Source organism: Misgurnus anguillicaudatus, chromosome 2, assembly GCF_027580225.2.
Source record: "Misgurnus anguillicaudatus chromosome 2, ASM2758022v2, whole genome shotgun sequence".
Classification (NCBI taxonomy): domain Eukaryota; kingdom Metazoa; phylum Chordata; class Actinopteri; order Cypriniformes; family Cobitidae; genus Misgurnus; species Misgurnus anguillicaudatus.
The window spans coordinates 21793305-22017645 of NC_073338.2; the positions used below are offsets into that span (position 1 = coordinate 21793305).

Here is a 224341-nt window from a genome sequence, read left to right on the forward strand (position 1 = left end):
AATGTCATAAAACTGAAAGCCCCCTGGCACCATTTCACACCCCTAAGTTTGAGAACCACTGAAAATAAAAGATAGCTACAGAAAGTGTGTGGACCTGTAATGCCTCTTTCATTGACTAATTTTCACATTTCCTACAGAATTTCATCTTGTTCATACTGGGAATAGTAAAGGGATGGGTCTGTACATGTCGGGTGGATGAGCGCTGGATAAGTGATGAGTGCAGCATTTTAACAGAGAGAGATGTGACAAGGGGGTTGGAGTTAATGCTAAGCCTGCTATTGTCATTTTACGGCTGGCTGAATGTGCTCAGCAGAAATGTCACCTTAGATATGCATGCGAATTCCTCCTTTAAACAAACGCTCTGTTTATTGAGAGGTACACGGCTGTTGTGAAAGGCAAGTTCAAAGGTTGACTAATTGATGTCCAAGGAGATTAAAATGGAAGTTGTGTGTCCGTTAGTTTAAAGACTACATCTATATGCTAGTGTACAAAATGTGGACGAAATGTAGTTTTTCTGTTCCAAGGAAAATGCATAGTATGCATAGTAAATTGAAAACACTGCTGTTCAGTGTATACGAGCAACAATTTAACCTTGGCCACAGCCTCACTGTAACTAAATTCTTTGTCAAGGCCGGTATGAAGCAACAATATCCTCATGGTTAAATTCAAGGCGAACCCATAAAGCAAAATACAAATCCCCATGCACAACTACCACGCAAAAATGTGTGCATTATGTTAACATAACAAAATAATTTAAAGCCCTCTCAGTACATTTAAAAAATGTATTATATAGAAAATCCGTATTTCACAGGCTGCAACAGGGAGAACCATTATTGCCTTTACAACTTTCTCGGAGCGAAAAAGCACTTTTCCCCTCACTAAATTGGCTGTTTATAATTCAAAGCATACCCTTCTCCTGGTCATATATCGTCTAGCTGTACTGCAGCAATGTTTTCTTTCCACTGTAGGGTTATATAATGTTAGCGAGGGCCTCTGGGCTTGGCCGATGTCCAGTCCCACACAAGCCTCACTGTGCCGCTTTCTTCTGGCTCCCTCCAGCTGCCTTTATCACCCAGCAGCTGACTCCCTCACATGCCTTTCTGCCCCTAATGAGGGTCTTTGGGCAAGAAATGTGCCCCTTTCTTGTTTTCCTTCCTTTTTAGCCTCTCTCTATCCAACTGCCCCCAAGCCATTTGTTATCCCACTCTTGGCCGCAGGACAGGCCGAGTCCAGCTGACGCGCACCTGCTTAGCGGTCGTGAACAGGACAGCTTCAGAATCTGAGAAATAACGTCTTTCTAAACAGACATAGAGGGCTATTTGATGTATAGAGAACAAGAGCCTTTTTAGCTTAACCGCCTTTATGCAAGTAAAAAGTGTTTTTTGGGGATGCCGAGGGCCCATGTGTGGCACAGATCGTTCTTTCCATTCCACAAACTGTTGATCGTTGAAAACTTAATGTTTAAAATACTCAAATACTTTCGGATTGTGTTTCTGTAACTGGTTTGTGTATCGCTCAGTTTTACATAACCTTGATTTTTTCTTTCTTCCTAACCACAAACCTAATTATTTGAAGTGAATTGGCGAAGATGATAACATTAATTTGCCTCAAACGCTGATTTTAATAGGCACTTACACCAATTTTATCCATTGGGCTAATTAAAGCCCGACTAGCTCATGTGTTGATATCTCTATGGGAATTGTTGGAACTGCAACCAAAGTCAAACGCTATGAGGAGGACCAAATTTGCTGAAGATGGCAATTCCATGAGTACGAATTGTATTCTGTACAATCTATTACATAAAATATATGAATAATTGAACCTTTGCATCTAAGCACTTGTCATATAGACTAATTTCCTCTTTAGGATGAATCCCTTTGTTGTACACCTACTTTGTTATACAATATTAAAAAGGCCATGACATTAGGTATCAAATTTGCCTTGATCTTTTGACTTAAAGCAGGTCTTTGTATCATTAATACATCCAGCAAGTTTCATAGTTTAAAACGCCCTCCTTTTCAATTATGAAAGCAGTTTTATGTCATAGTTTTCCGGAAAAAAAAACATAAAATGGCATGGATTAGTGATGTAGATAGGCCTACATCGATTCATTTTCATATGACATGCCCCAGAGAAAGACACAGAACATCATTATATGAAGAGTTTGGTTCCAAAACGCAATATATTCATTTTGACTAATTTGGGTAAAAATGTGTTTTCTGTACCAAGAAAGTGACAAGATGAAAACCACTATTTTCTGTTGCAAACTTTCACACAGCATCTTTAGGTTAAAATAACATTGAAAATCAAATTATGGATCAGAATTTTTAAAGATTTATTATAAAAACGAATTATTTTTTCCGTAAAATGCAATAAATCCATGACAAGTTTTTTTCTTCAAAATGCTATAAATTTATTTTTAAAATACTGTAAAATGTTTTGGTCCTGCTCGATTTTCGCTGACTTCAAGTAAAATAATGGAAAGTTTTTCATAAGATCGCCTGGGGTCAATGTGCTATCATGACAGAAGCTTCATGCTGTCGTGTGAGAACAAGCAACAGCCGGCATTTTTCCTTCGCCCGAATGCCTCTCATGTAAAATTATTCGATTTTGATGGCTTACGTTTCTTCCCCGCCACAGAAAACCACCACAGGTTTATCAATGCCATCAAAATTACTATTTTGTTTTTGTACAAAGTTGATGAGGAAAACTAGGATTTCGTGTGTATTCAACGCACCGCCATTGTTGTTTACAATGCGTGGAATGGTGCGCTGTGATTTGTTGAGTGGATTTATTGCATTCTGCAGAGGAGGATTGGCGCTTGTCGCGGTTTGGAAAAAAGGTAGAAAAGATGACAGAATAACACAGCAAATATTGGATTTTGCGTAAAATGAAGAATTGACGTTTTAATACAGACCAGATACAATACTGATTTTGTCGGTAACTATTTTTTTGGCGTTTATTGCATTTTGGAACCAAACTCTTCATATTGTTGGCTTAGCCCACTGCCATTCAGTGACTGAACTTCAGTCAAAGCTGTATCTGTAGTGAAACTGATGTAGCAAAACTGCAAAAAAACTGTCTACATACATTTATTTACAAATACATTTTACTTTCTGACTGCTTTGCAATGCTCTTTAATCTTCATTTTTCACAGCTGTCTACTGGATTTACTGCATGAATAATGCTGCATTAACTGTGTGGATTTCATCCAGAAAATCTGTAAGAAAAAACTATCATAGAGCGAACAGCTACACCTGTACACAAGCTAGATTATAAATGCCAAAGAATCTAAAACATTCACAAACTGGCTAATAATTCAGTTTTGATAAGAACTAACTAAAAAAATGAAAAATAATTAAAATAAATGTCCAAACCATCCATAAATAACAAGAGTCCTACATTTTTTAAATGTTATGAAAAATGGTTAAGCATTTAAACCCACAACGAATGTCATTGTAAAAAATGATAATAAATTGACGTATGTTGTCATCTTCATTATTTACCTGTGAGAGAGTTTTTTTGAGGAAACTGCTGATATTTTTAGTGTTCAAGAGAGACTTTTGAAGCATCACACAGAGAAATGCCTGGTGACAGACTCGAGCAGCACTGAGACATTGCCAGTGACTTTGATAAAGTTAATACTTCATACCGTGCAACAGTGGCACAGATACCCTGACAGCCCGGCTATTTTAGGCAACACAAATAAAGAGCAGGTCAACTGCGGGTGCGTGGAGGGAACTGTCAGCTCGAAAAGACAATTGGGTTTGATGGAAGAACTGGTCCCAGCTGGGTGCAGGGATACCGGCGAGATGAGGAGATAAGCAGAGATGGGGAGATCGCTAGGCAAAAGAGACAGAGATAGGCATAGTATGAGGGGGAGGAAGAGGGTTCGGGTTAGAGGATCAGCAGGAAACAGCTGAGGCAGAAGGTACGGTGATCCATCACATCCTGACTAACTGGCTCAGGTGCTCCACATCCTGCTGGACATGTTAGATAAATGATGAGCTCTTGGGGCTTAGAAACTGGACTCTGAGTCTCTATAGATTTATATCGCCATGTGCCAAGCCACTGTTGACCTTTCAAATATTTTGGGAGCATTTAGAGAAAATTAAATGAATCATGTGTACAATACTGCCCATACTGCACTTTAAATTTAGCTGATCTGCACACAATTCACAGAGCTGGAGAAATGACCTTGAGGATGGTGAACCAGTTTGTACTTAAATAAAGGCTAATAAATCCTCCTTACCCATCTCATGGGGATGTAAGAGCTCATTTGACAACACTCACCTCCTTGTGTCCTAAAGACCTCCACAAAAACATATAAATAACTATTTTTTCTTACTTTTTAACATGCAGCGTTTGGTCTGGAGGTCGCGGCTATTGATCACTTTTAATCCTCAAGAGTCACTGTTGAATATCAATTACGCTCTTTTAAATAAAGATTCTTAACATGTTTGTTCTTCAAGGAAACTTTTGGTTTCACTTTCTTTAGAAAACACAGACTGGAAGATTATAGATGCATAACTGATACAATGCACAAAAATGAGTCTATAAAAAAAGGTACGAAATAAATGATTATTTTAAAGACTACTGACTAAATGGTTATTTGGGTAACCAAGAACGGTTCTTCTATGTCATAGCTGTGAAGAATCCTTTATAGAACCATTAATTTTTAAGGATGTATTGCATGACCTCTATTTTATTGCATGATCTCTATGTTACATCAGTATTCTCTCTGCAGACCCCTCAGAGGACCAATTGTGTCTTGAACAAAGAGAAATAAAAAGGTAAACTCTCGAGAGCATTTTCTTTTTTTAGGCATGACACGGTCTCAGCGGGGGTTTGGGTATTATGGTTTATCTTTATTAGGGTTTTTAACAGTGTACTGAGGATTGAACCAGTGGTTAGCCATTAAACATGTCAAGTCTATATAGATTTTGGTATTATTGTATTATGATTTGGCATAATTACATAAAATAGCTTAAACACAAAGTCATCAGAATGTGTCATTAACCAACCATGTACTTCACATTGATACACAAATAAAAAATAACAGTTCTGAAACTGATTCTTCAAAGTGCCATTTTTGATTTTCTTTATGTAAACAAAGAACCTATAAGGAACCTTTTTTTAATAGTGTATATTTACATCTATACTCTTATCATGTGAACCCTTTTGTATGTCTCCGTTGTTTGACATGCTTAAACTTGTTCATGGATCTCTCTGCACTCTTAAAACTAAAGGTGCGTCACGACGCCATAGAAGAAAAATTTTTGGCTGAATGGTTCCATAAATAAACTTTAACATCTGAAGATCCTCTCTGCTTAAAAAACAAAAAGCATGCACATCAATCTCACATGGGTGCTCTTACCAGGAAAGTGTTAGTGAAGTCGGCACACCAAAGATCCAAAAATTAAGATTTATTGAATAAAAGACTTTAGCATGGCAGGTGACGTTTCGCAAATCAGCACTGTCCGTTGAAGAGCCTGCATGTTCGAAATGTCACATGCCATGCAAAAGTCTTTTATTGCACTTTTCTAAAAATACATAAAAGAAATGGTTCTTCTTTCACATCTGTAGTTGGGTTCATTTTGTCCAGACCAAAGGCAAAAAATTATACATTGATTTTTTTTAGCAATTTTAGTTCCTTTTCACACCACACTGATTGCTTTGGTCCGCACCAGTTGAAACGAACCAAAATGCAGTCATGTGGTATCATCCACATAACTCATTGGCCACATGTCTTTGAACGCATCTCCTTAACTGCATCTCAATTGGTCAGAATCAACTTGCAGGAAATTCCAACGAAACCCTGGAAGTAAACAATAAGGAGGAAAATACAGCAGACTGTGCGCTGTAATTATGTTTGTGCACTGAAACTTCGTGCACGTGAACTTTTTGGTGTAGTAAAATATATTAGATTAACTCTCATATTTATTTAGAACTAGATTATCCTAAGTAAAATGATGATAAATACATATTCATGTACAAAATGAACTGTGTTGAAATAGTAAGTCGTATTATATATTTTCTTGTATTATTTTAACTTTTGTTTTATAGTCACTGTAAATTGTCCTAAAATAATTAAGTAAATTTTAATCAAAAACTTTAACACGTTCAAGTTATTTAACTTAAGCGTATAAAATCCATTAAACTAAAATATTCAAGTAAAATGAACTTAAATGTATTTGCACATGTTGTAAGGAATACCCACAATCCTTTGCGCCTGAACATATAGATTTTTTAAGCTTTATCACAGAATAAGAACTTTAAATACTTAAATATTTGTTAATAAAATGTCATAAAGGTTTAAGCTCTTATATCATTGATGTTGTTTTGTTGTAAATGATAATTTTGTGAAGTCACCGTTCAGGTGATCAGTGTTTCTTTACATGAACCCTGTTCAAAACATTTTATTGAATTTCTTTCCACAATGCTGACAATTGCATGTCAAAAACACAGTTTTGTGTGTGTTTCTGTGGCGAATCAAGTTTCTTATGTGTTATAATGCCATTTATAACACTTAAGGGGAGTCGCACACCAGATGCGCAGCTCAAATCGAACACATTGTTTTATATGAGTATACGCACGCCGGCGCCGACAGGTGGCACCTGTCCTCAGTGCCCAGCTACGACTCAGGAAGTTGCTCAAATGCCTGTCGCGCCACAGAGCGCCTTAACATTAAATAACATAATATTTGTCCCAAATCATTAATTATTAACATTAGCTGCTAACGTATATTTTGCAATTTGAAGTAGACACTATCTGAATAAGCTCGGGCTATTTAATGTGCACTTCTGGTGTACGATACCTCCGAGTTGTCCTAGACGCGACTCGACGCGGTGCTAAGATGCGCGTCCGGTGTGCAACCCCCTTAAAAGTAACTAAGTCTATAGAACTATGCTAAAACAATTGCAAACAGCAAATACAATCTACCATACAACAGTAAGATTTATTTTTTATATTTTTGGACAGCAATGCTTCAATATTAAAAAAGTAATAAACTTTACCTAAACGATTAAAATAAATCTAACTTATACAATAAAAATCATTTTTAAAAAGTGACATTTACTTAATTATTTAACAAATGTTTTTCATGCCTTATTAAGTAGATTTTATTTAATTTTAGTAGCCAAGTTATACTTTAAAAAGCAGTTAATTTTACTTTAAAATAAGTTTGTGCAAATTGTTAGTCAATTTTTTATAAGTTGTTTTTTTTTGCAGTGTGGTTGTTATTTACTACATAGTTTGTATACAGCACTAGCCTGGGCTTTCTCCGTTGAGAAGCTACTATGCGAGACCCAAAGCTGGTCAAACCAATCAAATTGTCAGGGCGGGCTTTATTAGATGATGGACAGAGGATCAACAGTAACGTAATCCAGTGGTTCTCAAACTTTTTTCGCATGCGGCCCCCCTTGTGTACGGTGCATTCCTTCAAGGCCCCCCAAAGAAAATTTATGACAAAAACGGTTCTAAAATCGAACATTTTAATTAAACAAAACATATTAAGTTATACAAAGTAGTGCTGTTGGTTAGTAGCCTTGTTTTTTAGAGAAACACGAGCAATGCATTTGTTGATGTTTTTGCCGTCCTTCCTATGGGATTCGGCAAAAGTTGGTCGCACTTATGAAGGATCAAGATAAAGAAGCAACTGAAACGGGTATCATGGCGATGCAACTCGGCGTGCACGACGAGATGGTTATAATTAGCAGTCGTTGCCAGCTTCTTTTCGGAAGCCCGGAATCGTGGCTGCTGAATAAGTGGAGGGACATGCTAGGCTCCGATATTTTTCAAGCCATCGTAATGGGTATCGTCGTGGATGAAGTTCACCTAACGTACAAATGGTAAGAGATATGCTTACTGTATGACTTAGTAAATACTTAATATTGTGATATAAATTAAATGTTGTGAACATAGTAGGTGTTGATGTACGTTCCCTAACTCAGACTTGTAGTGTCATTGTAGCGAATTTTTTTTTGTGAGTTATATTGTTCGTTTTACTCGTGTCTCATTCATTTCCACTGTTTTTTTTTTATTGAATATCATTAACAAGTATAAAACGCATTTTTGTTCAATGCCACACTCTAAAAATGGCTGGGTTATTTTTGACCCATAATGGGTAAGTATTGGACAGAATACATGCGGGGTTAAAAATTACCCCATGCTTGGTCAAAAATGACCCAGTGTTGGGTTTTTGTTATGCAACCATGGGGTATAATAACCCAGCAGTTGGGTCAAAAATAACCCAGCCATTTTTAGAGTGCAGAATTCGATTAGAAGAGTTTGATTAGAAGGATACCGAGACCACCTCTTCAGGGAGGACCCGGTCCGCTTGTGTGGTCCGCACCAGAGTTCGATTGCTGCATTCTCACCAAGTAAACTATCGAACTCTGATACAATTTAACCAAACTAAATAAGGCAGGTGTGAAAGCACCCTAAGAACCTTTGACTGAATTGTTCTTTGAGGAACCAAAAATGTTTTTTCTATGGCATTGCTGTGAAAAATTTAAACACCTTCATTTTTAAGAGTTCGCCACAAACTCTGATTCAACTTAGGTGTGTTGTAAAATGGAACAAATGACACGGATTGATCTGAAGAAACAGCGAAAACAATCAGGTGAATGCTTAGTCATCAGGCAAAAAATAGTCACTATTAAATACTGTAACTGTATTTCAACATAGACATTTTTAAGAACGCCATTTAAATCCCCTATATCCAAATAATGGAGCATTAACATGAACCCGTTTCATTCACCGTATTAGTTAGACATCCATAAATAGTGAGTGAGAAGAGGCCATTTATTGGCGCTGAGTCAGCAGGAGCCGTCTGGCCACCCGAGAGATGCAGCGTGCCACTGAATGTCAGCACATTCTCATTGCCAACACTCCACAGCACCAGCAGCGTGCCTGCCTGTGGACTATGACAGACATACACACTTCATAAAGCTCCTGGAAATACCCAATTGCTTTTCCAAGGACTGGGATGCTTCAGTTCAACCAACGTGTGAACTTTAAAGGTCCAGGAAGCTATAACAAGCACGTTTATGTAATGCAACTAATATCATTACATGCTCACCATTGAAGCTAATTCTGTACCCGTCTACAATGGGGTTTAACCATTACACCATCATTCATCATTCTCTCACAAACTACAAACAATTGACAGGTGTCTCACCTCACTCAACCTTGGCTCTCGGCTTTGGACAAATAAGACAGAGTAATCAAACTGAGACTGACACGGAGCGACTGCTGCAGAGTCAGCACACATGAAGGGTTAATTTCATGAGTGTTTACGAAAGCATTTAGGTCAGGGGTCTCGGGCTAATGGGAACATGCCATGAGAAGGTCAAGGTGATGCAGGACTGATGTTCCTCACATGCTTCTCATTCAGTGAGGCCACAGTTGACCAGGTCATCAGTCTGATAGCGTCAATTTGCATGTCTGATACAGCAATGGATGTCTACGCTTCTGTATAGCTCAGTGGTAGAGCATTGTGTTAGCAGCGCAAAAGGTCATGGGTTCGAACACAGATACTGATAAGAAATGCAATTCTGTAATGCACTGTAAGTCGCTTTGGATAAAAGTGGCTGCCAAATGCGTAAATGTATTTGATATTGGCATTAACTAATCCTTTTAATGGCTTTCTGGAGATTTTATTTAAGGTTAGTCAGTCATGGCATTCTGTAATCAAATAATGTTTTAAATGTCTTGTACTGTATGTTGATGTCATGATGTTATTCATTTTATAAATGTATTATACTTTTTTTAAATTATATAAATAAAACAAACAAATCAAATATTTTTATCCAATGCTTGTTACACTGCACTACTGCATTTAAAACAATGCTAGGTTGTTTCAACCCATGGGTAAAACATGGGAGCCATTCTACAAATCGCTAACAGTTTTGTCCCCAAGACATTATATGCCTAAAAATCTCAAATTAAGCAAAGTAATTAACACCAAATTTAAACTATATAAATAAAAAAATGTATGAAAACTACATAAAACACTGAAAATTTGTTATCGGTTACAGCTTTCCATCTTACTTTTTCTTTAAATATAAAACAAAGTCCTTTTTATTTTTTTATTTTATTTTATAGATTTTTAAAATTTATGTATACATACATCTTACAACCAATAAGACAAAACATAGAAAAGCCCAACAAAGATTGGATAAATAATAAGAAAGTCATTCTAATAGTTACAATAAGTCGTATTAGAAAGTAAAACCATAAAGGAAATATTACATTTAAAATAATAATTGATGAATAAAAACACATAAAACATAAAAATAAATAAAATGATAAAATAAATAAAAATATATAAAATCAATAACATTTACAGTATCCAATACGCTGACCCAATTCACATTTTACAATGTTTTACAGTCTATGCATGAGCTACTTTCCTGTATATTTCATTACATTGGGATCTCAACATGTTGTCCTGTAACCTATTTTTTTATTATGTTATCTATTAATTGAAAAATACACATTTTTGGCAAATCACTACAATGTGATCAGCGTCCTGCTTTTGGCATATATTTGAGTCTGTTTACACTTAGTATTAAGATGCGTCTTGGTCAATAGGATCACAAGTGGACGAGGTTAAATAGACGTGTAAATGGGGTGTGAAACATTTTGAGCTTGTCCACTTTCGAAAATGCATTCGACTGGATTGCAAATGTGGTGTTGACGCTCTTGTGGTCGAATGTGTAAAAGCAACCATAAGAGACGCCTATCTCCGCCTATTGATCTAATGTGATGGGCCGAGTACAATGTTTTTACATTGGTCCTGACTTCAAGCACAAACCCACAGTATTCAGTGCGATGTAAAGGGCTTTCATTGATAAAACTGGGAATGTTCTTAACCGCTTTCATTTTTGTTTTGATTGTTTTGCGAGCATGCGAAAGTTGCGCAAGCTTATTTCATCAATTGCTATGTAATATCGGAGACAAAACGTTGTGCAACACGAGCAACAGACTCTGACATAATATAGTGCACGTCAAAGTAAACCCATTTCTCCTGCTCGTATTTAAATAATAAAAAAGTCACTTGCCCACAGACCACCCCCTCAAAGCGGTCGAAAGTGGGGAAAAAGAGATGGAAAATTAAAATACCAGGTGAATGTGTCACTCTCGTCCACTTGTGATCCAATCGACCAAAACGCATCTTAAAGGTATAGCAGAAGTTTTCCGGGTGGATCACCTATATTATTGGTCATCCCAGATGTCAATCATTCTGATTATATGTTGACGTATAACCGTCGTACGTGCTTGCCTCTACGTTCGCTTTCTGCACATGCGCACTTTCACGTGTATGTGTGTTGTGCTACGGTTTCAACCATTCATTGAAGCTCGCGTTCTCACTGTGCTTTTTTCAAGAGGTCTGAGGGTCGCAAGAGAAAAAGTGTCTACGAATTGTATGACAAGAAGAGAAAGGACTATGAAGAAAGAAACAAGACCAGAGTGTTTATGGGAGACTATTTCACACGCTGGCGTGAGGTAATAGGACAGGTTGGGCTTCCCACGCGAAGTTTCTACTGGAAAGGTACATTTTGTCATGCTATTTGGAGAAATCCATTTAAAAACACTGCTAGTAAAAGTTGATGTAAGCTATGATTAGCGATGCTAGCCCTGGCACAAGTCACGAACCGCACTGACACGGTAAACATGCCGACAGCAACTTGTAAACAGAGCGAAGAGAAGAATTAACGTTAGGCTCCTGCATGCTCTCTCTCTGTCTCGTGCACGCGTTTAACAGGCGTCTGGAGGAGGTAGAGGGTTGCGCGTGTACATTTTTTTTTAAATGTGGAGGGGCGGTTCTTTTAAATAATTCGGGAAAATCTTCCGCTATACCTTTAATACCAGGTATAAACAGCCTCTTACATTCAGCTATATTTCATGCATTTTCTAAAAGTATATGAAAAACACTCAGTCCTGTTACGTTCAGCCTTGTTTCCAAAATGTGTCCATCTTCGATTAATAAACCATGTAAAAATAAAAAATAATAATTTACAGTAGTTACAGTACCCGAGATTGACCAATAACCATTTTGAATAGTAAAATTATATTCAGTGATGATAAAAGTAAAAAAAAAACATCTGGGGTTAACTTTAAAATATGATATAAAAACATAACTGAATAAAATATGGATATTTTCTTTGTAATTTTGAACAAACTGCTGGGTTTGTCCATATTTTACCCAAGCATGAGTTGAAACAACCCAGCATTTTTAATGAGTGACTGTTGATCAAAGGAAGCAATTTTCCAGTTTTACGTTTCTTGTAGCACTCTTTGTTCCCACAGAATAATATAATTTCAACCCCAATATTGCATGTCCATTTATTTGGTAAGCAGGGGTGCAATAAGCTGACCATAATTACAAAATAACCCCCAATAGGGTAATACAAAGCCTCGTGCTTCATGTTTATTTGTAATTATAATGTTTATTTGTCATCTTGATAACTAGCAATAAAGATAAAAGATGTTATAGTGATATTTATGGGGGATTGGGGTGGGTGGGTGCCATTTACAATATTAGATGTCAACATTCTCCCACAATAATTATAGACAGTAATTCATCGAAGGTGTCTGTGGATTCTGAAAGGAAGAATCCAGGACTGAAATCTGATCTGAGAGACAAACACATTGCATTGTACAGAGGTCAAAACTGTAACAATCTGACCCCATCAATAATTAACCAAGGTCACCTTTAATGACAGTTAAGCAATGTGAAATGTTATTTCTGTGAACTGTATTTGGTAGAAGAAAGAAAGATGACTATGAGCTGAGGAAAATGAAGACGATAAATTGTCAGAAAAATTAAACGAGAATAAGATAACAGATCCCTGTCAAGAGATGATCATCATTTATACATCCACAGACGACCTCTTTACAGTCCCATAAAAGGAATGCATTGTGAAAAATATGAAATGTACAAGCCAAACAGTGTACAGCATAAAATTCCTGCATATTTCCCATTCCATGAATCATCGCAGGGGCTTGAACTTGTAACGCAGCTGTAGTTCACTCAAATGCCACAAGAGCTCCACAGGGACATTCATCTTTAAGGAAATAAAGGGAGCCAGACTTCACGGGAAGGTGTGTAGTGAGAGAGACACAGGGATAAAAGCCAGCAGCCAAGCGTGCCGAGACCTCTCGCATTAAAAGGCTGAAGGGAGAGTCTGAGCCAAACTAAAGTCACCGGTTCAAATCCCACGTGGCAGAGGGGGATTTCCTTATCCTCTCCCTCACTCTGACGCACATTAACTGCAATAATACAGGAACAGATAAATGATGCAATGTCAAGCAATCCACATGGATCAAGGCTGTTGTGACTGTTGCCAGGAGTTAACCCCGTGATGAACCCTCATTCAGCAAAATCTTTTTATGATTTTAAGCACGGATTGTGTTTTACAGTGTCTTGCCTCAGACTGAAACATTATGAGAGTGGTTTTGTGCACATTATGAGAGTGGACGTGCTGCTTCAGGACCAGGAAGACATGCTGTGATAAATGGAACCATGAATTCAGCTGTCAACCAAAAAATCCTGAAGGACAATGATCCAAAACACACCAGCAAGTCCACCTCTGAATGGCTGAAGAAAAACAAAATGAAGACTTTGAAGTGGCCTAGTCAAAGGCAGTTCTTGCCTCAAAAACCCTCCAATGGGGCTGAATTACAACAATTCTGCAAAGACGAGTGGGCCAAAATTCCTCCACAACTCATTGCAAGTTATCACAAACACTTGTTTGCAGTTGTTGCTGCTAAGGTTGGCACAACCAGTTATAAGATTTTGGGGGCATGTTGTGCTTACTTGCGTTATCTTTGATTCATTTTTAAATTGGTTTCATGATCTGAAACATCCAAGTGTGACAAACATGCAAAAAAAAAAAATTAGGAGGCGGGACACACCACTGTAAATAGTTTGGTTCCAAAACGAGATAACTTCGTTTTTAAAATTTTTGTCAAAACATGTTTATTATTATGATATCATGTGTGTTATTATGCAATAAATTAAGAGTTTGGTTCCAAAACGCGGTAAACACCTTTTTAAAAAATAATTGTTACCGCCAAAATCAGTATTGTATCCGGTCAGTATTATTCTTAATTTTATGCAAAATCCGATATCCGCCATGTTATTCTGTTATCTTTTCTCCCTTTTTCCAAACGCCAGTCCTCCTTCTCTGCAAAAGGCAATAAATCCGCTCAACCAATCACAGCGCACCATTCCACGCATTGTAAACAAAAGGTGGCGAGTTGAATTCACATGGAAATTTTTGTTTTCCTCATCTACTTTGTACTTCGTGATCAACAAACAAACAAAATAATAATTTTGATGGTACTGATAAATCTGTGGTTGTTTTCTGTGGCGGAAAAGAAACGATCAAACACCAATAATTTTACGTGAGAGGAACTCGGCGAAGGAAAAATGCTGGCTGTTGCTTGTTCTCAAACGACAGCATCAAGCTTCTGTCATGCTAACACATTGACCCCAGCGGATCTTATGAAAAACTTTAAGACCAACATTTTTTACAGCTGATCGCTGTCAAAAAAGTTTAGCCACGGCGTCCCAAAAATGACAGCACACAACAGCAATGACAGTGTTGTTAATATGACAAAGTAAATGTTTTGCTAAATGCCATTAAATGTTTATATTTTTAATCAGTGTATACCACTAGTCAACTAAATGAATATAACATGGCAAAGATTAATGCACATTTATATATTGATTTAATAGATTTATAGCATTTTGAAAAAAACTTAAAATAACCAGTTTTTATAATAAATCTTTGAAAATCAAATTATGGATTTTAATTTTTAATGTTATTATAACCTAAAGATGCTACAGTTGTGTTCAAAATTATTCAACCCCCCACTGCTGTTAAGGGTTTTAGGGAATTTAGTGTACATTTGTAATTGTATTCAGAATGAAATCCTACAATGACTTCTTAAAGAACCATATGCAACTAAAATGACATCAATTGGTTTTGTAATATAGTAGTAAATGTTTCTTTTGTGAATTCTTCATTGACACAATTATTCAACCCCTTAAAGAACTACCACTCTGAAGAACAGAGGTTCATTGAATGGTTTTCAATCAGGTATTGAAAACACCTGTGGATGTCAGGGAACAGCAATAAAGCCTAATAAGCACCAATTAGGCAGCTTTAAAATGACTGTGATACTCAACTCCTTCTAAACATTTACTGGTGTGGTTACAAACATGGTGAAGTCAAAAGAATGGTCCAGGAAGACAAGAGAAGAGGTGATTAATCTTCACAGGAAGGGCAATGGCTATAAGAAGATTGCAAAGATGTTAAACATACCAAGAGACACCATAGGAAGCATCATTCGCAAATTCAAGGCAAAGGGCACTGTTGAAACGCTTCCTGGTCGTGGCAGAAAAAAGATGCTAACTGCGACTGCTATGCGCTATCTGAAGCGTAGAGTGGAAAAAAGTCCCCGTGTGACTGCTGAGGAACTGAGAAAAGATTTGTCAGATGTGGGTACTGAAGTTTCTGCTCAGACAATACGGCGCACCCTGCGTACTGAAGGCCTCCATGCCAGAACTCCCAGGCGCACCCCCTTGCTGTCTCCAAAGAATAAGAAGAGTCGACTGCAGTATGCCAAAAGTCATGTGGACAAACCACAGAAGTTTTGGGATAGTGTTCTGTGGAAAATTAGAACTGTTTGGGCCCATGGATCAACGCTATGTTTGGAGGAGGAAAAACAAGGCCTATGAAGAAAAGAACACCTTGCCTACTGTGAAGCATGGTGGGGGGTCAATCATGCTTTGGGGCTGTTTTGCTTCTGCAGGTACAGGGAAACTTCAGCGTGTGCAAGGTACCATGAATTCTCTTCAGTACCAGGAGATATTGGATGACAATGTGTTGCAGTCCGTCACAAACCTGAGGCTTGGGAGACGTTGGACCTTTCAACAGGACAATGATCCCAAGCATACCTCCAAATCCACTAGAGCATGGTTGCAGAAAAAAGGCTGGAACATTTTGAAGTGGCCATCGCAGTCAACAGACTTAAATCCGATTGAGAACCTCTGGTGGGACTTAAAGAAAGCAGTTGCAGTGCGCAAGCCTAAGAATGTGACTGAACTGGAGGCTTTTGCCCATGATGAATGGGCGAAGATACCCGTAGATCGCTGCAAGACACTTGTGTCAAGCTATGCTTCACGTTTAAAAGCTGTTTTAACTGTAAAAGGATGTTGTACTAAGTACTAAGATTGAATGTCACTTGGGGGTTGAATAAAACTGATAATGATGTGAGCACAGAAAAGACATTTGTGGTTATTTCATTATAAATGTTATGTTATATTTGTCTGACCTACACATGCCTCTTTGATGTAATTGTAAGCAGGATGACTGAATGATCAAAATCAACGTCAAACCGGCCAAAACAATCAATTTCAGTTGGGGTTGAATAATTTTGAACACAACTGTATGTGAAAGTTTGTAACAGAAATAGTGATTTTCATCTTGTCACTTTCTTGGTATTAAAAACGAGATTAAAAAGTGCGATCGCTTCCATGAAAAACAAAAACAAATGACCAATGACATGTCATGATCAGTAAGGTCAGAGTGCCATATTAGGAGTTTTTTACATAACAAAAGTCTCCTGTCATACTAACTGGAAAAATAATAACACACAGCAAATACACAAAGAGTGAGTAATTACTGACAGAACAATGAGTCAACTATCCTATTAAAAAATAGGCTGCATACAAAACCTCAATTACTGTCCAACACGAAACTGATCACCCAAATAAACATGCCTGCTACACTCTTTTCTCTTAACTATACCCCTTGTGGGAACAGCGTGTACACCCTTCATTATCTATTTATGACCCACTGAAGCCGTTGACCACAGTTGCTGATCTACAGGGCTGGATTCAGTACACATTGAGCACAGAAAGAGCCGAGCGGAAACTATAAATGCTTCAACAATCCATCTAATTACACGGCATTCGAAACATCACATTCACTTCAGGCCCTTCATTAATCCACTTCTCAGCAGCACGGTTTGCCTCTAAAAATATACAGCAGATCCACAAACTAAAGCATTCATACAATCACTATAAAACCATAAACCTTCTGCATCCAATTAGCTCTCAATGCACTCGCGTCTGTTCCTCACTTTCAAATTGCCTGTCGCTTCCCTTTGAAGCGGTGACCAAATATTTGCTGACATTGGGTCTGTGTGTCCTTTACTGAGTGTTTGCATGCTGGTTTCCACTGAACTGGCCTTCTTCTTAGCGCTGTTACACGTGTGCCTGGCCTGCTGCCAGTCAGAGGAGGGGGTAAGAGAAAGTGATAGAAGTTAAATAGATTTTAAAACTGACTAAAACTGCAGTTAATGTGCAGGGATCACACATACTGTGTAACTTGAATGCACTGTAAGTCGCTTTTGAATTAATAAAAATGTTGAGAGCAGCATATTGCAAATGTTATATTAAAACAGATATGAGGCTCCCTCCATCTGGGAGCACTTTAAAGTGCAAATAACTTGTGCTACTGTGTGTAATGCTGAAAGTACCTGAGGAAATGCTGGCAAGTTAAGTACTACACTTCTCTGACAGGACCACCCAGTAACAATGTCCCGTGATAGAGACAAGTGACCACTTTACAAAGGAATCTGGTCCAGTTTTAAGCGCTGACAGTCTGGGAAAACGGATACATAACCTCTCCACTGTAAAGAGGAAGCATTTTGTGAGTAGGATAGAAAATATCCGATCGAGATGTTTTGTAGTCGAACTGAATCGCAAACACATTCCTTGACCACTGTGCTATTGTTGACAACAACTTTGCCAAGCTTGTGATCTCTAACAAATGAACAAACTAAGACTTGTGTCCTTGCATCTGGATTTTTCAGTTTGCATCACATAATGCTCTCCAACAGGTCTGCTTCCTAAAATTCATGGGATTTGTTAGAGGTGATCACATGGTCGTGGTTAAAGAAAGAGGATTATGAGAATCCACAGACAAAACAGTCTAGCCAGATTGGGCAGGTCCTCCGCTGACCCCGCCCCCTCCCATTATTACGACTGGTAGAATCCCGCACTCCCATAATTCCTGGCATGGGCATTAATCTAAAGTGAGGTGTTTTAATCCCTAACAGCAAATCTGAAGCAATCCCATTACCTGGGCTCCACACAATCCTCACAGCACTGGAGTTAATCAAACCATCTCATTACAATTACAACATAAGGGCATCATCACAATACACTGTATCAGAGTTCAAATGTATTTACAGATTAATATGCATGTTAGGTATTATAATTCACTCTGGGTTTTAACATATTGCGCTTGTGCCAGGGGTCTTCAACCCAGGGTTCCCACACCTTAGTTAACTTCAAATTCAAGGACCTTTCAAGGACTTTCCAGGTCCAATACTCTCAAATTCAAGGACTAAGTGTGGGGACATGTTTCAAGTGAGAGCAAGGTTACATCGTGTTACGTTTTAAGATACATTGTTACAGTTCCCTTTCGAGGGAACTCGCGATGCGTCACTGCTGTGACACTTTGGGGACGCCTCCAGGGGTAAGTGTGTATGAATGTGTATATCAAATTCAACCAATGGTGAGGCTTAACGACAAAGACAGGGTGACGCGGGAGCCAGGAAGTATATCGCTATCTGAAATACTGCCAAAGACGACGTTACAGGGACGCAGGAAGTATGGCAAAGGAGACGCAGCGTCTCTTCCCTTCTCAGGGAACAACAGTTACATACGTAACCCGAGACGTTTTCATGTGTCAAACACAATCATGCAAAAAAAGCATTTTGGTATGAATCAAAATTTGCATACAGAAGTTATAAGCATTTCAAGTGAACAGTTTAGCACGTGTGCTTAAAAAGTCTAGAATTTTTATTTTGTTATCCTACACTACACAGGGAATAATATGGATTATCCAGAAAACCTCTAGCATAAAATAGATTTAAGCACTTTCAATGACCTGTATCTATGTATGTATATTTTCAAGGATTTCAAGGACCCGTGGGAACCCTGTCAACCAAAAAACTTGGTGTATGGAAAGACAGAGATTGGTGTTTTACAGTATTATGACTAATGGAGTCATATACTTTTACATTAGGATTGCGATGCAATATGTTGAGCTGCTGTAAAGCTGGACAATATACTGGAATATTTCCTATTTTAGGATTATAATAGGATATAATTTTAGGAAAGCTGTCATTGAGAACACACCACCATATGCAAACCTAAGCAAAAACATTTGTGGTGCGCCCCTATGCTAGTTCTTTCTGTCACTGTTTAGGGTTAGAGATAAGACAAATGCTATCTAGTGGTCAGGATGTAAAAATAAATAACTACCATAAAATGATTTTTACTGTTAAAAAAATAGAGATTGCATTTTTGAGAACAGATGCAGTACTGCCAAACAAAACATCACAAAACTTGCATGTAACAATATTTTGTTACACCCCTATTTTATGTTACATTTTTGTTACTTAAAATCTTTGTTATATAAAATTTTATGTGGAAGGGATCAATGCACTTCAGTGGAGGCCGGTGACTTGTTTTTTCGAGGGCGCTCGATGCAAAATTCATCACAAAATGTATGTAGCCCGTCATGTGTGTGGTTCCTTTAAAAATATGTATTCTGCGCGTTGAGTGATCCTGTGTGCATCACGTGTTATGTCAAAATAAGTGCCTGCTGCAGACGCGTCTAAAGGGTTTATGATAAAAGAGACGCTCGCGTTTGCCAGATACTCACATAATCTCATGCATAATCAGAGTTTACTGTTAAGGGAGTGTCTTGCATGTATTTTGTGAACATGAGCGTCTCTTTTATCATAAACGGTTTTGACGTGTGTGCAGCAGGCACTTATTTTGACAAAACACGTGATCCACATGGTTCACATGACGCAACAAACACACATGACACAGCACACGACACTCAGAACACTTATTTTGAATTAGCGCTCCTCGGATGAGCAGTCACGAGCCGCCACTGATGCACAGTAAGTTTAACTTTAAAGGTGCAGTTTGTAATTTAGAAGGATCTCTTGACAGAAATGCAACATAATATGCAAAACTATATTATCAGGGGTGTATAAAGACCTTTCATAATGAACCGTTATGTGTTTGTTACCTTAGAACGAGACCTTTTTATCTACATACAGCGAGGGTCCCCTTACATGGAAGTCGCCATTTTGTATTGCCATTTTTCTACAGAAGCCCTTAACGGACAAATATTTTTACTAAGTTGTCTCCGACGATGACATGTTTGTCCGGTGGTGGCTACCGTAGCTTCTCTATGTGTTTCAAAAGCGACGGGTGAGCAGTGGACTAAGCCGTTGGTTGCAATTCGCTAAAATTTACACACTGCACCTTTAAGTGAAAGTTACCACTGCTTGTTTGTTTATTCAATTTTACATTCTCAAATTAGTATGAAATTAAACAATAAATTTGCAGGCTCAGTTAAAACACCCCTTTTTATTAAAACAATTACATTCGATACAATCACCCTTTAAGATCAGGTTGCATATTAATAAGCTTCTGACTCATTAAACAGTCCGAGTGACATCATAGTTTGATGTCACCAATGCCGGTATGAATCCTGATGTTTGGCAGGGCAACGTACCCAGGTAAGTGCCTCGTGTTCCCTGCCTCACTGCTGTCCAAGTTCAGTCCAATCCTCTGAAGGTCAGGCCGTCCCACAGCAAAGTCTTATCACAACCTTTTCACCGTATTCTTCAATGGCAGGGTAAGCGACTGATACCAGGGCGCTTTCTAGAAAACAAATAAACATGTATGTGTATGTGTGCACGTGAACTGAAAGTACATGATCTGTAAACAGGATTGCGGGAAAACAAAATCCTGTATTCAAAAAATGCTGAATCATTCAGCAAACAGTGTCATTTATTGTAGCAGTGACAAGCAACCAGCTGTAAGAGTGATTACTGTCAAAGCCTGCAGAACAAAATATATCAGATTAAAGAAAGGGCTAAAACATACACAAAATAAAGATCAAGTATGTTGCCATTTTTAATCTGTAAATTGGACAGTAACATATACTGTGCAAAACTCTTAGGCCACCACCACCAGACTCATTGTTTTAGAAGTTTTAATGTCCATACATATTTATTTTTCAATCTATTTTATTAAGATGCAAACAGAAAATACAGGAAATATGTAAAAAAAAGACTAAATGTCTTCTTTAGGCATTGTCAGTGTTTAGTGTGACCTCTCTTGGCACTAAACACATCTTGAGCGTTTTTGAGCAGAATGAAGTAAAAAGCCACATTTTTTAAAATGAGAAATTAGGATTTAATTTCATTTAGTTTTAAGAGATCCTACAGTTTCCTGCTATTGCTCAAGTTGAAGGGGAGTTCATCCTAAAAACTTGATGCATCAGTTTACATTTTTATACAGTTTTAATATACACATTTACTGTATTTTCTGGATGTATTCTATTAAAGAGACTGGAAAACAATTATATATGATCACTATGACATTGCAAAAACAACAAATCTAATTCTGGCATGGTGGCTTTTGCACAGTACTGTATATTTACACAATAAAGATGAGATGCCTAAAATACAGAAAAACAAAAGTGAGATAGAAAGACTTAATAGAGATAAATGAAGAAATTGAATCTGATTTTCTCCATTCATCATTTAGCAGTTGAGAGAAGCTTAATTAAAATGAAAGAAGATGAAGTAAACTGGCTAAAGGCCAACAAAAGACATTTTCACATAACCATTGTAATACATTTTTATAAAGACTCTGGATGTTTACCAATATCACAAAATGAGTCATACTGAAAATGTTGCAGTCAGTGCATTTACTGTAGTCTAAAGCAGGGATTTTCACACCAGGGGACGGGGACCCCCATAATGAGTAAAAAGACAAAGTAAAAACTGTCTACTGTGTAGCCAATTATTTAAGTTTGTAAACAATTTGCTGTCTTTACAATCTCATCTTAATGAGAGATTTCTCAAATAATACTGACGTTCCTAACCCTAAAACCTTTATTATCAGCTTACATGATAGATTTACAGCCATATTAGGGCTGTCGCGGTAACTGCAATCCAGTTTTACTGCACCACTGACAACCCAACCGCATGATGATAAGCAACCGCGATTATAAATTCATAAAGCTATGCCTTTCTTGTTTTACACATCATACATGTATAAAGGCAAAAAAAAAGTCAAGAGTTGAGAGTAATTTGTTTTCGTAAATTTTTCAATTCAAAAAGTAATACTAGGCTTTTCGTTAAATCATACAGTGAATGTGTGAATAGCCCTGAGCACGCAAAGTGTAACTGAGATGACAGAATTAGCCACGTCTGCATCTTATGGCGCTTTTCCATTGCATTGTACCCCACGGTTTTGGTCGGGTCAGCTTACTTTTGGGAGCTTTTTCATTGGGTGCAGTAAATAGTACCCGATACTTTTTTCGTACCTCGGTTGGGGTTCCAAGCGAGCCTAGCTGATACCAAACGTGACGCGAAAAAACACTGTAGATCACTGATTGGTCTGAGAGATTCGTCACTACAGCGTCATCGCTATAATGTTAAAGATTAGCTTTACCTTTAGTGCTAGCTTGCGCTGTCTCAAGCAAACATGTTGTCATCTGTGCTCTGCTATAAGTTCCCAAACTCCCTTTTAGCGATGAAAAACATTCACAGGTTGAGAATCAGAAACACCATACCAGTTTTTTTTTTACAAACTTGCAGTTTGTGGCGGAACATTCGCGAGAGAGGTTACGTTAGTGATAAATGCGATGTGCAAACATCTATTTGTGGTGGCCAATTTTAATTTTGTGGTGGACTGATAAATAAATAAATGTATGGGAATGTACAAGGACGCTCTCACTTGTATGATGTCACAGCAGCATGCAGCGCAAATTTTATGACACGCCTATAATCCCTCCCACTGCGAAGTGAAACCAAACTCGATGGAAAAGCTAACCACGCCAAAGTGAGGTGAGCTGACCTGACCCAAACTAAACTAAACCGTTGGGTACCATGCAATGGAAAAGCGCCATAAATGCAGTTTTAAAGGTCCCGTTTTTCCTGTGTTTTTGAAGCTAGGATTGCGTTTGAGGTGTGCAATATAACGTGTGTTCATGTTTCCTGTGTGAAAAAAAACAAATGTACTCATCTCTATAGCGTGTTTTCACTGTCCTAAAAACAGGCTGATGTCTTTCTTGTTCTATGAAGTTTTATCTTTGTGAATATATAGCGTCCGCCCCACGGATGAGTAAGTTGCAATGTAATGCCGGTGACTATTGTTAACTGACTGAACACTTGACTTTCACCTGGACATTAATGTGGTCCTCTACGTTACGGAGAGTATTCGTTATTGACAGCTTTTCTGCATGAGCTAAACGTTTCCGTTCTGTATATTTTTACTCTCGCATATTTCTACATATTTTCGACAAAAGAACACACAGGATATAATGTAAGCTGTTATTAGGGCTGTAACGATTACTCATGCAAATGCACGTTTTCTGAATGAATGAATTTTAAAGATTTACGGTGAAATCCCAGCACACCCAAAAGCCAGAGGGCGCTCTTGTGCACAAACACTATTCCAGGAAATGTCTAGAATATTTATATCGCCATTCTTCAGATTGTTTCAGGTATTTTCATGATAAGGAATATTTTGAATGATTTTGTTTAATGAGTGTTGCTTTTTTAAATGCACGTTATAAACAACTCAGACTCATAATGATTTTAGAGGATAAGGACTTCCTACTTACCAAAACGCCATAGTACACGCACAAGCTGCGCATGAAACATTGCAGCCTTGCGATTTTAGACAGGTCTTTTTAAAGCAACACCAAAGAGGTTTTTTTTACCTTAAAATAACGTTTCCAAAAAAGTTTCAGTGGTTCATCCACTTAAAACAGGGTGAACGGCACTTTCACATTCGCTTTGCAGCCCTCTATCGGCCAAAACCGCACTAAAGAAGTTTCCAACCGTCGGGTAGTGGTCCTGTAGTTCGAGTGAAAACTACAAAAACTACCTACAATCCAATCAGAGCCAGCTATGCTGCAGTATTTACGACAGTGCTAATGAACAATTACGCTTTTAACCCGTAGGGGGAGCAAAGAGCAATAAGTCTTTAGTGTTGCTTTAACAGGACACGCAATTTATTGTTACAGCCCTAGTTGTTACTTGTTATGGATAGCATTTAAAGGCGCTCTAAGCGAATCTTTGTGACGTTACTTTTTGTTGATGTTTGAACTGTTTTCAAACAAACAGAGCGTAGCTAATTCCTCCCCCTCCCCCTCGTGCTTTCATGAACGCCCCAAACTCCCATCCCCAAATCCTTCTTGTCGTTTATTGGCTGGAACACTTTGGGGCTGTTTACACTTGGTATTTAGATGTGTTTTCATCGATCGGATCACAAGTGGACAAGAGAGACACATTACGTTTACACCTGGTAATTAAATCCGTCTCTTTTGTCCACTTTCGACCGCTTCTGTCCTGAATACCGTGAGGGGGTGGTCTGTGAGACGGTGGGCAAGTCTCTCTGCTGTCATTCAAATGCGTGCGGGAGTAATTATGAGTTTATATGGACACAAACTAATATTATGTCGGAGTCCACTGCTTGTTTACCAAGTAAACATGCTGCACAGAGTTTTGTACGTGTGTATGTAATGTTGAGTTTACACCAACCGCGTTTCGGGCGTCAAAATCGCATCTACCGCGCCTAGTTTGCCGTTTGAACAGTTTGAATGCGTCTTCCTTGCTGCGCCGAACACTTCTTCCGCGCCGCGGGACATCCTGACGCGCGTCAACGCGTCTTCACATTGACTTAACATTGAAATCACTCGCGCTTCACGCCTCTACCGCGGTTGGTGTAAACGCAGCATAAGAGAAATAGGAGGAAATAGGATCGCGCAACTTTCACACGCTTTCAAAACGAAACTACGGAGATCAGCCGCTTTAGTTTTATCAATGAAAGGCTAAAAATAGCGCTGTTTACCATATGTTCATGCCAGAAGTCAAAAAAGACGTAAAACTTGTGTTTAATACCTCAGATTAGACAAATGGGCGGAGAGAAGGCGGTCGCGTGTGGCTGTTCGAACGCATTCAACCACATGTGCGTTCCGCAACTCCAAAGCGATCCGATCAAAAGTGGTTTCGACTACCTCTGGATGTGGTTGAAAGTGGTCGAAAGTGGACGAGCTTAAAACGTTTTGAACACCGTTTACACCTGGCATTAACTTCGTCCACTTGTGATCCGATCGACGAAAATGCATGTTAATGCCAAGTGTAAACAGCCTCTTTGTTATCGTTTCTGGTGGTAGGTTTGGCCACTTTGTTTTAATTGCAATTTGTGGAGCCTGGGCTGTCTACAGAGATCGCTTTTTTTACAGTTTGATCAGTGGACAGGCAGCAAGCAGATAGTGAGGAGATGTTTGCTGTATGTAACAAAAAAAAATGTTTTATGGTCTAAAACGCGTGAATTCACTTAGAGCACCCTGCATTCTACCTTAGTGCACCTCGTTGTTCTGGATTTAAATGATAATTTTATTTGAATAATTTTAATATATAAAGGCGGTAAAACTGCATACCCTGCTAGTGAGCCACACAAAATCACAACAAGGGAAATTCCCTCACCGCGACACCAAATTTCTCCATCTGTCTAGGAAAACTGTAGTGCAACTTATCCCAAAAATTCTATCCAACAGCTTAAAAGAAAACTATTTCTTCAGGGATGCTTAACATTTCCACTCCATCTAAAAACAATCTGTGACATTTTGGCTCCAACTCAAAAGCAAAGAAACCATTTTTAAAATGAAAGCCCCATTCCTCTTTCCTATTCCTCATTCCCTCAAGATCTCTATGGGAAAAACTGAACAGGTGAAAGAGGTTTCACTCTTACACAGACGCTGTGTGCTATAAATTTAGCTTATTTCACATTCCAAATCTCTCAGTCTCTGCTCCCATCATTCCACCTTCGGCTCACTGCTGAGTAAATGAAGCATTAAGGATCTAAAGAATGAATTCCTTCCATCTCAGGTGACAGTAATATGATCATCTCGTCCTTATGCAGAAAGGCACCCATCCATCCAAACGTCTACTCGTGTTAAAGGATCGAGCAACCCTGAGAGAATAATCAAGTCTTGGAGCGTGAGGTCAGGATCTCATTGGAGCTTAAACAGTACACTTGGGTGTTTTCCTATTTGGTTCAATTGCCCGGTCCAAACCAGAGTTCAATTACTCCCCCGCCAATCTCTGTTTGCATTATATTATTTGGTTTTTAACCCCAGTACACTTGTGTAATCAAGCTGCAGTCCTGTACCAATGTTGCTATGTAGCCGCTTTGAATGAGAAGGCGCTTTTTGCGTCATTTTTTTATTTAAACCTTTGGTTTTGTCATCACAAAATACATCCAGAAACCCACTTGCGCCTGTCTGCTGCAAAAATACTTCAATTGTACCAAAGAAAGCAGCTGTCCAATGAAGTTTGCAAAGGCTAGCAGAAATGATCAGCATCGACACTTACAGCAGGTCATTCCTGCTTGTCGTCAGTCTGAAGGTACATTCACATAAGCGACTTTGTCGCCGTGTGTCGCTCGTCTTTCAAAAGAGTTGTTTCTATATCTGGTTGTCATAAACAAATGAGTAACCAGTAACTGACGAGAGACGGATGACGTGAACTTCCCTGCTTCATTCTCATTGGTAGTCGCTCCCGAATGTCGCCCATCATCTGCACAAAGTTAAACATCTCTCAACTTTGTCGCGCGACCGGACACGCCCATCCAGCCATCAACGGTAACTGTCGCTCGTGTCGCCGGATGCCGCCAAGCTTCAATTGAAATCAATGAGATTGCGCCGCTCTGCTACTGCTAGTCACTTATAATGTGACTAGCAGCGACTAGCAGTAGCAGAGCGACACAATCTCATTGATTTCATTGGAAGCTTGGTGATTTCTAGAGCCACGAGTGACAGTGACATTGGCGACTGGACGGGGAGTGTGCAGTCGCGCGACAAAGTTGAGAAACGCTTAACTTTATGCAAATGAGTGACTTTCGGGTACGACTACCAATGACAACAAAGCAGTGAAGATCACGTCATCTCGTCAGTTACTGGAGTGGATGGTACTCATTTGTTTATGACAACCAGATTGAGAAATGCCTCTTTTGAAAGGGACAAGCGACACAAAGCGACAAAGTCGCTTATAATGTGAATGTACCTTAAATAAACACAAAAGCGCACATGCACTTCCACGATTTACTACAACTGCGCTTATAACATCAGTGAACCATATCAAAGTACCCAAGAACCATACCCCAGCCCCACCTTTTTAGGCTGGGTGCGGGTCACGTCATCCAAATAAACCGAAATTTGAATTTGTAGGGAAAAGAGTTCGCATCTAAAACAATTCTGCAAATAGTTAGTAAACAACTCTGGTGAAGAGATTAGGCCTTTTTAGCACTTTGTGTGTGTTTCATTCCAAGTAGCGTGTTGAGAGAAACGTCCGTAAACAACACGGAAGGTAAGCAAGTCATCTGTGTTTCTTTAAGCAGGAATGCGCGATAATTTGCATGCGATAGTCACTGCGCATCTCGTCAGTGAAGCCGGTTCCTTGATAAGTAGTAACGGCTTTGTGCAGTAAATGCGGCTCCATCTGAAAGCAGCTGATGGCGATTTACTACTTATCAAGGAATCAGCTTCACTGACGTGCTGCGCAATGACGATTGCATGCAAATTATCGCGCATCCCTACTTTTAAGTATGTAAGTCCACCTTTAAAGTGACTAAAATGGCAAAACTTCAACACGTTTAAAACCCTATTATCACCTCTATCCCGCAAACCAAAAAAAAAAAAACCCAGACATAAAGAAAACAGGCAGACATACAGTCAGGGGTAAAGTAACAGGAGGAGACAAAGTTCACTTGCAGTGGAGATCTATGGCATTTGCATTTTTCCTAGAAGGATTTTTCCTAGAATGCCTCTCTGTCATTGGACAAAATGTACTGAGAAATAGCAATCGACCACAGCGTCTGCTTAACAGAGTCAGGAGACAGCAGAGATGTGCTCCTACTGTAATTCATCCCGATCATCTGTTTATGTTCATTTTAGCCTTTCAGACATTACTCCACATTTGTTTGCTAATAGCAGCGCTGACCTGAAATGCTCCAGCACCGCAGAATATTTTACAGTCTATTACAGTGCAACCTGACCAGCTGTAGCGCAGACACACCACAGCTCAGGTTTCACACTAAACGTAGGCAGGAGAATTCCCTACTCCTGGAAGACTCCTGGAAAATCCCGCCTTTAGTTACATAAGACAATTCACATGGATTTAGCAGCTTAAAAACCTACATATGCAGTTCTGGATGACTGCATCTCCACGGCCCCCATATATCTTTATAACAAAACTAGAGCCTTCAAATACAAAATTTCAATCTGCCTAAATAAAAACTGTCATGATGTGCAAAAGATTGTCTTACATCATTAAAATTCACAACCTCACACACCTCTGCTATCGCTTCCATGACTGGATTTGTAGCTGTTCCCATAACAAAATTCATGATGGGAGAGCTAAATCTACTAAAATGAGGGAGGTGTGGGCTCTCTTCAGTTTCTTTCTAACAAAAGTCTTTCGGCACTGCTGACATGCACTTCAAAGTGTCTGTTGTTTAGTGGCTTTTAGCATTCTTTTTGAACGAAGTTAGACAAACAGGGTCATGGTGACTCTCAAGGAAAGATCTGGTCCTTCTCAGCATTCCAGATACTCAGGAATTTGAAACCCAGCGGTTTATCAAGGATTACATAACACCCTACATCTCACTAAAAAGAGAAAGTGTTGTTTCTAGGTAGCAGAAACAACAACATTTGGAGATCCATGTCCGTAGCAAGAGCAGATTTCCCACAGTGAGCAAAAAACAACAACAAAGGTCTGACCACATCCAAACCCCAACACCCAAACACAACCTTTTATCATAACATTGACTTCATCTCAGTTGTTCCTAATAAACACAGAGCAGAGAGGGAGAGAGAGAGACAGAGATTTAGACTAAAAGAGGAATTTGTGTTTAGTTTTAATTAAGTGTGCGTCATCATGCAAGAAAATATTCAAAATGAAGTGTTGGCCTAAAATAAATGATGTCTTTATTACGCCCACCATAAAATATACATTTTGGGTGAACAATTCTTTAATGTTCCTGTAAAAATTACTTGTTGCACATTTTTAAAGTTTACAACCCAAGAAGCATGAGTTCCAGGCGAATCTAGCCAAGCATGATGTCTCATCACGCCAGCACCCAGTCTGTGTGTCGGGTATAAACACCTTCCCAAACAGAGGCTCGCGCTGTGAAGCCAGACGAAAGTATGCTTCAGGTAACATACGGGCACGATGCTACATTGCGCATCGTGCGACACACACACACGCTCCGAACCGAGACAAGCAAACCGAACGGTTCTGATGTACCGTGGCACCCCTACTAGCGATGTGTGCTTATGTGAAAACTAAAACAAAATGTTGTGTTGCGTTTCATGAAGTTTATCGAGTTGGCTTGCGAGATTATTGGTTGGAGAGCTTCTGAAAAGGTCACGTGACTTTCGGTAAGGGAACATAGGTCACGTGATTTTCGGTAAAGGAACATAGGGACCATCAATGCTTACTGGATTTTGCGTTGCATTGTGGGAATTTTTAAGGAACAAAGTTCCACTGGACTGGAAGGATTTTGCGATTGACACAGCCCTTAAAATGTCAGAGTCCCTGATCAGTGCCCTGACTACTGAACAAGAGAGCTGACTGATGCTGTGTTTACACCAGCCACAGTAGAGGGGTCAAGCGCAAGTGATTTCAATGTTAAGTCAATGTGAAGAAGCGTTGACACGCGTCTGGAGGTCTCGCAGCGCAGGTGAGGCGTTTGGCACGGTAGACGCAATTCCGCCTCGTTTGCGCGAATTGAGCGTCTGGCGCGGTACACGCGAATGGTACTTTTTGTGCATTTTGCTTTTGAAGCGCATTCGCGGCTGATGCCCGAGTTGAAAAATGTTAACTTTGGCGGATTTTCGCGTCGCGTTAACCAATCAGGAGCCTGCTTGCTGCTGTGGTGGCAGCCCCTCCCTGAGTCACCCATTCAACATGAAGGAACGCTTGATATTGCCGTAAGCAGTCACCCGGAGCTATACGACACAAGTTCTTATTTCTATAGAGACAGGAATAAAAAGGACCTCGCTTGGAAGAGTGTCAGTGAGGACATTGGGCAACCTGGTAAGTTGTAAATACACATTTCACTTTTGAGTCACGTGACGTTTATCGACCCGCACCGTTTATTTTCCCCTATAGTAAGGTGACCAAATACAAACCGGTAACTCTCTCGATAAATGCACAATCAACATCAGCCATCTTGCAAACAGACAACCGCATAGCACTTGCCCCTCCCACAAGAAGCGGATTTTGCCTCTGACGGGTGTCAAATACTTGGCTTTTCCGCGCGTCTACTTCACTATAGACGCGTGAATGCATTCAAACTGTTCAAATGGCAAACAATGCGCGGTAGACGCAATTTTGACACCTCAAACGCGGTTGGTGTAAACGCAGCATTAGACACAGCCATCATCTCTGCATTACTCTGTTTACAAGTAAAGAATTGCTATAAATGTAAAAGTAAGTTGAAATAACTTTAAAAATGTATAGCAACTCTTCATCCTCAATATCAAATAATTTACAATTAAAGTGTAGGAATTTTTTTACAGAGTGTACTAACTTTAACTTTGGCAACAAGGATTGTGAAACAATAAGTTTCACTTCTCCATCTTCTTTAAAACTGGTTGCATGATTCATTTTAAAGGCTGAATCTTCAAGTTTATGTTTAGTCTCAAGCTCTTTCAGCCCAATAGGCATGAAGTCTAACAATACGTTTTCTCCCATCCACCTTGTACTGTTGATTCTGTGTTTAATCTTAAAATGGAATTTGACCTTGTCTTCAGTCCTTGGCTTGCATTGAGAACAGGTCCACTAAGCTGAATCTGACCTTCCCTGTCATTTGTGCAGCAGATGCACCCCAACAATTAGCAGTTTTGGCCTTTACTGTCACATTAGTACTTGTGTACAAAGCACGTGAGGATCTGTTTTGTTCAAGTCGCCACAAATCAGCTCTCAAAAACAAAACATTACTCTAAAAAAGGTATTTGTTAACGTCCGCCCGTTATTTCCCAACAGATTCCTGCATGAGGCGAGTGATAACGCTAGTGTTTGGTTTTGTCTGCGCAGGAGGAGCACTGAGATTGGCTTCTCAGGAAAGAGCCGTGGCTCAGTCAGGCTGAGATTACTACAGACCTGCCAGCTCTATCAGAAAGACAAGTATTTGCTGTTGGTGAGATAACTTCACACCGAACACTTCTGCATCACCTATCTCTGTCAACTCATTACTGTTCATATCTGGGTGGGGAGAACTTCCTGCTTTTATCTGTCAACGGAGCACAGACCATCCATCGCTCTGTTCTGCGTCTTAAAGAGACACACTTATTGTAAGACACAGAGGATAATAAATGCCCTATTTACTTTAAGTAACACTTTATGGTTCTTATAGTGGAATTGCGTTTGAAACAAAAATCTGATTTTTGCATTAAATTAAAATTTTAGACTCAAATCTATTAATTAGTTTGTAATCTGCATAAGCACAGTATAACTTCCGACATTTCATCTGACCCTTAGACGGGGTGCTGTGAGACATCACAATCTTTCCATAATGACAGGTGCTCCCCCATGTTAAGCTAACGCTCAAGTCATTCCTATACTTACCTTACCAGATACACTTAATATTGACTAGACCGTTTAAACAAATGATATGAAAAAAAGTACATTTTTAGATCAAAGATGAGACTTAATGTGTGTCAATGTATCTGAGGGTTTAATTCCTTGTAAACAGAATGTGACAGCAGGGTGGTAATTCTCAGAATTACTCACATGCACAGGAAGCACGGGGTATTTTTGTGAGAGCTGGGCCCCATCGAGTGCCCCATTCATGTGTGGTGCCTTACACTTTCACTCTTAGTTTCTTCACTCTACGCTGAGATACCTGAGGTTTCTTGTAATCGAACACCCAATAGAGAAAAACTATAGAAGAGGTGTGAATGTTTCTTCCAGGGTGATAGGAACGTTGTGAATGTGTCACTGCAAAAAGCCATTTACCTCAGACTCAAACAACAAGCCCCCAGATGCTGAAGATGTCTCTTATTTGTGAAGCTGCTTACATCCTGAGCATTTAAACCTATAAAGATAAAAAAAGAACATTTAGTCAGGTGTTTGTTTAGAGAGACCAAAAATGGTATCTCTGCAGCATTATTATTCAAGCTTTTCATGCAGGAAGAAAATAGCTTTGAACTCATTAACCTGGCAGGGCTGCGGATGTAACACACTGATCTCACACAGGAAAAGAAACCTCTTAACAAATAGGCTAGTTTGGTTTCAGACTGTCATTTAAAGCCTAAGTTTCGTTTTTTAAGGACCTTTGTGACACCCACCAAGTGTCTACATTATTATATCCTCTAGGTTATTGGTCAATACCACACAATACTACCGTTCTCTTCATCTGGAGATGAATCAATTTAAATGATTCAAAAGAAGTCACTAAACTCTTTTATTTCCTCAACTATGCTATTTTTTAAAGGGACACTCCACTTTAAAAAAAATTACTCATTTTCCAGCTCCCCTAAGGTTAATTAATACATTTTTACATTTTGGAATCCATTCAGCCGATCTCCGGGTCTGGCGCTACCACTTTTAGCATAACTTAGCATTATCCATTGAATCTGATTAGACCATTAGCATCACACTAAAAAAAAGAGTTGAAAGTTACTAAGGGGACTATTTTCGGTTGCTGTGTAAAATTATTGGACCTCCTGCAGCCATATTACGGCAGCAAGGTCCTTGATTATTAAGCCAGAATGAGAGTATGGTTCCTAGCCATATCCGCCCAGAAAATCACAACCTTTAATTTTCTGTCGGTCTTAGTACACAATATAACTACACAAGAGTCAAGTTTTAAATAGGAAAAATATCCAAACTCTCTGGTCTAATCACATTCAATGGACCATGCCAAGCCATACGAAAAGTGACAGCGCCAGACCCGGAGATCTGCTGAATGGATTCCAACAATGTAAAAGTCCGATGTTCAACACCAGGGGAGCTGGAAAACCAGAATATATTTTCAAAAAAAGTGGAGCGTCCCTTTAAAGTCTACTTTATATTTAGGTTTGTTACAAGGCTCATTGGAATGATTGATTCTGATTGGCCAGTTGTGACATTTGCAGGTTTGTTATTTCAGATAACAACTACTCAAAACTAATAACACTATAGTAACCCGGATGGTGCAAATCATTTAGACAGGTACTGTTATATAACACAAAAATTTTATATAAATATGTTTTTTAATAACATGCAGGGCTTAACATAAAGGACTGCCCGGTGGCCTGTGTGAGAGATGCTCGGGGCCAGTAAACAGTGTTGTCACTTGCCCAATCGGGCCAGTGCTTCACCCCCAGTCACTAAAATATATTTTCTGCCTGTGGCCGTTTGTCTGCATGTATTGTTATACAATGAACGTTAACTTCACAGCAATGTCATGAGGTTTGTCCTACCTTATTGGTTGTTGCGGACGCTATTGCGTGTGTTGTGTTACATAAAATGATAGAGAAAAAAGACGTCACGACGACAGCGCCCTCAAATTATAAGGCCAAACAAAAAACTTTTTTCTGGAAAGCGACATTTACTGGGGTAAAATATTTTGCAGTTTGCCATCAGTTTCAAGGTAAAGCAGACTGGTTGGGAACAAGCAACTAACGTAAACAAAACATAGCGTGCATGGTGTCTAAAAGGGTTGGCGATAACCTAGTGCACTGAACTTAATGGCAAGACGTATGAATGAAGACAATTTTAAGCACATATCAACACAGCATAGTAATAACATTGTTTTATTAATATTGGTTCATTAACTTCTGTAATTATAGGGCACTGTCATCTTAACGTCTTTTGCTCTACCAGTTGACGCAACAGTTGAATCATGATATACTTGCAACTTTTGATCCTGATAAGAGTATTGTAAAATTACAGAATTACAGGTTACATTTAAAATTGCAGATTGTCTTAACAAATAATGAATAAAATACATTTGTATACAATTATATTTTACTTTTAAAATATTATTTTAAATATGTGACACTGAAATCTTTTTTTGGTGGGGCCAGTGAAAATTTTGGCAGGGCAAGCAAAAACCTAAACCACTGGCCCAGTATTTAAAATTATTTGTGTTGAGCCCTGATTATATTTACAAATGATTAAACCAAAAATGTGTTTAATCTTAAAACCGAAAGTAAATGGGTTTTCTACTTGCGGGGATGACGCATTTGAGGCAAATAGCGTGGGAATTATGCGAACGCACACTATTTGACTCAAACGCGTCATCTCTGCAAGTTAAACGATATCAAGTCAAGCGGAAAATTTTCATGAAACAAAGTTAAAGCCGGTGTTATCTAGAGCGAGGAATGAGATTCGAATATATATGGTGTACTGTGTTTACAGCGTAAAGCGATGTTGCACTTTAAATTCTAAATAAAAGCTACTGTTTTTATTATTTCCCATCTTAAACTAATTACACATGTTGGCTGTTTATAGGCCATGAACCATAGCAGAAAACATAGATGTGTGACTCAGAATCTGTGTTATTCATAACATATCCAGAGAAGTTCTCCAATCTGTGCAGTCTACATAACAAGGACAGGATGTGTAATATGACTGATGCACTACTAGCATATATCAAACCTTGTGATTTTAAGCTGAAGATATCAGATCCCTATCATAACATGCGTTAAGGACTTGTACGCGAGTGGTTTTATGATGCTATTTCAGGCTTGCATGATCTATGTAATGAGGTCAATGCATCATCAAATGAAAATTGAAATCTCAGCAGGTTGTTTCACAGCTAGACGTGATAAGAGAGGAGACGAAAAAGTGGCAGTCTAAAAAAAGCCGGACACTGCGTGTGGTTTAAACTATTTGCATCTAAACCATAAAGGTGAAACATCTACATCTCACCTTTATCATACATTATTGTCTCTGCATAGTTAACTTGATGGCAAAGGCATTTGTAAGATGACTCCAAGAAGAGAACTGAACTGTCAGGCACTTGAATTTATTTTTTCATTACCATTTAGCACTAATGGTGCAGACATTAAACACTTCAGTTTTAACAGATTATTTACTACAACACTAATCATAGGCATGCATGGGCACAATTTCACATACTGTATACAAAGAAAACACACCGGTAGCAGACTACGCACTGGTGGAGCAGTCAAAAACAAACATTGAGTCCTGTGAGAACAAGCAGTTGGAGCCAGGGCAGACTACTTGCAACCTTCTGGCAACCAAACACACACAGCCAACCACGCCTGGCTCTGCCAACAACAAAACCCTGCCAAAGAGGTCTCGCTAATGCCAGCACCGAAGCAGCGTAGCCAGAAAGATCACGGGCAAGTACAGGACGCCCACACCAGGCTTACATCAAAGAGTGAGAAGAGGAGCAGATGAGTCAGTAACAAAGAGGTGATTTTCAACCATCGGTCTCTCACTGGACTTTTTCTTGTGGGAGGAGATGAGAATTGCTCCGCCCCCTCTGGATTTCCCAGTGCTAAATGTAAACATCTTCACATAACGTGACGTCTAAAGAAACCGTAAACTAAATGTGTACATTTTCCTGCATATGGGGGTTATGGGTTTTTTCTAGTGTGTTGCTATAGGGTGTACCAAGGAACACGCATACTGATTAAATGTATATACCGCAAGTCACTTTCGATAAATGCGTAAATGTAAATGTAAATGTATTAGCTGTAATAAGTGGATGCTTAGTCAGAAGCATGTCGAAAGTACAAGTACAGGACAAACATTATCCCATCTCCTGGAAAAATAATAGCATCTATTCTTTTCATGTCATAAAGTTTGAAATATGAATCATATGCTCGCTTTAGCAGGCACAACTAATCTTAAGGATACTGTTATTATATTTACAAAAACAGCATCACTTAACTCTCTGTAAACCTAACTGCAACCGCAATGAAAAAAGAAAAACACTGCCGCCATAAAGTTTTATTAGTGACAATAAAATGAAATCTGCAGAGCAGCCATTAACTGCTCGGGGTTTCTTAATAAAAGAACTGGAGCTAAGAAGTGCTGTGGGTTTTAAAAGAGCAACGGGGAAACACATTTTGGTCGGAACAGAGGACTTTATTATCGAGGTTCAGCCGCATCTGATCAAAATGTTCCTTTCACACAAACATGAAAAACCTTCATACGTTATACTGGTTGATCTTTTCAAAACGACAGGACTTAGTTGATTTGTATGCACATTTGTTTTTTTTTCCATAAAAACAACTGTAATCCCTTAACGCATCTCTGTTTGGCTTGCACAAGGTACTGTTATCATTTATGAGAATATAGGGAGCAAAACTAAAACCTGACTGTTAATGGAGTCGCACACCAGGCGAGAAGCACCGCATCATGCCATGTATCTAAAAGTCAAACACATTATTTTCTATGAATGTACACCAAGCGTGCAGCACAAGTGAAGCCAAAACGTCTCGATCGCCCCCCAGTGACTGGTCCCAGTATAGGTCATAAACCCCGCCTATCCATGTTATTCAATGGGACTTGATACCAACTGAAGAATTTAATTACACTTCAATTATCTTTTTTCCGAAGCTGGTTTCTGTCATTTACTGTAGTTTTTATCACGCTGATGTAAATTCAAGTGTTTGTTTTTGAAATAAGTTTGTTTTTAGTTAGTTATTTAATGCTACAAAAAGGGTCGTGTCACGTCATTGATTGACAGCTGTGATATGCGCATTCTGAGAGAGCGAGGGCGGGGCCTTGCTTTCGCGGCTTTACTTCCTGCTCACTACTGCCTACTGCGCAGACTCAAGAACCAAGATGTCAGCGCCATATCGGAACACTGACGGCTTTACTTTTAACCAATGGAAGAGAGCGAACGGGCGTCGTCCATCTTTTTTTACAGGCTATGATGTACACACACTGACGGCACCTGACAGCAGCTGTCCACTGTAACTCTGAACGCTGCTCAAATTCCTGTGGCGCCACAGAGGACCACTCACATAGTTTAACATTAAATAACATCATATATGTTCCAAATCCTTAACGATTAACGTAGGCTGCTAATGCATATTTTGCATCTTTAAGTAGACTCTGTCTGACTAAGCTTACGCTATTTAATGTGCACATCCGGTGTGCGTTAGGGTTGTGACGATAGACAGTAGTATTGTGTATTGACGTTCGTCTGACATATTTAATGACAATACTTGGCGATAGTTATTATTATTATCATCATCATCATCATAGTTTCAAATTAAGATGCGGATTGCTTGGTTTTCCACGCATGAGAGGGTTTGTGGGCTTTACTTTGCGCAAGAGAGATTGTTATGCATGCAAATTCCTTCTCCCACGCACGTGGACTCAATGCGCACGTCTTGGACTCTTGCTCGACCTGAATGCGCATGGCATGGACTCCTAGCACCTGAGCTTGTAATTCGTGCGGCTCTGACATGTCCTTGCACTAGAGAGGTCGCCAGGCACGAATAGGGCTAAAACCAGCAAGTTTGTTGTTCCCACTCCCTGGCACACAGGAAATTTTAGAGTTGCCGGACTTAATAACGCGGATGGACTAATGACATCAGTTTTTAGAAGGTTGCGGTTATGACAGTGTTGCTCTTGCTTCTTTTTTGTCCACCAATCAAGTGACTTGTCATAAATAAGTAAAAAATAAACAACTAAATAAATGAGTAAACTACCAGTGTTGCCAACTATTTTTGATTGAAAGTAGCTAAAGCTTCCTTGGAAAGTCGCTAAATGTTGCTAGATTAAGTCATTGCGTCATTAGCATAACAGTGACGTCATCACGTCGCATTTGCATTCTTACTATTTCACGTTTCTCTTTCTCTCTGAACTATCAAAAATGACACATGAATGCTTAAAAATGTTTTCTCGTTTGTTTATCTGCTCATGTTCTCATAAAACGAAATGAGTGTTTATTCATGTTTATATGGCCAAACAGTCCAGTTTCAAAACATACGCTGATAAATGATGGGAAACGTTGTTTTGTAGGTACATAGCTCATTAACGGGTCAGCTCCGTACAGTTTGTCTGTTCTGAATGTGCTGCTGGTCAGCTCACTCAAATACATTTATTTGTGTACAGTGATTCCTTTTATTCCAAGACCAATTTACATTTACATCCCGCCATAAATGTAAGCCATCGCCGGATCAGCCAGCTCCGGCTTCCCGCATGCACGATTATGCCGTCTGGACGCGGATAGATTAACCACTTCTCCTGCCCTGACTGCAGCTGGATGAGACTCTGCTCTGCTGCGCGAGGAATAGACCGCCTGTGAGTGCTTTGGGATGGGGGTGGAGTCCACAGAAGCAGCAGGAGCTGATTATTGAGAAGAGTGAATGTCACGTAAAAATTCACCAAAAGTCTCCAACAATGTCAGAAAGTCGCTAGATTTGTCGCTAGTCGCTTTTTTAAAAATAAGTCGCTTAAGCGGTTGGTAAAGACAATAACTCTAACGACAAAGTCGCCACGTTGGCAACACTGGTGCGTGAGGACTAGGCCACCTGTGAGTGCTTTGGGAAGGGGTGGAGCCCACGGAAGCAGCGGCAGCTGCTCATTCAGAAGAGTGAATGTCACGTATAAAGTCTCCAACAATGCCAGAAAAGTCGCTAGATTTGTCGCAAGTCGCTTTTTTGAAAATAAGTTGCTAAAGGGGTCTGAAAAGTTGCTAAATCTAGCGAAAAAGTCGCCAAGTTGGCAATGCTGCTGCTACGCGAGGACTAAGCCACCTGTGAGTGCTTTGGGATGGGGTGGAGCCCACGGAAGCAGCAGGAGCTGATTATTGAGAAGAGTGAATGTCACTTAAAAAGTCTCCAAAAGTCTCCAACAATGCCAGAAAAAGTCGCTAGATTTGTTGCTAGTCGCTTTTTTGGAAATAAGTTGCTAAAGGGGTCTGAAAAGTCGCTAAACCTAGCGAAAAAGTCACCAAGTTGGCAATACTGCTGCGCAAGGACTAGGCCAAATGTGAGTGCTTTGGGATAGGGGTAGAGCCCACGGAAACAGCGGTAGCTGCTTGTTGAGAAGAGTGAATGATACGTGCTTTCAAGTCAAAGTCTCCCAAAAGTCTCCCAAAAGTCTCCCAAAAGTCTCCCAAAAGTCTCCAACAACGGCAGAAAAAGTTGCTAGATTGTCGCTAGTCGCCTTTTTAAAAATAAGTCACTAAAGGGGTCTGAAAAGTCGCTAAATCTGGCGACAAAGTCGCCACGTTGGCAACACTGCTGCGCAAGGACTAGGCCAAATGTGAGTGTTTTGGGATGGGGTGGAGCCCACGGAAGCAGCGGTAGCTGCTTGTTGAGAAGAGTAAATGACACGCGCTTTTAAGTCAAAGTCTCCAAAAGTCTCCAACAACAGCAAAAAAAGTCGCTAGATTTGTCACTAGTCGCTTTTTAGAAAATAAGTCACTAAAGAGGTCTGAAAAGTTGCTAGATATAGCGACAAAGTTGCCAAGTTGGCAACACTGTAAACTACTGCCCCAGTAGTGTATATTAATCAGAAAGCTTCATATAAGCCAAGACAATGATGTCTTTCTTTGTTGACCTGGTAACGTTTCCTTATGACAGCAACTCATTAGAATATGACCAACAAAACAGGAAGCATGCATTTTAGTGACAAAAAAATCAACAATTCGCTTGTCGGATCTAGTACAGGGACAGCTTTCTGAATCAGTGTGAACGTGATCGAACATTTTCAATTCAGAAACAGACTGATCTGTTATACAAAACTACCACTGTTAGGACAAATGGGTAAATCCATCTGTTTGGTGTATTTCATTATACCATCAAAAAAAATGCAAGAGAAGTGTTTGAGTTAAAAAAAATAAAAACAGAGGGAGTAACTAAAAGCAGTGAGGAGTATTTTTTACAGCACTCGTGCACTGAGGCTCCTTGTTTGTACCACAATGGGGCTGGTTGGTTCCCATCGCATCCATAATGCCCCTATAGTGCAAATCTGGCACATGATGTTAGATGGTGTATGAGTGAGAGGCTAATCTCAGCACTTTCACGTCAAAATAGTCTGCCGTTTCAAGATAATGCAACATCATCATCATAACATTGACGTATGGCTGAAACATCACATCAGTATCATTACACTGCCAATCACGTCTTGTGTTTTCATGCAGGCTGTCAAGGTTCATTTACCAGCTCCTGTCCGTATCATTTCTAATTTCCGCAGGCATCCTTTAAATCCATCAGCAAGAGTCATGTTCAGCCCGCTATCAGTGCAGTGATAAGATAATACACAACGTCACTCCATAAACAAAATGTTACTTTGTATTTATCAGACCACTGCACTAACATACTAAAACAATCTAACGTGACACGTGTCTTTATAAGCAGACAGTACACATTTGCTGTTTCTAGTAAATTTAATTAAGTTCAAACACATTACAAAAAGGCTCGGGTACTGTAACACCCTGGTTGCCACATTACAATCAGAAAGCAATGAGAGATGAAATATTGGTAAGAGTTTACTGTCTGTACTGATCTCGAGGAATTTGTTGCAGTGCTGTGGAGAGTTAAACGTCTCTTTCATCTTTTAACAGGGGTCAAGGCAATGTGTAGGTTATAGCAAGTCCTGCAGGCAAAAAACAGCCTGGAGAAAACGGTTATTATGTTACAACAGCAATCAGTCTTGTCGCCACAACTCCTTTGAATAAGAGCACTAGATTTTATTTCCCATTGATGACAAAGTCCAAAGCTTTACAAGGAACTTCAACAGTCTGAAGCATTAAATATAAGACACTGCCAAACATGAAAACATTCACGTGACTAACAGTTTATTCCAAGCAAATAAAACCAACAGAGATCTTATTGTTCTGGGCATCTACAAACAGATGATTTAGTCTGGAAGTAATTCTTCAGTTAAATATCAATCACCGACAACAATACCGCCACACGGGTCAGGTGACTGTAGCTCCATGTGACTCATGTGAAGATGGCATCGACCCACCAGCTGTTGAATAACTGCATGAAATCTGAGAATGTCACACTCATCTAACAAAGCCATGAAAATCCTGCCTTCCCGGATTCACTGCTAAGTGTATGACTTGTTTTCTAGTAAGGGGTCATGATAAATATGTCTGTAAATATTAAAATAAAACTATTCCTTGCCTTTTTGTTTTCTAGTACCGCTGCTCAGTCGATTTATGTAAATGCTTTTTTGTGGGATTTGCGATACTGTAATGGCTCCATTTGTGAGATTACCTTTTAAACAATTACCCTTCAATGGAAAGATCTGTGAATCTTCTTCTGTTCTCACTGCATAATTTATCCTGGGGTAGAAAAGAAAGTGAGCGTAATTTAAACAGCTTTCCCTGCCAAGACTTGTGGACCGTGTGCTATGAATTTTTTCAACAAATAAGGGTGTCGAGTTCAGCAGTGGGCAAGCTTGGACAACTTTATGGTCTCTCATCACTCACAGCAATTACGTAGTATTTGCAAACATTGACAAGAACAGGTTGACATTAAGCAAATTCAACCGCAATATTCAAATAACCCAGGTGAATCAATAACCTACTGAACTGTGCAGATAAACACACTGTTATCAGTTGGAACATAACATTCAGGGTTCATTTTGTACTCTAAGAGACCAAACAGTAAACAAGCAATACAACCTAGGGATGAGGGTTGGGAATTGGTTTAATTTTTGCGATTCCGATACCAATTCCGCTTATTATCAATTCCTGGTTCTGACTCCAATGTTTTTAGTAAGAGAGAAAAAGAGTAAATACTTTCAAGAATTTTATTCTTGCCACTAGGGGTGCAGCGATAAATGCGGATATACACTAATAATACGTGGACGATAACTATTCTCAATTGCGCACCGGTATTATTCACAGCTATTTCATGTACTACGGCTTTTGATCAGTAAGTCCTTATTTGAAATCACTGTTAGTTTATGTCATTTAAAACCTTTATAAATACCTGAAAAGGTTTGATGAACATTAATATAAATATATGCTTAAGTGTATGGTTCTTCGTCTGCAACGCATATTGAGTTTCTGCACGAGAGCGCCCTCTGGCTTATGGATGTAGCGGTATTTCACCGTAAGCAAGCATCATCGGCCGATATATCGGTGCACCCCTACTTGCCACAATTAGTCTATAACCTGTTTGCTGTAATGGTTAACTGTGACAATTCGTCTAAAAATACAATTTTAAAAAGTGCCAGAATAAATAATACAAATAATATAATTTTAAATAAACTATGTTGTCCTGTAACACTTATCTGCTTAATTTTTATCGTCTATACATAATACAAAAGGGATGTATTAATTCAAAGGTGAATCTGTGTTTTGTACCCGAGTGTGAGATGCTGCTAATATTAGCTGTATCCCAGATAGCAAAAAATATCCGCATGGCTTCTATATGCCGCCAGCCCAAAGCTGGCGGGGATGAAACTTTTGCCGCCGAATACGTCACTCTCATTTGTTGCGAGATGCCGCCGGCCGACTGCTTAATTTATGCAAAAGTGGCTGCCGTCAGACCTGTTTGCGATTACGCCCTTATGACGCTTACTGCCGCCGGAGCACCGCCGATGGTCCGCCGACTCATTGCTATCTGGGATCTGGTGCGCTGTAGGAGGACTCACGGCTGGGAGATTTAAATATTCATTCAGATTAACGCCGTGTTGAAGCAAATGTTTCATGTTATTAGCGATATTGCCTCCCTTACACTAAATATCCTTAAAATATCCTCTAATAGTTTAACCAAACTTGTGAATGTTTGATGCGGTCATAGTGCCAAATGTAATGTAATGCGCATATGCATAATGTGAAAAGGTTCGTCGTAACATTAGGTCCTGGCAGACAGATACCAATACAAAACCCTCACTGCAGTTCGCCGTGCGAGAATGACTGAAAAAGTCAGGAATCGATAAACAGAATCGAAATGCATGTCATATTGCACGACGCACGTTAAACACACACATTGACAAAAAAATGATTCATTCAATTTACTAAAAATTTTTAAGGTAAGTGGTTGCAACTTAATTTGCAATTTATTTAAGCTACATGTAAACAAAAGTTGTTTCGTTTTTCAATTTTTTGTTTAAATGTAGCTTAAATAAATTGATTGCGACCACTTACCTTAAAAAATTGAGTAAATTGAATGAATAATTTTCTTCAGTGCAGGTGTTTGGACTGTCTTCGGGGGTATTTTATCTTTTAGACTAGTTGACTAGTCAGTTACAAAATTGTTGTTTAATCGCACATCCCTAATACAAACACACCTTTTGTTATGAACATATCTCCGATGTCTATTAAATTAGTATTAAAATAATCATTTTAATTATATAAGAATACAACAAGGAAAATATAACTAAAACTACATTCACATTAGATTTGTGTGCTCCAGCTTCACTTGTTTGCTAAGATTGATCTATTTGCTTTGACCGATCACATTTCTTTTAAGTTAGCCATATCTGTAATCAGTAAACATAATGCCAATATCACATGTGTGCACTGCAAGTGTGCATAACAAAACCATGACAAGCACTGATTGACAGAAGCGGACACTACTTAAGTATTTTTACTTTCTACATAAAAGTAAATTTTCATGTATTCGTATTTTATCCATGTTTTTCTTTGGAAAACATACATTCCAAAGCATATTATCATATTTTTTTACTCCACTACATTTCATAATTTCAAGTTTTTGGTTTATATTTAATATTTAAGTACATTAAACATCTAGTACTTTTTTTACTTAAGAAGTACTTTTCTACTTTTACTTAATTAAGTAAAAGTATACATTTTTTTATGTAATTAGGTATTAAATCAATTTTAATATAAAAGGAGTACACATGCTTTAGAATGTAGTGAACATTTTTTAGTAAAGTACATTTTTTCCAAAGACGAACACTCTGATAAAGCACAGCAAATTTACTCAAATTACTCAAGTAGTGTCCTCCTCTGCTGATTGAGTACACTTTTACACAATGTTTAAAATCAATAAAAAATTAAAATATTCAAATTCCTAATTTGCCATTGACAAAACATATAAAAGAACATTATTTTATTAACATACTGAAATAATTTTTGCTTGACGACTTCAAGATGTTAAATCCCAAAACTATACAATAAAAGATAATTTTTTGCTGAATGGTTCCATAAAGAACATTTAACATCCAAAGAACCTTTATGCTTGAAAAAAATCTTATAGTGAAAAAAGGTTCCTTAGATTATAAAATGGTATAAAAATGATGCTTGAAAGAACCTTTGACCATAGCTAGGTCTTTGAAGAACCAAAAATGGTTCTTCTATGGCATCGCTGTGAAGAACATTTTAAGCAACTTTATTTTTAAGAGTGTCCTACAGCAGTGGTTCTCAAACTTTTTCCACGTGCACCCCCCCTTGTGTACGGTGCATTCCTTCGCGGCCCCCCCAAAGAAAATTTATGACAAAAAATGTTCTAAAATTTAACATTTTAATTAAACAAAACATATTAAGTTATACAAAGTATTGCCGTTGGTAAGTAGCCTTATTTTTTTTAGGTTTAATTACAGAGAATTCATGATAAATGAGTGTATTTTATAAAATGTCATAAAACTGGGGCCCCCTTGGCACCATTTCGCGGCCCCCGGACCCCAGTTTGAGAACAACTGTCCTACAGAATGACTTTAACCCAATAGTAGCCCAAACGCTTTGAAGGTCTACCAAGCTTATCTAAGTCTATATACCCTTTTAAGAGCCTACGTCACGATTAAAATGTACATCACTGCGCTAGCTGGAGGCAAACAAAATGAAAAACCGGAGGCGGCCAATATAAATCAGCGTAGAGTCGTCTACACAAGAACACAAGTATCATCTTCTTGTGTAAGTACCGGCTCCAATTTCAATTTTATTGCATACCTGCTGCCACTGCCAGGCAAAAAACGCGACATCAGCTGTGGTTGAACACAATAAAACGAGCAGATTGGACAGAAACGATCATCAAAAAATACTGGTGTTTGCAGGCAAACTTTATATCATGTACGGGTCCATTCATCACAAAGATATAAACTTTAACAAAAAAAAATTAGGGACAGTTTCCAGGTCAGGGTTTAGTTATATTAGAACATTAAAGTAGTTTTTACAAACATACTTTACCAAAAACCAATACTGATATTCATAATGACACAAAACAAAGGCACTGATATATGTTAAGATCTTTCAGGCAAAGTGTTTTTAAATTAAGGCAGCTCAGTCCAATTAAGATAACTTATTCAAATAGTATAAGCAGTCCTGGACAGTGTGGACCTTACATAGTCAGATTAAATGGGATTTTGTCCAGTTATCATTCACAAACGAACAAAATTTAGCTAGCTAGCGTTAGTGAATCAGACAATCGTCTTTCTGCATCCACATAAACTCCGCCCACAGAAAATTCACAATGTTTACTAAATAAAAAAGGGTCTATTTGGTTGATGTAAAATCAGAGAGAAAATTCCACCTTATATGAACAACAGAACTTGCCTACCCTGAGAATACAGACATGCATACTGATTATGCAGATGCTGCATTGCAAACACAGATCACTATCAGCTGCTGACAGCGAAGGTTTTACTGTCGCAGCTGCATGCACACCCTGTGAAAATGCCTAATCCCTGTAACGCATTTAATTCCCCCACTGCACAAGAGCAACTTGACAGGACAATTGCACACATCGGGATCAGAATTATACGTGGTGCTTACAGTAAGGTGTCAGTATCATACAAGAGAACAAAGACAAGCACGAAACCGGTCTATTCTTGGATTCGTCCCAGAATCTTCTCCAAGAATATCACATACCTCTAGGTGAATTCGGCAGGGAGTCTTGCGCTACGAATTGCATGTTTAAAACAGAAGAGGTTGCTGGTGGTCATGAGAAAAGCTGGGGGTCAGAAGGGTGAAGACCCTTAATCTGCTGTAAAGTTTCAGTGACACCCACTGGAGACGCAAATGTCCAGAACACCTCCTATGGGGGAGAGGAACTGCTTAACAACAAAGACCTTTCTTCAGCACTGTAGCGGTGAGAAGGACACTCTTTTAACATCCTTAATAATCTCATTGTCTTTAAAGAAGAACTGAATGATATAATATGTAACAACATGACAATAACAGACATGGAGAGCAACAACAAAATGTATAAAGATGTATTATAGAAAGGTCTTCTTGTGAATGCACTCAAGTATTGTAAAAAGATGCCTTGTTTGCTTTGGTTAACCACTGTGGTTTAAGTCTAACTAACTGACCTTATGTGTAAAAAGGTGTTTATTCAACTTATTTATTCACAAAGCCACAAGGCAACAAAGATTGTTTGACTTGGATAATAAAAAAAGTTAACGCCTTCAGACCAATATATGGAAGTGAAGTGAAAAGTACAATGAGCTGTTAGTGTCTATAATATTCATTGAGTCAAAGGGAAAGTCAATAAAGCTATACACAGTGACACATGAGAACATGCTCACCTGGACTGACCTCCGACACTCCCTTCTGTTTCATTGTGACACTTTCACACCCTCTCAGAAACAATTTTCCCATCACACACACAATAAACTAACATCTGCATATTGTGTAAACTGATAATAGAGATCCCATGCTGTCAAATTGGCCCACACAGAATTTTTCCTCAACTTAGACAAATTAATAATACACCTAGTCTCATTCATTCCTATGGATCCAAACAGGGATGAATTTAGAAGCCACCAAACACTTCCATGTTTTCCCTATTTAAACACAGTTACATGAGTAGTTACACAAGTAAGTATGGTGGCACAAAATACAACTTTTGTTTGGAGCCATAGGAATGAATGGGGCTATGCTAAATGCTAACTCATTCAATAAGCGCTGTACAAAGATTAAAAGTGCACGCATTGAAAAAAGATAGGTATTAATTAATTAGGGATGCTCTTATCAGGATTTTTGCAGCCAATACAGATTTGTTATCTTCATGATCGGCCAATATCGATACAGAATTTTTTTTAAGATGATATGCAAGCTTTTTGATGACTGTAACGGTTAACATTTTTTCTAGATTAAGTAATATCACAGATGTTGCCTCTGTTATATTTCTTGCCGTAATTAGGTATATTATTGTTTTAATAGAGAACCAAAAAATAAGCACAAAAAATATTTCTTCTGCAAAGAAATTTTTAATATCTCTTTAAAAAGGTTTATGTTTCTTAAAAGTAATGAAGATAAAACACTTCAAAGTCTTTACTGTATGAATTAAATATACATGCATTCGTATAAAGTACAACAGTTCTTTAGTCAAGAGCAGAGAGTGGTTTTATTAAGAGATAAATTAGGATACTGTAGCTTTAAGACGTGAGAGAGATCGCTCTGTTCACGTGCACTGATGACAGGCTGCTATGTGTGCGCGCGTCAGGTGTACGCACACGAGAGCAGCTGTAAGGAAAAAGAAAGTATAAATGGTCAAAACTTTAAAACGCATCCAAATAATAAACTTTTGGCATGAGGATGCAATTGTCCACGATAGATATGTGTTGTATACGCTGTTTTAATGGGGATGTGAAGACGTGTCGCGCTGTTGATCGGAGCGCGTCCTCATAGAAAATACACATATCTCTGTAAAGGTAAAGAGAGAAATCCATATCTGCACGTCGCACATGAGCAACAGGTTGTAAAAATGCAACGTAAAAATTGTCTCTTATTGCAGCCGCATTCAGGATCCCTATGATGACAAAAGTAAACAGAAAAATCGGCTCATGAGATCGGCAAATTTAGCGAGTACCGATCGAGCCATTTAATGCCATTATCGTCCGATACTGATCGATCGGAGCATCCCTAGTATTAATTTATCTAAGTTGATGCATAACGATTAATCGCGATTAATCTATATCAGAATAAAAGTTTGTGTTTATATCATATATGTGTGTGTGTGAACTGTGTATAATAATAATGTATATATACATATGCACACATGCATGCATAAGTTTAAGAAAAAAAAATATTTATATATGAAGTATATAAATTATACATAAATATACAAATGTATATACACATGTAAACATTTCTTAAATATATATACATGCATGTGTGTGTGCATTTATCTACACAAAGTTATTATACACCGTTCACACACACAAATATGACGTAAACAAACTTTTATTCTGCTATAGATTAATCGTGATTAATCGTTATGCATCCCTAGTAAGAACATAGTAAAATATTGAAAAACGGTGATGTTTTTCTTTAATAAAGGACCTCTGCGGGTAATCGGTGTAATTTTGTAAGAAAAATATCCATGATTCAAACTTTATAAACTGTAAAACTAGCTTCCACTAAGGACTCAAGCGATTCACGGGAGAGTTTTAGCGCAGCGAGCAGTCATTGCCAGAGGTGTGTTGCCCAGTGGCTAGTGTTGGGCAATATGCCCCATTTTGAGATCGTCGTGCCAGCCTGTGAGATCGCAAATACATGATAGCATCATCGGCGTGGCAATAGTTTACTCATTTGTTAATTTGCTCATTTTTTACTCATTTATGACAAGCCACCTGACTGGTGGACAAAAAAGAAGCTGATTACTAATTGTAACACGGTCACGACCGCAACCCCTCCTAGAACTAATGACATAAATCCGAGTGCGTCAATTCAATTCAATTTTATTTATATAGCGCTTTTCAAAATTGGTAATTGTTTCAAAGCATCTTTACATTAATAGAAGTAGTGAAAAACACAGATAAATCGTCAGATAGCATAACATAATACAGACAGCATAAGCAGCAGAATTTGCTGCGGCTATGAATCAACATTATAAGCGAGCGTATTACTAATGTAACGTATAGAAGAGGGTGCTAAGTTAAGCCAATGAAGGCGTCAGGCGCTCAGAAATGTCCTGCGTGCCGTGGGAACAACAGACTCGCTGGTTTTCAACTCCTACGCGCCTAAAAACCTCTCTAGTGCAAGGAATGTCAGAGCCGTGCGTACTACTCCAAGAGTATTGCTTTAAGTCAAATTATTTTTAACACGCAAAAAGTGGGGAATGTATAAAACTTTGCGAATGATGACGTTCAACAGGATTCAAGTTTCTGCTGGCACAGATCTCGAGGTCTTGTGCGGGCCAAGTCGTAATATTTTAATCTATATAAGGACACGACCAGGATGAGATGTATTTCGTAACCATACGGGCTCAGATGACCTGATAGCAGAAGGCAAAAACATTACGGCACCTTCACGTGTGATTTTTTTCCCCCCTCTGTGATCGCTATGTTGGGAGGGCCACCTGCTGTGTCATGTCCAACAGGGTCTATTCCAGCAGAGTGCTGCTTCACTCCAATTCCATTTTGGGACTGGCTGTGACTCCTCAGCTGGCTTCCAGCGATGATCTGCTCAAGGAGCACAGCAGCCGCACGTCACGCGCAATAGCACACAGCACTCACATGAGATCCCATCTCCGTCAGCTGGAGTCATGATCGGATTCCAAATGAGGGCTGTAAAGAATCAGAGTCATCTGATCAAGAACCAAACCTTAAAGGCAGTGTCTATCCGATTCATTTCCGCTCCATCTGCGGTCATCTTTCACCATACGGTGAAACAATGACTGACCACATACTATCGAAGAATATAAATGTGATACAGTGCATCATCGCAAATGATGATCTATTAGATTGCTGGTTTGTTTAATATGCATGTTAATAGAAAATGAGATAAATATATTTATGTATAACAGCCTGGAACAGTAAATGGATGACAGCTCTGAGTTTGTCTCTAATAAGTCTATTACTTTACAATGCGGTCACTGTGACTGTATCTTTTAATCAGTCCTATTATGTACCTTTTTTTAGCTACAGATACGTTTATACTTGGTACCAATATATGGGTACTAATATTCAGTCTTTAGGTACAAATGGGTACTTTTTGAAAGGGTACAGCCCCAGTGACAGCTTTTTAACCTTAATATGCAAAGTGGAGAAAAAAAATCCAGATGGGGTGACAAAATAAATGATGTTCTTCTAAACTTAACCTAAGAAACTTCCTTTTAAATTGTTTTAAAAAAAGAAACACTAGCGATTGTCTGGGGTTTTGTTACATACTATTTGTGTCTGATAGTAAGGTTTGGTTTCTCTTTCCGTTGAGAGAGAGCTCAGATCAGGTGTCTTACTCCCTGCGGTCAGAGTCGTGCGTGTGCTTGGAAACTACTGTGCTGTATTTAAATGATGCAGGCCTGCTGTGTAGTACATACTTGGCCACGGTCCACTGAAAGGGGGGGGTCCCTACACACGCTCGGGAAAGAGTGAGTAATTCACAGCTATCGTCTGAATTTACCCTTCCAATATGGTAACTTGAGTAAAGAAAAACAACAGAAAACCATGACTTAAAAACCACAAACATGAGATGGGCTTCAAAGCAAATCGATTCCAAGCTTAAAACCATCCTACGTCATTGATTGACCATTTTAAGATGCCTGCTTTAGCAATGCTTCACTCATATGTAACCAATACATCCAGAAGAGATTTTTTCCAATATTGTAAATGTGTATAATCCTTTGAACACATCGACTGTGTGATTCAAATTGTTGCTGTCAAAGTGATCAATGAATCACATGTACGGATTTGTTTAGTAGTTTGGCAGATTTGTATAGTATTGGAGAAATGTAATGTGAAGTTGTCATCTTTAGGTGACCATGGCACACCTGTCTATTAAACAGGGTTCATACACCTTAGTTAACATCAAATTCAAGGACGTTTCAAGGACTTTCCATGTCCAATACCCTTAAATTCAAGGACTAAATGTGGGGACACATTTCAAGTGAGAGCAAGGTTATAAGGTGTTACCTTTTAAGATACATTGTTACAGTTCCCTTTCGAGGGAACTCGCGCTGCGTCACTGCGGTGAGACTTTGGGGACGCCTCCAGGGGTAAGTGCGTCTATGTGTATATCAAATTCAACAAATGGTGAGGCTTAACGACAAAGACAGGGTGACGCGGGAGCCAGGAAGTATATCGCTGTCTCAAATATTGCCAAAGACGGCGTTACAGGGACGCAGGAAGTATGGCAAGGGAGACGCAGCGTCTCGTTCCCTTCTCAGGGAACAACAGTTATATACGTAACCCGAGACGTTTTATGTGTCAAACACAACTATGCAAAAAAGCATTTTGGTATGAATCAACATTCACATACAGAAGATATGAGCATTTAAACCGAACAGTTTAGCACGTGTGCTTAAAAAGGCTAGATTTTTTTATGATATTATCCTACACTACACAGGGAATAATATGGATTTGTCCAGAAAACTTCTTGCATAAAATAGATTCAAGCACTTTCAATGACCTGTATCTATGAATGTATACTTCCCAGGGCCTTGAATTTTCCCCCCCAGATTTACAAACCTTCAAGGATTTCAAGGACCCGTGGGAACCCTGATTAAAATGTCTTTACTATCCCATGACTACATACAAAAAGTAAAAAAAAAACATTTTTAACCATGTATGTAGCCATGAGATAATCAATGATTTTTAATGAAAAGAAACAATTTTTCAAGTGTTTATTACTTGCATATTAGGTTTGAATATTTCTACAGAGCTGGCACACTTACAGACAAATCTACATTATAAAGAAATGAAATAAAGAACTAAGTATTTCTTGGTTTATAGTCATCTTTTATTTAAGAGTAGTTCCTGCAAAGGCTCAATTTAGCAATGGTTATGCAGTCCTCATTTAACTGCAAAAAGAAAAGACAAGAGCAATCTATTACATTTGCCACAGTATTACTACTACATTAAGCTTTTACATTAACTCGCACACCTGGCATTGAAAAATTGCACACCTGAAAAATGATTTAATTCGACAAAATTACAAGCTTCACACCTTTATATTCAATATTCAATCACTTTAAAAGTCACAAGATCAGTCTGTAGGACAAAGACGATCTTGTAGTCGTCTGACTCCCACAAGAAACTTTCGCTTGCGTTCCATTCCATATGCACACTTGCATTGTATTAGGTGTTAACCTCTGACACCACTGATGTTTACCTCTGTGACCTATTTAAACTAAGAGTCTCGCAACAATTTTAAAGGAGCTGAAACCAGAAAAGAGGAACCAAATAAAAACTAAAATCCCCTAATGCAATGGTTCTCAAACTCTTTGGCCACTCCTTGAGTAGGGAAAATTTGTGACAGAAAACAATTTCAGAATTTAAATAAAATATATTAAATGAAAAAAAATGTAGTTGAGCCCACATGGAAAAAAAAGAGAATTTCGGTTGCCTGTGTACAATATTGAATTAGCAGCCATTCAATTTTCCTTCTCATTAATCCTCAAGTCTACAGTTGATCTTGAATTTACTCAAGGTTGGTGAGGTTGTTATTGACCTGCAAACTAGATCCGGTGTTTCCAACAACATAAACTAACTTACATAGTGCACTGTGCTTTATTCAAACCTCTCTACTGTGAGCTGAACAATGAAGAATGCTTTATAGTGATGAACCAGACGATTTGTCACCGCCAAAATGTTTAAACAGACTCATATGTACTTCATAATAAAATATTTCATCATTTAGACGGATGTCTAGAATGGAAGACTGTAGCCTATACGAAAAGAGGATGTTCCCCATTATAAGACACTTAGACGTTCAAATATATCTCAAGTTCCTTCTGGTGGCTGTCAATTACGTAACATTTAGTTCCGCTCTTCTCATTTTAATTGATATAAGCAATCAAATATGCCATTGTCTGCATCTTCACTAGTTAGTTGTCGAAAAGAAAGACATTGGTCTCCTCAAATATCTCAGCTTGGAAAAGAGTGCCTTATTCAAATGTGTATGCCATAAAAAAAGAAATTCACACTGGAGGACACTTATGTGATTTAGCCCAGCAGCTAAACTTTTATAGACTTTGTAAAACTACAGTCTGAGAGTAACAACCATAAATTGCCACAAGCTTCTTCTAGAGATATTCTTATTCTATACAATTTATTTCAATTAGGGAAATTATGCAATTTCCCATATTCGATGATCATTTAAATTAACGATCAATCAATCGAATAATCGTTAACAGTAATAGTGCAATAAGCCATTACAGCAGTGGCATATAGCAAATGACATAAAAGTGTGCGTAAAAATGCCAGCTTCCTCATGCAAATAAAAGATTTTATTTGGCCTAAATAATAGGGCTGCACGAGTCATGCTAAAATGTGAATCACGGTTTTCTCAATGGGAATTAAGATCCCGTTTCTCTTTTTTTACAAAAACATTTAGTCTCTTTTCCTTATTTTAGACCCCTTTAGAGTAATTTAAAATATATTAGCTGTTAAAAAGGACCTGTGCCAACCTTAAAACTTTAAAAACACTGAACCTTTAAAAGACTAAACAATCAACATTTTGAGGCATTAGAGAGAAAAGCAGACATGTTACAATGTTCCCCTCGTGCTAAAACCCTTTCTAATGGGGAACTTGTGGCGGTGACACAGAGGCCGTTTCTCAATCTGAAGGCTGCAGCCTCTGGAGGTCACATTTCTAAGCTGTGCATCATAATTTCAGAATATTAACGTTATAAAGTTGACAACTATTTTTAGTTAAATATAAATTGTTGTAATATGTTTATGACTTGCGAATGTAATGCTCCGTTAACTCGAATGAACCAGGCTTGATGACGTATGCAGCCTGCAGATGCGACCTCCGGATGCTGCACCCTTTCGATTTAGAAACGTACGGAGGTAACTAATTTCCTTGCCTTCTTTTGTTGCATCGTCACTTTCTCCGTCACCATCAGGATTTTCCACAATTACGCTCATTTATGCTCTTTTTTTGTGAAAATTGCCGCTCCAAATCCACCAAGTAAATGACTGTGTTTAGGTCTGCCGTCTTGTTATATGTGACGCGAGTGACAGCAAAATGCCGCAAATGAAATAAGAGAAGAGAGAAATGATCGGGTCTGATTGGTGAATGAATAGGGTTTGGTTTTACCCTGTATGAGTGTGTTAGCAAGTTTGACTGATATAATAGCATTTTGGATTGTAATGTAAATACTGAACACGTGAACGCAGCATCTGAATACAGGGAAATACTGTATATGCAAGTTAATCGCCGTCATTTAAAATGAAGATCGCATTTATGCATGAATCGAGATTAATTAACTTTTTCGATTAATCGTGCAGCCCTACTAAATAACATGCTAGTGGGACTGTAAAATGAGTAAATGTAGTTGGTGTTTTGATAAAAATCATCAATTTAATCTCGTAATGAAATATAATGACTAAACAGACACAGTAAACTCCGCTTCATAACGGGCACTCCGCACAGTCGGATGAAAGTCCGTGCATCCATGACAAAATAAAACTTTCATTATCATCAAGTGTTATTTTTCTAGTTGTCCACCTAGCTTTCGGGGTCGTTAATACACCACTTGTTGTAATTATATCCAAGAAGCACACAAAGGGCACTTTTCCCGTCGTCACCTCAGCTTTAGACCTACGGCGTACTTTCAGCAAAGATGCTTATATTATGAAGACTTCAACCTTCCATTAGAAAACCCGCAACAGTGTTTAGCGCCTCAGCCAGTCAATAATGATGATGATGATCAATGATATATGTTGCGGGCGTTCAGAGTGTAAGGACAGTCAGTTACAGTTTAATTTTAATTTCTTGCCAGAATTTAAGTTTTACATTTTAATCTGTTTATTAAAAATGGCCTCTGGTCTCCAAATGTCCTTTCGTTGCGTTAGCAGCCAGCCTCGCCTGGAATGAGGTTAAACACCCAGGTGTGTGTTTGGCATCAAGCATCGTTGTGATCATGGCTAGTTTAACAACTTCGCGCTCGTTTAATTTTTACACCAGCAGTGTATGTGCTTTGCGCAGGCGCCGCACAAACGTGCTTGCTTTTTCGACAATCATTAACATCCCTAATTTCAATGCAAATAAAACGGCACCTGTCTCTAGGTTAAAAAAATGGGTTCAGAAGAAAAATATCTAACCTTTTATGCATTAACAGTAGGAAGGTGTACACAAATTTTGCTTTGTTCTATAAATAAAACACCAAAGTGTTGTTTTCCTGTCTCCTAACTTTGGACAATGGGATGTGACAAACAAATAGATAGAAGAGGAAGTGTCCAAATGCAAAAACAAGTGAATAAGAGGAAATCCGTGATGCCTCAACGTTTTGAGTCAGAGTTTTGGGTCCTGTTAGTTTAGGAAAATATGAACATGGTACATTGTTGTGGAAAAATTATGAATACAATACACTTACGATCCACACTTGGCAAGTGATCAGGAATGGATTTATGCCAGCTTATTTCTATAATATCCAAAAGCTGTTCATATTTTCAGTGATGGAATGAGCTTAAACAAACGTGTCTTCGTGATAAGCATGCAAAATCTTATTATTATTCACTGTATATTTCACATATATAAATGTTTTATTGTATTATTAACCTATGTTAACCCCTATGCAGAACTCAAGGAAACCACAAACAGTTGTTGATAAGCCTGTAAACGGTTATGAAAATCCACAGAAGACATTAATATGAGATGACAGTAAAGAGATTTGCAATGCAAATGTTAACGGTCTGAGCGTTGTTGTAACTATTTAACCTACAATAAAACATGCAGAGACTTGAACGCAACTATTTCAAAAGATTTCTGGAAATGTGCAGAGAAATGCAAATGACATTCATTTGAATACAACTGATACTCAATAAATCGGAAATGTTGTCAGGAGGTCAAGATTAACATCAACGACTAAACAGATCAACTATTTTAATCTGGCAAGTTAAATATTTAAAGAAAAACCCAAAAGTGTAAAATAAATCTTATCTCTTAGAGGAGCTGTGAAAGCGAAGCAATATACATGAATCCTAGAGTAATAATGGCACATGTCATTTTTCACCGAGCATGGCCCCGCCCTTAACACAATCGCGAGCATCCATTTAGGATGTAGTGTCAGCGAATGGGCGTGGTTTTAGCGCTGACAGCGGACACGCCCCACCGCTTGAGAGTAAAAAATGCTGCCCAAGTTTGATAACTTATTTTATTTATTTGGTATTATTCATCGTTCAAATTTATTTGGGAGGTTAATAACACTAAGATCACAACAATTTTTTTTTACTTTACAGGAACTTTAACAATAACCATATTTTATATCAATGCAATACATTACAGCAAATATAATTGTGCAAATAAAAATTCTCAATGTAAAAATTATACAATAAGTCTCCATTCATGTTTATGGCACAAAAGCAGAACTGTAAATCAAATCAGAAATTCCGGAATGAAATAGCACAATATTTAGCTTTTATCAAAAATTGCCCCACGAGCAAATTCAAACAAGTAAACAGCCTCATTTCCCTACCCATGTTTACTACTCACCAAGAAACTAATATATTTTTCTCAGCAGCAAATTCCCCCACAGAAACCCAAGCTAAAACCTATAGGGAAAATGCTACCGTATACAATATTTTCCTTACACTGGAGGGTTTGCTGATCTGCCCACCCGAGAGGTCTGTGGTGTGATGACTCACTCTGAACTCAATGAACCGATAGAGATCAGCCCCCTTCAATAGGCCCCGCCCATCCTATCTCTCTCTGCCCTCCCCCTACTCTCTGTGCTCAGCTGACTTTGCGATCTATAATGGGGATGAATGTGACATCTTCCTGTCTGTGTGTACTCTGCTAACCCTCTCAGCTGAGCGGAACCTCTGGCTAATGGAAACAAATCTCCATTGCGACAAAAAACAGCTTTGCTATCAGATCTACAACATGGGCACAGTTATTCCCATGGGCCCCATTCCAGGAACAATATGTAAATGGAGGTACATGGGATGGTGGGGAGACAAAAGTAACGCCACAGGGTTAAATCCACAGCTTCTATCGTGGGTACGCAGGAATTCGGCATGAGCGCTGACATCATTAAGACAATGTGCTTGTGCATGCAGCTGGGACCTCATGCTCGTATAACAGAGATCAAAGCTGCTCTATGGGATAAAGCTAAAGCATACAAGTGTTGCAATAAGTTCCTGTTCCTTGAGTTCCCTGGCGTGATAACATGTCAGGCCATCAGTCTAACATCACATACAAAGTCCTTTCATGTTGGGTGAAGATGGGCAGAATCAGCCACATGTAACAAACATTGACCAAACGGTCACCTAGCAAAATCCATCATGTTTTCATCATAATGGTTTTATAGGGCTCATATTAGGACAATTCATATGCAACAGGATTTTTTTTTACAATTCAAATAGTATTGTAGTGTTCCTGTAGCTCAATTGGTAGAGCAACTTGCATCGCACAGGTCCTGATTCGAAACCCAGGAAACACAAATACTGATCAGTAAAATGTAGGCCCATATATTGAATGCATTGTACGTAGGGGTGTAACGGTTCGTGTATTCGAACCGGACCGTTTCGGTTCAGGGCTTTCGGCACGGTGCACACGTGCACCGAAAGGCCGAATGCATTTTGTGTGCGCCTGTGTGGAACATAATACGTGCGTTTCCGCACGAACATATTAAGTGGCGGAAGTCTCCTCGTTCAGCGCAAGTCTTCTGTCAAACATATAACATAATTCGGCCCGCAGAAAGATTTTTATTTACTTAGTTGTATATCCGTTTGATTATTGATGTAAACGTTTACGTGTCGTATCTAAAAGCGCATGTTAAACGCGCTGCTTTGTTCTTTCAAAAGTGAGTGAGAGGTTGCGCGTCTTTCGTTGCTACGCATTCATGAGACGCGCTTTCTGTGACAGCAAGAATAAGGAATGCGTGATCAGATTTTTCATCTGCACCTCACGTCAATCATATCATTGTCACAATGCGATCAGCTGGTCGGGACACGGAAGAGCTGTAACCCGGGCTTACTCAGCTGTTACTCAGCTGCGGAGGGGTTCGTAAGTAAAGTCACAGGCAGCTTACATTGACAACACAAGCAAAGAATAGGAGAAACGTGCAAAAGATCAAAGATGGCTATGCATGCAACTCACTAATCTCAAAATGAGTGTATAATAAGTATATCATCATGTTGCTTGCTATGCAGTTACACATAGAGCAGTAATATTATTTTTATACAGAGATGGTACATAGCCAATTCAGTACTGTGAGGTAAACAATCCAAAATAAATCAAATCAGAACATTTTTGGTGGCAAAAATGTAGGCTAATTGTTCATAAATGTATTTAGGAATTGAATTTGTTAGTTCAAGGTTTTAGTAGAAAAAGTTTAAGAGAAGGTTAAGAAAAGAGTTACCTTCTGTTATAAAATAATGTAAAAAAGAACTTTGCAGTAGTATTTTATTTTTTCATTTTATATTTTATATGTTATATTTAATAAAAAGTGTTTAAAAAAGTGTAAACAAATTGTAATTAAAAGTTTATAGTAATAAACAGTTACTGTACCGAAAATGAACCGAACCGTGGCTTAAAAACCGGGGTTCGCACCGAACCGTGATTTTTGCGTACCGTTACACCCCTACGTCACTCAGCATAAAAGTGTCTGCCAAATGCATAAATGTAAAAAATTAAATTCTCTTTATATTAAAATGAAGAGTTTGGTTCCAAAACGCAATAAACGCCATTTTTGAAAAAAATGAGTTACTGCCAAAATCAGCATTATATCAGGTCAGTAGTTAAAAGTAAATTCTTAATTTTACGCAAAATCCAATATCCGCCGTGTTATTCTGTCATCTTTTCTCCCTTTTTTCCCAAAATGCGACAAACGCCACTCCAGCTTTTTTACAGAATGCAATAAATCCATTTCTGATATTACAGCCCACCGTTCACGCAATGTAAACAAGCAATGGCGGACGCGCTGAGTACACGGAGTCCTGGTTTTCCTCATCTACTTTGTACTTCGTGATCAACAAACAAAACAAAATAATACTTTAATGGCATTGATAAACCTGTGATGGTTTTCTGTGATGGGAAAGAAACGTAAGCCATCAGCATCTAATATTTTCCCTGAGAGGCACTCGGGAGACGGGTGCTTGTTCTCCCGACATCAAGCTTCTCATGCTAACACATTGACCCCAGAGGATCTTATGAAAAACTTTACATTATTTTACTCAAAGTCAACGAAAATCGAGCAGGACCAAAAACATTTTACAGATGATCGCTGTGAAAGACGTTAAGTGAAGACGTCAAGTAACCGCAATGACAGGGTTCTTAATATGACAAAGTAAGTGTTTTGATTAATAACATTAATGTTTATATTTTTAATTAGTGTGTACAACTAGTCAACTAAATGAATATAACATGGCAAAGATGAATGCACATTTATATAGGCTATTGATTCAATAGATTTATAGCATTTTGATTAAAAACTTGTCATGGATTTATTGCATTTTGTGGAAAAAATAATCCGTTTTTATAATAAATCTTTGAAAATCAACTTATGGATTTGAATTTTTTATGTTTTTATAACCTAAAGATGCTGTGTGAAAGTTTGTAACAGAAAATAGTTGTTTTCGTCTTGTCACTTTCTTGGTATAGAAAACACGTTTTTACCAAAATTTGTCAAAATGGATTTATTGCGTTTTGGAACCAAACTCTTCAAATGATTTATATGACAACGAATGGCATTATCCATTAGTTTGGTCTGTGACGTCACTTACTGACATACCACTGCCCCTCTCCAACAGCGCAAACTATGCAGTTATAAAGTCCTCCTTCAAACAAATTAAACTTTTATTAACAAATGCGCTATTGCCTTCGCCATCGCCCTGTTAATCACCACGCTGTGTCGTATCATTGTGCAACTAATGCTAGATTCACACCAAACGCGGTAGAGGCAGCAAAAACGTGCTGTTCGCACGTAGCTGGACCCGTGAACATTTTGAATTTACTCGCGTCATTCACGTGAAATTCTATGGTCTGTATCGATTTTATTCATACTTTTAAACTTGGGGTTACCGGTAGTAACCAGAGCACAAAAAGAACTACAAAATTCGACTGCTTTACGCCACACATCACCTCCCCCACTTCCTCAAATTCGGACGTGCGAGCCTGATGTTTTTGTCATGGCCGAAGCAACAATTAAGAAAAAGAAACACAAGGTTTTGTTGGAGGAGACCAGAAAGAGAAAATGGGAGTGTGACGGAATAAAAGGAAGGACGAAGATCAATATTGGGCCAGCGTTCGCTCGCTGGCATGAACTAAAGGAGGAGGGGTTCCTCACCCATGCCAACTTGCCCGTCATGCTTTTGGACTAGTAAGTAATGTTATATTGCTTGCATATATAAATCCTGTCTGGTGCCTGAACAATATTTTTTTTACGTGAATTTTGCTTGAGGCTACTTGGGGAGTGTAGAGAGTGACCTCTATCACGTGACTCTGTTGCGTTGTGGTAGTATCACAGACCTAGGACACGGGCGAGTTCGATTCCTCATTAAGGCAATTTTTTAATACAAACTTTAACCAAGCAACCACAGTGACAACTAGTGCTGTGTTCAAAATATCGATACGACGATACATCGTCATGGACGCCTGACGATGCGCGCATCGATACAGCACCTTCCGTATCGTTTCGGATGCACTTTTGAAAGTGACGTGACGAATCGCTGTTGATCCGTGATCCATATGGAAAGGACGCATGTGTCCCGTGGAGTACGTAGAGTTAAAGGTAGCGGGGTATACTTTCACTTTGCGTGTCTGTCTAGCTGGCGCACGCGTCTGCATAGCGAGCCGTGTAATCGCGCGCATATTTAAAATCAATGAGTTCAGTATGAAAGCACAGATATCTTAGCCTATACCACTGCAAAGGGCTTTATTAGCCGCTCTCTTATAAAACAGTACTAAAGCATTTGAGAAGAAACACGACAAAGATTTGCATGTGAAAAGTGTCCGTCTAGAGATACAGAGCTACTTCAAACTATAGCTGTCACATTAATAATCTGATTTCTACTAAATAGTATTACTCTGACTGCATGTTTATAGATATATTCATAGATATAGACTAATGAGAGACAAATATAATGCCTAGAGTAAGGCACAATCTTTGTAAAACTGCTTTAAAAAAAAACATAAGTACTAACTCTGGGATTTTAAGCATTTCTATGTTACCCTAAAAGCTAATAAATGAATGGCAAAAACACAACTGTTACAACACTGCTTATTCAATGTACAATAAAGAGATGATAATAATAACAATAATAATGCTACTAAATTCTGAACAAAAAATGTAATTCAAAATAGTCTAGTATCGTGATGCGCATCGTATCGGGACCATTGTATCGGGATATGTTTCGTATCGGGAAATTGTTGGCGATACACAGCCCTAGTGACAACTGGCTTGTAAACGTGAGCTACGCGATCTTTTGCCGTTTGAAAAAATAAAACCCAGGAAATTATATTAATATGACATGCTAGATTCATATGACATGCCGGAAGGCACACCTCTGACTTTTTTTGTCTTCTTTTCCTTTGCGACAGTGCTGCAGCGCTTGTGGCCTCTAGGGGCGCTAGACGTGAAAATACATGTTTGAAAAAATAAAACCCAAGAAATTATATTAATATGACATGCTATATTCATATGACAACTCTGACTTTGCGACCTAAAGAGTTGTCTTTTCCTTTGCAACAGTGCTGCGGGGCTTGTGGCCTCTAGGGTCGCTAGATGTGAAAAACACATGTCTAGTGGCCCCTAGAGGCCAAAAATTTCAGCGGTGTGCCTTTAAGTTGAAAATGTTTAAAGGGGTGGGCAAGTGACGTCACAGACCAAACTAATCAATAATGACATTTTCATTATTGAACATTTTCAGCTTTTATCGAATATTTGATTCGTTGTTGTAACTCTAATGTGAACAGTTTATTTTTTTAATAGTACAATAATAAAGCCAACAAAATTATGTTATTATTATTATTATTGGTTATCAGTATTACACAAAAGTTTTATATCCGGGCAAAACATAAATAAGAGATCAAACTATTGATATGAATGATATTGACATGAATGGCTGATCCATGACAATACACCACAGCGACCGCTCATGTGAAAAATTACTATAATTCCGATTTACTTCATCCAGACTGATAAAGTAATACTAATAATACATGGGAGCCAGATCGCAATGCACAATGAGATATTGACGATAAGCTTATACGTTCCCTTTACAAATATTTAAACATGCCATTTCCCCAGTGAGCAAATCTATAAAGTCAGGCAGGGCAGGCTGGCGCCAATAAGGAGAGGAAGGGTCCAATCTGACAGAACGCCACTGACATATCACTGCAGCTGTACTACACAGCCCTGCAGCAGACCGCAGGCCTTTCACTCATGAAACTCAATCCACTTACAGGCCACTAACTTACACACACCTTAAAATCTTCGGTTCCCTGATGCAGCAGAGACATATCTAGAGCTACCGTGGAGTTTAAAAAGGCATGTGCGCGCCATAAGTGTGAGAGAAATCATATAAATAGCGTCTGTGTGTGTGTGCATGTGTGAGGGCTTTTATGAATAGACTCTGTGTGCGAGTTTGCAAGAGAACAGAGAGAGAACAGAAGGAGAACACAAAGTTTATATAAACAGACTCGATGTGTGTTGGCTCCTGGACACCAATATTCATCTTAGCTGGCATTAGCAGAGAAAGGACGTTCGAACCTTCGTCTATACAATCACGTCTCTGTTTCACCGCGTCTCGCAAATCCACACAGACTTCTTTTAGAAAAAATAAAAGGGAGAAAGCTTTCAATAAACAGCTCTTAGTGGAAGGAAATTCAATTACCCAAACTTCCGTCACAAACCTTTCCTGTGTCCGCTAGTCTTATATCAGTGGTTTTGTGTTAAATGGTCAAAACATAAACATTTGAATATCCTGGTTGAAATCAAATTATGCTACATTTATGGATTTGGCATATGCTGTTATCCAAAGTTACTTTGGAAATCGAAGCCATGACCTTGGCACTGTTGGTACCAGTTGAGCAACTAAATCACATGGTTATAGGTTATGTTTAGAGCTGTCAATTAATAAAAGCATTTAACCATAATTATTCTCGTTGTTAGGGAGAGAGAGACCTTTTAAACACATGACGTGGCATAAAATATGGTAGGACTATAAGTAACACAAGACATGGAATACATGACACAGGAAGCAAGTGAACCATGAAGCCCTTTTACCCCAGGCCAGAAGAGTCTAGATCACACAGCTATCGAGAGGTCAACGCAAGTCAGTGACTCCGGGCTACAGCTGCGCTTCATAAATTAAACCTTGATAGACTGCCAGCACAACAGGTGGCCCCTCTGCTTTAGGGGTGTGGGGAAAGCGCAGCTCTTTACTTTGGTCTTGATCACTCACATGCTGAGATACAAATAACAAAATTAGCCCTTAAGCAATTGAACTATTTTCCTATTGGCTGGAGCAGATGGTGCAACCCTTCAACGATGACCATGGCTCAAGATGAGCACGCCGTGATTTTTCCAGTCTCCAGGACCCCGGTGACCCTTTGTTGGGCAGTCGCCAGTTATAGTTTCCCTTTAACTCTGTGGTAAAGGCTTTGAACTCTCATTCATCATGTGCTTTATGTTATAGCATGATGTCACAGAGTGCTGGCATGAGCGCCATGGCTGAACATGTCAGTGCACATAAGGTAACATAAAGGCCGAAGCTCCAACCTTGTGTTCATTTTTACATGGCCATGAGCTAAATAAAGAACAAAAATATTAAAGCACACACAAAATACAATAACCATTCATCAAATAATATCAGGATATCCTACAGACAAGGTTCCTTATAGGATCTCATAATAAAGGTTCTCTATATGGAGACAACACAAATACCCTTTATTTCTGGGCCACATGAAATCTGTGCCTCCCATTCTCTAATAATACAGTTGCAATAATACAGTTAGTAGAACTGTTTTAATTGCAAATCTCTTTATTTAAAGTAAATACAAATATCTACTTTTGATGTATTTGCAAAATAAACAAATGAAAACACAATTTGGCAATTTTAAATAAATATAACTATACTTAAAGGATTAGTCCATTTTCTTTAAAAAAAAAAAATCCAGATAATTTACTCACCACCATGTCATCCAAAATGTTGATGTCTTTCTTTTTTCAGTCCAGAAGAAATTATGTTTTTTGAGGAAAACATTACAGGATTTTTCTCATTTTAATGGACTTTAATAGACCCCAACACTTAACAGTTGAATGCAGTTTCAAAGGACTCTAAACGATCCCAAACGAGGCATAAGGGTCTTATCTAGAGAAACGATTGTCATTTTGGCAAAACATTTTATATTAAAAGTATGCACTTTTAAACCACAACTTCTCGTATATCTCCAGTCAATGTGATGCGCCAGCACGACCTCACACAATACGTAATCACCTCAAGAGTTACGGAGGACGTATGCGAAACTACGCCCCAGTGTTTACAAGTGTTGAGAAAGAGGACCGTTCCAACGTTGTTGTATGTGGAATGATACAAAATAATGTCTGTGTCCGTTTATTGTTTAAAATGGTCCACAAATGTGTGTTTCATACATGTAACACACGTGTCCTTTCGACATCATTACGCAATTACGTGAGGTCGTACTGGCACGTCACATAACCGGAGATAGACGAGAAGTTGTGATATTTTTTATTTTTCTTGTCAGAAATGACAATCGTTTGGCTAGATAAGACCTTTATGCCTCGTTTGGGATCGTTTAGAGGCCTTTGAAAATCCGCTGAAACTGCAATTTTAAACTGTTATGTTTTGGGGTCCATTAAAGTCCATTAAAATGAGAAAAATCCTGGAATGTTTTTCTCAAAAAACATAATTCTCGACTGAACAAAGAAAGACATCAACATTTTGGATGACATGGTGGTGAGTAAATTACCTGGATTTTTTTAAGAAAATAGACTAATCCTTTAAGTAAATTATACATTAGCTTTTAATTAGAAGGTCAAGTGCAAGATCACTTTATGCTGTGTTACACAGTACACCATATTAGGGATGGGTATCACAGGGTACCTAACGATATGATGCAATACACAATACATGGCTCGCGGTAATGATTGTATCACGCTGATGCAATTCTGTGACAATCAATGCATTCCTATGATGATACATCACAATATATGCCAAGCTATGAAAACAAAATGTCCAGGAAAAGGTTAAGTGCAACTTTCGTCTCTTCATTTAAGTCCACAAAAAGGTTTTTTAGTAGGTACAGGGCTTCAGAATACCTTTTTTAGCATGAGCACTGTAGCCCCTGATTAAAAATTTTAGGAGTTCAAGCTGAAAATTTAGGGGCACGCCTTATATCAATGAATGCAACTTTCACTTTTGATTGACAGTGTATCGATTCTCATCCAAAAATTAGCTAAATAAGATGCAGATTGACTTTCAAATGCAGACTGACCACCCAAATTAAGACAACATTTATTAGCTGGTATACCAGGTATAACAGTATAGATCATATCATATATTTAGTTACATGAAAAACATGCTAGTAAGGCATAAAGAGATTAACTTCTAATTATTATATTAAAAGTGGAGCCGGGGTGAAGATTAACTGAAAAGATAAACACAAAATCCCCAGAGAAACACTTTAACTATTTATTAACAGCAGCAGTAAATACTGTCAAGACATATACAGTTGAAAGAAAAAGCATGTGAACCCTTTGGGCTTACTTGGATTTCTTCATAAATTGGTCATAAAATGTGTTCTGATCTTCATCTAAGTCACAACAATAGAGAAACACAGTCTGCTTAAACTAATACCGCACAAACATACGTTTTCATGTTTTTATTGAACACAACATGTAAACATTCATAGTGCAGGGTGAAAAAAGTATGTAAAACCCTAGGCTAATGACTCCTCCAAGAGCTAATTGGAGCCAGGAGTCAGCCAACCTGGGGTCCAATCAATGTGATAAGATTGGATGTGTTGATTAAAGCTGCCCTGTCCAATAAAAAACAAACACCAGTTTTGAAGAAGCATTGTCTGATGTGAACCATGCCTCGCACAAAAGACCTCTCAGAAGACCTACGATTAAGAATTGTTGACTTACATAAAGCTGGAAAGGGCTACAAAAGTATACTTAATAATTGATGTTCATGTGTCCACAGTAAGACAGATTGTCTACAAATGGAGAAAGTTCAGCACTGTTGCTACACTCCCTAGGCGTGGTCGTCCTGTAAAGATGACTGCAAGAGCACAGCGCAGAATGCTCAATGAGGTGAAGAAGAATCCTAGAGTGTCAGCTAAAGACTTACAGAAATCTCTGGCACATGCTAACATTTTTGTTGACAAATCTACAATAAGGAAAACATTAAACACCTGGATGTTCCACAGCACTACTGGCAAAACATTCTGTGGACAGATGAAACCAAAATTGAGTTGTTTTGGAAAGAACACACAACGCTTTGTGTGGAGAACAAAAGGCACAGCAAACCAACATCAAAACCTCATCCCAACTTTGAAATATGGTGGAGGGGGCATCATGGTTTGGGGCTGCTTTGCTGCCTCAGGCCCTGGACGGATTACTGTCATCGATGGAAAAATGAATTCCAAAGTTTATCAAGACATTTTGCAGGAAAACTTAAGATCATCTGTCCGCCAACTGAAGCTAAACATAGACGATGCAACAGGACAACAAAGCATAGAAAATCAACAACAGTATGGCTTCAACAGAAGAAAAAATGCCTTCTGGAGTGGCCCAGTCAGAGTCCTGACCTCAACCCGATTGAGATGCTGTGGCATGACCTCAAGAGAGCGATTCACACCAGACATCCCAAGAATATTGCTGAACTGAAACACTTTTGTAAAGTGGAATGGTCCAAAATTTCTCCTAACCGTTGTGCAGGTCTGATCTGCAACTATAGGAAACGTTTGGTTGAGGTTATTGCTGCCAAAGGAGGGTCAACCAGTTATTAAACCCAAAGGTTCACATACTTTTTCCACCCTGCACTATGAATGTTTACATGTTGTGTTCAATAAAAACATGAAAACGTATAATGCTTGTGCGGTATTAGTTTAATGTGTTTCTCTATTGTTGTGACTTAGATGAAGATCAGAACACATTTTATGACCAATTTATGAAGAAATCCAAGTAAGTCCAAAGGGTTGACATACTTTTTCTTTTAACTGTACATGAATTTTACGATCAACTGTTTATGCAGATTGTATTTTATAAGCTTGATCATGGTTTCTGTTCGTGCCATTTGCATCGCCCCATCACCCCACGCGAATTCACATCTATTTGCGTCTTTGCATTGACTGTAATCTACTTGCGCAAATAATTAACCCACACTACAGATTTGTAAGACAACGGAACAGCCTTGTATTGGTGTCTCTCTTCTCCATTCACCATGGTAGAGTGTGTGTGAACTATGACACCAGCATCGCAAGTAAGGGATAATGTAGAGGCAGCCGGTAGTTATTGGGAAATAAGCCCCGACAGTGTGATCAGGACCCGACGCGAAGCGGAGGGTCTTGTATCACACTGAAGGGGCTTATTTCCCAATAACTACCGGCTGCCTCTACATTATCCCGCTTATTACACGGCTACTTGCAACATAAGAAAAAAAACTGGACATGAATATGAATTTGAAACATTTTATTGGCATATTTGTTTTAAATTAACATTTTTATCCTTCCGCGAAACTTTGCACAGATATGCATAAAATGATCGTAATACCTTATAAAGATCCTCTGCTTCATACTTGTCTCCATTTTTTCTCTTTGAGAAGTTTTAATCCCCATTCTGTATTTTTTTGTGTGTTGGCTTCGTAGCTGTCATGCTCTATTTTGTCAAGTTCAGTCTCAGTAAGCTCTCTGTGTCTTGTCGTGGTTGTCGAGTGTTTGTCACAAGATGGCGCCACACAGACAGTAATCTTTATTGATCTTTATTGGCGCGGAGCGATATTACTCGTGCAAGTAGTCCGGCTATGCGTTATTATTTTGGAGCGGTTATTATTCGAAAAGAACGAACCTGCAAATGTCTCAACTGACCAATCAGAATCAAGCATTCCAGAGAGCCGTGTAATAAGCAGAGTTAACCACCTGTAGCCTATAGTGACTTGATATTTACTTGCGGGAGATGCATGGATTTGCAGACACACAAACAGATGCGGAGGGAATAATAAAACTGACTGATTTGGACGCATAAACCAAAAGACCACAATTCATATGCGTGTATTTGCCCATGCAAGTCATATTGAACGGTTTAATATTATATTGGGAATTATGGCATCCCTAGCCAATCTCACCTAACCTACATTGATACAAACTGCCCTCATTGACCACTACATACAGTACATCTAACATTCAGCAACTCTAATAATTCTACATTTACAGTAAATCATTTGACAACCACTATGTTTCAATGTTAAAATGTATCTAAGTAATTTGAAAATTACTCATCTGTAAAACCAGTCATGCTGTTACACAATACAGTCTCACTTCTGAAGTGGGTTTGGTCATACGGTTAAGGTTTTGGCAGCTGAGTCGGTGCATTGTTCACACAGACATCATAATTCCAGCCTGTTTTCGGTAAAAGCGTGTTTAGCCGCACTGGCACAAGGCCTTCTGGGTTGGGACGTGGCATAGTTTGGAGTTTTTTTCACTAGAAGGACAGGAATCTTCGAGCCCATGATTGTCTTATTTCTTTTTTACTGAAGACACAAGATATCGACTTATAAAATGTAGAGGGTTACACATTTGTCTCGGCATTCCTCCCTTCGCTTTCTCTTCCTGGCACGAGCAATGTCTTCCAGGAAGCTGGCCAAGAATTAAAACATACCTGAAGCTACAGACTAAAAGGACAAAAAAATGAAATGGCAGAGGAGAAAGAAAGCATTTGCTTTTAGTGGTTCTGCACCAGAAACAGTGCGTGGGATTGCCGCTCGCTCTGGTCAAGAAACAGAGCTGATCCATGTACTGGATTGAGCGCAGAAGGAATATATTAAGACATCTGGCATCTTAAGTGTGTACATTACAGACTGCAGATCTAAAATAGAAACCGCCGGCCTCTCAACTCTGTCCTAGTTTGGGCTCCTGGGTTTTTGCTACATGCTAATAAGAGTACACACAGTTAACCGCATCGTTTGTCCTGCTTTAGATATTCCTCTTGCAGTGTTAATTTCGTTAACGAAGACTAGGACGAAAAATGTTCGTTAACGAATTTTTTTTCTGTGACTAAGACGAGACGTTGACAAGCTAAACTAATATCTGATGATAAAAACTATGACGAAATATATGCCGTTTAATTGTTAACGAGACGAGACAGGACTAAATGTTAATTTAGAAATTTAAAATAGATGATGTCTTCACATAATAGGCTGTCACATGAAAGTGCGTTCCTTCCTGGGGGCGTCAGCACTCTGTCTGCATATCAGGCAGGCAGCCACAGCTGACGTCACCGGTAACGGCCCGGGGTAGTCTAGGTTACCAAAACTCGAACTTGCGCGCTCGCTGCAACATGGCTTCAGCATTAGGAAGAAAACGAAGAATCGACATATGGCAGCATTTCATCTACAATTCATCTGAAGGGAAGACATCGTGTCACAGTCACAGAAGAAAACGAAGAAAAACCCTGTGGCTATAAATTATGCGGAAAGAATACAACAAACTTAAAAAGGCATCTGAAAGCACATCATCCTGCTGTTTATGCATCCTCTGTCACCGTCACGGTAAGTAAACTAACGTTAACTGTAAAATCTTATATAAAACCTTTTCGTAACATCAGTTCAGTGTTACTGAATGTGTAAACATAGGTAAATTGGGTAGCAATGTTGAGCTTAGCGAGGAGGAAGCGATATTTTTCTTGCAAAATACGTTTTAGCTTTCATAACTAAGTTAGCTAACTTGTGTTGTTAGTTAACGTTAATACAATTAAATTGAGATGTAACGTTATTTGTATAGCGATTTTTAAATCTGCTTCACAGAAGATCATGTCTCAATTTAAAGAGTAACTAAACCCTGAACCAACTTTTTTTTAGTTAATGATATGTAAGAATGATGCTTTATTAGTGTTGTTCATTGATTTTAGTAAGTTTTTTTGTCATTTGGATATAAAGTGTTTCAATACTGCAATATATGGTGTAAAAACGTCTGAGTGCTGCCCTCTTCAGGTTGAACGGTGGCTACTGCAGTTGAATTTTCCTATTGAATATTTGGTCCAAAAAATGCCTCGTGATGTAAGCAGTTTCAAGCTCACCAGGCCCTTGTTACGATCTCACCACACACTTGGTACAAGCTTAGTTCGTCCCCTCTCTCAGTTGGGATCTGCCCACTTTTCTTGCATTTTTCAAATATTGCCAGTGGGTGGAGTCAGGTTCTGACCAGGGGTACACTTTAATAATACATGTCATGCATCTTCTGTAAAGCTGTGTTGAAAACATGTTTTATGAAAAGAGCTAGGCTATACAAATACATAGAAATTGAATTAGCGTGATAAGTTACATTTGAACTAATGTTAGCTAACTTAGTGTTATCTATCTTAGAGTGACTTTTTTATCATATGTGACTGTGTGAAAGTAATGGACATTTCATAGAAATCTATAATTAATATTAGCCTATGTTTAATTTCAGTTATTTTGTAGCTTCTAGAATATGTTTTTAGGGAGTAATTGCAAATCTAATATTTTTTCTCTTTAACCAGGTCCAAAAGAAGACTACACAAAAACAGCAACAGGGTGCAAAACAATCAAGTATAACAGAGGCATTCTTATCAGTGTCAAAATATAAAGCAGATTCGCCAGAACAAATCTCTAAAGAAAAGATGATTGCCCAGTGGATTGGACGCTCCGGTCTACCTGCTCGTACAGTCGAGGATGATGATTTTATCCTTATGATAGAGAGCATAGATAAGAAGTTAGCAGTGCCTAAAAAAGCAAAAATAAACAACTTAGTTGACCAACTTTACAATGATGAGAAACTAAAATTCAGAGAACAACTTGCCACAGCTCGCAAAATAAGCTTAGGGCTGGACATATGGACGAAAAGAGGCCTTACAGCATCATTTCTAGCCATAAGTGCATGCTACTTTTGTCCTCAGGAGGAAAAAGCAAAGCATATACTACTGAATCTGGTTCAGCTGTCCCATCCCCACACAGCAGACTGTATAAAAACTTGTGTTGACAGGTGCACACAGGAGTGGGGAATACCAAAAAACAAGATTCTTACTGTAATAACTGATAATGGAAGCAACATGGTTGCAGCATTCAAAAATAGTGAACAGGGTGACAACAGTAGCACCGAGGAAGAAGAATCCCAGGATGACAGTGAAGAAGACTCTGAGAATGGCGAAGAGCAAAGGTAAGTTCTTTTAGTTTGTATTGGATGCTGATAAAATGTTAGTACTGTACCACAGTACCAGCCTGTTGTGTCTGTCAGTATGCAGTGCTTTAATATATGACATTATGCTGCTCATGGCAAATAAGTTTCCTGTAGATGATTAATAAAGTGTCTGTTCTTTTCTCTGTTTTTGTTTTTTTCTTTTTACCTAGGTTTGGAGCCATAGAGAGGATGCCCTGTGTCGTACATACATTGCAACTAGTGGTGAACATAATCTAAAAAGAAGCAAGTGTCAAACGCCTCCTAGACAGAGTTCGACTACTTGTTAGGCTTTTCCGCAAGTCATCCGTGGCAACAGAGCAACTGCTGAAATTGTCTGGTCTTACTCTGATCAAAGACTGCCCTACAAGATGGTCCAGCACCTACCTGATGATAACACGTCTTATTGATTTGAAGGACCCACTGACTCAAGTAGCTGATAGGATGGGCTGGGATTGTCTGCTGCCAAGTGAGTGGCAAAGGATAACTACACTCAAAGATCTGCTCCTCCCCTTTGCTGAGCACACCCAGATGCTCCAGAGTGACACAATGTCTTTATGTCTGGTGGTGCCTGCCCTCCTGGACCTGAGTGCTCACTTATCTGAGTTTTCCCAGGCCAATGGTACTAGTCACAAGGATTTTACTTCTCTGGCAAAGAAGATGAAGGCCAACCTCGACCAACGCTTCAGTTGCTTCCTTAATCCCAGCGATTCAAAGTTCTCACCACTCGCTATTGCTGCATGCTTCTTCGATCCAACGGTCTCAGCTGATGCACTCATTGAAAATGATGATGAACACATTAAAGAGTTACTGAGTATAGCAGAAAATTACATTGCTCAAATGGTGTACCCTGCAATACAGGAGGAAGCTGCTGAAAAGGAGGCAGAAGACAAGAGATGTGAGGAAAATGAGCCACAGACAAAGCGATCCAGATTTAGATTTCTAAGTACCAAAGTAAGTTCAAACCGGACATCTTCTAGCCACACATAGCTCACTGTCAGGCAGGAAATTCAAAAATACAAGGAGCAGCTTTCACAGCCCATAAACGAAGGGACTTCCTTTGAATTTTGGGCTGCACATTGCTCTATCTACCAGCTCCTAAAACCCCTGGCCCAAGATCTTCTTGCTGTGCCTGCATCTCAGGCATTTGCTGAAAGAGTTTTCAGTATCACAGGTGACCTGAGTCAGGGCCGTCGGAATCGCGCCAGGTTGATCCTGGAGAGAAGCGCATTTCTAAAAATGAATCGACCTCAGTAGCCTGAATTTTGTTACCACTACTTCGTGGGGATGTTATTAGGCCACGTTATCTTGTTGGCACTTGTGCACTTTAAACTTTTTTTTCATTTGTAGCACTGCAAAAGACTTTAAAGCAAGTGTTGTGTTCATGTAAATTCTTAAAAGCAAGTGTTGTGTTCATGTAATTTCTTGCTAAATAATTAATACCTCTGCCAATAACTTTGCACATTTTTGATCCATGTAGTAGGGTCCAAATCTGAATCCAATTTTTTTCCAAAGGAAGGTTTATTTATTTTCTGATAAAAAAGGCTCTCTGAGCCTGTAACTTTTGTTTAAGATTTCAAATGTTATTGTGTTCAATGTGTACAGCCTTAATGGTTGTATCACATTATGTTTGAAAACTATACTTAAATGAACAGAACAATAGTTTAAAGTACTGTCCTCTTGACTCAGATGTCAGACTCAGGAATATGTTCATCAGCACTGACTGCATTTGAACGTGTGTTCATTCGTTGCACTTTTATTTGAAGTTCTAAATAAATGTTGTTTTCCACAACAGCTAAATAATAGTTTTTTACTTGATTATTTTATCTATCCTTAATGTATGATCCTACTTTATAAATTAGCAGACATCACAGCATATAGGCTAACTAACTAAGGAAAAGGGATATGTAAAATTGCACAAGTGCTGCTGCTGCTAAGAGTAAAAATTTTAAACAGCCTGTTACCTTGTTTCAAATTTCTCAGAATTTTATTGATCTAAATAGAGAAAAATTATGACTGTAAAGACTACATGGCTACCAAAAGTAATGTTTGTAATTGCAGTTTGACTAAAACTACTGACTAAAAGTTGACAAAAATGCAATTACTTTTCGTCGACTAAAACTAGACTAAAACTATGAAAGACAAAAATGACAAAAATGTAACTAAGACTAGAATGCATTTTCGTCTGAAGATGAAGACTAAGACTAAATCAAAAATGGCTGTCAAAATTAACACTGTCCTCTTGTAACACGACTGCCGTGCGTTCTTCCACGAGGTGTAAGCGAATCCCGTTATACCACTGCGATCTCGAGCATCAGCTCTTAAAATACACACCGTGACTCAGCAAAAGAGAGGAAACATGAGAGGGAAAGAGACACAGATGGACGGAAGGGCTAAATTAGTAAATCACTTTGTCATGGTTGGAAAGACAAACTGACATAGACTGACAGCTCATTCATAATCAACAGATACAAAAGAGAATACAGACTGGGATGATGCTTCAGAAACTCTAAACTGGCAGCTATAAGGAATCCAAAACCATCACTAGAGAAAAAAAGCAGTGCCATAACTTTTAAGAGGCTTTCTTTTTCTCTGGCTGTAGGGCGTTTCTCTTCTTTTGGCTTGTGGCTTTTTTAAGAACTAACTGGTTTCAATTAGATTATATAATACAGCATGACAGGAGGTGCAGGACAAGTGGATTTTCTGAACATCTCAATCCTGGATCTTACAAACTAAGAGGGTGCTGTGTCTATAGCGCAAGTCGCATTGTGTGCAAACCAGGTCCAAAGTCTTGACTAACTACTTTTCAGTGGAAATTAAAAGCAAAAATGCTCTGTACCCAAAACCAATCAGACCAAAGCATGGACAAGTTCACTGTTGTGGCTGTGCAATATCCTGAATTTGTTGAAATACCACAAACGCACATATTACAATATACGTATCCCAATAGTTTGCGGTTCATTTTAAGTCATGTATAGTCAAAGTTTTAGGTCGATGCGGATAAAACAGTATTTGGCACACGGATGTGAGCAGGATATTCGAGATGCATGTGCAACTTTGCATGAAAGCAGTTTTATTTATTTATGTTTATTTGTTTATAGCAGTGTTCTTCACTCCCAGCCCTGGAGAGCCGGTGTCCTGCAGAGTTTGGCTCCAACCTTAATCAAACACACCTGCAAGCTAATCAATGTCTTCATGATCACTAGTGCTGCGTCCGAAACCGCCTACTACATGCTATATAGTACGCGAAAAGCAGTAGGCGAGGCGAGTAGTATGTCCGAATACATAGTATTCGAAAAACAGTATGCGAAAAGTACCCGGATGACCTACTACTTCCGGTTAGATTTTGCAGTGTGCATACGATGGACACTTCACTATCCCATGATGCCCCGGACGAGGAGTTATCCAACGAAGAAGAAGAGGCACGCGGCTGTTTTCGCGCTGAAATGACATGACGTGATGACGATGTATGTCACGTGATGTATCAACATAGCGGATGTAGTACGTCCGAATCTCATTCATACTACCAGGATTCATACTATACAGTACCTACTGTTTTAATGCCAAGTAAGTAGGTACTTCATCTAATTCAGTACCTACTATACAGTATGCGGTTTCGGACGCAGCCTAGAAGATCACAGGTAGGTGTGTTTGATTAAAGTTGGAGCTAAACTCTGCAGGACACCGGCTCTCCAGGATTGGGAGTGAAGAACACTGGTTTATATTGTTGATTATATGCAACAATAAAACACAGCTGTTTAAATGTCTGATTCGTTTTATACAACAGTAAAACATGGCTGTTCACTTTCAGAAGATGTTGTGATGTGCTTTCTTTTCCCAACAACATGAAATATATAAGGAGCTTAGATGCAAAACCCTCTAACTGCATCTGACATGTATTTTGTAAACAAGCACTTTTTCTCGGTTTCTAATGGACTCTTCCAATATACTGGTATTAGGGATTTGAAGCTAAAGTGTTTGATGAACAAATAATATGTACCGCGAAAATTGGCTTAATATTATTATCTCATTCTTGACGCAGGGGGTGTTTACCAGCCTGTGCATTTGAGCTATTTATATGTTGGTTAGTAGTGTTGGGCGATATGTAGGGCCCTATAATTTCCGTGATCACGGAATCGTGGAGGGAATCGCAGAATTGGCAAATTAACACGGAATCTAGTGTTATCGTAGCCGTGGAATTTCGCGGAATTTTACAAATTTTGAATAAAATTCTGTTTTTGTTTGGGAGACGAACGTATGTCTGGGGGAAATGCAGACTGGGGGAAGTAAATCTGGGCGACACACCCTCCCGTCGTTTCAGACCCCATCCAAAACACAGAAACCATGGCGAAACGGCTCTCCACGACTCTGTTTTTGTCAGCGAAAAATTTAAGAAATTCGATGCTAAGCACTTAGTTCCGAGCAGTTCTCGCATGACTTTTATGTGACCGGAAAACTGTTATTTTGTAAGTTTTGTCAATGTCTGGCCTTAAAAGTTAGGCCCGAAATGTCCGGAGCCCGACAGAATGCAGCCCAAACCCAAACGGACATTTAGATTGACAGCTTTTTCAAAGCCCGAACCCGTTTACAGCCCGACATTATTTAAATGTGCGCACACACACAACTTTTGTCAAGAATGAGAAATTAACACAGGTTTTAACATTATTTATTCATGACTAATAATCTACACGCCACTTGGAAGTTTCGCTAGATAAGACCCTTATGCCTCGTTTGGGATTGTTTATAGTCCTTGGAAACTCCGTTGAAAAAAACTGTTAAGTGTTGAGTTAAGTATAAATGTTGGGTTCTATTAAAGTCCATTAAAATTAGAAAAATTCTGCAATGTTTTCTTCAAAAAACATAATTTCTTCTCGACTGAACAAAGAAAGACATCAACATTTTGGATGACATGGTGGTGAGTAAGTTATCTGGATTTTTCTTTTAAGAAAATGGACTAATCCTTTAACTCGTTGTCTTGCCAATAAACCGCAAAACCGCAGGAATTTGTTGATTACCGACCGCGGTAAGAAAAAATCCAAACCGGCCCAGCCCTAGTCAGCGATCCACTTTTTTCTCCTTAAAGGCTCGGTTTTAGGGCTTGACAGCTTATAAAAACTTATTTCTGGGTTTTTTGGCTTGTTAGCTGTATACAATGTCACACAGCAGCTTTTAGGCATTATTCAGTTTTTTGTTATAAGCCAGAAATGACAAGGCAGCGGCCTCTCGCAATACAAAGTCAATGGAGACGGTTGAATTGGGCGTGGTTTTCAAATTAGCATAACTGTGCTCTGTCTCTAAAGTATTGGGGGGTGGGGCAATAGTTTGCTCATTTATTTATTTGTTCATTTTTTACTTATTTCTAACAAGCCACTTTATTGATGGACAAAGAAGCTGATTTACTGTTAAGGGAACACTGGCACGAACGCAACCTTCTTAAAACTGATGCCATTAATTCGAGGGTATCATTAAAGCCCAGGCGCTCTGAAATTTCCTACATGCCAGGGAGCGAGAACAACACACTCGCTAGTTTTAAACCCCTAATAATGTTAAAATCTATAATGAGCAAACATGCCAATTACCGTCATGAAGGCCCTCTATCAGCAATATGTGAGCGATATATCAGCAAAACTATCAGCGATATTGGTTAGGCCGATATTGTATTAAAATATATTTGTAAAAACCATTTAAATTTTAGAAATATAAATATTCATATATCGAATATCGCATCTTTTAGCATGTTATCACCCCCCCCCCCCCCCCCCAATATCGGCTGGTTAAATAAATCAGATTAACAGTAGAAATGCAGTCACATCTGGTCAGTGCCATAACACAATATCCTTAGTAAAAGTGACAGGCTAACTAGAACACCAAGTTACTGGAATAAACTCGGACAACACACAATACCTCTCACTTTTTTCCTGTTATTAAGGAAAGAGATTCAAAAGCCATTATACAATTATGTTTTGGGTGGCCAACAGTCACAAGTACAAAAAGCCTTTAAAAAAGTGCAGAGTTTACTGGAAATACAATGGAGTCAAGCCAAACTTTAAGATCATTTTCTTTCCACAGAATATTGGCTCATTGTTTGAGGGCCTATGATCAGGCCTTCCACCCAAAACAACACAAATGTAAAGGAAAAAGTATGCAAGTAGGACTGAAGCAGCCGATTATTTCCACCTAAACTCCTAAATATCATGATATGGCCAGAAGAACAGAAAACAGACGTTATACAAAACACTACGCACAATTCTAAGATCTTTGCTCCAGTTTTCTCTGCTACTCTGTAAAATTAACTTTACCCTTCAACCTCTCTATTTCTAAGAAGGCTTACGCTGAAGTTATTAAATGATACAAAGAGTAAGGATTTTAAAATGTCCTCAACTAGGAAGAAGAAAGCCTCCATGGACTCCTTAACCACCCTGGTCTGTTTGAATGCAGAAACATCTCGCTCAACTTTGACATAAAGCAAAAAGCTGGTCAGAGGCCAACGCAACACTAATACCTGAAGTGCTGAATATTCCACAAGGACATATAGTCTGTGACATGTGGCTGAAACATGACTCCCAAAAGCATCTCTAAGAATAAAAAAAACTTGATTCCAAGAAGACTCGGCATGGAAGAAATCCATAAGTTTCCTCAAGGTTCCAGGAAAAGTCTGTATGGGACAGCCGAGGAAGTTTGGCCTGTAAAATTGTACATGGGCAGCATGACCACAGGATCTTCACACGACAGATCAAGACATGACCCTAAAAAGTAAGTAGCTCCACAAATTACTCCTCAATAAAAAAAGAGGATATGGCACACATGGATTTAATAACTTAACGCTTTTTTACACCGCCATGCTATGAGCTGGCTTAAAAATTATACGTTAATGCATTGTTTCTTTTAGAAAGTGATCATCCCAATGCACTATTCCCTTTGAAGATCAGAACTCTTGATGTATAAAGTCTAGAGAAAGTTGCACAATTATGTCTCATAGTGTGGCCAATTAAAATACACTTGGTAAATAAAGAAATACAACTTTTATTCTCTTTATTTGGATGGATTGTTTATGTGACACCCCCTTTCCAAAGTGCCATTCAAGAGCGCAAAAACGCCATTTGGAATTTACCTAGATTTTTTTTTCAGTTCTAATAAAAACATTAGTAAAGTAATAAGTTTCAGCAATTCTTCTGTAGAACTGTTACCATATTAGCTTTCTCTGGCAAAATAAGCTACTGTTAGACACAGAGAGCAAAATATCTCAGTCAACCTTTCAGGCATTTAAGAGGCACCGAAACGAGGGACCGAAATTTGTGTTCTGATTTGGTCCGGTAGATACCGGCCATAGGCACCGGTGCTGGGTTTCCATACCTAACCCTACCAATAACACCTGTCTGAATCGATTCTGAATAACAAAGGCGATGTTATGCAAAGCTCTTTCATGTATTATGGCTCTTTGATCAGTTTGATTCGTTTAACATGCACTTAAAAGAAGCAAAACTCTTCAAACAATATTATTACAAATATTCTTTATTATCATGAAAATACCTAAAAAGATTTGAAGAACAGCCATTTCCTGGAACTGCGTGTGCAAATGGTACTACTTCTGCGGCGCATTTTGAATTTCTGCACGAGAACGCCTTCTGACTTTTGGATGTAGCGGCATTTCGCTGTAATTCATTGAGAAGCAAAGCAAGCAGAATCGCACGATTAATCGCCCCTGTCCTACCCACCAGTGGGTCCCGCCCCACAGTTTGAAAACCCCTGCTCTAAAGAAGCACCACTGCATAAAAGTCATATTAAAATGTGCTAGCTTGGCACCTACAGTAGTATCAGTAGCGACACTTAGTAAATGATGTGTCTTTGTCATTAAAGACAATTTGTATTTATCTCATATGGTCCAAGAATTACATTTACAATGCATACCCACTTACAGGAATAAATGCAAACTCCCCACTAAATTCAAATAAAATGCACTCATGAGATTAGGTTGGTGAAGGGGGTCTCCCTGATTTGTCTGAAAGATCACACACTAAGGAGAAACAGAAAAGGGAAGCAAAATTACAAATCACCAAGATAAACATATAAACACACACAGTGTGTAAATCAAAGCACACACAAGAGGCTTCCTTATCAGTTTAAATCCATTTGTGAAGCACTCCACCATAACTGATCTGTTTTGCTTTGACTCATCCGAAACAGTCTCAGCAAAGGTATTGTTTTCTTGTTTAAAAATGTTTGCTGCATTTGTGCGCCTCTTACTCTGCGCTAGTTAATTTGATTGCGTCATCAAAGACCTCATTGTTCAGAAAAATGTATTCATCCTTTTCACTTGTTCGCCCTAACAAAGAAAATGTGTTTTTTGCTATTTTAGGCAAATAATTTCGGTTGGCAAACATATGGTCCATCTGTGACTTAAAACTTAAGAAGGAATTACAAATTACTTTTTAGATGAGAAGACAACAAAAGCAGATGCAATGTACATTATTTACAGCAATAATCTGACATTATATCGATCTAATTACTTAGTACTCCAACCCCTACTTGAAATCATCAACTATATTGTTGAACCAACATGGTTCAAACGATAGACAAACTTACGTTTTCGGGAAACAGTGATGACCAGCTAGTTAGTTTCTCCAACTACATCTATGCATCGTACTATTGTGGTTCAGCAGCGGGTTAGGTCGTTGGTCAGGAAATGTACCTGAGCAAAGTCATGCACACAGTGGAATATCATATCAACGTGTCATTTGCGGATTTGGGGCAGGAATCAATATAGGCACAGGCGCTTCGGGTCGCAGCCTTTTTATAAAACGGATCACGTTTCTGGGTACAGAATTAAATTAATCCAGCTGTTGGATAACAGGTTAGGAGCTACTTCTAATGTGGCTGTTATTGCTTGCGCAACTGTCAACAAAAGAAACGGCTCGAAATCAGAATATCATGAGACTGACCAGTCTCTGGGCGGTAGATCGGTGCATATCTTTCTAATATTGCAATTTTCCTTACATAACTATACTTGTAGGCATGGTGTAGATGAAACCTCATTTAATACCAAGTATTATACCACAGGGCTGTTGAATGCTTTATTCTGACTGGTTCAGAAATGTTACATGGCATAATTTTTTTCAATAAATGCCCATCTGACCTGTCAAATGTCTTAAAATAATTACCAGAACAATGTCTGTGGCAGCCATGGTATAAGCAAAATAATTGACTCTGGTCATTTGAATTATTTGAAATAATGCATACCCGTGGTGTCTGCTTCATATTGTGCCACATTACAACCTTGGGTGTGCATCATTTTTTAAATATTTCAAATGGCCAGTCGTCAATTATTCATTACTTAGTCAAAGCACACATAGCCATTAATTGTGTAGCCTCCACCAATCAAGTGCTTAGAGGATTTAGCACAGTCTTTATTTTAGTCAGCATAATATGGTGCATTATTCAAATATGTCTCTGCATGGTATTGAAGAAAAGTGCGATATGCCATGCACATCTGTGGTGTTTGTTATTTCGGTATATTGTGCAAAGCACTACTTTTACTGCATTCTACCTTCAAGGGGTTATTACCTAACGCTTCCTCCAGGGAAAGATAAGATGAAATAGATGAAACTGTTTGTCCAGCTGTCCTCCTACAGCCTTTACTGTTGTATGTGCATCTTCAAGTACAGTTTATTGTTTTAACACCCCCATGGAGTCACCTTTGTGTCACAATAAAGAAAAGCGTAATTACAGAGATTTATGCGTCACAAAAAAAAAATGAACTCATCTGGTCATGTGCCAACATATCACTCAAGAGCACTAAGGGCCTGTTCTCACTCACTGTAGACGTTTTTAGCGGCAACACGCGTGCGTCCGATGAAACCGTCTATAAGCTCTTGACCTTTAGCTGCTGGGAACATACTTCATGAGACTCTTTTACTACAGCAAGATCTATTGCAAGGCATCTGCTCAGCACCATCACATCGTATGACTCAAGAGGGCATCAATACAGCTATAGCACTACTTGTCATCTCAAAGTACTTTGCCATCTATTTTGGAGAGCCCCCTGCCAGTAAAACTAACACCTTTCAAACCATTCCTCAATTCACAACAGGATATCTTGGTAAATAAGGCCCAGACACATTTATTCTCTTCTCTGAACATCCACTACAGGGTTTCCCGCAGAAAATCCCACGGCGTACGCGTTATGATGTATATATATATATATGAAGAGTTTGGTTCCAAAACGCAATAAATCCATTTTGACAAATTTTGGTAAAAACGTGTTTTCTATACCAAGAAAGTGACAAGATGAAAACAACTATTTTCTGTTACAAACTTTCACACAGCATCTTTAGGTTATAAAAACATTAAAAATTCAAATCCATAAGTTGATTTTCAAAGATTTATTATAAAAACGGATTATTTTTTCCACAAAATGCAATAAATCCATGACAAGTTTTTATTCAAAATGCTATAAATCTATTGAATCAATAGCCTATATAAATGTGCATTCATCTTTGCCATGTTATATTCATTTAGTTGACTAGTTGTACACACTAATTAAAAATATAAACATTAATGTTATTAATCAAAACACTTACTTTGTCATATTAAGATCACTGTCATTGCGGTTACTTGACGTCTTCGCTTAACGTCTTTCACAGAGATCAGCTGTAAAATGTTTTGGTCCTGCTCGATTTTCGTTGACTTTGAGTAAAATTATGTAAAGTTTTTCATAAGATCCTCTGGGGTCAATGTGTTAGCATGAGAAGCTTGATGCTGTCGGGAGAACAAGCACCCGTCTCCCGAGTGCCTCTCAGGGAAAATATTAGATGCTGATGGCTTACGTTTCTTTCCCATCACAGAAAACCATCACAGGTTTATCAATGCAATTAAAGTATTATTTTGTTTTGTTTGTTGATCACGTAGTACAAAGTAGATGAGGAAAACCAGGCCTCCGTGTACTCAGCGCGTCCGCCATTGTTTGTTTACATTGCGTGAATTGTCCGCTGTAATATCAGAAATGGATTTGTTGCGTTCTGTAAAAAAGGGGGAGTGGCGTTTGTCGCATTTTGGGAAAAAAGGGAGAAAAGATGACAGAATAACACGGCGGATATTGGATTTTGCGTAAAATTAAGAATTTACTTTTAACTACTGACCTGATATAATGCTGATTTTGGCAGTAACTCATTTTTTTCAAAAATGGCGTTTATTGCGTTTTGGAACCAAACTCTTCATATATATATATATATATACACACATAATAATTACACACAGCACGCACTCATATATTAAGCATATGTGTATGCGATTAATCACGATTCATCTTTGCACAGCATTAAAGTCGACTCTTATTTGCTTTCCTTACATTATTAAGACTATCACACGTAAGTGTACCTCAGAATACAATATGAAGTAGCAATATGTATGTCGTTGAGGAGAGGACGCTGGCGCTGTTTGTTCGCCGCTTCTCCGTCACGGATTTTATCATTTTAAATATTTTAAATGAACTTTTTACATAGTGTGCACTTTTATCTTTTTGATCTTAATTCAAAGATTATTAGACTAGTTTTAAAACCTCAGAAAGAAGCCTTGCAACTTGCCTACCGTTTGCGGTCTGCTGCCGTCTTGTTGTCATCGCTTCCAGTGCCTGCAAATCATCTCTGTCCTGCTGTTTGTGAGCCAACGTCTTGGAATATAAAGTTACTAGTGTTTCTACCGACTGGTGTGCTTAGGCTGCCTGAAATCGCCGGAGGATTGGTCGCGCTTAGCAACGCGCTAATGTCAGAAGTGTCCGGCATGATGTTGAAATACTCCACCTCTCAACTGCTGAGTCTCAACAGGATCACTGCTCCACCTTGTATTACAACCATCAGACAGCTTGGACTTCTGCGTCGATCACGTTATATCCACAGAAGTACACGGAGAAAGTTTGTTTATTCCTCGAGTGACACCATAAACATTCCCACCATCTGCTCTTCACCTGCACGTGTCGCATCCTTGCGACGTCATCAGTACACTGTCGGATCTGGAATACGTAGTTGCCCTCTGTCCCTCCCCCACTCTCTGAGAGCCTCTATTGCTGGGAGAAATGTAAAACATGGAGTGGATCACAGTGTATTACGAAGTTTACAGAGACTTCCAGAGACTTCAGCTATGTCTCCTGCTACTATGGAATTATTTAATTCACAATCTCTTAACAATAAATCCTTTCTCATCCATGATCACATTTTGAATAAAAAACTAGATTTCATGTGTTTAGTTGAAACTTGGCACAAAATTGGGGACTACTCAGTTCTCAATGAAGCCTGCCCCCAGGGCTATACCTACATGGAGAAAGCCCGCAGTACTGGACGCGGGGGTGGTTTGGCCGTTATCCATCGGGCTGAACTAAAACTATCTCCCCTGTCACTACCTGACCTCACTTCCATGGAATGTTTAGCCTTTAAATGTAAACCTCCATACTCCATGACAGTGCTTCTCATATACCACCCCCCCAAACCTCACGCCTCATTTCTTCATGAAATACATGACTTACTCACATCATTTTGCTCTATGTCAACCAGAATTGTCATTCTTGGGGATTTTAACATCCATATTGATAATCCTTCCTGTCACTTAGCAACAGAGTTCCTGAGCTTGCTTGACTGCCTTGGTCTCCAGCAACATGTTAAGGCTCCCACACACACCAAGGGCCACACCCTAGATCTGGTCATTTCTGACGCCCCCATAAACAACCTGGAGATAGATGACCTGGGTGTATCTGACCACAAGTCGGTCTCTATGGCCTTATCTTGTATGCAGCCAACAAACAGACCCAAACGCCAAATATCATTCAGGAACTGGCAACAAATTGATCCTACCTCTATCATTGAAGACCTTCAACAAATCAGCTGCCCAGCCTCTGCAACTGTAGATGAACTGACAACATACTACAATACAGCACTGAGTAGTGTCTTTGACCTCCATGCCCCTATCAGGACACGAGAAGTCAGCTTTAAACATTCTGCTCCCTGGTTCACACAGGATTTACGGAAAATGAAAACTGAGGGCCAGATCCTAGAACGTCGCTGTAAACAGTCCAGTTTAACTGTCCACAAGCTTGCATTCCGTGATCATCAAAAGACTTATTTTAAGTCTTTGAAGGATGCACGCTCTAAATTCTACTCCGATCTTATAAATACAAACTCTGGAAACTCAAAGCAGCTTTTTTCCACAATTAACCACCTTCTGAAACCTCAAACATCTTCTTCCATTGACCCCACAGAGGACCGATGCAATAGCTTTATGGACTTTTTTAGATCCAAAGTTAATAACATACGCTGTTCAGTTTCTGGCTCATCTCTCTTGTCTCCTTTGGTTTTAAACTCTTCGCCAATGAGATTACCATCCCTCGCAGACTTCGCTGAGGTTCAGCAGTGTAACATTGAGGAAACCATAAGAAAAATGAAGTCATCTACTTGCTCCTTAGATCCCATCCCAACTGTTCTACTCAAGTCAATTATTCCTGCTGTTAGCCCAATCATCACCAACCTTGTGAATCTCTCCTTTAGAACTGGTCATGTCCCATCTGCCCTTAAATCTGCTATCATTTGCCCAGTACTAAAGAAACCAACCTCTGACCCGGAGGTCCTTGCAAATTACAGGACAATCTCCAATCTCACCTTCCTGTCAAAGGTTCTGGAGAAGGTAGCCGCCTCTCAGCTCAATAATTATCTCAAACATAACAACCTTTTTGAGATATTTCAATCAGGCTTCCGCTCAGGCCACAGTACTGAAACAGCTTTACTCCGGGTGGTAAATGACCTTCTGATGGCAGCTGATTCAGGAACACCATCACTGCTTATCCTTCTCGACCTAACAGCGGCCTTTGACACCGTAGACCATAACATCCTCCTGGGCCGCCTCCAAGACACCGTAGGATTATCGGGCACAGCATTACAGTGGTTCCAGTCTTATCTTTCTGGCAGGACTGAAAGTGTCATTCTGGGAGGATGCAAGTCCAGACGCCTCCCTGTCACATGTGGTGTTCCACAGGGGTCGGTTCTTGGCCCCATGTTATTCATCCTCTACATGCTTCCCCTCGGTCGCGTCATCAGAGGACATGGAATGTCCTTTCACTGCTATGCGGATGACACGCAACTTTACATCAAAACTGCCCCAAGTCCCTCCATAGCCTTGTCAAGACTCACCACGTGCCTTGAGGAGATAAAGTCATGGATGAACAGCAACTTCCTCCAGCTAAATCCCAGTAAAACAGAGGCACTACTTGTTGGTACTTTACACCAGATCCGCTCTTCGCCTATATCCCAGTTCACTTTTGATGGCCAGATCATTACCCTCTCCTCCACGATTACAAACCTAGGTGTCAGGTTTGATCCACAATTAACCTTTACTGATCACGTAAAACACATCTGTAAGACTTCTTTTCACCACCTTCGTAACATTTCAAAACTCCGTCCCCTTTTAACCCTTCCGGATGCAGAGAAACTTGTCCATGCCTTTATCTCCTCAAGGCTGGACTACTGCAATGGACTTCTCACAGGGACTTCTGGCAGGAACATCCAAAAGCTGCAATACATTCAAAACAGCGCTGCCAGAGTCCTTATGAGAGTCCGTAAATATGAACATATAACCCCTATCCTATACTCACTCCACTGGCTTCCTGTTTCATCCCGGATCGATTACAAAATTCTTCTGTTCACACATCAGTGCATCACCGGACAAGCACCACTATATCTACAAGAGCTTATCTCTGTGAAATCCTCTACTCGTACCCTCAGATCATCTGGTAGCCAGCTTCTTCAGACTCCCACCACTAGGCTCCGAACCATGGGGGACAGAGCTTTCTGCTCAGCTGCGCCTCGGCTTTGGAACAACCTCCCCATTGAACTGAGAACAGTACAGAGCCTGGACTCTTTTAAAGCCGATCTGAAGACCTATCTTTTTAGAAAGGCTTTTTTATGTTGATTATTTTATTATTTGCATTGTGGTTCTAATTTTTAATTGTAGCACTTAACTGTTGGACGTTATTTGCATTGTCGTATATATTTTTAACTGTAGCACTTTGAGATTCTTTGGAATGAAAAGTGCTTTATAAATAAAATCTATTATTATTATTATTATGTATTGCAAAATTTGCTCAGAGTCATTTATTGGTTAATACAAAGGAAACATATCACTTATTTTTCCAGATGATATGAAAATGTAGAGCGAGCTTAAACAATAATATATAGAAATGTATTTTTTCATTATAAAGTTTCACATTGTGTGACCCGTTCTGTTGGTCCAATAGGCACTCCTCATGAGCCAGGTTAAATTATTCATTGTGTTTGACTGCAATATGTCTATACATTGTGTGCATGCAGAAGAACATGATACTCCTCTAATGCCTAAAAACACACAGACCAATCATCACATGCGAAAAACACAAACATACATACAGTACATACACACACCAAGGACAATTTGCAAACCCTCTCTATGTTTTACTAGAGTTTATCAGAGCCACGTTTAGAATGGAAATAAAAGATATAAACTAAATGACAGCTGATAACTTGCCATTAAAAATGTCTTAAGGCCAAGCGAGATGTGTTAGTGGGGGATGATGAGGCACTTTAAATGGCAGGAACCAGTAGTGATCGTATCATGTTCTCCAGATGGCCGGCTATCTCCTCTCCTTTACACAGGGACCGGCCAGGGCAATTCAAGCCTCCCTGGGGACACACAGGGCTTGTGCGGGATAGTCCAGGCCATTGAGACCTCAACTACTCATCCTAAACATGAAAGGGAAGACCGCTCACTTTGCCGCAGCTCAACCTGAACTTGAGGAATTGCAATCCGATCCATAAGAGCTGGTAGATAAAACATGTGCCATGTGATGTTCCCACCCTCTTTAAATCTTAGGCAACTTGTTGATTCAAGTATAATACATTAAAACAATATTTTGATTTAAGTGCTTGTGTACGTCATGAGCAATGTTAAAATAATTTTCCAGGTGTTTCTAGATTTGTGGTACGGTGATAACTAAGTGAAAGGTAATGAGCTAGGGCACCTGGACAGGACAAATCGGGTCTCTGACAAGTTTTACAAACCATGCAACAAATAACAGCTGAGCACTTAACAGCCTCTTATGGAAGCCTACCGTTACCAAAGATTGAGTTTCATATCAATCCCTAAAAAGCTACTGCATACGACCCTAGCACAGAGAGAATGTGCTGCTTCTCTCTCAGTATTTGGGAGGCTGCCAGTGTCCATGCTGACCCCCAGAGCGAGGACAGGATGAGACTCGCTGGCATTAGCACCATGCCAACCTCACACCCATCGATTGAACCCTGGGTACAAAGAGCCAAGCCTGGCTCAACTGCGAAAACCACTGCAACAGGCAATTATAACTTACTCGGCAGGAGCATGCAAAGTTTAAATAAAGATTTCACTATACCTTGTTATCGAGACAAACACACACTGTCTGGTCATGGAAATGAAAGAGACACAGTTTAGGCTGTGGTTAAGCGGTTTGACCGAAGAATGTCACAGTGAACTTTTATGACATCACCTAGATGTTGATTTAGGACCGTTTTCACAGAATAACTTTGTGTTTAAAATAAAAAAGTCAAAATATTTAATTGTTAAACCATTTATGGTTTAATTTTAATGCGACTCATTTTTTGCGCACACACGTTCCATCTTTGAGTCAGAGCCAAGTATTGTAACACTACGCATGTGAAAATCTGTGCCTTTGGGTCTACCAATTTAAAGAGAAAAACAAAAATAGAAACAACTGTATAGTACATATAATAAATAAATAAAATTAAACATTTCCAAAATGTAATAATAACTTTTACCATAAAACTTTTTACCATTACTAGGGATGCACCGATTGTTCAGAAAACTAAATTATCTGACCGAAAATAGCAAAAAACTAATTTTCGGTGTTTGGCTGAACAAAAGTCTGAATAAATTTTACCGAACAATGAGGTCTTTCACGACGTGATCAAATTAACCAGCGCAGAGTGAAAGGAGAGCAAATGCAGCAAACATATTGTTAAAAACATTTTAAAGTGTCAGATAAAGACCGGAAAACAAAACATACAGCACCACAAGTTATCATTTAAAATCAAGACATCCTGAAGACCATGCAGAGACACGGCGCGGCCTGAGCAAACATTTTAGATATAAAAAGACGTTTTATTCATAAAAAAAAAAATGGGAGAAAAAAAGTGTAGGGCATGGTCATGACTTTTAAAACAGAAGCCAGTTGTTGTCAGTCGCCACAGAAACCGGAGAAGCGCATGAGACTGGACATGCGCTGTAGCAAGTTAGCGCTGACTGACTCTGATCACTGCCGGGTTTTCTGCAATTGATTCGGGTTTTACAGAGAGTGTAAGGGCCAATCTCATTTCTCTGTCTTACCCCTTCCACTTTGTCTTCGTCTTCCCCTTGCCCCTCGAAACCGAGTAAAGGGGAAAGGGGTAAGACAGATCATTCGTCTAAAAAATGAGACACTACTCGATTACCGTTTGCGTCACCTTCCCTTGCCGCTAACTGGCTGCTATGTAAACAGACAAGCGTTGACAAACAAAGAAGATGCCGTTGTTTCAAGTTGTGGTATCGATTGCCTGAGCGGAGCTCCACAATAGCGCATAACTTAGCTGCTAGCTAGCGCCTTAACTAACTAGTGATTCAAAACAAAAACATTACAATTAAAACCGCTTGAACATTTTATTAAAAGTATCATAAAACATGAGTGTCATTATATAATCTCAATTAAAATGCAGAAAATAACGTTACTTTCTTTTGTGCGACTCCTTGACAGTTCGACGTTCATCAATAAAACGTCTTGATGCCGGCTCTCCTGAGATATTCCGACGTTAACGTTTACCCCTCTCTTTCAAATGTGGTCCTTATCACACTTCGTTTCAAGGGTTATGTATCCCCACGCCTTGGCCCTAGCCCTTGATCAAACTGAAAATTGAGATGCCACTTCACCTCACATGAACGCGCAAAACCGAGGTGAAGGGGTAAGGAGAAGGGGTAAGACAGAGAAATGAGACGCACCCAGGACCTGGAGTAAAGCCATCGAGATTTACACAGAAAACAAAACAACTGCCATAAACCGTAAAAAAAAAAAAAACAATACTGCGTTTTTGAAAATCGATACAGTATCAGCAAACAAAATATCCCGATACACACGTGTATCAATATTTTCTTACACCCCTACCACTTATGGAGTTTTGGTTTCTTGCCACTGTCGCCCATTTGGCTTGCTTACTGGGCGACTGCAGACATTAGTTAGCATTTTTGTAAATTCAATTTTAAAGAGTTCAATATTTAAAAGTCACATTTGTCGTGATCGCAATTTTCAAACTTTAGTTGGAGTGTAAGGTTGCTGTTAGAGCATAAGTAATATCTGCAAAATTATAAGGCTTAAATTTAATGTCAAACAACATATTTTCTTTTATTTACCATTGTGATGGTAATGAACCAATTTACCACAGTGGTGCAGTGGTTATACATAATGCATACACTTTGAAATATAAAATGTAAATGAGGATCAGATATAAGTTTCTAAACAAACATGCATGTTCATAGGCGCCAATTTCTTTTTCTGGCGGTGGCTGCTCGTCACAACGTCAAGCAATCCTTAGGAGCACCCAAGCGTTTTGAAAAGAATGAGGAAAGCAGCACGGTCACGTTCTCCGCATGGTTTTAGATGCAAAATGTGAAGCAAATGTAAAGTAACTGAGCATTTATGTTTGGCCATTCTGGTGAGTACTCGAGCCGAGCCCCGGAGCACCCTCGGGATTTAATACATTTCTGTTTTTGTGTGGTCCTTTTCTTTTGTCTTACATGTAAAGCTGCTTTGAAACAATGCAACACTGTAACAGAAAGCACTTAATTGACTTAAATTGACTTGACAATAACATTTACATATTATTCAACTCTGCTGGAACACTTGACCGACTCTATATTTTATGAAATTTGTAATGCCCTCTAAACCACATAGAAAACACTAAACTTGTGTCCCATAAGGGAGCAGAACCTGCCAGCACTGTTTCTGGATCATTAACTTCAACAAAGTGCAATCCAACATATTCAGTTCAACATTCATGCTCATCAAATCAAAACTAATCCAACCATGTTGGTGCAGCAATCACTTCTGTCTGCTCCAACAGCTGCTACATCTCCCAAGGTGCATCTGAGTCCATGCTTCATGATCAATAAATAATGAAGTCAGCAGTTGCTGCATATGAAAGACAAATGATATGTCAACAATGCTGTACTACTTAACCATCTCTGTATAAAATGGTCATCCCCAGACCCTGGGTCAGCACAGATGACCTCCTTTACCACAAGATATCCTGTAGGCATCAAATCCAAACTGAAATGGTCTCAGAGTAAACGGCCGGCCCACAATACATCATAGTGACAGATCTACAACAACGTAACAGACTGAAATTGAGTCAGGTCTGCTCTCATGGGACATGTTAGGAACAGCTTTGCACAGGAGAGAATAGTTTAGGGATGCTAAAGGGTCAATTTTAGGGCTTTAAATGTATGGATTGGTGCAATGTTTCTTTATAAGCAATGAGATGCATGTGAACATGTCCACTAAATGGACTTTGTGACTTGATATGATACCATTGATATCATCACTGTTGTGACCTCCTCTTGGCGACTCACCATGGATTGTAAATCTTTTACAGGATAGGCCTAAATCCAATGATAGACAGTGTCTTGGAAACTTATTTACGAACCCCGTCAACACACTGTACAAACAAAGACATTATAATGGGAAGACAGCCATTGCTTACAATTTTAACTTTACCTCATGACATTGTTCAATAGTTTGTTGCATCATAAAATTGTTAATGAATCTGAACTTTTGTAAAAGAAATATTGTAGTTTTCAATGGACTGAAAGAAAAGCTTTTATTCTGGAAAGATGAAAGGAACTGTGACGTTTTTGCAAAGCACATAAATTATGTGGAGTGACAGACAGATTTTTTTCCCTACAGAAAAAGTGCACTAGCTTTCATACTCAATGGACCCAAAACCAAACAACTTTAAATTTAATGTATCTCGGTATTTAACATAAAAAAAAACTATATGAGCCAATATAATATCATGTTATTAAGCATATATCCACATTAAATAGCAGTATTATGTGGCATACAGTAAAGAGGAAAAGACGTGAAGTAACGTTACTTGGCACAGATAAATCAAAACAATAAATCACTGCTCATAAACTAGCAAAGTTCGCTTCGCAATAAAAGGTCGTATTATTAATAAAAAATAGTGGAGAATAATATTTCGAGTTTCCCATCCAAACTGATATTGATTTGTGCATCTGAAGCGAAATAAAATCCCTGCACCTGTGGCAGCAGACTGAGCACATTGCTAAAGCTAAGGTTTTGTTTCACAACTCCTTGATACATCTTAAATGCAGAAGAAACTTACCGTGTTAGACGCCTCAAACAAATCAGTCCGTATGAATGTCACATATAATTGTTCCTCATCTCTGAATATTTTTGCGAGTCAGGCTACATTAGCAATGCTGCTAAGTGCTCGTGCTCTCTCTCCTCCATGTGCTCTCTCTTTCAGCAGCAGCAACAGCACGCGCGCTCCGCTCTGCATAGTCAGATCAAGGCTTGACGTCACGGCGCAACAGCTTCATCCATTATCACGGATTAACTTGTAAATTTTAATCGAGGCCATATATCATATATATTGAGTTTAATGTTCAAAGTGATTGATTGTAAACGCCAAACTGTTTTAAAACTATTAACAGCTTTAGATAGAAGACACTATGATAAATTTCACATATTGAGAGCTCCTAATCATTTTCTGCTTAGCCACACTTTAATCCAATGCTGTTTATGACAATGCTTATCTCTGACACTTATTGTGTATTTGCAACACATGATAAGAAAGCATTCATGGGCGTGTGTATGTGTGAACACAAAACTTGTGTGCATTTAATTACTAGATCTTTTAAGGCTGATATGACATCTTTTGGACATTAATGCACCAAGGGGCAAGAGGTTCATTTGTAGCTGTCTGATTTACTCATCATTAGGGTATTTCAGTAAGAGCAAACATATAAAGCACACAGGTTTCTTTGCGATATCTTTCCAAGTGGACAAGAGCATTCATTTTAATGCTGAAACAGAAAAATTAAGTTTCAAATGCTGTATGCGGATGAATCCATTCTGCCTTGCAATTTAATTTACACCAACCGACAAGACCAATCTGGCTTTCCTAGACGCTCCTACGGAGCTTCAAAATCAAAGTGACTGAATATATACGTCAACATTTGAAGTGGATCCAACATGCTCATCAAAGTTGTCCTAAGACAAGACAACAGGTTTTAGGAATTGGTTAAGACTAAAACTTTTAGGAAAGGTTTTGATCCACATCAAATGTTGGCTAGTGTTGTATGAACTTGGCAATAAACCCAACATTTTTTACCCATTTAGATATTGCACTTTATATTGAAAGGAAACCTACACTGGAAAGAGTATTACAAAATGGCTAGTCAATTTTACTTATATTAGATAATCTTGTTTTGTGGTAAGAATGTGTGATTGACTAAAGCTCACCCTACTTTCAAATACATTTGGATTTGATTTAATATTGCCAAGAGCCCTAAAAGATTGATGATAGAGTAGATGTGTGATTCAGTCTAAGTGCCTTATGTAATACACTGGCTTTTATGTCTGTAAATAGTAGACAGAATCCTGAAGAGCATTAGTCATCCTAAAAACAAGTGACAAATGCTAATGTTAAGTGCAACACCAAATCTTAATGTAGCCTATTGAAAGAGTGCCAAATCCACTATAGAGATCAAAATGCATGTGGATGCATGTCCTTAAATTACCTAATTGACAGTATGAGGTATAAGAAGAGGGTCATGATGACAGTGATGCAAGACCAAAAATTAGCCAAAACACACAATTTTATAGAGAAATGCATTTTATAATGAGAAATCAACAGCATCTTGAATACATATGTGCAATATGTACAAACATACAAAAAACAAAAATGTTTAAGTTAAGGCCAACAGCGAAGTGAAACCGCAGACCATTTCATACTAAAAATAAAATTAAATACAAATAGTCTAACCTCCATTACATAGTCAATTGAGGCAGTGTAATCGTATAAATCAACGTCAGAGTGCTGCAACGTTCAGGTGCTGTCATTACTTGCCACACCCTTGAGACCTTCGTATGAACGCCACAAGCATACGAAGACCTCTCAAATGCTTAAAACAAGTTAAGTCCATAAATAAAAGTCCAAGCAACTTAAGAATTGCTCAATTGCTCGAGTCTCTGTTTTAAACGTTCACATTTCCTCCTTAAATGATCCTTAAGCGAGATGAGTTTGTGTTCATCCTCTTGCATGCTTATGATGCATTCCGTTGCTTTTTTCAGTATCACTACTTTGGCAGCCTTGTCGTTGTTGGCCACGTCGGGAATTTCGTCTCTCAACGCGAAGAAACTCAGCTTGAGCTCGTTCCGCCGCTGCCGCTCGAGCACGTTATGAGTCCTGCGCTTATCGTTATCCTCCGAGTCCGACGTCCTTGGACTCGTGCATTTTCGGTTATGGCTGATTTGTTTGAGCACCCGGCTGCTACTCTCGAATCTAATCCGTTTGACTGCGGGCTGCTCGTGTCGCGTGGATGGGTGGGCAGCGTAGTTGTGTTGGTGAATGTTAACGTGACACCGTTTGAGGACGACGGGGCTCTGATGCGTCGCGTTCGAATCGGACTTCTTCACAGACTTTCTCTTTTCCACCGTGACGACGTCGATTTCTTCTTCTTCTTCCTCCTCCTCCTCGTCATCTGTTTGGGAGGGAGAGAGTTAAACCGTTAGTTTAACATTCAGAGCAGCGCTAAGATAAATGATACAATAGCATTGCACTTATTCACTGCCGTAGTGGGAGGGGAGGGAGTTTCTACACTCGCTTTAAGCCATTTTAAAAGCCAATAGTTAAAAAGTCCAAACGCATCGCAATGTATTAAATGGTACTCACCAGAATCACTGTCACTACTGCTGCTGCTACCGCTGTTTGGCGGGGTATCCAGTGGCAGTGGCGTGGGAACCGGCGTGGACTGATTGCAGGTTTTTGAGCTGTCAGTCAACGGAAAGGGAAATACTACCGACGGGTCAATGCACTGCGATGCAGGACTGCTCACATCCTGAAGGTAACCAGCGTTTGGACTGGACTGACAGCTGTCTGTCGAGTCAGTCCTGGATGACTCCTTCCTCGCTGCCTGGAGCGACGCTAATCTCTCCGACACCACCTTCTCCAGTTTGGCTGCGGCTGAAAACCCGCTCCACATGCAGTCCTGAATGATAATAGACTTTAAGAAAGACTGGGAGTAGTCCGCATCGCAAATGAAACTGTGGTTCACTACGTCGTCCCCCAAAAATTCCGACACCATCTCCAGCTGATCGGCAGTAGAGGGGAACGGGTCCGTCAGAGAGGGTCGCCGGCTCGGGGAGAGTGGGGGTGTGGGAAGCAATTCAAATTTCTTCCATATATCCTCACTGGGCGCCGGAGGTTGACCGTGCTGTTGGTTATAAAAACCCTCATCCTCGTTGTCGCAATAAAAATAAGGCTGATAGGAGTCGTAGTCGTAATCGTAGTTTTTACTCGCCATACTTGAACTCAGCGGCATGGTGAGCGCCTGTAAAAAAAGCAAGCATGGTTACTATCTCGCCCTTTAAACGATGACACCGCACATCCATTTTAAGCTAAAGTTTTCAGACCCAGTACTGTAACTAATGTTTACTGACCAAATACTGACTTAATTCCCTGTTATAAAACCACAGGTTATAAAGATAATGAGCCAACTTAGTGCACAAAACGTATTACATTTATCAAGATCAGCAATGATTATAAAACTACTCTAGTATGTACACCACGACTTTACCATTTACATTTTTAACCAATTCATTTAAAAGTCTAGCTGCCATCAGTGCATAATTCTGTATTTAATAACGAATAAATATTTGATGACCAATAATTCACCAAATAAAAAAATACTTAAACCCAACAAAAAAAAAGGAAATGAAGCGTAATTCAAATAAACTTACCGTAGCTGTGGTTAAACTGAATGAAAACTGACAACAGTCAAATGTCAGTATGTGAACTACCAAGTGAAAGTAAGTCCAAAGTGGGAGTGGGTAGTACCGGCGTCTGCTCTCTTCTGTGATCAAACCCTGCGCCTGCTTGTCATTTACTGCAGGATTTCCAACAGCTGCTCCCGCGGGCTTTAATACTAGCGATTGTTTTTTTCTTTCCTTACTCTAGATATTCTTGCGCCTTCCCGCCAAATGCTCGTGACGTAGTATAATGTACAAAAGACAAACGTTCCCTTTTGGCAATTTGACTAACACATAGCGCAATCGCAATATATGCGGGAATGAATAAAGGCAATGAAAAGTCGTCTTTGCTTAATTTAAACGAGTTATATGTAGAACTATATTTTATGGCGGAGTGATAATGATGTTGCGTATCCCGGGGGCGGAGCTTGGATGAAAACACTGCTCAGAATCAGTGAAGAGTAGAAAGTAGCAGGGCAACACCTTTTATTTACACAGTTTACAAGGTCCCATCACAGCTGTCAGTACCTCTTAAATGCTTTGTGTCAAACTTAAAATTGTACACTTAAACAACTGAAATGTAACCACAGAAACAGTACAGTTTTTTTAATCATACTGATTAATAATTTATTAATCTGACCAAAATAACTGGCCTGTATCTTTGCTAAAGTATTAAACATTATGCAATTATTTAAGCATCATTTTCATGTGTGATATTTTGAATTAGTTTCATTGGGGCATTCCCCCCCATAACAAGTAATTGTGTCAGCATCATTCATTTAGATAATCGTCATCGTTATGATAACCACAAATATTTAAAATCCAGAATAGAGGAAGTGCAATACTTAATAAAAAAAATACCAAATATAGTTTGCATCTTGTCCTGATAGGGACAATATTGTGTCAAGAAGTGGATAGTACTGCACTCTAGTGGCCATGTTTTAAACTGCTTAAGACTTCATTGAAAAATCATTGAGCGAGCCTATTGCCTCTCAGAGAGACAATGAGAAAAAAATGTATTTTAATCGTAGCTGCATCTAAATTTAGTTTTTATTGATGTTATGTAATAATAATAAAAAATAATAATTTGAAAATCACATCTTTCCTTACAGGTCACGTGTGGCTATTTTATTACACACAGGGCTGTCAAATGTGTGTGCTGACTGATTGGGACCAAGGGGACAGGGGAGTTTTGTCCTGGGACCTGTGTTTTAAAGGTGCAGTGTGTACATTTTAGCGGCATCTAGTGGTGAGGTTGTAAATTGCAACCAACAGCTCAGTACACTTCTCACCCCTCGCTTTTAAAACACACAGAGAAGCTAGAGTAGCTGCCACCGGACAAACATGTCATCGTCGGAGACTTCTGTAGAAACATGGCGGCCCAAAATGACGACTTCCATGTAAGGGGACCCTCGGTGTATGTAGATAAAAACGTCTCATTCTAAGGTAACAAACACATAACGGTTCATTATGAATGGTCTTTATACACCCCTAATAATATCGTTTTGCATTTCTGTCAAGAAATCTCTTTAGAAATTACACACGGCACTTTTAAGGTTACTAGGTTTTTGTCTCAGAGCCAGGTTGTGCAGGGAAAGCCTGCAGCTTGGACCCTATTTGAAGCCTGACCCCATAGGAATGCATAGCACTGTACATAGTGTTGGACCTTCAGTGTCTTATCATGAATGGAGGCCAAGCATCAGCAGATTCCCACAGCAGATTTTGCCAAGTACATTTTTGAGATTTTTGTCTAATTAAAGCATTTGTTGTTTACTTTGATTGAAACTTTTTGTTATTTTGAGTGTTTGGTTAACTTTTATAACCATTTGCACAGGTAAATTTCAATACATGTACATTGGAATTCTTGTGCATTTCTCAGAGTCAGCTTTAGTCGCAGTAAGAAAGTTTCACATAGTTTAGACTTTCTACATACTGTGCAAAAGTCTTAGGCCACCACCCATGCACCATTAAATTTGTTTGTTTTTTTTGCAATTGTGATCATATATAATTATTTCTTAGTCTCTTTATTAGAATACAACCAGAAAATACAGGAAATTTGCATGTAGTATTAAAAACAGTATAAAAGTAAAAGCTAAAGTGTCAAGTATTTATGGTAAACTCCTATTCAACCTGAGCACTAGCAGGAACCTGCAGGATCTCTTGAAGGGGAAATATCATGAAAATCTGACGTTTTCCATGTTTATTATGTGTATGATTCTGCGGAGTTAAACAATTACAGACCAATTTCAAAGCTTTGTGTTTTATCAAAGATCTTAGAAAGTCTTGTTTGTGATCAGTTGACACACTTTTTAAATGTAAACACTCTGCTGTCTCCTAATCAGTCGGGGTTTTGTAAAAAACACAGTACTACAATGGCTGTATTGAAAGTTTTAAATGATATTGTGGGATCGACTGACAAAGGTGATTTTTGTGCTTCTCTTTTTATCAATCTATCTAAAGCTTTCGACACAGTGGATCATGAAATATTGCTGCACAGACTAAAAAGTATCGGTCTGTCAGATTGCGTTATTCCTTGGTTCAAAAATGATTTAAGTGGAAGGACTCAGTGTGTTCAAATGGAAAGTAAATTATCTGGTTTATTGGAGATTTTTAAAGGTGTTCCTCAAGGGTCTGTATTAGGTCCCCTTTTATTCACTATATATATAAACAGATCTTGATTATGACACACAAGATGTCAATCTTCACTTCTATGCAGATGATACTATTGTGTACTGCAGTGCCCCTTCTGGTCAATTAGCCTTGTCTAAACTTCAGTCAGTTTTTGAAATCATTCAGTCACGGCTTTTCAGTTTAAAACTTGTTTTGAACACTGAGAAGACTAAATATATGGTATTCTCAGGCTCAAAGAAACCTAAAACTGATTTAACTTCTCTCCAGACCTTACAAGGCACCATGATTGAACGAGTTAAAGGGTATAAATACCTCGGGATTATTGTTGACGATGCCTTGTCTTTTAGTTCTCATATCACCCAATTGAAGAAAAAGCTGAAAATTAAGCTTAAGTTTTATTTTAAAAAACAACCTCTGTCTATTGTTTAATGCAAGAATAAACTTAGTCTCTGCAACGTTTTTACCTGTTATTGATTTTGGTGATGTTGTGTACCAATTTGCCCCTTCATATCTCCTCTCTACTTTAGATGCCGTTTATCACGGTTCTTTAAGGTTTATAGCAAATTGTAAATCTTCAACTCATCATTGTGTTCTGTAGAGTGGGCTGGCTATCTCTCTCTGACAGGAGAAAAGTGCATTGGTATCTAACTATTTATAAGACCATCTTGGGTCTATTGCGTTCATATCTCAGCTCTCTGGTGCAAAAGAAAACTGTGGACAATTACTTGTTGCGCTCCTCAAATTATCACACTGTTTTTGTTCCGCTAGTTAGAACTGAACAGGGGTAGAAGGTTTTTGCACACGCAATTTTAGAAAAGAACTGGCTTCTCCACTTTTTAAAAAAATGCAATTGCGCAACACTCCTGATTGACAACTAGGAGGACCAATTTTCTTGATGATCCACCCGGAAAAAGAAAATCCTCCGCAATACCTTTAAAGTTAAAAAATCTGGTGTCTCTTGTTCAATTTAAGGATATTATTTGGCGTATGTAATTGTTTTAATTGATTACAGTGTATATTTTAATGTTTTCTTGTTCGTTGTGTCTGTGATGAAACTACTTCTATTGCTGCCCATTTTGGCCAGGTCACTCTTGGAAAAGAAATTTTTAATCTCAGAGAGTCCATCTGGTTAAATAAAGGTTAAATTATCTTTTTAAATGTGAAAAGATCAACCCAGTAACTTAATTTTGGTAAACCATTCTCGCAAACATGTGAAAAAATAGGTCATTGAAATTTGGCTCCCCTTGTGATGTCAGAACGGGATAATACCGCCCCCTTAATCTGCCACTGCCATTTAGTGCAGAGATCAGATCATTTGCATTTAACAACCCCAAACCGGAACATTTTTGCTCACACCTACAAAGTGGCAATTTTAACATGTTATAATAAATTATCTACATGGTATTTTGAGCTAGAACTTTGGGGACATCAAAGATTTATTTGACATCTTTAAAAGGTCTTGTGAAATGTCCCCTTTAAGTGAAATTAAATCCTAATTTCTAATTCTAATTGAATTACTTTAGGACTCCAGTCTCCCTAAAAAAAGTTCAAGATGTGTTTAGTGCCAAGAGAGGTCACAATAAATACAGACTGATGCCTCAAAAATACATTTACTTCTGATTTTTTTTTAAATATTATGTACATATTTTATTGTATTTTCTGTTTGCATCTTAAAAAATAAATATGGATGGACATTACAATTTTGCTTAAATAACAAAGCTGGTGGTTGTGGCCTTTTGTAGAGTATATACATTATCAATGGCAGTGAAAGTAAATAAATAATATTGGACATTGTGTAAATAAGTAACATTGCACAATGTTGACTATACTTAAGTAGAGGTTTATATATATATATAAAAAATAAAACATTAAATCAATAATGAAAACTTTCTATTCAATGTAAAATAGCCTACTGCTGAAAATTAACAAATGACTTAATCATAGAAATGTTTAGTAATTGTTTATTTAGCACATTTACAACAAACAATTTAATGAACCTCCTAAGACCCGAGCATTGGTTTGTCTTTTTTCAGAGTTCTTCCAGCTATTTTGGGGTTAGGAAGAACCAATAAATACAATAACCAAATATTTTTCTTAGAACATGAAGCAATGTATTTGTCCATGTTTGTGTACAACAGGTTCCAGTTACACAGAATTAAGTATTATGGTGCAAACAACAAAAAACAATCTGATGTCCACGTATGTCTTAGGAGGTAAAAGAAACATTACAACATCCAAACTAAAGCACTACCATCTTAATTCTTTTAACCAACATGTGCAATATTACTTATGTTTGCCTTGATCCTCTAAACATGTGAGCTCTCATAAGTGAATGTGTAACTAGTGCTGCTCTTTGATCTTATGATCAGTGTTCAGACACGACTGCAGTGCCAGCTCTCTCCGCTAGGGTGAGTCCTTGCGCCATTTTAAAATGAACGTTTAAACGTTTGCTCTCATTTAACACCCATCATAACGTTTGGATTTGATGTCATTGTGAGTTTGTGAATGTGTCAGTATACTTTATTGTTACAGTACATTTCCTAATCTCATTTATCCATCAAGTAACGTCAAGATTGCAATGCAGCGCCCTATTTTGTTCAACTGCAAAATGACAAACAGTTTTCTTAATTTTATACAGATAAACACAGCATAAGAACCTCACCAAAGACCACTGAATAGCACATTTTTACTGTTTAATGACAGAGGATTGCACACTTTCTTTTCCAGGCTGTAATGCTTTACTCTATCATGTCATTTTGCTGCTTTGCATTGTCCAAAAAGTTGTAAATACAGAACAAGCTTAAGCAGACTTCACTACAACAATCTAAATTAAACAAACACCAACTTATGACATCCTTACTAGTTGTGCATTGTTGTTCATAGAGAGAGAAAAATAACACAGCTCATTGGGGAGGGATCAATAACTGGACTTTGTACTTATCAAGTATATTTCCCATCACAAACATCCTGAGATACAAAAAGTGTCCAAATTAAATTAAATTAAATTAAATATAAATAATAAAAATACTGCAATAGACACTTATGAAAACACACAGTCCGATTCTTTCTTTTCCTACAATATACACAGTTCACAACATCACCCATACAAATGTATCATACTTTAAACACCTACAACATATGTGTATTTAAAAAATAGTCCCTCATGACGCCAAACATTAGTCACTCTGAAACTGTAGTTTACTATGACATCCATCAAAATCATTAATTTCAATAAAAATCTGTATATATATCTATTTATATGTATATCCTCTGTTGATATTCATTTCCTGTCAAAAAAATGTTGGCCCTTAAAACTGCAGCAACAAGTTCTGCCACTGGACCTCTAAAGTCTTTTCAAGTCAGTTATTTCTGTAGAAGTAAAAAAGAAAAAAATACATTCCAAGCGGATACGTGTAACTGCAAGTTGTTCATCCTTCCTTTAAAAATTAAAAACAAGTGGGACGGCAGCAAAATAAAGATCAGCATTCAGAGTTTAATCGCAACATTGCTTTGGTACAAATGGATATCTTCACTGTCCCGCATCGGGATTCTCCGGATGGGATCTGGAAGACCTGAACACGTTTGTATGTCTGCGGATTTACTGTAACGGCTTTTCAACAAGGATATGCTGCTCTCGGATCATTAAAATAAGAGAGCAAAATCTCTCTCTCTTTCTGTGTTTATTTAAACTGTGCGTACACTGAAAAGGTAAACTGGACATTATCCCACTGTGGCAGAAGGGAAAGAGCAGCGGGGTACAGTAAGCATTACAACACTGCCCAGAAATGCAAAAGGGTCCAGATTCCCACAATGCATCCTTCTCAGCCTAAAATCCACTGCTCAGTATTCCTCTAATTCTTCTTCATCCTCATTCAACTCCACAATGTCATCCATGTGGGCCCCAGGTCTGACCTCATTCATGGGGGCTAAGTCCTCCTCGTCCAAGGTCAGTTCCTCATCAGAGTCTTTATTTTTCTTAAATGTGAACAGAGAGAATACACATTCAATGACTTTGGGACAAATTTTGTAACGCATCAAACTAGCATCAAAATATTGACTATTGACTAAGTAAGGTCATGTCAAATCAATGATTGAAATCCAACTTTGATGCTCCTAAACTGATTATTAGATTTACATTTATTGAAATGTATGCAATGTATAAGTCGTATTTATATGATAACTCAGTGTCATTTTATATATGCACCACAGTATAAATAAAATACCTAACCACCACTAATCACTTTCATGTTTGTAAATGTATAGGCAGAGTTATAAGTACAGTATATCATGATGTAATAGTTACAGTACAGAAGGGCAAGTTTAAGCATTCACAGCAGACAGAGTTCAAGTATTCATTAACCAAGCAGGCAAGCTGTTTAGTAATTATAGGCACATAGGAGTAAACCTATGGGCCTCTCTGTTATCTGGTACCTGTTTTCGGTACACGTAGCAAGATGCAATGGCAACCATAGTGGATTCCCCGACGAAACCAGCCAGCAGGGATCCTACTCCAAGTGTGGCCCCGTGTACCCTGTAAAATTGAAGTGGTGAAAAAGCTTTTCAATTTAAAGTCTGTAGCCCACACTGTTACACAATAACAGTAGAGACTCTACTGATATATTTCACTTTGCTCACTCACATACTTATGGGAGTTATACATTAAATGCACTGTGAGAGAAGTTAAAATGTCTGCAAAATGGATTAACGTCTATGTAATACACTTACCCCATGTAAGGCAGTACTATCAGACTGGTGATCAGAACAATAATGCGGAGGACAGAGCTGGGTGCCAGGACGAAAGTCTTTTTCAGGGTCATGAGCCAACCAGTCAGGTGAGCGCGGATTGTTACTGTTGGGATTACAACAAAGTCATAAGCTTATATAAATTCAGTCTCATGTGGAAATCATGTGATAACATAAAGCCCTGGGCTTAAGAAGACACTTTTAAATATCTATCTATCTATCTATCTATCTATCTATGATAGACAATCTATTGGAATTGAAGACAATAAACAAATTGGAAGTAAACCTTATTATTATTTTGTAATGTATATTTTTAAATTGTCATTTTTTTACACACATTTATTTAAAATAAACAAATACATAGATAGTTCCATATTTGTTACATCATCCATTTTAAATAGGACTTATATTTTATAATTTTATATTTCAATTAGAAAGTGAAACTTATTTTATCGTTTTTATTTTGTAATATTGTATATTTTTACATTGTAATCTTTTTATAATTTTTTTTTAAATAAACAAATTAATAGATAATTTCATATTTGTTATATCATCCATTTAAAATAGGACTTTAAATATCCAAATCTTTTAAGGATCTCTGTATATTTTAGATTGAACTGCCAATAGTACTGCAACATACAAAAATCTGAAGTATTATAACGTTTGTACTTATTTATTACTTTATTTATTTTTCTAGCTCATTCGCTCTTTTATTTCCTTTAAGACCACAGTATATAGAATTTAAACCACTCTTCACATTTTTAAAAAGCAGAAAATCCCTATTTGATCATCTGTTTGATGAGGTACCATCAGACCTTAACCCTTAATGAACCAACATGAATAACTGTATCGGCATTAACAAAAAGAGAGATTAAACTAAAAAAATGATAAAAAATTGCTTACTGTTACTTAATGTTAGCTAATGCATTTACTAATTTTAACAAGTACAACCTCATTTAAAGCATTACCAAAGATTTTTATGCAAAGCTAGCTAAGCAACTTGAGGACAATGCTTTCCTCAGTCCAGGAGTCAGTAAGTAGGTCATTTTTGTTTTACAAATCGCTTAATACTTGTGCTTCTCTGAAAATTGATGTAAATGCTATACCTGGAATAGGAAAGAAAGAGAAAATCCTTAAAGGGACGATGCACATCGCAGCAAAGGCTTGATCCACTCCTATGATGTCCACCAGAATCTTCTCAGAAATGTGTGGTGCCCAGAACACCATAAAGCAGAGCTGAAGAAGAGAGAGATTACATAGGAAGGTAAATGTGATTATCAGGGCATTCACATTGTCTAATGTCATTTAAAAACATTTTATAAATGGTATTAATAAAAGGTTTCTCAAGAGCAATAAAAACATTAAAACAATTTATTTAATTTTTTTCCAGTAAAAACCCTAAAAAACAACCAAAACAGGATAAATAAATAAATAAATAAATAAATAAATAAATAAATAAATAAATAAATAAATTTATTATATATAAATAAATATATATATATAAAATATAGTAAGCAAACATGACTTCAGTATCAGTCTGCTTAAACCTTTTACCTATTTGGCTTAAAGCTCATGTTTAAAGAACACATTTGTTTTGCACTGTTTACATCCATTTGAGTGCACAGCATTTTAGCAGAGCTTTAAATAAAACAGTACTGGGATGGAAAGTGTCTGCACAAACACGCATATGCAGACATGTTGACATGAGAGCAAAACTCATGGGCAGTTCAATCGACAACACAAACCAACCATCAGTCAAGTCCTTAGAGAAAAGGCATCCAATACTAAGAAAAATGTCTAAACAGAAACTACATAAAATCTAAAGAAATTTCAGTACCCCTCCATAGCAAAGCATTCATGGAGCATTTAATCTGGACAGAACCGTTTTAAGGAACAGCTACTTTATAAGTGTCACACACTAATATGGTCAATATTCTCTGGACAGATCACTGAGAATCAAGTGAAAATACAGCATGATAACATGATGACTGTAGTGTAATACTACACATGTTTTAATCTAGGTCAGAAGAGAAGATCTGACCCTGTTGGTACAAAGACAGAGCATTAATAAATCATTTAGCCTGACTTAGGCTGAGTTTGGGTTTGGCTTGAGCTTACAGATATCAGTATATCAGTAGTTAGACAACAGCCCTGTGGATTTTGTCTATGTATTTTGAAATGTTCCTCAAGTAGTGGAAAATGAGGAAATAAGTAGTAAAATACATTAACAGCTATAAAATTAATGCAGGTTGAATGGGTAAAATAATCTGGATTTGGGCAAATTTGATGAGAAATGTCGAAATTATGATTTCATATTGTAATCTTCAGTAATATTGACTTTTGATTGCAGATTTGGGATTTCTGAACTCAGTTTGTGACATTGAGAGAATGGGAGAATTTCCAATTTGAAAAAAGCTTTAACCCTGCATTACAATTGAACCATAATTTGCCCGTATGTGTGTCAAATACAACGTAAAAAAAGTTATCCTGTTTTCAGTTATATCTGACACGTGATCATTGATGTCTAGGAGAAATAATTAAGATTATTAATTGTAAGGTTTTAAGGAATATATTATTAAAAGGTATCTCATCTGTACTTTTTTTATATAGAAAGACAAACACACACACTAAAGCACCATGTTGATTATTTTTAAAGGGGTCATAGTGTGAAAATCTGACTTTTTCCATGTTTAAGTGCTATAATTGAGTCCCCAGTGTTTCTATTAACCTAGAAAATGTAAAAAAAAGATCAAGTAACTTAGTTAGTTCTCTGCAAGCATGTGAAAAATTAGGTCGTTCTGTGAGGTAGGTAGCAAGGCCAATTACAATTGGGGACACCAAAGACTTATTTTACACCTTTATAAAAAAAATCTCATAATATGACCCCTTTAAAAGATTTTGAAGGAAGTTTGTCCTTTGATTTAATTCATCTAAACCAGTGGTTCTCAAACTGGGGTCCGGGGCCCCCAGGGGCCACAAGATGGTGCCAGGGGGGCCCCAGTTTTATGACATTTTATAAAATACACTCATTTATCATGAATTCTGTGTAATTAAACCTAAAAAAAATAAGGCTACTAACCAACAGCACTACTTTGTATAACTTAATATGTTTTGTTTAATTAAAATGTTAAATTTTAGAACATTTTTTGTCAAAAATTTTCTTTGGGGGGGCCGCGAAGGAATGCACCGAACACAAGGGGGGCCGCCCGCGGAAAAAGTTTGAGAACCACTGATTTAAACGATTATTGCATTTAGAATAGTATTGGTCTTAAAAATTTTGTCAACCAAATTTACAAAAAATAAAGCAGACAGAAGAACTGAAATTGAGTATGTACTATGTACATAAACTTACTGTTATAGAAAGAGCCAAACAAACAAAAGTGAAGCGCTTGATGTGGGACTTTGTCACAATTGTACCACTGTTGGTCAACTTGTTGCTTGGGTTCTGAAACATGAAACAAAGAAAAAGGAAAGATAAGAAGAAAACAGTGTAAACGTTATACTAAAAATAAAATAAAAAACATGTTAGTAATTAATATATACACACATACTAACATGTTTATATATATGAAGAGTTTGGTTCCAAAACGCAATAAATCCATTTTGACAAATTTCGGTAAAAACGTGTTTTCTATACCAAGAAAGTGACAAGATGAAAACCACTATTTTTTGTTACAAACTTTCACATAGCATCTTTAGGTTATAAAAACATAAAACATTTAAATCCCTAACTTGATTTTCAAAGATTTATTATAAAAACTCATTCTTTTTTCCACAAAATGCAATAAATCCATGACAGTGTTTTATTTCAAAATGCTATCAATCTATTAAATCAATGTATAAATGTGCATTCATCTTTACCATTTTGCATTTATTTAGTTGACTAGTGGTATACAATGATTAAAAAATAAACATTAATGGCATTAATCAAAACACTTACTTTGTCATATTAAGAACACTGTCATTGCTGCGGTTATACTTGATGTCGTCTCTTTACATTTTCACAGCGATCAGCTGTAAAATGTTTTGGTCCCGCTCGATTTTCGTTGACTTTGAGTAAAATAATGTAAAGTTTTCATAAGAACCTACTGGGGTCAAAGTGTTAGCATGAGAAGCTTGATGCTGTCTAAAGAACAAGCAACCGTCTCCTGAGTGCCTCTCGCGTAAATTATTAGATGTTGATGGCTTACGTTTCTTTCCCGTCACAGAAACCCATCACAGGTTTAGCAATGCAATTAAAGTATTATTTTGTTTTGTTTGTTGATCACGAAGAACAAAGTAGATGAGGAAAACTAGGAGTCCGTGGACTCAGCGCGTCCGCCATTGTTTGTTTACATTGCGTGACTGGTGTGCTGTAATTTCAGGAATGGATTTATTGCGTTCTGTAAAAAAAGGAGGTGTGGCGTTTGTCGCATTTTGGGAAAAAAGGGAGAAAAGACGACAGAATATCACGGCGGGTATTGGATTTTGCGTAAAATTAAGAATTTACTTTTAACTACTGACCTGATATAATACTGATTTTGGCGTTTATCACATTTTGGAACCAAATTCTTCATATATCTCAATGTTTTCAGAGTAAAAGTTATACTAAAAATAAAATAAAAAACATGTTAGTAATATATAAATATAAATATAAATATAAATATAAATATAAATAAATATATATCTCAATGTTTTCTACAAAGTGTGATACATTTTTACATGCAAGTCAAAGCCTCGTGTGAGATGTCAGCCACTTTTATTAAAACCGCTTATGATGAAAATTAAATGTAAAAACAGTGTTTCCTTCCCTGTTTGAAAACATACAGCTGCAAAACATGTGAGCTGGTTGGAAAGCTTAAGTTATCAAAACTCAATATACCACCCAGCCAGAGATCATCCCCACACTTCCTGTAGATTCACTAAATATGGGTCCTGTAGTTAGTAAATCCATAAATAACACTGCACCACAGCATCAGTTTTAATTACAGTCTTTGGGACTCTAGCTGAAAGTTTGTTTCCATGAGCCCACTCTGTTTACCCCCAAATTAATTTTCTCATCCCTAAAAATTATGTGACAGGCAGTCTGGAATACATAAATGGCGAAAATGACTCTTCTTTCCATGGGTTTTGGACAGGATATCGGGAAGAGAAGATGCAGAGGAGTAATTAGAATGATTTAGGGGCGGTTTCCCGTACAGGGCTTATCCTAGTCCCAGTAAGGTTTGTTTGTAAAAATAGCCTAATTTAACTAAGGCCTAGTCCTGGATTAATCTAAACCCTGTCCGGGACACCACCCCATAATTATATATGCAAAGGATGATTAACATTTGACTCTCTGTGGTGCAGTTTCCCAGATAGGGCGTAAGACTAGTCCCAGACTAAAATGCATGTTTGAGCTGTCTTAACTAAAAACAGATTGCACTGACCTATCTTAGAATATATATCAATGCCACTGTTCATCACAAGATGCACAGCAGCAACGTGCTTTCATGAGGTTTGTTTGTAAAACTTAAAAGTCCTAAAAAACATAGAAAGCCTAGTACTGGCTTAATCTAAACTCCAGGAACCACCCTTTGTGTTTAAGTTAGTTTATAACAGCAACACTTGCCTTATCAAATGCAGGGTAAACAGCTCTGAGTTCAGTTAGCCAACCATACGGCATATGACCCACTGGATATGTAGCCGTGAGAACCGCAACAGCCTGGAAAACAGCATAACAGCAAGATTAAAGTCATATCATCTGAAGTAAAAAACAGCAACAAAAAAGTTGATTCAAAATGTTATGCATGGTTTAGGAACATAATCCACTTGTTAAGTCTGAAGTCATGCATAACTTTTGGGGCTCTCTCAAAAGCAATAGGGAAATCACACTATTATACACTCGTATCATAAAGCAAAACTATCAAAAACACCTGATCCAAAAAATTTTCTCCATAACAAAATCTGAGATGACAAGACATGTACATGGATTTTCATGAATTATTAATATATTGCTGTCAGTGTTTCTGTGAGCCTGGAGACTGCAGTGTACACTGAGTTTATAATTTTTTTCACAGAAATGTGTGATCTGACTAAATAGTGCTCATGAACGGCTGTTTAAAGCAACACTGGCGCACTCATATTATCCAAACCAAACCATGTTCCAGCGCGATTGTCACCCCTCCCCACTCCCCCAGATGCACGCACTCACACTGTACTGTACTATCGTTCTGAGTCCGGGTGCGCTTTCGTCATTGAGATGCGATTATTTTGAAAAAAGCAGGAAGTAAAGCTCTCTCTTAACACTGGAACCCACCGTAATGATAAGTCTGTGTTTTTTATTCGGAGTCGTTTGGTGCGCGATTACAGACAGCCCTCTCACATGTCATCATATTGCTTAGTTGATCTGTCACGTGTGCAGCTCGGACATTCACGTAACCCTGCTGCTCGCATCAAAAGGTTTTTACGGAGGCAGATAAAGGTGAGTGGTCGTGCAACTGATGTCTTCACCTTTTGAATCGCGCTCAGGCGCGATTGCGCTCACATCACAGCCTTCCGCGCCTGAGCCCAAGTGAACCGTGCTCCGGCCCACCTCTGCAACCCAGCCGCTGCGCGATTAACCAATCCGCGCCCGGGCGCGTAACAGAGCGATCACACTAGTCAAACAAACCAGGCTTTGGGGGTCAAACGTGCCCGAGCGTGGTTTGTTTTGGATAGTGTGAGTGCGCCCTTAGGGAGAGTTTTTGCTCTTTGCTCCCCCTACAATTTGGAAGCGGAAATGTTCATTACCACTGTCGTAAATAATTTAGCCTACGGCAGCAAAGCTGGCTCTGATTGGATTGTAGGTCTACCGTAAAGCAAGTTTTTGTAGTTTTTACTCGAACTACAGGGCCGCGACCCGACATTTGGAAACTTCTTTAGTGTGGTTTTGGCCGATAGAGGGCTGCAAAGCGAATGTAAAAGTGCCGTTCACCCTGTTTCTAGTGGATGAACGACTGAAACTTTTTTGGAAACGTTATTTTAAGGTAAAAAAACTCTTTAGTGTTGCTTTAAATAATATCCTCTATTGAAATTAGTAGAAGCTGTGACCCAGAAACAGTATTCCTTATGTTATGACTTAACAAACGGATAAAGGAACAAGCAAATGTCCTGCAAAGACAAAATAGTTTGAGTATAACTTGATTATCTGAGCTATACAAATATGCTGAGTTATACAAATTGAATGCATTATTACATACAGACACACAATATCCAATCTCTGTAGGGCTGATGAAAAAGTGTTTATAAAGTGTTGCCCAAAAATGTATATAGATATTGTAGATTCATAACTAGATAGAAAAGTTTGTTGACAAACTTTATGTTGGCTTGACAAAGCCTGGCCTGAACGTTGAAAACGGTTTGACAGAAGTTTAGTTTAGTAGGCTATCTGGCTGTTAGTATGTTTAAGTATGAAGCTAGTCTGATTTAGCATGAAGCTAGCATGATTAGCCTGAAGCTAGCATGAAGCTAACATGATTAGCATGAAGCTAGCATCAAGTTAGCATGATTAGCATGAAGCTAGCATGATGTTAACATGAAATAGCATGAAGCTAGCATGATGCTAACATGAATTAGCATGAAGCTAGCATGAAGCTAACATGATTAGCATGAAGCTAGCATCAAGTTAGCATGATTAGCATGAAGCTAGCATGATGCTAACATGAATTAGCATGAAGTTAGCATGATGCTAACATGAATTAACATGAAGCTAGCATGATGCTAACATGAATTAGCATGATGCTAACATGAATTAGCATGATGCTAACATGAATTAGCATGAAGCTAGCATGATGCTAACATGAATTAACATGAAGTTAGCATGATGCTAACATGAATTAGCATGAAGCTAGCATGATGCTAACACGAATTAGCATGAAGCTAGCATGATGCTAACATGAAATAGCATGAAGCTAGCATGATGCTAACATGAATTAGCATGAAGCTAGCATGAAGCTAACATGATTAGCATGAAGCTAGCATCAAGTTAGCATGAAGTTAGCATGAAGCTAGCATGATGCTAACATGAATTAGCATGAAGCTAGCATGATGCTAACATGAATTAGCATTAAGCTAGCATGATGTTTACATGAATTAGCATTAAGCTAGCATGATGTTTACATGAATTAGCCTGAAGCTAGCATGATGCTAACATGAATTAGCATGAAGTTAGCATGATGCTAACATGAATTAGCATGAAGCTAGCATGATGCTAACATGAATTAGCATGAAGCTAGAATGATGCTAACATGAATTAGCATGAAGCTAGCATGATGCTAACATGAAATAGCATGAAGCTAGCATGATGCTAACATGAATTAGCATGAAGCTAGCATGAAGCTAACATGATTAGCATGAAGCTAACATCAAGTTAGCATGATTAGCATGAAGCTAGCATGATGCTAACATGAAGCTAGCATGATGCTAGCATGCATCAGCATGAAGCGAGCATGAAGCTAACATGAATTAGCATGTAGTTTTCAAGTAGCTAGCATGATGCTAGCATGATGCTAACATGAATTAGCATGAAGCTAGCATGATGCTAACATGAATTAGCATGAAGCTAGCATGATGTTAACATGAATTAGCATTAAGCTAGCATAATGCTAACATGAATTAGCATGAAGCTAGCATGATGTTAACATGAATTAGCATTAAGCTAGCATGATGCTAACATGAATTAGCATGAAGCTAGCATGAAGCTAACATGAATTAGCATAAAGCTAGCATGATGCTAACATTAATTAGCATGAAGCCAGCATGATGCTAACATTAATTAGCATGAAGCTAGCATGATGTTAACATGAATTAGCTTGAAGCTAGCATGATGCTAACATGAATTAGCATGAAGCTAGCATGATGCTAACATGAATAAGCATGAAGTTAGCAAGATTTATTATGAAATTAGCATAAAGCTAGCATGAAACTAGCATGAAGCTAGTATGACTTAGCTTGAAGCTAGCATGAAGCTAACATGACCAAAAGACCCAACCCCCATGTCTCTATGATGTTCGGATCCAGAGATATAAGGCTTTGTTTATTATGTTGCTAGGGTGCTCATATTTGGTTGCTAGGGGCGTGGCTTAATAGCTCAATAAGAATCCTTAGAGACTGATTGGATGCCTGAGTAAAATGAGCCCACCCCCATGTCTCTGTGACACTGTGCTGCAAAGATATCCATCTGGGCATTTTATAATGGCAGTCTATGAAAGATGTTGCTAGGGTGCCCAAGAATGGTTGCTAGGGGCGTGGCTTAATTGCTATGGGATGATCCAGAGAGACTGATTGGATGCCTGAGTAAAATGAGCCCACCCCCATGTCTCTATGACACTGTAAAGCGAAGATATTCCATCTGGAACGTTTTTATTCCCTTATATGGGCGTGTTTCCTGCCCCGTTATAAGTCAATGGGGAATTTTGGGGGCCTCCTACACCCCAGGGGTGAAACTTACACCCCAATGTGAGGTATGTTCTCACAGTGCCTGTCAGCCTCCTTAAATATGGTAAGCCACAAGTTTCTACAAATTTCTTACTCGGAGCTATGACCTGTCAAAGTTTGTCGCAATGTTAAGTAAATGGGACTTTTCGGAAGTTTGATGTCCCGTTTTAGGAATTCTGTAAGTCGGATCCCGTCAAAAAGATATAGCACACTTCTTTAGACCAGTCAGAATGTCCGTGGAAAATTTCGTGGATGTAGCTTGAAAGCTGTCGGACGAGTTAGCCGCAGAAATTTTAGTCTCAGAAGAAGAAGAAGAAGAAGAAGAAGAAGAACTAGATAGAAAAGTTTGTTGACAAACTTTATGTTGGCTTGACAAAGCCTGGCCTGAACGTTTAAAACGGTTTGACAGAAGTTTAGTTTAGTAGGCTATCTGGCTGTTAGTATGTTTAAGTATGAAGCTAGCCTGATTTAGCATGAAGCTAGCATGATTAGCCTGAAGCTAGCATGAAGCTAACATGATTAGCATGAAGCTAGCATCAAGTTAGCATGATTAGCATGAAGCTAGCATGATGCTAACATGAATTAGCATGAAGCTAGCATGATGCTAACATGAATTAGCATGAAGCTAGCATGATGCTAACATGATTTAGCATTAAACTAGCATGATGCTAACATGAATTAGCATAAAGCTAGCATGATGCTAACATGAATTAGCATGAAGCTAGCATGATGCTTACATGAATTAGCATGAAGCTAGCATGATGCTAACATGATTTAGCATGAAGCTAGCATGAAGCTAACATGATTAGCATGAAGCTAGCATCAAGTTAGCATGATTAGCATGAAGCTAGCATGATGCTAACATGAATTAGCATGAAGCTAGCATGATGCTAACATGAATTAGCATGAAGCTAGCATGATGTTAACATGAATTAGCATGAAGCTAGCATGATGCTAACATGAATTAGCATGAAGCTAGCATGATGCTAACATGAATTAGCATAAAGCTAACATGAATTAACATGAAGTTAGCATGATGCTAACATGAATTAGCATGAAGCTAGCATGAAGCTAACACGAATTAGCATGAAGCTAGCATAAAGCTAACATGAATTAGCATGAAGCTAACATGATGCTAACATGAATTAGCATAAAGCTAACATGAATTAGCATGATGCTAACATGAATTAGCATGAACCTAGCATGATGCTAACATGAATTAGCATGAAGCTAGCATGAAGCTAACACGAATTAGCATGAAGCTAGCATGATGCTAACATGAATTAGCATGAAGCTAGCATGATGCTAACATGAATTAGCATGAAGTTAGCATGAAGCTAGCATGATGCTAACATGAATTAGCATGAAGCTAGCATGATGCTAACATGAATTAGCATGAAGCTAGCATGATGCTAACATGAATTAGCATGAAGCTAGCATGATGCTAACATGAATTAGCATGAAGCTAGCATGAAGCTAACATGAATTAGCATGAAGCTAGCATGATGCTAACATGAATTAGCATGAAGCTAGCATGATGCTAACATGAATTAGCATGAAGCTAGCATGATGCTAACATGAATTAGCATGAAGCTAGCATGATGCTAACATGTATAAGCATGAAGTTAGCAAGATTTATTATGAAATTAGCATAAAGCTAGCATGAAACTAGCATGAAGCTAGTATGACTTAGCTTGAAGCTAACATGACCAAAAGACCCAACCCCCATGTCTCTATGATGTTCGGATCCAGAGATATAAGGCTTTGTTTATTATGTTGCTAGGGTGCTCATATTTGGTTGCTAGGGGCGTGGCTTAATAGCTCAATAAGAATCCTTAGAGACTGATTGGATGCCTGAGTAAAATGAGCCCACCCCCATGTCTCTGTGACACTGTGCTGCAAAGATATCCATCTGGGCATTTTATAATGGCAGTCTATGGGAGATGTTGCTAGGGTGCCCAAAAATGGTTGCTAGGGGCGTGGCTTAATTGCTATGGGATGATCCAGAGAGACTGATTGGATGCCTGAGTAAAATGAGCCCACCCCCATGTCTCTATGACACTGTAAAGCGAAGATATTCCATCTGGAACGTTTTTATTCCCTTATATGGGCGTGTTTCCTGCCCCGTTATAAGTCAATGGGGAATTTTGGGGGCCTCCTACACCCCAGGGGTGAAACTTACACCCCAATGTGAGGTATGTTCTCACAGTGCCTGTCAGCCTCCTTAAATATGGTAAGCCACAAGTTTCTACAAATTTCTCACTCGGAGCTATGACCTGTCAAAGTTTGTCGCAATGTTAAGTAAATGGGACTTTTCTGAAGTTTTATGTCCCGTTTTAGGAATTCTGTAAGTCGGATCCCGTCAAAAAGATATAGCACACTTCTTTAGACCAGTCAGAATGTCCGTGGAAAATTTCGTGGATGTAGCTTGAAAGCTGTCGGACGAGTTAGCCGCAGAAATTTTAGTCTCAGAAGAAGAAGAAGAAGAAGAAGAAGAAGAATAACTAGATAGAAAAGTTTGTTGACAAACTTTATGTTGGCTTGACAAAGCCTGGCCTGAACGTTTAAAACGGTTTGACAGAAGTTTAGTTTAGTAGGCTATCTGGCTGTTAGTATGTTTAAGTATGAAGCTAGTCTGATTTAGCATGAAGCTAGCATGATTAGCCTGAAGCTAGCATGAAGCTAACATGATTAGCATGAAGCTAGCATCAAGTTAGCATGATTAGCATGAAGCTAGCATGATGTTAACATGAAATAGCATGAAGCTAGCATGATGCTAACATGAATTAGCATGAAGCTAGCATGAAGCTAACATGATTAGCATGAAGCTAGCATCAAGTTAGCATGATTAGCATGAAGCTAGCATGATGCTAACATGAATTAGCATGAAGTTAGCATGATGCTAACATGAATTAACATGAAGCTAGCATGATGCTAACATGAATTAGCATGATGCTAACATGAATTAGCATGATGCTAACATGAATTAGCATGAAGCTAGCATGATGCTAACATGAATTAACATGAAGTTAGCATGATGCTAACATGAATTAGCATGAAGCTAGCATGATGCTAACACGAATTAGCATGAAGCTAGCATGATGCTAACATGAAATAGCATGAAGCTAGCATGATGCTAACATGAATTAGCATGAAGCTAGCATGAAGCTAACATGATTAGCATGAAGCTAGCATCAAGTTAGCATGAAGTTAGCATGAAGCTAGCATGATGCTAACATGAATTAGCATGAAGCTAGCATGATGCTAACATGAATTAGCATTAAGCTAGCATGATGTTTACATGAATTAGCATTAAGCTAGCATGATGTTTACATGAATTAGCCTGAAGCTAGCATGATGCTAACATGAATTAGCATGAAGTTAGCATGATGCTAACATGAATTAGCATGAAGCTAGCATGATGCTAACATGAATTAGCATGAAGCTAGAATGATGCTAACATGAATTAGCATGAAGCTAGCATGATGCTAACATGAAATAGCATGAAGCTAGCATGATGCTAACATGAATTAGCATGAAGCTAGCATGAAGCTAACATGATTAGCATGAAGCTAACATCAAGTTAGCATGATTAGCATGAAGCTAGCATGATGCTAACATGAAGCTAGCATGATGCTAGCATGAATTAGCATGAAGCTAGCATGATGCTAACATGAATTAGCATGAAGTTAGCATGAAGCTAGCATGATGCTAGCATGATGCTAACATGAATTAGCATGAAGCTAACATGATGCTAACATGAATTAGCATGAAGCTAGCATGATGTTAACATGAATTAGCATTAAGCTAGCATAATGCTAACATGAATTAGCATGAAGCTAGCATGATGTTAACATGAATTAGCATTAAGCTAGCATGATGCTAACATGAATTAGCATGAAGCCAGCATGAAGCTAACATGAATTAGCATAAAGCTAGCATGATGCTAACATTAATTAGCATGAAGCCAGCATGATGCTAACATTAATTAGCATGAAGCTAGCATGATGTTAACATGAATTAGCTTGAAGCTAGCATGATGCTAACATGAATCAGCACGAAGCCAGCATGATGCTAACATGAATAAGCATGAAGTTAGCAAGATTTATTATGAAATTAGCATAAAGCTAGCATGAAACTAGCATGAAGCTAGTATGACTTAGCTTGAAGCTAGCATGAAGCTAACATGACCAAAAGACCCAACCCCCATGTCTCTATGATGTTCGGATCCAGAGATATAAGGCTTTGTTTATTATGTTGCTAGGGTGCTCATATTTGGTTGCTAGGGGCGTGGCTTAATAGCTCAATAAGAATCCTTAGAGACTGATTGGATGCCTGAGTAAAATGAGCCCACCCCCATGTCTCTGTGACACTGTGCTGCAAAGATATCCATCTGGGCATTTTATAATGGCAGTCTATGAAAGATGTTGCTAGGGTGCCCAAAAATGGTTGCTAGGGGCGTGGCTTAATTGCTATGGGATGATCCAGAGAGACTGATTGGATGCCTGAGTAAAATGAGCCCACCCCCATGTCTCTATGACACTGTAAAGCGAAGATATTCCATCTGGAACGTTTTTATTCCCTTATATGGGCGTGTTTCCTGCCCCGTTATAAGTCAATGGGGAATTTTGGGGGCCTCCTACACCCCAGGGGTGAAACTTACACCCCAATGTGAGGTATGTTCTCACAGTGCCTGTCAGCCTCCTTAAATATGGTAAGCCACAAGTTTCTACAAATTTCTTACTCGGAGCTATGACCTGTCAAAGTTTGTCGCAATGTTAAGTAAATGGGACTTTTCGGAAGTTTGATGTCCCGTTTTAGGAATTCTGTAAGTCGGATCCCGTCAAAAAGATATAGCACACTTCTTTAGACCAGTCAGAATGTCCGTGGAAAATTTCGTGGATGTAGCTTGAAAGCTGTCGGACGAGTTAGCCGCAGAAATTTTAGTCTCAGAAGAAGAAGAAGAAGAAGAAGAAGAAGAAGAAGAATAACTAGATAGGTACATTTCCTGAAGAAAATGTGAAGTGGTGCTTGCCGTGGCAAAATTCTGGGGGCAATGTATGATTATACTCCGAGTCACGAGTCAAACGGTCCAACCCCCGTGTCTCTACGATGTTCTGATGTGGAGATATAAGGCTTTGTTTATTGAAGGTAGTATGATTAGCATGATGTTAGCATAATTAACGTGAAGGTAGTATGATGTTAACATGATTAGCATGAAGCTAGCATAAAGCGAACATCATTAGCATGAAGCTAACATGATGTTAATATGATTAGCATGAAGTTAGCATGATGTTAGCATGATTATCAGGAAGTTGGCATGATGATAGCATGATTAGCATGAAGTTAGCATGAAGTTAGCATGAAGCTAGCATGATGTTAACATGAGTAGCATGAAGCTAGCATGAAGCTAACATGATTAGCATGAAGTTAGCATGAAGCTAGCATTAAGCTAGCATGATTAGCATGAAGCTAGCATGATTAGCATGAAGCTAGCATGATTAGCATGATGTTAGCATGATTAGCATGATTAGCATGATGTTAGCATGATTAGCATGAAGTTAGCATGAAGCTAGCATGATGTTAACATGATTAACATGAAGCTAGCATGAAGCTAACATGATTAGCATAAAGTTAGCATGATTAGCATGAAGCTAGCATGATGTTAGCATGATGTTAGCATGATTAGCATGAAGTTAGCATGAAGCTAGCATGAGGCTAGCATGATTAGCATGAAGCTAACATGATTAGCATGAAGTTAGCATGATGTTAGCATGATTATCAGGAAGTTGGCATGATGTTAGCATGATTAGCATGAAGTTAGCATGAAGCTAGCATGATGTTAACATGATTAGCATGAAGCTAGCATGAAGCTAACATGATTACCATGAAGTTAGCATGAAGCTAGCATTAAGCTAGCATGATTAGCATGAAGCTAGCATGAAGCTAGCATGATTAGCATGAAGCTAGCATGATTAGCATGATGTTAGCATGATTAGCATGATGTTAGCATGATTAGCATGAAGCTAGCATGAAGCTAGCATGATTAGCATGAAGCTAGCATGAAGCTAACATGATTAGCATGAAGTTAGCATGATTAGCATGAAGCTAGCATGATGTTAGCATGATGTTCGCATGATTAACATGATGTTAGCATGATTAGCATGAAGTTAGCATGAAGCTAGCATGATGTTAACATAATTAGCATGAAGCTAGCATGAAGTTAACATGATTAGCATGAAGTTAGCATGATTAGCATGAAGCTAGCATGATGTTAGCATGATGTTAGCATGATGTTAGCATGATTAGCATGATGTTAGCATGATTAGCATGAAGTTAGCATGAAGCTAGCATGAGGCTAGCATGATTAGCATGAAGCTAGCATGATGTTAGCATGATTATCAGGAAGTTGGCATGATGTTAGCATGATTAGCATGAAGTTAGCATGAAGCTAGCATGATGTTAACATGATTAGCATGAAGCTAGCATGAAGCTAACATGATTACCATGAAGTTAGCTTGAAGCTAGCATTAAGCTAACATGATTAGCATGAAGCTAGCATGAAGCTAGGATGATTAGCATGAAGCTAGCATGATTAGCATGATGTTAGCATGATTAGCATGATGTTAGCATGATTAGCATGAAGTTAGCATGAAGCTAGCATGAAGCTAACATGATTAGCATGAAGTTAGCATGATTAGCATGAAGCTAGCATGATGTTAGCATGATGTTAGCATGATTAACATGATGTTAGCATGAAGCTAACATGAAGCTAGCATGAAGCTAGCATGATTAGCATGAAGCTAGCATGAAGCTAACATGATTAGCATGAGGCTAGCATGATTAGCATCAAGCTAACATGATGTTAGCATGATTAGCATGAAGTTAGCATTATGTTAGAATGATTAGCATAAAGATAGCATGATGTTAGCATGATTAGCATGAAGCTAGCATGATGTTAGCATGATTAGCAAGAAGTTAACATGAAGTTAGCATGAAGCTAGCATGATTTAACGTGAAGTTAGCAAGATTTATTATGAAATTAGCATTAAGCTAGCATGAAACTAGCATTAAGGTAGTATGACTTAGCATTAAGCTAGCATGAAGCTAACATGACCCAAAGACCCAACCCCCATGTCTCTATGATGTTCGGATCCAGAGATATAAGGCTTTGTTTATTATGTTGCTAGGGTGCTCATATTTGGTTGTTAGGGGCGTGGCTTGGGAGTGGCCAATAATGTGGCCAGTTATTACACTCTGAGTCACAAGTAAAATGGTCCAACCACCGTGTCTCTACGATGTTCTGATGCGAAGATATAAGGCTTTGTTTATTGGGTTGCTAGGGTGCTCATATTTGGTTGCTAGGGGCGTGGCTTGGGAGTGGCCAATGATGTGGCCAGTGATTACATTCCGAGTCACAAGTAAAACGGTCCAACCCCTGTGTCTCTACGATGTTCTGATGCCGAGATATAACTGTTTCAATGTTATGTTGCTAGGGTGCTCAAAAGTGGTTGCTAGGGGCGTGGCTTAATACCTCAATAAGGATCCTGAGAGACTGATTGGATGTCTGGGTAAAATGAGCCCACCCCCAAGTCTCTATGACACTGTGCTGCAAAGATATCCATCCTGGCATTTTATAATGGCAGTCTATGGGAGATGTTGCTAGGGTCCCCAAAATTGTTGCTAGGGGCGTGGCTTAATAACTCTGGGAGGATCCTGAGAGACTGATTGGATGCCCAAGTAAAATGAGCCCACCCACGTGTCTCTACGACACTGTAAAGCAAAGATATCCCATCTGGAACGGTTTTATTCCCTTATATGGGCGTGTTTCCTGGCCCATTATAAGTCAATGGGGCACTTTTGGGCACCTCTTACACCCCAGGGGTACAACTTACACCCCATTGTGATCCATGTTCTTACAGAGCCTACCACCCTCTTCAAATGTTGTAACCCACATGTTTCTACAAAATTCTCGAGCGGAGCTATGACCCGTCAAAGTTGGGCGCAATGTTAAGTCAATGGGATTTTTCGGGTGGTTTTTCGCCCCCCTTTCGGAAATCCTGCACCCGATCGCTTATAAAAGTCATAGCACACCTCTCCTCAATAAACCGGTCAATTTGAGCCCTCTTTCGTGTGTCTACGACAAACCGCGCGGGACGAGTTACGCGCCGAAAAAACGTGCAGACATAAGAATAAGATATAATAATAATAACTAGATAGGTACATTTCCTGAAGAAAATGTGAAGTGGTGCTTGCCGTGGCAAAATTCTGGGGACCATATATGATTATACTCCAAGCCAAAGGTAAAACGATCCAACTCTCATGTCTCTACGATGTTCTGATGCGGAGATATAAGGCTTTGTTTACACTGTTGCTAGGGTACTGTATTTGGTTGCTAGGGGGAAAATTGGCATCCACTGGTGATTACCCTCTGATTCACGAGTCAAACGTTCCAACCCCTGTGTCTCTACGATGTTCTGGTGCGGAGATATAAGGCTTTGTTTACTCTGTTGCTAGGGAGCTGTATTTGGTTGCTAGGGGAAAAAATGGCATCCACTAGTGATTACCCTCCGAGTCACAAGTCAAACGGTCCAACCCCCGTGTCTCTACGATGTTCTGATGCGGAGATATAAGGCTTTGTTTACTCTGTTGCTAGGGTACTGTATTTGGTTGCTAAGGAAAAAAATGGCATCCACTAGTGATTACCCGCGGAGTCACGAGTCAAACGGTCCAACCCCTGTGTCTCTACGATGTTCTGATGCGGAGATATAAGGCTTTGTTTACTCTGTTGCTAGGGTACTGTATTTGGTTGCTAGGGAAAAAATTGGCATCCCATTGTGATTACACTCTCAGTCAAGAGTCAAACGGTCCAACCCCCGTGTCTCTATGATGTTCTGATGCGGAGATATAAGGCTTTGTTTACTCTGTTGCTAGGGTACTGTATTTGGTTGCTAGGGAAAAAATTGCATCCACTAGTGATTACCCTCCGAGTCATGAGTCAAACGGTCCAACCCCCGTGTCTCTACGATGTTCTGATGCGGAGATATAAGGCTTTGTTTACTCTGTTGCTAGGGTACTGTATTTGGTTGCTAGGGAAAAAAATGGCATCCCATAATGATTACACTCTGAGTCACGAGTCAAATGGTCCAACCCCCGTGTCTCTACGATGTTCTGATGCGAAGATATAAGGCTTTGTTTACTCTGTTGCTAGGGTACTGTATTTGGTTGCTAGGGAAAAAATTGGCATCCCATAGTGATTACACTCTGAGTCACGAGTCAAACGGTCCAACCCCTGTGTCTCTACGATGTTCTGATGCGGAGATATAAGGCTTTGTTTACTCTGTTGCTAGGGTACTGTATTTGGTTGCTAGGGAAAAAAATGGCATCCCATAGTGATTACTCGCCGAGTCACGAGTCAAACGGTCCAACCCCCGTGTCTCTACGATGTTCTGATGCGGAGATATAAGGCTTTGTTTACTCTGTTGCTAGGGTACTGTATTTGGTTGCTATGGAAAAAAATGGCATCCCACAGTGATTACACTCTAAGTCACGAGTCAAACGGTCCAACCCCCGTGTCTCTACGATGTTCTGATGCGGAGATAAAAGGCTTTGTTTACTCTGTTGCTAGGGTACTGTATTTGGTTGCTAGGGAAAAAATTGGCATCCCATAATGATTACACTCTGAGTCACGAGTCAAACGGTCCAGCCCCCGTGTCTCTACGATGTTCTGATGCGGAGATATAAGGCTTTGTTTACTCTGTTGCTAGGGTACTGTATTTGGTTGCTAGGGAAAAAATTGGCATCCCATAATGATTACACTCCGAGTCACGAGTCAAACAGTCCAACCCTCGTGTCTCTACGATGTTCTGATGCGGAGATATAAGGCTTTGTTTACTCTGTTGCTAGGGTACTGTATTTGGTTGCTAGGGGAAAAAATGGCATCCCATAATGATTTCACTCCGAGTCACGAGTCAAACGGTCCAACCCCCGTGTCTGTACAATGTTCTGATGCGGAGATATAAGGCTTTGTTTACTCTGTTGCTAGGGTACTGTATTTGGTTGCTAGGGAAAAAATGGCATCCCAGAATGATTACACTCCGAGTCACGAGTCAAACGGTCCAACCCCCATGTCTCTACGATGCTCTGATGCGGAGATATAAGGCTTTGTTTACTCTGTTGCTAGGGTACTGTATTTGGTTGCTAGGGAAAAAATGGCATCCCATAGTGATTACCCGCCGATTCACGAGTCAAACGGTCCAACCCCCGTGTCTCTACGATGTTCTGATGCGGAGATATAAGGCTTTGTTTACTCTGTTGCTAGGGTACTGTATTTGGTTGCTAGGGAAAAAATTGGCATCCCATAATGATTACACTTCGAGTCACGAGTCAAATGGTCCAACCCCCGTGTCTCTACGATGTTCTGATGCGGAGATATAAGGCTTTGTTTACTCTGTTGCTAGGGTACTGTATTTGGTTGCTAGGGAAAAAATTGGCATCCCATAATGATTACACTCCGAGTCACGAGTCAAACGGTCCAACCCCCGTGTCTCTACGATGTTCTGATGCGGAGATATAAGGCTTTGTTTACTCTGTTGCTAGGGTACTGTATTTGGTTGCTAGGGAAAAAATTGGCATCCCATAATGATTACACTCTGAGTCACGAGTCAAACGGTCCAACCCCCGTGTCTCTACGATGTTCGTATGTCGAGATATAACTGTTTGAATTTTATGTTGCTAGGGTGCTCAAAAGTGGTTGCTAGGGGCGTGGCTTAATACCTATGTAAGGATCCTGAGAGACTGATTGGATGCCTGAGTAAAATGAGCCCACCCCCATGTCTCTATGACACTGTGTTGCAAAGATATCCATCTGGGCATTTTATAATGGCAATCTATGGGAGATGTTGCTAGGGTGCCCAAAATTGTTGCTAGGGGCGTGGCTTAATAGCTCTGGGATGATCCTGAGAGACTGATTGGATGCCCGAGTGAAATGAGCCCACCCACTTATCTCTACGACACTGTAAAGCAAAGATATCCCATCTGGAACTGTTCTATTCCCTTATATGGGCATGTTTCCTGCCCCATTATAAGTCAATGGGAATTTTCGGGTGCCTCTTACACCCCAGAGGTACAACTTACACCCCAATGTCATGTATGTTCTTACATAGCCTACCACCCTCTTCAAATTTAGTAACCCACATGTTTCTACAAAATCCTCACTCGTACCTATGACCCGTCAAAATTTTTCCAATGGTAAGTCTATGGGATTTTGCCCCATTGACTTTTCATTGGGCATTTTTGGGCACCTCTTACACCCCAGGGGTACAACTTACACCCCATTGTGATTCATGTTGTTACAGAGCCTACCACCCTCTTCAAATGTTGTAACCCACATGTTTCTATAAAATCCTCGAGCGGAGCTATGACTCATCAAAGTTGGGCGCAATGTTAAGTCAATGGGATTTTTCGGGTGGTTTTTCGCCCCCCTTTCGGAAATCTTGCACCCGATCCCTTATAAAAGTCATAGCAGACGTGTCCTCAATAAGCCGGTCATTTTGAGCCCTGTTTCATTGGTCTACGACAAACCGTGTGGGACGAGTTACGCGCCGAAAAAGTGTCCAGATATAAGAATAAATAAAGATATAATAAATAATAAGTATGAGCAATAGTAATAGTGATGCCTTGCATAAATGCAAGCACCACTAACTAGATAGGTACATTTCCTGAAGAAAATGTGAAGTGGTGCTTGCCGTGGCAAAATTCTGGGGACCATATATGATTATACTCCAAGCCAAAGGTAAAACGATCCAACTCTCATGTCTCTACGATGTTCTGATGCGGAGATATAAGGCTTTGTTTACACTGTTGCTAGGGTACTGTATTTGGTTGCTAGGGGGAAAATTGGCATCCACTGGTGATTACCCTCTGATTCACGAGTCAAACGTTCCAACCCCTGTGTCTCTACGATGTTCTGGTGCGGAGATATAAGGCTTTGTTTACTCTGTTGCTAGGGAGCTGTATTTGGTTGCTAGGGGAAAAAATGGCATCCACTAGTGATTACCCTCCGAGTCACAAGTCAAACGGTCCAACCCCCGTGTCTCTACGATGTTCTGATGCGGAGATATAAGGCTTTGTTTACTCTGTTGCTAGGGTACTGTATTTGGTTGCTAAGGAAAAAAATGGCATCCACTAGTGATTACCCGCGGAGTCACGAGTCAAACGGTCCAACCCCTGTGTCTCTACGATGTTCTGATGCGGAGATATAAGGCTTTGTTTACTCTGTTGCTAGGGTACTGTATTTGGTTGCTAGGGAAAAAATTGGCATCCCATTGTGATTACACTCTCAGTCAAGAGTCAAACGGTCCAACCCCCGTGTCTCTATGATGTTCTGATGCGGAGATATAAGGCTTTGTTTACTCTGTTGCTAGGGTACTGTATTTGGTTGCTAGGGAAAAAATTGCATCCACTAGTGATTACCCTCCGAGTCATGAGTCAAACGGTCCAACCCCCGTGTCTCTACGATGTTCTGATGCGGAGATATAAGGCTTTGTTTACTCTGTTGCTAGGGTACTGTATTTGGTTGCTAGGGAAAAAAATGGCATCCCATAATGATTACACTCTGAGTCACGAGTCAAATGGTCCAACCCCCGTGTCTCTACGATGTTCTGATGCGAAGATATAAGGCTTTGTTTACTCTGTTGCTAGGGTACTGTATTTGGTTGCTAGGGAAAAAATTGGCATCCCATAGTGATTACACTCTGAGTCACGAGTCAAACGGTCCAACCCCTGTGTCTCTACGATGTTCTGATGCGGAGATATAAGGCTTTGTTTACTCTGTTGCTAGGGTACTGTATTTGGTTGCTAGGGAAAAAAATGGCATCCCATAGTGATTACTCGCCGAGTCACGAGTCAAACGGTCCAACCCCCGTGTCTCTACGATGTTCTGATGCGGAGATATAAGGCTTTGTTTACTCTGTTGCTAGGGTACTGTATTTGGTTGCTATGGAAAAAAATGGCATCCCACAGTGATTACACTCTAAGTCACGAGTCAAACGGTCCAACCCCCGTGTCTCTACGATGTTCTGATGCGGAGATAAAAGGCTTTGTTTACTCTGTTGCTAGGGTACTGTATTTGGTTGCTAGGGAAAAAATTGGCATCCCATAATGATTACACTCTGAGTCACGAGTCAAACGGTCCAGCCCCCGTGTCTCTACGATGTTCTGATGCGGAGATATAAGGCTTTGTTTACTCTGTTGCTAGGGTACTGTATTTGGTTGCTAGGGAAAAAATTGGCATCCCATAATGATTACACTCCGAGTCACGAGTCAAACAGTCCAACCCTCGTGTCTCTACGATGTTCTGATGCGGAGATATAAGGCTTTGTTTACTCTGTTGCTAGGGTACTGTATTTGGTTGCTAGGGGAAAAAATGGCATCCCATAATGATTTCACTCCGAGTCACGAGTCAAACGGTCCAACCCCCGTGTCTGTACAATGTTCTGATGCGGAGATATAAGGCTTTGTTTACTCTGTTGCTAGGGTACTGTATTTGGTTGCTAGGGAAAAAATGGCATCCCAGAATGATTACACTCCGAGTCACGAGTCAAACGGTCCAACCCCCATGTCTCTACGATGCTCTGATGCGGAGATATAAGGCTTTGTTTACTCTGTTGCTAGGGTACTGTATTTGGTTGCTAGGGAAAAAATGGCATCCCATAGTGATTACCCGCCGATTCACGAGTCAAACGGTCCAACCCCCGTGTCTCTACGATGTTCTGATGCGGAGATATAAGGCTTTGTTTACTCTGTTGCTAGGGTACTGTATTTGGTTGCTAGGGAAAAAATTGGCATCCCATAATTATTACACTCTGAGTCACGAGTCAAATGGTCCAACCCCCGTGTCTCTACGATGTTCTGATGCGGAGATATAATGCTTTGTTTACTCTGTTGCTAGGGTACTGTATTTGGTTGCTAGGGAAAAAATTGGCATCCCATAATGATTACACTCTGAGTCACGAGTCAAACGGTCCAACCCCCGTGTCTCTACGATGTTCTGATGCAGAGATATAAGGCTTTGTTTACCCTGTTGCTAGGGTACTGTATTTGGTTGCTAGGGAAAAAATTGGCATCCAATAGTGATTAGACTCTGAGTCACGAGTCAAACGGTCCAACCCCCGTGTCTCTACGATGTTCTGATGCTGAGATATAAGGCTTTGTTTACTCTGTTGCTAGGGTACTGTATTTGGTTGCTAGGGGAAAAAATGGCATCCACTAGTGATTTCCTTCCGTGTCACAAGTCAAACGGTCCAACCCCCGTGTCTCTACGATGTTCTGAGGCGGAGATTTAAGGCTTTGTTTACTCTGTTGCTAGGGTACTGTATTTGGTTGCTAGGGAAAAAAATGGCATCCCATAGTGATTACACACCGAGTCACAAGTCAAACGGTCCAACCCCCGTGTCTCTACGATGTTCTGAGGCGGAGATATAAGGCTTTGTTTACTCTGTTGCTAGGGTACTGTATTTGGTTGCTAGGGAAAAAAAATGGCATCCCATAGTGATTAGACTCTGAGTCACAAGTCAAACGGTCCAACCCCCGTGTCTCTACGATGTTCTGAGGCGGAGATTTAAGGCTTTGTTTACTCTGTTGCTAGGGTACTGTATTTGGTTGCTAGGGAAAAAAATGGCATCCCATAGTGATTACACACCGAGTCACAAGTCAAACGGTCCAACCCCCGTGTCTCTACGATGTTCTGATGCAGAGATATAAGGCTTTGTTTACTCTGTTGCTAGGGTACTGTATTTGGTTGCTAGGGAAAAAAATTGGCATCCCATAATGATTACACTCTGAGTCACGAGTCAAACGGTCCAACCCCTGTGTCTCTACGATGTTCGGATGTTGAGATATAACTGTTTGAATTTTATGTTGCTAGGGTGCTCAAAAGTGGTTGTTAGGGGCGTGGCTTAATACCTATGTAAGGATCCTGAGGGACTGATTGGATGCCTGAGTAAAATGAGCCCACCCCCATGTCTCTATGACACTGTGGTGCAAAGATATCCATCTGGGCATTTTATAATGGCAGTCTATGGGAGATGTTGCTAGGGTGCCCCAAATTGTTGCTAGGGGCGTGGCTTAATAGCTCTGGGATGATCCTGAGAGACTGATTGGATGCCCGAGTGAAATGAGCCCACCCACTTATCTCTACGACACTGTAAAGCAAAGATATCCCATCTGGAACTGTTTTATTCCCTTATATGGGCATGTTTCCTGCCCCATTATAAGTCAATGGGAATTTTCGGGTGCCTCTTACACCCCAGGGGTACAACTTACACCCCATTGTGATCCATGTTGTTACAGAGCCTACCACCCTCTTCAAATGTTGTAACCCACATGTTTCTATAAAATCCTCGAGCGGAGCTATGACTCGTCAAAGTTGGGCGCAATGTTAAGTCAATGGGATTTTTCGGGTGGTTTTTCGCCCCCCTTTCGGAAATCCTGCACCCGATCGCTTATAAAAGTCATAGCAGACGTGTCCTCAATAAGCCGGTCATTTTGAGCCCTGTTTCATTGGTCTACAACAAACCGTGTGGGACGAGTTACGCGCCGAAAAAGTGTCCAGATATAAGAATAAATAAAGATATAATAAATAATAAGTATGAGCAATAGTAATAGTGATGCCTTGCATAAATGCAAGCACCACTAATAATAAGTATGAGGAATAATAATAGTGATGCCTTGCATAAATGCAAGCACCACTAATAATAAGTTTAAATACAATATCAGTATGTTGGCTTTGTCAAGCCAACATAATAATAATAAGTTTAAATACAATATCAGTATGTTGGCTTTGACAAGCCAACATAATAATAATAATAAGTTTAAATACAATATCAGTATGTTGGCTTTGTCAAGCCAACATAATTATATGATTTATTTGTATAAGGACATACTAACCTCTGTGGCAGCTGAGCTGCCTTTCAGATCTCGCGATACAAACAGATTGACGATGGGTCTGCTAATCCTCTGCGTAGCCAAAATTAGAGCCAGTGGCCACCAAAAGCTTAGCATCTTTTTAATAGTGGCATCCCCCTATTACACAGAAGATATATAATACATGGGTTTTTATGAATTAATGCAGAAAAAAACTAAACAATGTAGCAAATAAAACATTTATGCAGTGGAAATTTGTTCATTGAATTTTTTGGTTGTAATAGAGCAACTGTTCTTACCCCAACCTCAGGCCCGCTGGAGTCTGGGATGTTGTCATGTATGTTTCTGTAGTACCCTAGACCAACAACAGTGAAGCGTACGAAGGCCCCCATATACAGAGAGATGATTGGAATCAACAAGGGCTCGACACACGCCAGACGACTGTGGAGCAAAATAGCCACAAACACAATCTACAGAAAGAGAGAGAGGAAGAGAGAGAGACTACAATGTAAACTGGGAACTTCAGTGATATTTAGCCCCTTCTCTTGTCACATACAGAGTCTACTATTCAAACCCAACTATCTTAATAACAAAATCTACTATAAGACCTCTTCCAAAATACGACTCTATACATTGTTTGTGCAAGCCGCCAATTATGACCTAAAGTTACGATTAAAAGTTTTATGCGTTAAAAGTGACGCGTATTTTGTTTTGTTTTGTCATGATGAGATGCCGTTTGAGTTATACATAATGTGAAACTTTACTCACCATTTCTCCAATATCCAATTCACAAAAATTACATTTACATTTATGCATTTCACATATTCTTTTATCCAAAGAGACTTACAGCAGATTCAAGGTATATATTTTAGAAGTATGCGTGTTTCTTGAGACCATGATCTTTGCACTTTTAACATAATGCTTTACCAAGCTACAGATGCAAATAAGCTACAGAAATCGCTGGTTATCGTGCAAATTAAATCCAATGACGCTAGAAGGACAAGATGTTTACCTGTGCAACAACATCAGAAATAGAGGCACATCCCACCAGAAAACTGTGCTTGTGTTTCAAAAGGATTCCAGCATGAGTCCAGGCCTAAAAATACAAGCAAGAGCAACACTCAATTCCAATACAATAGGGTTCAAGGTTCAGTGCAATATGCTCATTTTTTTAATTTACTGTTTTCTACATAAAATCATCTCACATAATATAGAGATTATTATGTGAACATAACCTAGATATCTTTAAAGTGACATTCCCCTTTTTTTTTTTTTTTTTTAAATATGCTCATTTTCCAGCTCCCCTAGATTTAAACATGTGATTTTTACCTTTTTGGAATCCATTCAGCTGATCTCCGGGTCTGGCGCTAGCACTTTTAGCATAGCTTAGCATAATCCATTGAATCTGATTAGACCATTAGCATTGCGCTAAAAAATAACCAAAGAGTTTGGATATTTTGACTCTTCTGTAGTTACATCGTATATTAAGACTGACAGAAAATTAAAAGTTGCGATTTTCTAGGCAGATATGGCTAGTACTACTCTCATTCTGGCGTAATAATCAAGGACTTTGCAATGGATTCAATGGATAATGCTAAGCTATGCTAAAAGTGCTAGCGCCAGACCCGGATTTCAGCTGAATGGATTCCAAAACTCTAAGGGAGCTGGAAAATGAATATATTTTCAAAAAAAGTGCAGTGTCCCTTTAATATTGACTTAGTAAGGTCATGCCATAGATTGAAATTAAAGTTAAATCGGTGACTGAAATCAAACTTTGACGCTCTTAAGCTCATCATTATATTATGACTTTAGCCTTGCTTTTACAGATAGGGTCACATTAAACTCACGGTAGCATTTTATTACTGGCCTGTAATAGCAATGCACATATTATCACATTAAAACATTTATGATCTCATTATGCTTACATTGCAGGCTATTAAAATAAACTTGATTGATTTGAATAGTCATTCTCACATCATTTAATTGTTCCTAACACCTTTTAATGCCAGAAGGCCAAGCTAAACTTTATTTATGTATTCATCTTTTTTCCAAAAATATTAATGTGAGATCAAATAAGGAATGCGGACCCAATGCAGTTGTATTTCCAGATCTAAAAAGCTGGACGTTGCCACACACACACACACACACACACACACACACACACACACACACACACACACACACACACACACACACACACACACACACACACGCACGCACGCACGCACGCACGCACGCACGCACACACCCTCTTTGTCCATCTGTGCCAGACAGTTGAGCCAAATCTCATGGCCAGAAGAGAATACCGCATATCTACAGATAGGGTAGTGATGTCACTTACAATGGCATCAATTAAAGGAAAAGCAGCCAGGTAAAGGAACGCCCTCCGGGTATTACTCCCCACAGACTCGTCCACGTGATGCAGCTTGTTGATGATGTAATAGCCCAGATCTGTGTAGGCTAAACAAACAAAAAATACAGCATGATTAATATATATTATTGCTGCCAGTAATATACACAACAATTTATAAACACAAAATATAATTTGAGGCCTGAAAATTATAATTATAAACGCCTCTGAAATATCTGCCTTTCAATGTCTGTGGGAATCATAAAGAACACAAGTTCTCATATCTATCCGTTTTTGCTTTGCTTCTTTGCTTTTATTCACTGTGTGTATTATACACTTTGAGAACACCATCAAGATGATGAAGAGTAGTCATGGTATGCTAACAACACTCTCTTCTTCATTTTAAAGCCCATCATTAAGCACTCTGTCTGGACAGGTGGTGGCTCTTTGATTAAAAATTCATGCTCTCATCCAAGTGGTTGTTGGTTTATATCCTATATCCATCAGGTTACCATGGCAACTTTCTCTCAGTGCCTGACACTATTTTCGTAATGGACAAGCACTCAAATCAGGATTGCTCATGAGCCACGGCACAATGAGCTCTAAATCTGATTTTCTTTCTCTGTATGTAAATACTGTTATTTGGGTACATGCAAATGTACTAGGGCCCTGGTAGGCAAACAGACATGTGTTAAGAACAACTAGATAACAAAGTTTAAGAAATGTTGGCTAGACAAAGTCTTTAAAAAGGTTTTTAAAATGCTTTAGGTTTGACATTTTCTAACATGATCGTAACAAGTTCAACATGTTTTAACATGAAGCAACATGTATTAACATGATATTAGCATACTTAGATGATCGTAACTTTTAACGTTATTCTACCATGTTTTAGCATGATGCTAGCATTTTTAGCAGGATGTTATCATGTAAACATGTTTTCATAGAATGCTAACAAGCTTTAGCAAGATGGAAGCCCATTTTAGTATAAAACTGGCACGTTTTAACACTATGCCAGCATGATTTATGAAGAAGCTAACATGATAATTACATGTTTTAACATTTAACATGATGTTTTAGGGCGATATACAAATACAAGCAAGCAAGCAGTTTATATCCCTGCCTTTTGATTCATTATTTTTTATTCCCGGTGGGGATAAAATTCATCCCCATGAATAATAGTCATTAAACGGCCATATAAACGGCCTAAAATAAACACAATATAATATAAGTAAATGTGTTGATACGCAATAGTAGGGCTGGGTATTTTTTGGTAATAAAAATAGACCCAAGTGAGCAATAACCTAAAATTACATAATGACGATGCAATAACAATTGGTTCAAATAAACTATCAAAATAAGTACACACATTACAGTAATATGTAGGTAGCCGTTGTAATAAAAACAGCATTATGTATTATAAAAATGGCTGCAGGGGTTACTTTCAATTTGGATGCTTACTTTTAGCCAAACATTTAAATTTAATATTTGTCCAATTCTTTACAATGGAAATGATACAGACACTGTTATTCTTGAGCAAGAACATGCAGAGATAAAATCATGTAAAGTCAGAGTGAGGGTTTAATCTGCTGAGACACTTCACATCTGACACTGATCTGCAAGCACAACGCGTCTCAGACGAACATTTCGAAACCCAAACAAAAAAGCACACGCAGTAAAAGACTGAATATAAAGACTGGAAAGGTTAGGTTTAGCCAGAAACTTAGCTTTATGCTGATGTTAGGACAGTGACCGTTTCTCAAACAAAAAGCTGCATCCTCCAGAGGTCGCATGCAGGTTGCATATGTCATTAAGCCTGGTTTATCTAAGTTAACTAAGCATTTCATTCACAAGTCATAAGCATATTACAACAATTTATGATTAACTAAATATAATAGTGAACTTTATATTTATAAAAGTCTTTATGACGTATGCAGTCTACAAATGTGACCTCCAAAGGATGCATTTCACCTCCACACACAGACAACAGCTGCAGAAAACTTTTAACCCACTACTGAAATTTTGGTTCGTGACAACACTAATGCCGAATTAAATAGCACATCAATAAGTTGGTTTCATCAAATCAACATAATAATAATGTTCCAACCAAACAACGGTTGGCTTTTGTCAAGCCAGCATAATAATAAAAATACTAATTGAAATCAAACAACAGCATGTTGACTTTCTCAAGTCAACATAATATAAATAATAATGTTAAAATCAAACAACAGTTTATTTACATTCTGAAGTAAACATGATAATCTTTCAGTTTGTCAACAAAGCTTTTACCTTTTCTTATCAAAAGTAGATTGTCTTAAGATAACTTGTCTTTTTTAACCACAGCCCATTCAACTTTTTGTAAACACCTAATTGTAAGTTAGTGAGTATGGCTGTCAAAATTTAATTTATTTTCTGCAGTGTAGGAGGGCAGTATTTTGCACAATTTGTTTAATGACATTATAATTACGTAGGAAGGACCAACGATCTAAAAATAAAGTATGTTAATGTATCTCCTATGGTAATGTACCTAGTGTGCTAATGTAAGGTAAAGTTTGGACAGTTTGTTTAAGAGAGGCCAGTCTGTCCAAAGAGGGTACACAGAGCAGGCATATAATAACTTATAATAACAAAAAACCTTCAGTCAACAAAATACATGTATAATGTTTATCCTTTGTGGAGTCATGTTTTTGTGTGACAAATAAACTCAAAACACATTTGGTAAGATTAGTGAGGTCCACCTGCTTAAAGAACCAAAAACATTATTTGTTAAAGACACCCTTGGCTGCAATTAGTTTTGGTGGGACATTCTTCTCCAGGCACAAAACTGCTCTCTAAAACTCTCAATATTGACCCATTTGTTTGAAAAACTATTTGCAATTTAAGATATGCTATATCATTATTATAAAAACTACAAAATACTTCATAAAGAAAGTGCACAGAGAAATCAAAAGGCAATAACAGATGCATATAATAGACTGACCAATGAGAGTGTGGAAAATGATGGCCACCGTTCCTGCAGCAACCATGCACAGGACCGCCTTGGATCTGTCCCGTTTGCTGTTCACAAACACCAGCCCTACATTTTTGAAGTCGCTCATAGGACCCGTGAAGAACTTCATGAGGGAGTAAGCCAGGCCATAACTGGCAAGCATTTCCACTGCATTTTCTTTGACTGTTGCAATCCCCCTGTTTAAAGCCTACAAACGAAGAGAAATATTATATAGATTAATCATACACACCATTTTAGCATTATACAAAAACACATACAATTAAGCATTGATTATAAAAAAATGCAGGGATATTTTTAACCCAGCCAATGTTTATGTTTGGACCAGCATAAGTTAAATTACAACCCAACGCCAACATGTATGGATTAGTCCCTTTTAAAAAATCATTTTTAGAGTGTAGTGATCAAAATAAAGGTTGAAATATAGATTTAGCCCTGTTATTCGATTTTAATGTTGAGGGATCCTGTAAAAGGATGAATGAACTATCAATGGACTAAAATGAAAACTATTAGCAGTCAGTTCTCCGAGCCGCTGCTTCTTGCGCATGCTCAAACCTCTGGGACATGCTCCCTCCCCTCCTTCTCTCTGCTATCTGAAGCGGATGTTTCCAAGGTCTTTGCTTCTAACAATCCGACTACCTTCCCACTAGATCCCTTACCCAACCATCTCCTTCATGCCATCTCTCCGTCAGTTATCCCTGCTCTCACCCACATTATCAATTCATCCCTTTCCACTGGCACCTTCCCCGTAGCATTTAAAGAGGCTGGGATAACCCCGCTGCTGAAGAAACCCACACTCAATCCTGCTGTGCTAGAGAACTACAGACCCGTTTCTCTTCTTCCCTTCATTGCCAAGACTCTTGAACGCGTGGTGTTCAACCAGCTCTCCTCTTTCTTCACACAAAATAACCTCCTGGATAGCAATCAGTCTGGTTTCAAAAGTGGTCACTCCACTGAGACTGCGCTGCTCTCAGTCATTGAAGCCCTAAGGCAGGCAAGGGCAGCCTCATCAAGGGCGGCCAAATCATCTGTGCTGATCTTACTGGATCTATCTGCAGCTTTTGACACGGTCAATCACCGCATCCTCTTGTCGACCCTCATGTCTTTGGGTGTCTCTGACACAGCGCTTCTATGGTTCAAGTCATACCTCTCAGATAGGTCATTTCGAGTATCCTGGAGGGGTGAAGTCTCCGAACCCCAACTTCTTGATACCGGGGTGCCTCAAGGCTCTGTGGTTTGCCGCTGCTCTTTTCGATATACATGACATCCGTGGGCTCTGTCATTCGAAAACATGGCTTTTCCTACCACTGCTATGCAGACGACACTCAACTCCACTTGTCGTTCCACCTTGATGATCCCACGGTTTCTGCATGCATCTCGGCATGCCTGAGGGACATCTCACTCTGGATGAAGGATCACCATCTCCAGCTTAACCTTGCGAAGACATAACTGCTTGTAATATCATCTGAACCAAAGCTAGGTTCCTCGATCATCACACCTTCCAGAACGGCCAAAAACCTGGGAGTGGCCATTGATGATCGCTTAGCTTCACAGAGCATGTTGCCAGCACCGCTCGCTCCTGTAGATTCATCCTCTACAATATTAGGAAAATGAGACCTTTCCTAGATGAGCATGCTACGCAGGTCCTGGTCCAAGCTCTTGTCCTGTCCAGGCTGGACTACTGCAATGCGCTACTGACAGGACTTCCAGCCTGCACAACCAAACCCCTTCAGATGATCCGGAATGTTGCAGCAAGAGTGGTCTTCAATGAGCCAAAGAGGGTGCACGTCACTCCTCTCTTTGTCAAGTTACACTGGCTTCCTATAGCAGCTCACATCAGATTTAAAACTCTGCATCTGGCCTTCAAAACCAACACTGTCAGCACCCCCTTACCTTCGCTTACTTATAGAGCCTTATGTACCCTCTCGATCACTGCGCTTTGCCAACGAGCGACGGCTTGTGGTACCATCTCAAAAATGGAGGAAAACACTAGCGCGTACCTTCTCAGGAACTGTTCCACAACTGTGGAACGATCTGCTGGTCGTGACACAATCTGCTGACACTGTAGCTGTCTTTAAGACTCGGCTAAAAACCCATCTCTTCCGCCATTACCTCACTTCCTAATTACAGACTTACTATCTTTCTTTAGTTACCTTTCTCTTTATCTATTAACCTTCCTCTTTACCTATCAAAAAAATAATAATTTTTACTAACATACCCTTGGCTATGTATATTGTGTTGGACTTGATGAGACTTTTCCAGTGCACTTATGTATTGCTGTTCTTGTGTTGCTATAATTGCTTCTATTGTTTACCTCACTTGTAAGTCGCTTTGGACAAAGGCGTCTGCTAAATGACAAAATGTAAATGTTCTCATGGGATCTACTACACAAAGAGGGTTTTATCCCCAAGATACACAACACACTGTAGTATCAATTGACTAAATGCCTTTTATGGCAATGGTTTATTAAAAAACAACAGTTCCCTGAAGCACTACTTATTACACTGAATAAATTGAAACACTGGACCAATAACCCAGAATAACGCTTTTTAAAAACTGTATTAGTGTACAAACATAGCACATGACAAATATTGCGGATTTTCCGTGCACCCTGGCCCTCTAAACATTACTAAATAAAACTGTCATCTTACATGAATAACACTGTTACTGCATATTATAAATAATAATGGTTTATGAATACGTGTCTCAAGTGTCACATTGGCCGATTGGGTAACACTCTACAATAAGGTTGTATTCGTTAATATTAAAAAATGCAGTAGCTAACATAAACTAACAATGAGCAATATGCATTAATTAATCTTTGTAAATGCCAATACAATTGTCCATGTTAGTCCATTGTGCATTAGTCTTAAAAGCTTTTTTTTAAATATATAAGTAAAAGGTGAAATAAACATGAATAAATGTAATAGAAGTTTTGTTCATTGTTAGTTCATGTTAGATAATGGTTTAGGTAACACATACAACCATATTGTACTATAAAGTGTTACCACCGATTGAATAGCTATAATAAAGCAGTAAACATTGCACTTCAATTGCACCTATGCCAAAATATATAAAACACATGAGACGATGACTAGGAAATGTGTCAGATGTCACAGCTAATAAAAAATGCTGATGTACCCAAACAGGCAGAGGGTTATACTTCTTTATTATTTAAATAACCTTTGATAGCCTGTCTTTGATTTTAAAAAGCATTGATTTCATGACTGCACACTTAAACTGGATGTCTTTTCAAAAGTTTTTGTCCATAAAAGAAAAGATTAAATGTTTAGCTAAACTATAAAGTCAACCGAAGGGATACTGAAAGTATAATTAATTATTGATTCAATTATTAATTCGCAATCTCTCATTTTGACAAGTTCAGAGTACTCAAAACTTTTGTAGAAACCGATTACATCAAAACATTTAAGTAAACCATTTCAAAATTTGTGTGTAAAGAATTTATACATTTTGTACACTACTTAAAACTACTGTTTGCCATAAGTACTGCTACTACCATTTATCCTTTGTATAGCCTACTGTACTTAAAACTTTTACCATTTTTTGTTTACAATTCACAGAATGTGAGTCATAAAATTAAGAACAGTGTGTCAAGAAACTGAGCTCAGTTCGTATTTTATCAGTGTTTATCTTTGGAAAACATACATACCAAAGCAAAATGTCATCATTTTTACTTCACTACATTTCATAAATATGAAATACATCTAAAAAAAGTTTTTTTTTACATTTAATTTGTAAGTACATAAAACATATTCTTACCTTTACTTAAGTAAAAAGTAGTGTTGTAGTCAAGACCACCTAACCGAGACCAGGTCATGACCAAGACCAAGACAGGCCGAGACCGAGACAAGACCAAGACTTTAAAGGGTCGAAGTCAAGACCAAGACCAGTGCTAGTCACTGCATTAAAAACACTTATGATAAAATGTTGAATATGCATATGATTAGGCACTTCTTGTCTGTGTGTGTGTGTGTGTGTGTGTGTGTGTGTGTGTGTGTGTGTGTGTGTGTGTGTGTGCGTGCGTGTATGCCATCAGAGAAGTTGATAAAATAATCAAAGGCATTGCAGATATGTGGAATTTATCTTTGTCTATAAGCAAATAAAAGTGAACAAACACTAAAGAGCTGAAATCAACTTAACCATTTATTCTGAACTGTCTTTCAATGGCTTGCCATCCACTTAACACCATGCAGGTGTTTAAAGTAATAAAATTAGAAAAATTGTCATTGAGAGAAACTTAAACAATGCTTAAACAATGCCAACATTATATGCCAAACCTAAATGAACTGCATAAAATTAATAATAAAAAATAAATGTGTGATGTGCCATCAGTTGTCGTCTTGACCTGTCTTGAAATAAAATTCAGAGTCCTCTTTGTCTGAGACCGAGACGAGACCGAGTAAAAATGCGGTCGATTCCAAGACCTTTAAAAAGTGGTTATGGGACCGGTCTCGAGAACTACAACACTAAAAAGTATTTACTTTTACTTGAGTAATAGTACGAAAGCATAAAATTTTATCTAATTAGGTATTACATAAATTTTAATATACAATACAAAGGAATAAACAGTATGATATATGCTTTATAATGTAGTGAAGTAAACTTGTCCCCAAGACTCTGATAAAGTACAGATGTTTGGAAAATTGAACTAAAATACTTAAGTACTGTCCACCTCTGGTGATCACAAAACTAAAAAAGCAAACCTTTCTAAACCTCCAACATAAATGAATGTTTAACAATGAACAAGCCTCTCTCTTTACTGAAAACCACTTAAAATATCACTTGATTTCAATAAAATGCTCCCCTAATGAAAAGCATACTGGAAGGCTTCCTCATCTCCTTCCTCAATTTAAACTGAAGTGAATTTGCAGTGCCAGACTCTTAGCTTACCTGGCAAACTAAACTCTTCACAACCACCAAAAAGTCTGCAATTATTTGCAGTGTTTTTTTAAAATGAGGCTGTGGTATTGAAATGACTTTGTTTGGAAGGAATACATAGAATTTTTGAGTTACAATGTAAAAAAGACTCAGTGACTTTGTAAATATCACTAAAATAAAAGAGTAAAGTAACTTAATAAAATCTCTAAATGTCATTTTTAGTTGGACAAACCAAAATAAGATGGCTAAAAATTTAACACATATTTAGTTAATATTTTTGGTAAACAAGTTATTTAAGAATGCCAGGCACACTTATATACACTATTTTATATATATATATATATATGTTTCACCCAAATAAATTAGCAGATCATAGGAATTTTTTTACAGTGTAGTTCTTTGACTCATTTTATTTGAATTTGTGGAACTCAAAATGGTGAACTTGTTAAACATACAAAAAACCTTTAAGTTGAATGTTTTTACAAGTTTGAGTACAGTTCACTGCATTTTTAATTAGTACATTGTACTGTTTAGGAATACAGTGTAATATAACCTGTCCCAAAATAGCAGTGTCTATTTAAACTGAAAATAGACAAACTGATTAGAAAAAGACTATCTTCACTAAATCAGCCCACCATTGCTAAAATAGCACATCACTTCTATTTATACATTAAGTGAACACCATTTGCATTTACTGTAAACAATATTGTTATATGTCCAAAAAGCTTCCTCTACAGTGTAGCCTACTCAGCAAATATTGGCCGCTTTGGTAAACATGAGAAATGAGGGTTGTGACAAAATGTATTTCCTAGTGTTGCAAGTTTTGATCATTTGTTTAAAATATTAAGAGAAATGTTCTGCTCTTGTGAATATCAAACAATTACAAACACAACACAGTCAAAATAAATATATTTGTTTAATATGTGTGTCACAATTATTGGCACCCTTATGAATTCTTATGAGTAAAATGTATTTGATGTATATTCCCAATTTTGTGTATCACGGCCATACAAATTAGGTAACATTTTCTTTATAACATTAGATCGGTAAGATGGATAAGACCAAGAACTATAGCTGTAAAGCAAAACTAAAACTTCTTAAAACTTTTGTATAATAGCCACTTTTTATAAGAAAAAGCCAGTCTAATTAAAAAAGAAACTTAAAGGTTTGCCAAAAACGACTTAAACTTTAGGTGGAATCAAGTTCTCTGTTCAAAAAAACAAAAAAAGCTTTTTGCAAAAAACAAGTAGATTTATTGTCCACAGATTAATATAGCATCATTAAAAATGTTTTGGGGCTGTTTGCCAGAGGACCTGGACATCTAGTACAGCCTTGTCTCATATAGTATTAATAAGTAACTTTCAAAAACACAAAACATATTTTTCAACAGATGCTGAATTGCACAATGTAGACATATTTTTATTACTCTTTTACAGCTACAAAACGGAAAACATTTACAAATGTTTCATACCATTAAGATTGCTGTATAATTGTCGTTGAACCATTTTATCAATAATGTTACCACCCTCCCTAACCCTACCACAAACTTCCTAAACCCAAAACCTTTTATACCAAATAATTAAAAATATAATGTATTCTTTTTATATTATACAACATAAAAGACAGAAATGTGTGTTTTGTAACAATATAGCATTTAAAAATATTTTAAGCCTCTAATAACTCCTACCAAAAACAGTTTATTAAAATCATGTACAGTAAGCATAGCAGACAGTGTATCACAATCATTTATTTACTGGGAATTTTCAAAAGCAGTACCAAAAGTAGTTAAAATGACGATGTGCTGCAGCCGCGACCCTCTCGGAGATATATAAAGTACAGAGAAATATTAAAGTTATTAATCCACGAGAATGTTAATCTGGCTTTACTATGTAAAGGCCTGCATTTCAAATTTCAAACATACATCGACTGAAAGACAGGAATGTCCCAAATCTTAGACGTAGCACGCATAAGCCAATGAGCGTTTGACATCACTGCCGTAAAGCAATGTGTCAAAGCTTCTTGAGCCACAATATTTGAATTTTAATTCATTACGAATGCGAGATATGAGGTTTATGTTGCTGCTGAGAACTGGACTGAACTTGGATCTGTTCCTTTGCAATCATATGAATTTTGTGAATTTATGTTGTGTTAAGATGTAATAATTGTTGCATAGGAGAAGATGGTATGCGAGAATTACCGGGATTTTGGACTATTTCTTACGAGATTTGGAGTAAGCAACACTAAAGAGTTTTTGCTCTTTGCTCCCCCTACAGGTTGGAAGCGGAATTGTCCATTACCACTGTCGTAAATACTGCAGCATAGCTGGCTCTGATTGGATTGTAGGTCTGCCGTAAACCAAGTTCTTTAGTGCGGTTTTGGCCGATAGAGGGCTGCAAAGCGAATGTGAAAGTGCCGTTCACCCTGTTTCGAGTGGATAAACGTCTGAAACTTTTTTTGGAAACGTTATTTTAAGGTAAAAAAAAACTCTTTGTTGTTGCTTTAAGTACCGTCCGAAAGCGCCTACTTACCTACTATATAGTATGAGAAACAATACGTGAAAAGAGTAGTGTGTCTAAATCCTCAGTATTCATAAAATCAGTAGGCGAGAAATCCCCGGATACCCTACTGAGTCCGCCCAGATTCTGAAGCACGCATCAATGGATACTTATCTATACCAGCTTTCTCAGAATGCCACGAATGCGTACATTCCTAAAAATGTATTCACATGGCCTATATTTGTTTATTTTGTATTCAAGCATAGGTGTCATCTGACAATACATATTAAATTACAGCTGCTCGCTTTTTTTGTTTACTTAATATATATTGGTCAGCATTTTTCATTATTATTGTGCATAACTGTTGGGGTGGGCTAGCAATGTAATTCTGGGGTATGATATTTTAGAGAAAGATCTTAATTCTTAATAATTTTCCTTAGTATAAAACCCACAGTCTTCTCCAAAGTTGAGATCTTTGAGCAGCTGCCCAACCTCTACTTTATCTAGACATTTCATACATTGCAAACACAAAGACCGTACAAAGTAGAGTTGTCTGTTACTGATGCAATCAGGTGTTAGTTCACCTGTCCCTCATACAAAGCATTAGTTTTCATGCCTGTTATTTTGAGTTCAGGTTTGTTTGAGTTCACGCACCGCTGCAAAGACCAACAGGAGAATGACATTAAAGTACCGTGAGAGCGATTCCAAAAATCATACGAAGAAGTCATCCTCCTGAAGGCTACTACACTATAGGTCACACGATAACGTCAACATGGCAGATGACATCCATACTAACGTGAAAGTACGTACAGTCTTAGCGCTCGTTAAGTAGGTACTCATTGAAATTAAGTACCTACTCAGTGAGTATGCGGTTTCGGACGCAGCCAGGGAGAACCATTTTAAAGTTTTAAAGTGTAGTCTTGTTTACTATTATGTAATTCTCTGAAAGTCATTTACCTAATGAAATGTTTATAAGTAAACTGTCTTAAATAAATAAAGTAAAAAATACATCTAAAACATGCCATTAATATGATTAAGAAATGTCAGTGCCTATTTGCTATTTTAACACTATTTTAATAATTAATGTAGTCTGTACATCTGTAAAGCTGTTAATATGTAAATAATTAATGTATTTGTCCTGTCAACACATCAATATTATAAGTTTCAGTGTGTGATACAACCACACTTTATGTAAAACACATGTATTCTCATGAGATCACGTTGTCTTGTAGGATACATGGCATCAGTGAGTCTAACAAATCATTCGATATTATTCAAACACTCCGAGCAGATAAAACAAAGTCCAAAGTGTTGTATAAAAGGGTGTGAAGTATTGTGCAATACACATATTTAACAAATACTTTATTTCCAATTGTTTGACCCGGAGATTAGTTTTTTGAACAAATCAAATAATAATTCTTCAAACAAAACACTAAAATTTAAATCAATACATAATTTTTTACTTCTTCATTGCTCATATTTCCCAAGGGTGCAAACATTGTATTTACTCTCTAATACATTTCCTGCTAAATAGTTTCTTCCTTCATTTGCACCTGCAGACAATTCGTTGAAAGCAGCAAGAAGTGTATGTGAGAAAGTGAACTTCGTGAGAATGTTCTTATCTGCCTCTCTGTCTGCCAATTCTTTGCTCAACGCCTTACAACAATGTGCAGTGAGATAATAACGGTCTGTTACTGTGGGCAGTTGAACTATTATAGTTTGATACAGATGAATTTGTATCTGGCAAAGACAAACTGAAATTAAAAGACTTTCTGGCGTACATTTCATAAAAAGAAAATAAAACGAGAATGAATTCTTTAGTGTACTTGATGAAGAAAACAGAAACATAATTACTCACACTTTATATTGGGTGTGTTTACATACTGCACACCTAAATAAGAATAAAGTATTTTATACATTTTTGCACATAATGTGACCCTAGACCACAAAACCAGTCTCACTGTCAGAAATAAAGCTTTACCTTTTCTGTCACTGGGGCTGTACCCTTTCAAAAAGTACAGCTTTGCAAGGATTTCATTTTAGTACCTCAGAGGTACTGGGAGTCTGGGACCAAAGAGAGCTTATTAGCACCTCAAAAATACATATTAGTATCTCAAAGGTACATATTGGTACTAAATATTTTCATATCTGTTCCTAATGGTCCATACAATTATACCTTTTTAAAAAGGTGCTGCCCCACTGACAGCTAGGGTACATATTTAGATTTTTTTCTAACAATGTAGGTCCTTAAGGTACAGTATTCTACCCAAAATTGTATTCTGTTAAGACACCAAACGGAAACTTAGGGTACAGCCCCAGTGACAGAAAAGGTACAGTTTTGTACCTTTATTTCTGACAGCAATAGCCAACAATATATTGTATGGGTCAAAATTAGCAATTATGCCAAAAATCATTAGGATATTAAGATCATGTTCCATTAACCCATTAACTGCCGTTGTCCTGTGAGCGGGACACCTAAGTTTACTTCAATATTTTTCATGTAAATTTTAATCTACAATGACAAAAAATATATTATTGGAAAGGTCTAAGAATGTTTTTTTTTCATATTTCACAACCTTTTAGCAGTAATAATAACGCAGTAACTGTAATTTATTCATTTGTGACAACAGTATGCAACAAACCAACACTTTTTTTTGATTAATTTTTTATATATAAAAAATTATATATTGCATTTTTTATTCATTACAAATAAATGTAAACTGCTGAAAAAATTATATTTTCATCTCTAGACCCTTTGGTAAAAAACGTTAAAGTGTCTTCTTTAAAACAAGACCAAAATTAGGCTTCTAGACCAAATTAAAAGTTATATTAATTTGAATGTGTACATCACCTTTTCACCACCCCCCACCCCAAAAGGGATGTGTCAGTTAAGGGTTAAGATATTTTGTACATTTCCTAAATGTAAATATCTCAAAACTTAGGTTTTTTGAAGTGGATGCAGTTTCTAAAGGCTTCATTTGGACACTTTTAAAGGTGATTTTCATAATATTTTAATTTTTCTTGCACCCTCAGATTTTAAATGTATCTCAGCCAAATATAATGTCCTATCCCAACAAACCATACATCAATGGAAAGCTTATTTATTTAAATTTTTCAGATGATGTATAAATCTCAATATCAAAAAGTTAACCCAGGGTAGGTTTAGGAGTGGGTTTCACGTGTGTACACAATAGTTACACTGTACATTTTCCTACCCATATAGTAATTATAGACAACTAATGCAAAGTGGGGCCACAAGATAGTTATTCTCAAACTGGGAGCCATGGCCCCCTTAGGGGCCCTGAGACGGTGCAAGGGGGGCCCCAGTTTAATCACATTTTATAAAATACATTATTTTATCATAAATTCTGTGTATTTAATCCTTAGAAAAATAAGGCTACTGACCAACAAAACTACATTGTATAATTTAATATGTTTGTAATGTTTTATGTCATAAATTCTTTGAAGGGGGCACGAAAGGATGCACCGTACACAAGGGGGGCCAAACACTGAAAAAGTTTGAGAATCACTGCCATAACAGTCCCAATATTGTTATGTATGACAATGATACATAACAAATATGACAATAATACTATATTTGATAAGAATTTATCTTATCTAGTATGCAATTTGTAATTTTCCATTGGGCCATTAAAATAATGGCAGGCAAAGGCTCATAGCATTAAAGTCCAGTAATGTTTCATTACGTAAAATTACATAGAGTGAAACACAAGCGTGTCAGAAAGCACAAACGCATGACCACCTAAGAAAAATTAGTTTTGAATTACATTAATAAAACCTGCAGTTATCCAAAGGCTTTTGTGGTTATAAACGAAAGCAATAGCCTATTAGACGCTTTTTGACCGAGATAAAACTATTAAACCAACCTTCATTAGTTAATGGTTGACAAAAACAAGGCCAGTTCACACAGAGGTGATATCCCATCTAAGCGCACATTCATCTCTATCATATTGCGTTTACATTGTTCAGTCAGTGTAACACATTATTGTAGCTACAGCAGTATGAACACACAGCTGATCGGCTCGTGTTGTTTGTGATGCCCTGTTTACAAAATCCACCGTGACATCCCAAAATAATTCCCTCAGAAAACTGTATATATAGATGATTATTTGATTTAATTTAAGTAAAGCTTAAGATCAATGAACACACTGAAAGGTGACAGATATAAGGAAGCCATTGCTTCATCGTTCAAATCTCCGATACGCAAAGTACGTCGCAACAACACGCACATCTCTGTATTTTATACATATGTGTACTTTATACAAATGTGTATTTTACACTTGCCTGTTCGCCGAGGTCGATGGCTATGTTGGTGATAGCCAGAGGCACCAGGAATCGGATGAGAGGCCAGTAGTGCGTGAGCGTCGGGAATTTCACCATGTTTTCTTCGGGAGGAGAGCAGCACCATCAGCTGCTGCTGCGCGGAGCGAAAGGGATGCGAGGCCGGTCACAGCCTGTCGTGTTGTGAGCGCTTTTTAACAGAAATCCGCCGAGATCAGGTCCGTCCCTGCCCTCCTACACAACAACAGCATCATAAACAATGATCCCGTGCATGGGAACATAGGGGCGCCAGAAATTTCTGCTGACGGCTTCTCCATTGTTTACCCATCAGTGGTGGCGAGGAAGAGAAACGCGTATGATCGGTCGCGTACGTGAATTACTAGCGGCTGAGTCAGATACGAGGGACCGGAGGCCTCGCCGTTATTCTGCTGGAAATTATGATGACCACTCGGTTAACTGTACTTAAATCATCCTTCCTTAACACCACGTGGGGGACGTTTGGTGCATACTGGCCACGCCTCTTTCTTTACGTCACCAGAAAGAAATCTCCGCTACACGAAAAACACAACTGTAAAACAATGAGGTATTTATGGTTGGTTATAAAAAAAAGCAAGTGACGTCTGAACAAACAAAAATGTAATATTATATGGCCGCCTCTGCTCCATCTTACACAATTTACGCTTAAATGACGTAAAATATCAGTATTAACAATGTGCAAAAATGTGAAAAATGTACATTTATTAGATGATGTATAATTATTAGCTCATTTGGTCACAATCAAATATGAAATGGGGCATAAAACCTGTGTTCTCCAACAGGTGGCGCTGCAGAGCACTCAAACATTTCACCACATTTAATTTTAAGGGAAAGTTTACCCACCCACAAAAAATGGGAGGGGGGGGCTCAAAATTTTACTGCAGGACTAAAATAGCCATTTATCAGTATTGCTTAGCTAAACTGCTGAAAATGTTACTGTTGAAGTCAACTGTTAAAGCATGAAAAAATGTACTATGAATCTGTGAATTTTAGTATAATATGGCTTTATTATCAGTAATTAACTAATCAAGGTTATCATTCACATACTCGCCCACTGACTCACACGCGCACACAACCACAACGTTGCGTTAAGACTTTTAATCTCCATCATTTTTTACATCGTTGTAAAAATTCCCTCATAGTTAATTTTTATCGATCATTTAATGATCTGTTTTGCTCACATGTTTATTTTTAAACATGAACTTACAAGACGAGCATGCAAGTTCAAATGTGTAAGTTTTATATATTTGTGAAGAGAACCCGATCCGACACGCAGGCACGCATTGTATCACTATATCTGAGATTAAAGCAGCATTCATGCATTTCTGAGTCATAATATAATGTATGCAAACCATAAGGTGTTATAATGTGGTTCATGTTGCACATTTTTGAACAGCACTGAACAGGTTTGAACAAGTTTACATTCCAGAAAAAGTTCAGTGAACAGTCAATGTGAGTTAGTTTCAGCCACATAATATAATGTATATAACTATGAAGGTACGTCTGTTTCTAATTTTCTGTCCATCCTGTGTAAACTGCACTTGACAGTAATAAAGATCTTAAAGAAAGTCACACTTTAACTATAATATGCAAAGTATTTATTACTTTGTTATTCTTTCTTCCATGCCAGCCAGATAAAACAATTGCACATTTTTTTATAGAAATGTTTAATTTCAGCCTTCGATTTGAAAATACAGAACATGAGCAGAGCCTACCTAACATAATATTTATAAATAACTCTTTAAAACTAAAATTAAAACAACATGGGGATTGGAACTCCTGAGATCTGTCTTTACAGCAGTGTGGTTTTGACTGATTGTCCGTCTGAAGGTTGTTTCCACATCGGCCTACCATGCTCATCAAATCTGGAAGACCTTTTGGGCACAAGTGCATTGTAGTGTCTGTCATCCTCCGTAAGCAAGCACAGAGCAGGCCATTCCTCCCTGTGGTCATTGGGGTAGTATGTGATGAACTCCTCCGTGTCATATTTGTACAGCCGATAAACTTCAATCGTGTGTTGTAGGGAATGACCTAAAAGGCACATCTCCACCTAAAAATGATCAAAAAAGGTTTGTTCAGTGATGCGTAACATGCTTCAAGAATTTAAACCAAAACCAAATAAAGCATATTTTTTACAGACTTTAACATTAACAGCAGCGTTCCAACCTGTTCCAGCCCACCACTGAAGCCTACGTGTCTGACGTGGTTGGTGAGGAGAGATTTGGGGCCTTTGGAAGAGTCACGAGCAAAGAGAAGCCAGCAGAATTCGGGTACATCAGAGCCCTTCATCATATCTGAATGCAGCTGAATGGCAGTCCTCAGCATCAAAAACTTCAGAGCTTCCAGAAGCTCATATTCCTCATCGTGACCTTTAAACATCTGCTGGCAAAAGCGTTCCCTCTCCTGGGGACTTTTACACTGGACAGCCTCCTGCCACTAGAGACAATATTAGATGAAATAAGAAATTAATTATGTTCATATTAAAATATAATTCTAATTTCTTTCATAAGAAATTAATATTTCCTCCAATGACTAAAAAAAATGTATATAAAAAAACGATAATTTTGAAATGTATGACTTGTACGTCTTGACTTGGACCAAATAATAGAAACAAATCAGCCAGCATAGATGTGAATTCCTTCAATACCATTTTAAAAGCATCTCATGGTAAGTGAGACCTCAAGAAGATGCTTGATAAAGAGTACAAAAATACCAATTCTAGACAAAGAGTGGTCATTTTAAAGATGCTAAAATGAAACCGTTTTCATTATTTAGTAGGGCTGTCACGATTATGAAATTTGGATTAAGGTTAATTGTCTAATAAATTGTGATGATTATGGTGATTAACTGTTTTTATGAGGATTAAAAAATGTTACAAGTTGTAATTATTTAAATTAAATATATTTAAATAAATTTGCAAGGTTTACCTTACAAGTAATTATTTAATTAATTAATATATCTTTCAAAAACTGAACATTCTTCATAAGAAATAAACACAATAAAGTGTCTGAAAAGTAACTGAAAAAAACTTAAAATAAAAATAAACTGACTATTCCAGATCAGGCCTTGAACAGGTAGCCAATCATACTAAGGTCATATTAGTTTTAGGACCACATGTCTGTAGTGGGTGCTCAATTTCTTCCTAAAGAATAGCATCCTTCACTTTGGAATTGCTGTTTTGGAAATGTATGTTTTACTTGGCAGTTCATTTTGCTTATCAAAGTTTTGCAGCATTTCTTTAAATGCTGTTTTTCCACTGTACTGAATGGTTATGCAATGTATCACATTACACTGTTAGTTAAGAAGCGCCATCTGATACTGTCTCGTCTATACAGGCGCTGCAGCTCCCCCTTGTGTTTTTTAGAGAGATGTGCAATCATTGCGGTGATCTGAAATCATCACGACTAGGTCAAACAATCACGATGAGACGATTATTTAATCATTGTGACAGCCCTGTAATTTAGGGTTTTAAAGGGGTAGTTCACCAAAAAACGAAAATTCTGTCACCGTCCGTGAGCCCCATTCACTTTCCATAGTAGGAAAAAAAGAGTACTATGGAAGTGAATGGGGCTCACGATAGGTTACGAACATTCCTCAAAATATCTTGACTGCCCTCTTATATACACAATAAAACAAGTTACCCTTTTCTGTAGCAGATCCAAACAATGTTGCAATAGCTCCATTTTGTTCTTCTTGCTTTCTAATGGAAATTGCCATTCCCCAATTAAATCCACATCAGACTCCAGTTGGATTGGCCACTACGACAAAGAACATTAATAATGCACCCAACTTTTATAATAACATTACATGTCCATATAAGTTAGCTATATAAGACAATTAATACAGAAAACATTACATTGTTTTGGCATGTAACATAGGGGTGCACCGATAAATGCCAATATACACTAATAATACGTGGCCGTCCGATAACTATTCTGAATTGCACATTCATTTCATGTACTACGGCTTTTGATCAGTAAGTCCTTATTGATCTGAAACCACTATTAGTTTGAGTCGTTTATAACATGCATTTAAAAAAGCAACACTCATCAAACGTAGTCATTACATATTCTTTATTATCATGAAAATACCTGAAAAGGTGTAAAGAACAGAAATATAAATATATACATTCGTTCTTCGTTTACAGCGCATATTGAGTTTCTGCACGAGAGCACCCTCTGGCGTTTGGATATAGCGTCATTTCACCATAATTCATTGAGAAGCATAGCAAGCATCATCGGCCTATATATCGGTGCACCCTTAATGTAACATTTTGTGATCCATGACAATGAGTACCACATTATTAAAATAATTAAAATATAACCATCTGAAATAAAGGCTCACCAAATGAGCCTGCAATAATATAAGCACCCCTTAATTACCTCAGTTATGTCCGGTTCTTGTAAGCAGACAGGAAGTTGCTTAGACTGGCTGAGCACCTGGAAGAGCGTTGCCCTCAATGCACAGTAGTTATCACCTCTTACGGTGCATAGATTGAACTTATCGGCTATAGCATCATATCCCTAAAAAAAGACACAGGGCTTTATTTTTATATATTTTTTACAAATTAAACAAAATCAGATAGTGTGTGAGAGAAACGCATCCTTAGATGTTCACCATTCGTATAAGTCGACTTTTTGAGGTGTTGCCTTTCCACTCTCTCTCGCTGTAAGTTTGAAGATCAATGGGAGGTGACACACTACTCTGGCTATCACTAACAGCTACAGAGGAGACTAAAGACAACAATCACATAACAGACAAAGCAACTTAGTGATACATCAAGGAAGACACCTCTCTCCAACATTATTGTATATTGCGTTTCCCATAAAACACAGCACAACCTGACTTTGGTAGGTGCTTCTCCTTCAGTTCCTGTTCTAATTCCTCTTCTCCTCTGTACAGGTCAAATTCACTGCAAAATAATTAGACATTGGTTATGTGAAACTCACTAAACAAATGAGACAGAGCTGATGTGAAAAAGTTACACTGCTGTAGCATTGTTCTGTGTGACTATTATATTTGTCTTAAAGGGACACTCCACTTTTTTTGAAAATATGCTAATTTTCCAGCTCTCCTAGAGTTAAACATTTGATTTTTATCATTTTGGAATCCATTCAGCTGATCTCCGGGTCTGGCGCTACCACTTTTAGCATTGCTTAGCACAATCCATTGAATCTGATTATACTATTAGCATCGCGCTCAAAAATAACCAAAGAGTTTGGATATTTTTCCTATTTAAAACTTGACTCTTCGGTAGTTACATCGTGTACTAAGACCGACAGAAAATTAAAAGTTGCGATTTTCTAGGCCGATATGGCTAGGAACTATACTCTCATTCTGGCGTAATAATCAAAAACTTTGCTGTCGTAACATGGCTGCAGAAGGCGCAATGATGTTACACAGCGCCTGAAAGTAGTCCCCTTGGTAACTATCAATAGCAGGGGACTATTTTCCAGCACTGCGTAATATCATTGCGCCTCCTTTCCGTCGGTCTTAGAACACGATGTAACTACAGAAGAGTCAAGTTTTAAATAGGAAAAATATCGAAACTCTTCAGTTATTTTTGAGCACGATGCTAATGGTCTAATCAGATTCAATGGATTGTGCTAAGCTATGCTAAAAGTGCTAGCGCCAGACCCGGAGATCAGCTGAATGGATTCCAAAATGGTAACAATCAAATGTTGAACACTAGGGGAGCTGGAAAATGAGCATGTTTCCCTTTAATGGTAAATAAAACATAGAGGTTGACAAGAATACCTCTTATCATCTTCATCAGCTGATGTGCTCATCAGATGTTGCTGTGATGGCTCATTGTCAACATTACATCCATGCATAGTGAGGTTGAGCTCAGAGCTCCTGTCATCTTTTTTAGCTGCCTGGTCCTTTACGTCGACATTCTGACCTTGTGTGCCCCAAGAAGATCTAACAGAGGACACCAACCATGTTAAACAAAATAAAATAACATGCACACACATACAATGTGTACTTACATTTAAAACTGTAAGTTTTAGTATAGTAAACTTTAGTACTATATTACTACACTTCATGTATACTACACATTTACAGTATATTAGTATTAATTAACAGTAGTAAATACTCTATTATACTTTAATATTTACTAAGGTTTAAAACACTATAGCATCTAGGTGTTTTACTGGAGTTTACTATAGTAAATACTGTACTACAGTTTTTACTTTCATTTTTTTATGTGGGTAAAAAAACTGAATTAATTTTAGCTCTGGTCATACCCGTGATCCGTTTTGGCTTTTTTGCAATGACTCTGGAGAGCAGAATCACAACCAGAATTTACTTTTTTGTTCATGTTTTTGATTAGTCCAGTTTGGATATTTTGCACTCATGACGCGCGTGCAGAGACGCCCAACCTTCATGTCTGCATGACGGGCTGATGTTAGGGGAAGAAACAGACATTTACTACCGATGGTAAAGCTTTGATGTAATAAATTTACCTGAAACAAGCGATGCCAGAAGAAGCAACAAACAGAAACACTTCCGCATTCTGTCACATCCTACGATTTCATCGAGCATAAAGGCTAAGTGCTAACAAAATAGTAACCACATCCAGATAAAAACAGTAAATCGTGTAAGGAGTTTATATAGGTGTTACTTATATTACCTGTTATTATTGGCCTCCTGAACACTCACGACTACAAAGTATATCAAAATTACCGTCCATAACACCTACACACACATACTTCCTGTAAACTGAGGAATTGTGGGAAATGTAGTTTTCCGAAACGCAACCGCTTAACCTTTCTGTAATCGTAAACTTGTTGCACTCAAAGAAAAACAACGATTCAACGTAACATTGACTTACCAATCGTTATACTTTTTATTCGTTGCGAAACAATTTTTTTTCGTTTATTAAGGCTTGCGAAACCACCTGGTTTTAAGGGTATTACAGTTTAGTATTAGTATAATTAATTTTACTATTAATTAGTGTTTTCTATTATTAGCATTTATGATGTATCCACATGTGTTTTGACTAAAATAATCCGATCCGACCCATCCGGAGCAGTACAGCTCATGACTATGTAAGTTGTTTTCAGTCCACTAGATGGCAGCGTTCTACTAGTTACTACATGCTTCTGCTATGCTATGTATTACAGTTTAGTTTTAACCTGACAGTTAATGTTTTCTATAAACCAAGCGTTTATATCAGTGGTGTGCAAACTACTAACTTGATGCAATACAATCACAGTCAAGTAGATGTCGCTAGTGTGCAGTGCGGTTGTATTCACTGTCTGCTGCTGCAGTACCATCATAATAGTGGCAAATTAATCTGCTAAACATGGTTACTTAAATAATAAAGCCATGGTTATTTTTTCCTTATGGTGAATATTATATTAATGCTTTTTTTTAGAACTGTATATTAAGAAATATGACTGTATTCAGTGATATGCAGACGGTAGAGATATTTAAAATATAAAAGTGTGTTCATAAAAGCAAAGTAATGATAAATGTCCTTGTACACCTGGCTATTAGTGTACAGTATCTGAGTGTTATTTTGGAAAAAAACAAATTTTGTCGCTCACATACTGTAGTAGGCTATGCAACCTGTTTATCAAAACTTCATGTGGCCCTCGAGTCAAAAAAGTTTGCCCTCCCCTGATGCTGGATACAATTTATATCAGTCTCCAAAGTATTTTGTATGCAGCATCTTGATGACTAAAATGAAGTACATTGATTTTGTGTATGGCTCAGTGGTGTGTACTGTGTCTTTAAATGCCGCTCCTCCCCCTCTGCTTTCCTCTGCTCTCGAGGTGCTGAAACGTCGCCTCTCTCGTTTCAGCGCAAGCAACTATGGCTGAAATAAAGACGGGCATATTTGCCAAAAACGTCCAAAAAAGGATCAGTCGTGCGCAAGAAAAGGTATGAATCTAACAAATGTTCAGATTTTCTACAAATTTGATGCTTAGAAGACAATTTGGTGGTTAGAAGAAGCTATCAACGGGGATCCTCCGTGTATGAGATACATGCGTGTGATTTAACCTAAAATGTTGATTTTTGTTTCATTATTCTTTCTTCGGATTTTGCCTTTTCGCTTTCCATCTTTATTTAACAACCATCTGCGTCAAAAATGCGGTCGGTTGTTTGGTGCTCGTTGGTAGACTGCAATCTTACCCAGCACTGCCATTTAAAAGCGCTTGTAATAAAGATGCTCCATGATAGTTGTAACGTTAGTGCCACTTAAAACCGCATTGCAAGACATTGTAGTAGGCTACTTTATGGTCTTAAGTGCTGTTGAATACGATCAAAGCGCTTTATAATCAGTAGATTAAAATGTGTCAAGGATAAGATACACATATATACTGCTGCCATTCATTCTCTGTCTCATTGTATTTGAGTATCACATGTTTTGCTCTGCATCGCCTTTCTTTGCATTTCTGACATAATTTACCTCAGGTTTTGGTTGAAAGTGTCATTTTCCTGCAAGGTCAGAAGAAGGGGAAGTGGGGGATGCCCTCGTCTTTGCGGTATGAATACTAGCAGGGGGAGATTTCCGAGTAGCCACGAGATCAGTAAAGGCCTGCTGCGTGTAGAGAGACGTGTCACGATGTCTTCCTATTTCAAACGTGATATAAATAGAATAGGAAGTGCATTTTGATCCCGATTGTCATGTTTGACAATATCTGCCAACGCCTTGGTATTTATTAGGATGTGATGGTGGCATTACTGATGATGAGTTGCTTGCGCAGTATATTTTCTGAATGTGAAATGTCTGTCAGCTGGTAAACCAAAGGTGCCTGTTAAACACAGAGCAGTAATGGTTTTCCCAACCCTAGCCGAGCTGCTGTAAGAGGATTGTTTTTCTTTTAATATCCACAGTTAACTCACAGACTCGGGGCCAGCAGTATTGACATTGAAAGTACAAAACATCATTTCTAATATAAATAGAGCTATCCACTTACCAAAAGAATTCAGTATGTTATCTCATTTTTATACGATATGTCATATCTGTTATCATCTAGTGTATACACAACAATTGCAATGTTTATATTTGTCAACATTTGATGATAACCCTACTCGAGTGCTTTTGTGTTAGTAAAATATGTGCAAACCCAACCACCGAAGTTAAATTAACCCAGAAAATGCCCATATTTTGAACCAATAGTTATTCCAAACTTCATTTTTTCCTCATAGCCTACATGAATATTCAAATATATTTTGGCTTCATAAGTGCTTTAAACCAGATAATTTAGGAATGTGCACTCTGATCGCTCACACTATCTATTAATGCAACATGATTCCTTAGACTAGTACGTTTATAAGCAGGTATACAGTTTACTCCCTATGGAAAGAATCCGGCCAAGGGGCAGATAACATGATAAGGAGTGTAAGAGATCCTTTAATCTAAGTCCTGTAAGGACAAAATACCTCAGAATGAACAGAGATCACTCATAATCCTATTGCTTTCTGTCACATGGAGACTGTGGCATTGCAGTGTTGTAACAATATGCAGTATTCGTTGCAGCATTTAAAGAGAATTGTATGCTGCATTGTTTCTTAATGTTTTTTAAAAATATTTTTTGTGCATATGCTTATCAGCATCGCAATAAAATGGATGCATGATCGATTTGTTTGAATGTTTATCTAAACACTCCAAAAATGATTTGTTAACATTAAGTATACGTGTTACCTATGTGAATGAGACAGAGTGAATGCTGTAGTGTCTGTTTTTGAGGCCAAAGTTGTGTTAATATTTCATAGGCTGGCTGCTTCTGTTGTATAGTGTTTCCAGGCTGGGCATTGCGTCTTACAGTAGATTTGTTCAATTTGCCCTTTTGAGAATCAGACAAGTGTCGATTTAGATACCTATAGTACAGCAGTATAATTCAATATAAGCAAATGTCAAATAATAAACAGTACACTGTCAGAAAAAAATTGTCGAAAAAATGTTACCAAGCTGTCAGAAGTGTCCTTTAAGATGTCTTAATATGTACAATTTAGCTACAGATATGTATACATTTGGTACCAATATGTACCTCTGAGGTACTTATATGAACTCTTTAGGTGCAAAGGTATATTTCCCCAGTGGGATCATTTTTTGAGCTTTTCCAGTAGCCTATATGGAAACTAATATACTGTAAAACTCTCAAATGAATTTAGCAAATAATGCTATATGTGCCTTTATTATTTTTCTTAGTAGACCAAACATCATTCAGAAACCTTTCTTTTAAAGTTTTAACAATGTCTTTTATAATCAATTGCCTTTGTCATTTTCTGATGTGAATTGTATGGGATTATTGTGATAACACTACCTATATTGATCCATATCAAAGCCTGTATCAATGAACATGTGTGAGTGAGTTTGCTACAAAGGAAAACAGATGGCTTGTCATTATCACCCAGCAGCATAGGAAAGCCTTTATATGTGACCTTATTTGATATACCCAGGGGACCACATTGGTGGTTTTCGGACCTAGCCCCATGCAACATACTCGCGCAGCATGCTTTTACACGTGGTATGAGGTACAGTAACAGTCAATAAAGGCTTTTGCTTTTTGATTTACATGAAAATGTATGTGATTATGTAAAATAATATGTATCATTATGTGAATTAATTTACCTTAAAGGACAAGTTCGATATTTTACACTTAAAGCCCTGTTTTCAGATTGTTTATGATGAAATTGAACGGTTTTGACTGAAATTTGGACATATGATGCTGCTCGAGAATTTTTGGGTGTTTGTTGTATCACCTCCCACCTCTACAATGGCTGCATAGGTGCACTGAAACAATCCTTCCTAAAATGCATTAAACTTTAGTTTACAAAGACATGAAACTCACCGAGTGGTCAGGGGTGTTCACTGATATGCTCACACAAAAATCGCTGCAAAAGACGCATTCCAGCAGGTTTTATCGTAGTTTTTGTCCAACTCCATTGACTTGTATTAGATGTGCTGTAAGGTACGATATCACTCCGCCGCCGGGAACGTTGTTTGTATTCTTGCAATTGGCAAAGGCGGATTATCGCCACCAACCAACTGGGCTGGAGTAACTATTGTTCTAGCTCTCAACGGAAGAATGTACGGGTGTGAGGCGTTTGGAAAAATAGGTCCACAAGTTTACAACGAATGCTAAAACACCTGTTGGAAAGCATGTTTTGCAGCGATTTTTGTGTGAGAATATCAGTGAACACCCCTGACCACTCGGTGAGTTTCACGTCTTTGTAAATGGAAGTTTAATGCATTTTAGGAAGTATTGTTCCAGTGCACCTATGCAACCATTGTAGAGGTTGTGGGTGATACAACAGAAACCAAAAATTCTCGGGCCAGCATCATATGTCCAAATTTCAGTCAAAACCGTTCAATTTCATCATAAACAATCTGAAAACAGGGCTTTAAGTGTAAAATACCGAACTTGTCTTTTAAAGGAATATCTCATTCATCCTCTAATAATTTTGATATTACTGTCATCATTTACTTACCTTTTCCTATCTTTTATTTTTATGTGACACCCACAAAGTAAATGAGGGATATAAAGCTCTAAAATGACAAATTACCATAAAAATTTAGTATTTACATCTTGTTTTTAGTACATATATCTAAAATTTCTTAAATCAAGATGTATTTTCTTGTAAGCAAAATTATATGAGAAAATAAGTGTAGTTTTTAGACAAAAATATACAGTTTAAGTGAATTTGTGCTTAAAACAAGCAAAAAAAAAAAATCTGCCAATGAGGTGAGAAAATATTCTTGAATGAAGTGTAAACTCCAAAGTGTCACCCCATTGTCAGATGTTTTTGCTTGTTTTAAGCACAAATTCACTTAAATTGTATATATTTTTTGTCTAAAATAGACTTATTTCTCACTTGTCATTTTGCTCATCAAGAAAATGCATCTTAATTTAAGATTTTTTAATATTTGTACTGAAAACAAGACATTTTTTTGCAGTGCACGAGGTTGATTTTAAAACAAGCTAATTGTTATTAACACATAAGGCACACTTGTATTGAAGTTGTTTGTTTTGTAGCCTGTGTGAAAGGACATATTACTGATACAACATCTGTGCCGATTGTAGAGATAGAAATTTCCAGAATGATGTTGATAAAGCACTATGTGTTTGTTTGCCAAACCAAAGCACCCATTGCCTTTGTAATACACCATAAAGACTTCTATTATATTCAGTGCATGTATTCAGTCATTATGTAGATTGTGGTTCTCTAGAGCTGCTTTATTGAATCAAAGAGTAGTTGCAGTTTTGTTGCATTTTACATTTATGCATTTGGCCCGGTCAACAGGAGACATTCGATATTCAGCAGAATGTTAATGTTAAATGTTTTAGTCACTATTTAAATGTATTAAATGGACAAGTGAGGTTGAGTAAATACTGCCCGAATTTTCATTTAATTTCTTGTCATCAAATGCTGCAGCTGAGTAACAAATGACAACCATTTTTATGTGTTAGTCATTGTGGGTAGGTCATGTGACAGATGTCCTCTTTTGGCTAAGAGACCTAACATACTAGAGAGCCTAATTTATGGCCGTTCCTCATCCCCCGCTCCTGCTCAGCTTTTGCTTTATTCTGTACCATCCAGAGGGAGTCCTGTCCTCTGCGTCATCATATGCATACGTTGGAGGATTTCCTCAGGGATGAATAGTGTGAATGTTGCATCGTCTGGTTAAACCATGCTTTAGATAGACATTTGCAGTATGTTATAAGATATGAAAGATTACGTGGTGTGCTCAACAACATTGTAAAACGTGTTTGGTTTTATTATACAATAGCCGTGTTTCCAAAAACAGTGTTTTCCTCCAGTTCAAGCTGCAATGCTCACTTAATACTTTACTTCCTCTCTGCTTTCAGGTTCTGCAGAAGTTGGGAAAGGCAGATGAGACAAAAGATGAACAGTTTGAGCAGTGTGTGCAGAACTTCAAAAGACAGGAGGTAAGATAAGCCTTCTGGTTTTGAATGGGTAATGGCTCATTGGCTGGATCCTGTGCTGCATTATTTTCCCACCGGCACATTGTTCTTCACGGTCACAGATTTGCCAATATATTCTTATTGTTTTAATATAATCAGTATTGCTGAGAAAATGCTATTCACACATTCTTGGAAGATTGCTATGCACATATGGGATGAAGACATAGGGTCTCATTCACTAAGCATGCGTACGCACAAATTTGTTTGTATGTACGTAAGATGTTTTAACTTACAAATCATGATTCAACAAAAACTTTCATACTAAAATTTATTCTAAATGTTTGCAAAAACGTAAGAACAACTTAGACCACACATGCGCAATAATCATGAACAAGGAAAAATAACCCTATAACATATATATATATATATGTGTTATCTATTTTATATATTTTTCCTTGTTCATGATTATTGCGTACATGTGGTCTAAGTTTTTCTTACGTTTTTGCAAACATTTAGAATAAATTTTAGTATGAAAGTTTTTGTTGAATCATGATTAGTAAGTTAAAACGTCCGTACGCACATTTTACTAACAAATTTGTGCGTATGCATGCATGCTTAGACCCAACGTCTCTTTTGCCGTGTACATAAGTGCTGTCACTACAAAGATTTAATGGCATAATACTAAAAGGCACTGCCATGGTGTTCGGCATAGATAAGATTTTCCATAATCTGTGCATTAATGTAGTACACTCTGTAGTTACAACTATGACATTTTGGCACACAGTTTTACATTTACATTTCAAATGAATTTTACATGTAGACTATTGCATAGCAACAATAGGCTTCAAGTACATGAAGGAAACTAACATGGTCAGAAAAATAGACCTCAATAGGCTTTGATGGACGATAGTGAGAGAAATCTCAGAGAGTGTGTGTTAACTGAGGAAAAACAGCAGTTTAATCCCACCACACACACCATCCTCACTAATCCCTATTAGTCTTCTTTATGTGTGTGTAGTGACAGTGCACCAGTGCTTTCAGAAAAATATTCTTAATACTTCTTTTTAATTGGTTCTTTAATAATATTAAAGCTCACGTAACACACGCTGTTGCTGATGTTAATCTGGAGTACCTATAGAGTAGTATTACATCCTTTATATCTCCGAAGAGTCTTTAGTTTAATCAGAATTATAAAAGACAGATCAGCTCTAGTGAATGTTTCCGATAACGTACGAAGAAATGAAGAAGGAGGAGTTACTACCGCGGGAGGAGCGAGTACGAGTCATGCAACACTTATAACTTATGATTCACTACATGTTCGTGTCATTTATATAATATGCACGTGCCTATTTCCAACATAAGACAGAAGGCTTACTTACCGCATGCAACTCGTGACCCGGTTGGGAAAATCCAGCGCATCAAACACACGCAAAACTCTGCTGCTACCCCAGATAATAAACTATATCCATTGTTTCCATAAGGCTGGCTTTCTTCTCCTTACATCCAAAACACACTTCTTCTTTCGTGCCATTGTTGAGTTTTGAAATTAAACAAAGCTGTCGGTGGGCGGGGTTTTCCGTGGGAAGTGCCCATATAAAGAAGTGATACGTATAGAAACCCCTTAAACGTCAGTTGGACCTGTAATCGAAAAAACTTTCCGAAACTTGTACCAACCCTGGCGAAGTTCATTCGGCACAGAAATACTCTGTAACATGCCCAACTGCTTTTTTGACACTTTGCCTACGTTTAGCATGAGAAAACAACTCTATAACTGTGTTAATAAGTCAGAATGCTTGAAATACCATTGACCCCCCCCCCCCCCCCCCTTTAATAATACTTTCCCCTAATTTTTTTTCCTGTAATTTCTTCTTCATTTATGGGTTCCTTTAAACTGGTGTGCAGTCTTCATATAATGCTATAGTTTGTACATTCTGTATTCACCAAAGGTTGGTTGGGTCGCAGTGTACGTGCAGAATGAATCGGTCCAATATCACATATGCTGAGTCAGAGTCAATCACTGCATTACAGCTGGAGTGTGTATACCAGTTGCTGCCAAAACTGAAACCATAAAACATATGCTGGCAATCTGAGTCATCCACTGCTTATAAAACAACCCATGGAGCCACATCAACAGAGTCAAGATTACCTACACATCAGTGCAACATGGCCCGTGAAACACTATTAATCATAATGACACTGCCTAATTGTAGTGCCCACACAATACACTGCCGGACTGTGCTAACCAGACAGTGATAATATAATTACAGCCACATTTGGTGCCTAGAGTAATATATTTTTTTAAATGGTTATATTTTAATTATTAAAAAAATATATGACGAGTGTGGTTCCAAAACGCGATAAACGGCATTTTTGAAAAAAATTTGTTACTGCCAAAATCAGTATTATATCAGCTCAGTGTTTAAAAGTAAATAATTAATTTTGAGCAAAATCCAATATCCGCCGTGTTGTTCTCCCTTTTTTCCCAAAGTGTGATAGGCGCCACTCCTCCTTTTTTACAGAACGCAATAAATCCATTCCAGAAATTACAGCCCACCAGTCACCCAATGTAAACAAACAATGGTGGCGCGTTGAGTACACGGAGTCTTAGTTTTCCTCATCTACTTTGTACTTCGTGATCAACAAACAAAACAAAATAATACTTTAATGGCATTGATAAACCTGTGGTTGTTTTCTGTGACAGGAAAGATTGTCATCAACATCTAATAATTTACGCGAAGCACTCGGGAGACTGGTGCTTATCTCCCGACAGCATCAAGTTTCTCATGCTAACACATTGACCTCAGGGGATCTTATGAATAACTTTACATTATTTTACTCAAAGTCAACGAAAATCGAGCGGGACCAAAACATTTTACAGCTGATCGCTGTGAAAAATGTAAAGAGACGACGTCAAGTATAACCGCTGCAATGACAGTGATCATAATATGACAAAGTAAGTGTTTTGATTAATGACATTAATGTTTATTTTTTTAGTCAGTGTGTACAACTGTTCAACTAAATGAATAGAAAATGGCAAAGATGAATGCACATTTGTACATTGAATTAATAGATTTCTAGCATTTTGAAACAAAAACTGTCATGGATTTATTGCATTTTGTGGAAAAAATAAATCTTTGAAAATCAAGTTATGGATTTGAATTTTTTATGTTTTTATAACCTAAAGATGCTATGGGAAACTTTGTAACAGAAAATAGTGGTTTTCATCTTGTCATTTTCTTGGTATAGAAAACACGTTTTTACCGAAATTTGTCAAAATGGATTTATTGCGTTTTGGAACCAAACTCTTCATATATATATATATATATGCAAATACAGTAATTTTCCATGTGCCAAAAGAGTTCATAAACAGTTGTTTGCCAAAATCACCTGTAGCATCCCAGACATAAGTTTTGATGTGTTTTTATGCAAAGTTTATTACTATTTTAGACACTGTGCTGTCGCATTTCTGACTGCAGTATAGAGAGATGCATTGTGTAACCAAATTCAGGAGAGTAAGGTTTTCATCTGTGCTTTTCAAATCTCTTATCTGCTCCTTGCTGTCGCAAAATGAAATGACCTCCATCTGGAAAGCTCACTGTGATAGTGGCTTGCACATATTTTATAGCTGTATGCACTGCGTTTTCAATGTGATGCCATTTCAGAACCATGGACAGCAATTGTTTTTTTTCTGCTTGAAGATTTGGTTTATCATATAAACAGTGACACCAAAATTTCTCTGAACTTAAAATGAAGTATCAACCATGACACAGTTATGAAGAGGTTTTACTATGATCATTACATTTACATTTTGGCATTTAGCTGAAGCTTTTATCCAAGACACAAAGAGAAAATATTTGATGATTCATGAATGTAATGTCACTGTGTGATTTTATACCTGATGTGATGAATAAACATAAATAAATAAATATTTGTTGTGTTCTGATTCATAGTCTGAAGGTGTGAGACTACAGAGGGAGATGAAGGCTTACATAGCAGCTGTGAAAGGTAAACTACTGGAAAAACACACACACACATGCACAGGTTGGTAAGTATTGAACTAACTTTTTGTTCTGTTATTATTGCAGCGATGCAGCAAGCTTCTATGAACCTGACAGAGTCATTACATGAAGTCTATGAGCCTGAATGGTATGGCAAGGATGACGTCATGACCATTGGAAAGGTACACAGAATTATAGCTACTATATTCATTCATTATGATTGAAAAGCTATATTAAGTTAGTTACTCCTAGTCTGCAGGGGAGGAAAAATAGATATTAGATAGTGGTGACAGGTTAAAAAAGGTCATGAGTACTGTTGAGTATCTGCACGTGTAGCTGCTGAAGGATCAAGGCAGGGTGTTGAATTCTCCTGTGCTGTTTTTATATGTTTAGTAAACTGTTCTAGTCTGACATCTAGTAACCCTTGAAAGGTGTTATGCTCATTTAAAGACAGGTAAATTAAAAATATTATTAACAACATCAGAATATTCCTGTCCCAAAATAGATACGTGTTGATCAAGCATGAGGTCTTGGCGATACTTTAAACACGGCAGTTGGGGCATTTGTACTTTTAAAGTCTAAAATAAAATCACTCTTAAAAAAATAGAGCATCCAAATTACTGTACCATTAGGGTTATTTTATGCAGCCTATGTACCATATCATATACAACTTATGATAACACTTTACAATAAGATTGTAAAATTACTTATTCAAACTCGACCATGTTACACCTCTTCTGAAATCCTTGCACTGGCTGCCTGTCCAATACAGAATTGAGTTTAAAATCCTTCTACTTGTTTACAAAGCTTTGAACAATTTAGCACCACCATATCTTACAAACTTACTTCACCCATATACCCCAAAGAGGCAACTACGCTCAGAGGAAAAAGCTCTCCTTCAAAATCCCTGCACTAGGTTAAAACTAAAGGAAACATGGCGTTTGAAAGGGCTGGACCTATAATTTACCTCCTCTTATCAGAATGGCCTCTACCCTAACAGGTTTAAAACATGTTTAAAAGCTAACCTTTTTAATTTGGCTTTTAGTAGGGGAGACCAGGGTTAGTTGTCATACTGTCTAACATTTATTGAGCACCAAACATCACAATGGTATAAATCGCATACCAAATGAAAGAAGGAAGTCTTGGGCATATACAGTATGTTGTATTCATTACATTTTCATATAGTTGTAGACTGTTGAATAGAGAATGTTCACTTATGACAATTTGCCCCACCGGCGGGTAAGTTGTCACACAAGATTATCTAAAAAGAACACAACTTAATTTTGATTATTGATTTTAATTTTTAATTTCAAACCACAACTGGAAATATTAAATTCAGAGCTTTTCACACTACGCTTAACCCGGGGTTATCTTTGTTCTAAACCCTGCTTTTAACCAGAGGTTAAGGGTTGATTCACACCTGTAATTTAGAAGCGGGTTATCCCTGAAATTAACACAGGGTTAAGAAACCCTGCTAGCCCTGCTTTGTGGGGTTAACCCCGCATTGCGGTGCCCAAAGCATGCAGTGTGAAATGAAGCAGGGTTACAATGTTATGAGCCCAATTAAACACAGCTGAATGTGGCTAATCAAGGTGTTCAGGGTTGCTTAATAATTACAGACAGGTGTAGGAGCAGGGTTGCAGACACTTGACCTAGGGTTTAGGAATAGACAGTGTGAAACGTCAGATTATGAATACCCAGGGTTATCTTTTAACCCCTGGTTAAGTACGAACAGTATGAACCGTGAAACAAATAACCCAGGATTCCGTTAACCTGAGAATAACCCGAAGTTAACTATTTTCAGTGTGAAAAGCATGTGACGACTTGCCCCACAGTTATTGAAACAACTTGCCCCAAACTGACATGTGTGTTAATGTTGACTAAATCTCAGGGTTAGCGTCAGCTAAAGTATGAAAAGACACGTTATTGTTTCCTCTATTTTGTGCAAAATAATCATTTTAACATTCATACCTAACCAAGTTGCATTGCATAACATTTTAAGTGCAAATTTTATGCCAAAAAATCTTGACCACATGTGAACACGAAGTTGACTATAGAAGAAGTCTTCACACAAAGTGGCTATTTGTTTTTTTTTTTAGATAGAACCTAGTGTTGGAGTTATGAACAGTGTGACAACTTACCCCACTCTCCCCTAATTGATTTTATCTTGATGTTTTTTTTATCCAAACTAGACATGTTATTTCAATTTATCATTACCTCTACTTGTGTTGATGCCATTGTACAACACTTTGGTCGGCTTCCAGCAATTTTTAAAATAAACAGAACTTGAACTTAAATTGCACAATGAACTAACATAAACAACTAGAAAATGCATTTCCGGAGGAACTGCAAAAGTGTGCTTGCTCTGGTGCCGCAGATTTAGTTTGTGCATCCTCATATTGGAGTCCCAAGTTCATGTACGAAGTTTGGTTTCAATACGTGAAAGCGTTCTTGAGATATAAACTACTTCCTGTTTGGCGGCGTAAAATTTTAGAAAAAATGTTTTTTCTTTCGATGTTGTTCATCCTCACATTGGAGACCCAAATTAATGAACAAAGTTTGGTTTCAATACTTGAAAGCATTCATGAGATATAAACTACTTCCTGTTTGGCGGCGTAAAATTTTAGAAAAAAAAATTTCTTTTGATGTTGTGCATCCTCACATTGGAGACCCAAATTCATTTACAAAGTTTGGTTTTAATATATGAAAGCGTTCCTGAGATATAAACTACTTCCTGTTTGGCGGCGTAAAATTTTTAGAAAACAAAATGTTCTTTTGATGTTGTGCATCCTCACATTGGAGACCCAAATTCATGCACAAAGTTTGGTTTCAATACGTGAAAGCGTTCCTGAGATATAAACTACTTCCTGTTTGGCGGCGTAAAATTTTAGAAAAAAATTGTTCTTTTGATGTTGTGCATCCTCACATTGGAAACCCAAATTCCTGTACAAAGTTTGGTTTCAATATGTGAAAGCGTTCCTGAGATATAAACTACTTCCTGTTTGGCGGCGTAAAATTTTAGAAAAAAAATGTTCTTTTCATGTTGTGCATCCTCACATTGGAAACCCAAATTCATGTACAAAGTTTGGTTTCAATACATGAAAGCGTTCCTGAGATATAAACTACTTCCTGTTTGGCGGCGTAAAATTTTAGAAAAAAAATTGTTCTTTTGATGTTGTGCATCCTCTCATTGGAGACCCAAATTCATGTACAAAGTTTGGTTTCAATACATGAAAGCGTTCCTGAGATATAAACTACTTCCTGTTTGGCGGCGTAAAATTTTAGGGAAAAAAAATGTTATTTTCATGTTGTGCATCCTCACATTGGAAACCCAAATTCATGTACAAAGTTTGGTTTTAATACATGAAAGCGTTCCTGAGATATAAACTACTTCCTGTTTGGCGGCGTAAAATTTTAGAAATTTTTTTTTTCTTTTGATGTTGTGCATCCTCACATTTGAGACCCAAATTCATGTACAAAGTTTAGTTTCAATACGTGAAAGCGTTCCTAAGATATAAACTACTTCCTGTTTTGGCGTCGTCGACGCACATTTAGTTTGAGCTGTGACGGGCAAACGCTTCCGAAAATCAAAAATCCTTCTAGTAACTTTTGTGAGGCTCGGTCCAAGGATCGTGTACGTGGATTTTCGTGAAGTTTGGACAAAATTTGTGACCTGTGAAACTTTTTTAAGGTTTTGTGTTCTATCCAATATGGCGGAAGAACGACATCGATCTGTGACCTTATCTTCTCAAGCAACTTACACCGGTACTGCCCGAACATTTTAAAGTTTGAACGGTGTCTCTGCGTCAAACGGTCTAATCGCTAGAGCTGGCCAAAAAAATCTACCCGGGAAAAATAATAATAAAACTTAAGAAGAACAATAAGTGTGCTTTTGCAAGCACACTTAATAATGTATGCATTGACGTCACTTTTCAACGTGACCATGCGAGAGCTCGCCCGGTTGAGTGGCAAAACAAAATGGCTGGTTTTCATAGCAGCCGCTGCAAAAATGCCAGTAAACTGCCTATTATCAGCTTAAATTTAATTTAGTTGGACTTGATAGCAGAGGTGGACAATACTTACTTACATTAATTACATTTTCCAAGCATTTTCCAAGGTTGTTTCTATTGGGAAAATTTTACTTCACTACATTCTAAAGCATAGAATCATACTGTGCACTGAAAAAAATGATTCATTGAATTTAATCAATTTTTTTAAGGTAAGTGGTTGCAATCAATTTATTTAAGCTACATTTAAACAAAAAAGATTAGTAAAGTAAAATAAAATATAAAACTTTTGTTTAAATGTAGCTTAAATAAATTGATTGCAACCACTTACCTTAAAAAAATTGATTCAATTCAATGAATAATTTTTTTCAGTGTGTATTCTTTGTTATACAACAGTTCTTTCTGGTTCTCGAATCTGATTGGCTAAGAGCTATGCGATATTGTGCTAATAACGGCACTGTAACCGCTTCACCTTTCGTATTATTCCGCCACCTAGTGAATGGAGGTCCTCTAAACAGGCTCATCTCTGAATGGAGAAACTGCACCCACACACAGACCTGGACACACACACAAACGCGCTGTTTTGAATCACGCTCCGCGTGTCTCATTAGTTCACTAGCTCGTAAATCAGTCTGTGCATCCCAATCAGAAGTTATTATTCCGTCAAAGAACAGCGCTCTTGGATGTTACGTTAAACTTAATGGGATTAATGTCTTGTCACGTCATGTGGACACTTGGAAAGAGGATTGTAAACACTCATTTTCTGGAGCTATATCTCTAATCAGAACGCGAAAACACCGTGGAACTGCAGGTAAGCACCGCAGCTTTTAAATGTGGACATTGATCATTTATTTTATCGTGACGTGACTATTAAAACATGTTATGAGATATCGCCACTGGTATATTTATAAGCAGCATGCAAAAACATCTCTCTGACACTTATAAAAAAACGTTTTATATAGTACTGACAAGAACAAAGTTTAATAATAATAATCGAGTGCTCGTATCACGTTAAGAGTAAATGGGAACGCAATAGTAACATTATACAAGTATAGTTTTATTCACTTTTACCTCGCGCCAAAACAATAACAACACAAAAGACACTAAATATGAATAAAAAAACAAGTAATAGTTTGATCCTGACACCAAATATTGCTGATTTGATCTCATTTTGACGATCAAAAACAAACAAGGCCGACATTAGAGCCAGGGAATCCCTGTCAGAGATGTAGCCCAGAGAGGGCGGTGGTCAGCGGGGCGAGTGAACACTGACGTCCGCTCATGCTTTGGTTCTCATTCGTACCAAATCTCACTAAGCAAATGTTCAAACAGGCGCTATCTTTACTAATCGACTGCAGATTTAAGTATAATACATATACATTCTCGACTGAACTAATCTTAAAACTACACTTTGTGACCAAGAAACGGTAATATAAAGAATCGGCTTTTCCGTCCATTGAGTTGTTATGAGATTCAAAGCAGCCGAAAGTGTTTCCTGTCATTCTGGCCGCTCTCAAATCTGTGGCGGAAGAAGTAGTTCTCAGACAAAGAGGCTTTTAAAATAACTCCGTTGTTGTTTTCTAGTTTTCGTTTTTCAAACGTGTGCCGTCAAACTGTTGTATAAAAGCAATATCACTCTCGGAGTCGTGTGATATAGCTCTATATCATCACGGCTGTGATTAGGCCAGAGGCACTCGGCCTACGGCCTTGTGCCTCTGGCCTAATCACAGCCGTGATGATATAGAGCTATATCACACTCCTACTCGAGCGATATTGCTTAAATATTGCATAATAAAATGTAGTTAATACCTAATTATATTAAAATTGTGTACTTTTATTTGAATAAAAGTATGTACTTGAATATTAAATGTAAAACAAAAACTTGTATTTATGAAATGTAATAGAATAAAAAATATGATTATATGCTTTGGAACACTGAAAAGAAAATTATTGAATTTACTTAATGTTTTTAAGGTATGTGGTTGCAATCAATTTATTTAAGCTACATTTAAACAAAGAAAATTAGAAAAACAAAACAAAACAAAAAACTTTTGTTTAATTGTAGCTTAAATAAATTGATTACAACCACTTACCTTAAAAAAATAAGTAAATTAAATAAATCTTTTGTTTAGTGAATGTATGTTTTCCAAAGAAAAACACAGATAAAATACAGTGAACGTCTTTTGCCACTCAATGGGCGTAACCGCAGGTACTTTGCCGAAGGTGACGTCACGTGCATACCCTCTATGTATTTGCATGAACAAAGCTATATTGCTCATTGTGAGGTAATAAGCTAAAGCATTTGTTAATGCTAATAAATATAACTTTATTGTAAAGTGTTACCAAAATAAACAGGACATTATATGCTGTGTTATATGATATGATTTGATATATGATACGGTACGGTACAGTACGGTATGGTGCGGTGGCTAATAACAGGAGAGTGAAAATGGTCTTCTCATATAAACAACATTTTATTGTGGTTGTGATGTCATTATAAAATGTCATTAAAATGACTTTTCATCAAAAGATCAGATCTTATGTGTTTTTCTATCAACTACACACAGAAAATGTTGTTTGTGGGTGAGAGCTATTAATAGTGAATGATGACATGTGTCATGAGAGAGCAGAGCAGGGCTGTGACTCAATATAATAATTTATCCAAGGATGGCACTCATATATTTTTCACAAGTGTTTTGTTTACTCACACTTCTCTAAAGCAAAATGAACTTTGAATGAACAATAGCCTAATTATGTTTTAATTTAACTCGGGCTGAATCATAAAAGGATGAGTTAAGTCATGGATTTATGTCGCAGGAGTTACAGCATCACATTTATGCAAATGATAGATTCTTTCATTCGCTATTGTGCTATTGATCCTCCTCTGCAGCGCTGTAATGTTCATCAAATGTACTCTGTTGATCTCTGCTCTGTTTTTTCTGCAGAACTGTGATGCTCTATGGGAGGACTTTCATGAGAAGCTTGTCGACTCTACACTTAATGCACTGGAAATGTATCTGACACAGTTCCCAGATCTTAAGGTGCATTACACTATATTGTGTACATCGCATGAATGAAATTTAAGTTTCGAAAGAGTGGATTGTTTTCATTTCCTTCTCATCAGTCATATCATTTATAGTGCTGTAAATAAATAGCTGTATTTTTGTCTGAATGGTAACCATAGTAACCGCAAGTGTTTTCCTTTCCCATTTAGACGCGGGTAGCGAAGAGAAGCAGAAAGTTAATTGACTATGACAGTGCGAGGCACCATCTTGAGACCCTGCAGGCTACTACAGTGCGGAGCGAGAAGAAGATAGCTAAAGTACATGATTCCTCTCAGCTTGAATTTGAATTGCATTTTATTTTTTTAAATATATCTTGATTGCAATATACAGTATGTAAATAAGATATGCTGTGATTTGAGATGTAGCTTTAATGTGTATGTCTGTGCATTTAGGCAGAGGAGGATTTGAAAAAGGCCCAAAGGGTTTTTGATGATCTGAACGTTGGCCTGCAGGATGAGCTGCCCACACTCTGGGACAGGTGAGATACTTTTTCTCTGACTTACATATAATAAAATCTGTGTTGAAGAGTGGTTATATTAACTGTACTTTAATAAATAAAGAATCGTCTTATTCGGTTAGCCTACGTTTGGGTTAGGCAGACTGCTTTTCTTTCTGGTTTACTGTTTTTTTTACTTAAAGAGATAGATTACCAAAAAATAAAAATTTTGTCATCATTTGTTCACCTTCAAATTGTTACAAACCTGTTTATATCTTTTGTTGTGCTGAAAACAATGGAAGATATTTGTAATCAAGCTAGTAGCAGGAGCACCACTGACTTCTATAGTAGGGAAAAAAATTAGGGATGGATCAGGATTTTGGCAGCCGATACCGAGTACCGATTTGTTGTCTTCATGATCGCTGATACCAATGCTCGATACAGATTCTTCAAGCTGATATGCAAGCTCTTTGATGACTGTAACTGTTAACATTTTTTCTAGATAAAGTAATACCACAGATGTTGCGTGGAGTGATCCTATGTGCATCATGTGTCCTGCCAAAATAAGTGCCTGCTGCAGACGCGTCTAAAATGTTTATGATTAAAGAGACGCTCACATTTGCCAGATACTCGCATAATCTCATGCGTAATCAGAGTTTACTGTTAAAGGAGTGTCTTGCGTGTATTTTGTAAACGTGAACGTCTCTTTTATCATAAACGGTTTTAACGCGTGTGTAGCAGGCACTTATTTTGACAAAACACGTGATGCACACAGGATCTCTCGACACGCAGGACATATATTTTGGAAAAGGGAACCACACACATGATACTCCGAACACTTATTTTGAATTAGCGCCCCTTGAATGAGGAGTCACGAGCCGCCACTGTTTGTTATATTACTTGCAGTAATTAGGTATATTATTGTTTTAATAAAGAAATAAATAAATAAGCACCACAAATAGCCTTTAAAAAGGCTTATGTCTCTTAAAAGTAGAGTAAAATGAAAGTTTAAGCTGTCAAAACTTTAAAATGCATGCAAATAATAAACTTTCAACATAAAGTCCAATGTCCCCAATTGATATGTATTGTATACGGTGTTTGTGGGGATGTGCGCGTCCTCATAAAAAATAATCTGTTAAGGCAGAGAGAGAAATCCAAATTTGCACGTCACACATGAGCAACGGGTTGTAAAAATGCTCGCACTGCATAAAAATGGTCTCCAACTGCAGCCTCATTCATGAGCCCTATGATGACAAAAGTAAATTGTCAATTGTACCCAAAAACTGTTTGGTTACAGACATTGCTCTAAATATCTTCCTTTATGTTTAGCAAAACAAAGACATTTTTACATTTTGTAACAACAACATGACAGAATTTTCAGTTTTGTGTAAACAACCCCTTATATATACTTGTTCACAGTATTACAATTTGTTTGCATATATAATTCTTTCTCTTTTTGCCAATGTCCATGTAAGATGAAATAGCATAAATGGTTTAATAAGATTTATCAAACTAAATGTCCAAATTTGACTTGCATTGTTGACACTATGCATGCATGACTTAAAATCCTGTAAAATCCTTGTTTGTTTGTTCCACAATGTGTTTTCTGTACTGCTTGCAACAATGCAAAACTTAAAGTGAACAGAATTTCAAGCCAAGATCAATAATTAGCTGTCAATGTCTTACATAACTTAAGCTTGTTGTATCACACCGAGTGTAATTATTGTGCTTCCGGCTTTGGCCAATGAATATTGATTTTAGCAAAGGTCTTTTTACATTTGCATCCCGGTATTTTATCCATTAGTTACACAGCATGATAGTTGTGAACACTCATGTCATCGCTGCAGCATACAAAAGAGGTGAGGTGTTTTATTTTATTAACACTTTCAAGGGAATTTGAATAAACTGAACAGAAGCAAAACTTACTGTGGATGCTATAGCAGAGTATAGAAATGAATCTGCATGTATAGATTAGACATAGATAGATGGAGTGTAGTATGGGTTGGAGAGAGGTGTAAAAAGTTGTTGCATCGCTGAATCTGAAGTGATTTGTGTAGGATACGGACAATATTCTCATTCATGATAATAACAGGTTTGATATATACTGCATGTGGTAGGCTGTCAAAACTAAATTGCTGGAAATTACACATGTAATGGGCAGAGAGTCAGTGTTTACTGTATCGCATAAAAATAGGTTGTAAGTGTACAGCATACCGTCACAAGCATTACTCGAGAGTTTATTTACAGCGCCAGTGCTTTTCTGTAGTAACCGTTTATGTATTAATTTATGTGTAGAACTATATTTGCTGCGCTACGCAATCTAGTAGTATTTTGTATTAATATTAGGATTTGTGTTATACTTTTACATTTATGCCATTTGGAGATACTTTAAAACCCACAACCTTGCATTGTTAACGTCATGCTGAGCTACAGGAACAATGCAGTTACACAAGTAATGTGTATGTATGTAGTATTGGCTTGTGCTTAGATGTTTTGGGGAATATGCTGTGGTAAGCAGTATGTTTTATTGAGCTAAGTGAGGTCTCTATGCTTACGGGAGCAGCAGTCTGGTTACATAATCTATCTAAACGACAGCTTCCTCTCTCTGCCAGGCCCTGCAGCCATGCTCGTTGTATTTAGACCCACAAAGACAGATAGACACGATATAACTTTATTTTACTTCAGATTTGTATTATAAAAGGATGTTACATTTATGTATTGACTATTCCAGGTCTTAAACTATGAAGATACAAGGATGTAACCAGTACTGATATTTGGTGGGGACACAACCCCACCCCCAATGCCATATTCAGATTAGTGCTCAGATGATTACATGTTGACCTCAGAATACGTGTTGCTGACATGATTTTCTGATAGGATTCACTTGTGCTGCTGAATTATTGTTTAATGTCCAATGGTTTGATTTAGTGCCTAACATTCGCATTGGCATCTTTAAACACCTGCAGTGCAATTTCAATATTTTGTGTTTTCTCCTCAGAAGTTTCCAGATGCTTTATTAATTCACTGCACACTTGTTGAAGGCTAAAGTCTAATCTGTATTCGTCTCGCTCTCCCTTTGCAGTCGTGTTGGGTTCTATGTAAGCACCTTCAAGAACGTCTCAGGCCTGGAAGCCAAATTTCATAGGGAGATCTCTTTTGTGAGTTTATTACATTTTTTTCTTGAATTTGTTAATGGCTACAGGAAAAAATAAGCAACACACTATAAAGTCTTGCTGTGAAATCCACCACACCAGCAAAATAAATAAATAAATAAATTAATTAATTAATTAATTAACAAATTAGGCATGCTTGTGGAAACGGTGCCTGCTGCATGAGAGTTTTAAAGATGAATTATTAATGGTGATTTGTCATGAGCTTTGTTTTTAAAGCAGGCAACCTGTGACTTTCATGCATCATCTGAATCTTAATTTTCGAGTCCTGCTGATCGGTTCTACCACAGCAGTATCTTATGATGGATAGACATCTTTGTATGTGTGTGCTTTTTTAAATCACAGAGGAGACACTTATGAGCCTCTGAGAGAAATGTATGTGGTTGTTTAACTCTTTAACAATGCAGTGCATCTGCTGGAAATCTCATCTGAATGCACAATTGTTGAAGAGAAACGTTTTGCTTTAAAAAATATCACTGCCTGCTCTTTAACCAGTAATAAATAGCTCTTGTGAATTTTTGTGTGGGATGAATATTGATCGTGATGCTGCTCCAAAAAATATATGCACATATATGCTATACGGGAACTGTTAGAAAACGCTTTGTTATTTACGTTGGTGAGATTTCTATGTATTTTAGTACAGACCAATCAATATTATAAAGTTGTGGTTTATGCAGGGAAAAATAAAAACATTTATTTTGTTGTTTAAAGTAACATTGCAGTCTTACATTTTGCGCTAGACATGTGGAGTCCCACAAGGCTCAATTCTTGCACCGCTTCTGTTTTATTTGTATATGCTCCCATTTGGTCAAATAATGAAAAAGAACCAAATTGCTTACCACAGCTATAGTATGCAGATGACACCCAGATATATATACTTATCACCCAATGACTACAGCACTATTGACTCCCTATGTCAGTGCATTAATGAAATTAACAGTTGGATGCATCAAAACTTCCTCCAGTTAAACAAAGACAAAACTGAAGTCATCGCATTTGGAAATAAAGATGAAACTTTCAAGATCAACAAATATCTTTACTCTAAGGGTCTAAATACACAAAATAAAGTCAGAAATCTTGGTGTAATCTTAGAGTCTGACCTTAATTTCAGTATTCATGTGAAAGCGATAAGCAAATCAGCCTACTAGCATCTCAGAAATATAGCCAGAATTAGATGTTTTGTCTGAAGACAATCTCTTAGATTGTTTTCTAATTTCTATTTAAAGCACTTTGAATTACCTCTGTGTGTGAAATGTGCTATACAAATAAACTTTTTTGAAGCCATTCATGGTGCAACTTTGTTCCTGTTTGGATCAAGTCGATCTTTGGACAATTCATCTGCTCCTCAATCAATTTATTATTAGACAGCAAGGCCCCATCAGTGGGCATCGGTGCATTGCTAAATGCTTTAATAGCCAGAAGGGCAATGCAGTTTATCTCAAAACAGTTTTTAGTTATTTGGGTTATCAGCAGGGAGGTAAAATATGCCATGCTACAGATACATGCATTGTTTTCAAGTACAGAAACCCATCTGCATGCCGAAATGTAGATACTATAGGAATGTTTGCCTTGAGAATAATACAGTAATTGCAAATAAAAAAGAAACATATTAAATTCTCCCAACTTGAATTCTTTGTTGCCACTGGCTCTGATGTGATCCGTGCACACTGCTGTAGGCTATGATGTGATTGCAAGAGCAAAGAGCAGATTATTTCCCCTTAATGTTCATTGTTGATCATCTAGAAATTTGAGCATCACATAACTGTAATGGTGATTATACTGGTGGCAGTTATTATGATGTACATTCTATTAACATCAGTGAGTGCTTTGCAAGTTTATGCCTGTAAAAGACATCAGAATAATCTTAGCAGGAGCAATATAGCACCACAGTAACTGAATGCAGTGTTACACAGCAGCCATTTGTTTTCCTCTAATTCAAATTTTCTATTTGTTTTGGATTCAGCTCTGTCACAAGCTGTATGAAGTGATGAATAAACTCGCTGAGCAGCACTCTGATAAAATGTTCACCATTCAAGGCGCACCCAGGTAAGTCAAGGTCTTAATTTCACCGCACTATATTCATATTCACAGATGAAATAAAAGTCTAGCTGGTACATTTATGTATACATTTGGTGTCAATAAGGGTGCTTTTCCATTGCATAGTACCCCACGGTTTGGGACGGGTCAGCTTTCTTTTGGGGGCTTTTCCACTGGGTGCAGTGTTGTGGTTCCAAGCGACCCGAGCTGATACCAAAACGTGACGCGAAAACACTGTAGATCACTGATTGGTCTGAGAGAATCATCACTATTAGCGTCATCGCTATAATGTAAAAGATTAGCTTTACCTTCCTGCTAGCTTGCGCTGTCTCAAGCAAGCAATACATGTCATCTGTGCTCTGCTATTAGTTCCCAAACTCACTTGTAGCGATAAAAAACATCCACATATTGAGAATCAGGAACACCATATACATTTTTTTCAGACAGTTTGTGGCGGCACATTCGCGATGCATATATGCTTACATATATGCGGAGCGCTCCACGGGGAACGGCCCCAGTGTCAGCTATAGGGATCATTTTTTGACAGATTTTTTATTTAGTACTTACGATAAAGATGTTGAGAAGACAACATATTAGAAACATGCTATAGTCATAATTTTGTCAAGATTTTAAGCATTCATGTGGTTTGGTTCTGTTTGTGTCTAGTGGTAACAGAATGAAACGGTAAGCATAGACTATTGTAGTACTTGTAGACAGAGTACACTTCCTGTAAAGCAGTGGTTCTCAAACTTTTCACCCCTTGTGTAGGGCGCATCTCTTTGCGGCCCCACAAAGAAAATTCATGGCACTCACACTTAGAATTTGGATTAAACAAAACATATTAAATTATACTATATAGTGCTGTTGGTTAGTTGCCTTATTTTCTGAGGTTTAATTACACAAAATTTATGATGGATTAATGTATTTTATAAAATGTCATAAAACTGAAGCCCCCCTGGCACCAACTTTGCCCCCCAGTTTGAGAAACACTGCTTTTAAGGTTTACTTCCTCTAAGTGCATTTCTTTGGTGTAAGAACACTTAAAAGTAAAAATCCTATGTAAATAGACAAATGTGATTTGTTGTGCAGATGACTAAACTAGGCCAGTGATGTGTATACTTGATGGTAGGTGCTGATATCTTGATTATAGCCAATAATGAGCCTATTAAACAATTTAGGTCATATAAGGTTATGTGCATTTTTGACTTTAATCTTGCGAAAATAACATATTTAGAATAAAAGACAATGTGTGAATGTGTACTGAATAGTTGTGGTGATGTCAATCTTTTGTGTTGACAGTGACTCTGGACCACTGCGATTAGCGAGGACTCCCACCCCTCCTGACGATGACAGTTCAGACAGCAGCCCAGCTGCCAGCCCCAACCACACACTGAGGCCCACATCCCCTGGCCCACCTCGACCCAAATCACCTTCACAAGTAGGGCCCGAAATACACCAGATATTTGTAAGAAATGTCCTGACCTAATCACCAATTTGAACCGTCTCCATTCGACAACCCGACGATCTGCATGCTTCATTTATATCTGTGAAGTGAACTGAACTAGTACTGATAGTAGTCTGTGAAGAATCGCAGGCTGCATTTTCATCATTTTTCATCAACATGTTGTTTGTCATTCAGGTATAGTGATGATGTACACTGAAACTCTTTGACTTTACCGGTAGTTTGTATGTAAGGTTTAAGAACACACATCACAAAGCATATATTTTTATATCTATATCAGTAGCAGCTAAAGAGTTCACATACTGTAGGTGTATCGTATTTGTGAAATGTAAAGTGTTGCATTGATGTTATCGTAAATTATAGTTTTCAATAAAGTATTTATTAATTTTGCTTGTCTATATTTGTTATGATCAGCTCAAGATGGGACCTCCAAAACCTCCTCCTCCAAAAGCTACTCCAACCAGAGAGCTACACCAGGAGCAGATAATCGACCTTTTCGATGGAGGCTTTCCTGAGATCAGTGTTACATCACCACAGGTGAATCAAATTGATTTGAGTTGTACTTTTACAGCAATATCTACAATTGAGTTTAAAATAAAGAGACCACAAGAAACATAAACTGCAAAAACATCAATAAAGTGCAAAGTTTTTGGGATCAACCATTTATTAATGCTATGTAGATATGGATGCATGATTTTTTTTTTTAAATTACATACCCAGAAAGCTGTTTCTATATTTAATCACATTATTAGATACATAATTACATAATTAGTAATAAGTCTGTTTTTGTTCCTGTTTTAGCCAAATGAGAAACCTGTAGAATCTCTTCTGGACATGGATTTTGATCCATTCAAGCCTGATGCCAATGCACATATCGGGCAAACCCAGTCACCCATGTCTCAGGTGCCTTTTTCACACTGCGATTTCTGATTTTCTTTCTTGTTCTAAATCCACACATGTGATAAAATCCTTAGCAAAAAGCTAATTAAAACTCGCATAACTTGCATAGATATGTACACTAGATGTCGCGTTGGCTACGGCAGTTCATTGGACCGAATGCGTCAAACAGAGCCGCCATCTTGAAACAGGGGAATCCCGCATCAGCGTCATTGTAGGCAATGGTGTAATGGAAATAAAATCACCATAAATCGTCATGAATGCGATTTTCTTCGTTTTCTTTTGGTTCGTTTCAATAGTCAGACATGTATTTAGCATTGGGTCAAGAAAAAAATTAAAGTTTTAAAATTTTTAAAATCTACTTTTTCTAACCATAATGCATAGTGCTAATAGGCCTAACATCCATACGCAGCACAAAAGTCCGGCATCGTCCATGAATTCGAAGTACAGGCGGAGATAGCAGCTTTACCTAGATACTTCCTATGACAAGACCCCTGTTTCAAGATGCTCAGAACCCCAAGGTGACATCTAGTGTATATATCTATGCATAACTTGTTAAACTGTACAATTGTCATATAATATTAATAACAATTTTTTTTCTCAAAAGGCATTATCTTGGGACCTTTGGACGGTAAGTTTGCTGCTTGTTGTTTCATGTTTTAATTCCTGTAAAGTTTTCCTAGCACACAAACAAAAATATATGTGAGCCTGTCTTTGAAATCCAAAGTCTCATTATCTAATTTTGAGATTAGGAGCCTCAAAGTTAGATTTCACTCATTGATTTCACATTGAGTTCAATTGTTATGATCTTAGTCAATATTGAAGATATCAAGATTATATTTTCAAAAAAAGTACTTTGCATTATTTACGATGAGCGTATGGTCTAAGGGTGCTTTCACACCTGCCTCATTTAGTTCGGTTAGATCATACCAGAGTTCGATTGCTCACTTGGTGCGGTTCGTTTGGGCAGGTGAGAATGCAGCAATCGAACTCTGGTGCGCACCAAAAGCGGACCAAACAAGCGGACTGAGACCTCCTTGTTGACAGTTTTTATTAGCAATATTAGCACAATGACAGATCGCGGACATACCCAGAGGTGCGGGCGGAGCCTCAGAAATGTGGTGTCTTCACCATTTGTAGTGCATTAAAATGTTGTTTTCAAGCCTCATCCGTGATTCATTCAGCAAAGGAACAGTTTGTCTAGAGCGCTGTATACAAACTATGTATAACAACCACGGACATAAAAATAAGTATTTGAACACCCTGCTATTTTGCAAGTTCTCCCACTTAGAACTCATGGAGGGGTCTGAAGTTGTCACCGTAGGTGAATGTCCACTGTGAGAGACGTAATCAAAAAAAAAAAACAGAAATCACAATGTGTGAATTTTTTCTTTGTATGATACAGCTGCAAATAAGTATTGAACACCTGAGAAAATCAACGTTAATATTTGGTACAGTAGCCTTTGTTTGCAATTACAGAGGTCAAATGTTTCCTGTAGTTTTTCAGCAGGTTTGCACACACTGCAGGAGGGATTTTGTCCCACTCCTTCACACAGATCTTCTCTAGATCAGTCAGGTTTCTGGCCTGTCACCGAGAAACACGGAGTTTGAGCTCCCTCCAAAGATTCTCTATTGGGTTTAGGTCTGGAGACTGGCTAGGCCACGCCAGAACCTTTATATGCTCCTTACAGAGCCACTCCTTGGTTATCCTGGCTGTGTGCTTCGGGTCATTGTCATGTTGGAAGCCTCGACCCATCTTCAATGCCGTAACTGAGGGAAGGAGGTTGTTCCCCAAAATCTCGCAATACATGGCCCCGGTCATTCTCTCCTTAATACAGTGCAGTCGCCCGGTCCCATGTGCAGAAAAACACCCCCAAAGCATGATGCTATCATCCCCATGCTTCACAGTAGGGATGGTGTTCTTGGGATGGTACTCATCAGTCTTCTTCCTCCAAACACGTTTAGTGGAATTATGACCAAAAGGTTCTATTTTGGTCTTATCTGACCACAAGACTTTCTCCCATGACTCCTCTGGATCATCCAAATGGTCATTGTCAAACTTAAGATGGGCCTAAGCATGTGCTGGTTTAAGCAGGGGAGCCTTCCGTGCCATGCATGATTTCAAACCATTACATCTTAGTGTATTACCAACAGTAACCCTTGAAATGGTGGTCCAGCTCTTTTCAGGTCATTGACCAGCTCCTCCTGTATAGTTCTGGGCTGATTTCTCACCTTTCTTAGGATCATTGAGACCCCACGAGGTGAGATCTTGCATGGAGCCCGAGTCCAAGGGAGATTGACAGTCATGTTTAGCTTATTGCATTTTCTAATGTTTGCTCCAACAGTGGACCTTTTTTCACCAAGCTGCTTGGCAATTTCCCCGTAGCCCTTTTGAGCCTTGTGGAGGTGTACAATTTTGTCTCTAGTGTCTTTGGACAGCTCTTTGGTCTTGGCTGTGTTAGTAGTTGGATTCTTACTGATTGTATGGGGTGGACAGGTGTCTTTATTCAGCTAACGATCTCAAGCAGGTGCATCTAATTTAGGATAATAGAGGTGAACATTTTAAAGGCAGACTGATAGGTCTTTGAGGGTGAGAATTCTAGCTGATAGACAGGTGTTCAAAAACTTATTTGCAGCTCTATCATACAAATAAATTGTAAAAAAATCATACATTGTGATTTCTTAAAAAAAATATGTCTCTCACAGTGGACACACACCTACGATGACAATTTCAGACCCCTCCGTGATATTTAGGTGGGAGAACTTGCAAAATAGCGGGGTGTTCAAATACTTATTTTCCTCACTGTAATTACAGCACGCAGTCGTATGTCCACGTTGTCTGCTGTATTTTCCTCCTTTTTGTTTACTTCCAGGGTTCCGTTGGAATTTTGCACATGTTGATTCTGACCAATCGAGAAGCAGTTTAGGAAATACGTTCAATACATCTGGCCAATGAGTAATGTGGATCTTATCACATGACTGAATTTTGATTCATTTTAACTGGTGCGGACCAGAGCAATCAGTGTGGTGTGAAAAGGAACCAAAACTGCTAAAAAAGTTAAAATGTATAATTTTATGCTTTTGGTCCGGACCAAATGAACCTAACTACAGATGTAAAAACACCCTAAAGCCCACGATGCAAGTGCACTTCAGTCATGTCCAAATCCACTTTTGCTAGTTTAACGATAGGAAAAATGGTCTATGCACTTGGCGCACAGTCTAAAATGGTTGTTCCTATTCTCTTCCTATTCTTATTTTAGTTGCCTCAAAATAGCAACGCACCATCAATGCATCTGAACACACCTTGTTTTCAAGCCAGCACACCCATGAGTGCACAAATGGGTGCAAATGCATTTGCTATTTAAACAACACTGGAACATGACACTGGATGTAAAAATAATAACTGCGTTGGGCTCAAACTTGCATTGCATTGTGCTGCATTCCGCCATTATGTACGAATGTGAAGGAGAAAATCTTGCTATTAGTCATATTTCTCACTTTTGTAAGTAGCTTTGGATAAAATGGATAATTGCTTAAATTTAAATGTCACAGTTTATCCCCCTGAAATGGTTTAGATTTACAGTATTTTCTGTTCTTGTAAACATTCCTAAAATGAATCTAAGACAAGCATGAATTTGACATCACATACATCTGTTTATTTCTAGGAAAATGCTGAGCCTGCACAGCCTGTAAGTAATCATGTCATGAGTGTCTGGGTTAAAAAGCAATTTCAAATGTGTTTAGTACAGGGCAGAATTAGACTTTCAAGAAATAGCAGTTAGCGTCTTCCTAAATGTCATTTAACCAGCCATGTTACAAGACTAAATTACAAGATAAAATACTTTAGTTACAGACTAAATTGAGCACATCTGTTTGCCATTTCTTTAGTCTGACATTGTTTCACGTCTAAACATTATTTATCTTTGCTCCCCCATCCCTGAGTTTGTCATATGGAAGAGTTTGACTTTCTACCTGTTTTTCTTGATCAGGCTGCAGATGCTGGCTTTACTGCCAACTGGGCAGCTGACTTTGGCTCTCCAGCCACAACGGGTGCAGAGGAATCTGCAAATGTTCAGCCGGCAGTGGATGGACAGGGTTGGCCACCTGCAGATGGCTGGCCTGCAGCAGAAGCACCACAGACTCAGGGAGAGGCAGCCACAGATGAGGTTAGAGCCTGGGATTCGGAAAACAACCCTGAGCCAAACCCAGACCGTGATCCTTGTGCTGTGGGGGGTGGTGAGGCCAAGCAGCATCCAGGACAGGGACAGGTGGGGGTAGATGAATCAGACTGGGCCACAAATCAAGTGGAATGGGCAGAAGAAAAGACAGCTTGTGGGTCAGAGGAGAAAAGGGCAGAGGAGACAGGGGGCTTGCAATCCATGCCTGGAATCATTTTTACTAATGAGTTTGGTCAAGAGATTCAGGATGCCACCGAGCAGGAGCTGCACCGAGATCAGGATGAGGGAGAGGATTTCAAATGGGGCTTGTCTGGTCAGGTTGATGTAGATGGGTCAGGGTCAGAGTATGAGACTGCTGAAGAATGGGGAGATGGCCCAGGACAGAATGGGGGGTGGATTAGTGCTGATGATGAGCTTGAATCTGCATACACCGAGAATCCAGAACAATGTAAACCTGTGATCCGGGAGTGTTTTGCAGACTGGAGCGCAGGTAACAGTGCTCTGAAGAAAATAACCAATTATGACTCTGGGTTCGGTGGTGATGCATTTGCTGCCAGTTGGGATCATCCCGTGGAGAACGTAAAGCCTGATGTGGAAGAAGCATGTATGTCAGAACTGGAACAAAACAACACTGAGAAGCGAGTTTTAGATCAGGGCGTTGACGACATTGGTGTTGGAGCAAATGATGTTCCTGAATCTACTCAACTTTCAGACGCATTTAGCGGTGAAGGAACTGACCCGTTTGCTACAGGGAATGATCCTTTTGCCCCAACAGGGGATGACCCATTTGGTACAGGTAACGATCCTTTCGCTAACTCAGACAAAGATCCTTTTGGACAATGTGTGACAGATTCAATAAAGTCTTTGGAGGAAGAGTCCAAGGGCTTTCCAGGGAGTGATCCATTTGCTACAGAGAGCGATAAAAGTGGGTTTAATTCTGATCCCTTTGCAGAGACCCAAGCAGCAGATGTAACAGGGTGGACAGCAGACCCCTTTGCCACAAAATTCCTATCAGACCGTTTTCTTGCTGAGAGCAACCAGGACCCGTTTGTTATCGATACCACATGTGATCCTTTTGCCAATGAAAGTAGTAAGGATCCATTTACCAATGTGGACAACCACAGATGGGCATGTGCTTGGGAAACCACAGGAAGAAATGAGGTAGATGGAGAAGTAAAAGATGACAAAAGCGGACATGCCAATGGGTGGGCAGCTTTTTCTGCACCAGTTGCTGACTTGGACTCCTCCAGCAAGGGATCCTGGCAAGAGGTGAATGATAGCAGTGGCTTCTTCTCCTCGGATGTACAAGGAAGCTTCACAACAAGCTGGCCTGGTGAGTCCAGTATTCTACCTCAAGATCCCTTTGCCCCTGGACCAAATGAAACATCTGATCCTAAAGGTACCGCTGCTGGTCTTAAAGAGCCCGAGAACTCAGACCTGTCCGAAGACGAAGTCGCAAACCGAAGATACGGAAACTTATACCACGAGATAGATACAGAGCTGGAAGAGGTACCTGACTTCCTGCCACTGCTTAGTTTAGTGTTTCGAGTAGATTACAGCAGGAATACTTCCCTCTTTTCCTGCCTACAGATGACGTACCATTTTCCTGCTACGACAAACCTCATGGACCCTGGAACCCCTCCCATAGTCTGCAGCCCCGAGCCCTTTTCTCCTCTCTCCTTTGCTTGCTTTGACTGCTTGTTAGTTTTACTAATTATAAGTATATTTTCAGTGTTGAAGGTTTGTACAATCAAAATGATATTTTAACTACTTTTAATTTGGTTTAGGTATCCAACACGGCTTTAAATGGATTTTCTAAGGTAAATAGGACAGTAAAAAGCTTGCTTTTAGTTTAGAATAGAATTTATTAGAAAATTCATACTGTCATTGAATTATGAATAACTGTCAATATGGCCAAACTTAAAAGCTACATTGGCTAACGCGATTGTATTAGTATTGAAGTATTGTTTAAATTGGAATTTGGAAGTTAATATTTTCCATAAAAAATATTATTTATTTATAAACCTTACAATGTGTTAGACAATCTTCATTCAGCTGCATGGTCCATTTTAAGGAAAATGTTTATTAATAAAATAAGCATTCGATACCTGGTGTTAAGAAGTAATGTTGGCCCTTCTGTGTGATCCTGAATAATTCCTGTTCCCTGAGAGATCCATGATAAATTTGTTATCAAACAATAATTCTAGTTGGTTGTATGTTTCAGATTTCAATTAGCTTATGTCCTTTACTTTATTATCTGTTTTTGTTTAGACGGATGCAACATTCCCAACATTTGCAGTTGACTTCAATAAGATGGTGAGTTGGAATTCTTTCGATAGTAATGGTAGATTTTAACAACGGTGCCTTTTTTATCCCTGAAAGAATCAACTGTTGTTCGAACTCAATGAGTACCATAAATGTATCTTTGTATTATCATTATTTGTGTATTATTTTTTTTTTATACAATATACACTCACCTAAATGATTATTAGGAACACCTGTTCAATTTCTCATTAATGCAATGGTGTAATGGTGTGGGGGATGTTTTTTTTGCACACTTTAGGCCCCTTAGTGCCAATTGGGCATCGTTTAAATGCCACAGCCTACCTGAGCATTGTTTCTGACCATGTCCATCTCTTTATGACCACCATGTACCCATTCTCTGATGGCTACTTCCAGCAGGATAATGCACCATGTCACAAAGCTCAAATCATTTCAAATTGGTTTCTTGAACATGATAATAAGTTCACAGTACTAAAATAGCCCCCACAGTCACCAGATCTCAACCCAATAGAGCATCTTTGGGATGTGGTGGAACGGGAGCTTCGTGCCCTGGATGTGCATCGCACAAATCTCCATCAACTGCAAGATGTTATCCTATCAATATGGGCCAACATTTCTAAAGAATGCTTTCAGCACCTTGTTGAATCAATGCCACATAGAATTAAGGCAGTTCTGAAGGCAAAAGATGATCAAACACAGTATTAGTATGGTGTTCCTAATAATCCTTTAGGTGAGTGTATGTGACTCTGGACGACAAAACCAGTCAAACGAGTAATTTTTGAAATCATCTAAAAGCTATACATAAGCTTGCAACTGGTGTGTGATTTGTTGGGATAGGACAATATTTGGTTGAGATAAACCTATTTAAAATCTGGAATCTGATTTGCAAAAATCAAAATAGTGAGAAAATTGCCTTTAAAGTTGTCCAAATGAAGTCCTTAGCACTGTATCCACTCACAAAAATAAAAGTTTGTATATATTTATGGTAGGAAATTTACCAAATATTTTTATGAAACATGATCTTTACATAATATACTAATGATTTTTGGCATAAAAGAAAAAACTATCATTTTGATCACAGTGTAATATTGGTTATATTGCTAGTACAAATATACCTGTTCTACTTAAGACTGGTTTGGTTGTCCAGGGTCACATATTGGGTTTGCTTTTTGTATTTTTGTTTAAACAATTTATTTGTTGAAACAATTTACTCTGTTGAATATACAGTAAAATATCCAGAATGTATTAAGAGCATCTGTACATACTGTATTAAACCTTAGTATTACCCGAATGTGGAAAGTGCCACTTGGCAGTCTTATTATCTTCTTGTAAATGTGTATTAAGTCTGAGGCTGAGGCCCCAGAGGCTGATGTAACTGAAGAAGAAGGTGAAGCGGCTCCAGCCTCAGTACCTGAGGTCCCTGAGGTGTCTGAGAGCCCCGTCACCACCCCACCTACAGACACCCAACCAACAGAGATCACTACTTCAAGCCCTCCTGCAGAAACAGCCACTGTGAGTGACAGTAAAGTGTCATACTTCTGATGTCATCAGAAACATCATCAACACATCGTCATCATTATTCTCATCATTTTTGTTAAAAAAATATTTTTATCAACGTCATCACAAAGCATTGTCATCGCCATCACTGTCATCATTATCATCTTCCATCAGGGCTTAAAACATTGTTTTTTTTACTACTGTTTTAATGAGAGCTGGAGTTGTTGATCATACGCTGTGTATTGTGTTGTTGATAAAGAGCCCTGTGGAGTCTCCAGTGTCTGCTGAGACTGAAGCAGCAGAGCAAACTGAGGTATGTGCCTTAAACCCCTGATAACAAATATGTTTAATATTGGAAGAAAAGTGGCCGAATTATTGGATCTTTGTCGAGTTTTTTTTTTTTTTTGCTTTAATTAAGTGGTTGTGCTTTGCAATGCATCCCAGTGCAGATTTTATCTGTGATTTATTTTTTTATTTTTTTATTTTTGCATATTTTTATTTATAGACATAACTTGTTTTTTGTTTTGTTTTTCAATGTGTTATTTTTATTCTGCTTTTATGTAAAAGACACTTTTATGTCCCAATATCTCATTTTGAAATGGTTTGTTATTCTGCATTACTTCAAATTGAATGCTTATGATGGCAGACACACATTACTAACTTTTTATCATCAGACTCCCAAGATAATTTTAGCGTTAATCTTTACACTATACTATCACTGTTTACATTATTATCAGTATTATAAAAATGTTTGATTTATCCCGAGAACTGATAAAATGATCTTAACCATCATTCTGTAGCTCCCAACTGAAGACATACAAAAGGAGCAACCTGATCAAGCATCCCCGGTAATTATAATTCATGCCACATATAAGTGGCATACAGTAAGAGAAGCTCAAGTCATATGCAGCACTGTCACATATGATCTTGGTTTCTTATCTAACAAACTCATTGTTCTGTATCATCAGGAAATGTTTTGTGCATTTACAGCACCTATAAAGTAGCAGTAAATGTAAAATTACAGAAAAAAACTGTATTTTTGTATTATGAAATTTTTTTGTAATTTATTGTGCCTGTTATTTTACTGTATTTTTCCGACACCCCAGCTGCCAAAATTTTGCTGTTTTTTTACGGAATTTATGTTCTACAGTGTGACCAAATGCATCCTTTACTGTATGTGATCCAGGAAATGATAAGGGAACAACTGCTGCTATGGCAGTATGACAAAAACAGGAAATTAGCATGAATGTTTTTTATTATATGTATGTAGGAATCTCCTCCAATCCAAGAAACTGAGGAGACACCATCAGAGACAACTCTGGTAATCAATGCCTCCCAAATATTAAATCACTATTGCTGTCTATTATCAAATCTCACAGTTTTACTTCTCCTATAACCACATCACACCACGAAACAGGATTTTTATATGAATCTAGATTCTTACACAGATATAAAGGCTACCACTAAAAGACCAACTTGAGCTTTACACACTGGGATATGAATTGTATAAATTGAATGAGTTATTTTCTGGTCTGGGCTCAGATTTTCTTTAAATGAGAAACAATTCAGTCAAGTGACACTGACTAGATGTTTAAACAGTACTGTGCATAATGTTTAATAACACATTGAATAAATAAATGTGTAATGTTGATAATAGCATTTCTTTGTCTGCAGGCTACTGCAGAAGATAAAGAGTCTCCCATTGAAGAGACTCCGGTAACTATTTGATCAAATTGATTATTTCAGTGTTGTCATGGTAACAAGACTAGTTTTGCTATGTAAAACAGTGTTGAAATTCTATTTGTACTTTATTTTATTTTGTCTCATCATGAAGCCATATCTAAATGTATTTATTAGAAAATAAATATCAAAGGTAACATTTTACAATACACTGTACAATATTTGTTTACATTACACTGTAAAAAAAAATCCGTAGAAATTTCAATGTTATTGCAGCTGGGTTGCCGGTTATTTACCGTAGATTTAAATTTATGTTATTTACTGGCAAGAGTTTGTTCAAAGTTAAATAAATTTTAAATATTAACAAGTCTTTATCTTTACAGAATAAAACTATACAATAACAGCCTCATGCAAAGCATTCTGGGAACCAGAAATCATCATCAACCTTTTTCTGTTTTTTGCTTCAGATTTTGTTTCCCAGAATGTTTTGCTTGATGCTGTTTTTTTAGTTTTACTCTGTAAAGACAAATAATTGTAAATGTTTAATGTTCATTTAACTTTGAACAAAATGTTGCCAGTAAAAAACATAAATTTAAATCTACGGTAAGTTACCGGCAACCCAGCTGCAATTTGCGCTACCTAACAACTAAAATCAAAAGTTGTAATTATTAGCATTAGTTATGCACAATGAACTAACATAAACAACTGTATTGGTATTAACTAACATTACCAAAGATTAGTATTTTATAAAACAATATTGCAATTTTTTTTGTTCATGTTAGCAATTGCATTTACTAATGTTAACAAATGCAACCCTAAGTGTTACTATATTAAAAATGTTGTAATATTTTTATATTTCTTTTTTTAAGTCCGGTCAAATTTTCTCAAAGTTGATGTAAAGTCTGATATTAAATGTGTTTTGAGTATGTCACCCCAGGTGAAAAAGTAGTACACTTCCATAGTCAACTTAAAGTGCTTTGTTTTCGCACACTAATTTTGTGCTTAATATACAAAAAACATCTTTAGTACTTCTTAAGATGTTCTGAAGATTATCTAAGTGTACTTTACTGTGCTATTTTGAAAAAACATGAATGTTTAGTATATTAAGTGCAAAATTATTGTGCGAAAATTAAGTACACTAAGTGTACTACTTTTTCAACTGGGACACCGCAGAACAATTTGTGATTAACCACCCAACAAAATTTGATGGATTAAAAAACTCAGAAAGTTGTGTTGTAGTCTCGCAAAATTGTGTTGATTTATTTGTGTCCATCTCATGAAATTCAGCTTTTTTCCGTGCCTTGACCACGAATGTCTTTTTCGTGTCACTTAGTTTCATAGTTTCTTGTGTTTGTGGTGCAATTTTTTTGTTTCATTTTATGTATTGTTTTCTCAGTTTTTTCTTATTTTCTTACCATTGTCGCTTGGGCTTGGGGCTAGAATCACTTTCTGTTACATTTATAGAAATCCTAAACCAAATCCCAAATTAGGGGGAAAAATGAGAAAACAATACATAAAATGACACAAAAAAGAAAGGCATGCCACCGACACAAAAAACTATTTATAGAAATTCGTGCGAGTGTCACGAAAAAGACAGGCAAGGGTCCGCAAGGGTTCTCAACCCACAAAATGGACACAAATAAATGAAACTTTTGCGTGACAATAACACAACTTTCCGTGAGATCATGTTGCAAAAAACCAGCAAATAAATAAAACAAGTAGTTGAAATCCGCTCTCTGCGCTGCAACCACACCCACTCGTGGAAAAGCTGCAGTCTCTCTCCAAACACCGCCCCCTGAATGGATGCCCTTGATTGTGTTAGGGGCGGGGTCATGTTCGTGGCACCAGTGCTTCATAGACCCACCATTTTAGCCTCGCCCAAATAATCCTGAACACAGAAATGTGGAAAAACTGTTAAATGGTTTAACTCCACAAATTCAGTGCTACATAGTTCACTGTCTTTTTAACGTGTTTCAGCAATACATTTCTAACATCTATAATGTGTTTAGAAACAATTCTCTGATTTGACTTTACACTTTTCATCTGGCTTCATGAAACATGAGACTTGTTGTGATTACCAAACTGATGCCTGAAAAATCTTGCAACAGAATGGTGGTCACATTAGTTATATAGTAGTTGTCACTATTTGATTTGATTTGTGTCTTATGAACAGTGTTTGTTGGTGGATGGAGAAATGTGCTGTGCCATTAATCAAAACCTCCAAGCCATGTTTTTGTATATGTGTATGTGTTTTAAGTTGGTGAAGGTACAATCTAGAGGTTGCAACAGCTGGCAGTCCATTTACTACAGCACTAAAACAAGCAATAGCGATAAGAGTTTCTTCTAGCTTCAAACACAATGTTTCGTTGTTAGATCTAGAGAAGACTCGAGCCACTGTTTCAGCTAAATCAGATTGTACCAGTAAGTTTACTTTTCATTTCATGTTTCTTTGCTGCTCCGCTCTGTTACAAGCGTTTGAACCATTTTAAGGTTGCACACATTAATACCAATGACACAGAGATGATATAACCACACAGTTCTCCTGCTTACCGAACCTTTAAATAGCGACTTAGCTGATAACTGTTATTACCCCTCTTACCCAATAATGATCATTTTTTGGTTTCCATGGTGACCCCATTCTCACATCACCATAATGGGCAGTGATTTTACAAATGTTCATGTTCAGCTGTCATTATATATCTCTTGCATAGTTTTGAATGTAAAGAGGGTTTTTGAAATGTAATGGAGCACAAATTGTTTTTCTTTTCATTCTTGAGTCATAATTAAACGAAAACCATTTTTTCTAAAAGTCCTTATACTACAGTATGTATATATTGAGTTAAACTAAGCTTTTTAAAATACAGTGTCACAGTAGTATGGACTGTGAATTAAAGTTATAGTACATGGTTAAATATACACTGATTTAAAAAACTGGTCCCATGCTGGGGCGGTACCCTTTCAGAAAGTACACCTTTGCACATAAAGAGTTAATATTAGTACCTCAGAGGTACATATTTGTACCATAAAGCAGTGGTTCCCAAACTTTTTCATTGTGCGCCCCCCCTTGTGTAAGGTACATTCCTTCGCGGCCCCCCAAAGAAAATTTGTGACAAAAAACTGTTCTAAAACTCAAAATTTTAATAAAAAAAAAACATTAAATTATACAAAAAAAGTAGTTCTTTTGGTTAGTAGCCTTATTTTTTTTGATTTAATTAAACAGAATTCATGATAAATTAATGTATTTCATAAAATGTCATAAAACTGGGGCCCCCTGGCACCATCTTGCGGCCCCCAGTTTGAAAACCACTGCCATAGAGTGCACATTAGCACCTCAAAGGTGCAAAGGTGTGTATTAAAGGTTTTACAAACATCAAATGATGTTTATCGCTATTTAAATATTGTTATTTATATTATAAATGAATGTTTACCCATATAACCTCACCCATTAGACAGTGGTCATCCACTATGAATCATGATATCCCAGCCCTTCATACCATCTGGTAAACGTTACCTTTACCGATGGTGAAACTCAAGTCAGTTTGTTAGGAGAACTGACTCATCACCTTTCACTTCCAGGACAGTTTTAACCACAGCTGTTAAACTGACTCCTGTAGCCCCCCATTGTGACACTCCGAGTGTTCCCCTGTGTGGTGCGACTCTATGCACCGATCCATCCACATTAGTGGTTGTGTTGAGTGTTTAAAAACACCGGCTCTTACTCCTGGGCACCTCTTCTAGACCATAGATGCCAAAGTGGAGGAAGAGGCCAGTTCAATAGATGCCAAACCAGGAGAACCTGATAGTGTTGAGTCCAAACCAGAAGATGAACCAGATAATGTTGAGACCCAACCAGGAGATGTTCCTGATAATACTGAGTCCAAACCAGATGTTCCTGGTAATGTTGAGCCCCAATCGGGGGATGAAACCAGTAAGGAAAGTGCTGCAAACAATGGGAAAGAGGAGGTAGATATTGAGCTGTGCACACCAAGACTTGGGTTTCCTATGTGATGACTACAACATACTTAGATTTTTTGTAAAAGGATTGTTCAAAGTTATGTGATCATATATATTTGTGTCATCTCAGGAGAAGATGCCCATCCCATCAGTTGTTATTGAACCTGCCTCTAGCAATGAGGGTGATGATGATCGTGATGGTGATTTCACATCTCCGATAGCAGCAAGCGGTAACGGAGTGATACCAGAATGCTCGACACCTGAAGACGTCCCCTCTGGAATGCCCCGTGGCTTTCTTTTCAAGGTCATTATAGAGCATATAAAGATCTGAGCTTGTATGTTTATGAAGATTTACTCACTTTGATATTGTCCTGTAGGTTGAAACATTGCATGATTTTGAAGCGGCAAACCCAGATGAGCTGGAGTTGAAGAAAGGAGACATTGTTTTGGTAGTACCCACAGAACATCCTGAAGATCAGGATGCGATTCGTCTCGATGGTTTAGCAGTACTTGTTTATTCTCAACATGGCTCATTATTTATAATCTGCAACAGCGGGTCAAATTTTATGAATTGGCTGTGCAAGCTGTGCAAGATATGAAAACGGCCTTTTTTCATACTTTGCACATGTAGTTGCCATAATAAAGATAAAGTGGGAACAGTTTTTGGGGGACACAGAATTCATCCTTCTCTTGATCAGAATTACTAATAGTCTTTTATTGGTCATTGTATTGAATGTCTTTAGGATGCCGGTTGGCTCACTGGTATGAAAGAGAGCGAATGGTTACAGCTGGGTACCTCGGCTCACAAAGGACTGTTTCCTGAAAACTTTACACAGCGTCTGGATTAAACAACAACATTAGCGGCACACGGATCTGGACATTTGCAGACAGACCTGCCCAACAGGAAGTCTGACGTACTGATGACAGCTGTCAATCAGACCTGGAAATAACACGTAAAAGGAAATAATGAAGCAAGTGGAGATACGAATAACAAATAACTACTCCGAAAATATCTAAGCATGACGTGATAGTATGGTCAACCCTTCTCGCGAAACCAAGATATCCTTGTTTTTGTTTGTTTAGCTGTGAACAGCAACGAATTGATGTGTGCTTTGTTGGATCTCTGGTGACCTCCACATGTAATCTCTGTCTGATCTAAAGTGAAAGTTTCCCCTCTGACGACAAAAAATACCTTCTCCTCTCTGCACCAAGTGTGTTGTATTGACTTTGTTGCCCTGCGGCGGATTTGATCAGAATTTGTAGTGATATGATCTATTTAACCATTCTAAGTGTTACACGAAACTTAGGTGTTTTCTTTCGGATATAAATGTTACATTGCATCATTGTTAGTGTTCTCTGTAGTTTCACGGCTGGCCGTGCGCGGCTCTGGTGGTGGTATTTGGCATACTTGATATTGTTTTTGGACAAGACTTTTAGTGTTTATGCCAAATTCATTGAAGAAAATGGATATCTGTTCAGTTTATAGCATGAAAAAATGTTCTGAGATGAAATCTGAAATATTGCACCTGGCAAATTCAGCTTTGCGAAACACAAAATGTAGCGGCCTACAATATGTGTATTATATTCACAGTTACATTTATTCAGAATTTATTCTTGAACGGATGTGGAAAGATTAATTTGTGAATGCTGTTTCACGATCGAGGAAATTGTATTTATTTAACTTTATATTTTTAAGCCAATGAAAAGTGGGAACGTTTACGGGGTGGGGAATCTAAAAAATATGCAATATATGTGATGGCTTGATAGAGTAGCCATTGTCATTACTGTTTGGTTCTGAGACAAAAACAGCATCACTCTTGTGTTTGTATTGTTAACCTCACTGTAGAGCATTTCTGTGATGTACATATCTGTGCTAATTTATCTGTAAAGTGAATAAAGAATAGTTCATATGAGTTTTAAGGTTTATTTTCATGAATAGCAAAGTAACATGTAACAGCACTGTTGTTTAAAGCAACACCAAAGATTTGATTTTTTTACCTTCAAATAACGTTTCCAAAAAAGTTTCAGTCGTTCATCCACTCGAAACGGTCTTGTAGTTCGAGTGAAAACTATAAAAACTTGCTTTACGGCAGACCTACAATCCAATCAGAGCCAGCTTTGCTGCAGTAGGCTAAATTATTTACGACAGTGGTAATGGACAATTCCGCTTCCAACCTGTAGGGGGAGCAAAGAGCAAAAACTCTTTTTAAATTATTATCTGCACACAGCAATTTAATACTGCATTTTGTTCACAGTTATTTAAATTCTAATACAAATTGTGATAGCTCATATACAAACATATATTACTTGTTTGATAATTACTGGCCAGTGTTTGTGCAGTTAAAACAATGTTAGTTGTGCAGTTTATAATATAGGCCTATGGTTTTATTTGTAATGACACTCGAGTTGCGCAAGGGGGCAACATTTGTCTTTCTCTGATCCTTGTTCCTGTCGGCTATACATGAGCAGTGTGCAGTATATTCAATAGCTATTTAAAGATCGCATCAGTTTTTCAGAAAGAATGGACATACGCATTACAGTAACATTAAAAATGTCGCAATAGTAGGTTAATGCAATGCAGTAATATTCTGTGATTTATCACAAAAAAACGGACTGTGCATAAGTATATCTTTAAAGTTTAATCACAGATATGCAATGTTCCAACTGTTCAGACTTATTGGCATCAAGAAATCCCATAGACAAACTCCTGAGAACATCAGTTTTGTTATTGTGTTTGTTGTGCCTGCCTATTCCTTTTGTTTATGTTACTGTTAAAATAAATCAAAATCAAATTAAATATATAAATGCATATTGGTCACAGAATCATCTTTAAATATAAATTTCCCCAGCGTCTTATAAATAGCCGACATGCTAGGGCTGGTTTTGACATAAATTGACTATAGGCTATTATGTTGATTTAGATCAGGATCAGGTAAATAACTGCGTTCAATTATATGCCGAATTTGCCAGAGAAATATGGTTTATGTAGGTAACTCTCAAATGTGATATTTTCTTTCGTGGTTTGCTTTTGAAGGCGTTGTTGTGGCGATGACGTCATAAGCCGCACAGGGCAGCTCGAGAACAATAGCGCCAGATTGTCTTTTGTCGTTTATAATTCTTCAAGTTTCTGGACAACAAGGTTTGTTGTCACAATGTCTTGGGTGATAAAATGTTGTCTGTTAGTTGTTTTAATAGGTAAGGTTTTAGTTAACCCTTATATTTATTATTCTGCTGGTGTTTGTTGTTTATAAACACATGTTGACTGAATTTGTAATTGTTTTAGATAAATGTATGAATCAAAAGATCACGTATCCTGAACCGTATCTTATTAAAGCAAAAGGTAGATTGGCTATTTTGAAATGCACTCCGGATCAGACCTCTGCTATCCACTGGTACAGAGCTAAATCAGGTGAAGCTTTCCAAAGGATCCTGTATTTCGACGCTGGAAAACCCAAAATCGAGGAAGCTTTCCGAGGCAGATTCAATGCAGCGATACGTCAAAATACAGTGACCCTCACTATCTCAAAGCTCGAGTTAGAGGATGCAGGGATGTATTACTGTGCGCTCTGGAGTTCAGACAACAGCACACAGTGTTAATAAAGAGAGGAAATCTTTACAAAAACCAGCTAGCATCATCACATACGGGTTTATTTTCATCAACACATCAACAGCACCTCATGAGCGCTATTTAGCCTACATTAATGAATTGTAACCTATGCTTAGCCTATATACAGAGAACATTAGTCATTGTAAACGGGTTTGAAAAGTTTTAAATGGTATGCATATCTCAAAAGAAATACTGCACACTTTTTAGATAGACATACCATAACCTACACTATTACTGTAACTATACATGAATATCAGTATAATATACTGTATATGCCTCTTTCATGTGACTTTATACTGTAATAATTCAATTGATCAAATTAATAACAAGGTTTTAGGGTTTAAATTAACATTTAAAAAAAATTCATAAATGTAAGATTGATAAACAAACAAATAAAAATAGTATGCTACACTGCTCACTTGAAGTAATAGTGGCCTTTATTTAGAAATGTGATAATTAAAATGAAATGATAAATTGCAAATGCACAGCTTGCACAGCACATAAAAAATCACATAGCACATGCAGTTTTATATTTAAATTATTTACACTTTTAGCCAAAGTGACTTACAAAAGTGAGGTACAGTATGATGATATTTGAATTTAAGACTATTGCAAATGTTAAAATTGATTTTATTGTCTTGACATCTGGGTTTTATTTAAATGAAACAGTTGTTGGAGTGACTTTGAAACAAGATCAACAAGCTTTGTGTAAGTGAGAAAAACTTCAAAGTGACTGATTTACAATCCTGGAATTATGTCCATTGGTATCAACAGAGAGAAGGTGAATCTCTGTCAAGATTGCTGTATATCATTGAAACTGGTAATGTCAACTATGATCCAAATAATCCACAAGCAAATGATTTCACTGTAGATAAAACAATACAATACACAATACGAGCCATGCTGCAGTTTACTACTGTGCTTACTGAGACTTTTGTGTATAAATACTAGTATTATTTTCTTTTTATAAAAATCAAGTCCAATATTTGTAGTATTTGTATACATTTTATTTGACACACAGATCATATCATCTCCAGCAGTGTGTGGTGCTGTTGAGCTGTCAAAGAGGATTTCAGTATTACAACACTATTCAGGTGTTTATGAATTTGTATTGTAAATTACTTACAATTATTTTAAGAGAATCCAGTTTGAACGTCTGATATAACAGTCAGGTATGATAAAGAGGAGTCCATTTTCATAAAAAAACATTTTTAAGCATCTGAGTCTTTTTTATGTTGACTTTCTGATATCATTTATTGAAAAGGCATTGACATTTATTATGACTCCGCCTCAGGAAATGACATCATCAAAGTGTAAATGAACAATTTCAGAATTTATTACAACACAGTGTAGGGAGTACAAGAAATCTCATAAAGCTTTCAGTATAGTCTCTTATTATAACTAAATGAAAGATGCTGATATATGTGTGTACTATCATCATCTTAATGATCTATGGTAAGTACACTTCAGTATTAGAGTAAATAAACCAGAAGATAATGACTCAATAAATGACTAATTTTCTGTTTATTGAATAACAGGTGTTGAAGGTTTGACATTAAAACAAAGTCAGATATCCTGGACAAAGCTTTCTAGAAAAACTGTAATTTTCAAATGTGAAGTAACAAGCCTTAACACCGATTATGTCCACTGGTACCTAAACAAAGATGGTGAGACGTTAAAAAGATTGCTTTACATTTCCACATCTGGCATCACCACAAAAGAAGCAAAAGCATTTGAAGGCCAGAAAAATGGAAATTCGTACCACCTGATACTTTCAGAGATAAAAAAGGAGCATGCCGGTGTTTATTACTGTGCAGCCTGGGAAAACAACCACAGTGAAATAACGCTATTACATCTGATACATAAACCCTGAGAGAAACTCACAACAGGAAACCAGAATGCAACTGTAATTACAGTAAAGACAGATCATCTCTGAGTAATGCAACCACAAGCAGTTTAGAAATTATAGAATCAAAATAGGCAAACATTAAACACAGGTTAACTCATGGTTTACATGCAAAGTTAACAATATAATATAGGCTGATGGTCATAAAATGTGGAAATATTAAACAATAACAAAAAACTATTTGTTAAATTATCATACTAATCTAGTAAGGTTAAACCTTTTCACCCCATGTATACGCTCAGGAAAACAGCCGAGGGAAAAGAAATAAAACAAACACAAAAGTTTCTTCATGTTCAAGTTTCTTCAAAAGTTTATGTTTAAGAGAGGTATAAATATTCAATGATGATACTTATACAAGTAAAGAGTGTTAAGGTTATATGTTCACCACGTAATGATCTTTTCAACATAGTGGTAACACTTTACAAAAAGGTTCATTAGTTAACATTAGTTAACTACATTAGTTAACATGAACTAACAATGAACTGCACTTATACAGCATTTATTAATCTTTGTTAATTGTTAATACTTTATTAATATCTTGTTAACGTGCACTGTGAACTAACATAAACAAACAATTAAAAGCTTTATTTCTATTAACTAACATTAACAAAGATTAATAAATACTGTAACCAATGTTTTGCTCGTGGTTTGTTCATGTTAGGTAATACATTAACCAATGTTAACTAATGAACCTTATTGTAAAGTGTTAACAACATAGTCAGTATCAGCAAAGATGCCTCCAGTCCAGACACAGAATTTATATACTGTAGATCTAGATATGCAAAAAATGATCGATCACCAGGATATGTCCTGCAACTACAGTATGGCAGAAAAGATAAGCAACATTCAATAAAAGACAGAGATAAAACTCTGAGATCCATTTCAGATTGCACAGATATTCAGGCAGGAGACAAAGTGACCACTAAATAAAATAATCAGAGTTTATTAGTTGTGTTCTCAATGCTTATTCTGACTTTGTCTGACTAGATACAGATTCAGCAGATTTCTATGTTTTGTGGTAACTTTTAGACACGAGGTCACTGTCCAAACTGTATTATTATCAGTATTTATTAGCATCCTGCAGTTTGTTCTCTATTATAGTTTAGTATCATAAACCACAATACAAACTCAGTCTATCATGAGGGCAGGGAGCTTAACAGCATTACAACTTCCTGTTTTATAGAAATGAATTTCACCCTCTTCCAATAAAAGACACAAAACTCTCTAGACTCCCTCCGTCACTATGAGCGCACTTCTGAATTTATTTGTTTTTCTCTTTATTTATTTAATAATCAGTGGTAAGTAAGTGTTTTAATATTTGACTGTATTATATTGATCCAAGTAATCGAATCATTTCAACCTGATTTCATCTTACATTTATTTAATATTTTATTAGTTTCTGTAAATAATAGCTTGATTTATTGGTTTTGCAGTGAATGGAGCAATTGAGCTGCAACAGAAAATCTCACTGACCAAAGCAGAAGAGAAGTTAGCCATTATCGACTGTCATTTCCCTTCAGACTGCTATAGCTACATTCACTGGTATCAACAAAAAGATGGAGAAACCTTTAAGAGAATGATGTACTCAAAAATCAGTGATGGATCAACAAAGCATGATACTGGTTTTGAGTCAATAAAATCAGAAAAGAAAACATCAAATCACTTTGTTTTAAAAATCACCAAACTAAAACAAGAAGATTCAGGAGTTTATTATTGTGCATGCTGGGACATCTATAGCAGCACAGTGACTTTAAAAAGCCAAACCCTTCACAAAAACTTCACAAACCACAGTTATTCATCCATATACAAAACTATAATACATTTTTTTTTATCATATTTTATCATATCATGTATGAGACGAAGTAAAATTGTCATAATATGTAAGATCAGTTTTGTCCAACAGAAGAAGTTCTGATAATGTGGTCATGCTTATGAAACACTGCTTATTAAATTTATTTTTATGCTGTTTTTTTCTATGCAAGAGAACAACTAAACCAAAAACATTGTTAAAGTGAATAAAATGCATGTTTTTTTATGTTTGTTTGCTATACTTGAAATAGATATTGAATAATATTATTGGGTCGCTACACTGTCAAAATGTGCTGTAATTATGCAGTTGGTTGCCAGTAACTTACTGTAGAAGATAGAAACTGAAAATGTTTCATGTTCATTTAACTTTGAACAAACTGTTTGCCAGTAAATAACACAAATGTAAAATCTACAGTAAGTTACTGGCAGCTAGTTGCCAGTAATACCCAGTAATACTGTCATTTCTACAGAATTTTTTTACAGTGTATTTCTGATTAGGTAAGGAGTTGGTATAAATACAACCAAGGCCGCCTTAATGCACGGGCTTACCTGGGCTGAAGCCCAGGGGCCTCCCAAGTTCAAGGGCCTCCCAAGTTTGCGTTCATGATGAGCTGAAAATGTCATATTGTTTAGTAACTTGTCAGGTTTTCTGTCAATCACTCTAATTGCACGTTACATGGCTGCTGATTGGTCCGTTGTAACTTCACGTGAAATAAATTGTTAGACGTAACATATTATTTTCTATAGACCCCTTCAAGGTTTGTAAACATTGAATGATTATCGGGTGCGCGCGCAGCACGGGGTCGAACTGTTCATACCATTTAGGCTTTATAATTTAATCTAACAGTGCTGAAAAATGATGACTTACCTCAAATGAAGTGAGCACTACAAACACAAGCCTCTTTGATCTTTGCATTGTCCCAGTCTGCACGTTAATTGCTTGCAGACGCAGATGTTGTATTTTTTTGTTTTTGAGATTCTGCATGAATCGCGAAAACTTAACGGAAGACCTCGTGCGATTTTCACAGCCCACGACGTAAGTAGGCATTTTTGACGATACCGAATAATACGCAACTCAATCAGCTGTAATGACTTTTCTGACCCCGACATGCGCAGTGGGAACAGCCTGTGACGTGAACCGTGAAGGGGTCTATTCCGCGTAATGTAATTAAGTGCGCGTTGTCAACTTGACATTCCTGCACGTTAGTCTCTCTCTCTCTTTCGTGCGCGCGCTCGCTCGTTCGCTCTCTGTGCTCGCGCAGCTGTCTGAGTCTTCGCCATGCAGAAGTCTCTCCAAACGTGCACAAGAAACTGTGCTGCTAAATTAAGAAAGGAGTTCGCGCACATAATGCTGTTAGTTGTTATAAAGTTTAAGTTTACTCGCGTTTATATCAGTGACGCGTGCGCAGCTGGAGCGATGTAGTTTGACGCGACGTTAGCTCACAGTACACACATCTGTTGGTTTAGAAAGACGAGAAAGAGACGCAACGGTAAAGGTTCAAGTCTAAGAAAGTAAAGGGCGACAAAACCATCTCAAATGATCATCCCCTGATGCAGGGACGGATTGGTAATCTGTGCGTTCTGGAAAAGTCCAGAACGGCCGTTCAACGGAGGGCCGTCGCCCGGCCGTCGGGAAAAAAAGTCTAATAACACAATATGAACAGCCAACAGCAGGGGCACTAATACGATCACTTATATGATGCTACGTGTAAAAAAAACGATGAAGAGTCGGCCTACGAGCTAGCCGTGATTGGTCCACGGATTCTTGGAATTCGCGAGCCTGAATTCAAGAGCCTGAGCATCCACAGCCTGGTCATGATGAGGGACTGACAGAGTTAACTTCACATCAGCAAGAGTAAGTGCCAGTAGTAGCAGGACATGTGAGATTATAATATAATATACACGATATAAAAATAAATAAAACTCGCATGAAAATTAACGTAATGCGCAACTACTGTTAGAGAGAGACGTGATGAGAGTGTGCCCGCGCGCGTGCGTGTGTAGAGAGAGAGAGGCGCGGGCGCGATTGAACAGTAGAAACTTAAAAACAATACATACTCCGTCATTTTGTTCATATGGGACATCATTCATTTGTATACAGTCGAAATAAAACAGAACATTGTGCTTTTGTCAAACTGTATTATCTACAACTGTCATCTAACCAAAATCACACACACCAAAGCAAAAAATATTTATCCAACCCCATTTAAAAACAGTGTGTGGGTGGACATTCATCGTATTGCATTGGTTTTCATATCTTTCACTGACTTTATTGTATACGAGAGGTTGTAGTGAGCTCACATTTTCTGCTACAATGAAGACTATTGAATTAAACGGGAAAATATCAGGCATGGATTGCTACCACTCTAAACGTGCTAATATATAAGAAAGAGGCTAAATAAATGACCAAATTTTTGTTTAAACAAAAAAAATCCTAGCTTGCACTTTCTGTCGGTCTTCCATGAGAGTCCAGTTCTTCCTTGTGTTTCATATTTGTGTTGTTTAGTATTGTGGAATTGGCAAAGACCTGGTGGTGGTTTGTGAAAGCTTTACAGACAAAATTTATAGGGCTTCGCCATTTTTTTCATACATCAAAGTGTAATATGACATTGACAAAATATTAAATAACCTTGTCTGATAGTCTGACAGTATTGTGTCATAGTATCAGCCCTGCTGAAAAAAACAGCTTACCAGCAAGAACAGGATATCTTGTGTTTTGGTGCTGGTTTGCTAGTGAACACCAGCTAAACCAGCATCAGCACCAGCATTAGCACCAGCTAAACCAGCATTAGCACCAGCTAAACCAGCATTAGCACCAGCATCCCATGCTGGTCATACCAGCATATGTTGTGTTTTGGTGCTGGTATGCTGTGACCACCAGCTAAACCAGCATAGACCAGCATAATTCCCATGCTGGTCCATGCTGGTTTGATGCTGTTTTTTTCAGCAGGGAGGACATCCTTGTGTCTGTTGCGCACGGCTAGCGGCGAATGGCCGGATGATGGGCCTGTTTGGAAGAAAGTCCAGGGCTGTTTTTTAGCCCCAGTCCGTCCCTGCCCTGATGGCACCATTCATATTTATAATCTCATTATCTAAAGATCTTATATACAGGTATGTTCCCTGTCTGTCTTGTGCATATTTATACTTGGTCGTTTAACATGCTTATGTATGCATTAATACTAAATACAATGCATACTATATCTTCAGTAGCCTACAAAATAAATAACTGATTAAAAAGCAAGATTCTGTCTATAAAGACTTATCTTTTGTTATCATTAATGCATTTAACAAGATTCTGTCTATAAAGACTTATCTTTTGTTATCATTAATGCATTTTCACTTTAAAACTAACTTTAACTTATTATATTTTTAAAACTGTGGTGAGCATTTAGTTAGTGAGTGGCAATTTTCTGCAAAGTTGTATATTCCAAAAACTATATAAATATAAAGCTTATAGACATATATACTTTCACACATTTTGGTTTTATTATCACCACATGTTGCTGTGTGTGGTTGTTAAATAAAGTGTCTTGTGTTTATGCTCAAGTGGACTTAGTGATATGTTAATAACAATATTATGGTGTTTTCTGGCTCAAAGAGGGAAAACTCACTGTTGTATGTCTCGAAAGAAACTAATGCATTTTGTGATGTAGATTACCTAGATATTACACTTTAAAAAAAAAATGTGACTATAAATCGCGGGGAAGGGGGGCCTACAAAACCTCTTAGCCCCGGGGCCTCACATTAGGTTAAGGCGGCCCTGAATACAACTCAAATAAAAAATATAGTTGAATAGGCTTAAGTTCTTACTTTATTTTTATAATTCATAGCAACTTCTAACTAGTCAAAAACGTTCAAATAACTTATGAATTCAAGTTTAAACTTAATAATTTATGTGCAGCAAGGAATTTTTACAGTTTATAAAAACTCTCTCAATAACCAAACCACAACTCTTCTTTAAGAGTTCAACTCTGTCTGGGATGTTTGTGATCAGAGAAGCAAAAAGCAATGAAGAAAGGCCAACATTTTTGACAAAACCATCACTGTAAAAAATATTCAGCATTTTGGTCAATTCATCATGATTGTTAAAGTAACATAAAAATATAAGTTAAACAATTTCAACTTGATTTTAAAAGTTATGTCAACTTTTCACAAACCAAAACATAAAATAGTAGGTTGAATTGACTCACAAAACCAAATTCTTATGACTTCATGCTGCATAATCTGATTTTACAATTAATTAAATAAGACAAAATATCCCATAAATGTTCATGTGCACAACCAATCACATGTTCAAAAGTGAACTTTGTTATGTAACTCAGATTAGGAGGAGGACAGACACTCAAAAGTGTAAACCTCCCATTTGTTACTCAGAAATTAAATCCACCCAGACATCAATGCAGACGTTATTCAGACACTTTCTGTAACCATGACTCTATTACTGCACTTATACTTTGTGTTTTTTACTTATCTTATATGTAGAGGTATGTATTGATTTTTAATACTTTTTTATAATTTGTCTGTTATCACACAAACATTTTATTGCACTCTTGAGTGATCCATGTAGTGATTCAAAGATTCGTCATTTATTTTGGCAATTATGTCTTTCATTGGATTTTAACATACAGTACAAACTAATTTAATGTGTCTTTTTGCTTATAGTGGATGGAGATCAAAAGCTGGAACAGAAAATGTGGGAGGTCAAAGCTAAGGATAAAACAGTTATTATAGACTGCCAATTCCCATCAAACTGTGACACCTACATTCACTGGTATCAACAAAAAGAGGGAGAAACATTAAAGCGAATTTTATATTCATCAATCAGTGGTGGAACTGCTATCAAAGATGTTAATGATGATTCATTTCAAATCCAAAAGAAGTCAGGGTCAAATATAGCTCTGAAAATATCCAGACTAAAGACAGAGGATTCTGCAATATATTACTGCGCTTGTTGGATCTCAGGCGGCACAGTAATTCAAAATACTGAAACCCTGTTCAAAAACTCTACAAGCTTCCTGCTTTAATCAAAAACCACAAACCACACTTACACTTTATGAAATAATAACTAGTTTCCAACTATAGCTGGTGAAGATGTGCATGCATTTTAATTGGGGGTATAAATATATTATTAATAGAGAAGAATTTAGGAACTCTTCCTGCTAAAAAATAGGGAACACCAATAGGGTTAAAGGGAGAATTTAAAATGTCCGCCAAAAAAAAAATCAATTCATACTCCACACTCCAAACAGACGGGGGCAGTATACCTCCAGAAAGTGAGTTGGTCTATTTTAATTTAGCGGCTGCAAATTTAGCAGCATATATCAAGTTTGTCACAAAAAAAACATTCGGTCTCATTAAAATTGCAATGTTTTCCGCTACGTTTCGTGCGTCCATTTGGTGTTCATTATCATCGAAGACATTTCAAGCTTCTTAGCTAATGTTACATTTTAGCATCAGCTTGGTAGATAACAGGTGAAAACCGGTGTCGTGAGCAATTCTGTCCCCCCTGGCAATTCGGTCTCCCCTAGGACCCCCGCGTGATTCCATTGGCTGATAAACTCCTCATGGGTAGTTTTCTTAGCGCCTTACAAAATCGCATTATGAGTTATGTAGTTAGAACGTTGTTAAAATGACAATTGATGTCTTTTAAAAGATATGTTTCATATAGTAGTATATAAATAAGGCTAGAGGTGGGAGATCTACACATTGCTTGTGTCATTTTATTATTTAGATTTTTATACTGTAGCTACCCTTTCCACTTTTGTACTGTGTAAAGTTAATAAATTACTTATACAAAACACGATTACTACATAGCTGAATCACATATTTAAATTATAATTTATAAGCACTGATAAGCACAATTAAAAGTACTGACTTGTCTGCAACATGAATATTAGTTTATTATATAACTTTTTTGTTAGCTTTTATTTTTTAAAATTTGTATGCTTCTATTTTGTACAACATAATTAGCTTGCTAGCCCGGTAACGCAAACGAGATATCGCAATGACAAATTTTTGAACAGGCATTAGTGCTAGGTACCAATCGGGGTCCTAGGGGAGACCGAATTGCCAGGGGGGACCGAATTGCTCATGACAGGATAGTATCCGTGGGTAGAGCTAACTATTAAACGCTAACAGCTAAGGATGCGCGATAATTTGCATGCGATAGTCATTGCGCTTCTCGTCAGTAAAGCCGGTTTCTTGATTAAAAGTGAATCGCCATCAGCTGCTTTCAGATGGAGCCACATTTACTGCACAAAGCCGTAGTTCATGTACAAGCTGAGCATAGGTTATCGCAATGCCTATTATAAGTGAACTTCTAGCCAAATACTAACAGCATCTTACTTACCAATCTAAAAGAAATGTTGTCATTTCGGAGTCGAACCTCATTTCTTTTACGTCCATTAGTTGTCTCCAGCGATGAAAAGCAGTGCCAGTATTTACTCTGGTTCGGTTCCTTTATTTATCATATTTTATTTGTGATTCCGAGCGCGTTGTTCCCTGCAGCAAATGGTTGTGGTAGTGGTAAATGTCTCTTGCTTTAGCCATTCTTCCACTCTCTTCCCTGAACTGAAATACGTCCGAAAACCCTATTGCAAGGCAGGAAGGCATGTCCGAATCCATGGCTGTCCGAATTGCATTTCTCTAAGCTGCCTTCATGCCTCTTAAGTCAACAAGTCAGCTGCCTTAGTTTTTCGGACGCAGCGGTAGTAGAGGGCTGTACTCCCACACATGCGACTTATTCGTGTATTGCAGTTTGGCTGGCTGTTATGTGCGTGGCCCGCATACCGCCTCCAATGGTCGAAACTGGTATTACAACACCAGTCGGGGTGTAGCTAGTAATTTACCATGCTAATTCAGATTTATATTTCTGCAGCACTACCTTGTCATTTTTTTAATGATATCTTTGCCCTTATTTCTTCTCATTCTTTTGATGCGTGTAGCTAATTTTTAAAAATATTTTACCTCAATTATTACAAATAGCACCTTTAACTCAGGGAATCAACTGGATCTTTACTGTCAGAAAGCAAGAAAACAGCTTGCTCAGATGAGTGGATCACCCAAAAAATTAATGCGGCATTTAACAAAATTTTTGAGTGTTTAGGTTCATATGGTACACTCAGTGTGGACCCCCTCAAACAGGGCCTAAGATTAATACACTCAGCATTGCCTTGTATCGTAAGCTTAAACTATTACCGCCTGGAGTTGAGTTCAGATTTAGACCGTAAAGCTTAAAATGTGTGCAGAGAGAACTAGTCTGATGCAATTCTGTGATCTTTGCTGATTTATCTGTAAACTGAATAAAGAGTTCATATACTGTAAGTTTAAAGGTTCATCTTTATAGCACATTATCAACATGTAACAAATTGTCTGATTCTCCCAGCACACATAAGTCAGCGAATAGTATACTTGTGTATATAGTTTTAGCATCTATAAAGACTTTGAAACAAGATCAATAAGCTTTGGAAAAAACTTTTGTGTATAAATACTATTATTATTTTCTTTTTATAAAAATCAAGTGCAATATTTGTAGTATTTGTATATAGTTTATTTATTCATCTCTAGCAGTGTGTGGTGCTGTTGAGCAGTCAAAAAGGATTTCAGGATTACAACACTTCAGGTGTTCACGAATTTGTATTGTAAATTACTTACAATCATTTTAAGAGAATCCAGTTTGAATATCTGATATAACAGTCAGGTATGATAAAGAGGAATCCATTTTCATTAAAAAATATATTTTTTATGTTCACTTTCTGATATCATTTATGGAAAAGACATTGACATTTATTATAACTCCGCCTCAGGAAATGACATCAGCAACGTGTAAATGAACAATTTCAGAAATGGTTTCAGCACATTGTAGGGAGTACAAGAAATCTCATAAAGCTTTTTATATAGTCTCTTACATAACTAAATGAAAGATGCTGATATATGTGTGTACTGTTCTCATCTTAATGATCTATGGTAAGTACACTTCAGTATTAGAGTAAATAAACCTGTAAATAACGACTCATAAACAACAAATGACTAATTTTCTGTTTATTGAATAACAGGTGTGGAAGGTTTGACTTTAACACAAAGTCAGATATCCTGGACAAAACTATCTCAAAAAACTGTAATTTTCAAATGTGAAGTATCAGACTTGAACACTGGTTATGTCCACTGGTACTTAAAGAAAGACGGTGAGACATTAAAAAGATTGCTTTACATGACCACATCTGGTGTCACCACAAAAGATGCAAAAGAATTTGAAGGCCAGAAAACTGGAAATTCTTATGACCTGAAACTTGCAGTAATAAAGACGGAGCATGCCGGTGTTTATTACTGTGCAGCCTGGATGGCAACCACAGTGAGATAAAACTATTACATCTGATACATAAACCCTGAGAGAAACTCACAACAGGAAACCAAAATGAAACTGTTTTTATAGCGCTAACTCAGCAGTCACATCTTTGTTTGTAGCATTGTAACAACATCGTACTTAATTTAATGTGTAATTTAATGTTGATGGCGTACATCTCTGTAACATCACAGTTGGTGTTATGTTGAGATTAGTCTTTTTTATGGTCTTTTGCATGCACAAGGTTTATATAAGAAGGAGGAAACAATAGTGCACTGTTAAAAACTGTAATTTTACATTTCTCTGTTTTTTCACTAAAAGTCTGTTGTTTTCAGCCCATTCTCACCAAAATGCATACAAATAACACGTAGTTTGATTATTGTGCAATAGATATGCCAAATTTCAATTTTGCGTGCATATGATATGCCAATCCTTCCCGTTCACTTATATGGCGCATCTTTTTTTGCAATTGTTGGTTACCATCGTGCAGAAGAGTGGCGCATTTACTTTAAATTGAGTTGGACTAACTCAATATATTTTCATTGTGTAAAGCAGTTTTTTATGAGTTAGGGGTACACATTCATATTGGATGGAAATCCTGCCCACAATTTTATTGAGTTAATCCAATGAATCAATTTACCCCGATTCTAACTCCAACTCCAAGCGACCATGATTTAAAAATAGATAAAACATTTAGAATCTTATAGACGGTTTCAGCAGTAACAACCAGTGGCGCCCCCAAGGGGGGGCCAGGGGGGGCCGCGGCCCCCCCATAAAAGTCACTGGCCCCCCCAGTGGCCCCCCCAAACAGAATGAGATTTAAAAATTTTTTTTTTTTTTTTTTTTTTTTTTTTTAAATTTTTAGATTGAAATAATAGTAGTAATATGTATTCATTAAAATGTACACTAAAAGCACTATGTAAAAAAATAAAATACATTTGTATAATGTGATAAATAGAATACAACCTTAACCCCTCCCCTCTCCTTTACCCGCGATTACGCGCAGCCGCACTACCATCCATGTGACGTACACGTGACGTCCTGTTCGCTCCTGTTCAGCCATTGCATGCATTACAGAAGAAACTCACAAACTAGTAAGTAAAACTCAGTTAATTCTACGTTATATAAAGCATATTGTTTCAACTTAGATAATCACTGTCAGGATTTAAATTGGGCTGGGGCCATCCGGGGCTAAACCCCGGCACCAGAGACGTCATGCCCATTCAAACTGACCCTCGGTTTTTCAGCCAACTGGATTTTGCATGCAACCTCAAAATCAAAGAAGCATCCATTAATCTGTTGCTTGTCTTTTAATCTGTTAAATATGCGCAATATTATCAATTCTGTGCTGCATCCTTGTCACTTTCACTTGTCATTTTCGCTGCTTTGATCCTGTTAAATTTCTTTATTCTGGCGTCATCAGCGTCGGAGCGCGCTCACAAGCTTTGCTGTTGCATTTGGCTATCTGAGGAATTAAAACGTCTAAGAAACGCCCACAACATTTCCAAACCCCAGGACGGTAATGTGCAGTTAACCTCCTCTGTGTAGAAAATGTATAGTTTAAAATGTGACCGTCTGGACGTTATATTAGTAGAGATTTCTAGATTTATCTTCTTGGCACAACGCCAAAGTTCGCCAGAGTTCACGGGGGTGCAGAATCACACATGCTCACATACGAGGTAACATTTAATGCAAAAGTCCGTTACTCTAATAATTTTATCTAAACATATTTTTTTAAATCGTTATTGAACATTACAATCAATCACGTGGCTATAGCTTATGTCATTTTCGTTGTTTATGTACTTTATGGATTTAAAATTACATTAATTTCATAGGATAATGCAGTTGTTTTGCAAAATGCATTAATGACACAATTAGAAGTCATTAAACAAAACGTAAATAAACAAAACATGCCGTTTCAGATGTAAATATGATGCCAATATGTCATTAATCCGATTGAATGATAATATTTTGTTATGTAACTCAGATTAGGAGGAGGACAGACACTCAAAAGTGTAAACCTCCCCGTTGTTACTCACAGAAATTAAATCCACCCAGACATCAATGCAGACATTATTCAGACACTTTCTGACTCTATTACTGCACTTATACTTATACTTATACTTATATTCACCAATCAGTGGTGGAACTGCTACCCCAGATGCTAATATTGATTTAAAACTATTTAACACCCAGAAGAAGTCAGATTCAAATATAGCTTTGAAAATATCCAGACTAAAGACAGAGGATTCTGCCATATATTACTGCGCATGTTGGGACTCAAGCGGCACAGTAATTAAAAATACTGAAACCCTGTTCAAAAACTCTACAAGCTTCCTGCTTTAATCAAAAACCACAAACCACACTTACACTTCATGAAATAATAACTGGTTTCCAACTATAACTGGTGAAGATGTGCAAATGCATTTTAATAGGGGGTATAAATATATTATTAATAGAGATGAATTTAGGAACTCTTCCTGCTAAAAAATATACACCAATAGGGTTAACTCAGGATATCAACAGGATCTTTACTGTCAGAAAGCAGGAAAACAGCTTGCTCAGATGAGTGGATGTTGGAACATCACCCAAAAATGTATGCGCCATTTAACAAAAATTTTGAATGTTTAGGTCCGGTATACTCAGTGTGGACCCCCTTATACAGGGCCTCTGATTAATACACTCAGTGTTGCCTTGTATCGTAAGCCTATATAAAACTATGACAGCCTGGAGTTGAGTTCAGATTTAGACCGTAAAACTTAAAATGTGTGCAGAGACGACTAGTCTGAAGCAATTCTGATCTGTAAACTGAATAAAGAGTTCATATACTGTAAGTTTAAAGGTTCATCTTTATAGCACATTATCAACATGTAACAAATTGTCTGATTCTCTCAGCACACAAATCAGGGAATACTATACTTGCGTATATAGTTTTAGCTTAAAGACTTTGAAACGAGATCAATAAGCTTTGGGAAAAACTTTTTGTGTATAAATACTAGTATTATTTTCTTTTTATAAAAATCAAGTGCAATATTTGTAGTATTTGTATACAGTTTATTTGACAGACAGATCATCTCCAGCAGTGTGTGGAGCTGTTGAGCTTTCAAAGAGGATTTCAGTATTACAACCAGTCGCGTAGCTATGGGTGGGCCTTGGCCCACCCACCTGTCAACTAGGCCCACCCACCTGCCTATCCACAGTAAAGCCTATTAGTTATCCTAATGAGTAAATTATGTTGCAATTATCACTATACTTGACCTATAAAATAAAAAAATTAAACTCTTGTTTGCTATTATAATAAGGAATAAGTTAATTTTGTAAATAGTAGTGTAATAAGTAGCGCATTTCGAACAGCCTCCTCGCCCCTCATACACCCCAGATCATAGAAATGAACACCCGGTTTAAGGCTGACACGTATGGAATAACGAGAGCTGCGCTGCTTCATTGTCTTAGAATGAAGGTCACGAAGACCTTCGGTGAGAAGACTTTATTACAGCTTGATGGTGCACCCTTTAACATTGCCGTTGAGGATTCTGAACATGAAGTGTTGATTCAGCAGCTAAAAAAAGAAAAGTCTTTGCCAATAACATTTGCGCCCACTTTTGCGCCCATGAGCCTTCTGGTCTGAAAACGAGTTGTGTTCATGCGCATTGTTGGTGAGTTGCTATTTTGAAGCAAATAAAATAGACTACGTCACTGACCAACTAAAACCTGCTCTTAAGTCAATGGAGCAAATATTGCTTTTGTTATTTAATGAGCGCATTAGTAATATGCGCCTACGGGACGACAACGCGCATTTGCTTATCACATGCATGCGCAGCAGCACACAAACGTTTAAAATATGAAAAAAAAAATCAAAGGATTAAAATGTTAAAATGTTTAAAAACATTATTATTGAGTGTCTTGAATTAATGAGGACCGAGTATGAGACGTTAGAAGGCGTATAAAGCTGCTTCACCTGTAGCCTGGTAAGTAATTAAATGTTTTGCTTTAAACAAATGCAAATACTGCATTTATTTTAAAAAAAAATTAATGCTACCCCACATATTTATTATATATGATGACTTTGTACCTGTGAATATGATGAGATGAGAACCGTTTTTATTTTATGCTTAAATTTCAAAACACCCGGCGCTGTTTTAGTGCTGAAACGGCACGTTTGTAAATTATTGATCTCCTGTTCGTTACAAATAAACTATTTTTAAAGTACAAACCTTTTCTTGCATATTTGTAAATTATTCTTTGAGATTTCACCGATCATGCTCTCCATACATTTACAACAATTAAAAGCCTGCTGTTTTTACTTCCATGACTGAAAGAAAACAACTTTAAAAAGTTTAAATGAAGAATTTCGTTGCAAAACAATATAACTACGTTTTTAACATTTTTGTCAAATTATTATTATGTTATCAGGTAATTATTTTGTTTTATAGTGCTACTTAGCTGTATTTTTTAAGTTATGAAGGTTTAAATCAAAACAAACCAACTGCAGTTGAATTGATATTAATTGGAATGCACAATCAAAAAACGAGATTTCTGAAAAAAAAAGCGGAATTATCTGTTTTTGCAACGAAACTCTTCAAATACCAACAAATTAGGCTTCTATTTAAAATATTTTTAAAGTACAAAGCTTTTCTTGCATATTTGTAAAATATTCTTTGAGGTAAGACTGATCATCTGGGCTATCAATACATTTACAGCAACGAAAAGCCTGCTATTTTTACTTCCATGACTGAAAGAAAACGACTTTAACAAGTTTAAATGAAGAATTTCGTTGCAAAAACATTTTTTACATTTTTGTCAAATTATTATGTTATCAGGTTATTATTTTGTTTTATAGTGATACTTAGCTGTATTTTTTAAGTTATGAATGTTTAAATCAAAACAAACCAACTGCAGTTGAATTCATATTAATTGGAATGCACAACAAAAAAAAAAAAAAAACGAGGTTGCTGAAAAAAGCGGAATTATCTCTTTTTGCAACGAAACTCTATAAACACCAACAAATTAGGCTTCTATTTAAAGTATTTTTAAAGTACAAAGCTTTTCTTGCATATTTGTAAAATATTGTTTGAGATAATACTGATCATCTGGGCTATCAATACATTTACAGCAATTAAAAGCCTGCTATTTTTACTTCCATGACTGAAAGAAAACGACTTTAAAAAGTTTAAATGAAGAATTTCGATGCAAAACAATATAACTACATTTTTAACATTTTTGTCAAATTATTATTATGTTATCAGGTTATTTTTTTTTGTTTTATAGTGATACTTAGCTGTATTTTTTAAGTTATGAAGGTTTAAATCAAAACAAACCAACTGCAGTTGAATAGATATTAACTGGAATGCACAACCAAAAAACGAGATTTCTGAAAAAAGCGGACGTATCTCTTGTTGCAACGAAACTCTTCCAATACCAACAAATTGGGCTACTATTTAAAGTATTTTTAAAATACAAAGCTTTCTATTTGTAAAATATTATTTGAGATAAGACTGATCATCTGGGCTATCAATACATTTACAGCAATGAAAAGCCTGCTATTTTTACTTCCATGACTGAAAGAAAACGACTTTTAAAGGTTTTATTACCAAAAACTAACAATTTCATTACAAATACAAACAACTCAATTTTTTATATCAATCTTAAACTGGTGGTCTTCTTCCTCCGCTTAGTTTTTTAGTTTACAAATTCTGCCAAAATATGGAATCGGGATGGCGCCACGAACTGGCTTTTAAAGGAGATGAGACTCTTATTGGTTTATTGCACATTGCGCTTAAATTGTTAAAATAGGGACCATACAGGCTTTTGTTCTTAATAAACGGTGATATAATGAAGCTGGTGTAGTTGTGGGTTTGTATATTTTGATAACAGATGAATTTTGGGTCAAGGCCCACCTGATTTTCTCTGGGCCCACCCACATTGTGAATCCTGGCTACGCTAGTGATTACAACACTATTCAGGTGTTCATGAATTTGTATTGTAAATTACTTACAATCATTTTAAGAGAATCCAGTTTGAATATCTGATATAACAGTCAGGTGTGATAAAGAGGAATCCATTTTTATTTAAAAAAAATCTTTTTTATGTTAACTTTCTGATATCATTTATGGAAAAGGCTTTGACATTTATTATGACTCCGCCTCAGGAAATGACATCAGCAACGTGTAAATGAACAATTTCAGAAATGGTTTCAACACATTGTAAGGAGTACAAGAAATCTCATAAAGCTTTCTGTATAGTCTTACATAACTAAATGAAAGATGCTGATATATGTGTGTACTATCATCATCTTAATGATCTATGGTAAGTACACTTCAGTATTAGAGTAAATAAACCAGAAAATAACAACTCATTAAAACAACAAATGACTAATTTTCAGTTTATTGAATCACAGGTGCTGAAGGTTTGACATTAACACAAAGTCAGATATCCTGGACAAAACTATCTCAAAAAAACTGTAATTTTCAAATGTGAAGTATCAGACTTGAACACTGGTTATGTCCACTGGTACTTAAAGAAAGACGGTGAGACATTAAAAAGATTGCTTTACATGACCACAGCTGGCATCACCACAAAAGATGCAAAAGAATTTGAAGGCCAGAAAACTGGAAATTCTTATGACCTGAAACTTGCAGAGATAAAGATGGAGCATGCTGGTGTTTATTACTGTGCAGCCTGGGATGGCAACCACAGTGAGATAAAACTATTACATCTGATACATAAACCCTGAGAGAAACTCACAACAGGAAACCAAAATGAAACTGTTTTTATAGCGCTAACTCAGCAGTCACATCTTTGTTTGTAGCATTGTAACAACATTGTACTTAATTGAATGTGTAATTTAATGTTGATGGCGTACATCTCTGTAACATCACAGTTGGTGTTATGTTGAGATTAGTCTTTTTTATGGTCTTTTGCATGGACAAGGTTTATATAAGAAGGAGGAAACAATAGTGCACTGTTAAAAACTGTAATTTTACATTTTACACAGCATTTCTCTGTTTGTTCACTAAAAGTCTGTTGTTTTCAGCCCATTCTCACCAAAATGCATACAAATAACACGTAGTTTGATTATTGTGCAATAGATATGCCAAATTTCACTTTTGCGTGCATATGATATGCCAATCCTTCCCGTTCACTTTTATGGCGCATCTTTTTTTGCAATTGTTGGTTACCATCGTGCAGAAGAGTGGCGCATTTACTTTAAATTGAGTTGGACTAACTCAATATATTTTCATTGTGTAAAGCAGTTTTTTATGAGTTAGGGGTACACATTCATATTGGATGGAAATCCTGCCACAATTTTATTGAGTTAATCCAATGCATCAATTTACCCCGATTCTAACTCCAACTCCAAGCGACCATGATTTAAAAATAGATAAAACATTTAGAATTTTATAGACCGTTTCAGCAGTAACAACATAAACAAGCGGCTTTCATGGTCCTCATGTAACTTCTAGTAAAGTCTGCTAAGAATAAATAACAGCAAAGTACTTAAACGTAGTTTATTTATATAACAAGCAAAATAACCGACACATAAATTACCTAGAAATACCAAAACATTTGTTTTTTTCGACAAGGTATTTGTTCAAGAGTTCAGTTTAGCAACTAGTCATAGGCTACCATTAAAAAACTGAAACCAGGAGTAAAGTTCGGACTAGACGCGTATCGCTTCACCGCACGTGCGTCCGATGAAACCGTTTATTTATTAAATGACATCCTAAAGCAAAACCCAAATCTAACCCTAAACCCAAGCGAAAATGTTAAGTGTAAAGGTTATGTTTACTTACCACGGGGCTTTTGAATGCTTTATTTTATGATTGGTTCCGAAATTTTCCATGCATTATTTTTCAATAAACTCACATCTAACCTCTTTAATGTCTTAAAATAACTACCAGAGCAATGTTTGTGGTATAAGCAAACAAATTTATACCAGTCCAATACAAATAATAATTATATTTTATTATAATTATAAATATATATATATATATATATATATATATATATATATATATATATATATATATATATTAATTATATTAATTATTATTTAATAATAATATTTTTAAATAATTTAATAATTGAATCATTCAACGGCCTGTCGTCAATTAATCCTTACATGTAATGATGTCTTTAACAGACAGTATTAGCGAGGATGTCTCAGAATTTATATAGATAGATCTAACTACAAAGCTATGCAAAAAATGTTTGATCATCAGGATATGTCCTGCTGAACTTTGGCAGAAATAATAAGCAAAATTCAACAAAAGACTTAAAATGCTACAGAGATAAAACTCCAGAATCCATTTCAGATTTGCACTATTGATATTACTTTACCAGGGAAATTTATTCTGACATGAGACAAAATGACCACTGAATAATCTTATAGTTGTGTTCTCAATGCTCAGTCTGACTTTGTCTGACTACAGATTTAGCAGATTTCTAGGTTTTGTGGTAAATTTTAGACACAAGGTCACTGTCCAAAATGTATAAGTATTTATTAGCATCCTGCAGTTTGTTCTCTATTATAGTTTAGTATCATAAACCACAATACAAACTCAGTCTATCATGAGGGCAGGGAACTCAACAGCAACAACTTCCTGTTTTATAGAAATGAATTTCACCCTCTTCCAATAAAAGACACAAAACTCTCTAGACTCCCTCTCTCACTATGAGCGCTCTTCTGAAATTATTTGTTTTTCTCTTTATTTATTTAATGATCAGTGGTAAGTGTTTTTAATATGTGACTGTATTATATTGATCCAAGTAATCGAATAATTTCGACCTGATTTCATCTTACATTTATTTAATATTTTATTAGTTTCTGTAAATTATAGCTTGATTTATTGGTTTTGCAGTGAATGGAGCAATTGAGCTGCAACAGAAAATCTCTCTGACCAAAGCAGAAGAGAAGTTAGCCATTATCGACTGTTATTTCCCTTCAGACTGCTATAGCTACATCCACTGGTATCAACAAAAAGATGGAGAAACCTTTAAAAGAATGATGTACTCAAAAATCAGTGATGGATCCACAACACATGATACTGGTTTTGAGTCAATAAAATCAGAAAAGAAAACATCAAATCACTTTGTTTTAAAAATCACCAAACTAAAACAAGAAGATTCAGGAGTTTATTATTGTGCATGCTGGCACATCTATAGCGGCACAGTGACTATAAAAAAACAAACCCTTTACAAAAACTTCATAAACCACAACTCTTCCTCCATATACAAAACTATAATAATTTTTTTATCATATTTTATCATATCATGTATGAGACCAACAAAGTAATATTGTCGTAATATGTAAGATCAGTTTTGTCCAACAGAAGAAGTTCTGATAATGCGGTCATGCTTATGAAACACTGCTTATTACATTTATTTTATGCTGTTTTTTCAATGCAAGAGAACAACTTAACCAAAAACATTGTTAAAGTGCACTGTTAACCCAGAAATTGTCTTTACTCAAACAATCAAGGAAAAATCATTAATATTTTCTGTTTTGAAGCCAAAGCTTAAAACGTTTAGTTGATTTAACTGTTAACCTTACAAAATCTATTAAACGAAAACATTCAAGTAAAATGAACTTAAAATTATTAGTTCATGTTGTGAGGAATACCCATAATCCTTTGCGCCTGACTATTTAGATTATTTTTTGCTTTTTCACAAATTAAAAACTGATAAGAACTTTCTCTATTCGAATATTTGTTAATAAAATGTCATATAGGTTCAAGCTCTTATATTATTGATGTTGTTTTGTAGTAAATGATAATTTTGTGAAGTCACCGTTCAGGTGATCAGTGTTTCCGTACATGAACCCTGTTCAAAACATTTTATTGTATTTCTCTCCATTGTACTTACAATGTATGTCAAAACACATTTTTTGTGTGTTTTTTGTGGAGAATCATGTTTATTCAATGATTGACTTAAAGTCAGTCATTAATTTTTGTTATAATACCATTTATAACATCAAAAGTAATATAAAGTGATAAAAACTAAAGTAAATATGCAACAGGTTTCCTCACACATTTCTAGTAATGTCATCTAATCTGGGTTAAGAGTGCATTGGAAGAAATTAAAACATTAAGTACATTAAACCTAAAATTAATTGTTATTTCAACCAGGCAAAATCAACTTTTTTAGGGCAACGAGTTTCCATAAATTTTTTAGGTTCAATCAACCTGTATGGGCTTACAGTGTGAATAAAATGCATGTTTGTTTGTTTTTTTGTTATCTTTGCTATACTTGAAATAGATATTGACTGGTTACAATATTATCGGGTCACTATTTCTGAAGAAGTGAGGAGTTGGTATAAATACATCTCAAATAAAAAATATAGTTGAATAGGCTTAAGTTCTTACTTTATTTTTTATAATTCATAGCAACTTCATACTAGTCAAAAAAGTTCAAATAACTTATGCATTCAAGTTTAAACTTAATAATTTATGTGCAGCAAGGAATTTTTACAGTGTATAAAAACTCTTTCTCAATAACCAAACCACAACTCTGTGTTTGTGATCAGAGAAGCAAAAAGCAATGAAGAAAGGCCAACATTTTTGACAGAACCATCACTGTAAAAAATATTCAGCATTTTGGTCAATTCATCATGATTGTTAAAGTAACATAAAAATATAAGTTAAACAATTTCAACTGGATTTTAAAAGTTATGTCAACTTTTCACAAACCAAAACTTAAAATAGTAGGTTGAATTAACTCACAAAACCAAGATCTTTTGACTTCATGCTGCATGATCTGATTTTACAATTAATTAAATAAGACAAAAAATCCCATAAATCTTCATCTGTACAACCAATCACATGTTGAAAAATAAACTTACATAACAGAAAAGATTACAGTTGTCTGGGAATTACAAGCATTGAAGAGAAACCAATGTAGCCCCTACTGGTAACAGTGTGATAATATTTTGTTATGTAACTCAGATTAGGAGGAGGACAGACACTCAAAAGTGTAAACCTCCCATTTGTTACTCACAGAAATTAAATCCACCCAGATATCAATGCAGACGTTATTCAGACACTTTCTGTAACCATGACTCTATTACTGCACTTATACTTTGTGTTTTTTACTTATCTTATATATAGAGGTATGTATTGATTTTTAATACTATTTTTATAATTTGTCTGTTATAACACAAACATTTTATTGGACTCTTGAGTGATTCATGCAGTGATTCAATAATTCGTCATTTATGTTGGCAATTATGTCTTTCATTGGGTTTTACAGTACAAACTAATTTAATGTGTATCTTTGCTTGTAGTGCATGGAGATCAGAAGCTGGTACAGAAAATGTGGGAGGTCAAAGCTAAGGATAAAACAGTTATTATAGACTGCCAATTCCCATCAAACTGCCTGAGCTACATTCACTGGTATCAACAAAAAGAGGGAGAAACATTAAAGCGAATTTTATATTCACCAATCAGTGGTGGAACTGCTACCCCAGATGCTAATATTGATTTAAAACTATTTAACACCCAGAAGAAGTCAGATTCAAATATAGCTTTGAAAATATCCAGACTAAAGACAGAGGATTCTGCAATATATTACTGCGCTTGTTGGGACTCAAGCGGCACAGTAATTAAAAATACTGAAACCCTGTTCAAAAACTCTACAAGCTTCCTGCTTTAATCAAAAACCACAAACCACACTTACACTTCATGAAATAATAACTAGTTTCCAACTATAGCTGGTGAAGATGTGCATGCATTTTAATTGGGGGTATAAATATATTATTAATAGAGATGAATTTAGGAACTCTTCCTGCTAAAAAAGAGGGAACACCAATAGGGTTAACTCAGGGAATCAACAGGATCTTTATGTTGAAACATCACCCAAAAATGAATGCGGCATTTAACAAAATTTTTGAGTGTTTAGGCCCATATATACGGTATACTCAGTGTGGACCCCCTCATAAAGGGCCTGTGATTAATGCACTCAGGGTTGCCTTGTATTGTAAGCCTTATATACAAACTATTACCACCTGGAGTTGAGTTCAGATTTAGACCGTAAAACTTAAAATGTGTGCAGAGACGACTAGTCTGATGCAATTCTGATCTGTGCTGATTTATCTGTAAACTGAATAAAGTGTTCATATAGGCTACTGTAAGTTTAAAGGTTCATCTTTATAGCACATTATCAACATATAACAAATTGTCTGATTCTCTCAGCACACATGTCAGCGAATACTATACTTGTGTATATAGTTTTAGCATATAAAAAGACTTCGAAACAATTTTTATAAAAATCAAGTGCAATATTTGCAGTATTTGTATACAATTTATTTGACAGACAGATCATCTCCAGCAGTGTGTGGTGCTGTTGAGCTGTCAAAGAGGATTTCAGTATTACAACACTATTCAGGTGTTCATGAATTTGTATTGTAAATTACTTACAATTATTTTAAGAGAATCCAGTTTGAACATCTGATATAACAGTCAGGTGTGATAAAGAGGAATCCATTTTCATTTAAAAAAATATTTTTTATGTTGACTTTCTGATATCATTTATGGAAAAGGCTTTGACATTTATTATGACTCCGCCTCAGGAAATGACATCAGCAACGTGTAAATGAACAATTTCAGAAATGGTTTCAACACATTGTAGGGAGTACAAGAAATCTCATAAAGCTTTCTGTATAGTCTCTTATTATAACTAAATGAAAGATGCTGATATGTGTGTGTACTGTTATCATCTTAATGATCTATGGTAAGTACACTTCAGTATTAGAGTAAATAAACCAGAAAATAACAACTCATTAAAACAACAAATGACTAATTTTCAGTTTATTGAATCACAGGTGCTGAAGGTTTGACATTAACACAAAGTCAGATATCCTGGACAAAACTATCTCAAAAAACTGTAATTTTCAAATGTGAAGTATCAGACCTGAACACTGGTTATGTCCACTGGTACTTAAAGAAAGACGGTGAGACATTAAAAAGATTGCTTTACATGACCACATCTGGTGTCACCACAAAAGATGCAAAAGAATTTGAAGGCCAGAAAACTGGAAATTCTTATGACCTGAAGCTTGCAGAAATAAAGCAGGAGCATGCTGGTGTTTATTACTGTGCAGCCTGGGATGGCAACCACAGTGAGATAAAACTATTACATCTGATACATAAACCCTGAGAGAAACTCACAACAGGAAGCCAGAATGAAACTGTTATAGTAAATACAGATAATCTCTGAGCAATGCAACCACGAGCAGTTTAGAAATTATAGAATCAAAATATGCAAACATTAAACACAGGTTAACACATGGTTTACATTTAAAGTTAACAATATAATATAGGCTGATGGTTATAAAATTTAAAATAGAAAACATATCAAAATAACTATTTGTTAAATTATCGTACTTATCTAGAAAGGTTCAACTTTTTCACCCCAGTACTCTTAGTTGCCTCTTGGGAACTATAAGAATACATACAAGACAAATAAAACACATACAGATACAAAAGTTTTTTCAACATTGTTCATGTTAAAGTTTCTTTAGAGGTTTATATTAAAACCTGCCAAAGAATGCATTGAAATAATATTCTAAATTCTACTGCCTAAACACTATAGTATTAACTAGCATATAGCGCTAACTCAGCAGTCACAACTTTGTTTGTAGCATTGTAACAACATTGTACTTAATTTAATGTGTAATTTAATGTTGGGGCGTACATCTCTGTAACGTCACAGTTGGTGTTATGTTGAGTTTAGTCTTTTTTTGTGGTCTTTTGCATGCACACGGTTTACATAAGAAGGAGAAAACAATAGTGCACTGTTAAAAACTGTAATTTTAAATTTTACACAGCGTTTTTTCACTGAAACTCTGTTGTTTCTGCCCATTCTCACCAAACTGCGTACAAATAACACGCAGTGTGATTATTGTGCAATAGATATGCCAAATTCCAAAAGTCCGCTAAGAATAAATAACAGCAAAGTATTTTAAACGTAGTTTATTTATATAACAAGCAAAATAACCAACACATAAATTATCTAGAAATACCAAAACATTTGTTTTTTTCGACAAGGCATTTGTTCAAGAGTTCAGTTTAGCAACTATAGGCTACCATTAAAAAAACTGAAACGGAAGTAAAGTTCGGACTAGACGGGTATTGCGTCACCGCATGTGCATCCGATGAAACCGTCTATATTAAATGACATCCTAAAGCAAAACCCAAATCTAACCCTAAACCCAAGCGAAAATGTTAAGTGTAAAGGTTATGTTTACTTACCACGGGGCTTTTGAATGCTTTATTTTATGATTGGTTCCGAAATTTTCCATGCATTATTTTTCAATAAACTCACATCTAACCTCTTTAATGTCTTAAAATAACTACCAGAGCAATGTTTGTGGTATAAGCAAACAAATTTACTCCAGTCCAATAAAAATAATAATTATATTTTATTATAATTATAATAAAATAAAATATATATATATATATATATATATATATATATATATATATATATATATATATATATATATATATATATATATATATATTAATTATATTAATTATTATTTAATAATAATATTTTTAAATAATTTAATAATTGAATCATTCAATTAATCCTTACATGTAATGATGTCTTTAACAGACAGTATTAGCGAGGATGTCTCAGAATTTATATAGATAGATCTAACTACAAAGCTATGCAAAAAATGTTTGATCATCAGGATATGTCCTGCTGAACTTTGGCAGAAATAATAAGCAAAATTCAACAAAAGACTTAAAATGCTACACAGATAAAACTCCAGAATCCATTTCAGATTTGCATCATTAATATTACTTTACCAGGGAAATTTATTCTGACATGAGACAAAATGACCACTGAATAATCTTATAGTTGTGTTCTCAATGCTCAGTCTGACTTTGTCTGACTACAGATTCAGAAAATGTCTATGTTTTGTGGTAACTTTTAGACACAAGGTCACTGTCCAAAATGTATACGTATTTATTAGCATCCTGCAGTTTGTTCTCTATAGTTTAGTATCATAAACCACAATACAAACTCAGTCTATCATGAGGGCAGGGAGCTTAACAGCATTACAACTTCCTGTTAGAAATGAATTTCACCCTCTTCCAATAAAAGACTCAAAACTCTCTAGACTCCCTCTCTTACTATGATCGCTCTTCTGAAATTATTTGTTTTTCTCTTTATTTATTTAATAATCAGTGGTAAGTCAGTGTTTTAATATTTGACTGTATTATATTGATCCAAGTAATCGAATCATTTCAACCTGATTTCATCTTACATTTACTTAATGTTTTATTAGTTTCTGTAAATAATAGCTTGATTTATTGGTTTTGCAGTGAATGGAGCAATTGAGCTGCAACAGAAAATCTCACTGACCAAAGCAGAAGAGAAGTTAGCCATTATAGACTGTCATTTCCCTTCAGACTGCTATAGCTACATTCACTGGTATCAACAAAAAGATGGAGAAACTTTTAAGAGAATGATGTACTCAAAAATCAGTGATGGATCCACAACACATGATACTGGTTTTGAGTCAATAAAATCAGAAAAGAAAGCAACAATTCACTTTGTTTTAAAAATCACCAAACTAAAACAAGAAGATTCAGGAGTTTATTATTGTGCATGCTGGAGGTATGGCAGCACAGTGACTATAAAAAGCCAAACCCTTCACAAAAACTGAATAAACCACAACTCTTCTTTACACTGAAAAAAAAAGATTCATTCAATTTACTTAATTTTTTACTTAAAGGTGCAGTGTGTAATTTTTAAAAGGATCTCTTGACAGAAATGCAAAATAATAAACAAAACTATATTATCAGGGGTGTATAAAGACCTTTTTATAATGAACCGTTATGTTTTTATTACCTTAGAATGAGATGTTTTCATCTACATACACCGAGGGTCCCCTTACGTGGAAGTCGCCATTTTGTGCCTTAATGCCCTTAATGGACAAACTTTTTTTGCAAATTTGTCTCCGTCAATTACATGTTTTTTCCGGTGGCGGCTACCGTAGCTTCTCCATGCGTTTCAAAAGCGAGGGGTGAGCAGTGGACTGAGCTGTTGGTTGCAATTTGCAACCTCACCACTAGATGCCGCTAAAATTTACACACTGCACCTTTAATCAATTTATTTAAGCTACATTTAAACAAACCAAAAAAAAGAAAAGAAAAACAAAACACAATAAAAAACTTGTGCTTAAATGTAGCTTAAATAGATTGATTGCGACCTCTTACCTTAAAAAATTTTAGTAAATTGAATGAATATTTTTTTCAGTGATAGGTGTCTTTGTCTGGGATGTTTGTGATCAGAGTGGCAAAAAGCAATGAATAAAGGTATATATATATAATTGACAAAACCCATGTGCACTGTAAAAAATATGCAGAATTTTTGTCACATTTTATGTCAAAGTAACATAAAAATATAAGTTAAACAATTTCAACTTGATTTTATAAGTTATGTCAACTTTTCACAAGCCAAAACTTAAAATAGTAGGTTGAATATGGTAAAAAATATGTTTTTTTGTAACTTCATGCTGCATTTTTACAGTGTGATCTGATTTTAGAATAAATTAAAGAAAACAAAACCAATCCGACTGTTTATAAAATTTATTTTGAAGCAGCACTGATGCAGCACTGTGCATGCTGAAAACCCATAAAAGTACATAACCACATGTTCAAAAAGCAGGTGAACTACTTACATAAAAGTAATGATGTACAGTTGTCTGGGAATTACAAGCATTGAAAATAAACCAATGTAACAGTGTGATAATATTTTGGTATGTAACTCAGTTTAGCAGGAGGACGGAAACTCAAAAGTGTAAACCTCCCATTTGTTACTCACAGAAATTAAATCCACCCAGACATCAATGCAGACGTTATTCAGACGCTTTCTGTAACCATGACTCTATTACTGCACTTATACTTTGTGTTTTTTACTTATCTTATATGTAGAGGTATGTATTGATTTTTAATACATATTTCTTTATAATTTTTGGAACCTTGAGTGATTCATGCAGTGATTCAGTAATTCGTCATTTATGTTGGCAATTATGTCTTTCATTGGGTTTTAACATACAGTACAAACTAATTGAATGTGTATTTTTTCTTTTAGTGGATGGAGATCAGAAGCTGGAACAGAAAATGTGGGAGGTCAAAGCTAAGACTAAGACAGTTATCATTGACTGCCAATTCCCATCAAACTGTGACACCTACATTCACTGGTATCAACAAAAAAAGGGAGAAACATTAAAGAGAATTTTATATTCATCAATCAGAGATGGAACTGCTTACAAAGATGTTAATGATGATTCATTTAAAATCCAAAAGTCAGGGTCAAATATGGCTCTGAAAATATTCAGTCTAAAGACAGAGCATTCTGCAATATATTACTGCGCTTGTTGGATCTCAGGCCGCACAGTAATTAAAAATACTGAAACCCTGTTCAAAAACTCTACAAGCTTCCTGCTTTAATCAAAAACCACAAACCACACTTACACTTCATGAAATAATAACTAGTTTCCATCTACAGCTGGTGAAGATGTGCATGCATTTTAATTGGGGGAATTAGTTATAGAGATGTATCAAGGAACTCTTTCTGCTAAAAAAGAGGGAACACCAACAGGGTTAACTCAGGGAAATAATCAGGAAAATCATGAAAATCTTAAAATCATGGAGCATGTAACAAACTATTTGTGTGTTTAGGCCCATATAAGATACGATAACCAGTGTGGACCCCCTCATAAAGGGCCTGTGAAAATAGTCAGTTCTCCTATGGCATTAATACACTCAGGGTTGCCTTGTATTGTAAGCCTTATATACAAACTATGACAGCCTGGAGTTGAGTTCAGATTTAGACCGTAAAACTTAAAATGTGTGCAGAGATGACTAGTCTGATGCAATTCTGTGATCTGTGCTGATCTA

At 37.5% G+C, this 224341-nt stretch overlaps 5 protein-coding genes and 1 long non-coding RNA gene across 17 annotated transcripts; 2 read left to right on the top strand and 4 right to left on the bottom strand.

Moving 5' to 3' along the window:
* Positions 1-19999: 19999 nt before the first annotated feature.
* On the bottom strand, positions 20000-91962 carry LOC129442067 (uncharacterized). The gene is made up of 4 exons (XR_008643760.2): positions 91750-91962; positions 32158-32236; positions 20375-20776; positions 20000-20014 (listed from the first exon to the last, which is right to left on the bottom strand). It is a non-coding gene; the product is annotated as an uncharacterized lncRNA (long non-coding RNA).
* Positions 91963-93246: 1284 nt separating this feature from the next.
* mycb (MYC proto-oncogene, bHLH transcription factor b) lies at positions 93247-95551 on the bottom strand. The gene is made up of 3 exons (XM_055201897.2): positions 95391-95551; positions 94324-94981; positions 93247-94132 (listed from the first exon to the last, which is right to left on the bottom strand). The coding sequence occupies exons 2-3, from the start codon at positions 94970-94972 to the stop codon at positions 93594-93596; spliced, it is 1188 nt and encodes a 395-aa protein (XP_055057872.2). The 5' UTR covers positions 94973-94981; positions 95391-95551; the 3' UTR covers positions 93247-93593.
* A 5155-nt stretch (positions 95552-100706) lies between these two features.
* ankhb (ANKH inorganic pyrophosphate transport regulator b) lies at positions 100707-145623 on the bottom strand. The gene is made up of 12 exons (XM_055201898.2): positions 145186-145623; positions 133460-133676; positions 130474-130592; positions 129145-129228; positions 128432-128602; positions 128157-128291; positions 108364-108456; positions 106126-106218; positions 103880-104009; positions 102756-102879; positions 102462-102561; positions 100707-102005 (listed from the first exon to the last, which is right to left on the bottom strand). Exons 1-12 carry the CDS (start codon positions 145279-145281, stop codon positions 101871-101873), a joined length of 1497 nt encoding a protein of 498 aa, XP_055057873.1. The 5' UTR covers positions 145282-145623; the 3' UTR covers positions 100707-101870.
* A 1181-nt stretch (positions 145624-146804) lies between these two features.
* On the bottom strand, positions 146805-152011 carry otulinb (OTU deubiquitinase with linear linkage specificity b). 4 transcript variants are annotated; one of them, XM_055201899.2, is made up of 9 exons: positions 151853-152011; positions 151467-151621; positions 150976-151140; positions 150060-150130; positions 149836-149951; positions 149601-149741; positions 148860-148976; positions 147385-147654; positions 146807-147268 (listed from the first exon to the last, which is right to left on the bottom strand). In XM_055201899.2, exons 2-9 carry the CDS (start codon positions 151538-151540, stop codon positions 147011-147013), a joined length of 1212 nt encoding a protein of 403 aa, XP_055057874.2. In that variant the 5' UTR covers positions 151541-151621; positions 151853-152011; the 3' UTR covers positions 146807-147010. The 4 variants fall into 4 exon arrangements, with proteins under 4 accessions (XP_055057877.2, XP_055057876.2, XP_055057874.2 ...); XM_055201900.2 differs by having other exon boundaries at positions 146808-147268; positions 149836-149939; XM_055201902.2 differs by lacking the exon at positions 151467-151621 and having other exon boundaries at positions 146805-147268; positions 151853-151993.
* A 957-nt stretch (positions 152012-152968) lies between these two features.
* On the top strand, positions 152969-192679 carry amph (amphiphysin). Of its 9 annotated transcripts, none has more exons than XM_073874589.1 (26): positions 152969-153108; positions 158046-158126; positions 162053-162107; positions 162188-162282; positions 169053-169148; positions 169322-169429; positions 169565-169650; positions 172691-172766; positions 174742-174824; positions 176115-176280; positions 176692-176814; positions 177079-177180; positions 177782-177805; positions 180840-180863; positions 181164-181340; positions 183140-183172; positions 183624-183668; positions 184980-185147; positions 185392-185445; positions 185933-185980; positions 186403-186453; positions 186807-186848; positions 190551-190775; positions 190897-191070; positions 191144-191243; positions 191508-192679. In XM_073874589.1, the coding sequence occupies exons 1-26, from the start codon at positions 153040-153042 to the stop codon at positions 191612-191614; spliced, it is 2412 nt and encodes an 803-aa protein (XP_073730690.1). In that variant the 5' UTR covers positions 152969-153039; the 3' UTR covers positions 191615-192679. The 9 variants fall into 9 exon arrangements, with proteins under 9 accessions (XP_073730690.1, XP_073730698.1, XP_073730716.1 ...); XM_073874597.1 differs by having other exon boundaries at positions 176115-176253; XM_073874615.1 differs by lacking the exon at positions 190551-190775.
* LOC141369092 (uncharacterized) lies at positions 181347-183133 on the top strand. The gene is made up of 2 exons (XM_073874621.1): positions 181347-182861; positions 182943-183133. The coding sequence occupies exons 1-2, from the start codon at positions 181554-181556 to the stop codon at positions 183117-183119; spliced, it is 1485 nt and encodes a 494-aa protein (XP_073730722.1). The 5' UTR covers positions 181347-181553; the 3' UTR covers positions 183120-183133.
* Positions 192680-224341: the final 31662 nt, after the last annotated feature.

Excerpts from the sequence above, each read along its gene's own strand:
- mycb (XM_055201897.2), bottom strand. The coding sequence starts at position 94,972 with ATGCCGCTGAGTTCAAGTATGGCGAGTAAAAACTACGATTACGACTAC. Across the intron at positions 94,133-94,323 it reads CAGTAGTGACAGTGATTCTG|ATGACGAGGAGGAGGAGGAA; the intron begins GTGAGTACCATT and ends CCTCCCAAACAG.
- ankhb (XM_055201898.2), bottom strand. The coding sequence starts at position 145,281 with ATGGTGAAATTCCCGACGCTCACGCACTACTGGCCTCTCATCCGATTC. Across the intron at positions 133,677-145,185 it reads CCATCGACCTCGGCGAACAG|GCTTTAAACAGGGGGATTGC; the intron begins GCAAGTGTAAAA and ends CTTCGTTTGTAG. Across the intron at positions 106,219-108,363 it reads TTTACCCTGCATTTGATAAG|AACCCAAGCAACAAGTTGAC; the intron begins GCAAGTGTTGCT and ends TTCATGTTTCAG.
- otulinb (XM_055201899.2), bottom strand. The coding sequence starts at position 151,540 with ATGAACAAAAAAGTAAATTCTGGTTGTGATTCTGCTCTCCAGAGTCAT. Across the intron at positions 151,141-151,466 it reads AAAGCCAAAACGGATCACGG|ATCTTCTTGGGGCACACAAG; the intron begins GTATGACCAGAG and ends GTCCTCTGTTAG. Across the intron at positions 148,977-149,600 it reads AAGAACCGGACATAACTGAG|TGGCCAATCCAACTGGAGTC; the intron begins GTAATTAAGGGG and ends TCTTTGTCGTAG.
- amph (XM_073874589.1), top strand. The coding sequence starts at position 153,040 with ATGGCTGAAATAAAGACGGGCATATTTGCCAAAAACGTCCAAAAAAGG. Across the intron at positions 174,825-176,114 it reads ACCATTCAAGGCGCACCCAG|TGACTCTGGACCACTGCGAT; the intron begins GTAAGTCAAGGT and ends TTGTGTTGACAG. Across the intron at positions 177,806-180,839 it reads TATCTTGGGACCTTTGGACG|GAAAATGCTGAGCCTGCACA; the intron begins GTAAGTTTGCTG and ends GTTTATTTCTAG.
- LOC141369092 (XM_073874621.1), top strand. The coding sequence starts at position 181,554 with ATGCCTGGAATCATTTTTACTAATGAGTTTGGTCAAGAGATTCAGGAT. Across the intron at positions 182,862-182,942 it reads TAGATACAGAGCTGGAAGAG|ATGACGTACCATTTTCCTGC; the intron begins GTACCTGACTTC and ends TCCTGCCTACAG.